General features: G+C 46.0%; 1 protein-coding gene across 4 annotated transcripts; it reads right to left on the bottom strand.

Moving 5' to 3' along the window:
* Positions 1 to 147,749: 147,749 nt before the first annotated feature.
* On the bottom strand, positions 147,750 to 272,127 carry LOC134944995 (cytochrome P450 27C1). 4 transcript variants are annotated; one of them, XM_063933969.1, is made up of 9 exons: positions 271,619 to 272,127; positions 187,746 to 187,936; positions 186,920 to 187,119; positions 180,008 to 180,217; positions 179,592 to 179,755; positions 173,365 to 173,531; positions 154,148 to 154,226; positions 152,775 to 152,978; positions 147,750 to 148,844 (listed from the first exon to the last, which is right to left on the bottom strand). In XM_063933969.1, the coding sequence occupies exons 1-9, from the start codon at positions 271,988 to 271,990 to the stop codon at positions 148,728 to 148,730; spliced, it is 1,704 nt and encodes a 567-aa protein (XP_063790039.1). In that variant the 5' UTR covers positions 271,991 to 272,127; the 3' UTR covers positions 147,750 to 148,727. The 4 variants fall into 4 exon arrangements, with proteins under 4 accessions (XP_063790039.1, XP_063790040.1, XP_063790042.1 ...); XM_063933970.1 differs by having other exon boundaries at positions 187,746 to 187,933; XM_063933972.1 differs by lacking the exon at positions 271,619 to 272,127 and adding an exon at positions 250,845 to 250,865.
* Between the last annotated feature and the right edge of the window lie 16,231 nt (positions 272,128 to 288,358).

Raw genomic sequence — 288,358 nt, 5'->3', positions numbered from 1 at the left:
GAAATCGTTGATCCCTTACCTGAGGGTGTTCAAATTCAAAATGGAGTCTCTCAGAGCAGTGATTTCAGGTCTGGAGGAGGGAGAGATCCTGGAATCCCTGGATATTAAGGATGCGTACCTCCACATTCCAAATTGGCCGCTGCAATAAGCACTGTTAGTCACTATCAATTTCAGACACTGCCATTCGGCCTCTCCACAGCACCGAGGGTGTTCACCAAGGTGATGGCGGAGATGATGGTTCTCCTTCGCAGACAGGGGGCGAACATAATTCCATATCTGGATGATCTGCTGATAAAAGCATCATCCCGGGAGACATTGTTGCAGTCCATTGTTCTCACGACTCATCTGTTCAGGGAACACGGTTGGATCCTGAACCTTCCAAAGTCACATTTGGAGCCGACAAGGAGATTGTCTTTTCTGGGGATGATCCTCGACACGGAAGTGCAGAGGGTGTTTCTGCCGGAGGAGAAAGCGTTGGTGATTCAAGCAATGGTCCGGGATGTCCTGAAGCCAACCCCGGTATCGGTTCATCAGTGCATTCGCCTTTTGGGGAAGATGGTTGCCTCCTATGAAGCTCTATATTATGGAAGGCTTCATGCTCGGACCTTCCAACTGGATCTCCTAGACAAATGGTCGAGATCTCACCTACACATGTACCAGAGGATACGTCTGTCGCCGAAAGCAAGTATTTCACTCCTCTGGTGGCAGCAAATACCTCACCTTCTGGAGGGCCGCAGGTTTGGGATTCAGGACTGGGTTTTTCTTACCATGGATGCAAGTCTCTGGGGCTGGGGCGCAGTCAGTCAGGGGGAAACCTTCAAAGGAAGGTGGTCAAGCCTGGAATCCAGTCTTCAAATAAACATTCTGAAACTAAGAGCCATCTACAACAGTCTTCTCCAAGCGGATCATCTTCTGCGAAATCGAGCCATTGAAGTGCAGTCGGACAAAGTAACGACTGTGGCCTACATAAATCGACAGGGCGGAATGAAGAGCAGAGCTGCAGTGTCAGAGGAAACAAGAATCATCCTCTGGGCATAAAAGCATGCAGTGGCGCTGTCAGCGATCTTCATCCCAGGAGTAGACAACTGGGAAGCGGACTTCCTCAGCAGACACAATCTCCATCCAGGAAAGTGGGGACTCCATCCGGAGGTGTTCACAGAGGTGACAGATCTTTGGGGTGTACCTCAAATAAACATGATGACCTCCCGTCTCAACAAGAAGCTTTGGAGGTATTGTTCCAGGTCAAGGAACCCGCAAGCCGTGGTGGTGGACGCCCTAGTGATTCCGTGGGTGTTCCAGTCGGTGTACCTGATTCCTCCTCTTCCACTCATTCCAAGAGTTCTAAAACTCATAAGGAGAATAAGAGTTCAGGCAAACCTCTTTGCTCCGGACTGGCCAAGAAGGGCTTCTGCTGGAAGATCCAAAGCCTCTTACCATGGCTACGTTTGACGGCATGGAAGTTGAACACCAGATATTAGCTCAGAAGGGCATTCCGAGCAAGGTTATTCCTACCCTGATACAGGCTAGGAAAAGAGTAACGTCTAAACATTACCATCACATTTGGAAAAAGTATGTCTCTTGGTGTGAATCCAAGAAGTTTCCTACGGTGGAGTTTCAACTGGGATGGTTTCTCCTCTTCCGGCAAGCAGGTGTGGATATGGGCCTGAGGTTGGGATCCGTGAAGATCCAGATTTCGGCCTTATCCATTTTCTTCCAGAAACAGATGGCTTCCCTCCCTGATGTTCAGACTTTCTTGACAGGGGTTCTGCATATCCTCCTTTGTGCTGCCTACGGCACCCTGGGATCTTAACGTGGTGTTACAGTTCCTCCAATCGGATTGGTTCGAACCTCTACAGGAGGTTGTGGTCAAGTTTCTCACATGGAAGGCTGTCACTTTGTTGGCCTTAGCTTCTGCTAGAATTGTGTCGGAGTTGGGGGCTTTGTCTTGTAAAAGCCCCTACTTGGTCTTCCATGAAGATAGAGCTGAGCTCCGGACACATCAGCAGTTCCTTCCGAAGGTTGTGTTGGCATTCGATATCAATCAACCTAATGTGGTGCCAGTGGCTACTGACTCCTCAATTTCATCAAAGTCCTTGGATGTTGTAAGGGCTCTGAAAATCTATATGAAGAGGACTGCTCGTCACAGAAAATCGGACTCTCTGTTTGTCCTGTATGATCCCAAGAAACTTGGGTGTCCTGCTTCTAAGCAGACGATATCTCGCTGGATCAGGTTTACAATCCAGCATGCGTATTCTACGGCAGGATTGCCGTGTCCTACATCTGTTAAGTACCACTCTACTCGTAAGGTGGGTTCTTCCTGGGCGGCAGCCCAGGGTGTCTCGGCTTTACAGCCTTGCCAAGCGGCTACTTGGTCTGGGTCGAACACGTTTGCTAAGTTTTACAGGTTTGATACTTTGGCCTCTGAGGACCTGAAGTTTGGTCAATCAGTTCTGCAGGAGCCTCCACGCTCTCCCTCCCGTTCTGGGAGTTTTGGTACATCCCCATGGTACTAATGTGGACCCCAGCATCTTCTAGGACATAAGAGAAAATAGGATTTTAATTACCTACCGGTAATTCCTTTTCTCGTAGTCCGTAGAGGATGCTGGGCGCCAGCCCAGTGCTTTGTGATCCTGCAGTGGTTGTTTAACTCAGTACTGCTTCGTTCTTGGTTAAGTACTGTTTTGTTACTTGGTTAAGTAATCTTGTTCAGCCGTTGCTGATTTTACAAGCTGGTTAGCTTGGTTTGCCTTGTATGTGTGAGCTGGTGTGAATCTCGCCACTATCTGTGTATAATCCTTCTCTCAAAGTTGTCCATCTCCTTGGGCACAGTTTCTGGACTGAGTTTGGTAAGAGGGGCATGGAGGGAGGAAGGAACCAGCCCACACTCTCAATCTTTTTAGGTGCCAGTGGCTCCTAGTGGACCTGTCTATACCCCATGGTACTAATGTGGACCCCAGCATCCTCTATGGACTACGAGAAAAGTATTTACCGTTAGGTATTAAAATCCTATTATTAGAAAGGGGAAGCATTTAGGAAAAACACTCATGAAGAGGAAGACCACATAAAATTACAGAGCGGGGTCAATGCTAAGGCGCATGGTCCATAAAATTCGCCAATGCTCTACTGATTCCATAGCTGAAGAGTTCAGAACTTCCACTGGCTTTAATCTAAGCACAAAAACTATGTGGCAGAGCTTAAAGAAATGGGTGTCCATGGCTCAGCAGCTGCATGCAAGCCTCATATCACCAAGTCAAATGCCAAGCGTCGGATGGAGTGGCATAAAGCACACCGACACTGGACTGTGGAGCAGTGGAAACATGTTCTGTGGACTGATGAATTACGCTTCTCTGTTTGGCAGTTAAATGAGTGAGTCTGGGTTTGGCAGATCCAGGGAGAATGTTACCTGCCTGACTGCATTGTGCCAACTGTGAAGTTTTGTGGAGGAGGGGTAATGGTATGGTGGTGTTTTTCAGAGTTTGAGCTAGGCCCCATATCTCCTGCGAAGGGTATTCTTAATGCTTCAGCGTACCAAGACGCTTCCAACTTTGGGGCAACAGTATGGGAAGGCCCTTTTCTATTCCAACATGACTGTGCCCCAGTGCACAAAGAAAGGAGTATAAAGACATAGGGCCTAATTCAGACTGCATTGCTGCAGCAGCAGCGATTGCAGTCTGAAGCGCAGCATCTCAGGGCAGCGGTCGTGGGTCGGGAGGGGGGCGTGCCAGTGGTGCTAGAAAGCTGTTGGTGGGGCCTGGCCCGGACACGCCTGCATTGCGGGGGCAGGCCGTGGCGGCTTGGTGATGTCACACCAGCTGCTGTGTCTAGGGATGCGGCGGGTAGCCGCCTGCCAGTGCGCAGGAGCTGCGCTGGCAGGGAGCTACTCAGCGGGTGCAAAAGCATTGCTGCTGTGCGGTGCTTTTGCACCCGTGCGGGGGGATAGCGTCTGACATGCGGGTTGGACTAGCCCTGTGCTGGGCGTCCCCCCGCATGTCAGAATTAGTGATCATAGATGTGCTAAATTTAGCACATCTACGATCAGATCTGAATTACCCCATGGTTTGATTATTTTGGTGTGGAAGAACTTGACTGGCCCATACAGAGCTCTGACCTCAACCCCACTGAGCACCTTTGGGATGAACTGTAACAGAGATTGCGAGCCAGGCCTTCTCGTCCACATCAGTGTCTGACCTCATAAATGCTCTACAGAATGAATGGGCACAAATTCATTTTGTGGAAAGCCTTCCAAGAAAAGTGGAAGCTGTTATACTGCAGCTGCAAAAGGGGGTCCAATTTCATATTAAAATTATGTATTTGAATACAATGTAATTACAGTCCCTGTTGGTGTAATGGTCAGACATCTAAATACTTTTGTCCATATAGTGTATGTGGCATGAAAGCTGCCATCCAGTCTCCTAATATTTGTCATTGATTTGGAGTTTGCAGCTGTGCAGTGCAATTATACATTTTCTTTGTTTTTCTTTCAACCCCTGTCAGAAATCCTTGGCTATTAACATTGTATCCTTTTATGGCCTTTTCTCTTCAAAGTTGCTGTAAAACAGAGCCTACTGACTCTTACAAGGCCATGTCTCAAATTAAATTTTCTTGATCAATTAATTAGTTAATTAAACTACCATCCTGTCTGTAACTGCTGTGCTGCAATGTTTCCTAGATGTTCTATATTCATTTAAACGGCCAAGTGTTTGTGCTGCTGCTCTGTTGCTTAGTTTAGCTAGTCTTTGGCCAATTTTTGTGAACAATGGCCCTCATTCCGAGTTGATCGCAGCAGGAATTTTGTTAGCAGTTGGGCAAAACCATGTGCACTGCAGGGGGGGGGGATGATATAACATGTGCAGAGAGAGTTAGATTTGGTTGGGTTATTTTGTTTCTGTGCAGAGTAAATACTGGCTGCTTTATTTTTACACTGCAATTTAGATTGCAGATTGAACACACCCCAGCCAAATCTAACTCTCTCTGCACATGTTATATCTGCCTCCCCTGCAGTGCACATGGTTTTGCCCAACTGCTAACAAATTTCCTGCTGCGATCAACTCGGAATTACCCCCCATATTGTGAGCTGTGACATGGTCAAAATTCACTAGCAATTAATGCTATTGAGGTTAATAATACTGTAGGAATAAAAACAGGTCCAGATTACATAATTTTAGCTGTTTTTATCAAATGTTATTTTAAAAATCCAGATTTAAAACCAAAACACTTGCGGGTGGTTTTCCCAAAACAAAACACAGGGGTCTGCGCACATCTTCAACATTGTAACTAAACTTCTTCAGAACATCAGTAAACTAATTATATGCAGCAGTGATATAGTTTTTATAACTAGGTAATCTACACTGTCAATTTGTATATTATAAGGTATATTGTATTCTAGGAAGAAACTATTGCAGCTTTGAAATAGTTGGTAACTGCTATCTTAGTGTTTGTTTTAGATGAGTTTTATGGCATGCTCTGTAAACGGGGGTGGGATGTCAGGCCTTGATTGCAATTACTAGACACACATGGATACTTACCATTCATAAGGAAAGATGCTTGGCTGATCAACAGCCAGCTGAACTGGGCTTTATTATAAGGGCTGTTTAAAAGGGCTAAGAAAATATTACAATATAGACTTACCCAGAATTTACCAGGACGAAAACAGACAGAAACATCCCACCAACAAAACAGAAAACCATCCTCCCTTCCTTTCATTCCCAATCATCTGTGCAATTCAGCGTATGCATATAAATTACCAACTACAATCCTCATGACTTCTAAGAACAAAATGCAACCAATTTTGCATATAACCATTTACATTGTGATTTATATGTGATTGTACATACCTGTTTGTCACTTTGCTCTATCATGCACAGCTAACATACAGCGGAACAACACCAGTAAATAGGCACCTGAACTTTTAACTACCGTATTTGCCGGCGTATAAGACGACTGGGCGTATAAGACGACCCCCAACATTTCCACTCAAAATATAGAGTTTGTTATATACTCGCCGTATAAGACTACCCCCTTCCACACACCAAATAAAACGTAAAAGAACATCAGATTTGTGACATACTGTATATTATGACCTGATAAGAGATTTGGATAGGGAGTATTTATCAAGGTATGCATAAGAAGGGGGGAGGGGGCGAGGAGAAAGTTGTAAAATGTATAAAAGTATACCCCTGTGTGCATTTATTGTTACCGGTTTCACATGAGTGCCATTAGTATTAGTATTAGTGCCATTACAGTACCTGTCATTGTCACCATTGTATGGCCACAACGCGACTGCAGCGCCTCCGGCCAGTCCCTGCATCTCCGTGTAATTGGCACTAGTGACCCGCCGCGGCCGCACTGGATACCGCGCGATACTGGATGGTATGTAGAATGAGGTGGGCGGGCATCGGGAGGCCACTATGGGCACCGGGCGAGTATCGGAAGGCCACTATGGCAGCTATGTCTATCCCAACTGAAGTGCACCCGGCGTATAAGATGACCCCCCCACTTGGAGGCATGTTTTTCAGGGCAAAAAAGTAGTCTTATACGCCAGCAAATACTGTAGATCAAGTGAAACCATACATTCTCAGCCCTGATAACACTGGTTTAATCTCAAACAAACTATGTTCCACAAATTGATTTTCTGCATTGCTCTTCATGGAGTATTCATAAAGACCATTGCATCATTCAGTCTCCCAGCAACTCAGCCCTCTGTACATGTTGCCCCCTCAATTCTACACTCCCCTCTTATTAGCACTCATGAGCTTTTCACTTCCCTATACTCATTGACAATAACATCTACAACCTCTCACCATAAAAAACTTTCACAAACCTCTGACACCCAATTTATCTCTCTCTTCTGCTTCTGATAGCTGGTGACATTTCACCAAATCCAGGACCCAGCCACTTGCATCGCTCACATTCACCTGATTCACAGCAACATAGAAATCCATCTAACCTCATAAACATCACATGTCTTCCATCACCCTCCAGATCACTAAAATGTGCCTTATGGAATGCACGCTCTGTTTGTAACAAAGTAACATCCATCCATGACCTCTTCATATCCAACAACATCAATCTGCTGGCTATAACAGAAACCTGGCTCACACAATCTGACACAGCCTCCCCTGCAGCACTGGCACATGGTGGTCTCCACTTTACACACACCTCCAGACCCAGTAACCATAAAGGAGGAGGAGTTGGACTTTTACTTTCCAAACCTTTTGCATACACTGTTCTACCACAGGTTCCATCACTCACATTTACATCATTTGAAGTACATTCCATTAGGGTTTACTCGCCTTACTCTCTGCGTGTTGCAGCTATCTACCACCCACCTGGTCATCCAAAACAATTTTTGGAAGATTTTTCTGCCTGGCTCCCTCACTCCCTATCCTCTGACATCTCCACCATTATCATGGGTGATTTCAATATTGCTATTGATTGCCCAAAATCTGCTGCTCATGCCTCCAAACTACTCTCTCTAACTTCCTCTCTTGGCCTCTCCCAATGGACTGACTCCTCTACTCATCAGGAAGGCCACTGCCTTGATCTAGTATTCACCAGACTATGCTCCATCTCTGAACTCACTAACACTCCTTTCCCCCTCTCAGATCACAACCTTATCACCTGCATGCTCTCCTCCGTTAATTCAAACCCTGTGTTGCTGAAGTCCTCCAATCTTCCTCAAACCCGCAGAAATATTAACACAATTAATCTTCAAGAACTTTCCACTTCACTCCAACAACTGCTTTCACCTATTTCTGCATTCACCTCTCCTGAGATGGCTGTATCACACCTTAATGAGACTCTAGAACTAGCCCTTGATGAAGAGGCTCCAGCTACCCATCACACTCCACGTAGGCCTAGATGTCAACCATGGCACTCCAAATTAACAAGACAACTACAAAAACTCACACGAAAACTTGAACGTCAGTGGCGTAAATCTCGTATTTCAAGTGACTTCCTCACATATAAGACTGTCTACCATTCTTATAAAAATGCCCTGGACACTGCCAAACAAACATATTTCCAAACTCTTATCTCTGCTCAAGCCTCCAACCCCAAACGACTCTTTAATACATTTAAATCACTTCTGAATCCTCCCTCACCTACCCCACCAGCCACTATCAAGGCACAGGATCTTGCTTCCTACTTCAAGGAGAAGATTGATAAGATCCAAAATGAAATGGTATGCTCTTCGGTAGCCAGTGACCTGCTCCGTTCTTTACCTGAACCCTCTGGCACTCTTTCTTCATTTGATCCCACAAATGAAGATGAAGTATCATCACTCTTCTCATCCTGCTTCTCCACTACCTCTCCTCTTGATCCTTTACCCTCACAAATAAGTAAAGCTCTGTCTCTGGTGCTCATCCCTACCTTAACTAACATCTGTAATCTCTTTCTCTCTCTACTGGTATTTTTCCTTCACTCTTCAAGCATGCAGTGATTACTCCCATTTTAAAGAAACAAAATTCTGACCCTAATGCTCTCTCAAACTACCGCCCTATCTCTCAGCTCCCTTGTCTCTCTAAGCTACTTGAGAGACTTGCCTACCCTCGACTCACACACTTTCTTAACTCATACACTTTATTGGACCCACTTCAGTCAGGCTTCCTTTCCCAACACTCCACAGAGACAGCACTGACTAAAGTGGTTAATGATTTGGTCACTACGAAGTCTAAAGGCCATTACTCACTACTTATTCTTCTAGATCTATCTGCTGCATTTGACACTGTAGACCACTCTCTTCTCATACAGACATTACAATCCCTAGGTCTTAAAGACACAGCCCTTTCTTGGTTCCTATCCTACCTATCTAATCGCTCCTTCAGTGTTCGCTTCTCTGAATCTACCTCCTCTTCGCTACCTCTTTCAGTTGGAGTACCGCAAGGCTCAGTCTTGGGTCCTCTGCTTTTCTCTATCTATACCTCATCTCTTGGTAAACTAATCAGCTCTTTTGGTTTTCAGTATCATCTGTACGCAGATGATACTCAAATCTACCTATCCTCACCTGACTTGTCCCTATCTGTACTGGACCGTGTCAATGAATGCCTTTCTGCCATTTCATCCTGGATGACATCTCGCCACCTCAAACTGAATATTTCAAAGACAGAGTTAATTATATTTCCACCGGCCAATAGTAGGTACCAACCTGATATCTCTATCACTGTTGAAAACTCGACTATCTACCCTACCCCACAAGCTCGATGCCTAGGTGTCATCCTTGACTCTGATCTGTCATTTGTTCCCCACATATAATCTGTCTCAAGATCATGTTACATGCATCTAAAAAACATATCCAAAATACGACCATACCTTACACAAGACACTGCTAAAACTCTAATCCACGCTCTCATTATCTCCCACATTGATTATTGATATAGTCTCCTAACTGGTCTTTCCAAAACGAGACTCTCACCACTACAATCCATTCTGAATGCAGCGGCGAGGCTTATCTTCCTCGCTAGATGTTCATTGTCTGCAGATCCACTCTGTCAGTCCCTCCATTGGTTACCTGTACTCTACCGCATTCAATATAAAATACTTTTACTCACACACAAGGCCATTAACCAAACTACACCAACGTACATCACTTCGCTTATCTCAAAATATCTCCCAACCCGACCTCTTCGCTCTTCACAAGACCTGCGTCTCTCATCCACACTCATTACTTGCTCCCACTCACGATTGCAGGACTTTCATCGGGCTGCACCCACTCTGTGGAATGCCCTACCACGCACAATAAGACTCTCCTCTAGTCTCCAAACCTTCAAGCGCTCCCTGAAAACTCACCTCTTCAGGCAAGCATACCAAATTCCAGAACCGCCCACATAACTTTCATAAACCTTCCTATCAAATTGCATCCACTCTGTACAGTCCACACATATCCTCACATGTCTTCTCATTCTATGCAATAGATAGCACCTTTCCTTATGTACACATGCCTATTTCCCTATAGATTGTAAGCTTGCGAGCAGGGCCTTCCTACCTCTATGACTGTTTGTTATCACCCATTTTGTTATTGTTATTTCAAATTGTAAAGTGCAACGGAATTTGCTGCGCTATATAAGAAACTGTTAATAAATAATAAATAATAATAATTCAGGATATCACGTAAATTAATTTAATGCTTTAAAGAATTGCTGCTTCTTGCTTTAGAACTGCTTCGGATTATGCATGCTAATTAATGCTCTTTAATGCTTGATAAAGAAAACATCATAACCAGTGTGAAGTGATACGGCTGCTAATGTTTAATACTTTTTGGTTACAGCTTTCCAAGTAATATAATTGCATTGGATACAAGACATATGAAACTTTGTTGCAATGGCTTGCTGATTCTTAACATCTGGCACCTATCTTCATGCTGTTCTAGAAGCTATCTGTTGCAATAGTTTTACTAACATCTAACCTTGGGCAATTATCCTTATGAAGATATAAAGTATCCTCTCTTTTTTTTTGCAGGGCCATAGTAAAATTGTGTAATAGGATAGCTGTGATTTATTTGTATCTGTATTAATTGTGTACGTGTATATATTGTATATTTGCTTACTGAACAGGTGAAAACCATTAACTGGCATCTATATATAAAAACCAGCTACAAAGGTTTATAACAGATATTTTTATGTAAAAAAAAAAAAACTTTTTAAATATAGTTAAGCCAGCACTATCTAGACTTCGTTATTTGTTTCTTGCTTTAGTGAACTGTTACTTACTAATAGAACTCTTTTTCTGCATCTTCTCATTCCTTACTAATGTAACACTTTTCAATGTCTGGAGGATAAAGTGTACTTCCATGTTACCTACTCATTCGTTCCCAGACTGCTTGAACAGAGAGACTAACCCCATCTGTTTTCCCCTGCCTTCTTAGACAGGAGCTGCAGCTGCTGCTGTGTCAATGTAATAGCTGCTTAGCTGAATGAAGCCCAGGGGGGGGGGCTGTCAGTCACTAAGCCTGGTACCCAAAATGCTGTGATCTGTGGGACCTCGGTGTGGGTAGATGGGGCCAAATGATGCACCGATATAGCTCTATTATTGTCAGGGTCTGCTGTTCGCCCTGTGTCAGATGCAGGTCTCGGTCATTACCAGGTGACCGGGATGTTGTGTCTCTTTCGGTCGCTCAGGCTGCTGGTCCCCACCCGGCGCCTACAGATGGCAGCCACCGGGCGCTTGACAACCAGTTTGCTGGACACAGACGGCATTCCCGGTTGCTAGGCAACCCAGTACAGGGAGTTGTTGGTTGACAGTCAGGACATGCTGGACGTGAACGACCTTTAGGAATAATTCCTCTATATTCACTCCTCAGATGCTGATTGGTCAAGGTACCCTTTATAATCCTTGCTGGCCACCCCCTCTGTGTTATTGTTTACCCTTGCTGTGTAAATCACTGGCCCCTGTTACCTGTATTGGTCCTTGTCCTGTGGATACTCTGCCAGAATCCCTGCCTGTCAATGTCCTGTATACTATACTGCACTGCCTGCTATTACTCAGGTTTGGTGTGGCACTCACCATCTGCCAACTCTAGCTCCCCAGCTGGGAGCTTGACATTTGCACCTGCCCAGATGGAGGTTAATCCATCTTGTGCTTCATACCACAGGCAGCCATGTGCCTCACTAGCAGCAATTACTCAGTGCTATTCGGGTTCTTCAGTCTATTGGGTGAACTCCTACTGCCGGAGGTATGAAGTCCAGGAGACCCCCTAGGTACCAGTGTGCGTAACAAGCACCAAAGGAACAGCGGGGAGTTACCATTTATTAAAAACCCTCTTGAGGGCTCTGAGTGTCCCACACCAATAATACTGAAGTTTCTCACAACACCAAGCAAGTACAAATCCCCTCCAGGACTATCAAGTCCAATTATCTTCACATTTATCAAGTCCAAGTATCTTCACCCTTATCAAGTCTAAGAACCACAATTCTAACAAAGTCCAAGAGTCACGATTTCGCGCAAGTTCCAGGTTCCTAACAATTATTAAACAATTTGTAGACATGACAGAAAGAGAGAAGAAGAAGGCTTGTGTATGGGCGCACTCTTGGCAATTACTGTAGGTAGATAACATGAAATCACAGACAGATAAAACAAAAGCAGTTTTTTATTATTATTATTATTATTATTATTATTATTATTAAGAAAAAGGAATTTGCATCCAACCAACAAAAAAGAGGAAATGTTCTTGTCTTGTACATATAAAAGTTAAACATTGAAATAGACGTGGACACTGTCAGTACTGCATCTATTTCCCTTTGACCAGAACAGATAAATCTGTATTAATCAGACCATAATAGGTCAGAGAATTGTTGAGACCTGAATTAGTCAGAGTAACACCTGGGATAACCTGAGCACGAATTTTGTGGAGGGATCCCGTGTGTGAGTACCTTGAAATATAGGGGGTCATTCTGAGTTGATCGTAGCTGTGCAAAATTTTGCACAGCTACGATCAACTTTCCTGACATGCGGGGGGACGCCCAGCACGGGACTAGCCCGCCCCGCATGTCAGTCTGGCCCCCCTCCCAGAAGTGCAAAGGCATCGCACAGCGGCGATGCCTTTGCACTTCAGGAGTAGCTCCCGACCAGCGCAGCTTTAGTGAGCTGGCCGGGAGCTATTCCTCGCTCCCTGGCCCGCAGCGGCTGCGTATGACGTCTCGCAGCCGCTGCAGCCTGTCCCCCGTTCGGTCCGGCCACGCCTGCGTTGGCTGGACTGCGCCTATGAAATGGCTGCCAAACGCCGCCATTTCGCCCCCTCCCGCCCATCGAGCCCCTCTGCCTGTCAATTAGGCAGAGACAATCGCTGCCCTGCTACGGCCGTCGGACGTCCCGCATGTGCAGGCGCACGAAGGCGCTTGCGCATGCGCAGCAGGGACCCGTTCGCTCTGCTGCGTGAAAACGCAGCGAGCGAACGGGTCGGAATGACCCCCATAGTACCGTCCTATTATTAGTATTCCTATTTAATGGCTGTTCCGAGGATGCACTGCACTGCCTCCTCTATAGCCCCGCCTCTAGGCACAGGAGCTCAGTTTGTAAGTTGGTGCCTGCAGTGCAGGTCACTAACAGGTGGGGCTGCGCTAGGCAGCCCTTAAAAGAGCTTTTTTAGAAGACTTCAAGGGCAGCAGCACTTTCTACGTCTTTGTGACATGCTGTGCTGCGGCTCCATCACCTCCCTCAGCTGTGCTTCATACTCCCGCGGCCTGGTTCCCAGGTACTTGCAGCGGAGACACACTGATTTTTCAGGCACACCACCGATGTCAGTCTCCAGGATCGCGTGCCTGCACTAAAGGGAGGAGGTAAGAGGGTCCCCCAGGCGGGACCCGCCGATAAATCGTGATCCGGCCGCGGTCTCAGGAGACGGACTGCGCCCCTGGCGTGGACACTGTGTCGCACAGGGACCCAACTATATCCACCAGGGCAAGGAGCACAGGTCGGATTTATTAAAATCCATTTGTAAAAGGCTCCACAGTACCCGGTGGGGAAGTCCAGCCACGGGGATTAGGCGCTGACCTGTAGACCCTCCCCCAGCTCCGGGCACCATCTACTGCTGGTATTCCCACCCTGGAGCTGCATCTCTCTCTCTCCCTCACTCTCTGAAGAGATTTTGGCGCCATTACATAGCTGGGCTGATCTCTGGGACTGCTGGGCACTGTCTCCTCTGTAAATCTGCCTGTATCATCAGCGCTGTGCATTTACTTAAGTATTCTGCATGTCATTTTAGACAGTGTTAGTTAAGAACAAGTGTACTGCTATCTGAATATTTAGTACAAGCATTTTGTGATATAAATCCAGTGTTTACTGTGCATTGTTATATCTGTATACATACATACCTATATGTAATTACTAGTCCAGTGCAGTTTTATTGTTTATATGTGATAATTCCTGCATTGTACCTGTGACTGAGTGTGCCTGAGCTGCTGTGTGGATTCCATTCTTGTGTATCACACGTTTGCTATCACTATGGGGGTCATTCCGACCCGATCGCTCGCTGCAGTTGTTCGCAGCGCAGCGATCGGGTTGGAACTGCACATGCGCTGGCGCCGCAGTGTGCCGGCGCATGCCATATGGCTGAAGACCGTCGATCCCTAGCGATCGCCTCTGCCTGATTGACAGGCAGAGGCAGCCTCTAGGTGGGAGAGGGGCGGCACGGCGGCATTTGTCCGCCATTTTGGGGGCACGGTCCGCCAACGCAGGTGTGGTTGGACCGTGGGGGGGGGGGGCAGGCCGCAGCAGCTGCGTGATGTCACACGCAGCCGCTGCAACTGGGTTCAGCGATGAGCAACTCCCGGTCAGCTGCAGGAGCTGCACTGGCTGGGAGTTACTCAACAAGTACAAAAGCATCGCCGCTGTGTGATGTTTTTGTACTTGTGCGGGGGGGGGGGGGGGACAGACAGACATTCGGGGTGGGCTAGCCCTGTGCTGGGCGTCCCCCCGCATGTCTGGGAACATGATCGTAGCTGTGCTAAATTTAGCACAGCTACGATCAACTCGGAATGACCTCTTATATTCTGTACCCTGGGGAACTAGGTACGTCAGGGTCTCATATAATATATAGTGCTACACAGGGTATACTGTTTGTATTTCTCACTGTGTTTTTCAGTCACCCCACACCACTTAATCCTCTGTTTGTGCTCTGTATTTACTGTCACAAAACACAGGGGATTATTTGCTGGTTTGTTTGTTTGTCTGGCTATATTGTACTGTTACGTCCTAAGGCTACATCCCATACAATGGCCCTTATTCCGAGTTGTTCGCTCGCTAGCTGCTTTTAGCAGCAGTGCAAACGCTAAGCCGCCGCTCTCTGGGAGTGTATCTTAATTTAGCAGAAGTGCGAACGAAAGGATCGCAGCGCTGCTACAAAAAAAATTGTGCAGTTTCAGAGTAGCTGCAGACCTACTCCTACCTTGCGATCACTTCAGACTTTTTAGTTCCTGTTTTGATGTCACAAACACGCCCTGCGTTCGGCCAACCACGTCTACGTTTTTCCAGCCACTCCTGCGTTTTTATAAGGCACGCCTGCGTTTTTTCACACACTCCCCGAAAACGGTCAGTTACCACCCAGAAACACCCACTTCCTGTCAATCACTCTGCGGTCAGCAGTGCGACTGAAATGTGTTGCTAGAGCTTGTGTAAAACTACATCGGCTTTTGTGAAAGTACGACGCGCGTGCATATGCATGCATATGCATATGCATGAATATGCATGCGCAGAATTGGCGATTTTTTGCCTGATCGCTGCGCTGCGAATGAAAGCAGCTAGCGATCAACTCGGAATGAGGGCCAATGTTTGCTACACAGGGCGGAACATCCGCGGACGCTCCTGCATCATGCAGTGCTGTCGTCACGGATTCACCAGTAGGGGAAGTGTTATCTGCTGGTTCAGATGCTGGGGGTCATACATCTCCCAGTCCATCTGTGGCACCTGTGGTCAATCAGGACCCACCTTGGGCAGCTTTTTCAAATATGCTGACTACGCTTGTAATGCGTCTCACGCCCCTTGTGGGGTCTCCTGTGCTATTACAGCCACATCTTGTCCCTGTAGTTAATCCACCAAGGGCGGATACTTTGTCTAGCCAGCTACAGCAATTAAATCAGACTTTGGTTAGACAAACGTTCACCCCACGTCCCTCTTGGGCCAATGGGTCATCTATGCGGGCCATTTCTTCCTCATAATCCACTAATACTGTATTTTGGATAATTTTTCCGATGAAGATGTGAAATATGAAGATGGGAAATATACTGATCCATCATACACTGATACAGTTGCTTCTGATGAGGAATCTACAACCCAGGTTGATGTTCCTGACCTTGTGGAGGCTATCAAGCTGATTCTCCAAATTGATGATAACATTGAGCCTCCTGTTACATCTAAGAAACCTGATAAGTTTAAATGTCAGTGTCACGATCCGGGTATCTGGACGCCATTACTTGCCTTTCAGATGTCTCCTGAGGCTGGCTCAGCATTCCAGGGCCGGATTTCATCCGTAATACTGATGTCCACATTCTGCTTCCCACACCTGTCATCCTGAGACGCTGTCACAGCGGCGCCATGTTTACTTCCTGAATGGCGTCTCCCGTCCTCCGCGGCCTCCGCCGCCGTTCCTGTGTCTTAGTATACAGGATATCAGAGTGGCGCCTCATGCCAGCCGCAGCCTCCGCTGTTGTCCGCGGGGTTCTAGTGTGCAGTCATCAGTCTGGCGTCTCCTGTCCTCTGCGGCCGGCGCCGCCATTGCTGCTAAGATCTCACATGGAATACCAAACCAACTTTCCCTCCAGGTGACTGCATGGGCGCAGCCATGTTGGATTCTGTCACCTGTTCAATTCCCACCAATCCGTTGCTCCATTGAAATCTGCATAATTGCCTAGCCAATCCCTTCCTTGCTGCAGGTATAAGTATTCTGTGCCTGAGCAAGGAAGGCGTCAGTGCTTTGGTTGTCAAACCTAGTTCCAGTCTGTCTCTCTCCTGTGGTTGTTTTCCAGGTTCCAGTTCCTGTCTCCAAGCCTCCACTAAAGAGACCCGCTCCAGTCTACCACCTGCGGTGCAGCCTGACTCTCTAGTCCTCTGGGACTCATCTGTTTCCAGCTACAGATTCACCTGCTTCCAGCACTTAGCTTCCAGCAGAGATCAGCTCTTCTTATTAAAGTGCCGGTATTATTTCTGCAGATTTCCATTTACCACCGGTACTATTATTTCACCGCTCTCAAGCTCCATATATCATTCATATTTCATCGCTCTCAAGCTTCATTTATTATTTGGCTGGTTCCATCCAGTAATCCACTCCGTGTCTACATCTGTCTGGTTCCAACCAGTACCCACAGCAGCCACTTTATCTACAGCAGCCCAGCTTCCCATGGAACATCAGCTGGTATGATCCTGGGCCATCTCCATTACTACAGTCGGGCCTGGTAAGGACTTTCCATCTAGAAGATAATAAGAACTGTCTCATACTACCAGAGCCCTGGGGCCATTGCCATCCTGTAGTACCCAGGAACTGTGTCATTTAACTGCTGATTTTATGTTTCTCTTTTATTGCTGCTGTGTTGCATGAAGTTTGTCAAATAAACAACATTGACTTTTATCTTGGTTGTCGTGGTCACGCCTTCGGGCAATCTTCTTACATGTAACTTACATGTCCAGGGGTCTGATACAACCTCCCAGGTTTCTCTACACCTCAGCCCCTACAACTGAGGCTGCCTCCGGTCAGCTCAGGCCCTCAGTTGTGACAGTAAGCACTGACCAAATGAATCCAGCCGGAGACCAGGATCAAGCGGCTAGGCCGATGCAAGAACTGGCAGCCAGACTTGAACATCAGGAGGCTGCACAGGGCCACATCATCCGCTGTCTCCAGGATCTCTCTACTCGGCTGGATGGGATTCAGACAACCCTCCGTGGATCAGGCGCGTCCGGTGCATCACCCACAGTGACTCCAGCTGTAACCCCACCTACCTTACCCATTTCTGCTCCACGTCTTCATCTTCCAATGCCAGCAAAATTTGACGGATCTCCAAGATTCTGCAGGGGATTTCTCAACCAGTGTGAAATCCATTTTGAGCTACAACCTGGCAATTTCCCCAGTGATCGTACTAAAATTGCCTACATTATTTCTCTTCTCAGTGGCTCAGCCCTTGACTGGGCATCACCATTATGGGAGAAGTCTGATACCCTGCTGTCCTCCTATACTGATTTTGTGACAACATTCAGGCGCATCTTCGACGAGCCAGGCCGGGTAACTTCAGCTTCATCTGAGATTCTTCGTTTACGCCAGGGATCGCGTACTGTGGGACAGTATCTTATACAGTTCAAGATCCTGGCATCCGAACTGGCATGGAACGACGAGGCCCTGTATGCTGCATTCTGGCATGGCTTATCAGAGCGCATCAAGGATGAGTTAGCTACCAGAGACTTGCCCTCTAAGTTGGATGAGCTAATCTCACTATGCACGAAAGTTGATCTACGGTTCAGAGAAAGAGCAACTGAGCGAGGAAGATCATCTGCTCCAAAATCTTCTGCTCCTCCTCCTCGTCAACCGTCTCCATCCAAAGATGAGCCCATGCAAATTGGTCGTTCCCGTCTATCTCCTGCTGAGCGCCGAAGACGTCTTTCTGAGTCTCTTTGTCTCTATTGTGCAGCTCTGTCTCACACCATCAATGCCTGTCCCAAACGTCCGGGAAACTTCAAATCCTAGATCGCCAGGGAGAGGGCCGGCTAGGAGTAATGATCTCCTCTCCATCTCCTCATGATTGTAACCTCCCAGTCTCACTTCAAATTGCTCAACGTTACAGGAACGTCATTGCCCTCCTAGATTCCGGAGCAGCTGGGAATTTCATGACTGAAGCATATGTTAAACGGTGGTCCCTACCCACCGAGAGACTTCCCTCGTCCATTTCCTTGACTGCCGTGGATGGCAGTAAGATTTTTGACGCAGTTATTTCTCTAAGGACTCTACCAGTTCGTCTGAGAGTGTGAGTTCTTCATTCGGAATATATTTCTTTTCTAGTGATTCCAAGAGCCACACATCCAGTGGTTTTGGGCCTTCCATGGCTCCGTCTCCACAATCCATCGATTGACTGGACGACTACGCAAATACTGGCATGGGGTCCCTCCTGTGCTGAGACATGTTTGTTTAAAGTACTTCCTGTTTGTTCTTCCTCCTCCAGGTCGTCTGATGTTCCACCTCCTCCATACCAAGACTACACGGATGTGTTCAGTAAAGCTTCTGCTGATGTCCTTCCTCCTCATAGGGAATGGGACTGTCCAATTGATCTCATCCCAGGGAAGGTTCCACCTCGACGCCGAACTTATCCGTTGTCTTTACCAGAGACGCATTCCATGGAGGAGTACATCAAAGAGAATCTGGCGAAGGGTTTTATTCGACCTTCTTCTTCTCCAGCTGGCGCAGGTTTCTATTTTGTAAAAAAGAAAGACGGTGGCCTGCGGCCGTGCATCGACTACAGAGGTTTGAATGACATTACCATCAAGGACCGTTATCCTTTACCCCTGATTACAGAGCTCTTCGATAGAGTTAGCGGAGCAACCATCTTTACAAAGTTGGATTTGAGGGGTGCCTACAATCTCATCCGGATCCGTGAGGGGGACGAGTGGAAGACCGCCTTTAACACCCGTGATGGACATTATGAGTACCTCGTCATGCCCTTCGGACTGAGCAACGCTCCAGCTGTCTTCCAGCATTTCGTGAATGAGATCTTCAGAGACATCTTATACCGCCATGTCGTGGTCTATCTAGATGATATACTCATCTTTGCCAATAATCTAGAGGAACATCGTTTCTGGGTAAAGGAGGTTCTGTCCCGTCTCCGTGTCAATCATCTCTATTGCAAATTAGAGAAATGTGTCTTTGAAGTCAAATCCATTCCGTTTCTAGGTTACATTGTGTCCGGTTCCGGACTAGAGATGGATCCTGAGAAACTACAAGCAATCCAGAATTGGCCGATACCCTTAACCCTCAAAGGGGTCCAGAGGTTCTTAGGGTTCGCCAATTACTACAGAAAGTTTATACGAGACTTTTCCACCATTGTGGCGCCTATCACTGCGTTGACTAAGAAGGGTGCTAATCCGTCCAAGTGGTCTGACGAAGCTACGCAAGCTTTTCATCTATTAAAACAGCGGTTCATCTCTGCACCAGTTCTGAAACAGCCCGACATCGATTCTCCTTTTATCTTCGAGGTGGATGCCTCCTCCGTTGGAGTAGGAGCGGTGTTATCCCAGAGGGCTAAAGATGGCCATCTACATCCTTGCAGTTTCTTCTCCCGGAAGTTCTCCCCAGCTGAGCGCAACTATGCCATTGGCGACCAGGAGTTGCTAGCCATCAAGCTCGCTCTAGAGGAGTGGAGATATCTGTTGGAGGGAGCTTCTCATTCAATCACTATACTTACCGACCACAAGAATCTTTTATATCTGAAAAGCGCACAATGTCTTAACCCTCGTCAGGCCAGATGGGCACTTTTCTTTTCCAGGTTCGACTTTAAACTCCAGTTCTGTCCGGGCTCTCAGAATCGCAAGGCCGATGCCCTTTCCCGCTCATGGGAGCAAGAAAATGAGTCAGAGTCTTCAGACAAGCATCCTATTATTAATCCGTTGGCATTCTCCACGGTAGGGATGGACTCTACGCCCCCACCAGGGAAAAGTTTTGTGAAGCCGGTGTTAAGGAAGAAGCTCATGCATTGGGCCGGACATACAGGCATTCAAAAAACCCTTGAGTTTATCTCTAGGTCCTATTGGTGGCCAACTCTGAAGAAGGACGTCATGGAGTTTATTGCATCTTGCCCAAAGTGTGCCCAACACAAAGTATCCCGCCAGTCGCCTGCGGGGCAACTGGTTCCATATCTGTTCCCCGTCGACCGTGGACCCATTTGTCGATGGACTTTGTTACAGACCTGCCTATGTGCAACAAGTTCAATACCATCTGGGTGGTAGTTGACCGGTTCACCAAGATGGCACATTTCATTCCTCTCACCGGTCTTCTGTCAGCTTCCAAGTTGGCTCAAGTGTTCATACAAGAGATCTTCCGACTCCACGGTCTTCCTGAAGAGATTATCTCAGATCGAGGAGTACAATTCGTAGCCAAATTCTGGCGGAGTTTGTGTCAAGTCCTCCAAGTCAAACTAAAGTTTTCCACAGCTTACCATCCTCAGACCAATGGTCAAACTGAGAGGGTGAATCAGGACTTGGAGGCCTTCCTCCGCATCTATGTGTCTTCCTATCAAGATGACTGGGTTCAACTACTTCCCTGGGCCGAGTTCTGCCATAACAACCAATATCATTCCTCATCTTCTTCAACACCATTCTTCACTAACTATGGATTCCACCCTAAAGTTCCAGAATTCCAACCACTTCCAGCAACTTCTGTTCCAGCAGTGGATATCACCTTGCGTCAGTTTGCAAACAACTGGAAGAATGTACGAGCGGCTCTGCTCAAAGCATCGTTCAGGTACAAGAAGTTTGCTGATAAGAAGCGTAGAGCGGTTCCTGCTCTCAAGGTCGGTGATCGTGTATGGTTGTCCACGAAGAATTTGAGGTTAAGAGTTCCCAGCATGAAGTTTGCACCTCGTTACATCGGTCCTTTCAAAATTGAACAAGTCATCAATCCTGTTGCTTATAGACTCCAGTTACCTCCCTTCTTGAAAATACCCAGGACATTCCATGTATCTCTGTTGAAACCGCTGATCCTGAATCGGTTTCATTCTGCACTTCCTCCGGCTCCGAAAGTCCAGACTCAACGAGGAGTTGAGTATGAAGTTGCCAAGATTCTGGACTCACGTCACCGTTATGGTCAATTGCAGTATCTCATTGACTGGAAGGGCTATGGTCCTGAGGAACGCTCTTGGACCAATGCTTCAGATGTCCATGCTCCTGCCTTGGTCCGGAATTTTCACTCCAAGTTTCCTCAAAAGCCGAAGAAGTGTCCTGGGGCCACTCCTAAAGGGGGGGGGGGGGGGGCTGTCACGATCCGGGTATCTGGACGCCATTACTTGCCTTTCAGATGTCTCCTGATGCTGGCTCAGCATTCCAGGGCCGGATTTCATCCGTAATACTGATGTCCACATTCTGCTTCCCACACCTGTCATCCTGAGACGCTGTCACAGCGGCGCCATGTTTACTTCCTGAATGGCGTCTCCCGTCCTCCGCGGCCTCCGCCGCCGTTCCTGTGTCTTAGTATACAGGATATCAGAGTGGCGCCTCATGCCAGCCGCGGCCTCCGCTGTTGTCCGCGTGGTTCTAGTGTGCAGTCATCAGTCTGGCGTCTCCTGTCCTCTGCGGCCGGCGCCGCCATTGCTGCTAAGATCTCACATGGAATACCAAACCAACTTTCCCTCCAGGTGACTGCATGGGCGCAGCCATGTTGGATTCTGTCACCTGTTCAATTCCCACCAATCCGTTGCTCCATTGAAATCTGCATAATTGCCTAGCCAATCCCTTCCTTGCTGCAGGTATAAGTATTCTGTGCCTGAGCAAGGAAGGCGTCAGTGCTTTGGTTGTCAAACCTAGTTCCAGTCTGTCTCTCTCCTGTGGTTGTTTTCCAGGTTCCAGTTCCTGTCTCCAAGCCTCCACTAAAGAGACCCGCTCCAGTCTACCACCTGCGGTGCAGCCTGACTCTCCAGTCCTCTGGGACTCATTTGTTTCCAGCTACAGATTCACCTGCTTACAGCACTTAGCTTCCAGCAGAGATCAGCTCTTCTTAAAGTGCCGGTACCATTTCTGCAGATTTCCATTTACCACCGGTACTATTATTTCACCGCTCTCAAGCTCCATATATCATTCATATTTCATCACTCTCAAGCTTCATTTATTATTTGGCTGGTTCCATCCAGTAATCCACTCCGTGTCTACATCTGTCTGGTTCCAACCAGTACTTACAGCAGCCACTTTATCTACAGCAGCCCAGCTTTCCATGGAACATCAGCTGGTATGATCCTGGGCTATCTCCATTACTACAGTCGGGCCTGGTAAGGACTTTCCATCTAGAATATAATAAGAACTGTCTCATACTACCAGAGCCCTGTGGCCATTGCCATCCTGTAGTACCCAGGAACTGTGTCATTTAACTGCTGATTTTATGTTTCTCTTTTATTGCTGCTGTGTTGCATGGAGTTTGTCAAATAAACAACATTGACTTTTATCTTGGTGTCGTGGTCACGCCTTCGGGCAATCTTCTTACATGTAACTTACATGTCCAGGGGTCTGATACAACCTCCCAGGTTTCTCTACACCTCAGCCCCTACAACTGAGGCTGCCTCCCGTCAGCTCAGGCCCTCAGTTGTGACAGTCAGAAGGTTGCTAAAGTAGTTTTACCACATTCTGACCTTTTAATTGACATACGTCAGGAATCCTGATCATCTCCAGGAAAGAAGTTTTTCCTGTCTAAAAAGATGCTAGCTCATTATCCTATCCCTGCGAAGTTGAGTAACAAGTGTGAAACTCCACCACCGGTGGACTTTCATGTCGCCCATCTTGTTGTGTCATCTACTAATGCCTGTCACCACTATCACCTCACTGAAGGAACCGACAGATAAGTGTGTGGAGGGATGTCTGAAGTCTATTTACACTCTTACTGGTGCTGTACTTAGACCCACTATGGCAAAAGGAATTGAAGCATGGGTTCAGGCAATTGAGGATGAGCTACCTCAGGATTTTTCTGACACTGCCAGACAATATGTGTCGTATATTACCACAGCCTCTCACTATATTCAGGAGGCAGCCTCTGATGCAGGCGTCATGGTGGCCAAGGCATCTATTACGTCTATTCTGGCTCATCCGATTCTGTGGTTGAGGTCCTGGAAAGTTGACCTGGACTCTAAAAAGACCTTTGAGGCAGAGGCGGATTGGCCATAGGGTCTATAGGGAAGATTCCCGGTGGGCCGGCGCACCCATGGGGCCTGTTTTGTTTGAGGACATGTGGTCCTATTTATAGACATAATGAATAAGATGCCAAACAATTTGCATATATGAAAATGACTTTGCCACTTAGCCTGTGATTGCAGATGATCTAGTGTATGCTCTGTCTGCCTAATTGGCTGACATATAAGATTGAGTGAATAGTGATTGGGATACGGTTGGTGTAATAAGCAAGAAAATATATCTTTCTAAAGAATTATAAAGATTCCTAAATTCTAAAGGTGTATCATATAATGTGCTCATAACATTTAATTTTATTTCCTTTTTACTTCCCCTTGATGCTGGACTTCCCCACTATCTGGAAAGTCTTGGGGGGAGAGTGCTGCTGCCATGGCTAGACCTTACACCTCTGGTGCTGCCCAAATGGGGCCACTAGTACAAATTTTTCCAGGGCCGCTTTTCGTTCCCAATCCGCCCCTGCTTGGAGGTACTCCCTTTCAAGGGAGACATACTTTTTGGGGAGGATCTGAACAAGATTGTGACTGACTTGGCAACGGCCAAGACTGCGTTTCTCCCAAGTACTAATCCTTCTGCTCAGAAGTTTAAGAGTACCACTTTTTGTTCCTTTCGACCTCCAAGTAAAGCAAAAGGTCAGGAGTACCCGAGAGAGGCTCATACTTCCAAAACCACTAAGCCCAAATCTAAACAATCCTGGGACGCCCGTCAGCCTGCTTCCATACAAGACAAGCCTGCTGCATGATGGGACGGGCTTCCACTTGGGGGACCCCAGGGTAGAAGGCCGACTTCTGCAGTTCGCCCAGGCCTGACCACTTCAGATGCCTGGGCGCGGGAAGTTGTTTCTCACGGGTACACAATCTCTTTCAAGAGACATCCCCCTCGCCAGTTCTGTTCAACAGTTATTCCTTCGGATTCGTTGAAAGCGCAAGCTTTACACCTGGTTGTACAATCTCTCCTGGAAACAGGAGAGGTAGTGCCAGTACCTCTGTCCCAGAGAGGCAGGGGATACTATTCGACCCTGTTTCGAGTTCCGAAACCAGGTCTTTCCAGCTTATCCTCAACCTCAAATCATTGAACAAGTTTGTAAGAGTGTCCAAATTCCATATGGAATCTCTGCGCTCTATTGTGCTGGCCATGGAACCCAAGGACTATATAGAATCCCTGGACATACAGGATGCTTACCTGCACATACTTATTGCCATGTTGCATCAGCAATATCTGCGGTTTGCTATTGGCAACCTTCATTTTCAGTTCCAGACTCTGCCATTTGGACTGGCCCTGGCACCTTGGATTTTCACCAAGGTCATGGCCGTGATGATGGCTTTCCTCCGTCGTCAGGGAATCAGGATCCTGCCGTATCTGGATGACTTGCTGATTCTGGCGAACTCCCAAGATGTCCTCCTCAGTCACCTGGAGATTTCGGTCCAATTCCTACAAGCCCATGGGTGGCTCATCAACTGGACGAAGTCCTCGCTGGTACCTGCTTGGAGCATGGTGCACCTGGGAACGCTGTTGGACACACACAGCCAAAGACTATTTCTGTCTCTGGAGATGGTCCTGAAACTTCAGGAAAAGATCAGATGCTTCCTCTCTCGCCAGAGAGTGTCGATAAACTCGGCGATGCAAGTACTAGGCCTCATGGTGTCAGCTTTCGACATGGTGGAGTACGCTCAATTTCATTCCCGCCCTCTGCAGAGGTTAATCCTTTCCAAATTGGATGGCCTCCCTCATCGGATCAGGTCTCAAATGATCTCCTTGACTCCGGTGGTTCATCTGTCACTGAGCTGGTGGCTACAAGACCAACAGTTGAGCAGGGGCTGTCCCTTCTGGATCTCCAACTGGGTCCTCCCGACAACGGACGCCAGTCTGCGAGGTTGGGGCGTGGTGTTGGAGCAACACTCTCTCCAGGGTCGGTGGACCAGGAAGGAATCTCTCCTCCCGATAAACATTCTGGAATTGCGGGCAGTGTTCAGTGCGTTGACACAGGCCTTGCCTCTGGTACAGAACAGGCCTGTTCAAGTACAGTCAGACAACGAAACCATGGTGGTGTACATAAATCATCAAGGTGGCACTCAAAGCTGCATGGCAATGATTGAAGTGTAAAAAATCCTCTAAGGGGCGGAACGCCATCTGCCAGCCATATCGGCAGTGTTCATTCCGGGGGTCCTCAACTGGGAAGCGGACTTCCTCAGTCGTCAGGACGTACATGCTAGAGAGTGGAATCTTCATCCTGAAGTCTTTCTACTCCTAGTGGACAAGTGGGGCCTACCAGACCTGATGGCATCTCGACACAATCACAAGGTTCCAGTCTACGGAGCAAGGACAAGGGATCCTCAAGCAGCGTTCGTGGATGCACTGGCAATTCCATGGAACTTTCGGCTGCCATACGTGTTCCCTCCAGTGTCACTCCTGCCCAGGGTAATACGGAAGTTCAAACAAGATGGAGGAATACTACTTCTAGTTGCTCCAGCGTGGCCCAGACGACATTGGCTCTCAGATCTGCAGGGACTTTTGAAGCATCACTCCTGAGAGCAAAGGCTTTTCTGAGGCAGTTATTCAAACTATGTTGAAAGCCCATAAACCAGCTTCGGCTCGGATTTATTACAGGGTCTGGAATTCTTACTTCACTTGGTGTGCTGCTAAGAATTATGATGCATATACTTTTAAAGCTTCCAGACTTTTGGATTTTCTACAGCAAGGCCTAGACTTGGGCCTTCGTCTTGCCTCCCTCAAGGTTCATATATCTGCCTTGTCGGTGTGGATTCAGAGAAAAATTGCGTCTCTTCCTGACGTTCACACTTTCACTCAGGGTGTTTTATGGATTAAGCCTCCCTATGTCCCTCTTATGGCTCCATGGGATCTGTCTGTTGTCTTGCATGCCCTGCAAGAGTCTCCATTTGAACCTTTTGAGTCTGTGGACCTTAAATGCCTTACGCTTAAGGTCGTATTTCTGTTGGCTATTGCCTCTGCTAGGAGGGTGTCGGACTTAGGTGCTTTGTCCTGTCGTCCACCCTTTCTGATTTTTCACCGTGATCGGGCTGTTCTTCGAACTCGCCCTGGTTATTTGCTTAAGGTGGTATCATCTTTTCACCTTAACCAGGAGATTGTGGTTCCGGCCTTCACCTCTTCTGGTCTATCCTCCAAAGAAAAATCTTTGGATGTGGTATGGGCTCTCCATGTTTATGCTGAAAGGACTGCCTCCATCAGGAGGTCAGATTCCCTTTTTGTGCTTTTTGGTTTTCACAAATGTGGCTGGCCTGCAAATAAGCAAACCTTGGCTAGATGGATTATAATGGTGATTGCACAAGCTTATGCGCAGGCTGGGCTCCCAGCACCTGCTGCTATCAAGGCCAATTCTACTCGGTCGGTTGGACCTACTTGGGTGGCCCGCCGTGGCGCGTCCGCAGAACAATTGTGCAAGGCGGCTATGTGGTCCTCTGTGAACACATTCATCAGGTTCTATGCCTTTGATACTTCCACCTCCCAGGATGCTTCCTTTGGACGCCAGGTTCTTGCTACAGTGCGTTCCCTCCCATGAGGAACTGCTTCAGGACATCCCCGATGTTATTCCTTGTGGAATACCAGTGTACCCCGCTGCAGAAAAGGAGATTTATGGTAGACTTACCATTATTAAATCTCTTTCTGCGAGGTACACTGGATTCCACAGGGCTCCCACCCTGACGCACTTGGCTTCTTTGTGTTTGTATGACAGCCGCTAGTCCCTTCTCCTCTCGTGAGAATGTGGTTCTATGTGACTAAAATCTACTGTCTCTCTTACCTGCTACTGCATTTGACTGGTTAACTACACTGAGCTCCAGTGCCTGGAGGCAGGGCTATAGAAGAGGCGGTGCAGTGCATCCTGGGAACAGTCAAAGCTTTAGCTTGTTGGTGCCTCGGATCAAGATCCAACATTACACCCCAATGTTATTCCCTGTGGAATCCAATGTACCTCGCAGAGAGCGATTTAACAATGGTAAGTCTACCATAAATCTCCTTTTTTATTCCTTAATTCCTTTATTCCTTAATTATTCCTTTTCGCTCTCTCATTCTCTTCCCCGCCCCCAACATAGGATTTAAGCAGTCCTGTGTCACTATATCACCGGAATCACCAGACAGGTGCACAGAATTCTTATTCTTACCCACAGAAGATTCCGCTCTTTAGGATCAGAATGTGCTTGTAATATCTTGTCTAATTTTAACCCTGTCTTAAAATACTGTGTGCTGAACACAGCAAATTCCTCCCCTCAAGTATCCGGGGTCATCACTGACACTTATTTTAAAGCGGTCGCAGATTGAAGGGAAGTGAGAAGTATTTGCCATCTAAATATGACCAATTGATCTGTATATAAATTGCAGATGAACATAGACTAAAACCAGTGTTAGGTCTTATAATTTTTTTATCAAGGCTGGACTGGCCATCTGGTAATTCTAGCAAATGCCAGAACGACTGGTGGTCAGATGTGATGGGCCAGTCTGGCAAGCTGAAGTTCTGTTGATTATTCAACCTAAGACAAGGATGTCCTTAGCCAACATTTTTAAGGCATGTCTCATTTTAAGGAACACCTGCATAACTAAGGGCCTAATTCTGAGTTGATCGCAGCAGCAAATTTGTTAGCAGTTGGGCAAAACCATGGCCCTCATTCCGAGTTGTTCGCTCGGTATTTTTCATCGCATCGCAGTGAAAATCCGCTTAGTACGCATGCGCAATGTTCGCACTGCGACTGCGCCAAGTAACTTTACTATGAAGAAAGTAATTTTACTCACGGCTTTTTCTTCGCTCCGGCGATCGTAATGTGATTGACAGGAAATGGGTGTTACTGGGCGGAAACACGGCGTTTCAGGGGCGTGTGGCTGAAAACGCTACCGTTTCCGGAAAAAACGCAGGAGTGGCCGGGGAAACGGTGGGAGTGCCTGGGCGAACGCTGGGTGTGTTTGTGACGTCAACCAGGAACGACAAGCACTGAAATGATCGCACAGGCAGAGTAAGTCTGGAGCTACTCAGAAACTGCTAAGTAGTTAGTAATCGCAATATTGCGAATACATCGGTCGCAATTTTAAGAAGCTAAGATTCACTCCCAGTAGGCGGCGGCTTAGCGTGTGTAACTCTGCTAAATTCGCAATGCGACCGATCAACTCGGAATGAGGGCCCATGTGCACTGCAGGAAGAGCAGATATAACATGTCCAGAGAGAGTTAGATTTGGGTGGGGTGCGTTTAAACTGAAATCTAAATTACAGTGTAAAAATAAAGCATCCAGTATTTACCCTGCAACAAAATAGCCCACCCAAATCTTACTCTCCCTGCAAATGTTATATCTGCCTCCCCTGCAGTGCACATGGTTTTGCCCAACTGCTAAAAAATTTCCTGCTGCGATCAACTTGGAATTACCCCCTATATCATTTGTTTGCAGAGGTCGCTAACTACATGACTAGGAAGCGTGGTCATGCTACACATGTGCTTAATGATTGGTTGCTATGGGAAACTTCTTCATTTGTCCACTTCTTCACTCTTTAGAAGACTTGATATTTACCACAATTGTATCTACCACTGGTGAATAAAAATATGAAGTGTGAACAAGCCTGCTGTAAATAAATACATTGTTTAAATGTAACTGATGTAACCAGGAAAGAAGATGGTAATTTCTGCCATCAAATACATGTCTGATTTCTCTGAAACTACAACAGATATTTAGTCCATACTTTTTTACAATAAAGTATAAATCACATAGATTATACAATTTTCAGGAAACTCATTCTTATTACCTTCACAATATTTAAGGGAATGTATGTGTAATGGACGTAACCTGAAAATCATCACGGACATAACCATCAAATACATTAATCAGGAAATGAAAAAAAAAGCCCCTTGCATTAACTGGTACAGGGTCATTTACCTTTCTAACAATGTGCCGAATTCAGATCTGATTGCTGGGCTGCATTTTTTGCTGCCCTGCGATCAGATAGTCACCAGAGGAATCAGTGGTCGCGGTGGCGATGATGCGGATGGCAGAGAGGAGAATGAAGACGGGGAACGTGGGGGAGCAACAGCTAGCGCCGGGCAGCGGAGCGGTGACCAGTAGCCGCGAAGATAATACGAAGAGCACTGAGAAAAGCCAAATAATGCGGCGGGGGAGGTTAGTACATCCAGCCCTCAGTATGGTGGACGGCCCAGCGGTACGGCGCACTGGCTGGGAATTTCTTACCAGTACACCGTACCGCCCCGTACCGCCATACTTGCAGCACTGTTTGAAATAGGTGGGTGATTCTCTCCATGGCTACTAAAGATGCGTCGATTGCTTTAAAGAATAGCAAACTTGTCATGTTGTAAGTCATCACTTACAACAACATTACTTGTTTGCTGATTATTTTGTGTGATGATGCATGTATATAGTGTTACCCCATCAGAGACCCAGTGGACAGACATAATCTCATCCTGATTCTGTATATTGAAATTTTCTGAAAAATCAACATGCATTAGAGCTCCTCCATCTTCAATGGCTTTGGCTTTCATTGATTTTATCACCCTCAACTGTGTAACGGGCATATGTTGATGATGTAACACATGTAACAAAAACTATGGGCCTAATTCAGACCTGATCGTAGATGTGCTAAATTTACACAGACATGCAGGGGGATGCCCAGCACAGGGCTAATCCGCCCCACATGTCAGGCCCTCCCCTCCCCCGCACAAGTACAAAAGCATTGCACAGCGGTGATGCTTTTGTACTTTAGGAGCAGCTCCCTACCAGCGCAGCTCCTGCACACTTGCAGGAGCTACTCGTTACTGTGAGGGTCACAGCGGCTGCGTGTGACGTCACGCAGCCACCGCCGCCCGCCACCCCCAACGGTCCAGGCATGCCTGCTTTGCCCAGATTGCGCCCCTAAATGGCCAAACACCGATCGCAGGGCTGAGACAGCCGTTGGCTGTCTGGCATGCGTCAGTGCACTGCGGCGCCGGTGTATGCGCAGTTCAGACCTGATTGGCTGCTGTGCGAAAACGCCCAGCAGTGATCAGGTCTGAATTAGGCCCTATGTTACATCCATTACGTTAAGCATGTTACATAGGTTACAGTACAGAACTGCCAAAGGAAATAACTTGTGAACAAATGGCATGGCATTTTTAATCATCTCATAAACCATTAGAGATCTGGTAAATATCATGCATTTACTCATCTTTTTAACCAAAATATGGGAAAAAAATACCAAAAAACGTAACGGCTGTAACACCAAATATGTGCCACGGTTAAGTCTTTTACTAACATAAAAGCACATGAAACAATGATTATCAACATATATTTTCTGACAGTACAGCTGTTATATACTGTACTACAATAAACCAAGTTTCTTACCTTTGTTTTCAGAAAACAGCATTAGATAATCAGTGGTCACAATCAGTGTCTGCCTGATGCCTCGTAGCCATTACCGAAATAAGACAAAATGGCAGCATGTCATGTGACACATTGTTACAAACCCATTTTTTAACTACTATAAACTATGACTGATGCACTGGGAAATAATAACAATTTAATATCCCAACTGCTTTTTTTTTCATGACCCATGTCAACTTTTTGTTGGAATTGCCCTACAATAAAGAAAAAAGGGTTTCCTGTCTATGCACCTACTACAATATACAGAATAAAAATAATACTTATCTTATAAGCCAATAGATATTATCCTCCTATTCATTCAGAACTTCTATTAGTAAGTGACTAATTATTCTCCATACTAGATCATGTAAATAGAAAATAAAAACAAACTAGTGTAGCCAGGGCTGCCATCAGAAATTGTGAGGCCCAGGACTGACAAAATAGAGAGCTCCTCCCTCTTTCCCATACATCTGGTACCTACCCCTCTACCCAACCTATTACTATGTCCTATATATCTATTAATCCCCCTACCTACACTGTAGCTAGCTTTGGTTCCTCCCATTGCACCTACATCATGTGCAGTGCCCTCCAGTGCTGCAGAGCCCAGAATTGCCTGGGCCAGGCTCCGTGGACCCAGGGGGTTGCGGCCGGCCGGTCAGCCAGATCAGTCCCAGTGGCCACACTGCACCCCTATGGGGTGGGTGACTGCTCTTCTGTTCAGCTGCTTTGCTAGAACGGACCCTTTAGCTGGTTATAGCTGGCGAACAGGCAGCAGCCATGGAGATTGACAGTGCCAGTGGCATTTCAAATTTGGCGTCGGCCACCGGTACTCCCACTTGCAGATGCAGACTGTCCTGGTTCCTCTCACAAAAGTAGATGTAATGGGTGATAAATCTGATGGCACGTCAGGTCTCATAATACTTAAATCACAACCAGATTCAGTCGTATGGTATTGTCAATGTTTCAGAGATGTGTTCTCTTTTGTGCTCCTCCGATTCCCACCACTGCACCCGATGGAGAACCAATTACATCATACCTCATAGGGGGACATGGTAAGGAATGTGCTCACCATCACCTAGGTGATAACAGCAATAAGAATGCAATAGGGAAACCATGACAACTAAGTAGCGTGTGTGTGTGTGTGTGTGTGTGTGTGTGTGTGTGTGTGTGTGTGTGTGTGTGTGTAGATAGATAGATAGACAGATACAGATAGATAGGATAGATAGATAGATAGATAGATAGATAATCACTCCAGAAAGGTTACAACAGTGGATACAATCCAGGAAAATTGGGCAATATACTGTACCACACATGAAATTACACCGGAAGATGGTCTCCGACCAGAATTTGGGGGAAAAAATCACCTGTAGAAACTGAAGTGGTGTTAAAATACAAGGGTAAACCTCAGCTTCACAGTCTCTTATTCTCTATTCTGGGAAAGTCCAGGTGGTTTTAACAAGGGGGATATCCCGCAAATATTGGGGCAGATGTATTAAGCCTGTAGAAGTGATTAAGGGGTCTATTTACTAAGCCTTGGATAGAGATTAACTCGCTGGAGATAAAGTACCAGCCAATCACCTCCTAACTGCCATTTTTCAAACACAGCCTGTGACATGGCAGTTAGGAGGTGATTGGTTGGTACTTTATCTCCGGCGACTTTTTCTCCATCCTAAACTTAGTAAATAGACCCCTAAGTGACTGACAAAATAGAGTTATACGTGAAAGGTGTTAACGCACCAGCCAATCATTACAGATTTGAAAAATGACAGAAGCTGACTGGCTGGTGCATTATCACCGTGCACTTACTGTATCACTGCTTTATCACTTCTCCAGGCTTAAACCATCTGCCCCAATTATTTGATAAATAGACCCCTTTAAGTTGGTCATATGTCTGGGTTTTGTTTTTTTGCTTAACATATGCATTTCTGTATACCAAAAATGTATGCATACTATACATATACGGATTTTGCCATTTCCTGCACTTGCTATACAATCCCTTACAGTTGTAGATGCAATACAGGAGAGGGATGAGACGTGAGAGCAGAGGCAGAACTCTGGGAGGCAACGGAGTCATCTGCCGCCGGCTCCTGCTCTGAAGGGGGGCACCTCTCCTCCCATTCTGTGACACCATTGAATTAAGTTAATTAATAGCTGTTACTGGTTTTCATTGGCCGACTTCCTCACTGGTCCCTGCACCTTACAAATCACACCCTCTTTATTATACTGAATATACACATTTTACAAGTATCACACCCAGGATTAGAAACCACAACCTATTACACTGAAAGCAGACACCTTACTGATGAAGGTATTTGCTCCTGTATAAGAAATATGAGAATTTTAACTATATAAAGATACTTCTCTGACAATTACACGTAACTTCATATAGTAAGCATTCTCATGCTTCCTCTACAGGAGCAAATAACTCCATCAGTAAAGTGTCTGCTGTTAGTGTAACAGGTCATGGGTTCTAATCCTGGGTATGACTGCTAAGAAATGTGTGATTTAAAATAAACGACAATTTAAAATAAAAGACAATTAAATGTATAAATATAGTATATAAATCTTTTTCAGAACACTCCATGCACACACACACACACACACACACACACACACGCACACGCACACGCACACATACATACATACATATATTTATCTTAATATAGGATATAGGGGGGCACCAATATTTATCTTGACTCCGGGCAACTGTGACGAACTTACGCCACTGCGTGAGAGCGTAGGCTGAATACAGTAATTCATGTAATTTTGTGGCATCTTCATGTAATTGCGACTTAACCTAGGTATACACTATATAACTTTCTGGCACCCCCCTCCTCTCTGTCTGTTGTTTGTCTGTGACACCTCCCCCTTCCAGCACCTGATATATAATTATCTCCAGGTATGATTGAGCAACTGCCAAATTGTTTGTCTGCTTGTGTGCAAGAGGTATTGAATGGGAGCAGCATTTGGAAGGCATGCTGTTCCTTGTAGTGCCAATGGGAGATCCTGGGGGTGGCTCCTGGGTAAGTTAGCTCTCTGTCTGGAAGTGTTTTAATAATAGCCTTTATCATGAGGCCTACTGTGACAAATGACATGTCCCTATGTGGGCACTGCTATTATGTAGGTTAGGACTGCTGTATCGGAGAAGCCGTGACGTGGCCAGCAGCTAAACATGTGTTTGCAAACATTTGTGACTAATTCTCTGAATTTTATTACCAGATAGGTTCAGGGATGGTTACAGGTAATTTTCAGTGTGCGGAAGGGAATTTAGGGGTGGGGATTTGCACCCCCCTCCTCTCTGTCTGTTGTTTGTCTGTGACCCCTCCCCCTTCCAGCACCTGATATATAATTATCTCCAGGTATGATTGAGCAACTGCCAAATTGTTTGTCTGCTTGTGTGCAAGAGGCATTGAATGGGAGCAGCATTTGGAAGGCATGCTGTTCCTTGTAGTGCCAATGGGAGATCCTGGGGGTGGCTCCTGGGTAAGTTAGCTCTCTGTCTGGAAGTGTTTTAGTAATAGCCTTTATCATGAGGCCTACTGTGACAAATTACATGTCCCTATGTGGGCACTGCTATTATGTAGGTTAGGACTGCTGTATCGGAGAAGCCGTGACGTGGCTCAGCAGCTAAACATGTGTTTGCAAACATTTGTGACTAATTCTCTGAATTTTATTACCAGATAGGTTCAGGGATGGTTACAGGTAATTTTCAGTGTGCGGAAGGGAATTTAGGGGTGGGGACAGAGCCGGCCCTAACCAATATGATGCCCTAGGCAAGATTTTGGCTGGTGCCCCCTAGCACCGCCGCTAGTTCTGCAGGAGATGCCTGGCATGAGTCAGCTGGCAGCTCTGCTAACGTCGGTCGCCTTCAGTTTATGAAAATGCATCATAATATTTGCATTACTATGTGGCTAGGATGCACAAGCAGCTTCTGCTGATTAAAATGATATGCAGCATGCCTATATTCTGTGTGCAACTGCGGCTGTATCTGCATACGAAATGCTACATTACAGTGATTTACAGGACTACACTGCAACGTAGCATTTTGTATGCAGATACAGCTGCAGTCACACACAGAATATAGGCATGCCGCATATCATTTTAATCAGCAGAAGCTGCTGGTGCCCCTAAGCATACCAAATGCCCTAGGCATTTGCCTAGTTTGCCTATGCCTAAGGCCGGCTCTGGGTGGGGATTTCCACCCCCCTCCTCTCTGTCTGTTGTTTAACTTTCTGGCTGACCTGACAGATATCGGGTCAGTGATTCAATAATTGTTTAGTGTGTATGCTGCACCAGAGCCTTAGCATGTGCTGCACACGTTATGTCATTCTCGTTGTTTTGGTATCATTCAGAAAATGCAGTATGTACAGACCTAGATTCGATGTCTACTGTATTGTGTACTACAGTATATGGAGACATCCCTTAGCAAGCTGATCTAGAATTGAAGGGATTGACTATATATTACTGGGTCATGCATACGCTGTACACAGGGCTGGCCTAAGGACAAATTTGTTGATAAGCGGATTTGTATTTTGGCGCCCCTTAGTGGTCATTGTCATCGGCTAAAAACAAACACACAACGGGCGCACCTGCAGTTCTTCATACAGCAGTGTCCCGCCGGAAGCTGCTCACTGTGGGCGAGATGTACTAATAGACATCGCCGCCCATCACCGCGATGCTAATAGCGATTAGCATTGCGGAGGACAGCTCTTCCGATAAAAGCTGTCCTCCGCGATCCCCAGTGGCTGCCTGACTTCCGGGATTTGGCCCCAGAAGTCAGTCTGTGCAGGGTGACGGTGGCGGGCACGAGGCATGCTGGGAGGTATCCGATTAGATCCCTCACAGCACTGCTGAGAGAAGCCCACAGGCTTCTGTGGGATATCGACAGCAAAAGCTGGCGAACCCCTCCACGGCGCTGACCTGCTGGCTGGGGGTTAGTACATTAGGAAAATGCGGTAAACAGGAGTTTAGTACATCCTGCCCTTTACCACTCACCGGGAGCCGCCAACAGCCGTCCACACCTCTGACAAGCTGACAACTCTGGCAGCCATTGTCACACACAGAGTGGCTGCAGCATATACCGCCCTTGCTCGTACCTTACCTAATTGGCCGGCCGGCCCTGGCTTTGCAGTGCCCATTTTCTGGATCAGAAGGTCTGAATCGAGCGTCATTGGGAAACATCTTATCATACCTCCCAACATGACCCATTCCAGAATGTATTTAATGGTTATGGGTCAATAAGTCGACAGTCAGAAGGTCGACAATGTATAGGGCGACAACAAATGATCGACATGCACAAGGACGACGTGGTCAAAATGTCGACATGGAAATGGTGCAGGGTAACAAATACAGGTGTCTCCTCAGTCACACAACCCTAGTTACTTGGCTCATATACTGTAATAGTGAGTTACAGTATCCTGACATGCATCTGACTGAATAAATGCACAGAGACATTCGCTTTTTCATGTACACGTCTTTCCTGCCTTATCTTTATTCAAAAAATGCATCTAACTATACATGGGCCCTATTTACTTTTGGGACTGCAAGTTTGGGAAATCATTTTATTTGTATTCACTGCCATCTACTATACTTGCTATTAAATCTGACATTCTACAGAACAGAGCAGTTGCTTATGGAAAATAAACAGATGTCTGGTGGGCAAGCCTCCGTTTTCCCTGTTAGGCCCTCCACGACCCCCTCGGCCACCCAAAGCATAGAACAAGTGGGCGACCGAGGGGATCCGATGACGAGATTCGTGCTGAATCGCGTCATCTTAGCTCCGCCCCCCGCTATACAGTCCTTTTTGTCTCGTCACTGTATAGCAGGGGGTGGAGCCACGATGACGTGATCATGGTGTCACACCCCCGGACTGCCCACTTCCCCGTTGTCACGCCCCCGGACAGCCCACATTGGCTCTGACCACTCCCTCAGGCGGGCCCATCATGCCACCGGCCACGCCCCCATGCGCCTACAGCGCTGCCTCCTCCCGGAGGAGGGGGCAGCAAGGTAGGCAAGTATGATATATATTTAATACTAGGCAGAGGAAAGTGACATGGAGGGTGAGACAACCTGGGGTCATGAGACTCCTGCATGTGGGTGAGAGAGGTATATCAACCAATATAGCAGTGAGGAGTTATTTGCAGGACTAATCATTAGAGTTTTCCTTTACAGCCCGAATGTGTACAGATTGTGGTGCACACACGCGAGTCCACACTGCAAAAAATCAAACGACTTTTTTGATCGCTAGGCGTATGCAAGCTGATTGACAGGAAGCCGGCATTTGGGGATGGTAACTGACAGTTTTCTGGGAGTGTCAGGAAAAACGCAGACGTTCCAAAGCATTTTCAGGGAGGGTGCGTGACATCAGCTCCAGCCCGATCATCCTGATTCTATCGTACTATAGGAGTAGGTCCTGGGCTACGCATAGATTGGAAAAAATCAGTCAATGGTGAGTGAGCTACGAATGGATTTGCAGCTGAACAGCATTTGCAGAGATTTTCATAAGGCGTACAGAGACTTGTGGGTTCTCACTCTGTCTGGGCAGCGACTATCTGATCGCAAACGTCTGCAAATTCGCAGAGGAACAATCAGGTCTGAATTACGCCCACAGAACAAATTGTAAGGATTCAAATAAGTCTTTCCTGCATTCTGAGTTTGACAAGGAGATGGAGTTGAGGCAGATACCCAGAGTCACAAGAGAGCGCTAGATACCGATCATTACTATATAAACATTTTATTCAATCACATAAAATAAAAGCATAAAAAATGCAATGCATATTTTCATAAAAGAATTATTCTCACTGCTGATATTATTTACACGCTGCCATATACTGTATCCCAATTGTATATTGCACAGATGTCCACATCCAAAAGACCAGTGTGGCTGGTTCGCTCCAAAGCAAATTATAAAGTCCCAATTTATTTTAGGGAATGTGAATGGTGTTCACTAGATGGTGAATGTTCAGCTGTATAAACGATGGGTGGCGCTACGCTACTATCTCCCCCGACCGCCAAACTTCTGATGAAACCGTGGTTTGATTTTCACGGAGAAACATGTTAAGGACATCTCACGCTGCTGTTTTTCCCTGAGATCTACACAAGCACAGCACCACAGTCCGGACTCCAGCACACGGCAAACTGCCTGAATTCTGCAGCTACGAACGGCGCCCTCCCTCCCCGGTGAACTGAATAGAACACCGCCGCTCCCACCAACCACAACGGATTCCGCATGCTGACAGCCAGCCTCACATGAGACTCTAAGGAATAAGTGGTGAGCACAAAATTGTTTGGCGGTCGGGGGAGGTAGTAGCATAGCGCCCATCATTTATACAGCTGAACATTCACCATCTAGTGAACACCATTCACATTCCCTAAAACAAATTGGGACTTTATCATTTGCTTTGGAGCGAACCAGCCACACTGGTCTTTTGGATGTGGACATCTGTGCAATATACAATTGGGATACAGTATATGGCAGCGTGTAAATAATATCAGCAGTGAGAATAATTATTTTATGAAGATATGCATTGCATTTTTTATGCTTTGTTTTATGTGATTGAATAAAATGTTTATATAGTAATGATCGGTATCTAGCGCTCTCTTGTGATATTGCATGTTTCACAATTACTTTGTGTCTATTTGAGTATCGCAGAATACTCATGTGGGAGCAGCTATAAGTATGTAGACATCAGTATATCAATTCTATTATATTAATTGGGTGACCAACAGCTTTATTTTGTGCCTTATATCAGAGTGCCTGATTTGATAATTTTAGAAGTCATAATTATCAAGCACTAAGCTACCCAGAGTGACATCACTGAGTCTTTAGGGGGACGTTAACACAGCTTTCACACTTCCTAAAATGGATGACAGAACAGGCATGAGGCCAAGTACAAAATACATTACTTTATGATCACCACTGTATATGAATATCTATTTCCTACAGTCACTGGTCAAAAACTAAATGAAGGGGATAAATGGATTTATCCACTTGTGGTCCACAGGAACTGGCAAAAGGTTAACTTCATGAATGGTGATCAAGCAACTTACTGAAACTGCCTGGGAAGGAATCAAATTTACAGAGGCATGTTGTTCTTCAAAGTCCCATGATCAGTCTGAGCACTCCCTGTTAATAGTAGCAAATCCATACCTCCAGAACATGTAAATTTCTTAAATCAAGACAGTGCCACGCTTCCTCTGGTGGATATGGTATCATCATATTAAGGGTATGTCACCTTCCCTGTGGGCATCTCTATAGCCAGAGGTGACAAGAGGAGGGTGGGGAAGGCAGGGAGGTGCGGTGAGATAAATGGCTCAGGAGGCACTGGCTAGTACCAGAGCCAGATTTACACACAATATATGAGCCCAAGGGTACATGTGGGCATTATACACAGGTACAGCAGTATGCACTGCTGCAATTTAGGTGAGTTGTGGTCAGAGACGTGCAGAAAAGATAGGCAGGGGTGGCACTAGACTTGTTACTCCAGAGTTTTGACTATCAAAATTATTAGAATAATACAAAGAAGATATTTATAATATATTCTTTGTATTTTTCACATACTTTACATAGTCAATCCTCTGGTTTATATGTTAGTATGACAGGAATGGCTCTGCCTCACCTTACTGTACATCACTAGGGATTACTAATTACACAGGCCGGGCTTGTTGGAGGGACATGGGTCCATCACGCCCCCTCCCATCCCCCACCTTCCTACTTGTCAGCGGTATCAGTTTTTCTCCCCAGCTCAGTACACACTGTTGAGAAGCAACAGTCTCATCTTGTGGTACCCTGCCACACAATCATTTCCCCCTAATGGCAGTTAATACTGGCGAAGAGGCTGTTTCTAAAAAGAGAAATACTGTAAGGGTTAACTCCCTTACCTTGTTGCCTGACAACAGCTGGGGCATTGGGACCCAGGGGAGGACAGCCAATTTCTTCCAAAACGCGGGAAGCTTGGAGTGACTGGGATTGGCTAAGAAGGGTGCGCGAGGGGAGGAGGAGGCGACCTTAGGAGGAGGACGGATGTGCGTGGAGGAAGCCGCTGCAGAGAGCCGCAAGGAGAGTTGGAAGCTGCCCGCCACAGCCGTCGCGGAGAGCTAGGAGAGCCGGCAGCCGCCGCCAGGGAGTGTCCGGAGCAGCGAGGAGAAGATGCGGTCAGCCGGGAAGGCATCACTGGCTGCCGCTACACACAGGGGGGAGCGGACCTGGTGTCCGAGGCTGCTGTACAAGAGCCGCGGCGGGTGCAGACAGGAAGCACCGCCGCATGGATAAAGAAGAGAAGACGCTGCTGCAGCATACAGCAAGGGGATAACCAACAGGAGCATCCACTCCACTCCTGTAGCAGGTACCGGGTCACCTCTCCATCCCTGCAAACCTACATATAGTGGGGTCCAGCTATAATAAAGTATCCAGGGCCCCTGCCCAGAAACACCGCAGTCCAAAAGCTCCCCTCATGCACAGCTATACCTTGCCCATACAGTGACACCCTGCATGAGCTTGTTCTATATGATTTCATCTCAGAAGCCAGAATCTGTATATAAAGCCACCAGCTTACACGGCGTGCCCGCCTGCCTGGAACGATACGTTGCTTAGAGTAGTGTGGCTCTCCTTGACTTACCTTTCCGTGGATACAATAAACTTAGGAACTCTAAGATGTATAGTTCTCCTCACTGACTTACCTTTTTGTGGATACAAACACGGTTAGCACCGTTATTCATTGTTGCTGTGTTATATTGCAAAAAATCCAACCTGCACACCCTCCTACAAATACTTACCTCACATCCTCTGACGCCTTCCCAGGAGTTCACTATTAAAGTGCAAGTGACATTTTAAAAGGAGACATTTACCCCAAATGCCAACTAAGGCGCAGGAACTGAATGTTAGTGTATGAGGTGCAGCGCCACCCTATGGACAGTGTAGGTAGTCTACCTAAATTACTGTCAGGACATTTCTTACCCTAAAATATTTGAAGTGGTTCATTACATTTTAATGATTGCTGTTGCACATGATATATATGATTGTTTGACCAAGCCATTGCCTTTGAAATACATAAGCTGTAGTTGCTGTTATAGACACTAGAGGAATTGGGGTATTGTAATGATGTCTTACCTATGCAATTGTTCCTAACAAGAATTGAGTTACAGCGGTGACTGATAACTTTCTGTTCAATAAATAGTTGTCACCGTCTCCCTGTGTGGTGGTTCTTGAGCATACTGTGTTTAGGTTGTCATTCCGGGGTCCTCCTTGTCCTTCTGTCCCAGCCATACAGGTGACGTGAAAAATAGTCGCTGGTCTCGACATCGTTGAAGGGTGAATACGGCTGACCACGACCACGACTGAACTTCAGGTATGAACCCACTCCACCCACTTTACCGTTATATCACAATCTGCCTGCGGGAAAAAGGGGGCGTGATCATACTGATCATTCCCCCTTCATCCGCATTGGCTGAGGGACACACAATGCCAACCTATGCAGGTCACACAGCAGCCCGCTGTTTATAAAAAAAATTAGGGGGCAATTAGGGGTCAAGGCCACATCTCTTGTGATTAAGCCAAGTCCCCTACATTACCCAAAGCCTAGTTTTTGGTTACTAAATCATTAAGCCATATCCAACCATCCTTCCCCAGAAAATACTGTGAATTGCCACATACACCAGTGGTACCTGACTCTGATTCTTGTGTCATTCCATTTATGTCCTCAGCGTTGATGTTGCTCCTTTCTGCTGCGTGGTACACTGGGCTCCACAAGGAATCGACAATGGGGTGTAGAGTAGGATCTTGATCCGAGGCACCAACAGGCTCAAAGCTTTGACTGTTCCCAGAATGCATAGCGCCGCCTCCTATATCACTGTTAGGGTCTCCTGCCCTGTGCTGCCACGTCGTCATGGCAACCGGGAGACAAGTGCTAGCGGAGTAACCTGAGCGCAGCTGATACTCCGGTTCGGGTCTTTTGCTGTGCAGTGGTTACAGGCTCTGTGCACGGCAGGGGATCCGGTGCTGGTTTTTGTGCTCACAGTCTGTGAGGTCTGAGTGGGGCGTGGACAGCACCTGCTTTATAAGGCCTCTTCTCAGGTTAAGCAGATGCTGCTGAATCTTTGTTGGTTAGTCAGTTCCTGAAAGTTAGCCAGTACTGTGTAGCTTTGTATTTGTTGTTGCTTACTGCAAATAGGCCTGGGGATTTGGTACTACACTCTGCCAATCCAGACCTAGCAGTAAGACTGGAGTCAGTCGTTTAGCTTGCTGGGGTTCTTTTACTACTCTGTGAACTTAGCAAGTTTGCTGCTGTATTCTAAGACTTGCCTGCCTAAATCCTGTCTCACTGTGCAAGGTGTCAGGTGTCAGTTTAGTGGCAGTAAGCTGAACCTGTGCACTGCAAGTGAGAATTAGGATTGTGGAGACTCTCCTTGTGTCTATCATTCCATCTCTGACCAAGGAGTTTACTGCCACACCCGTTGGTAACCCTTTAGGGTTTTGCTGTTGCCCTTAGCAACAGCATTTCGGGTTCTCTACGTATTAAAACACAACATCTTACTTTTCCCATCTGAGCATTAATACTAGGGAGACACCCAGTTCCTTAGCCTCTGGGCTTCTCTGTTCACTTTGTGTGTATTTTGTTACCCTATCACCTTCTGTGTACGTAATGTCATATTCCCCAGTCTGTCTGTGAGTTCATTTGTTTTGCATACCTATCCGTTCAGACACCAGTACATTCCTGCAGGCACTGGTGTGCATAACAGTTCAAAACCAGTACATTCCTGCAGGCACTGGAGTGCATAACAGTTCTGACACCAGTACATTCCTGCAGGCACTGGTGTGCATAACATATTCAGCAGCCTAATACTCCTGTTGAAATTTTGTGGGAATATGGAGCATACCCCTCAAAATAAGTTGCAACAGGTGGTCGATCAGGTGCAGGTCCTGACTCGACAATTTAATGATTTGTCCATTAAAATGCACACCTCCCAGGCCGCTGGCGGAGCTCCCGCAGCAGCAGCACCTTCAGGGGTTAAGGAGCCGAAAGTAAATCTCCCGGATCGTTTTTCTGGAGATCGCTCGCAGTTCTTTTGTTTCAAGGAGAGCTGCAAGCTATACTTCCGGCTTAGGCCTCAGTCTTCTGGGTCGGAGATTCAGCGGGTGGGCATAGTGATTTCCTTGCTACACGGAGACCCACAGGTCTGGGCATATGGGTTGCATCCTGACTGTCCGTCGCTTAAAAGTGTTGATGCTTTTTTTACGGCACTGGGCATGTTGTATGATGACCCTGACAAGACGGCCTCAGCCGAGGCTCAGATTTCGATCCTTAAGCAAGGGCGAAGGCCAGTTGAGGTTTACTGTACGGAGTTTCGGAGGTTGGCCCATGATACCCAGTGGAATGACCCAGCCCTGAGACACCAGTACCGAAGAGGTCTTTCTAACCAGATAAAGGACCAACTGGTACAATATCCCTTGCCTGATAGCTTGGATCAGCTCATGCAGTTATCCATCCGGGTGGATAGACGGCTGAGAGAGCGTAGGCTTGAAAGGGAGACTGAGGTTTCCTTCTTTCCCAAGGGAACCTCAGACTCTGAGGAATTTTCCGAGGAGCCTATGCAGATTGGGGCTACCTGCCTCTCCTCGCGTGAGAAGACGCGGAGGAGACAGCAGGGGTTGTGTTTGTACTGTGGGAATAAAGGTCATGTGGTAGTATCATGCCCAGAAAAGCCGGAAAACTTCTGGGCCTGAGGGTGATGGGAAATATCCTGTCAGGCCAGAAGTCAGAATTTCCCAAGAAGACTTTTATCATTCCGGTGACCTTGAAGATCCTCGGTCAAACTGTCAAGACTGAGGCCTTTGTGGACAGTGGGGCCGACGGGGTTTTTATGGACCGCCAATTCGCCCTGAAACACTCTGTTCCCTTAGTACCGTTGGCATCGGAAATTGAGATTTGTGGGTTAAACGGGGAACCATTGTCCCAAGGTAAAATTACCTCTTGCACTAACCAGATTTCTTTGTTTATTGGAGCCACACACTCTGAAAAATTGTCCTTTTATGTGACTGTCTGTACTTTTGCCCCATTGGTGTTGGGGTTACCCTGGTTAAGGGCCCACAATCCTCAATTTGACTGGGTCTCTGGGGAGATTCTTAGTTGGGGTACTGATTGTTTCAGGAGTTGCTTGAGCCTTCCAGTCAGGCTCTCGCAGCTAAGTTTGCCAGGATTGCCAGGGTGTTATGCAGATTTTGCGGACGTGTTCTCCAAAAAAGTTGCAGAGGTACTACCTCCCCATCGCCCCTATGACTGTGCCATTGATTTGTTGCCAAATGCTAAGCTTCCCAAGAGCAGGTTGTACTCCCTGTCACGTCCTGAGACTCAGGCTATGGCAGAGTACATTCAGGAGATCTTGGCTAAGGGATTTATCAGACCTTCACAGTCTCCAGTTGGGTCGGGGTTCTTCTTCGTGGGTAAAAAGGACGGTTCGTTGCGACCCTGCATCGACTTCAGGGAATTGAACACGATTAAAAACTCATACCCACTGCCTCTCATTTCGGTCTTGTTTGACCAGCTTCGTACTGCCACCATTTTTTCTAAGATTGACCTACGCGGTGCGTACAATCTAATCCGAATAAGAGAGGGGGATGAATGGAAGACTGCCTTTAATACCCACTCAGGGCATTATGAATATTTGGTGATGCCTTTTGGGCTCTGTAATGCCCCGGCAGTCTTCCAGGATTTCATGAATGATGTGCTCAGGGAATATTTGGATAGATTCTTAGTTGTATACTTAGATGACATCCTAATCTTCTCCCATTCCCTGGAGGAACATCGGAAGCATGTACGCTTAGTCCTCCAGAAACTCAGAGACCACCGGCTTGGGGCGAAGCTGGAGAAGTGCGAATTTGAAGTTCAGCAAATCGCATTTCTAGGATATATTATCTCCCCAGAAGGTTTCCAAATGGAGGGTTCCAAGGTACAGGCAGTCCTGGATTGGGTGCAGCCCACTAGTTTGAAGGCGCTTCAGCGTTTCCTGGGCTTTGCGAATTTTTATAGACGATTTATCGCTGGATTTTCGTCTATAGTGGCGCCCTTGGTGGCACTCACTAAGAAAGGGGCGGATGTTGCTCACTGGTCTTGTGAGGCTAAAGCGGCTTTTGCCCGTCTCAAAAGGGCATTTGTATCGGCCAAGGTGCTGCGACACCCAGATCCAGAGCGTCCTTTTGTGGTGGAGGTGGATGCCTCTGAGATGGGTATTGGGGCAGTGCTTTCTCAGATGGGAGTGTCTGATAATCGCCTTCATCCCTGTGCTTACTTTTCCCGTAAATTTTCGCCTGCCGAGATGAATTATGACGTGGGTAACCGGGAATTGTTGGCTATTAAGGATGCACTCGAGGAGTGGAGACACTGGCTTGAGGGGGCTAAGTTTGTGGTCTCAATTCTCACCGACCATAAGAATCTGGCATATTTAGAGTCAGCGAAGCGTCTCAATGCCAGGCAGGCACGATGGGCTTTGTTTTTTGCTCGCTTTAATTTTTTGATAACATATCGCCCTGGGTCAAAAAACATCAAGGCTGATGCGCTCTCGCTGAGTTTTGCTCCAATCCAGGAGACCACCGAGGAGCCGTTGCCCATTGTGTCCCCATCATGTATTAAAGTGGGCATTACCCAGGACCTCTTATCATTAGTCCTTAGAGCACAGGAGCAGGCTCCTCCAGACCTTCCGGTAGGTCTTTTGTTTGTGCCTCCTAGGTTAAGACAGCGAGTGTTCCTGGAATTCCATGCCAAGAAGTCGGCAGGTCACCCGGGTATTGCCAGAACTCGGGAGTTGCTATCTAGGGCGGTGTGGTGGCCCTCGGTGGCTAAGGATGTGGATCAGTGGGTTCGGGCATGTGACATCTGTGCCCAAAATAAGACACCTAGAGGGGTTCCTGTTGGCCCATTACATCCACTCTCTATCCCATCTAAGCCATGGACCCACATTTCAATGGATTTTGTGGTGGACTTGCCCAAATCCTCGGGGATGACAGCCATCTGGGTTGTCGTTGACAGGTTTTCGAAGATGGCGCACTTCGTTCCACTGGTTGGGCTGCCATCGGCCAGACGCCTGTCTGAATTATTTATGCTGCATGTTGTGCGTCTCCACGGGTTGCCACTTGATGTGGTCTCTGACCGCGGATCCCAGTTTGTGGCCAAATTCTGGAGGGCATTTTGTTCCGATCTCCAGATTTCTGTCAGCTTGTCGTCAGGCTACCATCCGCAGTCTAATGGGCAGACTGAAAGGGTGAACCAGTCCTTGGAGCAGTTCCTCAGGTGTTATGTCTCCAAGTGTCAGACTGACTGGGTTGCTCATCTGTCCATGGCGGAGTTTGCCTATAACAACGCGGCTCACTCTGCTACAGGGATCTCTCCCTTCCTTTGTGTGTATGGGCATCATCCTAAGGCCAATTCTTTTGACCCCCTGGACTCCAAGCCTGGTGGTTCCTCTGTGGTTTCGGTCCTTAGAGGTATTTGGCGGAAAGTGAAGAAAGCCCTTGTGTCTGTGTCATTAGTGACCAAAAGGGTTTTTGATAAGCGGAAAAGACCCTGCAGCTTCAAATTAGGAGACTTCGTCTGGTTGTCTACCAAGAATTTGAAGTTGAGACAGCCATCTCATAAGTTAGGCCCCCGGCTCATCGGCCCTTATAAGATCACCAGGGTTATCAATCCGGTGGCATTTCAGTTAGATCTGCCCCGTTCTTTGGGTATCAATAAAACATTTAATTGTTCCCTTTTAAAACGGGCGATTAGTAATCCTTCTTCCAGTGGAAGACCTTCCCCTCTTCTGATACGTGGCCAGAGGGAGTTTGTTGTTGAAAGGATTCTTGACTCCAAGATGGTTCGGGGTCGGCTGTAATTTTTGGTGCACTGGAAGGGGTATGGCCCGGAGGAGCGGTCGTGGGTGCGCAGCTGTGATCTTCATGCCCCCAGACTGATACGCTCTTTCTTCTCGCAGTTCCCAGATAAACCCGGTGGTAGGGGTTCTTTGACCCCTCGTCAGAGGGGGGTTACTGTTAGGGTCTCCTGCCCTGTGCTGCCACGTCGTCATGGCAACCGGGAGACAAGTGCTAGCGGAGTAACCTGAGCGCAGCTGATACTCCGGTTCGGGTCTTTTGCTGTGCAGTGGTTACAGGCTCTGTGCACGGCAGGGGATCGGTGCTGGTTTTTGTGCTCACAGTCTGTGAGGTCTGAGTGGGGCGTGGACAGCACCTGCTTTATAAGGCCTCTTCTCAGGTTAAGCAGATGCTGCTGAATCTTTGTTGGTTAGTCAGTTCCTGAAAGTTAGCCAGTACTGTGTAGCTTTGTATTTGTTGTTGCTTACTGCAAATAGGCCTGGGGATTTGGTACTACACTCTGCCAATCCAGACCTAGCAGTAAGACTGGAGTCAGTCGTATAGCTTGCTGGGGTTCTTTTACTACTCTGTGAACTTAGCAAGTTTGCGGCTGTATTCTAAGACTTGCCTGCCTAAATCCTGTCTCACTGTGCAAGGTGTCAGGTGTCAGTTTAGTGGCAGTAAGCTGAACCTGTGCACTGCAAGTGAGAATTAGGATTGTGGAGACTCTCCTTGTGTCTATCATTCCATCTCTGACCAAGGAGTTTACTGCCACACCCGTTGGTAACCCTTTGTCACGATCCGGGTATCTGGACGCCATTTCTTACCCATCAGATGCCTCCTAAGGCTGGCTCAGCGCTCCAGGACCGGATCCCATCTGTTATCCTAATGTTCACATTACTGCATCCTCTCCTGTCTCTCTGAGACGCTGTCACAGTAACGCCTTATTACATCTGGCATGGCGTCTCCCGCGGCCTCCGCCGCCGTCCCGGAGCTTCTGCATGCAGAGTGTCAGAGTGGCGATTACGTCAGCCGCGGCCTCCGCTGTGTCCGCGTGGTTGGATGTGCACTTGTCAGCCTGGCGTCTCCTGTCTCCAGTGGCCGCCGCCGCCATTACTGTTTTCATTACCACATGGATTACAAACCAAACTTCCCTCCAAGTGTCTGCATGGGCGCAGCCATCTTGGATTCTGTCAGCTGATCATTTCCTCCAATCTGTTGTCAGTATTGTTAATCTGCATAATTGCCTAGCCAATCCCTTCCTTGCTGCAGGTATAAATACACTGTGCCTGAGCAAGGAAGGCGTCAGTGCTTTGGTTGTCAAACCTAGTTCCTGTTTGTCTCTCTCCTGTGATTGTCTTCCAGGTTCCAGCTCCTGTCTCAAGACTTCCACCATAGAGACCCGCACCAGCATTCCACCTGCGGTGTAGCCTGACTCTCCAATCCATTGTGGATTCATCTGTTTCCAGCTACAACATTACCTGCTTCCAGCTCAGCTTCCAGCAGAGTACAGCTTCCCTTAAAGGGCCGGTGTCCTTTCTACACTTTACCACTCTCCACCGGTATTATTATTTCTCCGCTCTCAAGTTCTACATTTCAGTTCATATTTCATCGCTCCCAAGTTCATTTATTATTTAACTGGTTCCAGCCAGTATCCACTCCGTGCTAACAACAGTCTGGTTCCAGCCAGTATCCACAGCAGCTGTTTTACCTTCAGCAACCCAGCTTTTCCTGGAACACCAGCTGGCACAATCCTGGGTTATCTCCATTGCTACAGTCGGGCCTGGTAAGGACTTTCCATCTAGAAGATCATAAGAACTATCTCACACTACCAGTGCCCTGTGGCTCCTGCCATCCTGTAGTACCCAGGAACTGTATTTATTATTTGCTGACTTTTACGTTTTCTTTTACTGCTGCTGTGTTGCGGAGTTGTCATAATAAACATCATTGACTTTTATCCAAGTTGTCGTGGTCACGCCTTCGGGCAGTTATTATTCATGTTACTTACATGTCCAGGGGTCTGATACAACCTCCCAGGTTCCGGTACATCTCAGCCCCTACAACTGAGGCTGCCTCCCGTCAGCTCAGGCCCTCAGTTGTGACAGTAAGCACTGACCTAATGAATCCAGCCGGAGACCAGGATCAAGCGGCCAGGCCGATGCAAGAACTGGCAGCCCGACTAGAACATCAGGAGGCTGCACAGGGCCACATCATCCGCTGTCTCCAGGATCTCTCTACTCGGCTGGATGGGATTCAGACAACTCTCCGTGGATCAGGCGCATCTGGTGCGTCAACCACAGTGACTCCAGCTATAACCCCACCCACCTTACCCATTTCTGCTCCACGTCTTCATCTTCCAACGCCAGCAAAATTTGACGGATCTCCAAGATTCTGCAGGGGATTTCTCAACCAGTGTGAGATTCAGTTTGAGCTACAACCTGGCAATTTTCCCAGTGACCGTACAAAAATTGCCTACATCATATCTCTTCTCAGTGGCTCCGCCCTTGACTGGGCATCACCGTTATGGGAGAGGCCCGACACCCTGCTATCTTCTTACACTGCATTCGTGTCAACATTCAGGCGCATCTTCGACGAGCCAGGCCGGGTAACCTCAGCTTCATCCGAGATTCTCCGTTTACGCCAGGGGTCACGTACTGTAGGACAATATCTGATACAGTTCCAGATCCTGGCATCCGAACTGGCATGGAACGACGAGGCCCTGTATGCTGCATTCTGGCATGGCTTATCTGAGCTTATTAAAGATGAGTTAGCTACCAGAGACTTACCTTCTAAGTTAGATGAGCTAATCTCACTCTGCACGAAAGTTGATTTACGTTTCAGAGAGAGAGCAACTGAGCGTGGAAGATCATCTGCTCCAAAATCTTCTGCTCCTCCTCCTCGTCAACTGTCACCATCTAAAGATGAGCCCATGCAAATTGGCCGTTCCCGTTTAACTCCTGCTGAGCGCCGAAGACGTCTCTCTGAGTCTCTTTGTCTTTACTGTGCAGCTCCGTCTCACACCATCAATGCCTGTCCCGAACGTCCGGGAAAACTCCAAACCCTAGCTCGCCCAGGAGAGGGCCGGCTAGGAGTAATGATCTCCTCTCCATCTCCTCATGATTGTAATCTCCCAGTCTCGCTTCAAGTTGCTCAACGTTATCGGAACGTCATTGCTCTCCTTGATTCCGGAGCAGCTGGGAACTTTATTACTGAAGCCTATGTTAAACGGTGGTCCCTACCCACCGAGAGACTTCCTTCCTCCTTTTCCTTAACTGCCGTGGATGGCAGTAAAATTTTTGATACTGTTATTGCTCTAAGGACTCTACCAGTTCGTCTGAGAGTGGGAGTTCTTCATTCCGAACTTATTTCACTTTTAGTGATTCCAAGAGCCACACATCCTGTGGTCCTGGGCCTTCCATGGCTCCGTCTTCACAATCCTACAATTGATTGGACGACTACGCAAATCCTGGCATGGGGTTCCTCCTGTGCAGAGACATGTTTGTTTAAAGTATTGCCTGTCTGTTCTTCCTCCCCCAGGTCGTCTGATGTTCCACCTCCTCCATATCAAGATTTCACGGATGTGTTCAGTAAAGCTTCTGCTGATATCCTTCCTCCTCATAGAGAATGGGACTGCCCGATTGATCTCGTTCCAGGGAAGGTTCCACCTCGAGGCCGAACTTATCCGTTGTCTCTGCCTGAGACGCATTCTATGGAGGAATACATTAAAGAGAACCTAGCAAAGGGGTTCATTCGACCTTCTTCTTCCCCAGCCGGCGCAGGCTTCTTTTTTGTAAAAAAGAAAGATGGTGGTCTGCGGCCGTGCATCGACTACAGAGGTTTGAACGACATTACCATCAAGAACCGTTATCCTTTACCCCTGATTACTGAGCTCTTTGACAGAGTTAGCGGAGCTACCATCTTTACAAAGCTGGACTTGCGAGGTGCATACAATCTCATCCGGATCCGTAAGGGTGACGAGTGGAAGACCGCCTTTAACACCCGTGACGGACATTATGAGTACCTCGTCATGCCCTTCGGATTGAGCAATGCTCCAGCTGTCTTCCAGCATTTTGTCAATGAGATTTTCAGAGACATTCTATACCGTCATGTCGTGGTCTATCTAGACGATATCCTCATTTTTGCCAACGATTTAGAGGAACATCGTTTTTGGGTTAAAGAGGTTCTGTCCCGTCTCCGTGTCAATCATCTCTATTGCAAATTAGAAAAATGCGTCTTTGAAGTCAAGTCCATTCCGTTTCTAGGGTACATTGTGTCCGGTTCCGGACTAGAGATGGATCCTGAGAAACTACAAGCAATTCAGAATTGGCCGGTACCCTTAACCCTCAAAGGGGTCCAGAGGTTCTTAGGGTTCGCCAATTATTACCGAAAGTTTATACGAGACTTTTCCACCATTGTGGCGCCTATTACTGCTTTCACCAAGAAGGGTGCTAACCCGTCCAAGTGGTCTGAAGAAGCCATGCAAGCTTTTCATCTTTTAAAACAGAGGTTCATCTCTGCGCCTGTCCTGAAACAGCCTGACATCGACTCTCCTTTCATCCTAGAGGTGGATGCCTCCTCCGTTGGAGTAGGAGCGGTGTTATCTCAGAGGGCTAAAGATGGCCATTTACATCCTTGCAGTTTCTTCTCCCGGAAGTTCTCCCCAGCTGAGCGCAACTATGCCATTGGCGACCAGGAGTTGCTAGCCATCAAGCTCGCTCTAGAAGAGTGGAGGTATCTGTTGGAGGGAGCTTCTCATTTAATCACCATACTTACAGACCACAAGAACCTTTTATACCTGAAGGGCGCACAATGTCTCAACCCTCGTCAGGCCAGATGGGCACTTTTCTTTTCCAGGTTCGACTTTAAACTCCAGTTCTGTCCGGGCTCTCAGAATCGCAAGGCCGATGCCCTTTCCCGCTCATGGGAGCAAGAAAATGAGTCAGAGTCTTCAGACAAGCATCCTATTATAAATCCGTTGGCATTCTCCACGGTAGGGATGGACTCTACGCCCCCATCAGGGAAAAGTTTTGTGAAGCCGATGCTAAGGAAGAAGCTCATGCATTGGGCCCATGCTTCCCGTTTTGCCGGACATACAGGTATCCAAAAAACCCTGGAGTTTATCTCTAGGTCCTATTGGTGGCCAACTCTGAAAAAGGACGTCTTGGAGTTTATTGCATCTTGCCCAAAGTGTGCCCAACATAAAGTATCCCGCCAGTCGCCTGCGGGGCAACTGGTTCCACTATCCGTTCCCCGTCGACCATGGACCCACTTGTCGATGGATTTCATTACAGACTTACCCATGTGCAACAAGTTCAATACCATCTGGGTGGTAGTTGACCGGTTCACCAAGATGGCACACTTCATTCCTCTCACCGGTCTTCCGTCAGCTTCCAAGTTGGCTCAAGTATTCATACAAGAGATCTTCCGACTCCACGGTCTTCCTGAAGAAATTATCTCAGATCGAGGAGTTCAATTCACAGCCAAATTCTGGCGAAGTTTATGTCAAGTCCTCCAAGTCAAGCTAAAGTTTTCCACGGCTTACCATCCTCAGACCAATGGTCAAACCGAGAGGGTGAATCAGGACTTGGAGGCCTTCCTCCGCATCTATGTGTCCTCCTCTCAAGATGACTGGGTTCAATTACTTCCCTGGGCCGAGTTCTGTCATAACAACCAGTATCATTCTTCATCTGCTTCAACACCATTCTTCACTAACTTTGGATTCCACCCTAAAGTTCCTGAGTTCCAACCGCTTCCAGCAACTTCTGTTCCCGCAGTGGATATCACCTTGCATCAGTTTGCCAATATCTGGAAGAGCGTACGATCAGCTCTGCTCAAGGCATCGTTCAGGTACAAGAAGTTTGCGGATAAGAAGCGTCGAGCAGTTCCTGCTCTCAAGGTGGGTGATCGGGTATGGTTATCCACGAAGGATTTGAGGTTAAGAGTTCCCAGTATGAAGTTTGCACCTCGCTATATCGGTCCTTTCAAGATTGAACAAGTCATCAATCCTGTTGCTTACAGACTCCAGTTGCCTCCCTTCTTAAAAATACCCAGGACATTCCATGTTTCCCTGTTGAAACCGCTGATCTTGAATCGGTTTCATTCCTCACTTCCTCCAACTCCGAAAGTCCAAACTCAACGAGGCGTTGAGTATGAAGTGGCCAAGATCCTGGACTCACGTCACCGTTACGGTCAACTACAATATCTTATTGACTGGAAGGGTTATGGTCCTGAGGAACGTTCATGGACCAATGCTTCTGATGTCCATGCTCCTGCCTTGGTCCGGAGATTCCATTCCAAGTTTCCTCAAAAGCCAAAGAAGTGTCCTGGGGCCACTCCTAAAGGGGGGGGTGCTGTCACGATCCGGGTATCTGGACGCCATTTCTTACCCATCAGATGCCTCCTAAGGCTGGCTCAGCGCTCCAGGACCGGATCCCATCTGTTATCCTAATGTTCACATTCCTGCATCCTCTCCTGTCTCTCTGAGACGCTGTCACAGTAACGCCTTATTACATCTGGCATGGCGTCTCCCGCGGCCTCCGCCGCCGTCCCTGAGCTTCTGCATGCAGAGTGTCAGAGTGGCGATTACGTCAGCCGCGGCCTCCGCTGTGTCCGCGTGGTTGGATGTGCACTTGTCAGCCTGGCGTCTCCTGTCTCCAGTGGCCGGCGCCGCCATTACTGTTTTCATTACCACATGGATTACAAACCAAACTTCCCTCCAAGTGTCTGCATGGGCGCAGCCATCTTGGATTCTGTCAGCTGATCATTTCCTCCAATCTGTTGTCAGTATTGTTAATCTGCATAATTGCCTAGCCAATCCCTTCCTTGCTGCAGGTATAAATACACTGTGCCTGAGCAAGGAAGGCGTCAGTGCTTTGGTTGTCAAACCTAGTTCCTGTTTGTCTCTCTCCTGTGATTGTCTTCCAGGTTCCAGCTCCTGTCTCAAGACTTCCACCATAGAGACCCGCACCAGCATTCCACCTGCGGTGTAGCCTGACTCTCTAATCCATTGTGGATTCATCTGTTTCCAGCTACAACATTACCTGCTTCCAGCTCAGCTTCCAGCAGAGTACAGCTTCCCTTAAAGGGCCGGTGTCCTTTCTACACTTTACCACTCTCCACCGGTATTATTATTTCTCCGCTCTCAAGTTCTACATTTCAGTTCATATTTCATCGCTCCCAAGTTCATTTATTATTTAACTGGTTCCAGCCAGTATCCACTCCGTGCTAACAACAGTCTGGTTCCAGCCAGTATCCACAGCAGCTGTTTTACCTTCAGCAACCCAGCTTTTCCTGGAACACCAGCTGGCACAATCCTGGGTTATCTCCATTGCTACAGTCGGGCCTGGTAAGGACTTTCCATCTAGAAGATCATAAGAACTATCTCACACTACCAGTGCCCTGTGGCTCCTGCCATCCTGTAGTACCCAGGAACTGTATTTATTATTTGCTGACTTTTACGTTTTCTTTTACTGCTGCTGTGTTGCGGAGTTGTCATAATAAACATCATTGACTTTTATCCAAGTTGTCGTGGTCACGCCTTCGGGCAGTTATTATTCATGTTACTTACATGTCCAGGGGTCTGATACAACCTCCCAGGTTCCGGTACATCTCAGCCCCTACAAATGAGGCTGCCTCCCGTCAGCTCAGGCCCTCAGTTGTGACACCCTTTAGGGTTTTGCTGTTGCCCTTAGCAACAGCATTTCGGGTTCTCTACGTATTAAAACACAACATCTTGCTTTTCCCATCTGAGCATTAATACTAGGGAGACACCCAGTTCCTTAGCCTCTGGGCTTCTCTGTTCACTTTGTGTGTATTTTGTTACCCTATCACCTTCTGTGTACGTAATGTCATATTCCCCAGTCTGTCTGTGAGTTCATTTGTTTTGCATACCTATCCGTTCAGACACCAGTACATTCCTGCAGGCACTGGTGTGCATAACAGTTCAAAACCAGTACATTCCTGCAGGCACTGGAGTGCATAACAGTTCTGACACCAGTACATTCCTGCAGGCACTGGTGTGCATAACAATCACCCCGCCTCCCTGCACAGGATCTCAGTTTTGTAGTTGGAGCTGCAGTAGCAGGCACTTAACAGAGGGGCTGCTCCAGGCAGCCCTAAGAAGAGGGCAGCAGCAGTGTTACATGTCAGTGGACATTCACGGCTGCAGCTCCGGCTCTCCCCAGCGGCGCTGTACACTCCCGAGCCCTGGTTGCCGGGTAACTACAGCTGGAGGCTCCGGTTTTCATCTTGTCAGGCACACACGACGGGGGCTCTCCGGGATCGCGTGGCCGCGCTTCGGGAGGTGGTAAGTGGGTCCCGCTTTTGGGACCCGGTCTTTATCGCGATCCGGCGCAGTCAGTGGAAGGCGGGCCGCGCGCGCGGGCGGTGGACACTGTGGCAGTACAGGCGATCCCACTAGATCACCAGGGCATGGGACAGGTCAGGTTTTCTCTATAAACCGTTTTATTAGAGACCACAGTACCCGGTGGCTTTGCCAGCAGGGGGATAGAGCTTGGACCTGAAGCCCCTCCCCCAGCCCCAGGGCACCATTTTCTGCAAATGTTCCCGCCCTGGAGCTGCATATCTGTCTCTCCCTCACTCTCTGGCAGTGTCTGTGGTGCCATTATCCCTCAGCTCACTGTTCCTGGGAATGCTTGGGCAAATCCTCCTATGTAAAGCCGCCTGGTTGTCAGTGCTGTGACTTTACAAGACACTTAAGTATTCTACCTGCCTTTTTTTAGTCAGTGTTAGTTAAGAAAGAGTGCATTTAGTCAGGGTTTCCTAGTACAATTACCCTGTGATATACATCCAGTTCTTACTGTGTACTGTTATATCTATTGTTATATAGCTGTGTAAGCTAGTCCAGTGCAGTATTATTGTTAGTAATAACCTCTGCATTGTACAAACTGTGACTATTTGTGTGTGCATTTGATAGCTGAGTGTTGTCCATTTCGTGTCTTTCACTCAACCTGCTTTCCCTATATTCTATAACCTGAGGGGGCTTGGTGTGTCAGGTTTTATCTAATATAGGATTTTCACAAAGATTTACTGTTTTACGTATTTTTCTCTGTGATTTAGTCACCTTATCTCTCCTTTATCTCTACTGGTGCTGACTACACTGCGCAGGGGTTTGGGCTAGAGGTATCGTGCTGCTGACAAATTGTACTGTGTTACCTGATACTGCAAGTTATATCATGTCTGCTTCTGAGGGTAACAGTTCTGGGGCTGAACACACTGCCGGTGTTGCTGAAGCCGCAGATACCTATGAGGAGAATATAGCAGCTTTGGGCTCTGGTTCTGGGGGCTCTTTGCCCCCCAGTGGGACGGTGGCAACGGGGGCAAATAATGACCCGCAGTGGGACGCTTTTTCCACACTTCTGCATACGCTAGTTCATAAACTAACACCCCCTATGGGTCCCCCAATGCCGGTGCAACCATTTGTGGTCCCTGCAGCTAACCCGCCGTGGGCGGACAATTTATCTGCTCAAATAAAGAAGTTGAACCAGTCCCTGACTACTAAAAAGTCTGACCGTCGCTCGCCTACGTCCAAGAGGTCCTCTAAGCGAGCGCTTGTCTCCCTTACAATCCACTGCTGTCACTGACACCTCGTCGGATGAAGACGCCACTTACACTGACCCCACAGGTTCTGACTCAGATACGGCTGATGGGGAGGGTGGTTCACATGTGGATGTTCCTGATCTCTTGGAGGCTATTAAGTTAATTTTACAGATTACGGATGATCCCGAGCCATCCGTTCCTCCTAGGAAACCAGATTCAAGCGTCAGAAGGGGATTAAACAAGTTTTACCTCACTCTGACCACCTAATTGATATACGTCAGGAACCCTGGGAAAACCCGGGTACGAAGTTTGTGCCTCAAAAGAAGATGCTGGCTCACTATCCCCTCGCACCGGAGCTGTCTAAGAATTGGGAAACGCCTCCTTCAGTGGACTCACATGTGGCTAGGGTGGTGGTTTCCTCAGCTCTACCGGTCACCACCGTCACGTCTCTAAAAGAGCCTACGGATAAACGTGTGGAGGGTTGTCTGAAAGCGATTTACACCCTCACAGGTGCTGCACAAAGGCCCACTATTGCAGCTACTTGGGCTGCAGAGGCCATTGAAGCATGGGCCTTGGAGTTAGATGCTGAAATCTCCTCTGACCATGCTAGACAATGCTTGTCTTATATTGTCACAGCTTCTCGTTATATTAAAGAGGCGGCTTCTGATGCCGGTATCCTGGCAGCCAAGGCCTCTACTACATCAGTCCTGGCGCGCCGGATATTGTGGCTGAGATCCTGGTCTGTGGATCTGGACTCTAGAAAAACCCTGGAGGTACTCCCTTTTAAGGGAGATATTCTGTTTGGGGAGGATTTAAATAAGATTGTGGCTGACTTGGCTACTGCCAAAACTGCCTGTCTGCCAAGTACTGCTTCTTCTGTGTCGAAGGCTAAAGGTACTTCCTTTTGTCCCTTTTGTCCTTCAGGTAAAGCAAAAGGTCAGGCGTACAACAAGCAGACCCGAACTTCCAAACCTGGCAAGCCTAAGCCCAAAAGAGCCTGGGCGGCCCGTCAGCCAGCTTCCAAGACAGATAAGCCTGCCGCATGACGGGGCGGGCCTCCCTCTGGGGGATCCCAGAGTGGGGGGCCGGCTTCTAGGGTATACCCAGGAATGGTTGAAGACCACTTCAGATGCCTGGGTACGGGAAGTCGTTACACGAGGTTTACGCCATAGCCTTCAAAAACCGACCCCCTCATCGATTTTGCCAGACAGATGTCCTGTTGGACAAGACAAAGGCAAACACTCTACATTCGGTGGTACAGACCCTCCTGGATACAGGAGTCGTAGTACAGGTGCATCTTGCGCAGAGTGGCCGGGGGTACTATTCTCCGCTGTTTCTAGTCCCGAAACCGAATGGGTCCTCCCGGCCCATTCTCAACCTCAAGGCATTGAACAGGTTTGTGAAGGTTTCCAAGTTCCGGATGGAAACCCTTCGCTCTATAGTTTTGGCCTTGGAACCTGGGGACTTCATGGTCTCCCTGGATATACAGATGCTTACCTGCATGTTCCTATAGCAGTGTCTCATCAGCAATACCTGAGATTTGCAATTGGCAACTGCCATTACCAGTTTCGGGCGTTACCTTTTGGTTTAACAACGGCTCCGCAAGTCTTTACAAAAGTCATGGCGGTGATGACGGTGGTACTCCGCCGTCAAGGGGTCAGGATACTGCCGTATTTGGACGACTTGTTAATCCTGGCAAATTCCCCAGAACTTCTCCTGCGTCATTCTAGATGTGACGGTACGTTTTCTGCAAGCCCACGGGTGGCTCATCAACTGGAAGAAGTCATCCCTGTTTCCTCCTCAGAGCATGGTGCATCTGGGAGCACTATTGGACACTCACAACCAGCGGTTGTTCCTGTCTCAGGAGAAAGTCCTGAAACTTCAGGACAGGATTCGTTGCTTCCTATCTCGTCCGCAAGTGTCGATACATTCGGGGATGCAGGTGCTGGGCCTCATGGTGTCAGCATTCGACATGGTGGAGTACGCTCAATTTCATTCTCGCCCTCTCCAGAGGCTGATTCTAGCCAAATGGGACGGCCTGCCTCACCGGATCAGGTCTCAAATGATCTCATTGACTCCGGAGGTCCGTCTGTCGCTGCCCTGGTGGCTCCGGGACCAACAACTGTGCAGGTGCCGTCTGTTCTGGATATCCGACTGGGTCCTGTTGATGACTGATGCCAGTCTAAGAGGTTGGGGCGCGGTGCTGAAGCAACACTCCCTTCAGGGGCGGTGGACCAAGGAGTAGTCCCTCCTCTCGATCAATATTTTGGAGGTGCTTTAGGACATCCCCATTGTCCATTCTTTGTGGAGCCCAGTGTACCCCGCAGCAGAAAACAAGTTTTATGGTAAGAACTTACCTTTGTTAAAACTCTTTCTGCGAGGTATACTGGGCTCCACAAGGCGCCCACCCTGACGCACTTAGCTTCTTTGGGTTGGTATGGCATTAGCCGCTGACACGTCTCCTGTCGCGAGAATGCGGTGTTGTGGCTACTAACCGTTGTCGTCTCTTTTCCTGCTACTGCATTGGACTGGTTATCTAAAAACTGAGATCCTGTGCAGGGAGGCAGGGTGATATAGGAGGCTGCGCTATGCATTCTGGGAACAGTCAAAGCTTTGAGCCTGTTGGTGCCTCGGATCAAGATCCTACTCTACACCCCATTGTCGATTCCTTGTGGAGCCCAGTGTACCTCGCAGAAAGAGTTTTAACAAAGGTAAGTTCTTACCATAAAACTAATTTTTCTCCACACCACAACAGAGAGGGCAAGGGTTCCCACCCCAAGGCACAGTAAATGGAGAATTTTAGTGAAATAGATTGTTTCTAGGTTTTTTTAATACTTTATCTTTAAGGACCCCTGAAGGGATCATTAGACTGGGTAACTCTGCTTTGGCTAAAATGTTTTAGATTTTACTTTCTGTTTGTTTTATTTTCTTCAGACATTTAAACAAAATTTCCTTAACAAGAGCACACAGTGGTCATATGACAATACTCGAATAGCCCAATATCACATTCATATCGCAAAAATAATAAATAACTAAATAGATAACTAAATAATAAATAAAGGGTATAGCAGCATGCTGGGAATTTTTCAACAACGATCATACACTTACTACTATTCGCAAGCATTGTATTTGCGACATCATGCATTTTATTCTCAGTCACAATTATTTTACAAATTTTATTTACAGTGCTGCGGAACTGCTATGGGGATGTTGGGAGCAGGCGTTTATATACAACCCCCACAAGTTCAAAGAACATATTGTATTTTATAGACGCTATATCGACAATATTTGAATAATTTGGGATGGCACCATGGACCTTTTTAATCTATTTTTAGAGTACCTGGCCAGCAATGACATTAACCTTTCCTTTACCTCTAACGTTGACGCAAACTCCATTGAATTTCTGGATTTCATATTAGCAGGAGAAGAATAACATCCCATATTCCCAATTTCACAGAATCAAGAGAAACTGTAGCACAATGGAAGATTGCGAGGAACAACTTGAGGTACACAGGAGCAGATTTGAGAAGAAAAAATACCCAACAAACATTTTACAAGAGGCTATTGCAAAAACTAGAGGTCTTGATAGGGACACACTTTTAGGATACAAGAACAAAGGGGACAAGAAGGACCCCGTGGCCTTTATTACCACCTACAAGCGCCACAAGGATGTTATAATAAACTCACTTAAAAATATTTACCCAAAGATCCCATCCTGAAAGAGATACTCCCCCCTAAACCCCAGATAATTTTTAGAAAAATCGAAGAACCTTAAAGACCTGCTGACACCCAGTATGTTAACAGGAAAGACAACTACTACTCTATCCATGCCCAAATATACAGGTTTGTACAAATGCGGATGCTGCAACATCTGCAAATATGTCCACTCGAACAGAACTTTCAGCAACGCAAATGAAAAGATGGAATATAAAATCAAAGACTTCAATGAATTGCAACACTTCATCCATCGTCTATCTCTTAGAATGTAAGTGCAGAAAGAAGTATGTGTGGAAAACAAAAAGACCTCTGAAGATGCGCATCCAGGAACATATCCGCAACATAAGAAACAAAGTGGACACCCACGCAGTATCCAGGCATTTTAATACGCAGCATAACTCCAACCCAGATGACTTGACTTATAAAGTCATTGAATTGGTTAAACTGGGAGAAAGTGAAGGTGTCCTGACAAATAAACTTTCTAGATGCGAGATGTTTTTCAGATTTTCCAGCTACAAACGATGCACCCAACTGGTTTTGATGACAACTACGAGATCGCCCCATTTCTGTATAGGTTCTGTCTTCCTGATGAACCTTACTCATCCCATCCCACTCCCATCCAACTGTTTCCACCCCATCATCCCCTCCTTTTTAATGTCATAAACACTAAGAATAAAATAAAAATTAATACAACACACATTATTGCACTTGTCTATCTTTAGATTTCACTTACAAACAATAGTACAAATATCGTCCGTTTATGAGTTATGCAATTTACAGCCACTGGAAACACCTAATCTTGTTCGATCTTGGAAGCTAAGCAGCATGGGACCTGACTAGTACCACGAAGGGGGACCACCTGGGAAGACAAGGTACCGTAGTTTAAAAAAAAAAAAATCAGGAATAAATATGAACGAGATTTTAGAGAACATGTATTATCACTGGTAACCACTTTTTAAATCACTCTCTACATAAACACTTGCAATAACTAGATCACAATGTAATCTGATAATCTAACTGGTCATAACAATAGCATTATAAATATGCACAATAGTGTAATCTAAATTATGTACACATTTAATTCACATAATATATATAACACAATAACACTGTAAATATGCACAATATCATAATTTATATCAAATATGCACAACAGCATAACTCATGTTTGATTGATAGCAAAGCACTAATTTTTTGCCTTCAAAATAAAAACACAAAATGCTTCATACTGTTCTGATAACACTGTTCTTATAACAAGCATTTTCGTTACCCCATTTTTTATTATCTTCAAGTAACATGTATGATATATAGATTATTTTAGAGATGTGCGGGTTTGGATTTACTCGGACCTTAATGCCAGAATTAACGCGAATTCGGATCAATCCGGAATTTTTTTATTGGCTAACCAAAACACGTGGCATCCGAGAGCCAATAAGATGCCGTTTTGACATCCGGGTAAATCCGAGTAAATCCGGGTAAATCCGAACCAGCACATCTCTAGTTTATTTAAACAATTTTTTTCGCTTTGCATAATGGGATTCCTGCCTAAGGAGAGAACACACTTCAGATTGTAGAACAAAAAAGGAATAATAGTGGTGGATGGTTGCGCTGTAAGGATTTGTGCAGGCCTGGGGGTAGTCTGGGAGTTCCCTACAAACTCCAAACGGTAAAAATGCACTGAAAATGGTAAAGTGACCCCTCCCACTTTGGCGCTAATCCAATGCTACACTTTTTGCAGGAACTTCTATTTTCTCAATAAAATGTAATGTACCGGCTTGATGTGAATAAAATATAAATTTAATACTACACAATGATTAAAAGTGAGACAAAAACAGAACCCAACATGGGAAACAGAGTCCTACCAAGATGATAATCGGAGCCGCATGTGTTATGAATGCAAGGTATTTCCCGGGAACAATACCCTGCATGTGGCTCCGTCAGGCGTGTTCCCCAGTGGTCCCTTTCACAGTCAAGGATGTCCAGAGGCACAGGAAAGTACTGGAAAGCAGGTGCCGACGCGTTTCGGGACATCAAAGTCCCTTTTTCAAGGCTGTATGCTTCCAGTGTATCAGGAGGGGTTCTTATACTGTCAAAAAACGGAACTTCCGGTCCGCCATCCACCGGAACCGGAAGTGACCTCTGTTTGCGTTCCACCTGCAAATCCGGAAGTGGGGTGCGTTCCACTGGCCGGAAGTGAGTCATAATTCACTCCCGGTTTTTTTTTGTTTGTTTTTTTGTTTTTTAAACAGGTCAAATTTTAGATGTATTCCTGGCAGGTGGATGCAATTCTTTGAATGTGAAGCTTCTCCCAAGGCATATTGTCTCCAGTATGGCGCCATAAAAATAAAAATAAGAATAAAACAATAAATTACATGAGATAATGGTAAATAACCCAAAAGTGTAAATAACAAAAATAGATATAAAATATATATGAAAAATATAAAATATATAATTTATATAATTTAGAGAATTATGATGAAGAAATATATGAACGAGGAATTAAAGGAACCACTTGATTTCAAAATCTTGGTTAAGACCCATAGGTGCAAGAGTTTGTAAATTGAAAATAGTTTTCATTTCAGCTTTAGCCAGGTTAATCTCCAGATTACGGTTCTTCCATGTTGCTTTGATATGAATAAGACCGATGAAGTTTGTGATGGAATTAGTGGAACATTGATGTTCTATTCTGAAATGTTCCGAAAGATGGTGAGTTGTTAAGCCTCTGCGAATGTTGCGAAGATGCTCGCCTATGCGGGTCTTCAGTGATCTGGATGTCCTGCCTATATAGTTTTTCCCACATTTGCATGTGATCATGTATACGGCATTTGTGGTATTACATGTGATGAAGTCACGGATTCTAAAAACAGTTCCATTGATGGTGACCTCAGTAAATTTTGAATTCTCAGACTTAATGTTTCTACACCCCAAACAGATTCCACAATGATGAAAGCCTGAAGTCCTTATGGGGTTCGGTTTTTTGAAGGGTAAAGCGCTTCGTACCAGATGGTTTCTTAAGTTTGGGGCTTTGCGATAAATAAACTGATGTTTTGGAGGAATGATATCTTTAAGTATGGGGTCACCCTGCAAAATATGCCAGTTCTTCTTTATAATTTGTTCAAAGCGTCTATGGTCGGAATCAAAGCCCGAAAGGAATGCCCACTGTGTATCTTTGGAGGATTTTGAAGGGGGTTTTGTATGTTCATCAATAAGTGTAGATCTGTCTGTAGCCATCGTCTGTTGGATTGCTATCTCAATATCTTCTGGCTTATATCCTTTCGTTAGAAATTATTTTTTAAGGTCTTGAATCTGGGTTTCACATATGGAGAGTTCACTGCAATTTCTTTTTGTTCTTATGAACTGACCCTTTGGGATCCCCCTGAGTCAGTTGGCATGATGTTCACTATCCACCGCAATGTAATTCTGCATGTCAGTGGGCTTGTGATAAGTTTTATTATGGACTGTTCCAGCTTTAATGTAGATTTGAAGATCTAAAAAATTGATTTCAGTTTGACTGATGGTGAAAGAGAGTTGTAAATTCACATTATTTTCATTAAGGGAATTACAGAATGTTTCAAGTTCTTCTTTCTCTCCAGTCCAAGTGAATATCACATCGTCGATGTATCTGCCCCAGTTCTTAAGTTGTCTGCCCCAAGTTACGCCAGAGAAGATGGTAGTGGCTTCCCAATACGCCATGAAGAGGTCGGCGTAACTTGGGGCAAATCGGGTGCCCATAGCAGTTCCTTTGCTCTGAAGGAAATAGTCTCCATTGAAGAAGAAAAAATAGTTTATCAAAATGAAGTTGATAGACTCTATGATGAAATTCTTTTTCTCTTCTGTATAATCAGTTTGGTTAAGGAACCACTGAATGGCTTCAAGGCCATCTTCATGATTAATGACTGTATATAATGAACATACATCTGCCGTGATTTAGTATGTGTTATCACTCCAAGTGATCTCCTGAATACTCCGAATGGCATCTCTGGTGTCTTTGAGAAAAGAGGGTGTCTTGGTTACTATCGGTTGAAGGAGTTGATCTACCATAGCCGAGAGATTGGAAGTAAGACTACCCGTCCCTGTGATGATTGGACGGCCAGGGGGATTGGACAGGCTTTTGTGAACTTTCGGGAGGATGTAGATGGTTGGTGTAACCGGATTGTCGATATTCAGATATTCAAATTCACTCCGTGTAATACCCCCTGTTTCTAAATGTTTTTCTAATAATTTGATGAAGTTGTTTCTAATTCTTATTGAAGGATCAACTTTCAATTTTTGATACGTGGATGTGTCTGATAACTGTCTCATTATTTCTTTGATATAGTCAGCCATGTCTAAAATGGCCACTCCGCCCCCCTTATCACAAGGTTTAATGATAATGGATTCATCTCTTCTCAAATCTGTTATGACTTGTCTTTCTTTTTTATTCAAATTCCACCTGGGTTGGCGTCTCTTCGTTTCTACTTTTCTGAATTCTTCTGATGTCAACTTCTGAAATGTATTGATGAAATTCCCTTTCACATGGGCTGGATAGAACGTAGATTTCTTCTTAAATATAGATGTATCTTCTCGAGGTGACTCTGGAATTGTGTCATTTTTCTTCATTTCGAAGAATTTTCTGAGTGTAACCTTCCGTGTGAATTTTTCCAAGTCCATGAATTTGTCAAATGTTTTTGATGAAGTTGTAGGGGCATATTTGAGGCCTTTTTCCAATACTTTTTTTTCTACATCTGATAAAATACGACTGCTCAGATTGAATATAATTTGTTTTTTCTCTACTGTTTGTGAAGGTGAAGTAGATGATGCGGGTAATTTCTTTTTCTGAATCTTTTTAGTCGCGATTGATATCCCCGCTCTTTTTCCTCTTTTTGTACGTCTGGTCTTCTTTGAGGTACTCTGGATCATAACCTCCTTGATCCTCTCCTTCTTCCTCGAAAAGGGGGCTCAATGTGATCATCTCTCTTTCGACGTTCTTCAATATTTTCTTGATGTTGTCTTGTTTCATCTCTCCTCAAAGTGCCATTTGTGTTATTTCTGAATCGTTCTGGTGTTTTTCTCGGTTCTGGTGTAGGCCAACAATCGATGGTCCATTCTTTTGTCCGCAATGTGGATTTTCCTCTTTGGAAAGTATTTCTTGTTGTGTATTGGTGGTATGACGGAGATCTTCTTTTCTCACGATCATTATTGTACCGATTAACACCAGTTCTTCGATTGTGTTCATCAGCTCCTGACGTTTGTGGGTCTTCTCTACGCCGATAATCTCTCCAGGTGGTTCTTCTCATCTCTCTTTCTCTTTGATGTCCTCTATTATCATATTCTCCTCTCCTCCACCATACCCTCTGTGGTCTGTGCCTATATTCCTGATAACTGGTTCTTCTTCGATTACCTGTTGTTCTTTCTGATGTCGGATAGTGGGTACGGCGGGTTTCTTCATTGGTTTGGTGTGGGGTGTCTTTGGTTGAATTAACTGGTTGTGGTCTCTGTATTTTGGGTTTAGACACTCCGAAACGATATAGGTCACAATCTCGCTGTAATTTATTTTGTTTTTTCTTTATCAATTCCTTGGTGTTTTGTTCCATTTTAGATGACAATTCCTTCTCCAGTTCCTCAAATCTTAGTAATTTGGTGAAAGGTTCAATAATAGTTTGGAATGACTGAATTCTCTCCTTTATTTCTTTTAATTTCAATGTTCTTTCTTTTAAAATTAAGTCAATTAATGCGAATGAACACGTATCCAAAATGGCGGACCATTCTTTAATAAATTCTTCCGAAGTGTCCACAAATGAAGGATGTTTCTCTATACGGAGTCCTTTGGGGATCAGCTGTTCGGCCTTGTATTTCTCTAAGGTCGCAATTTCCCACCAAAGACGGTTCTCTTTAAGGAGCCAATCCATAATTCTATCCATTACAGTTTCTAAGTTTTCTTCATTCGTGATAAATTCATCCTTATTGAAATGGGTTTCAAAGGCTTCTTTAAGTTCGTCATTTCTTCGTTTAATATGTTGTAGCATACTGCAGCGATATCCTCCTCTTAGGGAAATATGCAGAACAAAAAAGGAATAATAGAGGTGGATGGTTGCGCTGTAAGGATTTGTGCAGGCCTGGGGGTAGTCTGGGAGTTCCCTACAAACTCCAAACGGTAAAAATGCACTGAAAATGGTAAAATGACTCCTCCCACTTTGGCGCTAATCCAATGCTACACTTTTTGCAGGAACTTCTATTTTCTCAATAAAATCTAATGTACCGGCTTGATGTGAATAAAATATAAATTTAATACTACACAATGATTAAAAGTTGACAAAAACAGAACCCAACATGGGAAACAGAGTCCTAACAAGATGATAATCGGAGCCGCAGGTGCTATGAATGCAAGGTATTTCCCGGGAACAATACCCGACGCGTTTCGGGACATCAAAGTCCCTTTTTCAAGGCTGTATGCTTCCAGCAGTAGCGGATTTTGCCACTGGCAAGCTGGACTTTTGCCCGGGGTGCCGCCTTCCGGAGGGCGCAGGGTGCCATCCGGAGGGCGCCGCACCAGGGCAAGATCCGCTGCTGCTGGCCGCTGCCCCCTCGCTGCCGCTGTGAAGGGAAACTAGACGCGTACGCGTCTAGTTTCCCTTCGTGGAGAGGTCCTTTACTGTGCGGTGCGCGATGACATCATCGCGCACCGCACATCATTTCAGTCTGTACAGGGGGCGTAAATGACCACGCCTTCTGTACGAAGCCATGCCCCCTATTGCTGCCCGTGGCGCACAGAGCGCCAGAACCGGCCCTGGCTTCCAGTGTATCAGGAGGGGTTCTTATACTGTAAAAAAACTGAACTTCCGGTCCGCCATCCACCGGAACCGGAAGTGACCTCTGTTTGCGTTCCACCCACAAAACCAGAAGTGGGGTGCGTTCCACTGGCCGGAAGTGAGTCATAATTCACTCCCGTTTTTTTTTTTTTTTTAAACAGGTCCAATTTTAGATGTATTCCTGGCAGGTGGATGCAATTCTTTGAATGTGAAGCTTCTCCCAAGGCATATTGTCTCCAGTATGGCGCCATAAAAATAAAAAATAATTTCTAACGAAAGGATATAAGCCAGAAGATATTGAGATAGCAATCCAACAGACGATGGCTACAGACAGATCTACACTTATTGATGAACATACAAAACCCCCTTCAAAATCCTCCAAAGATACACAGTGGGCATTCCTTTCGGGCTTTGATTCCGACCATAGATGCTTTGAACAAATTATAAAAAAGAACTGGCATATTTTGCAGGGTTACCCCATACTTAAAGATATCATTCCTTCAAAACATCAGTTTATTTATCGCAAAGCCCCAAACTTAAGAAACCATCTGGTACGAAGCGCTTTACCCTTCAAAAAACCGAACCCCATAAGGACTTCAGGCTTTCATCGTTGTGGAATCTGTTTGGGGTGTAGAAACATTAAGTCTGAGAATTCAAAATTTACTGAGGTCACCATCAATGGAACTGTTTTAAGAATCCGTGACTTCATCACATGTAATAATACCACAAATGTCGTATACATGATCACATGCAAATGTGGGAAAAGCTATATAGGCAGGACATCCAGATCACTGAAGACCCGCATAGGCGAGCATCTTCGCAACATTCGCAGAGGCTTAACAACTCACCATCTTTCGGAACATTTCAGAATAGAACATCAATGTTCCACTAATTCCATCACAAACTTCATCGGTCTTATTCATATCAAAGCAACATGGAAGAACCGTAATCTGGAGATTAACCTGGCTAAAGCTGAAATGAAAACTATTTTCAATTTACAAACTCTTGCACCTATGGGTCTTAACCAAGATTTTGAAATCAAGTGGTTCCTTTAATTCCTCGTTCATATATTTCTTCATCATAATTCTCTAAATTATATAAATTATATATTTTATATTTTTCATATATATTTTATATCTATTTTTGTTATTTACACTTTTGGGTTATTTACCATTATCTCATGTAATTTATTGTTTTATTCTTATTTTTATTTTTATGGCGCCATACTGGAGACAATATGCCTTGGGAGAAGCTTCACATTCAAAGAAATGCATCCACCTGCCAGGAATACATCTAAAATTTGACCTGTTAAAAAAAAAAAAAAAAAAAACCGGGAGTGAATTATGACTCACTTCCGGCCAGTGGAACGCACCCCACTTCCGGTTTTGCAGGTGGAACGCAAACAGAGGTCACTTCCAATCCGGTGGATGGCGGACCGAAAGTTCAGTTATTTGACAGTATAAGAACTCCTCCTGATACACTGGAAGCATACAGCCTTGAAAAAGGGACTTTGATGTCCTGAAACGCGTCGGCACCTGCTTTCCAGTACTTTCCTGTGCTTCTGGACATCCTTGACTGTGAAAGGGACCACTGGGGAACACGCCTGACGGAGCCACATGCAGGGTATTGTTCCCGGGGAAAACCTTGCATTCATAACACCTGCGGCTCCGATTATCATCTTGGTAGGACTCTGTTTCCCATGTTGGGTTCTGTTTTTGTCTCACTTTTAATCATTGTGTAGTATTAAATTTATATTTTATTCACATCAAGCCGGTACATTACATTTTATTGAGAAAATAGAAGTTCCTGCAAAAAGTGTAGCATTGGATTAGCGCCAAAGTGGGAGGAGTCACTTTACCATTTTCAGTACACTTCAGATTGTCTCTGAATGGTTCTCTTAAAGATGGCCGCCGCTACTAAAGGCTACAAACAAAACGGATTGCATCACAGGAAGTGATGTGCGTTCCACTGGCATCCCACCCGAATATGACTTTCAGGATCTAGAGACGCACATGCGCAGACCAGAGCCGTCAGTTGGGCGGAAGTGCCGTGCAAGCGCAAAATGGAGGCGCTGACACAGGAAGTGTGGTGGAAACGCCACTGTACAACAAGAACTGTTTAAAACCATGTTTTCTTGCACTAGAAACACTCATTTTGCAATATGTCTGTCCATCCATATACTCCTTTGTCAAAGTCGAAAAATATCGTGATTCATAATGCCTTGTACTAACCCCAATGCACATGCCCGCTGCTCGTGCACCCACTCCCCCGTGCGTACGCATCCCCTCAGGTTGCGTAAGGGACGCTCCGACGTCTCCTGCACATGGAGATGTGTATTTACGGCGGAGTTTGTGAGCGTCTAGCGAGCGACTCGATCGCTACATATTTAACCTAAATAGTGTGTTTTATAGATAGTATTTCCCTTAACAATGTCAGCAAGTATGTTCAGTGTAAACGGTTCTCGGACAGAGAAATTCCTCTTTGCATGATATGAAGGGTCAGACAAAGGTAGAACGGTGATGTCTAGTATCCAGCTGTAGAGTATTTTAAATGTAACATTTCGGTGTTGGTTAGGAAGAGATTGTCCGCTCCTGCGTATAGTTATGTTTAAAAGTAGTTTCTAGACATTTACTGTATTTGCTGTTCATTATCCATGCGGCGGGAATCCTGAGGATACCTCCCACCTGAGCAGTTGGAAATAGACACAGCCCACCTGTTCGAACCCACCTATGACCTTTTGTTATAATGCAGAGACACATTCCTGTGTCCAATGAACTATAAGATTATAGGGACCATTGTATTGTTACTGTATGTTGTGTATATAAAGGCCACCATTGCTGGACCAGCACTCACTCTCTCTACAAAGGTTTTCACACTGAAGGCTGAGGGCTGGTCCAGGACGCGCTTGCGAATCATTCCCACGTGTGTAAGTTTCTCTGTAGCCATTTTGTTATTCTTTATGTACGCCATTCGTTCCCATTTTATCCTTTAAGTGTTTGCCATTTTATTCTCTTTGTGTTTATTCTGTTTGCGATCGTTCACTATTGTTCACATTTATTTCTTGCTATTCTGTTTAGATATTGATGTTAGGTCTGTAGTGTATAAGCTGTAACTGTTTTTCTCCTTTTTATACTAAAGTATCTTCTACGAAGGTGTTGGAACCTTACCAGGTCTTGTGTGTTTCACCAGTTATTGTATAGGGTTTCTGAGCGTCTCAATCGCTCAAACAGCTTTCATATTATCAAGGTCAATAAGCGTTACATTGTGGTAATATTACAGTACTAAGGTTTACAGTATAAGCATACCCTTACAGTGTGTTGTTAAACAAGGTTTACAGTGTGTCATTCAATGAGCGTCAGCGCCGCTCGTGTCCCACTCTCACGGCACAGCGTCCGCTACGCCAACAGCGTAGCAGTACGGTACTCGGGACGCCTATAGCGTGTTCGATACCAAGCGTAAGCCCTTGAGCGTACATGCAGCTCGTGCGTCGCGCCCACGGTTTAGCGTCTGCTACGCTAAGTGCGTACCCTTACGGTACTCCGTGCGCCGATTGCGTACAAGTTCATAATAAGTATATAGCTTATGTTCAAAGGTAATATTTGACTCTATCAATTGGGGGCATCGTCCGGGCCTCCTCATAGCCACAGCCAAGCGGAACCAGGCAGACTTTTATCCATCAGCAAAGGGCGGGAAGGTAGTATCCCCTGTATCCGTGTTTATGGTTGGGGATACGGTAGTGCTGATCAGATAAGTGTCTGCTTCGCTTGGTTTGTAGGGATGCTGGTGGGATCCGGAACCGAAAGGAAAGAACGTTAAGCTATTGGGTTTTTTTTTTAACTGTTTTAATTTCTGTTTGGTGCAAATTGCATACGCAACACACACACACACCTGTATTTTCACTTGTGTATTTTCACATATCTACTTTCCTGTTTGCCATTTGCATTGATAACGTGCTGAGAAAATTTGTTGCTATTTTAGTTAAAAGTAAAGAGTAATACTTAAGGGAGTAATTGTAAAAACACGCATGCAGCATAGAAGATACTGTGTGGTGTTTGGTAAGCGTTTATAGTGAAATATCGCTTACATTTATAGAAGCGTGTTATTTGTGTTACTGCAGACGTATCCGGCCTGTGTACACGTGTCTCTCACCGAGTGCGAGTCAAACGTACGCGACGCAAAGGCCTACACACGTGGCGTAAATTACGCAACGTGCGTACAGATACGCCCACTAGATACAAATCACACGATAGCATTGTTTTAGTAAGGCGATACGGAAGCCTCGAGATAATAGCACAATTTCTTTCAGTTTCCTAAAACTAGTTAAAAAAAAAAAAAGATCCTTCTCTTGCTGCATCTCCTCTAGGATTAACCTGTGTTACCTGAATGAAAGTAATTTTCTGTACAGAAAAATCAAAGTATATTTGAAGCGAAAGAAGCGTGTGTATGCAAGTGAATTTTTCTTTGGGTGAACCTTGAGAAAAATCGGGATCTCGTAGAAGTACACCCGTGAAGTGAAGCACGTGGTGGCGTGGGAGGCATCTCACGTTAACAGTGAAATAAGGTAAAATGAGCAAGTAGTGTTACAGCAGACCAAAAGGTCGCTAAAATCAGAAATCCGTTAAAAGTACCTATACGAAGTTCTGAAGACCCTGACTTAAGAAAAGTCAGAGGTAAGTGAGCGCAACCCAGAGGGGGGTTGGCGCAAAACCCATATAGGCCCGTGTTGAGAATACGCTCCGGCTGAAGGTTTCGCAGCCTAAACAACCGATTCCGCTGGTCGTAAGGCGGATAAGTAATAGTTACTTATACGAAGTGCGACTGTACCGTACGTAATTGTGTGCATTAGTTGGTTACCTTGATACCCATTCAGTTTTTGTGGGATCATAAACGCTATTTGTACATTCTAACGTGATTTGTGTAGGTTTTTTTTATTTTAAGGGAGGTTCGCTGTTCACTCAGGAATTCTTCAACGGCCAATACTTACTGGGGAGGGTAGCATACTCCCACACGCCCCAGTGAATAGCGGTTCATAGGGGCCCTAGGTTGAGTACAGCAGCGCTAATGCAGTTTCTGGGTGTATTGGTCAACGTGGGCGAGAGGGAGTGAAGGCACTCGTTGAGCTTTCACCGTCGCCTTACCTCAGGCAACTTGGTTTTTTGTAGGAATTCGCTAAGAAGGCAATACCTGCAAATAATGGGGGCCAGTTGCTCAAGTAAGGGACGATCAACCAAGGTTCAGGTTGATTTAGTACCACGACCAGTTGGGTCGGCGAGGTATATAATGTGTGAAAAATATGGATCACACACAGAGGTTTTATGCAATGAGTGGGAACGTATGACTGTGAACGATGGAGAACAGTTCTCCAGGGTGCTAAAAATATGTTAAATTACTGCGCTTGAATAAAAGCTGCTTTCTTAAAAGATGAATTTGATTTTTTTGGTGGAAAGCGCTAATTGAATTAAAAAGTGTTATTAGTGGGTAGTATATAAAGCTAAAGAAAAGGGGATTATGTAAATATATAAACAGCGGTACCTGTGGAAAAGAAAAGTGTTAGTAAAATAATGTTTACACTCTTTTGAGTGAATTGGTAAGGAGTGACCCGTGCAGTTGTTAATAGTCCCGGTTATCCTACCTGTCCCTGCGCTATGTTGTTCCGGAGCTGCTGGTGAGCACAGCGGCTCTGATCCTGAGTGCAGCGGATGGTGAGGATTGGTGGCGCTGAGTCCCGCTGCGTCCAGCGGGGCTGTGTGCGCACTGATGTTCTCCGGCTCCCGTGACCGCTGTTAACAGCGGGTGGTGTTGCGGCCGATGTCCTGGCCGTGCAGTGGGCTTGCTTTCTCCTTAGTGAACAGTCTCCAACGCGTTTCATGCGGTTTGCACTTTTTCGAGGAGAAAATAAAAAGATCTTTATTTAGGCTTCTAATTTATATTAAAAGATACCGGAACTTCCGCCCGGAAGTGACCTCATTTTTGGTGGGAACCATATGTCAGGTTTTCCACATAGAGGAAAAATTATAAAAACATCAAATGCGAATAATAAAGAAAAATTAAAAAGAAAAAATATAAAAAATGTTTGTGGGTACCGCTGTGTTTATTGGTTTGAACTTTAAAGTAAATTATTTTATTTTTATATTTTTTATTTTATTTATTTTTATTTTATTGTCTAATTCATAATGGCTATTTTATTAATTTTTATAATTTTGGCTAATACTGGCTATTATGTTAATTTTTTGATTTTAATGAAGATTATTTTTTTCGTAGAAAGGGATTCAGTTCAAATTCTATATTCAGGCCCCGAAAGGCCTGAATATAGAATTTGAACTGAATCCCTTTCTACGAAAAAAATAATCTTCAATAAAATCAAAAAATTTACATAATAGCCAGTATTAGCCAAAATTATAAAAATTAATAAAATAGCCATTATGAATTAGACAACAAAATAAAAATAAATAAAATAAAAAATATAAAAATAAAATAATTTACTTTAAAGTTCAAACCAATAAACACAGCGGTACCCACAAATTTTTTTTATATTTTTTCTTTTTAATTTTTCTTTATTATTCGCGTTTGATGTTTTTATAATATTTCCTCTATGTGGAAAACCTGACATATGGTTCCCACCAAAAATGAGGTCACTTCCGGGCGGAAGTTCCGGTATCTTTTAATATAAATTAGAAGCCTAAATAAAGATCTTTTTATTTCCTCCTCGAAAAAGTGCAAACCGCATGAAACGCGTTGGAGACTGTTCACTAAGGAGAAAGCAAGCCCACTGCATGGCCAGGACATCGGCCGCAACACCACCCGCTGTTAGCAGCGGTCACGGGAGCCGGAGAACATCAGTGCGCACACAGCCCCGCTGGACGCAGCGGGACTCAGCGCCACCAATCCTCACCATCCGCTGCACTCAGGATCAGAGCCGCTGTGCTCACCAGCAGCTCCGGAACAACATAGCGCAGGGACAGGTAGGATAACCGGGACTATTAACAACTGCACGGGTCACTCCTTACCAATTCACTCAAAAGAGTGTAAACATTATTTTACTAACACTTTTCTTTTCCACGGGTACCGCTGTTTATATATTTACATAATCCCCATTTCTTTAGCTTCATATACTACCCACTAATGACACTTTTTAATTCAATTAGCGCTTTCCACCAAAAAATCAAGTTCTCCTGGGTGGGCAGTTTTGATCCTGAGGTGTTGCAAAATTTAAGGAGAAGGATAGGTCTCATAAAATCCGGAAAGCAACGGAATAGACATTATAATTGTTTACATTTATGGCAACAGGAAAGTGAGATACAAAGGGAATTAACTTACACAGCTTGTTCTCACTTTAGCAGGAAACACATGGCAACTGGAGAAACAATGGATACAGAGAATGGCATACTGGGATATGATGATAATAATGCACTTAGTAACTGTATTAACGATGATAAGAGTAAATGTAATAAATGTAATAAATGTAATAATGATATAAGGAAAACTGATAAATGTACAAATTCTAACCCGTGCAAGTTGCACCCCATGTTAAACTTCCCTCAGGATTACAAGCAAGAAAGTGAGCCCAGCACGATGTTGGCACCTTTTCCAGCAGCCATCATACGAGACACCCAGGTGGGCACGGCCCAATCGGTAAAGGCAGTAGTCAAGCCCCCTAACGGAGGGTCAGGTGAGGTCGTGTCCACAGGTAAGTACGGTATTGTATATCATGCACAGACAATTGCACCTCACATTGTAGAGTCAACACAAGATGATGTAGCTGAACTTAATCCTGTCAGGGTGATTGCAGTCCCAAATGGACAGACTGACGCTCTGGGAATCACTCCCGCCAGGAACATTGCAATGCACTGCCCCTGGTCCCAGACAGAATTAAGGACAATTATGTCTAAATTTCCCGATCCCGGGAAAGATCTAGCTGCATGCCAAAGTTTCATTAGAGAACTAGGTAACGCCACTGAACCCCATAACAAGGATTGGCGGACAGTACTGCGGGCATGTTTGCCCTCCACTATTGACCCTTTGAAATTCATTTCTGATTGTAAGTTAGACGAAGAGAGACCTCTCACTGATGCATACAATCAGGAAAATGTTAAGCAGATCAACATGCAATTAGGAGTATATTTCCCAACTGTTGTCAAGTGGAACAAAAACTTCTCCATAAGACAAAAAGAAGGTGAAACTGCTTCTAATTATTTCAATCGAGCACTGCAAGTAATGGCTAGATACACTGGGATCGCGGACATTGAGGAAAATGTACATCATAGAAAAGTAGCAGTTTATGTATTGATGGAAGGTTTAACAAAAGTGTTGAGAACAAGGGTACAGACCACTCAACCTAACTGGAGAAGTATCTCGGTGACTGCGTTAAGAAAGTCCGCTGTTGGGCACGAGCGGAACATCAGCAAACACAGGGAGACACAGGGCGGTAAGCAGATGACCATAAGTAAGCTACCTCAGTCAAAACCCCAGTCCCCTGTTGGTGAGTCAAATATGATAAGATGTTATAGTTGCCAGAGGGAAGGTCATTATGCACGAAATTGTATGTTTAAAGACACATACCAGGTATATCAACCCCTTAGACAACAACATGACCATAATATCCAAAGAACCAGGGAAGCACAGGGAGAGCGGTTGATGGTGATGAGCATCCAAGCACCAGAGGAGGCATCAAATCGACCAAAAACCCAGGCCCCTGGCACATGGAGGAAGCCGAGGGTTTGTTATCTTTGTAAAAGGGAAGGGCATTATGCCAGCAACTGTAACAGCCCACATAAAGTCAGACCCCCTAGACAAGAACACGAGCAAAGTTATGACACACGTAATTATAATCAGGGATCACATATGAAAAATTTTGGCCCGCACCTGTAATTTGCAGCCAGTAAAGTTGATCATTAGCCTTGATAGTAAGCCTGAGGTTACAGTCAATGTAATTGGGAGGTCAGTTCCTTGTAGACACAGGGACGGCCGGGTAAACTTTGTAATTTATCTTTAAATGTTTCCTTCTCATCTCTAACGTTCACCAACGGAACCGAAACGTCACATGACTACTTGGTCTTTCCAGAGGTCTACCCAACCCCAGTATATCTTACCAGCATCGCTGTGTTTGGCCAGACGCAAAGGGTGGAGAGTGGAGATACTGGTGGGGGAGACTGTGCAGAGATACCGGTGGACATGTTGATGCGACAGCCTGTTGATGAATCTGACAATGTTTTTCTTTTCTATTTGTTCTCTCTCTCTTTTTGTTCTTTCATGTTGTACGGATAGTATGTCACACCTCAGTTAGACAAATGGTAATGCAAGATTTATGCTCCTTACAGAAAGATCGCTGATTTGGAAAGAATATTGTATCACCGGAGTGTTCGTTTTGGGAAGACTGAGAGACAGCACCTTTGAGATGACAGCCGAGCAAGAAGAATAACAAGACTAGAGGACAAATTATCGTAACAAGTTTCTTTCCCCTTCAATTATTTTCTGTACCCCCATTACAACTTTCCCTTTCTCCTCCTGTAAGATGGACTCGCCTCAAGAGACTGCAGTTCGTGTTTTCCTGTTGACCCTGTTGTTGACAGAGCAGTCTGTTTCGGTGAGAGTACCAGTGAGGTCGAGAAAGGATCTGGAATGGGTTCTGATGATCAGGATGGATTCGTAGAATTCCAAGAGCAACACAATCACCGAGCAAAGGCGAGTATCAGAAAACGATCTGGTAGCCATGACATTAATAGACATTGTGAAGGATTGTTAGCTGAAGAGAACTGCATCTGTAGGAATTGTGAAAATATAGTTAAGGACGGGTGCATCCAGAGATGGCAGTCCAGTATTAATATCAACATGGACCGTCATCCGTTGAGTGACTATCACTCATTGGTGGGTAAAGTGTTAAATCAGACAGACTGTTGGGTGTGCTCACAAGTACCTCAAGGTCATAGAAAGTCAGGACTAGTGCCATACTCTTTAATGATAGATGAGGTACTTGAGTTAAGGGGTGGGAGACCGGTGGACAAGAAATTTAATATTTCTAGGCCTCCTCGTTTGAAGCTCCACCAATACCATGTAGATAGGTCCCTGATATGTTTTAACATTTCCAATCCCCGAAAGCCGGGAAATTGGGAAGTGTCATGGAACAACCAAACCATGACATTTTCACACAGAGCCGATAGAATGCCCATCGACTCAGAGCTTATACGCCAAATAGCCAACAGTGGAAGATATTTCCAATATAGGTACACTCTAGGAAGTAGGCCCATGCGAGTTGGAGAAGTATCACCAGGATACTGTGCGCATATCATACAACCTGATACGTGTACTAGACAGATGAGAGAGTTAGGGATAGGAGTTTTCACCTGGAAGGTTTGTAATATGGTGATGTCATATTCTGTCCCATATGTCCTCCCCGATGATGCATATTTCATATGTGGGAGGAAGGCGTATAAGTGGCTTGCCCCAAACTCAGAGGGATTGTCTTACATTGGAAGAGAGTTACCGGAAGTAATGACCATTACCCATGAAAAGATGAAAGATGTTCACCGCAATGCTCAAGCTCCTTACACTCACACCCATTACGAACACATTGTAAAAAGACACCTTATAGATAGGACAGAGCATGCAGCCTCTGATTTGATTCACGAATCCCCCCACGATTCAATTCCTACTCACGCTAGATATCACCCGTACCGCCAGAGGAGTTATAAATTTTAGGTATATTACCGCGCTAGCGAACCTGATAGACAATATCACTGAGATGTATGATGACACCTTCAGGAACCGGGAGAGAATTGCAAGCTTACAAAACGGAACTGATCCAGCACAGGATGGTTCTCAATTACCTCACAGCAGTGACAGGAGGGTATTGTGTCACCCTAGCAACTCAGTATGGAGTGAAGTGTTGTACGTATATCACAAACAGCACTGAGGACCCAACAGAGGTCATAGATCAAAAGATGGACGATATCTTGCAATTGAAGTGGGAGTTCCGAAGGAGACACAACCTTACCCTTGCTTCTGTCGGTAATGAACTAACCGGCTGGGTATCATGGTTGAACCCACGTAATTGGTTCTCAGGTTTAGGAGAATGGGCTCAAAATGTTGTCGTTACTGTAGGGAAGTTCCTCTTATGTATCCTAGGAGTTGTCATAATGATTGGACTGAAATTCAAATGTGTTCGGATTTTAATGAATTGCAAGCGTAGTACCAAATTGATGAGTTTGAGGAGCGAGGGCATTGTAACAACAACTAGTTTAATTTATGACCCGTCAATCGAGACAATGTTGTGATAAAATGTGATTCCACGGTCCGTTTCTTTCACCCGTTTCTCCTTTGGTTTTCTCCAAGGTACAAAGACCTCCACTTGGAAGAAGAATTTGATGACCCTTTATACAGACCACTGATGAACTGTGTCACAGACACCTAATGAGCTTTTAGAGACTGTAACTTTTAATGGACACTTGAAGAGCTTTGCTTGCCACTTACAGCAAAGATATAGTAAAGAGACAAGACATCAGACAAGACGTCAACAAGACACCCAAAGACGACCACATACATAATCATACGACTGCATTTATAATGTATGTTTCTTATCTTCATCTCTACTATCTTCAGGTAGTGACACACATAGTCGACAGGTAATATAGGCACATATATTAGCACTCACATATTCTCCCCCTTCATGTATCATCAACTAATGTGCACCCCCATTTGTTGGAACTAAAAGCCGAAAAGAGCTCGGTAGAGTTTGTTAGCCCACTTACAGACCCTTAATACGGGATGAGAAGGATTCAATGTATACTTCGCAATACCTCGAAGCTTATTTTAGAACACGTACGGCACGATGATACATGACCCCTCAGACATGGATATCATACACACATGCTTTTACTATCCCACTAGGTCATACATTTCCCACCTCCTCCTCTCCTCCCTACTTTCAATCATAATGAGGTATTTCATGGTAAAATATATTTTTCTGCTTGAATTGTTTAGATAGTGGCAGTTATTATTGACTGCCAAAGGGTGGACTGTCAAAGTTGAAAAATATCGTGATTCATAATGCCTTGTACTAACCCCAATGCACATGCCCGCTGCTCGTGCACCCACTCCCCCGTGCGTACGCATCCCCTCAGGTTGCGTAAGGGACGCTCTGACGTCTCCTGCGCATGGAGATGTGTATTTACGGCGGAGTTTGTGAGCGTCTAGCGAGCGACTCGATCGCTACATATTTAACCTAAATAGTGTGTTTTATAGATAGTATTTCCCTTAACAATGTCAGCAAGTATGTTTAGTGTAAACGGTTCTCGGACAGAGAAATTCCTCTTTGCATGATATGAAGGGTCAGACAAAGGTAGAACGGTGATGTCTAGTATCCAGCTGTAGAGTATTTTAAATGTAACATTTCGGTGTTGGTTAGGAAGAGATTGTCCGCTCCTGCGTATAGTTATGTTTAAAAGTAGTTTCTAGACATTTACTGTATTTGCTGTTCATTATCCATGCGGCGGGAATCCTGAGGATACCTCCCACCTGAGCAGTTGGAAATAGACACAGCCCACCTGTTCGAACCCACCTATGACCTTTTGTTATAATGCAGAGACACATTCCTGTGTCCAATGAACTATAAGATTATAGGGACCATTGTATTGTTACTGTATGTTGTGTATATAAAGGCCACCATTGCTGGACCAGCACTCACTCTCTCTACAAAGGTTTTCACACTGAAGGCTGAGGGCTGGTCCAGGACGCGCTTGCGAATCATTCCCACGTGTGTAAGTTTCTCTGTAGCCATTTTGTTATTCTTTATGTACGCCATTCGTTCCCATTTTATCCTTTAAGTGTTTGCCATTTTATTCTCTTTGTGTTTATTCTGTTTGCGATCGTTCGCTATTGTTCACATTTATTTCTTGTTATTCTGTTTAGATATTGATGTTAGGTCTGTAGTGTATAATCTGTAACTGTTTTTCCCCTTTTTATACTAAAGTATCTTCTACGAAGGTGTTGGAACCTTACCAGGTCTTGTGTGTTTCACCAGTTATTGTATAGGGTTTCTGAGCGTCTCAATCGCTCAAACAGCTTTCATATTATCAAGGTCAATAAGCGTTACATTGTGGTAATATTACAGTACTAAGGTTTACAGTATAAGCATACCCTTACAGTGTGTTGTTAAACAAGGTTTACAGTGTGTCATTCAATGAGCGTCAGCGCCGCTCGTGTCCCACTCTCACGGCACAGCGTCCGCTACGCCAACAGCGTAGCAGTACGGTACTCGGGCCGCCTATAGCGTGTCCGATACCAAGCGTAAGCCCGTGAGCGTACATGCCGCTCGTGCGTCGCGCCCACGGTTTAGCGTCTGCTACGCTAAGTGCGTACCCTTACGGTACTCCGTGCGCCGATTGCGTACAAGATCATAATAAGTATATAGCTTATTTTCAAAGGTAATATTTGACTCTATCACCTTGTATGCCAGTGTCTGTATATTGACAAAATGCCCCACTAATAGAATATCACTGCTGATTGCAGGAAGAGATGTCATAATCACATACTTGAACACTGGGGATAATAAGAGCCCTGTCCCAGCCAACAACACTTCTTGATAAAGTCTTATTTACAGAAAGGGAAAAAGAATTGGTCTTAAGTGGCGCACAGAAAAAAAAATTATTATATAAAATATAACTTTTATTATGGTATTGTTAAAAAGCCTGTAACTGTGAAATGTTAAAAACCAACATACAATGATAAAACAAAGTGTGACAACTATTGTTTAAAGAATACACACTACCCAGAGTATCGTGCACTGCCAGTAAGTATAATGTGGTGTAAATAACGTGTATACTGTAAATATAAATAAATACATCTTTCCAAAAAATATGGCCACGTGTGCACAGAATAAATAAACTGTGAAAAAAACCCTCTCCTGTGATGTGCTGAAAAACATAAATGTGATCAAAAAGTGACAAACCAAAACCACATTGTGTTGTATTGGATACATTTTATATAATGCCCGCATTAAAACTTACTGTGATGTGTTCGTGAATGATAAAGGGGATGTTATAAGTGATATTAAACACTTATTCACGTGATGTGTGATGTGAAAACCTAAATTGAATTAAAGTGCTATTACGATGTGTTTACTATAGACTTGTGTCAGTGCTGCTTTGCGATGAATCATAACCACTAACAGTGTTATGATTTATTAGTTTCCCTAATGTGACCTTATTGAGTGTTCTATACATATTTCTTATGATTTGAGCTTTGCCCTTCCTACTTACTGGACGTTATACAATCATCTTTTTCACCCATTAACATATACGGGCATGTCACTTATTATAGGTGTGTATTTATGTATAAGATTACAATAATGTTATATCAGCTTTTATTGTCAAAAGCAGGGGAGTAGACTGATGTGCATATGCATATACAATAAAATAATATAATAATGCTTTTGGAGCTCCACTGGGAGTCTATCAGTTGGTCTTATAAAAAACAAATTAAATATACTGTTTTTCAACCTTATTCGATACAAGGTGATCAGGTCGTTCTTATCCCCTGATATTGGTCCCTTAATATTAATTTAATTAATTGTCTAATCAAATAGACATAGTGTATAATTTTCCTTATTATTTTTACAGGTTCTCCCGGACTCAGGCCATAGGGTGAGTATTTTTTATTTAATTTTTTATATATATTTTATTTTTATTTCTATTTTTAATAATTATTTTCTTGTTCTATTTTTCATCTTTAAATCTCACATTGTATTTTACTACTGTCTGGGGCTGGTAATCATAAGAATATAGTTATTCATCATAAGAACAATTATTTTGGCAAATCCAAGGTTCATTTACGGTTCCCAAATATCCGTAACATATCGTTATCTAATCTGTATGAATTATTGATGACTATGGGGTTTCAGTGTTAACAATTTTGCCTCATTGTCATAATGGGAAAAATCAAAAGGAATATGTATATGTATTCTGCATGTTACACCCTTAATCTCTACCATCTAAATAAAAAGGAGAGAATCAAGAGATAGAACTTGCCATTAATATAGATCCATAGCGCCTTATATCATCTGGATCTACCCACCGGAATTAATAAAGGATAAACATCATCCTTTATCTTCATTACGCACACAGCAGGGGCAAGTAGATTAGAGATATGGTGAGTAACTATTGTACTCATTCAATCCCACTGGATACAGACTGTCCATCAGGAAAATTAATTTTGTTTCCAACTTTAGCAGCTCGTTATCCAAGTCGCCCCCTCTAATGCCCAGTTGGATGCTCTGCATGCCATAGGCTTTCAGACCTCCATTCTCACCTCCATGATGGTACAGGAAGTGTTTGGCTACTGATGTGAGGGTCTTGAATCATCTTGCGTCTTGTTTAGCATTTTTAATATTGTTGGCATGCTCCAAAATCCGTACTTTAAGTGGTCGTATGGTTATACCAATATACCGTTTTCCACAAGGGCATTCTAGATTGTATACTACGCCCATTGTGGTGCAGCTGATTAAATTCTGAATGGGCCACTTTTGCCCATACTTATCAATGTAGAATTGCTTGGAAACCATGTACTTGTAGGCTTTACACCTGCCACATTGGAAAGAGCCTTTTTTATTCTAAAGTTGTTTCATAGGGTCGAGAGGTGACTGCGAACCACTAAGTCACGTAAGTTCTTGGATCTTCTCCAACTACTCTGCACTTCAGCATGTAATAACTGGATCAATGTCTCATCAGTTCTTAATACTGGCCAGTGTTTTTGTAGTATTCCATTGATTTTCTTCCATTGTGGATTGAATGTGCTTATAAATCTAACTGGTTCATCTTTCTGATGTCTAACTTTGGGGGTTAAAAGAGAGTCTCTTGTATAAGTTTCCACATTTTTCGCAGCCATTTTGATGCTTCAATTACTGTAACCTCTCTTTCTCAAGCAATCACAGACCTGTTTTTCACGTTCTAAATATTAGTGATGAGCGAGGTTCGGTTTTACTCGGTTTTACTCGGTTTTACTCGGTTCTCAAAACGGCATCTTATTGGCTATCCAAAACACGTGACATCCGAGAGCCAATAAGATGCTGTTTTGAGAACCGAGTAAAACCGAGTAAAACCGAATCCGCTCATCACTACTAAATATGTTTCTTTGTTCGAACAATTCCTTTTTGTGCGAAGCAATTCTCCTTTGGGAATTGCTCTAATGGTAGCAGGTAAATGTGAGCTGTCGGCGTGGAAGATACTGTTTGTCGCTGTTTTTTTTACGAAAAATGTCAGTGCTGACCTTTCCATCTGTCTCAATTTTAATACACAAATCCAGAAAGTTTATTTCTCTCTGGTTTTTCTCACCAGTAAGTCTTAAATTCAGATCATTGTGATTCAGAATGGTGATAAATTCTTCCAGGAGTTCTCCGTCTGTTTCCCAAATAATCAGGACACCATCAATATAACGTAGGTACAATAGGATATGTTGGGTGTATTTCTCCAGGGTTTCATTGAACACATGTTCCTTCTCCCACCATCCCAGGTAGAGGTTGGCGTACGATGGGGCACAGGCTGTCCCCATCGCCGTCCCTCTAACCTGGAGGTAGAATTTCTCTTCACTGATGAAATAATTTTTAGTTAGAATGAATTCTAACAGTGAGATCAAGAAGTTGTTGAAATCATAGTGTGTCCCCATGTCCAAGAAATACTTAATGGCTGCCACTCCCTTCTTATGGTCGATACTGGTGTATAAACTTTCAATATCGTAAGTGGCTAGCCATGTTCCCTGGTTGTCTGTCATATCCTGTAATTTGTTTAACACGTCCATGGTGTCCCGAGTGTAGGAAGGCAGGGCCAGCACATAATGTCTGAGATGTTGATCGACATAAATGCTGGCCTTTTCTGTCAAACTTCCCACACCAGAGACAATTGGTCTCCCAGGGGGAGTTTTTTCGTTCTTATGTACTTTTGGTAATAAGTACAAGGTCGCAACTTTCGGGTTTTCCATCTTAAGAAAATCTGAATCCTTTTTCGTTATGATCCCATTCTGATGTGCTCTCAAGATGATATTATTATATATACTGAGGAAATTACTTGTAGGATTAAAAATTAGTGCTTTGTAGCACCTTTGATCACTTAATTGTTTCCTCAACTCTGTTGTGTACATGGATTTAGGCCAAAGCATTATATTGCCCCCCTTATCTGAGGGTTTTATAATAATATCCTGCCATTGCATTATTTCTCGTAATGCCTCTCTTTCCCCTTCCGTTAGATTGTCTGTATGAGACTGGGTGCAGCGTTCATGTGTAAATAAGAGATCCAAATCCTGAGATACAAGGTCATAGAATACCTTGGCTGGTGGAGATATCTTAAATTCCAGAAAAAAGGAAGATTTTGTTTTGATTCTGAGAGGATCAAATGGAGAGGGATTGGGGGGAATTTCATTCCCCATATCCAATTCCTCAAGGATTTCCAATACTGCCTGATCTTCTACTGTGAGTGACAGAGTTGGTATATCTGGAGAGAGGATACTCTGTAGATTGGATGCTTCTCCTTGAATTTGTTGTTGAGTGTGAAAGAATTTTTTCAGGAGTATCTTTCTCACGAATAATTGCAGGTCTTTTTCACATTTGAATCTATCCGGTTGATACGTGGGGGAGAAGGATAGACCCTTACTCAGTAGTTCGTTTTGGTCTACGGTCAGTATTTTATCCGTGAGATTGATGATTCTTAATGTATCGTCATTATTTATCTCCTTCGTCTCTGCTCTCGGGGCTCCTCTCTCCAATCTCTGCTGTCTCTTTTTCTTCTCGCCCCCTTCCCCCTCCTGATCTTAATTCTTCCATACTGGTATGGTCTTTTATCCCCTTCAGGCTTTGTTCTAAAAAATCCCTACTATGGGGTCTGCTCCTGTTGGAGAATTCCTCTCCTTCGGATGATTCAACATCCGAAGTAGTATAATTCATATTGTTGCTGTTCTTAGATCGCTGTGGGTAGGACTTCCATTTGTAAATTTTATCCTTGTGCAAAATCAGTTTTGTCCCTGTAAAATTTCCTTTTCTTTCTCTCTATAATGTCCTGCTCCACCTCCTCCACTTCTTTCTTATATTTGTTGTATACTTGTTGGAATTTATCAATGGTCTCAAATTTCTTCAATTTCTCCCCCAGTACTGAGATCTCCTGTGCGTACTGGGTCAGTAATATCTCATCATGTTTGATTAAAATTTTTATGAGATCTTTAGAACACTGTGTCAACAGTTCAACACTGCTTCCCATTCCCTCTTTAAATCACTGTTAGCAAGTTCAAATGTTGGGAACACCCGTGGTCTTAAGCCTCTTGGTGTGATGTCGTGTTTAATGTAACTGTCAAATGTCAGTCTATTCCACCACGTTTTCCCTTGTTTTATCAATAATTGTTTTAATGAGAAAAAGGTCATCCGACCAATCTCTATTGAATGAACCTGGGTTGTTTAATTAATTTCTAAAGGGTGCATCCAGACTGTTCTTCAATCTTTCACGTCTGTCTTCCAGCTCTTTTGTAAGGTTAAAGGATGCCATTCTGGTGTATATAATTAAATTGAGATTTATATGGATAATTATATGATTAATGATTTCTGTACCTTAGTGTACTAATCTTCACTGTGCCAGTAGTTAGGGAAATTCTGAGGAATCAGCTGTACAACGTCACTATTTTAGGGAAAATATTGATGAAGTCTTAGGATGAAATGCGTTGAGTTTCCTCACTGTGACCTCCTGCTTTTTAAGATAAGATATACCTCCTTTTTTTATAGACTATTTTTTATACATCATTTTATATCTATATATACATATATGCGTCTGTTAGAACTGGCACTCTCCTTTAAATGGATACTACTGCTCCGGTGCCCTCTGGAAACATACACATATCCTCGTAGAACAAACAGCGGCACTCAGGAGACTTTCTCAAAGATGATAAAGTGCAAAGATTTAATCCATGTTAAACATCAGGTGACCAACGTTTCGGGGCCGTGGCGCCCCTTCGTCAAGGTATCACCTTGACGAAGGGGCGCCACGGCCCCGAAACGTTGGTCACCTGATGTTTAACATGGATTAAATCTTTGCACTTTATCATCTTTGAGAAAGTCTCCTGAGTGCCGCTGTTTGTTCTACGAGGATATATATATATATATATATATATATATAGAGCAGCAGAATGGCGGCACTCAGAGTCTTCTTACTCACGTATAGAGCTGAAAAAAACTTTTTATTGGGACATCAACGTTTCGGGTAAGCACCCGTCGTCAGGATAGCATAACAATAATTACCACATCTTACCACATTTAAATACCTCGGCATACCTCGTTAGACCTCCTGACCGGTTTCAGCTGGGCACCGCAGTATCAGATGCCGGCCTCCATGTGAGTGTGCAGCGTGAACGCTGCTCCATCACGCTTTGTGACGTCATCAGTGTGCGTCTACCCAGTCCGTCCGGCCGGGCGTCATCGGGTTGTCACCATGGTAACTGAATACATAAACAAACATAAAAACAAAGTGAGATAAGTAACATTAATGATTAAAAACACGAATAAAATATGTTACTAACAGTAACCAAAGGTGATGAGCTACTTAGTTGCATTGTTGGGGATAATAGATATCGTTACCACTGAACATGGAGTTTAATGTAAATTAGTGTGACCCACTCATTTAATGGGGAATTTATTCAGCCCTATATCTGGACTTAATGGTAACGAATAATCAAGGAATCAAACAAATAAATCAAACAAATCATGAGAATAGATAAGCGACTGCTGGGTTACATAAAACACTTTAGGCCTAGGGTGTCATTAAGTCCCCTAGGGGCTATAGTATCCAATTGGAAAATCCATCTACTTTCCAATTGGAGGAGCTTTTTTCCACGGTTGCCACCCCTAATAGTGGCTGGTACATGATCGATCAATTTTGATCGCAAACTAGCTATACTGTGTTTAGCCTGTGCGAAATGTCGCGCTACAGGTTGGTCACTGTCTCCTGACTGGATGGCTGCCCTGATGGCGGATCTGTGTCCTGCCATCCGTTCCCTAAACTGTCGTTCAGTTTTGCCAATATAACTCAGTTCACAAGGACAAGTTAAGATATATATGACAAATTTAGTGGTGCACGTTAGTGCATGTCTAATTGTATATTTTTTTCCTGAGTGGGGGTGATTGAACGTACTACCTGGGATTAGGGACCTACAGGTGGTACACCCTAAGCAGCGATAACATCCTGTTCTCTGTGTTAAAAAGTGTGTTTGTGTTTTCTTCTTTAAAGTGGTGACATCTCTCTTGACTAAGCGGTCGCCCAAATTACGGCCTCTAGTATAACAAGAAAGGAGACGTGAATCTTTAAGTGAGGTCAGGTTTTTATCCGTGTTGATTATGGGCCAGAACTTTTTAGCTACTTTATTAGTGAGTTGGCTCCTGGTGTTATATCTATTTACCCAGGGCACAAAAGGGATAGTTGACGATGTTTCTCTAGTAGTGCTAAGTACTACATCTCGGGGGGTAGCTAGTACTTTGTCCCTGGTCTTCTCCAATTCCACACGGGGATACCCTCTCTCAACAAATTTATCCACCATCTCAGACATGGCTTTTATTGTTTCCACTGGGTCGCTAGTAATTCTTCTCACTCGCAACATCTGCGAGTAAGGGAGACCTTTGCGAAGTGCTTGTGGGTGAAAACTGTCGTGTTTGAGAATGGTATTCCTGTCAGTTTCCTTCACATACATTGCTGTAGTTATTCTCCCAGATTGGAGTGAAATCTTGACATCAAGGAAATTAATGGCTATTGATGAAATATTGTATGTGAATTGGACTGCATGTCCTGTCCTATTATGGGTAGTTAATAAGGTAATTAACGATGATTCATCGCCCTCCCAAATAAGCAGGAGGTCATCAATAAACCTTACATAAAGTGGCAGGTGAATCATTACATCAGGTTTAGACAATAATAGCTGTTTCTCAACCATAATCATAAATGCGTTGGCGTACGAAGGGGCCACATTCGACCCCATCGCACACCCCGCCAGTTGTACATAGAAGTGTGCATCATACATAAAATAATTTCTAGTGAGGACTAGATTAAGAAGTTGTAGAAATAAATGTACCGGGGGCCCTTTATAGTGTGGATTGTCAGTAATCAGTAATTCCACAGCTCTTAACCCGTCAGTATGGGGAATACATGTATACAGACTATTAACGTCTGCACTACATAGTAATGTACCTTGGGGGAGTGGTCCCAAATTCTGGATTTTTAACAATAAATCTGTCGTATCTTTAAGGTAAGTACTTGAGTTCTGAACACATGGATTTAATAGTGAATCTAAATACACTGATATTGGTTGGTAAAGAGAGCCCCGGGCAGATATGATAGGTCTGCCTGGGGGCTTCTCCAACCCTTTGTGTATTTTTGGTACTGTATAATAAATAGGTACCACTGGAAATTCAACTGTGAGTGCTTTGGCTACTTCAGGAATAATGTGCAGTTGTGTGACCGCAGCTGATAGTATTGAATCTATTTCTAATTTATAACTCATCGTTGGATCACTAGATAATAACTCATAAGTGTTAGTATCAGATAGTTGTCGTAGACATTCAGCATCGTAATCTTCAAGGGATTGTACTACAACCGCTCCACCCTTGTCAGCTTTACGTATGACAATATCTGTGCGTTTACTTAACTTGCTGACTGTCTCTAGTTCTTCTTTGGACATGTTGTTTTTAAATGGTTTTTCATGTAGGGATACTGTGCCTAATTGATCCATCAATCTAGTGTATGTCCTAATTGATGGGTTGGCACTAATTGGATCAAACGTGGATCTGGGTTGTAGCTTCTTTAAGTTCCTCGGTAGTGCTGCTTCTGTAGAGTTATTAATCGATGGTTGTATTTCCTTGAAGTGTTCCTTAAGTCTCAAAGTTCGATTGAGCTTATAAGTATCCACTTTCCACTGAAAGCTGTCAAACTTAGTGGTGGGGATATAGGAAAGACCTTTAGAGAGGACATCATATTCTTGGTCTGTTAACGGAATCGTGGATAAATTGAACACCTTGTCTATTTTCTGCGCGGCGGTCTGCCTCTTCCTCTGCCTCGCGTTTTGTCTCCCCCTCCTCGTTTTTCTTTTACTGGGCCTGTTTTGGTTACCTGAGTGGCAACCCCTAAAGGGTGGTGTTGGCCCATGGAGGTGGATGGTTGAGGTTCAGATTCACTTGCTGATGTACTTGTATCTTCTCGTTGCGGTCGATCATGGTATTGGCGTCGAAATCTTGGTAAGATATTCCCTCGTGGCTTATTGCTCATGGTGTTGAGCCAAGAATACACCTGATGTCTTTGGTAATCTACTTGGACTTTTTTATACTTTTCCCTTTTATATTTTATTAATTCATTTTTATGTTGCTCAACCTGAGATGTTAATTTATTGAGCCAGTCTTCACTGGTGTTCTGTGTGAAGCTGGCCTTATGTTGGAGCTCAAATGTGGCCAGTTTTTCTTTAGTGATGTTCAATTCCCGTGTGGACTCTTCGATAACTGCCAATATCAGGTCCATGGAGCATTTATTCAGGATTGATATCCATTTGCGGCAAAAGGGAACAGAATAGCGTCCAATTGTTGGCATGTTTCGGATTCTAAATCCTCGCGGGATTAATTTTTCCCTGTAATAATCAGACAGTGTAATGGCATGGTATTTGAAATCAAGTTCTCTTTTTTTCAGATTAAACCATTCCTTAAACAATTCCTCCTGGGTCAGAGTTCCTGTGTTATCCACAAATTTCTCAGTGCAGAGTATAGCTTCCGCTTCAGAATCAGTGTAACTAAACTGATCCTGTGTATCCATTTCCATCAGTTGCTGAGCCATATCTGCTGCGTCCATGTCTCTTGCAGTCATGTTTGGTTTAAACAACACACAGCGTGGTGCTGTTCATATGAAAAACCTCCAATGCAAGGTAGTGCTCAATATGCTATCGGTTAAAAAACTACACTGTGCCTTGATAGAGAAGTAGAGCTGCTGGCTCAACCTTCCCAATATATGCAGACAAGATCATCCGGCACTAGTGATTAATACTTGCTCCGGTGCCCTCCATAAGGAAATAATCCAAGGATACAGAGCAGCAGAATGGCGGCACTCAGAGTCTTCTTACTCACGTATAGAGCTGAAAAAAACTTTTTATTGGGACATCAACGTTTCGGGTAAGCACCCGTCGTCAGGATAGCATAACAATAATTACCACATCTTACCACATTTAAATACCTCGGCATACCTCGTTAGACCTCCTGACCGGTTTCAGCTGGGCACCGCAGTATCAGATGCCGGCCTCCATGTGAGTGTGCAGCGTGAACGCTGCTCCATCACGCTTTGTGACGTCATCAGTGTGCGTCTACCCAGTCCGTCCGGCCGGGCGTCATCGGGTTGTCACCATGGTAACTGAATACATAAACAAACATAAAAACAAAGTGAGATAAGTAACATTAATGATTAAAAACACGAATAAAATATGTTACTAACAGTAACCAAAGGTGATGAGCTACTTAGTTGCATTGTTGGGGATAATAGATATCGTTACCACTGAACATGGAGTTTAATGTAAATTAGTGTGACCCACTCATTTAATGGGGAATTTATTCAGCCCTATATCTGGACTTAATGGTAACGAATAATCAAGGAATCAAACAAATCATGAGAATAGATAAGCGACTGCTGGGTTACATAAAACACTTTAGGCCTAGGGTGTCATTAAGTCCCCTAGGGGCTATAGTATCCAATTGGAAAATCCATCTACTTTCCAATTGGAGGAGCTTTTTTCCACGGTTGCCACCCCTAATAGTGGCTGGTACATGATCGATCAATTGTGATCGCAAACTAGCTATACTGTGTTTAGCCTGTGCGAAATGTCGCGCTACAGGTTGGTCACTGTCTCCTGACTGGATGGCTGCCCTGATGGCGGATCTGTGTCCTGCCATCCGTTCCCTAAACTGTCGTTCAGTTTTGCCAATATAACTCAGTCCACAAGGACAAGTTAAGATATATATGACAATTGATCGATCATGTACCAGCCACTATTAGGGGTGGCAACCGTGGAAAAAAGCTCCTCCAATTGGAAAGTAGATGGATTTTCCAATTGGATACTATAGCCCCTAGGGGACTTAATGACACCCTAGGCCTAAAGTGTTTTATGTAACCCAGCAGTCGCTTATCTATTCTCATGATTTGTTTGATTTATTTGTTTGATTCCTTGATTATTCGTTACCATTAAGTCCAGATATAGGGCTGAATAAATTCCCCATTAAATGAGTGGGTCACACTAATTTACATTAAACTCCATGTTCAGTGGTAACGATATCTATTATCCCCAACAATGCAACTAAGTAGCTCATCACCTTTGGTTACTGTTAGTAACATATTTTATTCGTGTTTTTAATCATTAATGTTACTTATCTCACTTTGTTTTTATGTTTGTTTATGTATTCAGTTACCATGGTGACAACCCGATGACGCCCGGCCGGACGGACTGGGTAGACGCACACTGATGACGTCACAAAGCGTGATGGAGCAGCGTTCACGCTGCACACTCACATGGAGGCCGGCATCTGATACTGCGGTGCCCAGCTGAAACCGGTCAGGAGGTCTAACGAGGTATGCCGAGGTATTTAAATGTGGTAAGATGTGGTAATTATTGTTATGCTATCCTGACGACGGGTGCTTACCCGAAACGTTGATGTCCCAATAAAAAGTTTTTTTCAGCTCTATACGTGAGTAAGAAGACTCTGAGTGCCGCCATTCTGCTGCTCTGTATCCTTGGATTATTTCCTTATGGAGGGCACCGGAGCAAGTATTAATCACTAGTGCCGGATGATCTTGTCTGCATATATATATATATATATTATTTTTTTTTAAATAGGCTGTGCTAATATCTTAATATAGCTCTATTGTTAGTCCATCAGATTATTATTATTTTTTTATATATAGTTTGTCTTAAATAAAGTGGTCTTGATAAACTTTTAGACTGAATATTTGATCTATTATAACTATTTTGTTATTGATTAGTAAAACTGTATCGACACCAGTCATCTCTGATACTCTCATCCTATTTGCTCACATTCATCATTTAGCAGCTTACCACTGCTACCTATTTAGGGTTAGCTGACGCCCTATATCACAGGGAATGTCTATCAGACCGATTGATTTGGTCCACACAAGCAAAGGGGCACATCAAGAGTGGCGCTGAACTTCACTACTTTCTATTATATATATATATATATATATATATATATATATATATATATATATATATATATATAGCAATGATGGTATGTTTTTGTTATATATGTTGCTTGGCAACACATGTGACGGGATTAGCGCTGTATAGCGCTTGCTGCAGACTTGTGGCGCAATTCCCGTCCCAGCCACCGGCGTCCTATTGGCGTATTGTATGAAGGGGCTTCTGGCTATAAAGGTAAGACACATTTCCTTTATCTGTATCCTGACAAAAGTTTTATAATTAAAACTGAAACATTGATGACAGCTATGGTGCCAATCACCTGATTTATTTATATTCGATTTGCTGAAAGACCTATGAGTGTGTTATGCACACCAGTGCCAGCAGGAATGTACTGGTGTCTGAACGGAGAGGGATGCAAAACAATTGAACTCACAGACAGACTGGGGAATATGACATTACATACATAGAAGGTGATAGGGTAACAAAATAAACACAAAGTGAACAGAGAAGCCCAAAGGCTAAGAAACTGGGTGTCTCCCTAGTATTAGGAATGCTCAGATGGAAAGAAACGAGATGTTGTGATTTAATACGTAGAGAACCCGAAATGCTGTTGCTAAGGGCAACAGCAAAACCCTAAAGGGTTACCAACGGGTGTGGCAGTAAACTCCTTGGTCAGAGATGGAGTAATAGACACAAGGAGAGTCTCCACAATCCTAGTCCTCACTTACAGTGCACTGGTTCAGCTTACTGCCACTAAACTGACACCTGAACACCTTGCACAGTGAGAAAGGATTTTGGCAGGCAAGTCTGAGAATACAGCCGCAAACCTGCTAGGTTCACAGAGTAGCAAAAGAACCCCAGCAGGTTAAACGACTGACTCCAGTCATACTGCTAGGTCTGGATTGGCAGAGTGTAATACCAAATCCCAAGGCCTATTTGCAGTAAGCAACAAACAAATACAAAGTTTACACAGTACTAGCTAGCTTTCAGGAACTGACTAACCAACAAAGATTCAGCAGCATCTGCCTAACCTGAGAAGAGGGTTTATATAGCAGGTGCTGTCCACGCCCCACTCAGACCTCACAGACTGTGAGCACAAAAACCAGCACCGGATCCCCTGCCGTGCACAGAGCCTGTAACCACTGCACAGCAAAAGACCCGAACCGGAGTATCAGCTACGCTCAGGTTACTCCGCTAGCACTTGTCTCCCGGTTGCCATGACGACGTGGCAGCACAGAGCAGGAGACCCTAACAGTACCCCCCCTCTGACGAGGGGTCAAAGAACCTCTACCACCGGGTTTATCGGGGAACTGCGAGAAGAAAGAGCGTAACAGTCTGGGGGCATGAAGATCACAACTGCGCACCCACGACCACTCCTCTGGACCATACCCCTTCCAGTGCACCAAAAATGACAGCCGACCCCGAACCATCTTGGAGTCAAGAATCCTTTCAACAACAAACTCCCTCTGGCCACGTATCAGAAGAGGGGAAGGTCTTCCACTGGAAGAAGGATTACAAATCGCCCGTTTTAAAAGGGAACAATGAAATGTTTTATTGATACCCAAAGAACGGGGTAGATCTAACTGAAATGCCACCGGATTGATAACCCTAGTGATCTTATAAGGACCGATGAACCGGGGGCCTAACTTATGAGATGGCTGTCTCAACTTCAAATTCTTGGTAGACAACCAGACGAAGTCTCCTAATTTGAAGCTGCAGGGTCTTTTCCGCTTATCAAAAACCCTTTTGGTCACTAATGACACAGACACAAGGGCTTTCTTCACTTTCCTCCAAATACCTCTAAGGACCGAAACCACAGAGGAACCACCAGGCGTGGAGTCCTGGGGGTCAAAAGAATTGGCCTTAGGATGATGCCCATACACACAAAGGAAGGGAGAGATCCCTGTAGCAGAGTGAGCCGCGTTGTTATAGGCAAACTCCGCCATGGACAGATGAGCAACCCAGTCAGTCTGACACTTGGAGACATAACACCTGAGGAACTGCTCCAAGGACTGGTTCACCCTTTCAGTCTGCCCATTAGACTGCGGATGGTAGCCTGACGACAAGCTGACAGAAATCTGGAGATCGGAACAAAATGCCCTCCAGAATTTGGCCACAAACTGGGATCCGCGGTCAGAGACCACATCAAGTGGCAACCCGTGGAGGCGCACAACATGCAGCATAAATAATTCAGACAGGCGTCTGGCCGATGGCAGCCCAACCAATGGAACAAAGTGCGCCATCTTCAAAAACCTGTCAACGACAACCCAGATGGCTGTCATCCCTGAGGATTTGGGCAAGTCCACCACAAAATCCATTGAAATGTGGGTCCATGGCTTAGATGGAATAGAGAGTGGATGTAATGGGCCAACAGGAACCCCTCTAGGAGTCTTATTTCGGGCACAGATGTCACATGCCCGAACCCACTGATCCACATCCCTAGCCACCGAGGGCCACCACACCGCCCTAGATAGCAACTCCCGAGTTCTGGCAATACCCGGGTGACCTGCCGACTTCTTGGCATGGAATTCCAGGAACACTCGCTGTCTTAACCTAGGAGGCACAAACAAAAGACCTACCGGAAGGTCTGGAGGAGCCTGCTCCTGTGCTCTAAGAACTAATGACAAGAGGTCCTGGGTAATGCCCACTTTAATACATGATGGGGACACAATGGGCAATGGCTCCTCGGTGGTCTCCTGAATTGGAGCAAAACTCTGCGAGAGCGCATCAGCCTTGATGTTTTTTGACCCAGGGCGATATGTTATCAAAAAATTAAAGCGAGCAAAAAACAAAGCCCATCGTGCCTGCCTGGCATTGAGGCGCTTCGCTGACTCTAAATATGCCAAATTCTTATGGTCGGTGAGAATTGAGACCACAAACTTAGCCCCCTCAAGCCAGTGTCTCCACTCCTCGAGTGCATCCTTAATAGCCAACAATTCCCGGTTACCCACGTCATAATTCATCTCGGCAGGCGAAAATTTACGGGAAAAGTAAGCACAGGGATGAAGGCGATTATCAGACACCCCCATCTGAGAGAGCACTGCCCCAATACCCATCTCAGAGGCATCCACCTCCACCACAAAAGGACGCTCTGGATCTGGGTGTTGCAGCACCTTGGCCGAGACAAATGCCCTTTTGAGACGGGCAAAAGCCGCTTTGGCCTCACAAGACCAGTGAGCAACATCCGCCCCTTTCTTAGTGAATGCCACCAAGGGCGCCACTATAGACGAAAATCCAGCGATAAATCGTCTATAAAAATTTGCAAAGCCCAGAAAACGCTGAAGCACCTTCAAACTAGTGGGCTGCACCCAATCCAGGACTGCCTGTACCTTGGAACCCTCCATTTGGAAACCTTCTGGGGAGATAATATATCCTAGAAATGCGATTTGCTGAACTTCAAATTCGCACTTCTCCAGCTTCGCCCCAAGCCGGTGGTCTCTGAGTTTCTGGAGGACTAAGCGTACATGCTTCCGATGTTCCTCCAGGGAATGGGAGAAGATTAGGATGTCATCTAAGTATACAACTAAGAATCTATCCAAATATTCCCTGAGCACATCGTTCATGAAGTCCTGGAAGACTGCCGGGGCATTACAGAGCCCAAAAGGCATCACCAAATATTCATAATGCCCTGAGTGGGTATTAAAGGCAGTCTTCCATTCATCCCCCTCTCTTATTCGGATTAGATTGTACGCACCGCATAGGTCAATCTTAGAAAAAATGGTGGCAGTACGAAGCTGGTCAAACAAGACCGAAATGAGAGGCAGTGGGTATGAGTTTTTAATCGTGATACGGTTCAATTCCCTGAAGTCGATGCAGGGTCGCAACGAACCGTCCTTTTTACCCACAAAGAAGAACCCCGACCCAACTGGAGACTGTGAAGGTCTGATAAATCCCTTAGCCAAGTTCTCCTGAATGTACTCTGCCATAGCCTGAGTCTCAGGACGTGACAGGGAGTAAAACCTGCTCTTGGGAAGCTTAGCATTCGGCAACAAATCAATGGCACAGTCATAGGGGCGATGGGGAGGTAGTACCTCTGCAACTCTTTTGGAGAACACGTCCGCAAAATCTGCATAACATCCTGGCAATCCTGGCAAACTTAGCTGCGAAAGCCTGACTGGAAGGCTCAAGCAACTCCTGAAACAATCAGTACCCCAACTAAGAATCTCCCCAGAGACCCAGTCAAATTGAGGATTGTGGGCCCTTAACCAGGGTAACCCCAACACCAATGGGGCAAAAGTACAGACAGTCACATAAAAGGACAATTTTTCAGAGTGTGTGGCTCCAATAAACAAAGAAATCTGGTGTTACGATTCCTGTACTCCAGACTGGAGAAGATCTTATGGCAGAGATCTGAGTACAGGAATGAAATACAGGTTGTGGGAGCTGGAAAGCCTAGTAACCCCTGGCACCCTAACTCCGTTGTCTCGCCCGTGTTATCAGAAATCCCCTGCGAGACTATGGTTGCTTGAGCCCATGGCAGCCGCGTTCGAAGGGCGGATTATGTCTGCCCAACCCCGATGCCCCCGCAGGTCTTAATGGGAGACAAGGGGAAGTCCGAGACAGGGTGATAACAAGGGGCCCTCTGACTAAGCAACCAAGCCAGGGGTTACAAGCTAACTTAACTAAATCAAAAGGTATGTGCGGACTAGCCGCCAGGGAAAAGGACAACCAAAGATCCACTGATCCGACACTCCTATCCGGCACCGCTGGACACCAGAGTGGATCTTGTGGAAGCGGAATCCTCCGCAAAGCTCCAGAACACAATATAAACAAAATAATAAATAATAGCGGACAAGCCGCAACACACGGCTGCGCCGCGACTCACGAACACCACCAGATGTTAAAGGTGCTCGATCAGACTCCAGGAACAGATGGTAACTTCCGAGTACAGGATCACTGAGAACAGGAACAAACGAACAGACCGGGACTGGGAACTCTCTCAGCAGCAGAATCAGGCAAACAGGAAGCTATCACCGGCGTCTGTGAGGAGTCCTGGGAGTGCTTTTAACAGAGAGTCCTAATTAAATAATCCAGAGCAGCTGGCCTATTGCATGATTCCAACTGACAAAATGCAATTAGCAGCCAGGTGAGGCTGAACACATGGAACAAGCTGCAATTACACAGACTAACCAGCGGCAGCAGACAAGAGCATACTAAAACAGAGCAACAGGAAATCCTGGCATGCAAGACAACTAAATAAACATGAAATACCTAACAAAAATGCAAAACAGGAATGAGCCACAGCCGTGGCTCATAACATTACCCCCCCCTTGAGGAGGGGTCAAAAGACCCCAATATTCAGACTATCCAGAACAAGGGATACAAAAAAAAAAAAAAAAAAAAAAACCTGACACACTGGTCTAACAGACAAGAAAACAAAAAACAAGCTGTAGCAACAACTTGTAACAGTGCCCTCCCCTTGATGGTGGCCACTGGACACAAGACAAGGAAAAAAAAAATCTCTCTTTTTTTTTTTTTTTTCAAGGCAAGAGTCAAAAATTATTTCTTTTTCTTCTTCTTCTTTTTACAAAGCTCTTTAGGTCTGACCAAGGTAATTCCCCAAACATTGTCTGAACTGATGGTACCACCCAGCAAGGCTGCGTTCAAATCAGAGACAGGTCTCTTACCCTTGGGAGCTGAACTTTCTGGTAAAGTACTATTATTAGAAGAAGAAGTCAGAAAAGCACATCCTGCAGTCAAAGCAACGGGCTGGGACTCTTGTGCCGAGTTTACAGTATTTGGTGGACTCTCAGCAGACAAGACGGGTGACTTAGAGGAACCTGAACCAATTTCTTTGAAACCGTATCTTTTAACAATTGCATCACAGAATGCTTGGGGATCCTGAAGAATGGGATCTTCAGCTTTCATTAGGCTGGTTGCCCACTCAGAAGGCTCTCCTCTAAAAGAATAAATCAGATAGAGCCCAAGGTTTTCTGAAGTGATGCCCAGAAATGGTCTAGACAACATAATAGTGTAATAGTGTTTGAAAAGCGCCATAAATTGGGCGAAGTCCCCATCAAAGGTTATGGATGTTGAAATATCAGAGTCAGGATCTGTTTCCTTTTCATCTGACTGACTGGAGTGCTTTGCTAGGACCTGGTCACTATTGACCTTACTCGAGGCTGAGACTCTCTGAACCCCACCCGGGGCTGAGACTTTCTGAACCCCACCCGGGGCAGTGACTTTCTGAACCCCACCCGGGGCAGTAACTTTCTGAACCCCACCCGGGGCAGTAACTTTCTGAACCCCACCCGGGGCAGTGACTTTCTGAACCCCACCCGGGGCAGTGACTTTCTGAACCCCACCCGGGGCAGTGACTTTCTGAACCCCACCCGGGGCAGTGACTTTCTGAACCCCACCCGGGGCAGTGACTTTCTGAACCCCACCCGGGGCAGTGACTTTCTGAACCCCACCCGGGGCAGTGACTTCCTGAACCCCACCCGGGGCAGTGACTTCCTGAACCCCACCCGGGGCAGTGACTTCCTGAATCCCACCCGGGGCAGTGGCCTCCGGGAACCCCGCTGGGGCAGTGGCCTCCGGGAACCCCGCTGGGGCAGTTGCCTCCGGGAACCCCGCTGGGGCAGTGGCCTCCGGGAACCCCGCTGGGGCAGTGGCCTCCGGGAACCCCGCTGGGGCAGTGGCCTCCGGGAACCCCGCTGGGGTCAGCACCTCGGATTCTTTTACTGGGACCGGGCCGTTGGCCTCCCTGACTGGGATCGGGCCACCGGCCTCCCTCTCTGAGTCGATAATTATCGAAAGTTCTTCCGTGACTATGACTTCCGGGACTTTTGCTGAAGCAATAACGTTCAGATCCTCCACTAATGCTATGCTTCTTAAGTTCTTTCCTGGGGAAGCGACTTCTAGACCCTTCTTTGGGGCTGCGTCTCTCGAGACCCCACTTGGGGATATTACTTCAAAGATCCCTTCTGGGGTTTTGCTTCTCGAGTTCCCTTCAAGAACTATGGTTTTAGATACCCTTTCTGGGGTTGCGCTCCTCAAGTCCCTACCTGGGGTAACAGCTTCTGAGACCCCTTCTGGTATGGAAACCTGAGCTACAATATTTGATTTCCCTCTATAAGCTTGGGTATCGGGTACCGCTCCAGCACTCTGGGCATCGGGTACCGCTCCAGCACTCTGGGCATCGGGTACCGCTCCAGCACTCTGGGCATCGGGTACCGCTCCAGCACTCTGGGCATCGGGTACCGCTCCAGCACTCTGGGCATCGGGTACCGCTCCAGCACTCTGGGCATCGGGTACCGCTCCAGCACTCTGGGCATCGGGTACCGCTCCAGCACTCTGGGCATCGGGTACCGCTCCAGCACTCTGGGCATCGGGTACCGCTCCAGCACTCTGGGCATCGGGTACCGCTCCAGCACTCTGGACATCGGGTACCGCTCCAGCACTCTGGGCATCGGGTACCGCTCCAGCACTCTGGGCATCTGGTACCGCTCCAGGACCCTGGGCTACGGGCACCACTCCAGGATCCTGGGCTACGGGCACCACTCCAGGACCCTGGGCTACGGGCACCACTCCAGGACCCTGGGCTACGGGCACCACTCCAGGACCCTGGGCTACGGGCACCACTCCAGGACCCTGGGCTACGGGCACCACTCCAGGACCCTGGGCTACGGGCACCACTCCAGGAACTTGCAACTCCGCTTCCACAGGAACCTCAAGAGAGGAGAGAAACATTCTCTTTTGATTCCTGAATCTATAATGGGGCTCCCTTGCCCAAGGACCCCAATTATAGGACAGAGAGCTTTTTTGTGTGGGTTGTGTGACAAGTACCTCTGCCACAGTAGAGACAGGAGTAGGTCTTGTATCATGACTCAACTTGGACAGAGGGCAAGACTCGTCACCACACTTTGGCTTGCGCAACTCACAGGTCTGCAGATAATGGCCTAAACCCCCACAATATAGGCATAAGTTTAAGTTTCTGCGACGCAGACGCTCCTCTTCTGAGAGCCTGGGCCGCAGAAAACTTTTAAACTTTTTCTCTTCAATTAAACCAGAGGATTCTCTTGTCACCATACTGTGAACAAGAGTCTCTTTAGAGATAGATGTACTCTCAACGACTTCTGGCAAAATAAGCAAGATTTTAGTCAGAAGGTTTTGCAGTTGCTTTAGGGATTGCTGAAAAGCTTCCAGTCGCTCTGGTCTCAAAGCACTGAATACAGAGTTCAGGGCTGCGAGAGATGCCTGCAGGGCTTGCATAGTAGACATAGGAGGATTTAAAACTAGACAAGACAAGACAAGGCAAGACAAGGCTAGGCAAGGCAAGGCAAGGCAAGGCAAGACTAAATTTTGCTAAACAAATCAAGACTTTTTTTTTGTATTTTTTTTTTTTTTTTTTTAAAAACACCGGACTGGATTCTAAACTCCGGACTGGATTCTAAACACCGGACTGGATTCTAAACACCGGACTGGATTCTAAACACCGGACTGGATTCTAAACACCGGACTGGAGTCTGCACACTGAATTCTAGACAGGACTGGATTCTAGACTAGACACTGGACTGGGCCAAAAAAGAAAAAAAAAGTTTTATTTCTTTTTTGTGGTATGGCCGGTGATAATGTTACGATTCCTGTACTCCAGACTGGAGAAGATCTTATGGCAGAGATCTGAGTACAGGAATGAAATACAGGTTGTGGGAGCTGGAAAGCCTAGTAACCCCTGGCACCCTAACTCCGTTGTCTCGCCCGTGTTATCAGAAATCCCCTGCGAGACTATGGTTGCTTGAGCCCATGGCAGCCGCGTTCGAAGGGCGGATTATGTCTGCCCAACCCCGATGCCCCCGCAGGTCTTAATGGGAGACAAGGGGAAGTCCGAGACAGGGTGATAACAAGGGGCCCTCTGACTAAGCAACCAAGCCAGGGGTTACAAGCTAACTTAACTAAATCAAAAGGTATGTGCGGACTAGCCGCCAGGGAAAAGGACAACCAAAGATCCACTGATCCGACACTCCTATCCGGCACCGCTGAACACCAGAGTGGATCTTGTGGAAGCGGAATCCTCCGCAAAGCTCCAGAACACAATATAAACAAAATAATAAATAATAGCGGACAAGCCGCAACACACGGCTGCGCCGCGACTCACGAACACCACCAGATGTTAAAGGTGCTCGATCAGACTCCAGGAACAGATGGTAACTTCCGAGTACAGGATCACTGAGAACAGGAACAAACGAACAGACCGGGACTGGGAACTCTCTCAGCAGCAGAATCAGGCAAACAGGAAGCTATCACCGGCGTCTGTGAGGAGTCCTGGGAGTGCTTTTAACAGAGAGTCCTAATTAAATAATCCAGAGCAGCTGGCCTATTGCATGATTCCAACTGACAAAATGCAATTAGCAGCCAGGTGAGGCTGAACACATGGAACAAGCTGCAATTACACAGACTAACCAGCGGCAGCAGACAAGAGCATACTAAAACAGAGCAACAGGAAATCCTGGCATGCAAGACAACTAAATAAACATGAAATACCTAACAAAAATGCAAAACAGGAATGAGCCACAGCCGTGGCTCATAACATCTGGCTAGTGCAAGAGGTAATTTTACCCTGGGATAATGGTTCCTAGTTTAACCCACAAATCTCAATTTCCGATGCCAAGGGTACTAAGGGAACAGAGTGTTTCAGGGCGAATTGGCGGTCCATAAAAACCCCGTCGGCCCCACTGTCCACAAAGGCCTCAGTCTTGACAGTTTGACCGAGGATCTTCAAGGTCACCGGAATGATAAAAGTCTTCTTGGTAAATTCTGACTTCTGGCCTGACAGGATATTTCCCATCACCCTCAGGCCCTGAAGTTTTCCGGCTTTTCTGGGCATGATACTACCACATGACCTTTATTCCCACAGTACAAACATAACCCCTGCTGTCTCCTCCGCGTCTTCTCACGCGAGGAGAGGCGGGTAGCCCCAATCTGCATAGGCTTCTCGGAAAATACCTCAGTCTGAGGTTCCCTTGGGAAAGAAGGAAACCTCGGTCTCCCTTTCAAGCCTGCGCTCTCTCAGCCGTCTATCCACCCGAATGGATAACTGCATGAGCTGATCCAAGCTATCAGGCAAGGGATATTGTACCAGTTGGTCTTTTAACTGGTTAGAAAGACCTCTTCGGTACTGGTGTCTCAGGGCTGGGTCATTCCACTGGGTATCATGGGCCAACCTCCGAAACTCCGTACAATAAACCTCAACTGGCCTTCGCCCTTGCTTAAGGATCGAAATCTGAGCCTCGGCTGAGGCCATCTTGTCAGGGTCATCATACAACATGCCCAGTGCCGTAAAAAAAGCATCAACACTTTTAAGCGACGGACAGTCAGGCTGCAACCCATATGCCCAGACCTGTGGGTCTCCTTGTAGCAAGGAAATCACTATGCCCACCCGCTGAATCTCCGACCCAGAAGACTGAGGCCTAAGCTGGAAATATAGCTTGCAGCTCTCCTTGAAACAAAAGAACTGCGAGCGATCTCCAGAAAAACGATCCGGGAGATTTACTTTCGGCTCCTTAACCCCTGAAGGCACTGCTGCTGCGGGAGCTCCGCCAGCGGCCTGCTAGGTGTGCATTTTAATGGACAAATCATTAAATTGTCGAGTCAGGACCTGCACCTGATCGACCACCTGTTGCAAAGTATTTTGAGGGGTATGCTCCATATTCCCACAAAATTTCAACAGGAGTATTAGGCTGCTGAATATGTTATGCACACCAGTGCCAGCAGGAATGTACTGGTGTCTGAACGGAGAGGGATGCAAAACAAATGAACTCACAGACAGACTGGGGAATATGACATTACATACATAGAAGGTGATAGGGTAACAAAATAAACACAAAGTGAACAGAGAAGCCCAAAGGCTAAGAAACTGGGTGTCTCCCTAGTATTAGGAATGCTCAGATGGAAAGAAGCGAGATGTTGTGATTTAATACGTAGAGAACCCGAAATGCTGTTGCTAAGGGCAACAGCAAAACCCTAAAGGGTTACCAACGGGTGTGGCAGTAAACTCCTTGGTCAGAGATGGAGTAATAGACACAAGGAGAGTCTCCACAATCCTAGTCCTCACTTGCAGTGCACTGGTTCAGCTTACTGCCACTAAACTGACACCTGAACACCTTGCACAGTGAGAAAGGATTTTGGCAGGCAAGTCTGAGAATACAGCCGCAAACCTGCTAGGTTCACAGTGTAGCAAAAGAACCCCAGCAGGTTAAACGACTGACTCCAGTCTTACTGCTAGGTCTGGATTGGCAGAGTGTAATACCAAATCCCAAGGCCTATTTGCAGTAAGCAACAAACAAATACAAAGTTTACACAGTACTAGCTAGCTTTCAGGAACTGACTAACCAACAAAGATTCAGCAGCATCTGCCTAACCTGAGAAGAGGGTTTATATAGCAGGTGCTGTCCACGCCCCACTCAGACCTCACAGACTGTGAGCACAAAAACCAGCACCGGATCCCCTGCCGTGCACAGAGCCTGTAACCACTGCACAGCAAAAGACCCGAACCGGAGTATCAGCTACGCTCAGGTTACTCTGCTAGCACTTGTCTCCCGGTTGCCATGACGACGTGGCAGCACAGAGCAGGAGACCCTAACAGAGTGCCGCCATACCTACAATTGCTATATTTGACACTGAGGTGGCTGAGGAGGGCACCGACGCAATATCTACTGCAAGAACTGAGTGCTGGCATTTGTAAATATGAATATGAGGCTTTAAGAAATTTGAGTGAGGATAAGTCCCTGGTAATACGAGTAGCAGACAGAGGGGGCGCCATAGTGCTGCAGGATCGTGTACTCTACAATAATGAAATTTATCATCAATTGGAGGATCAAGCCGTCTATAGCAAACTCCCTGCTGACCTGACAGTCGGCTATAAACAAGAGAGTGGTAAAATCTTGACAAAATCGTATCAGGATTCAATAATTGATATAACTACATTTAAGGCATTATCAATTGATCATCCAGTTACACCCATTCTTTACTCATTGCCTAAAGTGCATAAAAGCCTTGAATCCCCACTGGGACGTCCAATAATCTCTGCTCGTGGGTCACTATACAGCAATATACACTGCTCAAAAAAATAAAGGGAACACTTAAACAACACATCCTAGATCTGAATGAATGAAATATTCTTATTAATTACTTTGTTCTTTACATAGTTGAATGTGCTGACAACAAAATCACACAAAAATTATCAATGGAAATCAAATTTATTAACCCATGGAGGTCTGGATTTGGAGTCACACTCAAAATGAAAATGTAAAACCACACTACAGGCTGATCCAAATTTGATGTAATGTCCTTAAAACAAGTCAAAATGAGGCTCAGTAGTGTGTGTTGCCTCCACGTGCCTGTATGACCTCCCTACAACGCCTGGGCATGCTCCTGATGAGGTGGCGGATGGTCTCCTGAGGGATCTCCTCCCAGACCTGGACTAAAGCATCCGCCAACTCCTGGACAGTCTGTGGTGCAACGTGGCGTTGGTGGATGGAGCGAGACATGATGTCCCAGATGTGCTCAATTGGATTCAGGTCTGGAGAACGGGCGGGCCAGTCCATAGCATCAATGCCTTCGTCTTGCAGGAACTGCTGACACACTCCAGCCACATGAGGTCTAGCATTGCCTTGCATTAGGAGGAACCCAGGGCCAACCGCACCAGTATATGGTCTCACAAGGGGTCTTAGGATCTCATCTCGGTACCTAATGGCAGTCAGGCTACCTCTGGCGAGCACATGGAGGGCTGTGCGGCCCCCCAAAGAAATGCCACCCCACACCATTACTGACCCACTGCCAAACCGGTCATGCTAGAGTAGGTTGCAGGCAGCAGAACATTCTCCTTGGCATCTCCAGACTCTGTCATGTCTGTCACATGTGCTCAGTGAGAACCTGCTTTCATCTGTGAAGAGCACAGGGCGCCAGTGGCGAATTTGCCAATCTTGGTGTTCTCTGGCAAATACCAAACGTCCTGCACGGTGTTGCACTGTAAGCACAACCCCCACCTGTGGACGTTGGGCCCTCATACCACCCTCATGGAGTCTGTTTCTGATCGTTTAAGTAGACACATGCACATTTGTGGCTTGCTGGAGGTCATTTTGCAGGGCTCTGGCAGTGCTCCTCCTGTTCCTCCTTGCACAAAGGCGGAGGTAGCGGTCCTGCTGCTGGGTTGTTGCCCTCCTACGGCCTCCTCCACGTCTCCTGATGTACTGGTCTGTCTCCTGGTAGCGCCTCCATGCTCTGGACACTACACTGATAGACACAGCAAACCTTCTTGCCACAGCTCGCATTGATGTGCCATCCTGGATGAGCTGCACTACCTGAGCCACTTGTGTGGGTTGTAGACTCCGTTTCATGCTACCACTAGAGTGAAAGCACCGCCAGCTTTCAAAAGTGACCAAAACATCAGCCAGAAAGCATAGGAGCTGAGAAGTGGTCTGTGGTCACCACCTGCAGAACAACTCCTTTATTGGGGGTGTCTTGCTAATTGCCTATAATTCCCACCTGTTGTCTATTCCATTTGCACAACAGCATGTGAAATTGATTGTCAATCAGTGTTACTTCCTAAGTGGACAGTTTGATTTCACAGAAGTGTGATTGACTTGGAGTTACATTGTGTTGTTTAAGTGTTCCCTTTATTTTTTTGAGCAGTGTAGCTACAGTAGATATCTGGATTTTTTCCTTCAGACGGTCATTCAAGCTGAGCCGACTGTGCTATTGGACACCACACGATTATTACTACTTTTACAGAACTGTGCACAGCTTCTGGACGAATGCATACTAAGTAGTATAGATGTGGTAAGTTTATGTTCCACATGCGGAAAGGAATTGCAGCGGTAAAACGACTTTTAGAGGTAAACCCTCACTATAGGGGACCTGACATTGATTTTTAAATTTTGCTTCTTGAAAAAACACTAGCCCGTAATTTTTTTCTATTTTGATGGGCAGTATTACCTGCAATGATTGGGTTGTGCTATGGGAAGCAATGTGGCACCGGCTTTTGCTAACGCCTACATGCTGGCGATTGAATAGGTTTTGTTCTTCTGAAACTTTCCGTTCACAAATGGACTACTTCTCTTCATAAGGTACATAGATGACCTTCTAGTGATTTGGGCAGGCAACCATGATGACTTTATTGAACATATGAGGGTCATCAACCAGCTGGATGCCAATATCAAGTTCAAACCTATGGATAAAAATACCTTACTACATGCTAGAAGCTTTCATCTAGAAGCCATGAAAAAAGGATTACCTTTTTTCCAGTTCCTACGTTCGAGAAGGATTATTAGAAATCCTGCTGATGTAGAGGTGGAAATAAACAACATGGTGGAAAAATTCCTACAGAGAGGATATACTGTAGGAAGGAAGATTTCCTAAAAGCTAAATCTATTCTAAGGCATTATCTTTAATAAGCGAACAATGCTTGAAGATAAAAGCTAAATCAGCACGAAAAGTGATACCATTTATCACAACTTATTCCATGACCAGTGGATTGATAAGAAAAAATGCGAGGAGATTATGGGCAATCGTTAAATCGGATAAATCAATTCCCGTATTGAACAATAGTGATCTCTTAAGCTGTCACCGAAGAGGACGCAATCTGAAGGACTGGTTAGTCCATAACGATACTACAACACCAAGTAAAGAACTAAAGGCCCATACACATTGGGTGATTTTGAGCTCACAGTAGCTCACTTTTGGCATTACATCATCACTAGCCGCCGTCCGTCAAGCTGTTTGTACAGCCGAATGAAGCACTTTCCACAGTCTCCTACTGTGGAAAGTACTTCACCTTCCTGTGAACATCGCTGGCACAGGGATCATAACTCAGTGTGTATGCACTGAGCTATTTTCCTGCCAGCGATGTCCACGAACATCGCTGTGCATACATGCTGGACAAAAACACCCAGTGTGTATGTACCTTTAGATCCCATTTTTTTAGCAAGGTCCCCGGTTCATACAAGTGCGCTGGATGCACAACTTGTAGGTATGTGGAAACGGGACATCATTCCTACACCCACAATCTGGGAAAAAGAGTGCTATAAAATATGTTTTGATATGTACAGTACCTCAAAATACGTGATCTATATCATTAAGTGTCCTTGTGGCTTAGCATATGTAGGCAAGACCATATGGTCTTTCCGTTAGCGAGCAGCACAACACAGGTCTGCCATTAGACATGCGCTAGAAGGGAAATCGGTGGAACAGCCAGTTGCAAAACACTTCAAGGAGGCAGGACACTCCATGGCAACACTACATTACAAACTAAATGATCATGTTCCCCCCATGGTAAGGGGTTGTGACCATAACAAAAAGTTGCTTCAATTGGAGGCCAAATGGATTTTGGACTTAAATACTGTCTCTCTTTTAGGCTTGAACGATAGTTTGTCATTGTTATGCTTCCTTTGAAAAGTGTAATCTAGCTTTTTTGAACTAATCATTTTGTCTTACAAAATTTGTCGGGATATCATCTGTGTGAGTCTAAATAGTAGCGGCTATTTATTGAGATTATAGGACCAGAATAATTAATTTTAGGCTCCTCTGGTGATATTGTTCTCCCTAAATAGAGATAGTGGACATAATTAGTGTATTAATATAATAATTGTGGACATGTGATTAGAGATGAGCGCCTGAAATTTTTCGGGTTTTGTGTTTTGGTTTTGTGTTCGGTTCCGCGGCCGTGTTTTGGGTTCGAACGCGTTTTGGCAAAACCTCACCGAATTTTTTTTGTCGGATTCGGGTGTGTTTTGGATTCGGGTGTTTTTTTCAAAAAACACTAAAAAACAGCTTAAATCATAGAATTTGGGGGTCATTTTGATCCCAAAGTATTATTAACCTCAAAAACCATAATTTACACTCATTTTCAGTCTATTCTGAATACCTCACACCTCACAATATTATTTTTAGTCCTAAAATTTGCACCGAGGTCGCTGTGTGAGTAAGATAAGCGACCCTAGTGGCCGACACAAACACCGGGCCCATCTAGGAGTGGCACTGCAGTGTCACGCAGGATGTCCCTTCCAAAAAACCCTCCCCAAACAGCACATGACGCAAAGAAAAAAAGAGGCGCAATGAGGTAGCTGTGTGAGTAAGATTAGCGACCCTAGTGGCCGACACAAACACCGGGCCCATCTAGGAGTGGCACTGCAGTGTCACGCAGGATGGCCCTTCCAAAAAACCCTCCCCAAACAGCACATGACGCAAAGAAAAAAAGAGGCGCAATGAGGTAGCTGTGTGAGTAAGATTAGCGACCCTAGTGGCCGACACAAACACCGGGCCCATCTAGGAGTGGCACTGCAGTGTCACGCAGGATGTCCCTTCCAAAAAACCCTCCCCAAACAGCACATGACGCAAAGAAAAAAAGAGGCGCAATGAGGTAGCTGTGTGAGTAAGATTAGCGACCCTAGTGGCCGACACAAACACCGGGCCCATCTAGGAGTGGCACTGCAGTGTCACGCAGGATGTCCCTTCCAAAAAACCCTCCCCAAACAGCACATGACGCAAAGAAAAAAGAGGCGCAATGAGGTAGCTGACTGTGTGAGTAAGATTAGCGACCCTAGTGGCCGACACAAACACTGGGCCCATTTAGGAGTGGCACTGCAGTGTCACGCAGGATGTCTCTTCCAAAAAACCCTCCCCAATCAGCACATGATGCAAAGAAAAAGAAAAGAAAAAAGAGGTGCAAGATGGAATTGTCCTTGGGCCCTCCCACCCACCCTTATGTTGTATAAACAAAACAGGACATGCACACTTTAACCAACCCATCATTTCAGTGACAGGGTCTGCCACACGACTGTGACTGATATGACGGGTTGGTTTGGACCCCCCCCAAAAAAGAAGCAATTAATCTCTCCTTGCACAAACTGGCTCTACAGAGGCAAGATGTCCACCTCATCATCACCCTCCGATATATCACCGTGTACATCCCCCTCCTCACAGATTATCAATTCGTCCCCACTGGAATCCACCATCTCAGCTCCCTGTGTACTTTGTGGAGGCAATTGCTGCTGGTCAATGTCTCCGCGGAGGAATTGATTATAATTCATTTTAATGAACATCATCTTCTCCACATTTTCTGGATGTAACCTCGTACGCCGATTGCTGACAAGGTGAGCGGCGGCACTAAACACTCTTTCGGAGTACACACTTGTGGGAGGGCAACTTAGGTAGAATAAAGCCAGTTTGTGCAAGGGCCTCCAAATTGCCTCTTTTTCCTGCCAGTATAAGTACGGACTGTGTGACGTGCCTACTTGGATGCGGTCACTCATATAATCCTCCACCATTCTATCAATGTTGAGAGAATCATATGCAGTGACAGTAGACGACATGTCCGTAATCGTTGTCAGGTCCTTCAGTCCGGACCAGATGTCAGCATCAGCAGTCGCTCCAGACTGCCCTGCATCACCGCCAGCGGGTGGGCTCGGAATTCTGAGCCTTTTCCTCGCACCCCCAGTTGCGGGAGAATGTGAAGGAGGAGATGTTGACAGGTCGCGTTCCGCTTGACTTGACAATTTTGTCACCAGCAGGTCTTTCAACCCCAGCAGACTTGTGTCTGCCGGAAAGAGAGATCCAAGGTAGGCTTTAAATCTAGGATCGAGCACGGTGGCCAAAATGTAGTGCTCTGATTTCAACAGATTGACCACCCGTGAATCCTTGTTAAGCGAATTAAGGGCTCCATCCACAAGTCCCACATGCCTAGCGGAATCGCTCCGTGTTAGCTCCTCCTTCAATGTCTCCAGCTTCTTCTGCAAAAGCCTGATGAGGGGAATGACCTGACTCAGGCTGGCAGTGTCTGAACTGACTTCACGTGTGGCAAGTTCAAAGGGCATCAGAACCTTGCACAACGTTGAAATCATTCTCCACTGCGCTTGAGACAGGTGCATTCCACCTACTATATCGTGCTCAATTGTATAGGCTTGAATGGCCTTTTGCTGCTCCTCCAACCTCTGAAGCATATAGAGGGTTGAATTCCACCTCGTTACCACTTCTTGCTTCAGATGATGGCAGGGCAGGTTCAGTAGTTTTTGGTGGTGCTCCAGTCTTCTGTACGTGGTGCCTGTACGCCGAAAGTGTCCCGCAATTCTTCTGGCCACCGACAGCATCTCTTGCACGCCCCTGTCGTTTTTTAAAAAATTCTGCACCACCAAATTCAAGGTATGTGCAAAACATGGGACGTGCTGGAATTTGCCCATATTTAATGCACACACAATATTGCTGGCGTTGTCCGATGCCACAAATCCACAGGAGAGTCCAATTGGGGTAAGCCATTCCGCGATGATCTTCCTCAGTTGCCGTAAGAGGTTTTCAGCTGTGTGCGTATTCTGGAAAGCGGTGATACAAAGCGTAGCCTGCCTAGGAAAGAGTTGGCGTTTGCGAGATGCTGCTACTGGTGCCGCCGCTGCTGTTCTTGCGGCGGGAGTCCATACATCTACCCAGTGGGCTGTCACAGTCATATAGTCCTGACCCTGCCCTGCTCCACTTGTCCACATGTCCGTGGTTAAGTGGACATTGGGTACAACTGCATTTTTTAGGACACTGGTGAGTCTTTTTCTGACGTCCGTGTACATTCTCGGTATCGCCTGCCTAGAGAAGTGGAACCTAGATGGTATTTGGTAACGGGGGCACACTGCCTCAATAAATTGTCTAGTTCCCTGTGAACTAACGGCGGATACCGGACGCACGTCTAACACCAACATAGTTGTCAAGGCCTCAGTTATCCGCTTTGCAGCAGGATGACTGCTGTGATATTTCATCTTCCTCGCAAAGGACTGTTGAACAGTCAATTGCTTACTGGAAGTAGTACAAGTGGGCTTACGACTTCCCCTCTGGGATGACCATCGACTCCCAGCAGCAACAACAGCAGCGCCAGCAGCAGTAGGCGTTACACGCAAGGATGCATCGGAGGAATCCCAGGCAGGAGAGGAATCGTCAGAATTGCCAGTGACATGGCCTGCAGGACTATTGGCATTCCTGGGGAAGGAGGAAATTGACACTGAGGGAGTTGGTGGGGTGGTTTGCGTGAGCTTGGTTACAAGAGGAAGGGATTTACTGGTCAGTGGACTGCTTCCGCTGTCACCCAAAGTTTTTGAACTTGTCACTGACTTATTATGAATGCGCTGCAGGTGACGTATAAGGGAGGATGTTCCGAGGTGGTTAACGTCCTTACCCCTACTTATTACAGCTTGACAAAGGGAACACACGGCTTGACACCTGTTGTCCGCATTTCTGGTGAAATACCTCCACACCGAAGAGCTGATTTTTTTGGTATTTTCACCTGGCATGTCAACGGCCATATTCCTCCCACGGACAACAGGTGTCTCCCCGGGTGCCTGACTTAAACAAACCACCTCACCATCAGAATCCTCCTGGTCAATTTCCTCCCCAGCGCCAGCAACACCCATATCCTCCTCATCCTGGTGTACTTCAACACTGACATCTTCAATCTGACTATCAGGAACTGGACTGCGGGTGCTCCTTCCAGCACTTGCAGGGGGCGTGCAAATGGTGGAAGGCGCATGCTCTTCACGTCCAGTGTTGGGAAGGTCAGGCATCGCAACCGACACAATTGGACTCTCCTTGTGGATTTGGGATTTCGAAGAATGCACAGTTCTTTGCTGTGCTGCTTTTGCCAGCTTGAGTCTTTTCATTTTTCTAGTGAGAGGCTGAGTGCTTCCATCCTCATGTGAAGCTGAACCACTAGCCATGAACATAGGCCAGGGCCTCAGCCGTTCCTTGCCACTCCGTGTCGTAAATGGCATATTGGCAAGTTTACGCTTCTCCTCCGACAATTTTATTTTAGGTTTTGGAGTCCTTTTTTTTCTGATATTTGGTGTTTTGGATTTGACATGCTCTGTACTATGACATTGGGCATCGGCCTTGGCAGACGACGTTGCTGGCATTTCATCGTCTCGGCCATGACTAGTGGCAGCAGCTTCAGCACGAGGTGGAAGTGGATCTTGATCTTTCCCTAATTTTGGAACCTCAACATTTTTGTTCTCCATATTTTAATAGGCACAACTAAAAGGCACCTCAGGTAAACAATGGAGATGGATACTAGTATACAATTATGGACGGACTGCCTGCCGAGTGCAGACACAGAGGTAGCCACAGCCGTGAACTACCGTACTGTACTGTGTCTGCTGCTAATATAGACTGGTTGATAAAGAGATGTCTATGTAACTATGTATGTATAAAGAAGAAAGAAAAAAAAACCACGGTTAGGTGGTATACAATTATGGACGGACTGCCTGCCGAGTGCAGACACAGAGGTAGCCACAGCCGTGAACTACCGTACTGTACTGTGTCTGCTGCTAATAATATAGACTGGTTGATAAAGAGATGTCGTAGTAGTATGTATGTATAAAGAAGAAAGAAAAAAAAACCACGGTTAGGTGGTATGCAATTATGGACGGACTGCCTGCCGAGTGCAGACACAGAGGTAGCCACAGCCGTGAACTACCGTACTGTACTGTGTCTGCTGCTAATATAGACTGGTTGATAAAGAGATGTCTATGTAACTATGTATGTATAAAGAAGAAAGAAAAAAAAACCACGGTTAGGTGGTATACAATTATGGACGGACTGCCTGCCGAGTGCAGACACAGAGGTAGCCACAGCCGTGAACTACCGTACTGTACTGTGTCTGCTGCTAATATAGACTGGTTGATAAAGAGATGTCTATGTAACTATGTATGTATAAAGAAGAAAGAAAAAAAAACCACGGTTAGGTGGTATACAATTATGGACGGACTGCCTGCCGAGTGCAGACACAGAGGTAGCCACAGCCGTGAACTACCGTACTGTACTGTGTCTGCTGCTAATATAGACTGGTTGATAAAGAGATGTCTATGTAACTATGTATGTATAAAGAAGAAAGAAAAAAAAACCACGGTTAGGTGGTATACAATTATGGACGGACTGCCTGCCGAGTGCAGACACAGAGGTAGCCACAGCCGTGAACTACCGTACTGTACTGTGTCTGCTGCTAATATAGACTGGTTGATAAAGAGATGTCTATGTAACTATGTATGTATAAAGAAGAAAGAAAAAAAAACCACGGTTAGGTGGTATACAATTATGGACGGACTGCCTGCCGAGTGCAGACACAGAGGTAGCCACAACCGTGAACTACCGTACTGTACTGTGTCTGCTGCTAATATAGACTGGTTGATAAAGAGATGTCTATGTAACTATGTATGTATAAAGAAGAAAGAAAAAAAAACCACGGTTAGGTGGTATACAATTATGGACGGACTGCCTGCCGAGTGCAGACACAGAGGTAGCCACAGCCGTGAACTACCGTACTGTACTGTGTCTGCTGCTAATATAGACTGGTTGATAAAGAGATGTCGTAGTAGTATGTATGTATAAAGAAGAAAAAAAAACCACGGTTAGGTGGTATACAATTATGGACGGACTGCCTGCCGAGTGCAGACACAGAGGTAGCCACAGCCGTGAACTACCGTACTGTGTCTGCTGCGACTGGATGATAAATGATATAAAAAATATATATATATCACTACTGCAGCCGGACAGGTATATATTATATATTATATAATGACGGACCTGCTGGACACTGTCTGTCAGCAGAATGAGTTTTATTTTTATAGAATAAAAAAAACAACAACACACAAGTGAAGTCACACGACGAGTGTTTAACTTTTTCAGGCAATCACAATATAAGTATACTACTAACTATACTGGTGGTCAGTGTGGTCAGGTCACTGGTCAGTCACACTGGCAGTGGCACTCCTGCAGCAAAAGTGTGCACTGTTTAATTTTAATATAATATTATGTACTCCTGGCTCCTGCTATAACCTATAACTGGCACTGCAGTGCTCCCCAGTCTCCCCCACAATTATAAGCTGTGTGAGCTGAGCAGTCAGACAGATATATAATATATATAGATGATGCAGCACACTGGGCTGAGCCTGAGCAGTGCACACAGATATGGTATGTGACTGAGTCACTGTGTGTATCGCTTTTTTCAGGCAGAGAACGGATATATTAAATAAACTGCACTGTCTGGTGGTCACTCACTAGTAAACTCTCTGCACTCTCTACACTTCTACAGTACTCCTCCTAGTCCTAAGCTCCAGTAAATCTCTCTCTCTTATAATCTAAATGGAGAGGACGCCAGCCACGTCCTCTCACTATCAATCTCAATGCACGTGTGAAAATGGCGGCGACGCGTGGCTCCTTATATAGAATCCGAGTCTCGCGAGAATCCGACAGCGTCATGATGACGTTCGGGCGCGCTCGGGTTAACCGAGCAAGGCGGGAGGATCCGAGTCTGCTCGGACCCGTGAAAAAAACCATGAAGTTCGGGCGGGTTCGGATTCAGAGAAACCGAACCCGCTCATCTCTACATGTGATGTCTCGTTAGTTGCCCTAAGATATATAGGTGGCGGACTACACTTGAGTTAGCCATTCATGATTTCATCTGCAGTTACTGTCAGCAGCAGTGTGTATCAATTTACTATGACAGTCTGTTTAATAATTGTGCAACTGAAAAGGTTACTACAGTGTAAATGCAAGTAGGTAATATTCATTAACTATCTATCTTGGAGATTGCAAGTTAGGGTGAGAATCACCTATATTATGTGGTAAAGGATTTTATGAATTGATGCTGCACTGTCTAGTACATTGTCCCTTTGTTTTATGTTGTTTGTTAGCTGGTAAAGGTTACCTTGGTGATTGGCTCTGCCCTCTGCCACTAGCCGGACGCTGTGTGATGTCATTGTGCCCGCTCCTGGAAGTGCAGGGGGATGCTGAGACCTGATCCAGGCACTGCACGATATATAAGGTAAGATCTGTTTTATTGTCCGTATTCTGATGAAAGGTGCTAATAAAGAGCACCTGAAACGTTGATGAATAAGCTGCTGTAAACCGTGGAGTGCCACCCGTCCCCCCTCTTCTGCATGTTTGGCTCCAGCTGGTCCGTGGGAGGGCACCCAGGTACTTTTTATCTATGTGGAGTGCCGGTCAATATGTGTCAATATGTGCTTAAAAGTTTGTGAACCATTTAGAATTCTCTATATTTCTGCTGAAATTTTGCCTAAAATTACCTCAGATTTGCACACAAGTCCTAAAAGTAGATAGAGAGAATCAAATCAATGAGACAAAAAAATAAACTTGCTCATGTTTTTATTGAGGAAAATGATCCAAAATCACATATCTTTGAGTGGAAAAAATACAGTGCCTTGCTAAAGTATTCACCCCCCTTGGCTTTTTATCTATTGTGTTACATTACAACCTGTAATTTTTTTATTTATTTTTTTATCTGAAATTATGTGATGGATCTGCACAAAATAGTCTAAGTTGGTGAAGTGAAATGAGAAAAATGTATATATATATTTTTTTTAATAAATAAAAATCTGAAAATTGGCATGTGCATATGTATTCACCCCTTTTCTATGAAGCCCCTCAAAAAGTTCTGGTGCAACCAATTACCTTCAGAAGTCACATAAGTAGTGAAATGAAGTCCACCTGTGTACAATCTAAGTGTCACATGATCTGTCAGTATAAACACACCTTTTCTGAAAGGCCCCAGAGGCTGCAACACCACTAAGCAAGAGGCATCACACTATGAAGACCAAGGAGCTCTCCAAACAAGTCAGGGACAAAGTTGTTGAGAAGTACAAGTCAGGGTTGGGTTCTAAAAAAATATCCAAATCTTTGATGATCCCCCAGAGCACCATGAAATCCATCATCTTCAAATGGAAAGAACATGGTACCACAACAAACCTGCAAAGAGAGGGCCAGCCACCAAAACTCACAGACTGAGCAAAGAGGGCATTAATCAGAGAGGCAGCACAGAGACCAAAGGTAACCCTGAAGGAGTTGCAGAGTTCCACAGCAGAGACTGGTGTATCTGTGCATGTGACCACAATAAGCTGTACACTCCATATAGCTGGGCTTCATGGAAGAGTGGCCAGAAAAAAAACATTACTTAGTGTTAAAAATAAGAAGGCACGTTTTGAGTTTGCCAAAAGGCAAAGTGCTCTGGTCAGATGAGACTAAAACTGAACTTTTCAGCCACCATGGAAAACACTGTCTGGCGCAAACACAACACATCCCATCAACCCAAGAACACCCTCCCCACAGTGAAACATGGTGGTGGCAGCATCATGCTGTGGGGATGTTTTTTAGCAGCAGGGACTGGGAAACTGTTTCAAGTCGAGGGAAAGATGGATGGTGCTAAATACAGGGATATTCTTGAGCAAAACCTGTTTCAGTCTGCCGAAGCATACATACATGGGATTTTTGCCCATTCCTCAAGGCAAAACTGCTCCAGCTCCTTCATGTTGGATGGTTTCCACTTGTAAACAGCAATCTTCAAGTCTGACCACAGATTCTCAATTGGATTGAGATCTGGGCTTTGACTAGGCCATTCCAACACATTTAACTGTTTCCCCTTAAACCACTCGAGTGTTACTTTAGCATGTATGTATGTATGTATGTATGCTTTAGCATGTATGTATGTAACATAGAAACATAGAAACATAGAATTTGACGGCAGATAAGAACCACTTGGCCCATCTAGTCTGCCCCCTTTTTTTTATCCTTTAGGCAAGCTCAACCCTTTTTGAACCTTACAAAGAATTAAGGTTCAAAAAGGGTTGAGTTGCCTAAAGGATAAAAAAAAAGGGGCAGAGTAGATGGGCCAAGTGGTTCTTATCTGCCGTCAGTTTCTATGTTTCTATGTTACATACATACATGCTAAAGCATACATACATACATACATACATACATACATACATACATGCTAAAGTAACACTCAAGTGGTTTAAGGGGAAACATTTAAATGTGTTGGAATGGCCTAGTCAAAGCCCAGATCTCAATTCAATTGAGAATCTGTGTTCAGACTTGAAGATTGCTGTTCACAAGTGGAAACCATCCAACATGAAGGAGCTGGAGCAGTTTTGCCTTGAGGAATGGGCAAAAATCCCACTGGCAAGATGTGGCAAGCTCATTGAGACTTATCCAAAATGACTTGCAGCTGTAATTGCAGCAAAAGGTGGCTCTACAAAGTACCGACTTTAGGGGGCTGAACAGTTATGCACGCTGGAGTTTTCTGTTATTTTGTCCTATTTGTTGTTTGCTTCACAATAAAAAAAAAAAACATCTTCAAAGCTGTAGGCATGTTCTGTGAATGAAATGATGCAAACCTTCAAACAATCCATTTTAATTCCAGTTTGTGAGGCAACAAAACATGAAAAATGCAAAGGGGGGTGAATACTTTAGCAAGGCACTGTATGTGAACCTTGGGTTTCAGTATCTGGTATGACCCCATTGTGCTACAATAACTGCATGTAAACGTTTTTGGTAATTGTTGATTAGTACTGAACATCAGCTTAGAACTAGAGTTCGTGGGCCCCATAGCAAAATTTTGAAAGGACCCCCCAGCCGTTGTCACTGCAATGTCCTTCAGAGGAGCAGAAGAGAGACAAAAAGGGTGTAAAAGGGAGGGAGAGAGAGAAAGAGAGGCACAAGAAGGGGGGGGGGGGGGGGGGGTCAGGGAGAGAGAAAGGATTTCATGGAAAGAGAGGGAATGAGAGAAAAAGAGTAGAGAGAGAGAGGGTGTCAGGGAGAAATAGAGGAAGGGATGAGACGGGAGAGAGAGAGGGTGTCAGAGAGAGAAAAAAGTGTGTCAGAGAGAGAGAGAAGGGAGAGGAGCAAGAAAAGGAGGGGAGCGAGAAAGAGTGAGAGAGATGGAGTCTCAGGGAGGGAGAAAGAGAGGAGCAAGAGAGAGTAAGAGAGAGTGTCGGGAGAGAGAGATGGAGAAAGAATGAGAGAAAGGGTGTCAGGGAGAAAGAGAGTGTCAGAGAGAGAGCATGTCAGTGAGAGAGAGTGAGAGGTGTCAGGGAGAGAAAGTGTCCCCCGGCTGCGTCATCACCTCCCTGGCTAGTGGAGCCTGGTGCTGGTTTCAAATATACGGGGGACACCTACGTCTTTTGTCCCTCGTATTTTTGGAACCAGGACCAGTTCAAGAGTCCGGTGCTGGTTGTTGAAATACGGGGAACCCCCAATCAATGTTTTCCCTGTATTTTTGTAACCAGGACCGGCTCAAAGAGCTCGGGGCTGGTTATGCTTATGGGAGGGGGACCTGTACGTCGGGGTTTTTTTTATTTATTTTTAACACTTCCTTTACTGTTCCATACAGAAGCATGCACGTATCACACTGATCATTATTCTGGCGATTTTTGGTAAGGTTTTGTGTGCATGTGAAAAAAATCGCATCCTGTTACATTTGCGATTTTCATTGTTTTCAGTGGGAAAACATCTGGATGCGATTTTTGACTTGCGATTTTTGGTATATGTTCAAAACTTAAGATTTTTAACAAAATTGCAAGCTACTATATTTGCAATTTTCAGAAAACGTGCGAATTTGCGGTAAAAATTGCACGTTTTCCGAAATCGCACCCTATTACATTTAGCCTGTGGTGTCTATCTTTTGACTGTCTAACTCAGGCTTTTTCAACCAGTGTGCCGTGGCACACTAGTGTGCCGCGACCAGTTGCAAGGTGTGCCGCGGAGCCAGAGCAGCTTCCTGCACCTTCAGAGTGAACTGTTGGCCCAGGCTTTTCTTAGAGGATCATTCATGCTCCGGCTGTGACCTGTGCCTTGATGACGCGGCGGTGTGATATCATAGGTCACGGCCGCCGCAACTCACCACCCGGCCTGCCCACCCGCCTGCTTACACATCTTACAGTTCCCACCTGCATCCACAGCTTTCCTTGCCTATCCACATCCACACCTGCCCGACCACCTGCTGCTTAGTATTCGCAGCAATCCACTGTGAACAACGCCCGCCACTGAGGAACAGGGAGGAGGACAGCTGATCAGTAGGGGCTAAAATTTGTTATGTTATTTCTCGTGTGGGGAGAATTAGGATTTATGGGGGGAACAATGTGAATAATTTATGTGAGGAGCAATAGGATTTATGTGGGGAGAAATGTGATTGATTTATGTGTGAGCAACATGATTTATGTGGGGAGCAATGTGATTGATGTGGGGAGCAATAGCATTTATGTAAGGAGCAACATGATTTATGTGGGGAGCAATGTGATTGATTTATGTGGGGAGCAATAGGATTTATGTAAGGAGCAACATGATTTATGTGGGGAGCAATGTGATCGTTTTTTCTGTGTAGGCCAATGTATGTGTGGATTTTTTATTACTGTGAGGGCCAATGTGTGTTTTTATGTTATTTTTTTCTGTGGGGGAACGGATGGTGTGCCTTGGCAATTTTAAAATATTGTTTGGTGTGCCGCGAGTAAAAAAAGGTTGAAAATCACTGGTCTAACTAGTCACTGTCTATCTCTTATACCACACCCGATTGTAAAGGTGTGTGACCACGCACAGCAGCAGCTTAGTATATAGCTCAGAGAGCAGCTGAGTACAGGGGAAGTGTGTGAGTATTATGGGGGTAATTCAGACCTGATCTCTAGGGAGCATTTCTTGCATCCCTGCAATCAGGTAGTCGCCGCCTACAGGGGGGGGTATTGTGTGTAGGTGTGCGATCGCTTGTGCTGGAGAGCTGCACAAACAGCAGTCTCTGCACAGCCCAGGACTGACTCAAGTGCTGTGATGATTGGGGCCGCAGCTGACTCAGAAATCCTCCCACAAAACGGCGGGTCCCTCCTGCATTTTTCCGGACACTTCCTAGAAACGGTCAGTTGCCACCCACAAACGCCCTCTTCCTGTCAATCTCCTTGCGATCGCTGGTGCGTACGGAATTTCGCACCATCCCATCGCTGACCGGCAATCCCCGTTGCTGCGGTCCGTCGCGCCTACGCATTGCTGTGCATACGCAGTTCAGGTCTGATCGCAACCTGTAAGAAAATGCACAGCAGCGATCAGGTCTGAATCGGGCCCTATGTGTCCTGTATAAGGCAGAAGGTCTGGGAGGTAAGCCCAAACAAACTATATATATATATATATATATATATAGATATATAGATATAGATATAGATAGATACACACATACACACACACACACACATACATACACAATTTGGCACGAGCAACAGCGTCTACAGAAAAAATACTAACCATTACGGTGATCCTTTAGAATTTATGGAAATACCACTCAAGATATAGAGTTATTTTTTTTAAATTGCTATATGTAGAATTACATAATTGAAATGCCATCAAAATATTTCTCTTTTGAGTAGAACCTTTGTTTACATTCCGAAGCTTGCTGCTCTGTGAGATTAATATCCAACAAAGACAGTTTACAATCCGGTCTCCTGAATCTCATACAGTGACAGCTCTGCGCTTGGCCCCTCAGTACAAAGCCAGAACATTACCATATAGGAACATGCTGTATAGAGGCTGCATGGATTTGAGAGACTTAATGGTTTCTATCATACAGCAATAATAATGTCTGGTTATATGTAGGACATGCTTCTACTATATTACTGAGCATCACCAGACACTGCACCAGGTTTTACAGATGTGTCCGTTTTTCAGTAGTAACCAACAAAACAATAACATTCTTCCTGTTCTGTGTACAGGTTGAATTTCCCATATCTGAAAATACAATGTCCAAAATATTCTGAAAATCAAAAAGTTTTTGGGTGTGACTGATATAGCGACATCTTTAGGATGAATTGATAAAATCAAGGAACAATAGAATTCGTCCCTTCTGTGTTCATAATACACACAGTTTCTGAGTTCAATCCCTGGTCTTTCAGCAACAAAGGTACCATAAATGCAAAATGTCTCTCTGTCCCTGCTATTAATGGACAACTTCACACGATCACATATATACTCCAGCTCTCCTCCTTAGGAAGTGACACTCCCAGCATATAAAGATGAAAATAGACAAAAGCGGAATAGTGTAAATAAAATAGAGTTGTCACAAGATGCAGGAAAAGACGGAATCCCAACTGGTGGCATAGTGCCGGCATCAAAATCCTGATGGACGACAGGAATCCCAAACGCTCTTTTAGCGGGATGCACTCGCTTCCTACCGCGGGGGTTGGGAGGTTAGGTTTAGGCATTAGAAGGGGGGTTAGGGTTAGGGTGCAGGGACAGGAAAGGGGGGTTAGGTACCAGGGAGGGGGGTTAGGCACTTACAAGGGGAGGTTAGAGTTAGGCACCAAGCAGGGAGGGTTAGGTTTAGGCAGCAGGGAAGGGAGGGTTAGGCACCACCGTGGAGGGTTAGGGTTAGGCACCACCGGGGAGGGTTAGGGTAGGGGGCAGGGAAGGGTTAAGGTACTTTTGGGGGGCTGTCGGTATTCTGATGGTCGGGATGCCACTGTCTGTATTTTGACTGCCGGCATTCTGTTCATCGGTATATCGTATAGAATATGAAAAGACATATAGGGTGGAATTCAATTGTTTGAAAAGTCAGTTGGGTGTCTGTCTTTTCCTGTCTATTAGATAGGAAAAAAACAGACTCCCAACTGACTTTTCAAACAATTGAATACCCCCCATAAAGTTCATGAGAATTGGACTCCTACCAAAAGGTTTAGAGACCTGAGCCTCAATATCAGTGGTTGTTAGAGATGGCGCCACCCGGGTACACCAACCGTCTGTGATATAAGATCAGTAGTAGGATGTTAGGACAGCTCCTACACTGACATGTTTCCACCATCTAGTGGTCTTTTTTAATGTGAGGAGGAGTCTCAGCTTCAGAGCCGGCCTTAGCTACAGGCAGGCTAGGCATTTGCTTAGGGCATCCAAGCATATCCCTGCAGTAGCTCATGCTGGGAGGGACAGTCTGCAAACTAACTGTTACTTTCCAAATGTATTCAATCAGTACTTGTATACACTGCTGTTTACATTTGTCAAATAGAATACACACTGTCCCTTAAAGTTGTTAAACTCCCTCCGATATGCTTGAATGCCCTTGACTTGTGAGAAGTCAGACAACAGAAGCATGGTAACTGCAATTCCTGGACCTGTGATATTTTCACTGACTATATAATGTTATTACTGGATGGCTCCTTATGATACTACATGTGTATTTTTGAAGACTGCTTCACATAAATCTGACATCACCTATACTGCTTGTGCACATGGGGAGGGGGACCCTGCCATCCTGTGTGTGTCCCTTATCCCTGTGTAAACCCCTGGTGTCTGCAGGGATATAGCATGGGCAGTGTTCTCCCACACTTTATTTCCTAGTCAGTCCATGCCGTAAAAATACCCCTGCCATCCAGTATTGTAACGTGGTCAGTAAGTTGCGTTGCGCTATTTCTATATGAAACATCAGTGCAGCGTGACTTTCGGACATGTCAGACTAGAGGGCAGAGTATATCACTCCCACAGTATAAAATAAAGGACATGCAGTTGCCGGGAGTAACAGACACCAGCAAACACACTGAACAGTGAAGAGAATGGACAGTTGCTATATGTTTGATACTGGTCTTTTTGTATAACCAGCAAGTGTGGCAGTATCTGGACATTGCTGCTATCTGTCTCCAATGAGCAAGCAAAAATAAAGGGTGAAGCTTGCAAAGGATGGCATACCCTGTGAGGTCACATCCCTTGTACGGTTGCCCCTTTAACGGGTGCGAGCGCAAGCAAGCACCCACCCATCCTGCCACCTCCATCTCACAAAACGCAGTCAGAAGTTTTATAAAAAAAGCTACTAGCATAACTAATGAGGGGCATATGTGTAAGGTGCATTACTTTGTAGAATTATGTGTATTATGGGCATTACTGTGTGGCATTATACAGGGTTGAACTGGCCCAAAGGGTAACCCCCCCCGGTGGGCCCCACTGCCTGAGTGTTGCTGGGTCAGATGCAGAACTAGTGGCAGTGCTAGTGGGCACCAGACAAAATTGTGCCTTGGGCATCAAATTGGCTAGGGACGGCTCTACTCAGCTTACTGGTATTTAACCAGTTCTAACCAATAAGACTCTTCGCTGACAATTTAAGTTTACAATGTCCATAATAAAGCATGTAAATAATGTCAGTCATAAAAACACAATCCTTGCCAAATATACAATACAAATATATATAATTATGTCCAAAAATATAGATATAAAACATAAATATTGCCGGTGACATCACAAGTCCAGCCCACATTCATTTTTTTCCTTGATTTTATTAATATCATTTTATTAATATACACATCAGCACCTATATGAATTATACTCATTTTTCCATTATACTGTAAGAGTGTTAGGTGTACACTCTAGAGCTGTAATTTGTGCTGGTTACTCTTGTGCGTAATATCGAACACTATAAATGTATCCTTATACTGACACCTTTGCTTTATGATGATTCAATGCACACAAACTTTGTTTCATGCACAACATTATGAAAAATATTGTATAGCATTACCTTCTGGCTATGTGTATAAGAATGCATTTTGTATATGCAAATATTCCAATATGCAGAAAAATCCGCTATCCAAACACTTCCGGTCCCAAGCATTTCAGATACTTCAGATACATACCTCCCAACTGTTCTGACTTTCGCGGGACAGTCCTGTTTTTTTGGGACTATCCCGCTGTCCCACCCACAGGCCGCAGTGACCCACGGTGGGGGCATTTGGGAGGCTCCTGCATTCGCTGCTCTGCTTAGCAGCGGTGAATAGTGGTGAATAGACGCTGTGCGCATGCGCACAATGGGGGTAATTCCAAGTTGATCGCAGCAGGATTTTTGTTAGCAATTGGGCAAAACCATGTGCACTGCAGGGGAGGCAGATATAACATGTGCAGAGAGAATTAGATTTGGGTGTGGTGAGTTCAATCTGCAATCTAATTTGCAGTGTAAAAATAAAGCAGCCAGTATTTACCCTGCACAGAAACAAAATAACCCAGACAAATCTAACTCTTTCTGCACATGTTATATCTGCCTCCCCTGCAGTGCACATGGTTTTGCCAAATTGCTAAAAAAAATCCTGCTGCGATCAACTTGGAATTACCCCCAGTGTCTATTCAGTGGAGACAGAGGGAGATGGGGCATGCCCCCTCAGTGACAAAAATGGGGCGTGGCTCGCGATCATGGGCCCTCTGCAAAGCCATGCCCCCTTTCCCATAGGCCACATCCCCTTTTCGGGCGGGCAGGCGCGCGCAGATGTCCGTCCTAGCCCGGCCTTAAAGTTGGGAGGTATGCAAATATGGGAGTCTCAGCCTGCATTACACCCAATTCTCAGCATTTGCCCTCTACCTTTGTTTTTTTAGGTGATCGATAACAAAGAGGAGCAGCACTGTAACTACAGAAAAGTTCATAACCAAATTCATTGTATGGGACATTATTGGGGGGGTGGTACTCTGTCACGGAGACAGATTTTGTACAGGAGGTCTTTAGATGCAACAACAGAGCAGCAACCTGCCACGGAAACAGTTTTGAAATGTTAACAATTATTATCTAGGAATGATTTAGATGGCATACCACCCAACATTTATACATGCCCAACCGGGACACAATAAGCCCACCCCTGAGCTTTCCAAACCCAGTCTTTGCTCCCAGTTTGAAGCAAAATAGCACACACGTCCATGTATTACAAGCCATGCCCTATTTGTGGTACACCCCCTGTTGCCCCATCAATAGCTATGACTATGGCGCTTTTTAAAATAGAAATAAAATAGGATGCTTACAGTACTTATAGTAGTCCTGAGTCATTTGCGCAAGGCATGAATAGGCACCATTCTACAGTAGTTACTATCTCAGATAGCAGAATAGTTAGGCTCATCCTTCCCCTGCCATCCCCACAATTTTGAGATTACTTATTTCCAGGGTGACTTTTGGAATTGATTTTCAGGGCATAATTCACAACTCTATACCGAATGTTAATCGGGGTGAAAGGTAAATCAAGATACCCTTTAGCAATCAATAATTGCCTGAAAATCTGTGATGTAGGAAAAAATGTCGAATGGCAGCCCGTCTAAATCGGTCATTCATGCTAAAGTTAGGTCTAGTGATGGATTTTCCAAAGAATAGGATTTTTTTTTTCTTTTCATTTTATAGGTACACATTCATTGATATTCATTTGACTTGAACTTGGTATGACCATGGCCTTTTTTTTTGGCCATACTTTTACTTTTATGTTTGACAGATCCTGGGGAATTTGTGTTCCCGAAACTGCCAAGGATCTTGGGATTGGATTTCCTAGAGAGCTATCTATGGTTCCTTTTGCGACAACCCTTCCAGAAAGCCAGCATTGTACAAAGTCAGTATTTCACCTTATTAATCAGTTCCCAGTCGCATTGCTGTATCCACTAACTAAATACAGCCGTAGCCAAGAGATGGGAGTTTGGAACGCAGTAACACCATCTACGTTATGATATTTGTAAGCATACATGTGGGGTATCAATCTACCAGATGTGATTATTTAGACAGTAACTTTGCCTAAAGGGGTTCATACAAATTTCAAGTGTTATGATTAGTATAAATGCTGAATGGAAAATGGGGTATAAGCAGGATTGGGCAACTGTGTAAATACAAAACGTCAGGAACTCACTGCAGTACTAGTGCCTACTGTATATAGGTTTTAGCATTGTGGAGTTCTTATTCTCAGCTACCCTACAGGCAGTGGCGGACTGGCCCTGGTGGCAGGGTGTCTTATGCCCCCCAGGCCGGCAAAATGTTGCTTTTTGGGGCCACAGGTGCGGTGCGCAATGGCGCAGATAGCGGTCATTAGACATGGAGTTAGTGTGTGTGAGAAGTGTGGCCACAGAGAGCTTAGTTTTGGGGGGCGGAGCCATCCAGGTCACAAGCACAGCAACTGCATCTACGATGAAGTGCTGTCCTCTAAGATTGCTATGGACAGCCCATTTTAGCTAATACTTTACAGTGGCTTGCCCCTCCCCTGGGACCAGCCACCAATGAGCTGAGGCTTCTCTCCAGACTGGTCCATCCTTCACCTGTTCCCCATCTGCTGCTGTCTCTTGCTATGAGCTATATTGGCAGATGCTCAGGGACCCCACCATTCTAAGGGCTCAAGACCATTGTCAAAAATCTCTCCCCAAGCCCCCCTTCCCCCGCTGGAGTTTGCAGCAGCAACAGACTGTAGTACCCCCCTCCTCATGTATTGTAGTATGGGGGCTTTACTGTATATTGAACCATGGCTCTGTACTGAACATTGGAGTGAAGCTATATTGGGTCACCACATGTAATGGGGTGTGGAACTGTATTAGATCATAGTAGTTGTATTTCGCTGGTATCGGGAGACCAACGTTCGGGATGCAGGCTGTCAAAATATAGACAGTGGCATCCCGATGGTAACAATACCGACAATGGGACATTTAGCAAGGTAACGCTCCTAATCCTAACACACCTTTCTTGCAGCCAGACCCTAACCCCTTACCCCTTCCCCACCGCAGCCTAACCCTAACCCTCCTAACCTGGTGCCTAACCTGAACACATCCTCCCCGCAGTCTAAACCTAACCCTTCCTCCCCCGTAGTCTAACCCTAATCTTCCCCAGGGATTACATAGTTACACAGTTGGTGAGGTTGAAAAAAGACAAATGTCCATCGAGTTCAACCTATACTATATATATATATATATATATATATATACACACTGCTCAAAAAAATAAAGGGAACACTTAAACAACACAATGTAACTCCAAGTCAATCACACTTCTGTGAAATCAAACTGTCCACTTAGGAAGCAACACTGATTGACAATCAATTTCACATGCTGTTGTGCAAATGGAATAGACAACAGGTGGAAATTATAGGCAATTAGCAAGACACCCCCAATAAAGGAGTTGTTCTGCAGGTGGTGACCACAGACCACTTCTCAGCTCCTATGCTTTCTGGCTGATGTTTTGGTCACTTTTGAAAGCTGGCGGTGCTTTCACTCTAGTGGTAGCATGAGACGGAGTCTACAACCCACACAAGTGGCTCAGGTAGTGCAGCTCATCCAGGATGGCACATCAATGCGAGCTGTGGCAAGAAGGTTTGCTGTGTCTGTCAGCGTAGTGTCCAGAGCATGGAGGCGCTACCAGGAGACAGGCCAGTACATCAGGAGACGTGGAGGAGGCCGTAGGAGGGCAACAACCCAGCAGCAGGACCACTACCTCCGCCTTTGTGCAAGGAGGAACAGGAGGAGCACTGCCAGAGCCCTGCAAAATGACCTCCAGCAAGCCACAAATGTGCATGTGTCTACTCAAATGATCAGAAACAGACTCCATGAGGGTGGTATGAGGGCCCGATGTCCACAGGTGGGGGTTGTGCTTACAGCCCACCAGAGAACACCAAGATTGGCAAATTCGCCACTGGCGCCCTGTGCTCTTCACAGATGAAAGCAGGTTCTCACTGAGCACATGTGACAGACGTGACAGAGTCTGGAGATGCCAAGGAGAATGTACTGCTGCCTGCAACATCCTCCAGCATGACCGGTTTGGCAGTGGGTCAGTAATGGTGTGGGGTGGCATTTCTTTGGGGGGCCGCACAGCCCTCCATGTGCTCGCCAGAGGTAGCCTGACTGCCATTAGGTACCGAGATGAGATCCTCAGACCCCTTGTGAGACCATATGCTGGTGCGGTTGACCCTGGGTTCATCCTAATGCAAGACAAAGCTAGACCTCAAGTGGCTGGAGTGTGTCAGCAGTTCCTGCAAGACGAAGGCATTGATGCTATGGACTGGCCTGCCCGTTCCCCAGACCTGAATCCAATTGAGCACATCTGGGACATCATGTCTCGCTCAATCCACCAATGCCACGTTGCACCACAGGCTGTCCAGGAGTTGGCGGATGCTTTAGTCCAGGTCTGAACTCAGGAGACCATCCGCCACCTCATCAGGAGCATGCCCAGGCGTTGTAGGGAGGTCATACGGGCACGTCGAGGCCACACACACTACTGAGCCTCATTTTGACTTGTTTTAAGGACATTACATCAAAGTTGTATTAGCCTGTAGTGTGTTTTTACACTTTAATTTTGAGTGTGACTCCAAATCCAGACCTCCATGGGTTAATAAATTTGATTTCCATTGATAATTTTTGTGTGATTTTGTTGTCAGCACATTCAACTATGTAAAGAACAAAGTATTTAATAAGAATATTTCATTCATTCAGATCTAGGATGTGTTATTTTAGTGTTCCCTTTATTTTTTTGAGCAGTGTATATATATATATATATATATATATATTTATTTTATGTTAATTAATGCTGTATCCTTGGATATTTTTTTCCGCTAGGAATTTATCTAATCCATTTTTAAACTTATTGATTGAGTCCACCATTACTACTTTCTCTGGATGAGAATTCCAAATCCTTACTGCTCTTACTGTGAAGAACCCTTTTCTCCGTTGAGTATGGAATTTTTCTTCCTCTAACCTCAGTGGGTGTCCTCGTGTCCTATGTAGTGTTTGTTTGGTAAACAAATCATTTGATAAATCCTTGTATTGTCCCTTAATGTATTTATAAATATAAATAATGTCCCCTCTCAGTCGCCTCTTTTCCAGTGTGAACATATCTAACCTTTTAAATCTTTCCTCATAATCCAGTGCCTCTAACCCCTTAACCAGTTTGGTGGCTCGCCTCTGAACCCTTTCGAGTTCCAAGATATCTTTTTTATAGTATGGTGCCCAAAACTGTACACATTATTCCAGGTGTGGCTGCACCAATGATTTATACAGTGGCAGGATTACACTCTAATCCCTTGTCTCCATACCCCGTTTTATGCATGATAACACCTTATTAGCCTTTGTCGCTGCATTTTGACATTGCGTACTGCTACCAAGTTTATTATCGATGAGCGCTCCCAAATCTTTTTCAACTACCGTTATTCCTACATTTTCCCCATTTAGGGGGTCATTCCGAGTTGTTCGCACGTTATTTTTTTCTCGCAACGGAGCGATTAGTCGCTAATGTGCATGCGTAATGTCCGCAGTGCGACTGCGCCAAGTAAATTTGCTATGCAGTTAGGTATTTTACTCATGGCATTACGAGGTTTTTTCTTCGTTATGGTGATCGTAATGTGATTGACAGGAAGTGGGTGTTTCTGGGCGGAAACTGGCCGTTTTATGGGTGTGTGTGAAAAAACGCTACCGTTTCTGGGAAAACGCGGGAGTGGCTGGAGAAACGGAGGAGTGTCTGGGCGAACGCTGGGAGTGTTTGTGACGTCAAACCAGGAACGAAACTGACTGAACTGATCGCAGATGCCGAGTAAGTCTGGAGCTACTCAGAAACTGCTAAGAAGTGTCTATTCGCAATTCTGCTAATCTTTCGTTCGCAATTTTGATAAGCTAATATTCACTCCCAGTAGGCGGCGGCTTAGCGTGTGCAAAGCTGCTAAAAGCAGCTTGCGAGCGAACAACTCGGAATGACCCCCTTAGTTCAGAGGCTGCCTGATTGTTCTTAATCCCAAGAACAATCTTGGGTTAGAGTGCCTTACCCTAACCCCACCCACCCCCCCTCTCCCACAGCCTAACCTTAACTCTCCCCCCGAAGCCTAACCTTCCCTTCCCCATGACTTACCTCTCCTGTGGCCTGTGTATCACTCGGGATTCCGGCGCTGGCATTCGGAGGAGTGTCAGAAATCCAGCGTCAGTATTTCATGACCGGATCCCATTGTATTATAAAGTAGATCATGAGGGCTGTACTGTATATTGGGTCACAGGCGCATCTTTGTTTATTGGTTCATGGATACTGTACTGTTTATAGGAGCATAGGAGCTGTATATTGAAGCATTGTGATTGTTTTGTATTTTGAAACATAGTAGCTGTACAGTATATTGAGGCATAGGGACTGTATTGCATTTGGTCACTGCAATAGGGTAGTATGGATGGTGTAATGGTTAGCATTACTGCCTCACAGCACTGAGGTCAGGGGTTCAATTCCCCCCATGGCTGTAACTGTGTGGAGTTTGTATATTCTCCCCGTACATGCGTGGGTTCCCTCCGGGTACTCTGGTTTCATCCCACAATCTAAAAATATACTGGTACATTAGGTTAATTGGCTCCCAACAAAGTTAACCCTAGTGTGAATGTGTCTGTGTGTACATGTGGTAGGGAATATAGATTGTAAGCTCCACTGGGGCAGGGACTGATGTGAATGGGCAAAATATTCTCTGTACAGCACTGCGGAATATGTGTGCTCTATTTAATTAACTGGTAATAAATAAATAAATGTTCCCTGCATTATATGGCAGTCACTGTATTGTCTGTATTATATTTAGTCACTGCGACGTTCTCTATATAATATGGTGGGTATTGCAATGCTTTCTGATACAAGAATAAGCCGGCGACACCTCTTTAGCTTTGCTTCTCCTCCCATCTGGGAGCGCCTACCACTGCATACCCCGTGGGTTCATACCCCAGTCTGATGCTGCATTCAAACCCTCCTATCTATCCGCCAGAGCTTACAGATATTATAGATAGATAGATAGATAGATAGATAGATAGATAGATAGATAGATAGATAGATAGATAGAGAGCACAAGAACAAGCACTGAATCAGGCACTCCGTTACACCCCTCAGGGACTTACTCACTCTGGTGCTCATCTTAAGAGAATTTCTTTCAATATGGTCAGTGGTGCATACAGGTGGGGTTTCTGATTACCCAGAATCTCACCACTTCCCCTGAAGGGCCAAATTTATTCAGGTTTTAAATGGAGACTGCATTGTCTCCATCTCTTCGCTTCTAGCTGACACCTGTCACAACTCGTGATCATAACTGATTAACACAGCAGCTTCTCTCTGCTTTCTGTTCCCGTCATTCAGGAGATTAGTAGCAGGTTCCTGACCAGCAGCCAATCAATGTCCTGCGGCATCTCCACAGTGAGACGCGTCTTATTCACTCTGGTGCTCATCTTAAGAGAATTTCTTTCAATATGGTCAGTGGTGCATACAGGTGGGGTTTCTGATTACCCAGAATCTCACCACTTCCCCTGAAGGGCCAAATTTATTCAGGTTTTAAATGGAGACTGCATTGTCTCCATCTCTTCGCTTCTAGCTGACACCTGTCACAACTCGTGATCATAACTGATTAACACAGCAGCTTCTCTCTGCTTTCTGTTCCCGTCATTCAGGAGATTAGTAGCAGGTTCCTGACCAGCAGCCAATCAATGTCCTGCGGCATCTCCACAGTGAGACGCGTCTTCTCCTACATTCAGCAATTGACCTGACGACATTGACCTGATGACATTGGTGTACAGCCAAGGAAAGTGTAAAATGAGATGCAATGATAGCCCCAGCGATATGCAGGCTTGGACTGGCCCACAGGGGTACACATTATATATACATTATGTTACATATGTTACCTTATACTGGACTATGGTGTATTTTCTAGAGTGCATTGCTGTTATTAATCTGGTACATTATCATGCATGCAGCAGCTGAATTTACTGTATATATTTATGAAAGGACCCAGACATTGCACTCTCTAATCATTGGTCAAACCAATGAGGTGGCAGGCCACACCCCCTCTGCAGACTGGCCACACCTCTAAACATGGGTCCCTACCACTGCATTTCCCAGGTGGGCTCTACATGCCCCAGTCCGACACTGGCGATATGAGTGTGGTGGGGCAGGTTTAATGAAGTGACTTATGGTGCATCTGAAGACTCAACAACTGGAATTTAATACACTAATAGAGGGCATCTCAGTTCTTACACATTCGGATGCACAGATGCACACCAGGGAAGAGCTTTGCACCATTATTAGCATAAAGTGGCCAGCACAACTGCAGCAAAGGACAGCCGGGACTGTGTCTGACTCAGAATCAGGCCCCTAGCAGGGAAAACATAGCAAAAAGAACAACATTCCTGTGTACTTTTCATCAGAGTGAATGTTTTCCTGTGTATTTTTAATGCAATCTACAAATCCGTTGCAGTGCACTAATAGAAAAGCCGGGCCACTTGTTTGTGGCTGACCCCCAGGCTGAAAGTTGCCGGCCAGCCACTGCTACAGGGTCTATTTTAATTTCCGCACTTCCAAGAGCAATCTAGGCCATTCTGTAGACTCATAATGGTGTCTCTATCTAATCGTATTTCATAATAGGTTCCTTTCTGATGTTTTAGGGCTCCTTTTAGAATTTTGTATGTTTTATTGCCTTGTTTTAGGATAGACGTTCTCATTTGTCTCAAAGCTAAAATCATGTCATTTTTTTTGGAGACTCAGGGCCTAATTCAGACCTGATCACTATGCTGCGTTTTCATACAGCAGGCGATCAGGTCTAAACTGCGCATGCGTATGCACCACAATTCACAGTCGCGTCGCAGTGGACAAGGCGGATCGTGGCTCAGCGATGGGTTTGTGCAAAGAATCCATTCACATGGGCATGTGCAAGGAGATTGACATGAAGAAGCCGTTTGTGAGTGTCAACTGACCGTTTTCTGGGAGTGTTCGGAAATATGCAGGCGTGTCCAAGCATTTGCAGGAAGCAGGGCTGTTTCTAGCCAATTTGGCTCCCAGTGCGAGATTTAAAAATGCGCCTCCCCCATGACATTAAAAAATGTGCCCCCCACACACCTAGATAAAAAAAAAAACTTGCGCGCGCAACCGGCAAGGGGCGTGGCCTCATCTAAATGGGTGTGGCCTCATCTAAATGGGCATGGCCTCGTCTGAAAAGACTACCTCACAATCCAGTTTTTGACCCTGCTCCAACAGATCACGACCACCACAGGAAAAGAAAATTCTACCATATTAAGCCCCACACAGTAATGCCCCCTGCACCATATTATGCCACACACCGCAATGCCCTTGATACATTAAATCCCCACACTACGGCAGGCAAGAGTCCCCATTTCACACATTGAGAGAAAGAGAGAGAGAGAATACTTACAGAGGCGATTACCGCTCTTCGACCCGCCTCACCAGTCGCTCCTCGCGCCGGCCTTTCCCTCTTCCTAACTTGGATGCCCCTCTGTACCCCGCTCGGGGGGGTGGGAGTTTCGCAGAGTGACGGGGATGCGTCGTGACGTAACGACGCAAACGCGTCATTCCGTGAAACTCCGCCCCCCCCGAGCGGGTTACTCTGGGAGAGATAGGAGGGGGAAGCAGGGAGCCACAGTTAGTGCCACGGCTGGCTCCCAGCCTGCCCCAAGAAACTGCCCTGGCAGGGAGGGTTCCTGCAGTCCCGTATAGGCTGAAGTGTTCGCTGCGGCTGAGTAAGTCCTGGGCTACTCAGAGACTGCACAAAATCTGTTTGTACAGCACTGCTACACATGCCTTCTCACACTTGCAAAGCGAAAATACACTCCCCTATGAGCGGCGACTATGCGAACGCAGGACTGCAAAAAAACAAAAAACACCCTAGCGAGCGAATGGGTCTGAATTAGGCCCTCAGTTCCATTAAAGAGTCACTAGGTGCTATGCTTGCTGCAGGGAGACTCAAGCTTTGATAAATATTTGTTTTGTATAGTTATTCTCATTTATTTTTAGGATATGCTCTTAAAAAAGGACTTTGATTAGGTATAGCCATCTGATATAAGAAATGCTACAAGAGGTCAATTAAGGCAACTTTTGCACTTCTACCTTTTGTAGTTCTATATAAGGGTACAACATGGATGCTGTATTTGGAGGTTTGACCAGTAGATGGCAGGGTTGCATCAGTTTTTAGTGTCTCCCAAACCCCCCCTCCATAATACTAGACTTTTACTTTTATTTAATGTATAGACAAGTGACATAACAGAAACAATCAAAGCTTGTTGAGCAGTGGGAAGATATTTCATTTGGGGCAGTTGTGTTACAACATTATTTAGTGATAACCAGGAGACTATTGATCATTACCAGGGTTTATGAAATCCAAAGTCCGGTACGAATACAGAAATTCTAGATAGGTTTGGAGATTATGGGGTATATGCAATTCCGGGCGAATTGCGGCTTTCTTTCGCCCGTTTTTTAATTCGACACAATTCGACCGTCGAATTCTGGCCGGCGGGTGCCGGAATTCGACATATTCAATAAAAAACGGATTCAACAGTCCCGCTGTCGAAAAACGGACCAATTGACGGATAAGTGCGTCCCGGATTCGACTTTTCCGATGGCGCAAAAATGGTTAAAAAACACAGAAAAAAAAATTGCGTGGGGTCCCCCCTCCTAAGCATAACCAGTCTCGGGCTCTTTGAGCCGGTCCTGGTTGTAAAAATACGGGGGGGAAATTGACTGGGGATCCCCCGTATTTTTAGAACCAGCACCGGGCTCTGCGTCCGGTCCTGGTGCAAAAAATACGGGGGACAAAAAGCGTAGGGGTCCCCCATATTTTTTTGAACCAGCACCGGGCTCCACTAGCTGGGGAGATAATGCCACAGCCGGGGGACACTTTTATACCAGTCCCTGCGGCCGTGGCATTAAATACCCAACTAGTCCCCCCTGGCCGGAGTACCCTGGAGGAGTGGGGACCCCTTAAATCAAGGGGTCCCCCCCCTCCAGCCACCCAAGGGCCAGGGTGAAGCCCGAGTCTGTCCCCCCCATCCAAGGGCTGCGGATGGGGGGCTGATAGCCATGTGTAAAAATAAAAGAATATTGTTTTTTGCAGAAGAACTACAAGTCCCAGGAAGCCTCCCCCGCAAGCTGGTACTTGGAGAACCACAAGTACCAGCATGCAGGGGGGGACGGGCCCGCTGGTACCTGTAGTTCTTCTGCAAAAAAAAAATACCCAAATAAAAACAGGACACGCACACCTTGAAAGTAAAACTTTATTACATACATGCCGACACACACATACTTACCTATGTTGACACGCCGACTCTGGCCACGTCTCCGTCTGTCGACGTCTCCAAGTAGAAACCGGGAATCAGTAGAATCATCCGCTGACCGCGAGTAACCTCACCGCTGACCGCAAAGTTCCTACCATTGAATATAATGGAGGGGCTGTGCGATGCGCTGTCTGCCAGCTCAGACGCGCATAGGCAATCAGGAGAGTGCCACGACGTGGCGCTCCCTGATTGCCTGAAGGGACCCTCTGTGACAGGAGTCACAGGGGGTCTCAGCATTCGGGGAAAGGGGTCCCATGTGTAAACATGGGACCCCTTTCAGTCCGTGGTCCGGGTATGCGGTTTGTTTTTTTGCCAAGTACGTGGATTACAAATAACAGGACACTGGATTTAGGTGAGTATAATTTTATTTTCAGGTACCCCGGATTCCGAGACGTCGACAGATGGAGACGTGGACACAGTCGGCGTGTGAACATGTGTGTGTCGGCATGTATGTAATAAAGTTTTACTTTCATGGTGGGCGTGTCCTGTTTTTATTTGGGTATTTTTTTTGCAGAAGAACTACAGGTACCAGCGGGCCCGTTTCTCCCCTGCATGCTGGGACTTGCGGTTCTCCAAGTACCAGCTTGCGGGGGAGGCTTGCTGGGACTTGTAGTTCTTCTGCAAAAACCAATATTCCTTTATTTTTACACATGGCTATCAGCCCCCCATCCGCAGCCCTTGGATGGGGGGGGGGGGGGGGGGGGACAGCCTCGGGCTTCACCCTTGGCCCTTGGGTGGCTGGAGGGGGGACCCCTTGATTTAAGGGGTCCCCACTCCTCCAGGGTACCCCGGCCAGGGGTGACTAGTTGGGTATTTAATGCCACGGCCGCAGGGATCGGTATAAAAGTGTCCCCCGGCTGTGGCATAATCTCCCCAGCTAGTGGAGCCCGGTGCTGGTTCAAAAAATAGGGGGGACCCCTATGCTTTTTGTCCCCCGTATTTTTGCACCAGGACCGGACGTAGAGCCCGGTGCTGGTTCTAAAAATACGGGGGATCCCCAGTCAATTTCCCCTCCGTATTTTTACAACCAGGACCGGCTCAAAGAGCCCGAGGCTGGTTATGCTTAGGAGGGGGGACCCCACGCATTTTTTTTTTCAGAATTTTAACCCATTCCCGCCCCTTCCCACTGAAAACCATGCTCTCTCAATTTTAGTCAGTTAAAAAAAAAATATTATTTTAAAAAATATAAATAATAGTTGTGTCTCCTAATAGACAAACCAAGTACCTAATCCCTTCTAATATAAATAGATATGCTATTAGCAATAAAAAAAAACACAAAAAAAAACATGTTTTAATTTTTTTTTTTATTAGATTCCGCCAGCAAAGTGAGGCGGAATGAAATAGACGAATTTACTGTCGAAAAGCACTGTTGTCGAATCGACATTTTTCAATTGAATATACTTTTGTCGAAAAGCCGCATTTTTACCATTGCAGACATGTCGAATTTGTCACCTGTCGAATTTCAAAAAGTAGAATCTGAAAAGTCTGTTTTTTTGTCGAAAAGTACTGTATTGCATTGTCGAATCATTTTTTTGTATCGAAAATGACCAGTTTTTCGACATTTGCGGCAATTCGACCGCAATTGCATATACCCCTATGTACATTGTAACTGGAACTCAAGTCAAATACCCAGAAGTAAGAGTAAAGTTAGGGAAAACAAGGTTTGAAGGATAAGTAGGATCAGTTTAAATTAAAGAAGTCAATACCAGTAGTCAATGAGATATGCTCATATGAGATATCTGGCAACATTAATGTAATGCTGTGCAACATCCATTCTCTTCTAGACACTGACAAATTTCTTCATCACACTAGGACACCCATCTATTGTTGGTCCCAGGCTTACAACACACTCTGGGTTCCGACTGCTCACTCATACCTCTTTTCCACCTAAGTTCTGGGTCAGACCCGGGACTGGCCCCTTTCCACCGCGGCTCCAACCCGAATTATCCCGAGTCGGGGCACGTTTTCACTAAACACAGGTTCAGCAGCTGCAGTGAGACCATGCCCCTGCATAAGGACATCGCTACAGGAAGCAGCCAGCAGCATCAGGACCATAACTAGTTGTGTGCAGAGTGTGCCACTGCACATAGAGCTGCAGGATAGGGGGCACTGTTGGCAGCAATTGTCAATTATGTATTAATTACTTTCACTTGAAGCTTACCTGACTCCTGACAGCACCTGTCTCCTTCCTCTACCCTTCTGTCCCTAACACCTACACAACATTCATGAACTTAACTTGGGAGCTGTTTGTTATTCAGTCACACTGTGCTTTATTACATTTCAAGATGCTGACATACCCAGGATTCATACCCATTGCATGTGGCATTGCAGTCAGACACTCTATTCATTGAGCTATCTGCCCTTAAATAGAAAGCTAGAGAATTCTAACTATTTGAACTTTTCAAGTACTTAAGTTATCAGTGAGTTGGATGTAATGTCAGCATTTTAAAAATGAATTAGCAGCTCTTCCAACACACCCATGAGGTGGCTGCCTAATGTCATTTTTTTGGGGGGTGCCGCCGGTAGCCCTAATCTCCAGCTTTCCTTTCTGTTTAGTAATATTGTGTTATTTTTTTTTTCTGTGCAGGGTAAATACTAGCTGCTTTTGCATGTAACCCACAAATGTTAGACAGCTTTATTTTTACACTGCAATTTAGATTTTAGTTTGAACACATCCCACCTAAATCTGAACATATTACGTCTGCTCCACCTACAATGCAACATGGTCTAGCCCAGTTGCTTGTTTTTTTTGCTTTACTTACAAACATAAAATCAGGCCCTTTGTGTAGTACCACAAAGGACCTGCACAAAAAGTGCCGGATGTAGTCTTGCCAGTTTTGATACATGTCACCTCAGAGAAGGGAGAAAGCAGTGACCAATATTGTACTGTATTTTTTGTGTAAAGTTACAGCTTTATTTAAAGTAAAAATCTATCAATTATGTTCTTTTTTTATTGTTCAGTAAACTATTATATATATATATATATATATATATATACACACATATACACACATACATATACATATATATATATATATATATATATACACTGCTCAAAAAAAAATAAAGGGAACACTTAAACAACACAATGTAACTCCAAGTCAATCACACTTATGAGAAATCAAACTGTCCACTTAGGAAGCAACACTGATTGACAATCAATTTCACATGCTGTTGTGCAAATGGAATAGACAACAGGTGGGAATTATAGGCAATTAGCAAGACACCCCCAATAAAGGAGTTGTTCTGCAGGTGGTGACCACAGGCCACTTCTCAGCTCCTATGCTTTCTGGCTGATGTTTTGGTCACTTTTGGAAGCTGGCGGTGCTTTCACTCTAGTGGTAGCATGAGACGGAGTCTACAACCCACACAAGTGGCTCAGGTAGTGCAGCTCATCCAGGATGGCACATCAATGCGAGCTGTGGCAAGAAGGTTTGCTGTGTTTGTCAGCGTAGTGTCCAGAGCATAGAGGCGCTACCAGGAGACAGGCCAGTACATCAGGAGACACGGAGGAGGCCATAGGAGGGCAACAACCCAGCAGCAGGACCGCTACCTCCGCCTTTGTGCAAGGAGGAGCACTGCCAGAGCCCTGCAAAATGACCTCCAGCAAGCCACAAATGTGCATGTGTCTACTCAAACGATCAGAAACAGACTCCATGAGGGTGGTATGAGGGCCCGACGTCCACAGGTGGGGGTTGTGCTTACAGCCCAACATCGTGCAGGACGTTTGGCATTTGCCAGAGAACACCAAGATTGGCAAATTCGCCACTGGCGCCCTGTGCTCTTCACAGATGAAAGCAGGTTCTCACTGAGCACATGTGAGACGTGACAGAGTTTGGAGAACATTCTGCTGCCTGCAACATCCTCCAGCATGACCGGTTTGGCAGTGGGTCAGTAATGGTGTGGGGTGGCCACACAGCCCTCCATGTGCTCGCCAGAGGTAGCCTGACTGCCATTAGGTACAGAGATGAGATCCTCAGACCCCTTATGAGACCATATGCTGGTGCGGTTGGCCCTGGGTTCCTCCTAATGCAAGACAATGCTAGACCTCATGTGGCTGGAGTGTCAGCTGTTCCTGCAAGACGAAGGCATTGATGCTATGGACTGGCCCGCCCGTTCCCCAGACCTGAATCCAATTGAGCACATCTGGGACATCATGTCTCGCTCCATCCACCAACGCCACGTTGCACCACAGACTGTCCAGGAGTTGGCGGATGCTTTAGTCCAGGTCTGGACTCAGGAGACCATCCGCCACCTCATCAGGAGCATGCCCAAGCGTTGTAGGGAGGTCATACAGGCACGTGGAGGCCACACACACTACTGAGCCTCATTTTGACTTGTTTTAAGGACATTACATCAAAGTTGGATCAGCCTGTAGTGTGTTTTTACACTTTAATTTTGAGTGTGACTCCAAATCCAGACCTCCATGGGTTAATAAATTTGATTTCCATTGATAATTTTTGTGTGATTTTGTTGTCAGCACATTCAACTATGTAAAGAACAAAGTATTTAATAAGAATATTTCATTCACACAGATCTAGGATGTGTTATTTTAGTGTTCCCTTTATTTTTTTGAGCAGTGTGTGTGTGTGTGTGTGTGTGTGTGTGTGTGTGTGTGTGTGTGTACATAGAAAATGACAGCACTCAGTCCAAAAAAACACAAACGTTTAAGCGTTAGTGTGGTGCCAGGTCAAAAAGTATTAGAATATCACTCACTTTCCCATAGAGAAAAAAAAAAATGCAAAAACCAGCACTCACGATTCAGTTGAAAGCAGAAGAGGATTTATTCTTCAATACAAATCCATTAGCGATACAGCCAACAACTGGGGCCCAACAACTATTGAATAAATGCCTAGTAAGTTAGTGTCAGGGCTGATTTAAGAAAATGTCTCTTTCAAAGATCAATAACATATACCTCACGCCAACCGGCTTCCTTCTCCCCTGCCGCCCTGTGTGATATACATCCTGTGCAGCAGCCGCCTCACTGAGAGTCGCCCGGCGCTGCCGACACTGACAGTGGGAATTTCCCATCCGCCTCGCTCTCACCACAGTGTCAGTGGCGAAGGGCGCCTCTCAGCGAGGCGGCTGCTGCACAAGATGAATCACACAGGGCGCAGTGGAGAAGGAAGCCGGTTGGCGTGAGGTATATGTTAGGGCTTACTTAAGAAAATGTCTTTTTCAAAAAAATCAGTAACAGCCCTGACACTAACTTTTAAGTGACAGCAGCTGCACGGACGCCGGCCAAATCAGCCAGTCAGATTAGGCTCAAATCAGATAGTCTGATTTGGCCACTCTGTTGAATAGCCCTTGTCGGATCCATTCATGATACAGTACCACCACCACCACCACCACTGTGTTTCACAGATGGTATGAGGTTTTTATGCTGGAATACGATGTTCTCCTTTCTCCAAACACCGCTAGGTAGCTGCAGCTTCCTGTCACTTAGGGGGTCATTGCGACCTGATCGCACGCTATTTTTTGCGATCAGGTTAAAACTCTGCAAAACAGCGCATGCGTATGCACCGCAATGCACAGGCGCGTCATACGGGTTCAAAGCGGATCAGTGCTGGGCGATGGATTTAACAAAGAATCCATTCGCACAGCCGATTGCAAGAAGATTGACAGGAAGGAGGCGTTTAAGGGTGTCAACTGACCATTTTCAGGGAGTGGTTGGAAAAACACAGGCGTGTCCAAGCGTTTACAGGGCGGGTGTCTGACGTCAGTTCTGGGACCGGACAGGCTAAAGTGATCGCTGCGGCTGAGTAAGTTCAGACCTACTCAGAAACTACACAAAACCTTTTTCCCCATAGGTGGCGACTATCTGTTCGCAGCGTTGCAAAAAAAAAAAAGCTATCGAGCAACTCTGAATGACCCCCTTAGTACGCTCCTCCCCTTCAGGCTTCCCCTTCTGTGTCCGCGCACTGTCCCTATTTTAGTTATGGGCGGGGGGCACCAATTCTTTTTCTGGCACACGTCACCAAAATGTCTAGTTATGGCTCTAAGCAGCATCCCCGTCCTCCCCATGCTGTAAATGCTAGCCGGATTGGATTCCCGGGTCACTGTACTTGCATTAACCCCTTTTCCACTGAGCCACAAATTGGGTTATCACGGCATTAATCGGTGTTTAGCTGCAGTTGGAAAGGGGTATGACACTTGCTTGTGGCCGTATAATCCTTGAGATTTATACCTTAGCTGATGTACAGTAGCATTAAATCCCTTGCGCAAACTCGGTTATCATCACTAAATTAAATGTATATATTTTTTATCTCTTTATTTTTAAAAATAGTTGAAAAAATAAATTAAAAAAATTACAATAAAGCAATTGTATAAAGTGTACAATGTATGACAAATAAAACATTACGCCCAATAATAAGTGTGCACAGCGCAGTTATCCATCCACTGCTTAATGATCCCTGCTACCTGACCATTTCTGAGCAGGTTTTGGAGAATATATTAGCCAGTTAAGTGATTAAGAGTTGTGGTAAAACCAACAGAGAAACACACAACTGAGATATCTGATCAAATAACCTCCAAAGCACTAGTCCAATAAATATTTTATTGTGTAAGTACAAACTGGGTCAATACTAAAAGAATCATCATATTCTATTTTCTAATTAAAAATGACAAAATTAACAGTACTAAACACTGATCACCTCTGAATTATACATAAATAAAAATGGCAACCTGTGGTGGGGCGATGGGGGCGATGACACGATCAGTAACATACCCTGTAAATTGGTAGAAACGATTCAAGTATGTATAAAATAGGTTTACTGTATGCTAGTATAGCCAATAAACAAATGGAATTTGAATGTTACATAGAAGACACCACATTTTTGGCTTATCTTATGAAAATAATGTAAGCACATAGTAAAGTGTAAATGATGGAGAGAACGACAAAGGAGAATGTTGGGACCATTTCCATTTTTAGTCAATTGGTCATAAATTATACTGAATTTACATTACTAAAAGCAGAAATATTTTTTTTTAAAGTACTTTTAAAGGCACATTTTATTTAAGTAGGGGGAACGTGTCTCAGTTCAGTAATGAACACTGATAAGACAAATAAAATGTAGAGTTTTAAGATCCATTTAAAAGGTGTGACTTTTACACAGAATTCTACAGACATAAAAGGTTTGTAAAAGAAACAAAAATAAGTAAAGAGAAAGCTGTATCAAACCTCGAGAAGAGATAAAGTCAGAGAATCAGCCAATCAGCTCCTAACATATTTCAAATACAGCCTGTAACATAGCAGTTAGGAGATGATTGGCTGGTAGTTTATCTCTCCCTGCTTTATCAGCCTCTCCAAGGCTTAGTACATCTCCCCCACAGCCTGTAATATGGCAGTTAGAAACGGATTGCTTGGTACTTGATTTCTCTTCAAGCTTTGATACATTTCCCCCAAAGTCAGATATGGCTGGTGATATTATCCAGATAATCTTATTTTTTTGTGTGGGAAGCTTGAGAAATAATGTGAAACATGATAGAAACAAAGGTTATTAGAAATCAACTGACTTAACAAACCCTCATAATAGCTATAATAAGCATAGGGGCTGTAGCTCACCTAAGATGAAAATCTGTTACTTAACAGCCATTGATTCCTGAATAGCTGCAAGAGAATACATATAGTTCCATATGGTTTACATGGAGAAAAATAAGAATTTACTTACCGATAATTCTATTTCTCGGAGTCCGTAGTGGATGCTGGGGTTCCTGAAAGGACCATGGGGAATAGCGGCTCCGCAGGAGACAGGGCACAAAAAGTAAAGCTTTAGGATCAGGTGGTGTGCACTGGCTCCTCCCCCTATGACCCTCCTCCAAGCCAGTTAGGTACTGTGCCCGGACGAGCGTACACAATAAGGGAGGAATTTTGAATCCCGGGTAAGACTCATACCAGCCACACCAATCACACCGTACAACTTGTGATCTAAACCCAGTTAACAGTATGATAACAGCGGAGCCTCTGAAAAGATGGCTCACAACAATAATAACCCGATTTTTGTAACTATGTACAAGTATTGCAGATAATCCGCACTTGGGATGGGCGCCCAGCATCCACTACGGACTCCGAGAAATAGAATTATCGGTAAGTAAATTCTTATTTTCTCTATCGTCCTAGTGGATGCTGGGGTTCCTGAAAGGACCATGGGGATTATACCAAAGCTCCCAAACGGGCGGGAGAGTGTGGATGACTCTGCAGCACCGAATGAGAGAACTCCAGGTCCTCTTTTGCCAGGATATCAAATTTGTAGAATTTTACAAACGTGTTCTCCCCTGACCACGTAGCTGCTCGGCAGAGTTGTAATGCCGAGACCTCTCGGGCAGCCGCCCAAGATGAGCCCACCTTCCTTGTGGAATGGGCCTTAACCGATTTAGACTGTGGCAGGCCTGCCTCAGAATGTGCAAGTTGAATTGTGTTACAAATCCAACGAGCAATCGCCTGCTTAGAAGCAGGCGCACCCAACTTGTTGGGTGCATACAGTATAAACAGCGAGTCAGATTTTCTGACTCCAGCTGTCCTGGAACATATTTTCAGGGCCCTGACAACTCCTAGCAACTTGGAGTCCTCCAAGTCCCTAGTAGGTGCAAGGCACCACAATAAGCTGGTTCAGGTGAAACACTGACACCACCTTAGGGAGAGAACTGGGGACGAGTCCGCAGCTCTGCCCTGTCCGAATGGACAAACAGATATGGGCTTTTTTGAGAAAAAACCACCAATTTGACACTCGCCTGGTCCAGGCCAGGGCCAAGAGCATGGTCACTTTTTATGTGAGATGCTTCAAATCCACATATTTGACTGGTTTTAAACCAATGTGATTTGAGGAATCCCAGAACTACGTTGAGATCCCACAGTGCCACTGGAGGCACAAAAAAGGGGTTTGTATATGCAATACTCCCTTGACAAACTTCTGGACTTCAGGAACTGAAGCCAATTCTTTCTGGAAGAAAATTTACAGGGCCGAATTTGAACCTTAATGGACCCCAATTTGAGGCCCATAGACACTCCTGTTTGCAGGAAATGCAGGAAACGACCGAGTTGAAATTTCTTTGTGGGGCCTTCCTGGCCTCACACCACGCAACATATTTTCGCCACACGTGGTGATAATGTTGTGCGGTCACCTCCTTTCTGGCTTTGACCAGGGTAGGAATGACCTCTTCCGGAATGCCTTTTTTCCCTTAGGATCCGGCTTTCCATCGCCATGCCGACAAACGCAGCTGCGGTAAGTCTTGGAACAGACATGGTACTTGCTGAAGCAAGTCCCTTCTTAGCGGCAGAGGCCATAAGACCTCTGTAAGCATCTCTTGAAGTTCCGGGTACCAAGTCCTTCTTGGCCAATCCGGAGCCATGAGTATAGTTCTTACTCCTCTACGTCTTATAATTCTCAGCACCTTAGGTATGAGAAGCAGAGGAGGGAACACATACACCGACTGGTACACCCACGGTGTTACCAGAACGTCCACATCTATTGCCTGAGGGTCTCTTGACCTGGCGCAATACCTGTCCCGTTTTTTGTTCAGACGGGACGCCATCATGTCCACCTTTGGTATTTCCCAACGGTTTACAATCATGTGGAAAAAACTTCTCAATGAAGTTTCCACTCTCCCGGGTGGAGGTCGTGCTGAGGAAGTCTGCTTCCCAGTTTCCATTCCCGGGATGAAAAACTGCTGACAGTGTTATCACATGATTTTCCGCCCAGCGAAAAGTCCTTGCAGTTTCTGCCATTGCCCTCCTGCTTCTTGTGTCGCCCTGTCTGTTTACGTGGGCGACTGCCGTGATGTTTTTCCCACTGGATCAATACCGGCTGACCTTGAAGCAGAGGTCTTGCTAAGCTTAGAGCATTATAAATTTACCCTTAGCTCCAGTATATTTATGTGGAGAAAAGTCTCCATACTTGATCACACTCCCTGGAAATTTTTTCCTTGTGTGACTGCTCCCCAGCCTCTCAGGCTGGGCTCCGTGGTTACCAGCATCCAATCCTGAATGCCGAATCTGCTGCCCTCTAGAAGATGAGCACTCTATAACCACCACAGGAGAGACACCCTTGTCCTTGGATATTGGGTTATCCGCTGATGCATCTGAAGATGCGATCCGGACCATTTGTCCAGCAGATCCCACTGAAAAGTTCTTACGTGAAATCTGCCGAATGGAATTGCTTCGTAGGAAGCCACCATTTTTACCAGGACCCTTGTGCAATGATGCACTGTTTTTAGGAGGTTCCTGACTTGCTCGGATAACTCCCTGGCTTTCTCTTCCGGGAGAAACACCTTTTTCTGGACTGTGTCCAGAATCATCCCTAGGCACAGCAGACGTGTCGTCGGGATCAGCTGCGATTTTGGAATATTTAGAATCCACCCGTGCTGATTGTAGCAGTATCCGAGATAGTGCTACTCCGACCTCCAACTGTTCCCTGGACTATGCCCCTATCAGGAGATCGTCCAAGTAAGGGATAATTAAGACGCCTTTTCTTCGAAGAAGAATCATCAATTCGGCCATTACCTTGGTAAAGACCCCAGGGTGCCGTGGACAATCCAAACGGCAGCGTCTGAAACTGATAGTGACAGTTCTGCACCACGAACCTGAGGTACCCTTAGTGAGAAGGGCAAATTTGGGACATAGAGGTAAGCATCCCTGATGTCCCGGGACACTATATAGTCCCCTTATTCCTGGTTCGTTATCACTGCTCTGAGTGACTTCATCTTAATTTGAACCTTTGTAAGTGTTCAAAAAAAATTTTTTTAGAATAAGTCTCACCTAGCCTTCTGGCTTCAGTACCACAATATAGTGTGGAATAATACCCCTTTTCTGTAGTAGGAGGGGTAATTTAATTATCACCTGCTGGGAATACAGCTTGTGAATTTTTTTCCATACTACCTCCTTGTCGGAGGGAGACTTGGTAAAGCAGACTTCAGGAGCCTGCGAAGGGGAAACGTCTCGACATTCCCATCTGTACCCCCGGGATACTACTTGTAGGATCCAGGGGTCCTGTACGGTCTCAGCGCCATGCTGAGAACTTGTCAGACGCGGTGGAACGCTTCTGTTCCTGGGAATGGGCTGCCTGCTGCAGTCTTCTTCCCTTTCCTCTATCCCTGGGCAGATATGATCTTATAGGGACGAGAGGACTGAGGCTGAAAAGACGGTGTCTTTTTCTGCAGAGATGTGACTTAGGGTAAAAAACGGTGGATTTTCCAGCAGTTGCCGTGACCACCAGGTCCGATGGACCGACCCCAAACAAGTCCTCTTCCTGTATACGGCCATACTGTGCCGTTTGGAATCTGCATCACCTGACCACTGTCGTGTCCATAACATCTTCTGGCAGTTATGGACATCGCGTTTATTCATGATGCCAGAGTGCAAATATCCCTCTGTGCATCTCGCATATATAGAAATGCTCTATAGTCAATAAAATACTGTCCCTGTCAAGGGTATCAATATTTTTAGTCAGGGAATCCGACCAAGCCACCCTAGCTCTGCACATCCAGGCTGAGGCGATCGCTGGCCGCAGTATAACACCAGTATGTGTGTATATACTTTTTATTATATTTTCCAGCCTTGTCAGCTGGTCCTTGAGGACGGCCCTATCTATAGACGGTACCGCCACTTGTTTTGATAAGCGTGTGAGCGCCTTATCCACCTTAAAGGGTGTTTCCCAACGCGCCCTAACTTCTGGCGGGAAAGGGTATACCGCCCCTAATTTTCTATCGGGGGGAACCCACGCATCATCACACACTTTATTTAATTTATCTGATTCAGGAAAAACTATGGTAGTTTTTTCACATCCCACATAATACCCTCTTTTGTGGTACTTGTAGTATCAGAAATACGTAACACCTCCTTCATTGCCTTTAACGTGTGGCCCTAATAAGGAATACGTTTGTTTATTCACCGTCGACACTGGATTCAGTGTCCCTGTCTGTGTCTGTGTCGACCGACTAAAGTAAACGGGCGTTTTAAAACCCTTGACGGTGTTTTTGAGACGTCTGGACCGTACTAATTGTTTGTCGGCCGTCTCATGTCGTCAACCGACCTTGCAGCGTGTTGACATTATCACGTAATTTCCTAAATAAGCCATCCATTCCGGTGTCGACTCCCTAGAGAGTGACATCACCATTACAGGCAATTGCTCCGCCTCCTCACCAACATCGTCCTCCTACCTGTCGACACACACGTACCGACACACAGCACACACACAGGGAATGCTCTGATAGAGGACAGGACCCACTAGCCCTTTGGAGAGACAGAGGGAGAGTTTGCCAGCACACACCAAAAACGCTATAATTATATAGGGACAACCTTATATAAGTGTTTTCCCTTATAGCATCTTAATATATATATAAGCATATCGCCAAATTAGTGCCCCCCCTCTCTGTTTTAACCCTGTTTCTGTAGTGCAGTGCAGGGGAGAGCCTGGGAGCCTTCCCTCCAGCCTTTCTGTGAGGGAAAATGGCGCTGTGTGCTGAGGAGATAGGCCCCGCCCCTTTTTCGGCGGCCTCGTCTCCCGCTCTTAACGGATTCTGGCAGGGGTTAAATATCTCCATATAGCCTCCGGAGGCTATATGTGAGGTATTTTTAGCCAAAATAGGTATTCATTTGCCTCCCAGGGCGCCCCCCTCCCAGCGCCCTGCACCCTCAGTGACTGCCGTGTGAAGTGTGCTGAGAGGAAAATGGCGCACAGCTGCAGTGCTGTGCGCTACCTTTAGAAGACTGAGGAGTCTTCTGCCGCCGATTCTGGACCTCTTCTTACTTCAGCATCTGCAAGGGGGCCGGCGGCAAGGCTCCGGTGACCATCCAGGCTGTACCTGTGATCGTCCCTCTGGAGCGGATGTCCAGTAGCCAAGAAGCCAATCCATCCTGCACGCAGGTGAGTTCACTTCTTCTCCCCTAAGTCCCTCGTTGCAGTGATCCTGTTGCCAGCAGGACTCACTGTAAAATAAAAAACCTAAGCTAAACTTTCCTAAGCAGCTCTTTAGGAGAGCCACCTAGATTGCACCCTTCTCGGCCGGGCACAAAAATCTAACTGGCTTGGAGGAGGGTCATAGGGGGAGGAGCCAGTGCACACCACCTGATCCTAAAGCTTTACTTTTTGTGCCCTGTCTCCTGCGGAGCCGCTATTCCCCATGGTCCTTTCAGGAACCCCAGCATCCACTAGGACGATAGAGAAATCACTGGGGCAATCCGCTTTACAAGTGCCCTGTCACACCCACAATGGAGGCAGCCATGGTTTGGGCTAAAGCTATATTCATGAGATCCTACAAGGCACTGAACTGTAACAAAACAGAGTTGGAAGCCTAATATTGGGTCAGCCCACACTGTACATAGGTAGCAGGAGAACTATAACAAAAAATTAAAATTACAGGATTGAAAAACCTTTAATCCAGAAGGCAGAAAGTCACAGCTGTGTAGCATCTAGTTATAGTAAAAAGATCTACATGCATCAGTATATAAACTATCCAGAGCAATGGTGTTGTGACAACTCTGAATAGATCATATAATGGCTTTGGTGAAAAACACAGCAGAAGCCAGAAATACAAAGCAAAAGCTCCCACAAAAGGTGTTAAAACTCCATTAAAGTCAGAAAAAGGAATATGAAAACAGAAAAAAAAACACCAATTGCCACATCATATAGTTGAGTCCTTATATGGCATCATTATAAACAGAGCCGTTTGTTTGTTTTAGTATGTAATAGTACCACTTAGTCTCTTGGTTGGGGTAATAAATTCATTAACAATGCCAAAATGTGCATTTTAATCCCAGTAACAATTTCAGATTTTTGTTGTGCTGATTTTGGTCAATTTAATTCTAGATCATTCCAGCTACACGGTCAGGAAATACAAGAAACTAACAGCACTTCATGGAAATGCATTTTCTGGTTGTTACAAACAGACTCCAAATCCAGTGGGGATATCTGTTTGAAATTAGTTGTTCGTCTAATTTCCACCTAAAAGGAAGTTCCCAATCTAAGGGGTCATACTTTCAATGCACCCCCACCTACATACAACGGCATGTTATATCCAGAAGTCTTAGCTACAGTAAGAAAATGCAAACCGACTCCTTAGATGCCACATACAGAAGTCCCTCCCATCAGGTATCTGCTACTACAGTATCTCTCCATCTCCAATCCATACAGTACAAGAAAAGTGCAAGGTAGGTTGTTGCATTTCATGGTGTACGTAGAAATCTAATTTATACAGGTAAAAGATTTTACACCACTCCCAACAGAGCAGACATTTAAAACAGTCAGAAAACAAAATCATAAGATTGTGGTCCTCCGGTAGAAGTGGGCATAATGGCCGTGAGTTAAGCCTCCGTCAGCTCCAGCATTATGGCCTTACACACGGTCTGTGAAGCGCACACTGATGACTCCGGCTGGACAGAGCAATCCGTGCGTTTTTGGTAAAACAGTTTGTGTCTTAGGGGAAGTCTTGAGCTCAAATTTCTGTAGCAACTGTGGGAGAAAGGGAAAAAGAACATTAGAGAGACCACAATTTTGTTATGAGTTATGTTAGCCTTGTACACACAATTTTATAGAATTGGCAGCACAAATATGGCACGGTTTTAGTAGCCACTGGAATATATATATCATCCCCTTGATGAAGTCAGATAGACGAAACGCGTTGAATGTACCTCATTGACTCTTCACACTTATGCTGCATTCAAACCGCAAATGCCGGGTCCTACCCGGTAAGACAAACGTGTACTTACCGGGTGGGATCCGGCATTTGCGCTCCGTTGCAGGCTTCCCGACCCGGCAATATACCGGGTCGGTTGCCATGACAACGGAGGCCGCAGCAGCAGCAGGGGCGGGGGTGGAGGCGGCGTCGGGAGATGAGCTCATCTCCAGCGCCGCCTCTCCCTATCCTGTGAATGGGAACCGTGTCGCATCGACACGGCTCCCATTCACACCGCACCTGACCCGGTAATCAACCCGGGTAAAACCCTTCTTTTTTACCGGGTTGATTTACCGGGTCAGGCGACCCGCTAAATCGCCCAGTGTGCTTTCACATCGCACACTGACCCGGTTCGACACGGCAATATGCCGTGTCGGTACCGGGTTATTTGTGCGATGTGAAAGGGGTATAAGATAAGCTCCAAGTTCTCATTTTAAATTGTTTATGTTTTTTATCCTTATTTCAGTCTTTTTTCTTCATATAGAACCCCCTATCTCTATTTGTGTCCCTTGAATTGTTTTTATATATTTTATATTTGACTGTTGCTCTCTACCTCTATTTTTAGAATAGAAGTTATTGTTATATATATATATATATATATATATATATATATATATATATATATTTATTTTATTATTATTATTATTTTTTTTTTAAGAAGTGGACTTGCCTCAATTTTTATAAAGTAATAAGGGATTTTTTTATATCTTATTGTTGTATAATCACTCTCCATACTTTTAAGCCTTCTTTCTAACTAAACAACTTTTTTTTTTTTTTTTTAACACTGCAAGTCACTGTTTCCCCTATTCCTACATGTATATTCATTTTTATGGGCACTTTACCTATGCCTAATACATAGGGGATAGCGGACACCTGAAAAAAAATTAAGGGAGTGTTTTATATAGGTCAATAGTGACCTTTTTTATTATTGTCGTTTTACAAACGCATGTGGCGCCCTACCTCTATTGCTTATAATATAAATATATATATATATATATATATATATATATATATATATATATATATATATATATATATATATACATACACACACACATATACATACACACACATATACATACACACACACACATACACAGGTTGAGTATCCCATATCCAAATATTTCGAAATACGGAATTTTTTGAGCGAGACTAAGATAGTAAAACCTTTGTTTTCTGATGGCTCAAAGTACACAAAAAACTTTGTTTAATACACAAAGTTATTAAAACTATTGTGTTTAATGACCTTCAGGCTGTGTGTATAAGGTGTATATGAAACATAAATGAATTGTGTGTATGTACACACACTCTGTTTAATGCACAAAGTTATTAAAAATATTGGCTAAAATGACCCTCAGGCTGTGTGTATAAGATGTATATGAAACGCATAAATAAATGCATTCTGTGCTTAGACTTGGGTCCCATCGCCATGATCTCATTATGGTATGCAATCATTCCAAAATACGGAAAAATACGATATCCAAAATACCTCTGGTCCCAAGCATTTTGGATATGGGTACTCAACAAGTATATACACACACACAAACAAATATAAAACCACAGCACTCGTCACCCCAGGAGCGGGGTGCAATGTCTGCACTCACCACTCATAGGGTGGGGTGCATGTAGCCCATGGCCACCTACGTCAGCTGTTCCTTAGTAATTTATCAGCCAGTGTCAGGTGACTAGTGCACCTTTAAAAGCCACAAGGTGTGTGGCAGGTGCACATTAAACCAAGTAGGCATATTTGCAGTTATGTTATGTGTGATACAGTTGCCAGGTTTTAATCTTTAAGACTCTGTGATATATATAGTAGACACTCCTGAGGAAGCCTTGTAAGGTGAAACGCGTTGAGGACATTCCTGACTGCCTCCTGATCAAGGCACTCACTGTGGACATACTCCAGGACTGCCTAAAAAACAATACCCGCTTTTTGTTCCGATAAGCCTGCAATTTATATTTTTTATTTTTTGTTCATTTTGTCTTGTTTTTTTAAATCTTAAAGTACTTTTCTTATGAAGCTAATTGTATCCTGAGAATGAGTACTAGTGGTGACTATTCTGCCTGGAAAGATTTCTATTGATACGCCTCTGTTGAGGTGTTTTGTATGCTTACTTGTAGACCCTTTATGATGCAAGCAACAGATTGAAGATCAAAATTAACAGTTGTTGATGTGCATGACTGAAAACCCCTCATCTGGTACGCAGAATACCTATATGAGCATTGTCGCATTATATAATTGAGTGTAAACATACTGCACCATTAGGCGCTTGTCCTTCAATCTTTTTTTCTAGATACATACATACATACATACATACACACATATGTACACATACATATATACACTGGGATATAGGGCATACTGGGGGATAACTCAGATGTTGACAGAGCTGCTTTGTCCGTCGCAATGTACTTTGGGCATGTGCAGAACCCCTTCTGCATATGTGCAAATGGGTCCTGCGATGACGGACGCACTATGGTTGCAGACAGTGGTTGACAGTCTGATGCAGTTTATGGGAAGCGATGGCCTCAGTTTCTTCAAACGGAGGTGTCGCCGGTGTTGCAGAGGAGGAAAGAGGCCAGGATCTCCATCAGAGGAAGGAGATTTCCGGGCTTCTAGTTAGCAGCTGCGGCGGCTAGCTTGCCCGAGCCCATGGTTCACACAGCCGGCTGGTGTCACAGATGATCAGACACTGTGTCCTAGAATGCGGTTTGGATAAGTAATGTAGTAGCTGCTTTACCATATCAGTGTTACCGCTGCTGCTTCTATGTAAGCAGCAGTGATAGATCCTCCGTACACATCTGAATGAGGGCCACCGGGTGAAATGACAACTTAATGAGTGGTGAAGGTTGTGTACAAACTTTCTATAAAAAAACATTGATAGCATTATAGCAGGCATATCCAAACTGTGGCCCTCCAGCTGTTGTGAAACTACATATCCCAGCATGCCCTGACACAGTTTTGCTGTCAGAGAATGCTAAAGCTGTGTCAGTGCATGCTAGGATGCGTAGTTTCTAAACAGCTGGAGGGCCGCAGTTTGGACATGCCTGCATTATAGGATCAGAAATTATTATAAATATGCACAAACAGGGAGAATGCAACAACACTCCAGACATTCCTGATATTATCTGTACTCAGATAGCTTTGTCCTATGTTAGCTTAAATGTTTTTTTAAATAGAATAGGATTACATTTTTTCCAGAAATGTTTTGTGTCAGCTGGGCAATGCCATCAGTAAGAAGGGCAGCACAGCGTACCCAGGTAAAATGTAGAATGAAAATGGTTTTAATGGAAAAATCATTGGGTAGACGTAAAACCATTACTTGCAGCTTCAGCCATCTTTGAGGCTTATCTTCAATATGTATTAAGAAAATTATTTACTTGACGTATATTATACAATACATATTTAATTGTATAAGTAAATAAAACACATTAATTTGCAGAAGAATGCACAAGCTCTAAATAAATCTATAGTCACATGCAAAATGCCCAGATAAGTCGCTCTACTGCCAGCATACCCTGCCTCTACCTGGCTGCTGGGAAAAGACATTCCACAAGAAGTTCCACTTTGCAGAACCCTGATCTAGTAGAACATAATTATTTGGGGTATGTTCTTGAACTAGTGTGCAGCATTAGGCAGAGAGGAAGAGACACGCAGGAAGATGCTATGAACATGTAGACACTCTGGTCCACGAGAGGAGGTCTACCTGAATAAGCGCCAGGTGAATCTCCAGTTCTGCGATCCTCCTCCCAATACAGCTGCGGATTCCGTATCCAAAGGGAATGGAGCCAAAATTTTCTACACGGTCCAGGTGTCCATGCCGTAACCAGCGACCAGGCCGGAAATCATCTGCCGCCAAAAAGTAGTCTTCATCGTACGATGTAGAGTAATGACACAAGGCCAGCTGAGTCTGCGGCAAACACAGAAACAGGACAGAGGAACTTCTAAACACTGTATAACTGGAACCATCATCATACATGGACATTTAGTATTAATGTATGTAACCAGGAGACTGTACAGGAAAAGGGGAAACCAGATAGAAACCCCGATTGATGACCTGAACATAAATGTCAGAAATGATGTGTGTGCAGGTGCTGATAGTGCAGGGTTATAAATGCACACACCAGCGGATGACTCAAACTCTGAAAAGCCCAGTTACTTAACCAGTGGTATTGTTCCATAGCAGGTACAGCCATACCCACTGTTACATGTACACTGGTGATGGAGTGGAGCGGGGTCTCCTACAGCTTACCAGATGGCGAGTGTATGCTGCAAAATCGTAGCAGTGCAGGGATGCTGGAACAGCTTTGTAGCAGGTATTAACCAGGTCTCTTATAGGAGCTAATCAGAAGTAATTTAATGAATTTAAATTGTCCTGTAAATACAGCCCATGCTTTCCAGTACTCTATTATAGGGAGGGAATCAAAACGCTTTCATTTAAAAAAATCTGCTTATTTAATAACATCAACTCAAAGCAATCACTTTCAATAGTACATTGGGGGTCATTCAGAGTTGATCGCTAGCTGTATTTGGTCGCAGTGATCAGGCTAAAAAAACGGCAGTTCTGCGCATGCGTATGCGGCACAATGCGCGCACGCGTGACGTATGGGCACAACGACCGATGCAGTTTTGCACAGGGTCTAGCGACGCATTTCAGTCGCACTGGTTGCCGCAGAGTGATTGACATGAAGTGGGCATTTCTGGGTGAAAACTGACCGTTTTCAGGGAGTGTTAGGAAAAACGCAGGTGTGCCAGGGAAAACGCAAACGTGGCTGAGCGAACGCTGGGCGGGTGTGTGACATCAAATCCGGAACTGAATAGTCTGAACTCTGAAGTGATCGCAAGCGCTGAGTAGGTTTTGAGCTACTCTGAAACTACACAACATTTTTTTGCAGGAACAACCATTCGCACTTCTGCTAAGCTTAAATACACTCCCAGTGGGCCGCGGCTTAGCGTTTGCACGGCTGCTAAAAACTGCTAGTGAGCGATCAACTCGGAATGACCCCCATTAATGGGATATATTCACCTAATGTAAAAAAATAAAATAAATAATATTTGAACTTGATGCCATCCACTCACCCCTTTGGGAATCAAATATCCTCCCACAACCAAATCATCTTGGGTTACACGACCGTTCCCTGGCAAAACGGGAAACAACCTGTCAATTAGCAGAAGACAGAGGTAAAATTAAGTGTAAATAGGAACGCATTTAGGTTTTAAAAAGGAATCTGTTCAATAAGCTGCAGTTTCAGGTACATCAGAAATGTAAGTCCCTTCTCTGCCCTCTTCCAAAAACTAAAGAGTCCATATCACCCCCCACCGCCACCACCACCGCCATCCCCATCCCCCAGAATGCTACAGACTGTATCCTCCACCTCATGTGCATACTTCATCCATAGATAAAAGACAGGAAAAAGAAATAACAGATGTGTCAAACATTCAAGAGAGATAAAGTGGAGAGGTTGCAACTACTCAGCTTCTGAAATTTACAGATAGTGTTAAATAAATAATAGGAGCAGATTTGCTACTGTAGGCAACCTCACCATTTTATGGAAGGTTTGCTACATCTCCCCATGGCACATACAGTAACATTCCGGAAGTAAACTATTGAACAGTTTATTTAACCCACCCCACCCCCCAAAAAAAAAATTACACAGATGTATAATGTACTGTGATACATTAAGGGTTCTATGTGCTAAGCCTTAAAGGGAGATAAAAGGACCACCAAATCAGCTCCTAACTGCCAGTGTATGAAAAATTACAGGAGCTGATTGACTGGTTATATATCTCTGTCCAAGGCTTAGTACTGTCAAAGTCAGAAAAATATCATGATGCACACTGCCATATTTGCACCTCATATGTGTCCTCGCTGCGCATGCGTGCGCTCTCCCGTGCGTGCGCATACCCGCTGTTGCGTGCACCCGCAGGCGCACGGTGTGCGCATTTACGGTAAAGTTTATGTGCGTCTAGCGGGCGACTCGTTTGTAACATATTTTCACCATATAATGTATTTTGTAGATTATGGTCCCTTTGATAGAATCTGAAAGTTTAGTTAATGTAGCATGTTCATGAACAAAGAGATCCCTCTTTGTTTGATACGAAGGGTCAGACAAGGGTTATACAGTGGTGTTTAGTATCCATCGGAAGAGTATTTAATTAGCAATATTCCGGTGTTGGTTTGAAGCGGATTAATCGCTCGTGCGAATAGTTATGGACATAAGAAGTTTATGGACTTTTACTATATTTGCACTTTATTATCCATGCGGCGGGAAACCTAGTTTCCCACCCACCTGAGCAGTTGGAAATAGTCACAGCCCACCTGTATGAATCAACCTATGACCTTTTGTTATAATGCGAAGAGGAATTCCTGTGTCCAATGAACAATAAGAATATAGGACCATTGTACTGTATTATGTGTAGGGTATAAAAGGACAAGCCGATCTGGGCCAGCTCTCTATTCTCTTCAACGGTTCTCATTGCTGATAATCGGGAGCTGGATATCCAGAGGCGCATGCGATTGTTTCCCTTGAGCGTAAGTTTTCTCCGCAATCATATTATCTTTCTTGTTATTGTGAGCCATATATCTCTCTCTCTCTCTCTTCTCTTTCTCTCTCGTTTCTCTTATATCGTTATTGCACTGCTATTGTATTTTATGTGTAGTTATCTGGTTAGGTAGTCTATGTTATATTGGTAGTGTATGACTTGTATTGTATTATTCTTTTGAACGTTCATTCATTTCCTTAAAAGGCGTTAGACCCTTAGACCGGTATTGTGTGTGTTCATTATATTGCAGCGGGTAATAGGAGCGTCTCTATCGCTCAAACAGCTTTAGTGCAAACTATCTTACACTGTGTTGCATTTTCACCTTATCACTGCACAAGGGTTTATTGCATAAATACATTGTTTATGGTATAGTTATAAAGGTTTAACATTGTGAGCGTCTGCGCCGCTGGTGATCTCCTCGTGGTCCCGAGCGTCCGCTACGCTAATAGCGTATCATTACGTTAGTCGGCAGCCTATAGCGTGCCTGCCTGTGATCTCTTGGCCGTAAGCGAACGTGACGCTCGAGCGTCTCGACTACGGCTAAGCGATTGTTACGCAACGTGCGTACCCTTACGGTATACCATACGCCAATAGCGTACTGTGGTCTTTGACCTCTTAAAGGGTTTTAAGTAAGATAAATATTCAGCTTTATCAATTGGCTGCTCGTCCGTCCTTCACATATCTGCACTAGGTAATTTCAGCAGACATTATCCATCAGCAAAGGGCGGGAGGTCATATTCCTCGTAGTGCTGTCTGGATAAGCGTCTGCTTCGCTTAGTAAAGGGTGCTGAAGGAATCCGGAACCGGAGGTAAGAACAACACGCTAGTGTCTTTTAAAACTGTTTATTTCTGTCTTGCGTACGCACGCACGCATATATCTGCATTTCTTTTCATTCGTGTATTTTCATATCACTCTCCTGTTTGCCATTTCACAATTGTTAACGGGCTAAGAAAGATTTGTTGCTATCAGTAGTTAAAGAGTAAAGGTAATACATTTAAGGGGTAATTTGTAAAGCACGCACACAGCTTTGCCTAAGATACAAGGAGAGATTTGTGTGGTGCTCGGTAGATGATCGAGGGTCACCTACATTGATAAACGTGTTAATTGTGTTACGGTGGATACCTGCCTTGCGTACACGTGTCTCTAACAAAAGACTGAGACTCGCGTACGCAACCCAAAGGCCGACGCACGCAGCGTATATTACGCAACGGAGTGTCCGGGTACGCCCACGTAACAAATCACACGATAGTGTTATTTTAACAGGCGAAAAGGTGGCAACGCGATAAATAGCGCAAGTCAATTTTAGTGTCTGAAATTTAAATTAATAGATCCTTCTCTAAATTTACGACTCATCTGGTCTAAAGGAAAGAAATTTCTGCGCAGAAATTGAAATAGAAACAAAAGTAAAGTGTACATGTGGTGAATGAGTGTTTGCATATATATGTTTTTACAATTTTTGGATTGAACCACAAGAAGTCGAGTTCTCGTGAGGTACATACATGTAAGTGACGTGCATGGTGGCTAGGGAGGCATCCCTTGTTAAACATTAAAAAAAGAGCATTAGAGTATAGCAGACCAGGAGGTCATATAGACCAGGAGGTCTAGGTACAGCAGACTAAGAAGTCTGCTATAGATAGAAAAGAGCACAACCCAGGGGGTTGGTGCAAAACCCATATAGGCCATTGAAGCTCAGGCTGAAGGAATTCGCAGCCATAATTTTCGATTCCACTGGTCGCTCCGCACATAAGATTAGTTGCTTATTGCAGACTGATTGTACCGCACGTAATTGTGTGCATTAGTTAGTAATTTGACCCAGTACCATTTGCGTACGAAAGGGGTCATAAACGCTATTTGTACATTCTAACGTGATTTGTGTAATTTTTTTTTATTTTAAGGGAGGTTCGCTGGTCACTCAGGAACTATCCAGCAACCAATAGTTACTGGAAAGAGTAAGTGCTCTGCGGATCACCCTCACATGTTCCAGTAAATAGCGGTTCAGGTCGCAGGGGCCCTGGGTCGAGTACGCCAGCGCTAAGGCAGTGTGTGGGCGTATTGGTCGGCGTGGGCGAGTGAGTGGGGTACTCGGTAAACCGCCACCGTCGGCCTATCTTGAACATCTTGGTTTTTGTAAGGGTTCGCTGAAGACCCCGATTGAAGGTCAGAGGTAGTGAAAGCAACACCTGCAAGTTATGGGGGCCAGTTGTTCAGGTAGGGGGCGATCAACCTCGGTTCGGGTTGATTCAGTAAACCGACCAATCGGGTCGGCAAGGTATGTAATGTGTGAAAAATACGGTTCACACACAGAGGTTTTATGTGATGAATGGGAAAGAATGACTGTACATGACGGGGAGAAGTTCCCAAGAGTAGGCAGCTTTAGCCCAGATGTGTTACTAAATCTAAGGAGAAGGATATGTCTCATTAAATCAACAAAGAGACGGATCAAACATTATGATTATTTACAGTTATGGCAACAGGAGGGTGAAATACAGAGAGGATTGGCTCAGGCGGCGGGATCTAACCCTATCAGGAAACTGATAGCCACGGCACCACCGCCACCATACATAACGGGAGAGAAATTGGTTGCGGAGAATGACGCACTAGGGTGCAATAAACAGGCACTTAGCAACTGTATAAATGTTAAGGATAATGTTAATAAGTTAACTAATGCAAATATTAACCCGTGCAAGTTGTACCCTGTTTTAAACTTTCCCCAGGAGTGTGATCAAGAGGACGAATCGGCAACAATATCGGCGCTCTCTCTAGCAGCCACCATATCAGAAACAGCAGTGGGCACGGCCCAACCCGTAAGATTAGTATCAAAGGCCCCTAGCGGAGGGACAGGTGAGGTCGTATCAACGGGTAAGTACGGCACCATACACTATGCTGAAACCATTTCACCACAAGCTGTAGAATCTATTCAGAACGATGTAAGTAGACTTAATCCCGTTAGGGTAATAGCAGTGCCAAATGGGAAAACTGACACTTCAGGAATCACTCCTGTCAGAAACATTGCCATGCACTGCCCATTTTCCCGAATGGAATTAAGATCAATAGTGTCTGAATTCCCTGATCCTAGAAAAGATCTAGTAGCTAGTCAGAAATACATCAGAGATCTAGGGAATACTGTAGAGCCCAATAACAAAGACCGGCAGATATTGCTGAGGGCATGTTTACCCTCCAATGTCGACCCAGCACAATTCTTAGCTGACTGTAAATTAGATGAGGATGTACCCCTTACGGATGTGTACAATCAAGACATTGTAAAGAGAATAAATTTACACAGTTAAAAGAGTATTTCCCAGCTGTTGTCAAATGGAACAAGATTTTCTCCATTAAACAAAAGGAGTCAGAAACAGCTGCTGACTATTTTCACAGGGCATTACTAGAAATGGCTAAATACACAGGCATTGAAGACATCAAAACAAATGTAAATCATAGAGAAGTAGCAGTATCTGTGTTAATGGATGGTTTAAAAGAAGCATTAAAGACAAGGGTACAGACCACGCAACCATGTTGGCGAGGTCTGTCGGTGGCTACTTTGAGAGAGGCCGCTGTTGATCATGATCGCAATATCACCAGACACAGAGAGTCACAAAGTGATAAGTTAATGGCCGTAAGTATACAGGCCCTGACCACAAGGCAACCTTTGTATAAATCTCCAAACCCTGTGGGTAAGTCAAATGTGGTAACTTGTTATTCCTGTCATAGAGAGGGACATTTTGCACGAGACTGTAAAGTGAAAAACATACAAAAATCATATCAACCCCCTAGACAACGACATGACACACGAAATTGGGATCAGGGACCGCAGAGACGGAGTCATGAGCCACATGCAGGGGAAACAAAAAGGTATCCCCCAAAAAGAGACTGGCAGGTCTCGGGTAGTTCCCAGTTACCCCCTTCTCAAGTAGTTGCTGCCAGCGCGATTCAGGGAGGTCACCATACCCAATAGGGGTGTGGCCATACCTGTAATCTGCAGCCAGTGAAATTGATTGCAAGCCTTGGAAGTGAACCCGAGGTCACAATTGATGTAGCTGGTAAATCATTAAACTTCCTTGTAGATACGGGGGCGGCCAAATCAGTGATAAATTCGACAGTGGGCATGAGAACCACTGGTAAGACAATTCCAGCCATGGGAGTAACGGGAGTAGTCCAGCACTACCCTGTTAGCAAACCAGCAGAGATTACAATAGGGCCTTTGCATACCAAGCATTCCTTTTTGCTGGCGGCATCGGCACCGACTAATCTCCTGGGAAGAGATCTATTGTGTAAAATGGGGTGCGTCATTTATTGTACTCCTGAAGGTGTATTCTTAGACATACCTGAGAATCACGCTCAGGAAGTGCGAGACATATTAGACTCCCCATCAAAATTAATGTCCCACACTGTTATGTTAAATAGGAATCCATCCCAGGTAGAAGAAATGACATCCCAAATACCAGAGTCACTGTGGACTAAAGATGGACAAGACACTGGATTAATGGCAAACGTAGCTCCAGTAGTTGTGCAAGTAAAAGATGGTAGGATAGCTCCAAAAATCCCACAATACCCTCTGAAGCCAGAGGTGGAGTTAGGAGTTTACCCAGTAATAGAGCGCTTGCTACAACAGGGCATTCTGGTAAGAACATCCAGCACTGCCAATAGTCCCATCTTCCCTGTGAAAAAGAGTGGGGGGAGGGGTTACAGGCTAGTGCAGGATCTAAGGGGGATTAACAAAATAGTTGAGAGTCAATTCCCCGTAGTGCCAAATCCAGCTGTCATCCTTATGCAGATCCCTCCCACTGCGAAATTTTTCACTGTTATTGATCTCTGCTCCACTTTCTTTTCGGTACCTCTGCATCCTGACAGCCAATATTTGTTTGCATTTACATACAGAGGAGTCCAATACACATGGACTCGATTACCACAAGGTTTCATAGACAGTCCAAGTATATTTTCCCAGGCTTTGCATGATTGTTTACAGTCTTTCCAACCAGAGAGTGGATCAATATCGATACAGTACGTAGACGATTTACTACTGTGTTCAGATTCACTGGAAGCGTCCCTGAAGGATACGAAACAGCTCCTGTTTCATCTTTCAGACACAGGACACAAGGTTTCCAAAGACAAACTACAATTATGCCAGCCTAAAGTAAAATATCTGGGACACTGTCTAACACAAGGACTGAGACACCTGACCGCTGATAGAATTCAAGCAATTAGAGACATGACTCTGCCACAAACCCAGCAACAGATCAGAACGTTTTTAGGAATGTGTGGGTATTGCCGTAACTGGATCCCAGGATTTTCCATTCTGGCATTACCTTTGCAGGAGATGGTCTCATCAAACAAACCTGATCGGATTTCGCATACAGACGAATCCGAGATGGCATTTGAGGGACTTAAACAGTGCCTAACGCAGGCGCCAGCATTAGGTATGCCAGACTATGGGAAACCCTTTGAGCTGTACGGAACAGAAAGTGCAGGTTGCGCGGCAGGCGTCCTAACCCAGAAGCACGGTGGTACCAGCAGGCCGGTAGCATACTACAGCGCTCAGCTAGACACGGTAGCGCGATCCCTCCCCACATGCTTGCGAAGTGTCGCTGCGATAGCATTGCTAGTTACAAAAAGCGAAGATGTAGTGCTAGGACACAACCTCACAATTCATACACCACATGCAGTGTCAGCCTTGCTAAATTCTGCCCAAACCAGGCACGTCTCATCAGCGCGGTTTACAAGATGGGAATTGGCACTAATGGCCCCCGTAAACATCACCATAAGGAGATGCAGTGCATTAAATCCTGCAACATATCTCCCAGGTGTGCCTGGACAGGCACAAAGGGTGGAGGATGAGAGTGGTGGGGAAGGAGGATTTAATACAAAGGATGACACACATGATTGTATGGAATATTTGACCCAAAATTTCACGGCAAGGCCTGACATCAGTGACAACCCACTGAAAGATGTAGATTTTACTTTCTACACTGACGGTAGTTGTCACAGACAGTCAGACTCGGGAGACTTGTGTACTGGATACGCAGTCGTAGATGACCAAGGCACCATAGAAGCAGAACCGCTAGGCCCACCTCACTCAGCCCAGGTTGCTGAACTGGTCGCCCTAACCAGAGCATGTGAATTGGCTAAGGGAAAGTCAGCCAATATCTACACCGATTCTAGATACGCCTTCGGGGTAGTCCATGATTTCGGAGCCCTATGGCGCCTCAGAAATTTCATGACGGCAGCTGGTACACCGATAGAAGCCTTTTGATGTGAGCTGCATGCGCTAACAGCGATACAGGAACCCGACAGAGTGGCTGTTATCAAGTGTAAAGCACACACATATAGCCAGGACCCAGTATCACTTGGTAACAGCCGAGCAGACGAAGCTGCTAAGTTAGCAGCTGGTACCCCCAGACAGACAGACACCACACAACTGATGGTATTTAATACCAACAACACACAGAAGTTGTGTGAAATGCAAAATTTGTGTTCCACACAGGAAAAGGCAGTCTGGAAGGCAAAAGGATATGGCCAGGAGTCCTCAGGACTCTGGACAGATGGACAGGGTAAACCAGTGGCCCCCAGAGCATATCTTCCATGTTTAGCTGAGGCAGCACACGGGCTGACTCATCTGGGCAAGGAGGGAATGTGCAAGTTGGTAAGAGCATATTGGTGCGCCCCAGGATTTTCATCTCATGCAGGTAAGAGAGCAATGTCATGCCTTACCTGTTTGAGGAAGAATATCGGAAAGGCAATACCAACAGAACCATCTCATATCCCACCTACAGGCGGCCCTTTTCAGGTAATACAGATTGACTTTATACAATTACCCCCTTGTCGAAATTTGAAATATGTACTTGTTTGTATAGATGTATTCTCAAATTGGGTTGAAGCATTTCCTGCGGCCACAAATACCGCTATGTTTACTGCTAAGAAAATTGTGCAGGAATGTGTGTGTAGATACGGTATCCCTAGAATAATTGAAAGTGATAGGGGTACCCATTTTACAGGTGATGTCTTTCAAGGAATGTGTAAGTTGATGGGAATTGATAGTAAGCTGCACACTCCATATCGCCCCCAGGCGAGTGCGAAGGTGGAAAGCGTGAACAGCACTATTAAAAATAAACTGAGCAAAGTTATGGCAGAAACAGGATTGACATGGCCAGAAGCTTTACCCATTGTACTATACAGCATCAGAACCACTCCCAGGTCCCCTCTTAATCTGTCCCCCTTTGAAATCTTGTTTGGTCGACAACCGCATGTTATGATTAACCCTCAGGATGATTTGAAGTGTAACAATGAAGTGACTGTAAAATACCTGGTTAACATGAGTAAACAGCTAAGGAATCAAAATGACAATCTGAAGTTAGTGATTCCTGATTTGCCAGATAGTAATTGTCATGACATTGAACCTGGGGATTATGTAATGATACGGAATTTTCTACGCTCAGGTTGCCTTATTGACAGATGGGAAGGACCATACCAAGTCTTATTGATTAGCACGACAGCATTGAAGGTTGCCGAGAGAGAGACTTGGGTTCATTCGTCCCATTGTAAGAAGGTTGCTGATCCAGAGAGTTCTCGTGATAAAGAACAGACGGTAGAGGAAGTTGTATCACTGGAGTGTCTGTTTCAGGAGAACTGTGACGGCACCTGAGCATTGAAAATAATAAGATCGGAGGCAGTTGTCGATCCCCTGTTCCCTTTTATTGTTTTTCTCCACTTCCCATCCCATCTCCCTCAATTATTTCTTTCCCCCTTCTCATTCTTCTCCATTTCCTCCTATAAGATGGACTTGCCCCAAGAGACTGTGATCCGGATTTTTCTGTTGACCATGATGTTGACCAGAGCAGTCTGTTCCGGCGAGAGTACCATGGAGGTCGAGAGAGGTTCTGGAATGGGTTCTGATGACAGAGATGGAGGCGTGGTTTTCCAAGAACAACATAATCTCCGAGTAAAGGAGAGTATCAGAAAACGATCTGGTAGCATTGACCATAGAAGGAATTGTGAAGGATTGTTAGCTGAAGAAAACTGTATCTGTAGGCTCTGTGACAATGTAGTTGAGGATGGGTGCATCAAGAAATGTCAGTCCAGTTTTAATATCCACATGGACCGGCATCCATTGAGTGACTATCACTCCTTAGTGGGTAATGTGTTAAATCAAACAGATTGTTGGGTATGCTCTCAAGTACCTCAAGGCCATAGCAAATCAGGATTAGTACCATTCCCTTTAACGGTAGGGGAGGTACTTGAGCTAAGTGGTGGGAGACCGGTGGACAGGAGGTTTAATATCTCCAGCCCTCCTAGTTTGAAGCTCCACCAATATCATGTGGATAGATCCCTAGTATGTTTTAACATTTCCAATCCCCGAAAGCCGGGAAATTGGGAAGTGTCATGGAATAACCAAACCATGACCTTTTCATACAGAGCCGATAGAATGCCAACAGATACAGAACTTATACGCCACATAGCTGGTAGTGGAAAATATTTCCGATATAGGTATACCCTAGGAAATAGGATCATGAGAGTTGGAGAGGTATCACCAGGATACTGTGCACATATCATACAAACAGATACGTGTACTAGACAGATGGGAGAATTAGGGTTAGGAAATTTCACATGGAAAATGTGTAATATGGTTATGTCCTACTCCGTCCCATATGTTCTCCCCGATGATGCATATTTCATATGCGGGAGGAAGGCGTATAATAAGATTTTACTTACCGATAAATCTATTTTTCGGAGTCCGTAGTGGATGCTGGGGTTCCTGAAAGGACCATGGGGAATAGCGGCTCCGCAGGAGACAGGGCACAAAAAGTAAAGCTTTTCCAGATCAGGTGGTGTGCACTGGCTCCTCCCCCTATGACCCTCCTCCAGACTCCAGTTAGGTACTGTGCCCGGACGAGCGTACACAATAAAGGGAGGATATTGAATCCCGGGTAAGACTCATACCAGCCACACCAATCACACCGTACAACCCGTGATCTAAACCCAGTTAACAGTATGATAACAGCGGAGCCTCTGAAAGATGGCTTCCTTCAACAATAACCCGAATTAGTTAACAATAACTATGTACAATTTATGCAGATAATCCGCACTTGGGATGGGCGCCCAGCATCCACTACGGACTCCGAGAAATAGATTTATCGGTAAGTAAAATCTTATTTTCTCTATCGTCCTAGTGGATGCTGGGGTTCCTGAAAGGACCATGGGGATTATACCAAAGCTCCCAAACGGGCGGGAGAGTGCGGATGACTCTGTAGCACCGAATGAGAGAACTCCAGGTCCTCCTTAGCCAGAGTATCAAATTTGTAAAATTTTACAAACGTGTTCTCCCCTGACCACGTAGCTGCTCGGCAAAGTTGTAATGCCGAGACCCCTCGGGCAGCCGCCCAAGATGAGCCCACCTTCCTTGTGGAGTGGGCCTTTACAGATTTAGGCTGTGGCAGGCCTGCCACAGAATGTGCAAGTTGGATTGTGCTACAGATCCAACGAGCAATCGTCTGCTTAGACGCAGGAGCACCCATCTTGTTGGGTGCATACAATATAAACAACGAGTCAGATTTTCTGACTCCAGCTGTCCTTGCAATATATATTTTTAATGCTCTGACAACGTCCAGTAACTTGGAGTCCTCCAAGTCACTTGTAGCCGCAGGCACTACAATAGGCTGGTTCAGATGAAATGCTGACACCACCTTAGGGAGAAAATGCGGACGAGTCCGCAGTTCTGCCCTGTCCGAATGGAAAATCAGATATGGGCTTTTGTAAGATAAAGCTGCCAATTCTGATACTCTCCTGGCAGAAGCCAGGGCTAGAAGCATGGTCACTTTCCAAGTGAGATATTTCAAATCCACCTTTTTTAGTGGTTCAAACCAATGAGATTTTAGAAAGTCCAAAACCACATTGAGATCCCACGGTGCCACTGGAGGCACCACAGGAGGCTGTATATGCAGCACTCCCTTAACAAAGGTCTGGACTTCAGGGACTGAAGCCAATTCTTTTTGAAAGAAAATCGACAGGGCCGAAATTTGAACCTCAATAGACCCCAATTTGAGACCCATAGACAATCCTGATTGCAGGAAATGTAGGAATCGACCCAGTCGAAATTCCTCCGTCGGAGCACTCCGATCTTCGCACCACGCAACATATTTTCGCCAATTTCGGTGATAATGTTGCACGGTTACTTCCTTCCTTGCTTTAATCAAAGTAGGAATGACTTCTTCCGGCATGCCTTTTTCCTTTAGGATCCGGCGTTCAACCGCCATGCCGTCAAACGCAGCCGCGGTAAGTCTTGAAACAGACAGGGACCCTGCTGAAGCAAGTCCCTCCTTAGAGGTAGAGGCCACGGATCTTCCGTGATCATCTCTTGAAGTTCCGGGTACCAAGTCCTTCTTGGCCAATCCGGAACCACTAGTATCGTTCTTACGCCTCTTTGCCGTATAATTCTCAATACTTTTGGTATGAGAGGCAGAGGAGGAAACACATACACCGACTGGTACACCCAAGGCGTTACCAGCGCGTCCACAGCTATTGCCTGCGGATCTCTTGACCTGGCGCAATACCTGTCCAGTTTTTTGTTGAGGCGAGACGCCATCATGTCCACCATTGGTCTTTCCCAACGGGTTACCAGCATGTGGAAGACTTCTGGATGAAGTCCCCACTCTCCCGGGTGAAGATCGTGTCTGCTGAGGAAGTCTGCTTCCCAGTTGTCCACTCCCGGGATGAACACTGCTGACAGTGCTATCACATGATTCTCTGCCCAGCGAAGAATCCTTGCAGCTTCTGCCATTGCACTCCTGCTTCTTGTGCCGCCCTGTCTGTTCACATGGGCGACTGCCGTGATGTTGTCCGACTGGATCAACACCGGTTTTCCCTGAAGCAGAGGTTCTGCCTGGCTTAGAGCATTGTATATTGCTCTTAGTTCCAGAATGTTTATGTGAAGAGACGTTTCCAGACTCGTCCATACTCCCTGGAAGTTTCTTCCTTGTGTGACTGCTCCCCAGCCTCTCAGGCTGGCGTCCGTGGTCACCAGGATCCAATCCTGTATGCCGAATCTGCGGCCCTCCAATAGATGAGGACTCTGCAACCACCACAGAAGAGACACCCTTGTCCTTGGAGACAGGGTTATCCGTAGGTGCATCTGAAGATGCGACCCTGACCATTTGTCCAACAGATCCCTTTGGAAAATTCTTGCGTGGAATCTGCCGAATGGAATTGCTTCGTAAGAAGCCACCATTTTTCCCAGGACTCTTGTGCATTGATGTACAGGCACCTTTCCTGGTTTTAGGAGGTTCCTGACAAGCTCGGATAACTCCTTGGCTTTTTCCTCCGGGAGAAAAACCTTTTTCTGAACCGTGTCCAGAATCATCCCTAGGAACAGCAGCCGAGTTGTCGGCATTAACTGGGATTTTGGAATATTCAGAATCCACCCGTGCTGCTTTAGCACTTCTTGAGACAATGCTAATCCCATCTCTAGCTGTTCTCTGGACCTTGCCCTTATTAGGAGATCGTCCAAGTATGGGATAATTAATATGCCTTTTCTTCGAAGAAGAATCATCATCTCGGCCATTACCTTTGTAAAGATCCGAGGTGCCGTGGACAATCCGAACGGCAGCGTCTGAAACTGATAGTGACAGTTTTGTACAACGAACCTGAGGTACCCCTGGTGTGAGGGGTAAATTGGAACGTGGAGATACGCATCCTTGATGTCCAAGGATACCATAAAGTCCCCCTCTTCCAGGTTCGCTATCACTGCTCTGAGTGACTCCATCTTGAACTTGAATTTCTTTATGTACAGGTTCAAGGACTTCAGATTTAGAATAGGCCTTACCGAGCCATCCGGCTTCGGTACCACAAAAAGAGTGGAATAATACCCCTTCCCTTGTTGTAGAAGAGGTACCTTGACTATCACCTGCTGAGAGTACAGCTTGTGAATGGCTTCCAAAACCGTCTCCCTTTCGGAGGGGGACGTTGGTAAAGCAGACTTCAGGAAACGGCGAGGTGGATCTGTCTCTAATTCCAACCTGTACCCTTGAGATATTATCTGCAGGATCCAGGGATCTACCTGCGAGTGAGCCCACTGCGCGCTGTAATTTTTGAGACGACCGCCCACCGTCCCCGAGTCCGCTTGAGAAGCCCCAGCGTCATGCTGAGGCTTTTGTAGAAGCCGGGGAGGGCTTCTGTTCCTGGGAAGGAGCTGCGTGTTGCTGTCTCTTCCCTCGACCTCTGCCTCGTGGCAGATATGAATAGCCCTTTGCTCTCTTATTTTTAAAGGAACGAAAGGGCTGCGGTTGAAAAGTCGGTGCCTTTTTATGTTGGGGAGTGACTTGAGGTAGAAAGGTGGATTTCCCGGCTGTAGCCGTGGCCACCAAATCTGATAGACCGACTCCAAATAACTCCTCCCCTTTATACGGCAAAACTTCCATATGCCGTTTTGAATCCGCATCGCCTGTCCACTGTCGCGTCCATAAAGCTCTTCTGGCCGAAATGGACATAGCACTTACCCGTGATGCCAGTGTGCAGATATCCCTCTGTGCATCACGCATATAAAGAAATGCATCCTTTATTTGTTCTAACGACAGTAAAATATTGTCCCTGTCCAGGGTATCAATATTTTCAATCAGGGACTCTGACCAAACTACCCCAGCACTGCACATCCAGGCAGTCGCTACAGCTGGTCGTAGTATAACACCTGCATGTGTGTATATACTTTTTTGGATATTTTCCATCCTCCTATCTGATGGATCTTTAAGTGCGGCCGTCTCAGGAGAGGGTAACGCCACTTGTTTAGATAAGCGTGTTAGCGCCTTGTCCACCCTAGGAGGTGTTTCCCAGCGCTCCCTAACCTCTGGCGGGAAAGGGTATAATGCCAATAATTTCTTTGAAATTATCAGCTTTTTATCAGGGGCAACCCACGCTTCATTACACACGTCATTTAATTCTTCTGATTCAGGAAAAACTATAGGTAGTTTTTTCACACCCCACATAATACCCTGTTTAGTGGTACCTGTAGTATCAGCTAAATGTAACGCCTCCTTCATTGCCAAAATCATATAACGTGTGGCCCTACTGGAAAATACGGTTGATTCGTCACCGTCACCACTGGAGTCAGTGCCTGTGTCTGGGTCTGTGTCGACCGACTGAGGCAAAGGGCGTTTCACAGCCCCTGACGGTGTTTGAGTCGCCTGGACAGGCACTAATTGATTGTCCGGCCGCCTCATGTCGTCAAACGACTGCTTTAGCGTGTTGACACTATCCCGTAGTTCCATAAATAAAGGCATCCATTCTGGTGTCGACTCCCTATGGGGTGACATCCTCATATTTGGCAATTGCTCCGCCTCCACACCAATATCGTCCTCATACATGTCGACACACACGTACCGACACACAGCAGACACACAGGGGATGCTCCTAACGAAGACAGGACCCACTAGCCCTTTGGGGAGACAGAGGGAGAGTTTGCCAGCACACACCAAAAGCGCTATATATATATCAGGGATAGCCTTATAATAAGTGCTCCCTTATAGCTGCTTTGTTATATCAAAATATCGCCATAAATTTGCCCCCCCCTCTCTGTTTTACCCTGTTTCTGTAGTGCAGTGCAGGGGAGAGACTTGGGAGCCGTCCTGACCAGCGGAGCTGTGAGAGGAAATGGCGCCGTGTGCTGAGGAGATAGGCCCCGCCCCTTTTCTGGCGGGCTCGTCTCCCGCTATTTAGAGAAATCAGGAAGGGGTTAAATATCTCCATATAGCCTCTAGGGGCTATATGTGAGGTATTTTTAGCCTTTATATAGGTTACATTTGCCTCCCAGGGCGCCCCCCCCCAGCGCCCTGCACCCTCAGTGACCGCGTGTGAAGTGTGCTGAGAGGAAAATGGCGCACAGCTGCAGTGCTGTGCGCTACCTTTAGAAGACTGCAGGAGTCTTCAGCCGCCGATTCTGGACCTCTTCTGACTTCAGCATCTGCAAGGGGGCCGGCGGCGCGGCTCCGGTGACCATCCAGGCTGTACCTGTGATCGTCCCTCTGGAGCTTGATGTCCAGTAGCCAAGAAGCCAATCCATCCTGCACGCAGGTGAGTTGACTCCTTCTCCCCTCAGTCCCTCGCTGCAGTGATCCTGTTGCCAGCAGGAATCACTGTAAAATAAAAAACCTAGCTAAACTTTTTCTAAGCAGCTCTTTAGGAGAGCCACCTAGATTGCACCCTTCTCGGCCGGGCACAAAAATCTAACTGGAGTCTGGAGGAGGGTCATAGGGGGAGGAGCCAGTGCACACCACCTGATCTGGAAAAGCTTTACTTTTTGTGCCCTGTCTCCTGCGGAGCCGCTATTCCCCATGGTCCTTTCAGGAACCCCAGCATCCACTAGGACGATAGAGAAAAGTGGCTTGCCCCAAACTCAGAAGGGTTGTGTTGTATTGGAAAAGTACTGCCTGAGGTAATGACTGTATCACATACTAAAATGAAAGATATTCACCGCAGTGCCCAAGCTCCTTATACTCACACTCATTACGAGCACATCGTTAAACGGCACCTGATAGAGAGAACAGAGCATCCGGCCTCCGACCTGATCAGTGAATCCACCGGGATTCAATTCCTAATCGCGTTAGATATCACTCGTACCGCCAGAGGAGTGATAAATTATAAATATATATCTGCGCTTGCAAATTTATTAGACAATATCACTGAAATGTATGACGACACATTCAGGTATACTGGAAGGGAGCTCCAAGCTTATAAAACAGAACTGGTTCAGCATAGGATGATTCTCAATTATCTCACAGCTGTGACGGGTGGGTATTGTGTCACACTGGCAACGCAGTATGGCGTGAAATGCTGCACGTATATTACGAATAGTACCGAGGATCCGGTCGAGGTCATAGACCAAAAGATGGACGACATTCTCCAATTAAAGTGGGAATTCCGCAGGAGACACAATCTCACCCTTGCCGCTGTGGGTAATGAGCTGACCAGTTGGGTGTCATGGTTGAACCCGCGAAATTGGTTCTCTGGTTTAGGAGAATGGGCTCAAGGAGTCATAATGGATGTAGGGAAGTTTCTTCTATGTATCCTGGGTGTTGTCATATCGATTGGTTTGATATTTAGATGCGTTCAGGCTTTAACGAAGTGTAAACGAAGTACTAAGGTGATGAGTTTAAGGAGTGAGGACATTATAATTCCAATGGATTTGATTTATGACCCAACGATAGAGACAATGTTGTGATGAAAATGTGATTTCTACGGTCCGTTTCTTTCACCTGTTTCTCGTTTTTCTCCAAGGTAAAAAGACTCACTTGGACGAGGAATTTGGCGATCCAGTATACAGACAACAGATGGATTAAAGAAGAAGTTTTGACAACCTAGTACACAGATAATTGATGAACTATGCCATAGACCCCCAGTTTCCCTAGAAATTTTAAATTTACGCTAGCCCAACACTTTTGTAAGTCTATGGACATTGACAAAGCTTTTGCCCGCACTTTTTGGCAAAAGCCCAAAGAAGACTGCATTCAACAGACACCAGACAAGACTTCAACCGACAAATGTTCATTAACCTGACATAGAATACCACTGCATTTACCATAATTGTTTCTTATCTTCATCTCTACAACCTTCAGGTAAAGCACACACATAGCCGATAGGGAATACAGGCACAGATATCAGCAATCACATATTCCCCCATTCATGTATCATCAACTAAAATGTGCTCCCCCATTTTGTTGCAACCAAAAGCCGAAGAGAGCTCGGTAAAGTTTGACAGCCCATCCACAGACCCGTACCACGGGATAAGAAGGAATTCAAATGTATACTTCGCAATACCTCGAAGCTTGATTTAAAACACGTACGGCACGATGATACATGACCCCTCCAAACATGGATTCATACACACATGCTTCTGCTATCTCACTAGGTCATACCCTTTTCCTACCTTCTCCTCTCCTCCCCTACCCAACCATAGAAATATTAACACATGACATATATTTTTCTCGTTTTGAAATGTTTTAGAAAGTGGCAGTTATTGGTGACTGCCAAAGGGTGGACTGTCAAAGTCAGAAAAATATCATGATGCACACTGCCATATTTGCACCTCATATGTGTCCTCGCTGCGCATGCGTGCACTCTCCCGTGCGTGCGCATACCCGCTGTTGCGTGCACCCGCAGGCGCACGGTGTGCGCATTTACGGTAAAGTTCATGTGCGTCTAGCGGGCGACTCGTTCGTAACATATTTTCACCATATAATGTATTTTGTAGATTATGGTCCCTTTGATAGAATCTGAAAGTTTAGTTAATGTAGCATGTTCATGAACAAAGAGATCCCTCTTTGTTTGATACGAAGGGTCAGACAAGGGTTATACAGTGGTGTTTAGTATCCATCGGAAGAGTATTTAATTAGCAATATTCCGGTGTTGGTTTGAAGCGGATTAATCGCTCGTGCGAATAGTTATGGACATAAGAAGTTTATGGACTTTTACTATATTTGCACTTTATTATCCATGCGGCGGGAAACCTAGTTTCCCACCCACCTAAGCAGTTGGAAATAGTCACAGCCCACCTGTATGAATCAACCTATGACCTTTTGTTATAATGCGAAGAGGAATTCCTGTGTCCAATGAACAATAAGAATATAGGACCATTGTACTGTATTATGTGTAGGGTATAAAAGGACAAGCCGATCTGGGCCAGCTCTCTATTCTCTTCAACGGTTCTCATTGCTGATAATCGGGAGCTGGATATCCAGAGGCGCATGCGATTGTTTCCCTTGAGCGTAAGTTTTCTCCGCAATCATATTATCTTTCTTGTTATTGTGAGCCATATATCTCTCTCTCTCTCTCTCTCTTCTCTTTCTCTCTCGTTTCTCTTATATCGTTATTGTACTGCTATTGTATTTTATGTGTAGTTATCTGGTTAGGTAGTCTATGTTATATTGGTAGTGTATGACTTGTATTGTATTATTCTTTTGAACGTTCATTCATTTCCTTAAAAGGCGTTAGACCCTTAGACCGGTATTGTGTGTGTTCATTATATTGCAGCGGGTAATAGGAGCGTCTCTATCGCTCAAACAGCTTTAGTGCAAACTATCTTACACTGTGTTGCATTTTCACCTTATCACTGCACAAGGGTTTATTGCATAAATACATTTGGTATATGGTATAGTTTATGGTATAGTTATAAAGGTTTAACATTGTGAGCGTCTGCGCCGCTGGTGATCTCCTCGTGGTCCCGAGCGTCCGCTACGCTAATAGCGTATCATTACGTTAGTCGGCAGCCTATAGCGTGCCTGCCTGTGATCTCTTGGCCGTAAGCGAACGTGACGCTCGAGCGTCTCGACTACGGCTAAGCGATTGTTACGCAACGTGCGTACCCTTACGGTATACCATACGCCAATAGCGTACTGTGTTCTTTGACCTCTTAAAGGGTTTTAAGTAAAATAAATATTCAGCTTTATCAGTACATACACCCCTTAATATTATATAGTACATTATAAAGTTCCTAGATTTTCCTAGTAGTTGTCAAAGTCCATGAAGGCATTGATACAGGGCAGCATATGCTATTACATAAGCTACTACTATGTCCAAAAATTCTAATTAGATGTAGCAGTGTTTCAATGCTACATATACAATTTGACAAAATAATAATGATAGCAGACCAGATGTAAAATAATTACCTAGTTATCTGGTTCTTAAAAACAGACAGTTGGTAACAAGTAGCAGCATTTACCCATCATGGCCTGTAGGGTAGGCTGCCTCCATAGAACTCCAACAACATTAAGCTACTCACCTCAGGGTCTCCTTCAGAACTGCCCTAACTAAAGGCAGCTTCGGGACATCCTCCGCAGTGGGCACAGTGTCCTTTCCCAGGTTCTTAACAATTTCATTGTAGACAGTCTCCTGGATCTGGGGATTTTTGGCAAGAAGGTAGGTGGCCCATGACAGAGTAAAAGAAGTCTAAGATAAAAAATAAATAAAAGCCCTAAATGTTTGAATCTTGAGCAGCCTGCAAAACAATTAAATCATTCAGCTTCTAGTAATTATGTGTCAATTCTCAAACATTCATATAAAAATACATACATAGTAAAGAGTACTTGTACATTAATAGGTCCTGGTTGTCGGTTCTTGTTAAGGATAGAAGTTCCATGCTACCAACGTGGTCTAACCTCTGAAAAAAATAGGAATTTAATACCTACCAGTATTTCCTTTTCTCGTAGTCCATAGTGGATACTGGAGAATACTAGATTACCATGGGGTATAGATCGGGTCCACTGGAGCCTGGCACTTTAAGAAAGTTCATAGTGTGTGCTGGCTCCTCCCCTCTATGCCCCTCCTAGCAGACTCAGGTCTAGGAAACTGTGCCCGAGGAGACGGCCATACTTTGAGAGAAGGCTATAAACACAAAGCGGTGAAGTAACGAACCAACACAAAACAATATAGCAGAGCTAACCAAAACAGAGGAAAGCAACGCTAACCAAGCATGGAACAGGGAAGCAACAGCAAACCCAACCATAACACAACCAGGTAAGCAGGAAACGAAGCACAGAGGCGGGGGCCCAGTATCCACTACAGACTAAGAGAAAAGGAATTACCGTGAGGTAATAAATTCCTATTTTCTCTTACGTCCTAGTGGATACTGGGAATACTAGATTACCATGGGGACGTCCCAAAGCTTCCAGAACGGGTGGGAAAGAGCTGAGACCCCTGCAAAACCGCCTGACCAAACTGAAGGTCATCTTTGGCCAAGGTGTCAAACCTGTAGAATTTTACAAAGGTGTTCACACCAGACCAAGTTGCTGCACGGCACAACTGTAATGCCAAGACGCCCTGGGCAGCCACCCAGGAAGAACTCACTGACCTTGTGGAGTCGGCCTGAACAGAACTCGCAGCGGCAGAGCCGCCGAAGTATAGGCCTGTTGGATAGTCAATTTGAGCCAACGAGCAATGGACTGCTTGGAGGCAGGACGACTAATTTTCTTAGCATCATAAAGGACGAAGAGAGAGTCAGACTTCCTGTGATGAGCCATCCTTTTGATGTAAATACTCAGAGCCCTCACAACATCCAGGGACTTTAGAGCAACCGAAGTGTCGGATAAGACAGGAACCACGATTGGTTGATTTACATGAAAATCCGATACCACTTTCGGCAAAAATTGTGGGCGAGTTCTGAGCTCCGCCCTATCCTCATGAAACACCAATTATGGGCTCTTCCAGGACAGGGACCCCAATTGCAACACACGTCGATCCGAAGCCAAGACCAGTAACATAAAAGTCTTCCATGTCAGGTATTTTAAGTCAACCCTATGCAAGGGTTTCAAACCAATCCGATTGGAGAAAGGTAAAAACCACATTGAGGTCCCACGGAGCAGTGGGGGGAGCAAAGGGTGGATGAATGTGCAACACCCCCTTAAGAAAGGTCTGTACTTCAGGAAGTACCATAAGTTGTTTCTAAAAGAAGATAGAGAAAGCGGAGATCTGAACCTTGATGGAGCCTAATCGTAGGCCCTTATCCACTCCTGCTTGCAGGAACAGTAAAAACCGGTCCAGACGGAATTCCACAGGAGAACATTTTCGACCCTCACACAAAGAAACACATTTCTTCCAAACACGGTGGTAATGTTTGGAGGTAACCACCTTACGGGCCTGAACTATAGTGGAAACCACCTTGGAGGGAAGACCCTTCCTGGTTAAAATTTCCCTCTCAACCTCCATGCCGTCAAACGTAGCCGCTGCAAGTCTGGATAGACAAAGGGTCCTTGTTGAAGGTCCTTGAGAAGTGGCAGAGGTCAGGGTTCCTCCAACGACAGGGTCAGGAGGTTCGCATACCAGGCCTGCTGAGGCCAATCCGGGGCAATGAGAATTGCCTGAACCCTTTCCTTTTTGAGTCTTTTCAGAACTCTCGGGATTAGAGGAATCGGAGGAAACAGGTAAGCGAAGTGGTAAGTCCACGGCGATGTCAGAGCGTCTACCGCAACTGCCTGCGGGTCCCTCATTCTGGAGCAGTAACAACGAATCTTCTTGTTGAGACATGAAACCATCAAGTCTATCTGTGGACAACCCCACCGGTGAACGAGTTGTTGAAACACCTGAGGGTGGAGGCCCCATTCTCCCGGTTGTGCCTGCTTAGGAAGTCAGCTTCCCAGTTGTCCACTCCTGGAATGTAAACGGCTGAGACGGCTCTTGCGTTGGCTTCCGCCCAGAGGAGTATTCTTGACACCTCTCGCATTGCGGCCCTGCTTCTGGTTCCTCCCTGCTGGTTGATGTACGCCACTGCCGTGGTGTTGTCCGACTGCATCTGGATGGCCTGATTCCGAAGGAGGGATGAGGCCTGTATGAGAGCGTTGTAAATCGCCCCGAGTTCCAGGATGTTGATTGGAAGAGCAAATTCCTGAAAGGACCACGTCCCCTGGAACTGCGCCCCTTGAGTCACAGCACCCCATCCCCGGAGGCTGGCATCCATTGTCAATAGCGTTCAGGATAGGATGTTGAAACTCCAACCCTCCATCAGATGGGAAACTTGTAGCCACCATAGTAGGGATATCTGTGCGTTTGGTGACAGGGTTATATGCTGATGCATGTGCAGGTGAGATCCCGACCATTTGTCCAACAAATCCAGTTGAAACAGTCGTGCATGGAACCTGCCGTACTGTATCGCCTCGTAGGAGGCCACCATCTTGCCCAGCAAATGGATAAAGGGTGAATCGAGACCACACAAGGTTTCAGCACCATCCGGACCATAGACTGAATAGTTAGGGCCTTATCCGTGGGAAGGTACACCTTCTGAGACACCGTATCCAGGATCATCCCCAGGAACTGAATTCTCTGAGACGGTTCCAAGTGAGATTTCTGGAAATTGAGTATCCATCCGTGCTCCATTAGCAAACGAGTAGTCAAGTCGATGCTGTGCAGAAGCTGTTCCCTGGACACCGCCTTTATCAGGATATCATCCAGGTACGGAATTATTTGGACACCCCTCATGCCCAGTTGTAGCATCATTTCCACCATAACCTTTGTGAAAACCCTTGGGGCTGTGGAGAGACCGAAGGGTAAGGCCTGAAACTGGTAATGCTGGTCCAGAATCGCGAACCTGAGGAACGCTCGATGAGGGGGACAAATTTGGGTATGCAGGTATGCGTCCTTGATATCCAGGGACAGCAGAAACTCCCCCTCCTCCAGATTCAATATCACTGCTCTTAGAGATTCCATCTTGAATTTGACCACCCGAAGATACGGGTTCAGGGATTTGCGATTCAAGATTGGTCTTACCGCGCCGTCTGGCTTCTGAACCACAAAGACTCGAGTAAAACCCCTTTGTGTGCAGCTGAGGAGGCACTGGACAGTAACTCCTGTAGAAAGCAGCTTTTGTACTCCTTGCTGTAAGGAAACCCTGGCTTCCTGTGAAGCTGGTAAGCCTGACCTGAAGAATCTGGGAGGAGAGATTTCCTGTAAATCCAGCCGGTATCCTTGGGATATGAGGTCCCTCACCCAAGGATCACGGCAAGACTCTGCCCATATGTGGGTGAAGTGTTTAAGGCGAGCACCTACATCAACGTCGCCTTGTTGCTGGGGCCAACAGTCACACGGAGGGCTTTGTGGAAGAAGATCCTGAGGCCTGGTCTGCAGGTCCAGCAGCAGCTGGTTTACGGGACTTACCGTGAGATCCTCTAGCAGCATTGGAGGCACCTCTGGCCCTGCCTCTGAATCTGGCCACCCGAAAGGACTGTAGGGATGGTCCAGGATAGGGACGCCTGGCAGATTTACCTGCAGTAGCCTGAGATATCCAATTGTTCAGTTCTTCCCCAAACAAGGCATCACCTGTTAAAGGAAGGTTTTCAACTCCTTTTTTGGAATCAGCATTCGCTGACCATAGACGCAGCCACAGGGCTCCACGAGCAGATACTGCCATACCAGTGGTACGGCTATTAATGATACTAAGTTCTTTAACGGCCTCACTCAAAGTTTGCAGCATCCTGGAGGTTTTGAAGTACTGTAACTATCTCTTCTTGAGGTAGTGTGAGCAAACCTTTCAAAATTTCATCAGACCATTTTACCATGGCTCTAGAAATCCAGCCGCATACTATGGTAGGGCATTGGGCTACGCCTGCTGCAGTATAAATTGATTTAAGAGTGGTTTCAATTTTGCGATCAGCTCATTCTTTAAGGGAAACAGCCCCAGGTACAGGTAAAACAATCTTACGTGACAGCCTGGACACAGAGGTATCTACTGACGGTGGGGTTTCCCAGGCTTTCCTATCCTCTGTAGGGAAGGGGAATGAATTTAACACCCATTTAGGTGTAATACATTTTTTTTTCAGGATTAATCCATGCTGCCCTGGCCAGGGAATCTAATTCTATAGAAACTGGAAAGGTTGCAGAGGACTTTGGCTTTACATTAAAATACAATTCCTCTGCCTGCTCTTCTTCGTTATTAGGGATATTAAGCACCTCTCCAATTGCATAAATGAGGGCTTCAACACCCAGGGACAGGGAATCATCCTCATCCACCTCAGACTCTCCCTCATCAAACTCTGGTAGCTCAGAATCAGATTGTAACAATTGAGGCAGAGTGCATTTGTGAGAGACCAATGGGGGGGGGGGGCAGAAGAATTTGTCTGTGGTTGGCAGCAGCTACCATAAACGTGTCCATAGTTTGTTTCAGGGTTTGCCTTTCCTTGCTTACCCATAGCCAACTCTGAATTATTATTGGAAATCATAGTTTAAAATGCTTCCATCCACTCTGGTGCCTGCACATCACTACCTTGTGAAGGAATGGAGCATTGGGTACACATAAGTGACCCCTGTGAGGAATGTGTAAACCTAGCCTTGCACACAGTACATACAGACTTGTTAGCAGACATGATTGAGCAGAAAATACACATATTAGTATGAAAAACAAAAGCAGTATTAGGGAGATATGCATACTAACTTAGACCACCCTGAATGGAGTGACTAAGAGATATGGCGTGGGACCTCTGGGAGTATGAGAACAGCACCTCAGGAGCTCAGTGTCCTGTCAGCTGGGATGACGAACCATTAACTCTAAGGAAGTTGGTTCGGTCCCCCCCTTAAGTCCCAGGATGCAGGCAGACTGGTTACCAACCAGTGCTGCCTGAAAATAAACTAAAATAAATTACTGAAGAAAACTCTCTGGAGAGCAACAGAATGCACTCGGCTCCTTGGGCCCATTTTCTAAACTGTGTCTGCTAGGAGGGGCATAGAGGGTAGGATCCAGCACACACTATGAATTTCTTAAAGTGCCAGGCTCCAGTGGACCCGATCTATACCCCATGGTAATCTAGTATTCCCAAATATCAACTAGGACGTAAGAGAAATGCAGTTTTCTGGAGGTTTGGCCGCTTATCGCATATGCGCCAAGATACTCACCAGGTCCAAGCTCCAGAATGTAATGCCATCTGATGGCGATTACCCAATAAAAGCTTATGGGCTTCTTTGAACATCCCCCTCTGAGAGGGATCCAATCAGATCCCTTCTAGCGGCGCAAGCGGCTGACGTATCAGACGGATTCCCGTATTCTAAACCCGGAAGTCCAGTGATCGCAACGGACAGATCTGATCAGGGGAGCTGTCCTTTGCGGAAATATTCATGCATACAGCATTGTTAAATGCACATATGCATAAGGGATGCATCGCATTTAAAATTCTATGCTTGATGCATCCAACGCTAGGAGTTACTGGACATACATTATAGCCTTTACGATAGTACCAGTCTGAAGAGAGCTTGCACAGACGTTCTACTTCAAGCATCGGGGTTATTAAATGAGCGTAGGCCACTACTCTGTCCTCACCTACCAATATTGCAGCATATACAGAAGACTTTCAGCGAGGTATCCTTTGAGCAGGCTAATTATATTGTCTCAATGCAGCCACTAGGGGTCCCCATGACAATTGTAGGAGTTCAGTGTGGTGGTGGGGGGGATGGGGATACACTTTTGAGATTCCATTTTCACTGCCCATAGGATTTTTATAGCTATGAACCCAAATCTTATTTGCTGGTTACCGTATCTACTCCTGCAAGAAGCATTTCGGTCATATTGGCATATAACTCCTCCAATGACAGCTCCTTGCTGATCAGTAGTGATGTCAGGAGACCTCCCTGTACCTCCTCTCCCTTCTCCAGACGTGATTCAATGTCCTTCAGCTTGTTGTCCACGTGGATTTGACCTGTAGATTAACAGAGATACAGATGACAAGATTTGTTAATGTACTGTACAACAGAGATAACCAAACTAACAAGCTGTAATGTATTGCAAAGGTGATGGGACGTCTTTTGCCCATAAACCAACTTGAGGACTCCACATGAGTGGCCTCTAGAATACCTATGAGAGTGACTGATGGGTACATTATGCAATTCTACTGTTAATGTTTCTGGACCTTGTGAAGGTTTAATGATTTACAGGGATATTCAGTTCTTACTAAATTTGAAGAGTCCGTCCCAGGATCTGCAAAACTCTTCCCAGGGCTTTGGAATGAATGGTCGCAGCCACTTAGGGATGGCTCCAGCATACATTGTCGTCTTAAACATACTAAACATCAGCTCTAGGGCTTCTATGTATTCCTTTGTCTTCTTTGGAACCTCGTTATCCAGACATCCCAGTCGCCATTCGTACAGTATGGTAGCCACAGCTGTGGGGCAACAGAGATACAGTGGGGGAAAAAAAACCCAAAAACAAACAAACACACACATTATTAAAAGACTACCAAAATGAAGGGGAGTGGGATAATTATAATAAATAAGCTATATTCACACACTAACAATTCTAAGCATTTCCCAAATGACATAAAATTCAATAGTACATTCTGCTTTGGTCAGGAATAGGATACATACTTGCTATTATTCTACATTTATAGAGAACACCAATATACAGTATTTTATTTATGCAGAATCGCCAATAATAAGAATTTACTTACCGATAATTCTATTTCTCATAGTCCGTAGTGGATGCTGGGGACTCCGAAAGGACCATGGGGAATAGCGGCTCCGCAGGAGACTGGGCACAAAGTAAAAGCTTTAGGACTAGCTGGTGTGCACTGGCTCCTCCCCCTATGACCCTCCTCCAAGCCTCAGTTAGGATACTGTGCCCGGACGAGCGTACACAATAAGGAAGGATTTTGAATCCCGGGTAAGACTCATACCAGCCACACCAATCACACCGTACAACTTGTGATCTGAACCCAGTTAACAGCATGATAACAGAAGGAGCCTCTGAAAAGATGGCTCACAACAACAATAACCCGATTTTTGTAACAATAACTATGTACAAGTAATGCAGACAATCCGCACTTGGGATGGGCGCCCAGCATCCACTACGGACTATGAGAAATAGAATTATCGGTAAGTAAATTCTTATTTTCTCTAACGTCCTAGTGGATGCTGGGGACTCCGAAAGGACCATGGGGATTATACCAAAGCTCCCAAACGGGCGGGAGAGTGCGGATGACTCTGCAGCACCGAATGAGAGAACTCCAGGTCCTCCTCAGCCAGGGTATCAAATTTGTAGAATTTGGCAAACGTGTTTGCCCCTGACCAAGCAGCTGCTCGGCAAAGTTGTAAAGCCGAGACCCCTCGGGCAGCCGCCCAAGATGAGCCCACTTTCCGTGTGGAATGGGCTTTTACAGATTTTGGCTGTGGCAGGCCTGCCACAGAATGTGCAAGCTGAATTGTACTACAAATCCAACGAGCAATCGTCTGCTTAGAAGCAGGAGCACCCAGCTTGTTGGGTGGATACAGGATAAACACCGAGTCAGATTTTCTGACTCCAGCCGTCCTGGAAACATATATTTTCAGGGCCCTGACTACGTCCAGCAACTTGGAATCCTCCAAGTCCCTAGTAGCCGCAGGCACCACAATAGGTTGGTTTAAGTGAAATGCTGAAACCACCTTAGGGAGAAATTGAGGACGAGTCCTCAATTCTGCCCTGTCCGTATGAAAAATTAGGTAAGGGCTTTTATAGGATAAAGCCGCCAATTCTGATACACGCCTGGCTGAAGCCAGGGCTAACAGCATTACCACTTTCCATGTGAGATATTTCAAGTCCACAGTGGTGAGTGGTTCAAACCAATGTGATTTTAGGAATCCCAACACTACATTGAGATCCCAAGGTGCCACTGGAGGCACAAAAGGAGGCTGTATATGCAGTACTCCCTTGACAAACGTCTGAACTTCAGGAACAGAAGCTAGTTCTTTTTGGAAGAATATCGACAGGGCCGAAATTTGAACCTTAATGGACCCTAATTTGAGGCCCATAGACAGTCCTGTTTGCAGGAAATGCAGGAATCGACCCAGTTGAAATTCCTCCGTAGGGGCCTTCCTGGCCTCGCACCACGCAACATATTTACGCCAAATACGGTGATAATGTTGTACGGTTACATCCTTCCTGGCTTTGATCAGGGTAGGGATGACTTTATCCGGAATGCCTTTTTCCTTCAGGATCCGGCGTTCAACCGCCATGCCGTCAAACGCAGCCGCGGTAAGTCTTGGAACAGACATGGTCCCTGCTGGAGCAGGTCCTGTCTTAGAGGTAGAGGCCACGGGTCTTCCGTGAGCATCTCTTGAATTTCCGGGTACCAAGTCCTTCTTGGCCAATCCGGAGCCACGAGTATAGTCTTTACTCCTCTCCTTCTTATGATTCTCAGTACTTTTGGTATGAGAGGAAGAGGAGGGAACACATACACTGACCGGTACACCCACGGTGTTACCAGAGCGTCCACAGCTATTGCCTGAGGGTCCCTTGTCCAGTTTTTTGTTGAGGCGAGACGCCATCATGTCCACCTTTGGTTTTTCCCAACGGTTTACAATCATGTGGAAGACTTCTGGGTGAAGTCCCCACTCCCCCGGGTGAAGATCGTGTCTGCTGAGGAAGTCTGCTTCCCAGTTGTCCACTCCCGGAATGAACACTGCTGACAGTGCTATCACATGATTTTCCGCCCAGCGAAGAATCCTTGCCACTTCCGTCATTGCCCTCCTGCTTCTTGTGCCGCCCTGTCTGTTTACGTGGGCGACTGCCGTGATGTTGTCCGACTGGATCAATACTGGCTGACCCTGAAGCAGAGGCCTTGCCTGACTTAGGGCATTGTAAATGGCCCTTAGTTCCAGGATATTTATGTGAAGTGACGTTTCCATGCTTGACCACAAGCCCTGGAAATTTTTTCCCTGTGTGACTGCTCCCCAGCCTCTCAGGCTGGCATCCGTGGTCACCAGGACCCAATCCTGAATGCCGAATCTGCGGCCCTCTAGGAGATGAGCACTCTGTAACCACCACAGGAGAGACACCCTTGTCCTTGGAGACAGGGTTATCCGCTGATGCATTTGAAGATGCGATCCGGACCATTTGTCTAGCAGATCCAACTGAAAAGTTCTTGCGTGGAATCTGCCGAATGGAATCGCTTCGTAAGAAGCCACCATCTTTCCCAGGACCCTTGTGCACTGATGCACTGACACCTGGCCTGGTCTTAGGAGTTTCCTGACTAGGTCGGATAACTCCCTGGCTTTCTCTTCCGGGAGAAACACCTTTTTCTGTACTGTGTCCAGAATCATCCCTAGGAACAGCAGACGTGTCGTCGGAATCAGCTGCGATTTTGGAATATTTAGAATCCATCCGTGCTGTCGTAGTACTATTTGAGATAGTGCTACCCCGACCTCTAACTGTTCTCTGGACCGTGCCCTTATCAGGAGATCGTCCAAGTAAGGGATAATTAAGACGCCTTTTCTTCGAAGAAGAATCATCATTTCGGCCATTACCTTGGTAAAGACCCGGGGTGCCGTGGACAATCCAAACGGCAGCGTCTGAAACTGATAGTGACAGTTCTGTACCACAAACCTGAGGTACCCTTGGTGAGAAGGGCAAATTGGGACATGGAGGTAAGCATCCTTGATGTCCAGAGACACCATGTAGTCCCCTTCTTCTAGGTTCGCTATCACTGCTCTGAGTGACTCCATCTTGAACTTGAACCTTTTTATGTAAGTGTTCAAGGCTTTCAGATTTAAAATGGGTCTCACCGAGCCGTCCGGCTTCGGTACCACAAACAGCGTGGAGTAATACCCCTTTCCCTGTTGTAGGAGGGGTACCTTGATTATCACTTGCTGGGAATACAGCTTGTGAATGGCTTCCAATACCGCCTCCCTGTCGGGGGTAGACGTTGGTAAAGCAGACTTCAGGAACCGGCGAGGTTCCAGGGGTCCACTTGCGAGTGAGCCCACTGCGCGCTGAAATTCTTGAGACGGGCCCCCACCGTGCCTGAGTCCGCTTGTAAGGCCCCAGCGTCATGCTGAGGACTTGGCAGAAGCGGGGGAGGGCTTCTGTTAGTGGGAAGAAGCTGTCTGTTGCAGTCTTTTTCCCCTTCCTCTGCCCCGGGGCAGATATGAGTGGCCTTTTGCCCGCTTGCCCTTATGGGGACGAAAGGACTGAGCCTGAAAAGACGGTATCTTTTTCTGCTGCGAGGTGACTTGGGGTAAAAAGGTGGATTTCCCAGCCGTTGCCGTGGCCACCAGGTCCGATAGACCGCCCCCAAATAACTCCTCCCCTTTATACGGCAATACTTCCATATGCCGTTTGGAATCCGCATCCCCTGACCACTGTCGCGTCCATAATCCTCTTCTGGCAGAAATGGACATCGCACTTACTCTTGATGCCAGAGTGCAAATGTCTCTCTGTGCATCTCGCATATATAGGAATGCATCCTTTAAATGCTCTATAGTCAATAATATATTGTCCCTGTCCAGGGTATCAATATTTTCAGTCAGGGAATCCGACCAAGCCACCCCAGCACTGCACATCCAGGCTGAGGCGATTGCTGGTCGCAGTATAACACCAGTATGAGTGTATATACTTTTAAGGATATTTTCCAGCCTCCTATCTGCTGGCTCCTTAAGGGCGGCCGTTTCTGGAGACGGTAACGCCACTTGTTTTGATAAGCGTGTGAGCGCCTTATCCACCCTAGGGGGTGTTTCCCAACGAGCCCTAACCTCTGGTGGGAAGGGATATAGTGCCAATAATTTTTTAGAAATTAGCAGTTTTTTGTCGGGGGTAACCCACGCTTCATCACACACTTCATTCAATTCATCCGATTCAGGAAAAACTACGGGTAGTTTTTTCACACCCCACATAATACCCCTTTTTGTGGTACTTGCGGTATCAGAGATGTGCAAAACCTCCTTCATTGCCGTGATCATGTAACGTGTGGCCCTACTGGAAAATACGTTTGTTTCTTCACCGTCGACACTGGAGTCAGTGTCTGTGTCTGGGTCCGTGTCGACCCACTGAGGTAACGGGCGTTTAATAGCCCCTGACGGTGTTTGAGACGCCTGGACAGGCACTAACTGAGCTGCCGGCTGTCTCATGTCGTCAACAGTTTTCTGTAACGTGCCGACACTGTCACGTAATTCCTTAATTACGGCCATCCATTCAGGTGTCGACTCCCTAGGGGGTGACATCACCATTATAGGCAATTGCTCCGCCTCCACATCATTTTCCTCCTGCTACATATCGACACACACGTACAGACACCCAGCACACACACAGGGAATGCTCTGATAGAGGACAGGACCCACTTAGCCCCTTGGGGAGACAGAGGGAGAGTTTGCCAGCACACACCAGAGCGCTATATATGTATAGGGACAACCTTACAATAAGTGTCTATCCCTTATAGCTGCTTATATCTGTTATTTTGCCAAATAAGTGCCCCCCTCTCTTTTTTACCCTGTTTCTGTAGTTGCAGGATGCAGGGGAGATTCTGGGAGCCTTCCTACCAGCGGAGCTGTGTGGGAAAAAATGGCGCTGTGTGCTGAGGAGATAGGCCCCGCCCCCTTCACGGCGGGCTCTTCTCCCGCTTTTTTCTGGAAAACTGGCAGGGGTTAAATACATCCATATAGCCCAGGAGCTATATGTGATGTATTTTTTGCCAAATAAGGTAAATTCATTGCTTCCCAGGGCGCCCCCCCCCAGCGCCCTGCACCCTCAGTGACCGAAGTGTGCTGAGAGCAATGGCGCACAGCTGCAGTGCTGTGCGCTACCTTATGAAGACAGGAAAGTCTTCTGCCGCCGATTTATGGACCTCTTCTTGCTTCAGCATCTGTAAGGGGGCCGGCGGCGCGGCTCCGGGACCCATCCATGGCTGGGCCTGTGATCGTCCCTCTGGAGCTAATGTCCAGTAGCCTAAGAAGCCCAATCCACTCTGCACGCAGGTGAGTTCGCTTCTTCTCCCCTTAGTCCCTCGATGCAGTGAGCCTGTTGCCAGCAGGTCTCACTGAAAATAAAAAACCTATTTAAACTTTTACTCTAAGCAGCTCAGGAGAGCCACCTAGATTGCACCCTTCTCGTTCGGGCACAAAATCTTAACTGAGGCTTGGAGGAGGGTCATAGGGGGAGGAGCCAGTGCACACCAGCTAGTCCTAAAGTTTTTACTTTGTGCCCAGTCTCCTGCAGAGCCGCTATTCCCCATGGTCCTTTCGGAGTCCCCAGCATCCACTAGGACTTTAGAGAAATGTAATTATAGAAAATGTTGCTTTGGAATCCGTTTTCATTGCATAAATTTATATACAGTGACAAATGTAAGCGAAAAAAGATTTTTTGTACAGAATCCTTCTGACTGAGATTTAAAAGGGAGGGCTCATTCACGACTGGCCAAAGACCAGCAGAACAAAAGGGTCCATACCCTAAATCTGAGAAGCTCCAACCCACCAATCCCATAGCCGCTTAATATCCTAGAGGAATATTTTCTCACACAATATAAAAATATGCTGGGACTAGTGGGAACATTTTGATTGCTGCGGACAGACGACTTATCAAATGCTCTAACTGGAGAATAGTGTGGAGGATGGCTGTAATCAGCGACAGCTCCTACCTTTTTGGGTAGGGGGCTGCCGCTATCCATGCCGGAGAGGAGAGAGCAAGCCCAGGCCAGCCAGGTCCCGCCGCCTGTGCAATGGATCTGGCAGGCGCTGGGACTGGCGCGTGCGCACAAGTGGCGGCATGACTGCGCATGCGCAAAACCCTGGCTTCTATGGACTGCATCTGCTGTAGCACATAGAAGCCGGATTGGCCTGACGATCATGCAGGGAGTGGCTTCCCACAGAAAGCCAGCTCTCTTCTAACACAGAAGCCGGCCTGGCTGCCCTAGAGGGAGAAATCACCTCCAAATGGGACTACATGTCCTGCGGAAGACTAGCAGGTAAGTATTTCAAACTTCCAATAGGAATTCTTGGTGAAATGGCGGATAGGTAGAATCCGTCGCTGGCTGTAATCCTACTTTAGCGCAAGCAGAGATCTGGAGGGAAATATCCCATTAGTTGGACATATCCAGGATTTACAAAACTATGTAGTCTCTAACCTTCCATGGAGTATTTGAAGTAGAGGTCATTCACATTGACCACAGTCTCTCCATCCTCTTCTCCGCTACGGAGGACGTGGATCCTTTTGATCAAGTCAACAATGACTTCATTCACTCCTCCAGAGAACATAACCACATCTTTGGGTCTCAGGATTTTCTGCCTCAGAACACTACGCATGGAAAGCCATTTCATTCCTTCCCTGTGGAGCGATAGCAAGTGCAAAATCAGGACCAAGCATCAATGTTACTACTAGATCGCTGGTGTTTTTCTCATCACAAATTATGCACTATGGCAGTGGCTCCCAAATTTCACCATTACCGTCCCAGTTTTAAGGATATACATGCACAGGTAGCTTAATTAGGGGTACATTTACTAAGCAGTGATAAGAGTGGAGAAATGAGTCAGGGGAGAAGTTGCCCATGGCAACCAATCAGCACTGAAGTAACATCTATAATTTGCATACTATAAAATGATACAGAGCTGCTGATTGGTTGATGGGGAAATTTCTCCACTGGCTCACTTCTCCGTTCTTATCACTGCTTAGTAAATGTACCCCTTAGTACCGCAGTCAATTTTGATTTAACCATCTGGACTCAAGCATGGATATCCTTAAAACTGGGACTGTAATGGCAGAATTTAAGAAACTCTTGAATGGGCTTCATTTGGAGTTAGAAGGGAATCCAGTTACTAGGTACAAATTTACACTTTGCTAAACCATATTGCAAAGGGGGAGAACACAGGTGGGGACATATGTGATCTTTATATTTTGCAGGGAAAATACTAGCTGCTCACTCACTTATACAAAACCACCCTGATAGTACTCACGCAGATATGAGACCAGTGGACCGTCCTCTCAGGTCTCTGTACTCCTGCCAAGACTCCATGTTAGCTCTTTGAGGGGCTTCTCTCTCAGCACGAAGAACCTGAGCAATCATGTCTCGGTCAGCAATGGAAACCACAAACTGAGGACCAAAGTGAGACTTGAATATCCGCCCGTATTCACGCGTGTGTTTCTGCTGCAATTTCACAGATTATAAAAGAAAATCAACAAATTAATCATATTTGCCATTTGATATTTTCTTCTGTGTATAGTAGGATGCAAGTGTCGTCCCATACATCCGTATATTACATTACATTTACACACACATTATATTATGTATGTATATAGCGCGCTGGTGCTAGGATTCTAGACACCCTAATCAGGGTTTCAAATTACCGCCAGAATTCGCCAATACAGCTCCAATCAGTTTACATAAACCCACGTTTTTATGACAACAGGATGAGTAATTTTTTATATGTACCACCAGTCTGTAAATGTATTACACTTTGCTGCAGAACCAGAGCACCCAATATGTCCATTTACCCTCTCGCCATAAACCCAATTCACCAATTCCCCCACTCAGCATCCATTAGCTTCCCTTAGTCAACACCCATTGACCCATTCCTCTCCAAGAATCTATCAATTCACCAGAACCCATTAACACATTCATCCATACCATCAGCACCCATTAACATCCCTCCACCAGTAACCCATTTATCCATTCACCACTAGCACCTGTTAACCCATTCACCTGAAGAATCCATGAATCAATTCACACACTCAGCACTCATTAAATCTTTCCTCTCTAAGGATCCATCAATTTACCTTCACAGCATCCACGGACACATTTGTTCATCCTGTCAGCACCCATTAACCTCTCCCCACCCAGCACCCTTCAATTCACACACTCAGCACTCATTAACTTTTTCCTCTCGAATCCATAAATCAATTCACCCTCACAACATCCATTAATACATTTGCTCACCCCGTTAGCACCCCTTAACCTTCCTCAGCCGAGCACCTATTCAGTTATCCACCCCAACCACTCATTAACCCCCCACAGCACAAATTACACCCCCCCCCCAAACCAGCACCTAGTAATCTTTTTACTCTAAGTATCCATTAACTGCCCACAGCATAACACCTATCAATTCACTAACACCACTCCTTAACCTCCCTCTCAGCACCCATAAACCCCCCTCCACCTATTAATACAGTCACTTTAAGCAACCGTTAACTCGCACCACAGCCTGCAACATGTATACATAAATAATAGCTGGTTGAGCTGTGGGCGTGGCGGTCACCAGCAGTAAGCATAATAATAAGGACATCCGTGACCGCCTTCATTTTTCTCACAGGCAGCCTCAGTGGGCCGCCCCTACAGGTCCCGTTGCCCCTAGGCAGCTGCCTAATATATAAGCCAGCCCCGTATATACGATATAACAGATGTATGAAACGGCAGTCAGATTCCAAGTTTCCTTTTTTAGGTCTGTTATATATATATATATATATATATATATATATATACACACACACATACATACACATATACACATACATACACTTGTAATAATGTACAAAGATACAGTAGTGAGGATATGGTAGGTTACCATGGAAGAACAAAGTGAAAGACAAAAAAGGATGGCGGGGAATTGAATTTACAAAACCAGTAAAGAAAAGCTAGCTCTAGCATTTACAAATATTCATTCTGAAGTTATTCAGAAAAGTCTGAAAACTAGAGGAAAAATAAATCGCTGCATGAAATAAACCCACTGTTAAATAGAATTCTCCTACAAGATGGCTGCCTCACCTGGTACCTTGTGAGAGTGGAATATACGGTATCCGGATTTTATAGTAGATTGACACTACTAAAGTAGACAGTCAGTAGGTTAACCACTATTTGTCGACATTCATTAGGTTGACATTGTAAAAGGTTGACATGGCAATGATTGACACATGAAAAGGTGGACAGGATTTTATTTTATTTTTTTTAAATGTCATTTTCAACTTTTTCATACTTTACCATCCACGTGGACCACTATTGGGAATAGTAACTTTGCCCGCAGCATGGCGGCCGAAGAGAGTCATGCAATGGGGCGCGGTGCACTAACTGAGGTTTCCGGTCACTTTACAGAGTAAACAACAGAAAACCCTCATGTCAACCTTTTCCTGTGTTGACCATTTTACCATGTCAATCAGGTTGTATGTCAACCATTTGGGGTTGACCTAGTGACTATCGACATTTTCCAGGTCGATCCTATGATCCATACCCGGAATATACAACCTGTGGAAGTTATTACCCAAAATGCCTTCCCCAACCCTGCATTATGCTTACTGTGCACTCTAGGTTTTCTTTTCTAGGGTGCGTGGATTGTCTATTGCGTTATTTATTTAAATCTTATTATGTGCATTGTTTTTGATGTCTGTAAAGCGCCTTGAGTCCTGTTGGAGAAAGAGCACTATATAAATAAAATTATTATTATTATTATCATCATCACAAAAAAAAAAAAAAAAAACATTTTACAGCTACAATAAAGATTGCTATGGAAGATAAGCAACAGATTTGAAAAGGAAAAATCAATTTGATTAACCTCCCACCATAATCAGCAATATGTTCCATCGTGTACTGCAGTATTTGCATGCAAGTTCCCACGCAAATCCTTCCGTGTTACAACTGGTTATTATCGGCTTTCCAAGAACTCATACAGTGAAACTCCAGTCTCTGGCCAGCAGGTGGCACACGATGTGCAAGACTGGCACCAACAGTATGTGCCAAGAACTATTTTCCAGCTGCATCAGTCACAGGTGTAAGACCAGCAGTATGCCGTAATGGAAAGAGAAGGATTATTTCAGGGGTGGTAAAAGATTTAATCAGTGTCACTTTATACCCAAGAAAGAAGTCCCCCCCCCCCCCCCCCCCCCCAGCACCCCCCCCCCCCCCCCTCTGCACCAGTTGCTGAAGCTTCCACATGAAAAATACATAAAGGGCCAAATGTAATAGAGCGAGAGTTTCAGAAAGTTAGAGATTTGGGGAGGTTTTGCAGTTTTGTTTTTTAAAGTGGCAATCATTTACACTGCAAAACCAGGTTGATCTTGCTGTGTAAATGATTGCCACTTTAAATAAAAAAAAAAAAACCTGCAAAACCTCCCCAAATCTCTCACTTTTTAAAACTCTCACTCTATTACATTTGGCGCACAGTCTTTCTATAAAATTTAGCAGTCCTACAGTACATGCAGAACTTGCCTTGCCATACCATGAAACTTAGGGGTTTCAGAACATACTTGCCGACTTTGCTCTCTCCGGGAGAGAACAGCCAGGTCGGCTTAGCAGGGGGTCGGTCAGTGACGTGCTGTGCAGAGGGGGGCGGGCCAGAGGCGGAACGGGGGCATGGCTGCGAGATCGCGTCATGTAAGCCACACCCCCGCTGTGTAATGCTGCTATTACCAGCATTATACAGCAGGGGGCGTGGCTATGATGACGCAATTCAACAAGAATCGCGTTATCGCCTGCCCGAACCGCCCACTTCACTCGCTAAGTGGGCGGCTGGGCAGGGGGGACCCCTGAAATCGGGAGACTTGCCTGCTCTTCCTAGGGGCTGGGAGGGTCACCCGATTTTCGGGAGCCTCCCGGCCATTCCGGGATAGTAGGCAAGTATGTTTCAGAGACAGAAATATTTTAGATTATATATCTATATCTGTTTTGTGTTTTGGTTCTGGTTCCATCTTCGTGTTTTGGATCTGAATTGGTTTTGCCAAAAACACCCTTTTCGTGTTTTGGATCTGGATGATTTTTTGAAAAACAAAACCAAAAACATAAAAATAGCTAAAATCACAGAATTTGGGGGTAATTTGATCCTACTGTATTAATAAACCTCAATAACATTAATTTCCCCTTACTTCCAGTCTATTCTGAACACTGAACATCTCACAGTATTGTTTTTAGGCCAAAAGGTTGCACCGAGGTGGCTGTATGACTAAGTTAAGCAACACAAGTGTGCGGCACAAACACGTGGCCCATCTAGGAGTGGCACTGCAGTGGCAGACAGGATGGCAGATTTACAAAACATGCCCCAAACAGCACATCATGCAAGGAAGAAAAAGAGGTGCAATGAGGTAGCTGTATGACTAAAGCTAAGCGACACAAGTGTGCGGCACAAACATGGGACGTGCTGGAATTTGCCCAGATGTAATACACGCACAATATTTGTGGCACAGGACAGCGTACCCCTAAACCCCACACACGGCAAAGCCTGTAAAAAAAAAAAAAAAAAAAAAAAAACTGGTTTCAGAGTCAGGCGGGAAAACCCGAGCAGGACTCAGATCCGGGCTCGGGTAGTGAAGTTTGGTAGGGTTTGGCTCTCAGAGAACCGAACCCGCTCATCGCTATTAGAGATTTTATTTATTACCGTATATATATATATATATATATATATATATATATATATATATATATGATTTTTTTATATTTCTATGTATGGGTGTCCTTTCTTACAATTTCTTCAGTCACGCCAGATAGCCCCTCTCTGCATGCAAGGTCTTGTGCGACTCCACACCGACCAACTTTCTTGCATAGATAAAACATCTCGGAACGATAAAATTAAATTTCTAGCTTATACTGATCTATTTGACGTGCTACATTTGTACATCTGTGTGCGGTTGAGTCTGAATCTGTGTATGGAGAGCTGCGATGCGAGCATTGGCGTTTTATTTCTCACACCAAGTTCCATTGTGCTTCAACTGCAAGTGTGTGTGTGTGTGTGTGTGTGTGTGTGTGTGTGTGTGTGTGTGTAAAAACAACCCTTTGCCATTAGCGTCACAAACCAGCACCTATGGTACATTGACCGGCTTTTTGCTGCATAAGCGATGCAATGAAGCAAACGTTAAAGGAAAATACTGTACGCTACTTATCTCAGAGTGCCTCAGTTTCATAAGATAAGACGTCTCACACCATATGGCTAATGGACAACCAGTAAGTGAGGACACATCTGTGTTTATTAAAAAAACCCATTCTATAGCCATTTGTACACCATTTCATCCATACCAGCTGAACAATCCAATCTTCTGATTTAACCAACAGTCATTACCAGTTATCTATGACAACTATGATAACTGTGACCAACATTTAAAACAATAGAGTCCTATTTATTTGCATTCAAAATTAAAATGTGAGAAAATATATTTCACCAAAACGCGCCAGATAACTTTCACTCAAAATTTAGAATTATACTCTTGCTGGGACATACGTTCCATTAAGAGTCTCAGGCGGTGAACAGCTGAAAGTAGAATGATAGTTTACGTCATCTGCTTCCTGGATGGGTTCACCATGCACTTATGCACGAGTCCCTGGAGGATTCCTCTCCTATATAATCTGCAAAGGAGTAGCCCAAAGGCTACTACAGGCTAACACCATCTTCAGATGGCATTAGTGGCCGAGGCCAAGTCTATCCATCCCAACCTGTGCTGTCCAAACTATGGCTGTATAGAACTCCTCGGCTAGAGGGTCTATTCATGGCCGGGGATTGCGGCATTGGAGGGGGATTGTTTTCCCAGGTGTAGCTGCGGAGGGATAGTTTGCCTGGGGTACACCACTTACTTGTTCGGCCGTGGGTGTTAATTTTTCTGGTGGGGTGTGGGCAAAGGCTGCCAGTGATCGCAAAAACATGCTATGGTGCGTATTTTACCTGAGAATTAATGGTGGGTACTGAAAAATAAAAAAACAGGGTCCCTCAGGACGCACTCTGACCAGCAGCAATGTCCTGTGCTGTCCATCAGTTTCAGCCTCCACGACAGCAGAGGGAGGAACTTGGAAGGGGAGGCGGCCATGGAGAGTGTGTTCTCCCACCCCGCCTCCCCTCACCGTCTGCTCCGCACGCACATGACAGGAATCAGCCTGCTGTGTATACTGTAGCTCCATGGGCAGGCTGGTGACATGTGAAAATCCACGGTGCCACTCTACGGTGAGCTACAGGAGCCAGACTGCAGAGAAAGCAGGAAGATGCCAGCAGTAAGTGGTAGGACAAGAGGCAGCTGCGGGTGATACAGCATGAGGGTGATATGGGCAGGAATAGGACAGTCAGGTTGGAGAAGAGTAGGGGGAAGCTCCTGCAGGAACAGACCCGCACCGTTCATCCCCTCTAACCTGCTGCTTAATATTGTAATCTGCTCCTCTGACCCACTTCTTACCCTCCACCCTATCACCCGCTCCCCTCTTCCATGATACCCTTTTGGAGCTCCACAGGGCAGAGGAGCTGAGTAGTACTGGAGGGATGTGAGAACTGCCCCCTCCCCCTTTCCCCTGTGTTTATAACAACTGTTTCTTTCCTCCCCTCCTTCCACTATGTGTATATAAGTAATAACTGCCCCCACCCCCACACCTTCCGCTATGCGCTACCTGGTGCAAAGTGTATAACATGCTCTTGTGGTACCCAGGACTTTTTGGAACTACAGGTCACAGCATGTCTGCTTGAGAATTGCTGAGGCAGGCTGTATATAACCCAGCACAGCCTTTTTCTTTGGAACCTGCAGAGACAGCATGGGTTAATGCAGCGAAGAGTGTTTTGCTGCTGAACAGGCACAGATCTCCTCACTTGCACCTGATTGGCTCCTCTAATGGTGTATACACACGGTGAGATTCTGTCTTATGTTCGATTTTCACTTTGCGATTTACCCTGAACTCCCCACCGATTTTGACTAACTTTTCTTTAGATTTGAACTATGTGTGCTTACGATTTTGGCTCATGTGAGATTTTGACTATCTAGCTACTTGCACTATGAACTAGATAGCACACCGATCTAGCAAGGATTGACTTGCCTGCACAGTCTATATTTTCTTGCGATGCCGATCTAGCGGAACCGCGCATCGGGATCGCAAGGTGACTTTCACCTTGCGATCTGCACTAACTTTTCTTACGATTTTGACTATATAGTCAGAATCGTAAGAAAAAATCTCACTGTGTGTACACACCATAAGAGAGGGAACCCTGGATATGGAATGTTGACCTGGACAGAGGGAAGTGATATACATTGGCATGCTAAAGTATTCACCCTCCTTAGCTTTTTACCTATTTTGTTACATTACAACCTGTGATTTTATTTTTTTGTCTGAATTTTATGTGATGGATCTGCACAAAATAGTGGTTGGTGAAGTGAAATGAGAAAAATGTATATAAAAAATAATTTTTATAAATAAAAATCTGAAACTTAGCACGTGCATATGTATTCACCCCCTTTTCTAAGAAGCCCCTCAAAAGTTCTAGTGCAATCAATTACCTTCAGAAGTCACATAATTAGTGAAATGTAGTCCACCTGTGTGCAATCTAAGTGTCACATGATCTGTCAGTATAAACACACCTTTTCTAAAAGACCCCAGAGGCTGCAACACCACTAAGCAAGAGGCATCACACCATGAAGACCAAGGAGCTCTCCAAACAAGTCAGGGACAAAGTTGTTGAGAAGTACAAGTCAGGGTTGGGTTATAAAAAAAATATCCAAATCTTTAATGATCCACCGGAGCACCATCAAATCCATCATCTTCAAATGGAAAGAACATGGGTGGGTCATTCAGAGTTGATCATAGCCGTGATAAATTTAGCACAGCTACGATCATCCGTACTGGGTGGGCGGGCGCCCCGCATGTCAGTCCCTGCCCCGTCGCCGAAGTAAAAAAGCTTTTGTACTTCAGGAGTAGCTCCGGGCCAGCACAGCTTTTGCTCGCTGGCCAGGAGCTACTCGTCGCTGCCTGGCTCGGCGCATGCGCAGTTCTGACCTGATCGCTGAGCTACGATAAACTGCAGTGAGCGATCAGGTCAGAATGACCCCCATGGTACCAAGAGAGGGCCAGCCATTAAAACTCACAGACCGGGCAAGGAGGGCATTAAATCAGAGTGGCAGTACAGAGACGAAAGGTAACCCTGAAGGAGCTGCAGAATTCCACAGCAGAGACTGTTGTATCTGCGCATGTGACCACAATAAGCCGTACACTCCATAGAGCTGGGCTTTATGAAAGAGTGGCCAGAAAAAAGCAATTTAGTGTTAAAAAGAAGGCACGTTTTGAGTTTGCCAAAAGGCATGTGGACGACTCCCCAAATGTATGGAGGAAGGTGCTCTGGTCAGATGAGACTAAAATGTAACTATTCAACCACCAAGGAAAACGCTATGTCTGGCGCAAACCCAACACATCCCATCACCCCAAAATCACAATCCCCACAGTGAAACATGGTGGTGGCTACATCATGCTTTGGGGATGTATTTCAGCAGCAGGGACTGGGAAACTGCTTCAAGGCGAGGGAAAGATAGATGGTGCTAAATACATTAATATTCTTGAGCAAAATCTGTTTCAGTCTGCCTGTGATTTGAGACTGGGACGGAGGTTCACCTTCCAGCAGGACAATGACCCGAAGCATACTGCTAAAGAAACACTCAAATGGTTTAAAGGGGAAACAGTTAAATGTGTTGGAATGGCCTAGTCAAAGCCCAGGTCTCAATCCAATTGAGAATCTGTGGTCAGACTTGAAGATTGCTGTTCACAAGCGGAAACCATCCAACATGAAGGAGCTGGAGCAGTTTTGCCTTGAGGAATGGGCAAAAATCCCAGAGGCAAGCTCATAGATACTTATCCAAAGCGACTTCCAGCTGTAATTGCCGCAAAAGATGGCTCTACAAAGTACTGACTTTAGGAAGGTGAATAGTTATGCATGCTGAAGTTTTCTGTTATTTTGTCCTATTTGTTTGCTTCACAATAAAAAAATAAATAAATAAATAAGAATTTACTCACCGGTAATTCTATTTCTCGTAGTCCGTAGTGGATGCTGGGACTCCGTAAGGACCATGGGGAATAGCGGCTCCGCAGGAGACTGGGCACAACTATAAAGAAAGCTTTAGGTCTAACTGGTGTGCACTGGCTCCTCCCACTATGACCCTCCTCCAGACTTCAGTTAGGATACTGTGCCCGGAAGAGCTGACACAATAGGGAAGGATTTTGAATCCCGGGTAAGACTCATACCAGCCACACCAATCACACCGTATAACTCGTGATACAATACCCAGTTAACAGTATGATAACAACTGAGCCTCTCAACAGATGGCTCAACAATAACCCTTTAGTTAAGCAATAACTATATACAAGTATTGCAGACAATCCGCACTTGGGATGGGCGCACAGCATCCACTACGGACTACGAGAAATAGAATTACCGGTGAGTAAATTCTTATTTTCTCTGACGTCCTAAGTGGATGCTGGGACTCCGTAAGGACCATGGGGATTATACCAAAGCTCCCAAACGGGCGGGAGAGTGCGGATGACACTGCAGCACCGAATGGGCAAACTCTAGGTCCTCCTCAGCCAGGGTGTCAAACTTGTAGAATTTAGCAAACGTGTTTGACCCCGACCAAGTAGCTGCTCGGCAAAGCTGAAGAGCCGAGACCCCTCGGGCAGCCGCCCAAGAAGAGCCCACCTTCCTCGTGGAATGGGCTTTCACTGATTAAGGATGCGGCAGTCCAGCCGCAGAATGTGCAAGCTGAATCGTACTACAGATCCAGCGAGCAATAGTCTGCTTTGAAGCAGGTGCACCCAACTTGTTGGGCGCATACAGGATAAATAGCGAGTCAGTCTTTCTGACTCCAGCTGTCCTGGAAACATATATTTTCAGGGCCCTGACTACGTCTAACAACTTGGAAGCCTCCAAGTCATTTGTAGCCGCAGGCACCACAATAGGTTGGTTCAGATGAAACGCTGACACCACTTTAGGGAGAAACTGGGGACGAGTCCTCAATTCTGCCCTATCCATATGGAAAATCAGATAAGGGCTTTTATATGACAAAGCTGCCAATTCTGATACACGCCTGGCCGAAGCCAAGGCCAGCAACATGACCACTTTCCACGTGAGATATTTCAATTCCACGGTTTTAAGTGGCTCAAACCAATGTGACTTTAGGAACTCCAACACCACGTTGAGATCCCAAGGTGCCACTGGAGGCACGAAAGGGGGCTGAATATGCAGCACTCCCTTAACAAAAGTCTGAACTTCAGGCAGTGAAGCCAGTTCTCTCTGGAAGAAAATCGACAGAGCCGAAATCTGGACCTTAATGGAACCCAATTTTAGGCCCATAGTCACCCCTGACTGTAGGAAGTGCAGGAAACGGCCCAGCTGAAATTCTTCTGTTGGGGCCTTCCTGGCCTCACACCACACAACATATTTTCGCCAAATGCGGTGATAATAGTTCGCGGTCACTTCTTTCCTAGCTTTAATCAGCGTAGGAATGACTTCCTCCGGAATGCCCTTTTCCTTCAGGATCCGGTGTTCAACCGCCTTGCTGTCAAACGCAGCCGCGGTAAGTCTTGGAACAGACAGGGCCCCTGCTGCAGCAGGTCCTGTCTGAGCGGTAGAGGCCATGGGTCCTCTGATATCATTTCTTGAAGTTCCGGGTACCAAGCTCTTCTTGGCCAATCCGGAACAATGAGTATAGTTCTTACTCCTCTTCTCCTTATTATCCTCAGTACCTTTGGTATGAGAGGAAGAGGAGGGAACACATAAACCGACCGGTACACCCACGGTGTCACTAGAGCGTCCACAGCTATCGCCTGAGGGTCTCTGGACCTGGCGCAATATCTTTCTAGCTTTTTGTTTAGGCGGGACGCCATCATGTCCACCTGTGGCCTTTCCCAACGGTTTACAATCATTTGGAAGACTTCTGGATGAAGTCCCCACTCTCCCGGGTGGAGGTCGTGCCTGCTGAGGAAGTCTGCTTCCCAGTTGTCCACTCCCGGAATGAACACTGCTGACAGTGCTAACACGTGATTTTCCGCCCATCGGAGAATCCTTGTGGCTTCTGCCATCGCCGTCCTGCTTCTCGTGCCGCCCTGTCGGTTTACATGGGCGACCGCCGTGATGTTGTCTGACTGGATCAGTACCGGCTGGTTTTGAAGCAGGGGTTTTGCCTGACTTAGTGCATTGTAAATGGCCCTTAGTTCCAGAATATTTATGTGCAGGGAAGTCTCCTGACTTGACCATAGTCCTTGGAAGTTTCTTCCCTGTGTGACTGCCCCCCAGCCTCGAAGGCTGGCATCCGTGGGCACCAGGACCCAGTCCTGTATGCCGAATCTGCGGCCCTCTTGAAGATGAGCACTCTGCAGCCACCACAGCAGAGACACCCTTGTCCTTGGAGACAGGGTTATCAGACGATGCATCTGAAGATGCGATCCGGACCACTTGTCCAACAGGTCCCACTGAAAAGTTCTTGCATGAAACCTGCCGAATGGAATCGCTTCGTAAGAAGCTACCATTTTTCCCAGGATCCGCGCGTGCAGTGATGCACCGACACCTGTTTTGGTTTTAGGAGGCCTCTGACTAGAGATGACAGCTCCTTGGCCTTCTCCTTCGGGAGAAACACTTTTTTCTGTTCTGTGTCCAGAACCATCCCCAGGAATAGTAGACGTGTCGTAGGGACCAGCTGTGACTTTGGGATGTTTAAAATCCAGCCGTGCTGTTGTAGCACTTCCCGAGATAGTGCTACCCCGACCAACAACTGCTCTCTGGACCTCGCCTTTATCAGGAGATCGTCCAAGTACGGGATAATTAAAACGCCCTTCTTTCGAAGGAGTATCAAGACCCTCGGAGCCGTGGATAGACCGAACGGCAACGTCTGGAATTGGTAATGACAATCCTGTACCACAAATCTGAGGTACTCCTGGTGAGGATGGTAAATGGGGACATGCAGGTAAGCATCCTTGATGTCCAGTGATACCATGTAATCCCCCTCGTCCAGGCTTGCAATAACCGCCCTGAGCGATTCCATCTTGAACTTGAATTATTTTATATGTGTTCAAGGATTTCAAATTTAAAATGGGTCTCACCGAACCGTCCGGTTTCGGTACCACAAACATTGTGGAATAGTAACCCCTTCCTTGTTGAAGTAGGGGTACCTTTACTATCACCTGCTGTGAATACAGCTTGTGAATTGCCTGTAACACTGCCTCCCTGCCTGAGGGAGCGGTTGGCAAGGCAGATTTGAGGAAACGGCGGGGAGGAGACGTCTCGAATTCCAGCTTGTACCCCTGAGATACTATCTGAAAGATCCAGGGATCCACCCGTGAGCGAGCCCACTGATTGCTGAAAAATTTGAGACGGGCCCCCACCGTACCTGGCTCCGCCTGTGGAGCCCCAGCGTCATGCTGTGGACTTAGAGGAAGCGGGGGAGGACTTTTGCTCCTGGGAACTGGCTGTATGCTGCAGCTTCTTTCCCTTACCTCTGCCTCTGGGCAGAAAGGACGCGCCTTTAACCCGCTTGCCCCTATTTGGCCAAAAGGACTGTACCTGATAATACGGTGCTTTCTTTGGTTGTGAGGGAACATGGGGTAAAAATGTAGACTTCCCAGCTGTTGCTGTGGAAACGAGGTCCGAGAGACCATCCCCGAACAACTCCTCACCCTTATAAGGCAGAACTTCCATGTGTCTTTTGGAATCTGCATCTCCTGTCCACTGCCGAGTCCATAACCCTCTCCTGGCAGAAATGGACATTGCACTAATTTTGGATGCCAGCCGGCAAATATCCCTCTGTGCATCCCTCATGTATAAAAGTGCGTCTTTTACATGCTCTACGGTTAGCAATATAGTGTCCCTGTCTAGGGTATCTATATTTTCTGACAGGGAATCTGACCACGCAGCAGCAGCACTGCACATCCAGGCTGAAGCAATAGCCGGTCTCAGTATAACACCTGTGTGTGTATATATGGATTTCAGGATAGCCTCCTGCTTTCTATCAGCAGATTCCTTCAGGGCGGCCGTATCCGGAGACGGTAGTGCCACCTTCTTTGACAAACGTGTGAGCGCTTTATCCACCCTAGGGGATGTTTCCCAGCGTGACCTATCCTCTGGCGGGGGTGGTCTTCTGTTTGCCGGCGGTCGGGCTCCCGGCGCTCAGTATACCGGCGCCGGGAGCCCGACAGCCGGAATACTGACAATTATTTTCCCTCGTGGGGGTCCACGACCCCCATAGAGGGAGAATAAAATAGTGTGGCGCGCGTAGCGCGCCACCGTGCCCGTAGCGTGGCGAGCGCAGCGAGCCCGCAAGGGGCTCATTTGCGCTCGCCAAGCTGTCGGTAAGCCGGCGGTCGGGCTCCCGGCGCCGGGATGCTGGTCGCCGGGAGCCCGACCGCCGGCCAGCCGTAGTGAACCCTCTGGCGGGAAAGGGTACGCCATTAGTAACCTCTTAGAAATTACCATCTTTTTATCAGGGGAAGCCCACGCTTCTTCACACACTTCATTTAACTCCTCAGATGGAGGAAAAGCTACTGGTAGTTTTTTCTCTCCAAACATAATACCCTTTTTTGTGGTACCGGGGGTTACATCAGAAATGTGCAACACATTTTTCATTGCCTCAATCATGTAACGTGTGGCCCTACTGGAAGTTACATTAGTCTCGTCGTCGTCGACACTGGAGTCAGTATCCGTGTCGACATCTGTGTCTGCCATCTGAGGTAGCGGACGTTTTAGAGCCCCTGATGGCTTTTGAGACGCCTGGGCAGGCACAGGCTGAGAAGCCGGCTGTCCCACGTTAGGTATGTCGTCAAACCTTTTATGTAAGGAGTCGACACTGTCGCGTAATTCCTTCCACAGCACCATCCACTCAGGTGTCGACCCCGCAGGGGGTGACATCACATTTACAGGCATCTGCTCCGCCTCCACATATGCATCCTCATCAAACATGTCGACACAGCCGTACCGACACACCGCAAACACACGGGGAATGCTCTGACAGAGGACAGGACCCCACAAAGCCCTTTGGGGAGACAGAGAGAGAGTATGCCAGCACACACCAGAGCGCTATATAACACAGGGATCCCACTATAAATAAGTGTTTTCCCTTATAGCTGCTTTTTTATATATCATATATGTATTTCTATACTGCGCCTAAATTTAGTGCCCCCCCTCTCTTTTTTACCCTTCTGTAGTGTTCAGACTGCAGGGGAGAGCCAGGGAGCTTCCTTCCAGCGGAGCTGTGAGGGAAAAATGGCGCCAGTGTGCTGAGGGAGATGGCCCCGCCCCTTTTTTGGCGGACTTTCTCCCGCTTTTTCTTGAATACTGGCAGGGGTAATTATACATCTATATAGCCTCTAGGACTATATATGATGTAGATTTGCCAGCCAAGGTGTCATATATTGCCCTCAGGGCGCCCCCCCCAGCGCCCTGCACCCATCAGTGACCGGAGTGTGAGGTGTACATGAGGAGCAATGGCGCACAGCTGCAGTGCTGTGCGCTACCTTGGTGAAGACCGAAGTCTTCTGCCGCCGATTTTCCGGACCTCTTCATGCTTCTGGCTCTGTAAGGGGGACGGCGGCGCGGCTCCGGGAACGAACACCAAGGTCGGGTCCTGCGGTCGATCCCTCTGGAGCTAATGGTGTCCAGTAGCCTAAGAAGCCCAAACTACCACCTGTTAGGTAGGTTCGCTTCTTCTCCCCTTAGTCCCTCGCTGCAGTGAGTCTGTTGCCAGCAGATCTCACTGTAAAATAAAAAACCTAAATATACTTTCTAGGAGCTCAGGAGAGCCCCTAGTGTGCATCCAGCTCAGCCGGGCACAGGATTCTAACTGAAGTCTGGAGGAGGGTCATAGTGGGAGGAGCCAGTGCACACCAGTAGTCTAAAGCTTTCTTTATAGTTGTGCCCAGTCTCCTGCGGAGCCGCTATTCCCCATGGTCCTTACGGAGTCTCAGCATCCACTTAGGACGTCAGAGAAAACAAAAATAAACAAACAACAACACCATCTTCAAAGTTGTAGGCATGTTCTGTGAATGAAATGATGCAAACAATCCATTTTAGTTCCAGGTTGTGAGGTAACAAAACATGAAAAATGCAAAGGGGGTGAATACTTTGGCAAGGCACTGTATGACCCTGCTCTTGTTTGCAGAGGGAGAGAGAGGCCCCACGTGCACTGCTGACAGGACCACGGAAGCCAGGGCTGGTGATACATGTGGGGGTCAGGACAGAGACAGCCTCAGACAGAGTGTGATTACAGAGCACGGTCTTGTGTCCTACGTGCACAACAGCGTAACCCAGGGAGAGCAGCCTCAGAAGTACGGAGCAGAGAACAGGGGAAACCCCTGTATCAGTGTGTTGCCGAGAGCTGATGCAGAGTGGGAGGAGAGAGAGAGAGGAGAGAGAGAGAGCGAGAGACACCCCTCAGCAACCTATACAAACGCTGAGAGTGAGTGAGTGAGTGAGTGAGTGAGTGAGTGAGTATCCGCCTACCCCATATAATATAAGTCTGGGGCTCCTGGTCAAACCATTCACAGGGAGTGTTTGGGACAGTTATGGGACAATCAGTCTTATCAAATTAAAGGAAACCTACACCAATTTGTGGAGAAGTACTTACCAGTTTGGGAGGAAAAGGGTATTATTACAGCCAGTGACCATGCCTGTTACTGTATTAATTCTCATAAGTAACTTTATACTTTGGGCTTTATATATATGCATATATATCCCTACTTCAGCCACTTTGACAACTATTGGGAAACGGTTATTCTACCCTGAGCACAGGTGTATTGGAATTTGGTCACAGGAACATTGATACAGAGAACTATTTCAGTGTTCTGCTAAAAGACACTTACAAACTGCATGGTTAAAGTACTGTTAGGTTGGGAAGCTACCCATGACCATAGAGTGGAATATTCGCATTGTGATACCTGCTATTGTATGTAGTATTCTCAGAGTGACATGTGTTATTGACTAACCGAATTTCAAAGTTGCAAATGTGCCGTACTTATCAGAATTACAGAATTGCAGACAGTATTGGTAGAATTGTTAAGAAGGATTATTGCTGTACTCAGATCTTCGGTTACATTTGTTGTGTACCCACCACATGGGTAGTGTATCCCTCACCTAACGTACCTCTTCCATGTTCAAATAAACTGGCGTCAGTGAGGCCAGAAATATCATCGCACAGTTTTGGTCCGTGTCTTAATTGGTGGTACTACTATACAATCACAGGTCTATAGTGGTACTACTATACAGTCACAGGTCTATGGTATTGGAAATGAATACAGTCACAGGTCCATGGTGGTACTACTATACAGTCACAGGACTATGGTGGTTCTACTGTACAGTTACAGGACTATGGCACAACTATACAGTCACAGGTCTAGGGTGGTACTACTATACAGTCACATACCCTCAAACATGACCCATTCCATTAGGAACAAAACGCTCTGTTCCTAGACTTCCTTTCCAGTGGCAGCTCCAGAGGTGGGGCTGCAGCATAGTCCAAAAAGAAGATTTATGGTAGACTTACCATTGTTAAATCTCTTTCTGCAAGGTACCCTGGATTCCACAGGGAATAACATTGGGGTGTAGAGTTGGATCTTGATCCGAGGAACCAACAGGCTAAAAGCTTTGACTGTTCCCAGGATGCACTGCATCACCTCCTCTATAGCCCTGCCTCCAGGCACTGGAGCTCAGTTTTGTTAACCAGTCCAATGCAGTAGCAGATAAGAAAGACGGTACATGTTAGTCACATTGAACCACATTCTCACGTCAGGAGAAGGGACTAGCGGCTAATGCCATACACACCCAAAGAAGCTAAATGCATCAGGATGGGCGCCCTGTCGAATCCAGTGTACGTCGCAGAAAGAGATTTAACAATTGTAAGTCTACCATAAATCTCCTTTTCTGCAGCCGGGTACACTGGTATTCCAGAGGGAATAACATTGGGGATGTCCTAAAGCAGTTCCTCATGGGAGGCGGCGCACTATAGCAGGCACAAGAACCCGACATCCAAAGGAAGCATCCTGGGAGGCGGAAGTATCAAAGGCATAGAACCTGATGAATGTGTTCACAGAGGACCACGCAGCTGCCTTGCACAATTGTTCAGCGGACACACCACAGTGGGCTGCCCAAGAAGGTCCAACCGACCGAGTAGAATGGGCCTTGATAGCAGCAGGAGCTGGGAGCCCAGCCTGCGCATAAGCTTGTGCAATCACCATTCTAATCAATCTGGCCAAGGTCTGCTTATTCACAGGCCAGCCACATTTGTGAAAACCAAAAAGTACAAAAAGGGAATCTGACCTCCTGATGGAGGCAGTGCTCTCTACATAAACACAGAGAGCCTGTACCACATCCAAAGATTTTTCTTTGGAATATAGACCAGAAGAGTTGATGGCCGGAACCACGATCTCCTGGTTAAGGTGAAAAGATACTACCTTAGGCAAATAACCTGGGCGAGTTCAAAGGACAGCCTGGTCATGGTAAAAATCAGAAAGGGTGGGCGACAAGACAAAGCGCCTAAGTCCGACACCCTCCTAGCAGAGGCAATAGCCAACAGAAATAAGACCTGAAGCGTAAGGCATTTAAGGTCCACAGACTCAAGAGGTTCAAATGTAGACTCTTGCAGGGCATTTAAGATGACAGATCCCTGAGTGAAAGTGTGAACGTCAGGAAGAGACGCAATCTTTCTCTGAAACCACACAGACCAGGCATAAATATGAACCTTGAGGGAGGCCAGACGAAGGCCCAAGTCTAGGCTTTGTTGTAGAAATGCCAAAAGTGTGGAAGTTTTGAAGGTATATGCATCATAATTCTTAGCAGCACACCATGTGAAGTAAGAATTCCAGACCCTGTAATAAATCCGAGCTGAAGCTGGTTTACGGGGCTTTCAACATAGTTTGAATAACCGACTCAGAAAATCCTTTTGCTCTCAGGAGTGATGCTTCAAGAGCCACGCCGTCAAAGCCAGTCTGGACAGGTCCGGGTAGACACAAGGGCCCTTAACGAGGAAGTCTGGGCATTGAGGAAGTAGAAGAGGATGCTCGATAGACCCTGCAGGTCTGAGAACCAATGCCGTCTGGGCCACGCTGGAGCGACCAGAAGTAGTATTCCTCCTTCTTGCTTGAACTTCCGTATTACCCTGGGCAGAAGTGACACTGGAGGGAACACGCATGGCAGCCAAAAGTTCCATGGAATTGCCAGCGAGTCCACGAATGCTGCTCGAGGATCACTTGTGCATTCTCCGAAGACCAGAACCTCGTGATTGTGTTGACATGCCATCAGGTCTACATCTGGTAGGCCCCACTTGTCCACTAGGAGTTGAAAGACTTTGGGATGAAGATTCCACTCTCCGGCGTGCACATCCTGATGACTGAGGAGGTCCGCTTTCCAGTTGAGGACTCCCGGAATGAATACTGTCGTCATTGCCATTCGGCTTCGAGTGCTGCCTTGATGATTTATGTACGCCACCGTGGTGGCGTTGTCTGTACTTGAACAGGCCTGTTCTGTACCAGAGGCAGGGCCAGTGTCAACGCATTGAACACTGCCCGCAATTCCAGAATGTTTATCGGGAGGAGAGATTCCCCCCTGGTCCACCGAACCTGGAGAGAGAGTGTTGCTCCAACACCGCGCCCCAACCTCGCAGACTGGCATCCGTTGTCAGGAGGACCCAGGTGGAGATCCAAAAAGGACGGTCGCTGCTCAACTGTTGGTCCTGTAGCCACCAGCTCAGTGACAGACAAACCTCCGGAGTCAAAGAGATCATTTGAGACCTGATCCGATGAGGCAGGCCGTCTTATTTGGGAAGGATTAACCTTTGCAGAGGGCGGGAATGAAATGGAGTGTACTCTACCATGTCGAAAGCCGACACCATGAGGCCTAGTACTTGCATCGCCAAGTGTATCGACACCCTCTGGCAAGAGAGGAAGCATCTGATCATATCCTGAAGTTTCAGGACCTTCTCCAGAGACAGAAACAGTCTTTGGCTGTGTGTGTCCAGCAGCGCCCCCTGGTGCACCATGCTCCGAGCAGGGACCAGCGACGACTTCTTACAATTGATGAGGCACCCGTGGGCTTGAAGGAATTTGACTGACATCTCCAGTTGACTGAGGAGGACATCTTGGGAGTTTGCCAGAATCAGCAAGTCGTCCATATATGGCAGGATTCAGATTCCCTGACGACGGAGAAAAGCCGTCGTCATCACGGCCATTACCTTGGTGAAAATCCGAGGTGCCGTGGCCAGTCCAAATGGCAGAGCCTAGAATTGAAAATGAAGGTTACCAATAACAAACCGCAGATATTGCTGATGCAAAATGGCAATAGGTATATGCAGGTAAGCATCCTGTATGTCCAGGGATACCATATAATCCTTGTGTTCCATGGCCAGCACAATAGAGTGCAGAGTTTCCATACAGAATTTGGACACTCTTACAAACTTGTTCAATGATATGAGGTTGAGGATAGGCCGGAAAGGCCCATTCGGTTTCGGAACTAAAAATAGGGTCGAATAGTATCCCCTGCTTCTCTGGGACAGAGGTACCGGCACTACCACTCCTGTTTCCAGGAGGGATTGTACAACCAGGTGTAGAGCTTGCACTTTCAACGGATCTGAGGGAATAACTGTTGAACAGAACTGGCGAGGGGGACATCTCTTGAAAGAGACTGCGTACCCGTGAGAGACAACTTCCCATACCCAGGCGTCTGAAGTGGTCTTTAACCAGGCCTGGGCAAACTGCAGAAGTCCCCAGGAGTAGGCCCGCCCTATCATGCAGCAGGCTTGTCTTGTTTGGAAGCAGGCTGACGGGCGGCCAGGATTGTTTAGATTTGGGCTTAGTGGTTTTGGAAGTACGAGCCTGTCTCGGTTACACCTGACCTTTTGCTTTATTCAGAGGTCAAAAGGAATGAAAAGTGGTACTCTTAGCCTTCTGAGCAGAAGGATTAGAACTTGGGAGAAATACATGCTTGGCCGTCACCAAGTCAGTCACAATCTTATTCAGATCTTCCTCAAACAGGATGTCTCCCTTGAAAGGGAGTACCTCCAAGGTCTTTAGAGTACAGGTCTACTTTCCAGGGCCTCAACCACAGAATCCGGTGAGCCAGGATAGACGTAGTAGAAGCCTTGGCCGCCATGACCCCTGCATCAGAGGCTGCCTCCTGATAATAGTGAGAGGCTGTGGAAATATGACAGATATTGTCTGGCAGCGTCAGAAAAATCCTGAGATAGCTCCTCCTCAATTGCCTGAACCCATGCTTCAATTCCTTTTGCCGCCCAAGAGGCAGCCATAGTGGGTCTATGTACAGCACCGGTAAGAGTGTAAATAGACTTCAGGCATCCCTCCACACATTTATCTGTCGGTTCCTTCAGTGAGGCGATAGTGGTGACAGGCAGAGTAGAAGACACCACCAGATGGGCGACATGAGAGTCCACCGGCGGAGGAGTTTCCCACTTGTTGCTCAACTCCGCAGGGATAGGATAACGAGCAACAGGGAAAACTTCTTTCCTGGAGATGACCAGGATTCCTGACGTATGTCAATTAAGAGGTCAGAATGTGGTAAAACTACTTTAGCAACCTTCTGATGTTTAAACTTATCAGGTTTCTTAGATGTAACAGGAGGCTCAATGTCATCATCAATTTGGATAATCAGCTTGATAGCCTCCACAAGGTCAGGAACACCAACCTGGGCTGCAAATTCCTCATCAGAAGCAACTGTATCAATGTCTGACGGATCAGTATATTCCCCATCTTCATCGGAATAATTATCCAAAATATTAGTGGATTGTGAGGTTACAAATGGCCCGCTTAGATGACCCCTTGACCCCAGAGGGAAGGGAGGTGGACTTTTGTCTAACCAAAGTCTGATTTAATTGCTGTAACTGGGTAGACAAAGTATCCGCCCATTGCGGATTAACTACAGGGACAATATGTGGCTGCAATGGCACAGGCCCCACAGGGGGAGTGAGACACATTACAAGCGTAGTCAGCATATTTGAAAAAGCTGCCCAAGGTGGGTCCGGATTGATCACAGGTGGACTGGGAGATGTATGACCCCCAGCGCCTGAACCAGAAGCTAACACTTCCCTCACTGGTGAATCCGTGATGACAGCACTACATGCTGCAGGAGCATCCGCGAATGTCCCACCCTGTGTAGCAGACATCATGTGGGATGTAGCTTTAGGATGTAATAGTACAATATAGCCAGACAAACAAACCAGCAAATGATCCCCTGTTTTTTGTGACAGTAAATACAGAGCACAAACAGAGGATAAAAGCAGTGTGGGGTGACTGAAAAACAGTGAGAAATACAAACAGTATACCCTGTGTAGCACTATATATTATATGAGACCCTGACGCACCTAGTTCCCCAGGGTACAGAATATAGTGATAGCAAACGTGTGATACACAAGAGTTGAATCCACACAGCAGCTATAGGCACACTCAGTCACAGGTACAATACAGGAATTATCACATATAACAATAAAACTGCACTGGACTAGTAATTCCATAAAGATATGTATGTATACAGATACTGTATAACAATGCACAGTAAACACTGGATGTATATCACAGAATACTTGTACTAAATATTCAGATAGCAGTACACTTGTTCTTAACTAACACTGTCTAAAATGACATGTAGAATACTTAAGTGTCTGTAAATGCACAGCGCTGATGATACAGGCGTATTTACAGAGGAGACAGTGAGAGAGAGAGATACAGCTCCAGGGCGGGAACACCAGCAGTAGATGGCGCCCGGAGCTGGGGGAGGGGCTACAGGTCAGCACCTAATCCCCTATGCTGGACTTCACCACCGGATACTGTGGAGCCTTTTGCAAATGGATTTTAATAAATCCGACCTGTGCTCCTTGCCCTGGTGGATATAGTGGGGTCCCTGTGCTACACAGTGCCCATGCCAGCAGCAGGGTCAGTCTCCTGAGACCGCGACCGGATCGCAATTTACCTTACCTCTGCCCTTCAAGTGCAGCCACGTTATCCTGGAGAATAACAGCGGTGGTGTGCCTGAAGAAAACCGGTATGTCTCCGCTGCAACCACCCGGGAAACAGGCCACGGGAGTATGCAGCGCCGCTGAGGGAGGTGATGGAGGCGCAGTACAGCATGCCAAAGACATAGAAAGTGCTGCGGCCCTAGAAGTCTTCTAAAAAAGCTCTTTTCAGGGCTGCCTAGCGCAGCCCCACCTGTTAGTGACCTGCACTGCAGGCACCAACAGTGCCTGGAGGTGGGGCAGTGGCGTAACTACTGCCCCCGCAGCCCTCGCGGTGGCTTGGAGGCGAGGGGCTGCGGGGGCGCCACTGATTTACAGCAGACTGACATGCGGACGAGCGTCCGCATGTCAGTCTGCAGTCTCCTTCCCTCCGCCGCTTTTTGGAGGGACACAGAGGGCACAGCGCGCCTCCCTGTGTCCCTCCTGCTGCATCATCTCCGGCGGCCGCGGGTCTAATAGGGGAAAGTGCCGTCCGTGAGCTCTAATTGGCTCACGAACCGGCACTTCCCCCTATTAGACCCGCGGCCGCCGGAGATGATGCAGCAGGAGGGACACAGGAGAGGTGAGCTGTGCCCTCCGTGTCCCTCCAAAAAGTGGGGGGGGGGATATCTGGCACTGGGGGGAATATCTGGCACTGGGGCATATATGGCACTGGGGGGAATATCTGGCACTGGGGCATATATGGCACTGGGGGGAATATCTGGCACTGGGGCATATATGGCACTGGGGGGGGAATATCTGGCACTGGGGGCATATATGGCACTGGGGGGGGAATATCTGGCACTGGGGCATATATGGCACTGGGGGGGAATATCTGGCACTGGGGGCATATCTGGCACGGGGGGGGAATATCTGGCACTGGGGGCATATATGGCACGGGGGGCATATATGGCACTGGGGGCATATATGGCACTGGGGGCATATATGGCACTGGGGGGGAATATCTGGCACTGGGGGGGAATATCTGGCACTGGGGGGGAATATCTGGCACTGGGGGGGAATATCTGGCACTGGGGGGGCATATCTGGCACTGGGGGGGCATATCTGGCACTGGGGGGGCATATATGGCACTGGGGGGGAATATCTGGCACTGGGGGGGAATATCTGGCACTGGGGGGGAATATCTGGCACTGGGGGGGCATATCTGGCACTGGGGGGGCATATCTGGCACTGGGGGGGCATATCTGGCACTGGGGGGGCATATGTGGCACTGGGGGGGCATATGTGGCACTGGGGGCATATGTGGCACTGGGGGCATATGTGGCACTGGGGGCATATGTGGCACTGGGGGGGGATATGTGTACCTGGCACATGGGGGGGGCTATATTTGGCACTGGGGCATGTGAGTACCTGGCACCGTGGGGGAATATCTGGCACTGGGGACATATGTGGCACTGGGAGCACAGCCCTAGCAACAAGGACTACCTCCTAGCAACGAGCATGACACCCAGTGCATGAAACACCTGGCAACGAGCATGACACCCAGTGCATGAAACCCCTGGCAACGAGCATGACACCCTGAGCATGAAAACCCCTGGCACCGTGCATGGAACCAAGAGCATGAAACCCCTGGCAACGAGCATGACACCCAGTGCATGAAACCCCTAACAACGAGCAGGTAATTGAAAAGTAATTAGAAGCCTTACTGTAGGACTTAATGTGTAATGGGCATTACGGTGTGTGGCATAACGTATCACGGACATTGCGGTGTGTGTCATAATGTGTCACAGGCATTACGGTGTATGGTATACTATATCGCGGGCATTGTGATATGTGGTATAATGTCTCAGGGTCATTGCAGTGTGTGGCATAATGTATCACGGACATTGCGGTGTGTGTCATAATGTGTCACAGACATTGTATGTGCTATAATGTATCAGGGGCATTGCAGTGTGTTAGCATAATGTATAACGGGCATTGCGATTCCTGTCATAATGTGTCACAGGCATTACGGTGTGTGGCATAATGTGTCACAGGCATTACGTTGTGTGGCATAATGTGTCGGGGGCATTACAGTGTGTGCATATTGTGTCATGTGCATTATTGTGTGCGGCATAATGTCTAAGGGCCATTGCAGTATGTGGCATAATGTATACTGGGCATTACTATAAGGAGGAAAAATGACAAATAATGTAAGGGGCATGAATCAGGATTATTTTTCTTTCCTGTGGTGGCCAACGTATGGGCGTGCAGGTTGCAAAACTGGGGTATAAGGTAGTCTTTTCCTGCAATGCCACGCCCCTTTATGCGAAACCACGCCCATTCCAACAAAACCACGCCCCTTTTTGGGCGCGCGCATATTTATCCCTTTCTTGCTCCCAATTATGGAGCATGAAGGGGGGGGGGGGGGGGCGCCGAAGAATTTTTTGGCTTGGGGGAGAAAAATTTCTAGTTACGCCACTGAGGTGGGGCTATAGAGGAGGCGGTGCAGTGCATCCTCGGAACAGTCAAAGCTTTAGCCTGTTGGTGCCTCGGATCAAGATCCAACTCTACACCCCAATGTTATTCCCTGTGTTATTCCCACTGCAGAAATTCAGATAGGGGAGCCACACCAACTGCCACCACAAACTGCCAAACATTGCCTGCTGGGACTTATTGGCAGTTGGTGTGGCTCCCCTGACTGTATTTTGGACTATACCGCAGTCCCACCTCTAGAGCCACCACTGAAAAGGAAGTCCAGGAACAGAGCATTTTGTACCTAATGGAATGGGTCATTTTGGAGGTATGCAGTCACAGAACTATGGTATTGGAACTGAATACAGTCACAGGTCTATGGTGGTATACTATACAGTCACAGGACTATGGTACTGTACTACTCTACAGTCACAAGTCTCTGATAGCACAATCCAGTCTCGGTCCATGATAGCTCTATCCAGTCACAAGTCTATAGTAATGGAACTGAATACAATCACAGGTCCATGATAGCACAATCCAGTCACAAGTCTATGGTGGTACTACTATACAGTCACAGGACTATGGTGGTACTATCCAATCACCAGTGTATGGTATTGGAACTGAATACAGTCACAGGTCTATGGTGATACTACTATACAGGCACAGGCCTTCAACATTATTATACAGGCACAGGCCTTCGACATTATTATACAGGCACAGGCCTTCGACATTATTATACAGGCACAGGCCTACGACATTAGTATACAGGCACAGGCCTATGGTAGTACTATCCAATCGCAGGTCTATGGTATTGGAATTGAATATAGTCACAGGTCTATGGTAGCATTATCCAGTCACAGGTCTATGGTGGTACTACTATACTGTCACAGGTCTATGGTGGTACTACTATACAGTCACAAGACTATAGTGGTACTACTATATAGTCACAGGACTATTGTGGTACTACTATACAGTCACAGGACTATGGTGGTACTATCCAATCACTGGTCTATGGTATTGGAACTGAATACAGTCACAGGTCTATGGAGGTACTATACAGTCACAGGTTTATGGTAGTACTATCCAACCACATCTCTATGGTATTGGAACTGAATACAGTCACAGGCCTATGGTGGTATTACTTTATATTCACAGGTCTATGGTATTACTATACAGTCACAGGTCTATGGTAGCATTATCCAGTCACAGGTCTATGGTGGTACTACTATACTGTCACAGGTCTATGATGGTACTACTATACAGTCACAGGACTATTGTGGTACTACTATACAGTCACAGGACTATTGTGGTACTACTATACAGTCACAGGACTATTGTGGTACTATCCAATCGCTGGTCTATGGTATTGGAACTGAATACAGTCACAGGTCTATGGTACTACTATACTGTCACAAGTCTGTGGAGGTACTACTATACCGTCACAGGTCTGAAATCTGAAAACCAAAAGAGCTGATTCGTTTTCCAAGAGATGTGGAATAAATTCAGAGAATCAGAGGACCTAAGACTGAGCCTTACGGTACTCCAACTGATCAAGGTAGCAAAGAGGGTGGATTCAGGTCATGCATGTGCACAGGAAGAATCATAAGGAGCAGGGATCTTTAGTCTCCAGAAGTCCTGTCCATAGGAAAGAGCTGCAAACACAATATGAAACTAAGACCTTTCAGAGTTTATAAAATTGTAGAAGATTGGCATTCTCGAACAGGACTACGTGGATGGCAGTTTTCAGTGGTACAGTATATGGGTTTAACATGTCTGCAACATCTCATTTGTTAAATATCTTAATTTCTTAAATGTCAGACAGTCAGAGTGTAGCTTGACAAAATGACCAATGTTCTCTGTTAGATCTCCAAGGCCTTAGGGACCTTTTTACATCTTCCCTCCACTGACCTGCCAGTTGCCAGGCACCGCTGCCCATTGGAGATACTCCTCTGCTTAATGAGCTCTACCTGTTTAGTCTCCATGCTCCAGATGCACGTCTGGATCTTTCTCCGGTGCCCTTGGCGCTCTCCCATGGCAGGCTATGATCTCCTGCCAGAGTTTAGCTTGGGGATCACTGCTCAGTAAATTGAAGTGAGGCTCCTTCTGCCCCGTGGCTTTGTTGCAAAGACTTCTCCGTGAGTCCTGACACTACAGATGTTCTGCTATTAAATCTACAGCCATTACAACTACTGATATCTGGATCCCCTATGCAAGCCATTGCTCTCCGGAGTCTTCAGAGTTTTCTCCCTCAAGCAAGTCCGGGGTAGCTATTCATATCTTCAGCCTCATTTCACACTTCTCGCTCAGTAACTGACTATTGCCACATTGAATGTCTGGGACCGGTATCCCGGTTGATAGATAGACACCATATGTTAGACATTAGGTCGACAGGGTCAAAAGGTCGACACGAAGAAAGGTAGACAGTACAAAAGGTCGACATGGTCAAAAGGTCGACATGAAAAAGATAGACAAAAGTTTTTATTAAATTTAACATGTTTTTGGACTATTTCATACCTTCTCTATCCATGTCGGCATATAGTTGGTTATAAACCTTGTGGCGAGCGCAGCAAGCCACCGAGCCCGAAGCATGGCGAGCAAAGCGAGCCCCGTGAGGGTATGCCTTTCTACAATTGGGGGTCCCAGATGACAAAACTATCCACACAAACCACAAAAATGCAAAAAACATGGTGTTTACCTTTTTTCTCTGACGTCCTAAGTGGATGCTGGGGACTCCGTCAGGACCATGGGGATTAGCGGCTCCGCAGGAGACAGGGCACAAAAGTAAAAGCTTTAGGATCAGGTGGTGTGCACTGGCTCCTCCCCCTATGACCCTCCTCCAAGCCTCAGTTAGATTTTCGTGCCCGGCCGAGAAGGGTGCAATCTAGGTGGCTCTCCTAAAGAGCTGCTTAGAGTAAAAGTTTTGTTAGGTTTTTTTATTTTCAGTGAGTCCTGCTGGCAACAGGCTCACTGCTACGAGGGACTTAGGGGAGAGAAGTGAACTCACCTGCGTGCAGGATGGATTGGCTTCTTAGGCTACTGGACACCATTAGCTCCAGAGGGAGTCGGAACACAGGTCTCACCCTGGGGTTCGTCCCGGAGCCGCGCCGCCGACCCCCCTTGCAGATGCCGAAAAGTGAAGGTCCAGAAACGGCGGCAGAAGACTCTTCAGTCTTCATAAGGTAGCGCACAGCACTGCAGCTGTGCGCCATTGTTGTCAGCACACTTCATAGCAGCGGTCACTGAGGGTGCAGGGCGCTGGGGGGGGGCGCCCTGGGCAGCAATGATAGTACCTTATTCTGGCTAAAAATACATCACATATAGCCCCTGGGGGCTATATGGATGTATTTAACCCCTGCCAGGTCTCAGAAAAACGGGAGAAGCCCGCCGAAAAGGGGGCGGGGCCTATTCTCCTCAGCACACAGCGCCATTTTCCCTCACAGAAATGCTGGTGGGAAGGCTCCCAGGCTCTCCCCTGTACTGCACTACAGAAACAGGGTTAAAACAGAGAGGGGGGGCACTTATTTGGCGATATGTATATATATATTAAAATGCTATAAGGGAAAAACACTTATATAAAGGTTGTCCCTGTATAATTATAGCGTTTTTGGTGTGTGCTGGCAAACTCTCCCTCTGTCTCCCCAAAGGGCTAGTGGGGTCCTGTCCTCTATCAGAGCATTCCCTGTGTGTGTGCTGTGTGTCGGTACGTGTGTGTCGACATGTATGAGGACGATGTTGGTGAGGAGGCGGAGCAATTGCCTGAAATGGTGATGTCACTCTCTAGGGAGTCGACACCGGAATGGATGGCTTATTTAAGGAATTACGTGATAATGTCAACACGCTGCAAGGTCGGTTGACGACATGAGACGGCCGGCAAACAAATTAGTACCTGTCCAGGCGTCTCAAACACCGTCAGGGGCTGTAAAACGCTCATTTACCTCAGTCGGTCGACACAGACACGGACACTGACTCCAGTGTCGACGGTGAAGAAACAAACGTATTTTCCTTTAGGGCCACACGTTACATGTTAAGGGCAATGAAGGAGGTGTTACATATTTCTGATACTACAAGTACCACAAGAAGGGTATTATGTGGGGTGTGAAAAAACTACCTGTAGTTTTTCCTGAATCAGATAAATTAAATGAAGTGTGTGATAATGCGTGGGTTTCCCCCGATAGAAAATTATTGGCGGTATACCCTTTCCCGCCAGAAGTTAGGGCGCGTTGGGAAACACCCTTTAGGGTGGATAAGGCGCTCACACGCTTATCAAAACAAGTGGCGGTACCGTCTCCAGATAGGGCCGCCCTCAAGGAGCCAGCTGAGAGGCTGGAAAATATCCTAAAAAGGTATATACACACATACTGGTGTTATACTGCGACCAGCGATCGCCTCAGCCTGGATGTGCAGCGCTGGGGTGGCTTGGTCGGATTCCCTGACTGAAAATATTGATACCCTTGACAGGGACAGTATTTTATTGACTATAGAGCATTTAAAGGATGCATTTCTATATATGCGAGATGCACAGAGGGATATTTGCACTCTGGCATCAAGAGTAAGTGCGATGTCCATATCTGCCAGAAGATGTTTATGGACACGACAGTGGTCAGGTGATGCAGATTCCAAACGGCACATGGAAGTATTGCCGTATAAAGGGGAGGAGTTATTTGGGGTCGGTCCATCGGACCTGGTGGCCTCGGCAACAGCTGGAAATCCACCTTTTTTTACCCCAAATCACATCTCAGCAGAAAAAGACACCGTCTTTTCAGCCTCAGTCCTTTCGTCCCCATAAGGGCAAGCGGGCAAAAGGCCAGTCATATCTGCCCAGGGATAGAGGAAAGGGAAGAAGACTGCAGCAGGCAGCCCATTCCCAGGAACAGAAGCCCTCCACAGCTTCTGCCAAGTCCTCAGCATGACGCTGGGGCCGTACAAGCGGACTCAAGTGCGGTGGGGGGTCGTCTCAAGAGTTTCAGCGCGTAGTGGGCTCACTCGCAAGTGGACCCCTGGATCCTACAAGTAGTATCCCAGGGGTACAGACTGGAGATTCGAGACATCTCCCCCTCGCAGGCTCCTGATGTCTGCTTTACCAACGTCTTCCTCCGACAGGGAGGCAGTATTGGAAACAATTCACAAGCTGTATTCCCAGCAGGTGATAATCAAAGTACCCCTCCTACAACAAGGAAAGGGGTATTATTCCACACTATATTGTGGTACTGAAGCCAGACGGCTCGGTGAGACCTATTCTAAATGGGAAATCTTTGAACACTTACATACAAAGGTTCAAATCAAGATGGAGTCACTCAGAGCAGTGATAGCGAACCAGGAAGAAGGGGACTATATGGTGTCCCTGGACATCAAGGATGCTTACCTCCATGTCCCAAATTGCCCTTCTCACCAAGGGTACCTCAGGTTCGTGGTACGGAACGGTCACTATCAGTTTCAGACGCTGCCGTTTGGATTGTCCACGGCACCCCGGGTCTTTACCAAAGTAATGGCCGAAATGATGATTCTTCTTCAAAGAAAAGGCGTCTTAATTATCCCTTACTTGGACGATCTCCTGATAAGGGCAAGGTCCAGAGAACAGTTGGAAGTCGGAGTAGCACTATCTCAAGTAGTTCTACGACAGCACGGGTGGATTCTAAATATCCAAAATCGCAGCCGTTTCCGACGACACGTCTGCTGTTCCTAGGGATGGTTCTGGACACAGTCCAGAAAAAGGTGTTTCTCCCGGAGGAGAAAGCCAGGGAGTTATCCGAGCTAGTCAGGAACCTCCTAAAACCAGGAAAAGTGTCAGTGCATCATTGCACAAGAGTCCTGGGAAAAATGGTGGCTTATTACGAAGCGATTCCATTCGGCAGATTCCACGCAAGAACTTTTCAGTGGGATCTGCTGGACAAATGGTCCAGATCGCATTTTCAGATGCATCAGCGGATAACCCTATCTCCAAGGACAAGGGTGTCTCTCCTGTGGTGGTTACAGAGTGCTCATCTTCTAGAGGGCCGCAGATTCGGCATTCAGGATTGGATGCTGGTGACCACGGAGGCCAGCCTGAGAGGCTGGGGAGCAGTCACACAGGGAAAAAATTTCCAGGGAGTGTGATCAAGTCTGGAGATTTTTCTCCACATAAATATACTGGAGCTAAGGGCAATTTACAATGCTCTAAGCTTAGCAAGACCTCTGCTTCAAGGTCAGCCGGTATTGATCCAGTGGGACAACATCACGGCAGTCGCCCACGTAAACAGACAGGGCGGCACAAGAAGCAGGAGGGCAATGGCAGAAACTGCAAGGATTTTTCGCTGGGCGGAAAATCATGTGATAGCACTGTCAGCAGTGTTCATTCCGGGAGTGGACAACTGGGAAGCAGACTTCCTCAGCAGGCACAACCTCCACCCGGGAGAGTGGGGACTTCATCGGGAAGTCTTCCACATGATTGTGAACCGTTGGAAAAGACCAAAGGTGGACATGATGGCGTCCCGCCTGAACAAAAAACTGGACAAGTATTGCGCCAGGTCAAAAGACCCTCAGGCAATAGCTGTGGACGTTCTGGTAACACCGTGGGTGTACCAGTCGGTGTATGTCTTCCCTCCTCTGCTTCTCATACCCAAGGTATTGAGAATTATAAGACGTAGAGGAGTAAGAACTATACTCGTGGCTCCGGATTGGCCAAGAAGGACTTGGTACCCGGAACTTCAAGAGATGCTCACAGAGGACTCATGGCCTCTGCCGCTAAGAAGGGACTTGCTTCAGCAAGTACCATGTCTGTTCCAAGACTTACCGCGGCTGCGTTTGACGGCATGGCGGTTGAACGCCGGATCCTAAGGGAAAAAGGCATTCCGGAAGAGGTCATTCCTACCCTGGTCAAAGCCAGGAAGGAGGTGACCGCACAACATTATCACCACATGTGGCGAAAATATGTTGCGTGGTGTGAGGCCAGGAAGGCCCCATGAAGAAATTTCAACTCGGTCGTTTCCTGCATTTCCTGCAAACAGGAGTGTCTATGGGACTCAAATTGGGGTCCATTAAGGTTCAAATTTCGGCCCTGCCGATTTTCTTCCAGAAAGAATTGGCTTCAGTTCCTGAAGTCCAGAAGTTTGTCAAGGGAGTACTGCATATACAACCCCCTTTTGTGCCTCCAGTGGCACTGTGGGATCTCAACGTAGTTCTGGGATTCCTAAAATCACATTGGTTTAAACCGCTCAAATCTGTGGATTTGAAATATCTCACAGGGAAAGTGACCATGCTGTTGGCCCTGGCCTCGGCCAGGCGAGTGTCAGAATTGGCGGCGTTTGTCTCAAAAAAGCCCATATCTGATTGTCCATTCGGACAGGGCAGAGCTGCGGACTCATCCCCAGTTTCTCCCTAAGGTGGTGTCAGTGTTTCACCCGAACCAGCTTATTGTGGTACCTGCGGCTACTAGGGACTTGGAGGACTCCAAGTTGCTAGATGTTGTCAGGGCCCTGAAAATATAGTTTCCAGGACGGCTGGAGTCAGGAAAACTGACTTGCTGTTATCCTGTATGCACCCAACAAACTGGGTGCTCTTGCTTCTAAGCAGACGATTGCTAGTTGGATGTGTAGTACAATTCAGCTTGCACATTCTGTGGCAGGCCTGCCACAGCCAAAATATGTAAATGCCCATTCCACAAGGAAGGTGGGCTCATCTTGGGCGGCTGCCCGAGGGGTCTCGGCTTTACAACTTTGCCGAGCTGATACTTGGTCAGGGGCACACCCTGACTGAGGAGGACCTGGAGTTCTCTCATTCGGTGCTGCAGAGTCATCCGCACTCTCCCGCCCGTTTGGGAGCTTTGGTATAATCCCCATGGTCCTGACGGAGTCCCCAGCATCCACTTAGGACGTCAGAGAAAATAAGAATTTACTTACCGATAATTCTATTTCTCGTAGTCCGTAGTGGATGCTGGGCGCCCATCCCAAGTGCGGATTGTCTGCAATACTTGTACATAGTTATTGTTACAAAAATCGGGTTATTATTGTTGTGAGCCATCTTTTCAGATGCTCCGCTGTTATCATGCTGTTAACTGGGTTCAGATCACAGGTTGTACAGTGTGATTGGTGTGGCTGGTATGAGTCTTACCCGGGATTCAAAATCCTTCCTTATTGTGTACGCTCGTCCGGGCACAGTATCCTAACTGAGGCTTGGAGGAGGGTCATAGGGGGAGGAGCCAGTGCACACCACCTGATCCTAAAGCTTTTACTTTTGTGCCCTGTCTCCTGCGGAGCCGCTAATCCCCATGATCCTGACGGAGTCCCCAGCATCCACTACGGACTACGAGAAATAGAATTATCGGTAAGTAAAATTCTTATTTTTATGTCGACCATTTTCATGTCGATCTTTTGACCCTGTCGACCTAATGTCTGTCTAACATATGGTGTCTATCTATTGACTGTCTAACTAGACACTGTCTATCTTTTATACCACACCCTCTGGGACCTAATTTCCAAGGAAAATGGTCTCTACTGTTTTGCACTATATGTACTATTAAAGCGGTTACTACAAGAAACCCTTTTTAAACACTCTTTGCATACTCGAATACTCTTTGAGCTCAATGAAGCACAATGGCATAGCTATTCTAAGGTCTGCAATCAGGCCTTGGTCTGTTGAAGGCTGCATTCAAACCATGTCATTGCGAGAAGCAGAGTTATAACTGGAGTTTGAACTGTATTTGGACTTTGAAAAATTGTTTCATTTGTGATTCTAGAGCAGTTCAAACTGCAGCTCAGGATCATTATGTGGTTCTCCTCACCGCTGCCATGAGAACTGTGAGTCCAGGCCCTCCTGCTTAGAACATCAAGACTGCCTCAGGGCCTGCCCTCAAGGTGAGCAGGTAGCTGAAGGAGGGGGGAGCACCAGGACCAGTCTCAGCAGGGACATTTCTACTGAACATAAGTGTGCTCCCCACATTCTCACACCCACCCGTACTGCTCCCATGAGACAAAGACATTCATATATACTTTAATCAAAATAATATGCTATCTCAGTTTTCCTTCTTCCGTTGGTTACCTGAAATGTGATTTAATGGTGTTTTAATTAGTGATGAGCGGATTCGGTTTTACTCGGTTTTACTCGGTTCTCAAAACGGCATCTTATTGGCTCACGGATGTCACGTGTTTTGGATAGCCAATAAGATGCCGTTTTGAGAACCGAGTAAAACAGAGTAAAACCGAGTAAAACCGAACCTCGCTCATCACTAGTTTTAATGTGTTTTTTTACCATTTTGGGTTAATTTTTTTTAAACATTTTTCCTACATTATTCTTCCGCCCCATGTGATATTCCTATGTGTACCTCCACTGATTGCACACTAGTGGTCTCCAAGTCCAACATGAATCGTATTTAGCACATCTCCAGAAATAAATATATTACCAGCCGTCAAAATAACACTGTTAACAAATTCATGCTACGTGGGACCCTTTGTATTCAAGATATAAACTTCCCTCCTCCGAGCACAGAGTAGGTAGGCAATTGGGCTTTGGTCCCTTGGCTCACTTGTTTACCATTTCTTTCCCCTCCCTATTTTTAACCCCCACTCTCCTTTAATTTCCAACATGGTGGAGTTCTCACCAACATTCTTTTCCGGCCACTCTCAGTCTCTACCTTGTACCTCTTGACCCCATTTCAGCTCTGACACCCTATCCTATCTCTTTTTCTAGATACTTCCCACCAATCTCCCTTTTATCATTTTTTAATGGGCCCACCCACCTGTGACGTCAGCCCCCCGCAGCAAGTGCAAGGGCGGGCTGCCTATACACATAGTCAGAAGCGATCGGATCTAGTCTGAACAACATTATTTACAGACATTTCAGAGGTACACACCCGTTGACAAACTCGCGGTATATCATCTGTTTGCTCGAATGGCCAATATATCGCCTAGTGTATACCAAGCTTTAGTTGCTTTAGAACACCATCTGCCAGTATCTTAGGGTGCATACACACGGTGAGATTCGGACTTATCCGATTCTCACCGTGCGACAGGGGGCCGGGTCGGCACTTAGCCAGTATCGCAAGCACATAATAACTGTGCTTGCGATGCTGGCTATGTGCGATTTCAATCCTGACTATCTCTTCTATAGAGATAGTCAGGATTGACTTGCCTGCACAGCCTATTTTTTCTTCCGATGCCGACCGCGCGGGGCCGCGCATCGGCATCGGATCGGGATCGCAAGGTGACTGTCACCTTGCGATCTGCACTATATTTTCTTCCGATTCTGACTATATAGTCAGAATCGGAAGAAAATATCTTACCGTGTGTACACACCTATAGTATAATACTCCATGCTATGTTATAAAGTTTTTATGTGCTGGTCACACTTAAATGTATCATACATGTTTGACACTTCAAACTCAGGTCATCAAAAGTCCAAACTGGTCACGTAGCAGGTGTACTCAATACTCACAGTATTTTGAAAGATCTACTGGTAGAGCTAATTACTTCACGTGTGATTCTGTGTGGAGACCTGGAAAACATGAACTGTTTCTGTCCTTGGGACAGTGTTTGAGTGACTATGCGCTATGGAATAAGGCAAAAAATAAAACCATAAAATATGGTGACAGGGCAGCTTTAGTACTGGACCCAAGGGTTAAGATATTTAAAGACAACGGAGTACTATCGGCACTTCAAACATGTCCCTTAATTCTCCGTTCTGATAATTCCCTTTCCCCATAACTTTCTCTGCCTTTCCATGATGCAGAATAACTGTCCTCTAGCACCGAACTTTGTTGTGTTGAATGATTTGTCTATCAATTTAAATTCCTAGAGTTTTACAGATATTTTTTGGTTTTATGAAGTGAATTCTAGCAGATATTGGGAGTCAGCTGCTTGGCCACCTGCCCAGGAAACACAAACATTGGGCAAATGTCAAAGCATGGAAATATAACCAAGTGCCTGCTCCACTAAGAACCGTGAAACATTAGTGTTTTCTGTAGGAAAACATCTTGGATGAGAGAACAACACAGAAACCATATTTAAGCCACTTGTGTATATGAATATAAGCAAGGTTTTTCTAACTCAACAAATGGAATTCTATTTTTTCAAAGGCTCCTGCTCTCTAGCAAGTCGTCATCTGTGGAGAGTATTACGGGGTCTCTAATTAATCGGTTTATAGATTTTATTTTGTTTAATATATTTTCCAATAACTCTATAATTGATACCGGCCAGCAGCGGTGCAAGTGTGCGGGTACGGCGTACCCCTAAGAATTTAGCTGTGGGTACGCTGTACCCACACCGACGGGCCCGCCGCTCCTCGTCCCTCCCTCCCTCTGCTGCTCACCGCCGCTCCCCATCGCACCACCACTGATGTGAGGGGAGGAGAGCGCAGCCTGCGCCTCTCCTGCCCCTCATTGTCTTCGTTTAATTCAGTGCCACCCGTGAGCCAATCAGAATTCGGGGACGCGAGCTTTGATTGGCTCACGGATCGGCACTGAATTGAACTGAGCCACCCGCACCCGCCGGACACTGAGGGAAAGGAGAGGCGCCGGCTGCGCTCTTCTCCCCTCACACAGACAGGACAGCACAGCAGCAGCAGCGGTGAGCAGGGGGGGGGGGGGGGAGCTTCGTGTATACCTGACAATGGGGGCATATCTGACAATGGGGGGACATGTGTATCTGGCACTGGGGGGCATATCTGGCACTGCGGGGACATGTGTATCTGGCACTGGGGGGCATATCTGGCACAGTGGGGGCATTTGTGTATCTGGCACAGTGGGGGCATTTGTGTATCTGGCACAGTGGGGGCATTTGTGTATCTGGCACAGTGGGAGCATTTGTGTATCTGGCACAGTGGGAGCATTTGTGTATCTGGCACAGTGGGGGCAATGTATATCTGGCACTGTGGGGCAATGTATATCTGGCACTATTGGGGTCATATGTGTATCTGCCCCTCCCCCCATATGTGTATCACGCCCCCATGTGGCATTTGGCCACACCCATTTTTGGTGCGCGAGCCTACGACGCGCGCACACAGTACCCGTAAGACATTTTTTCTACTTGCACCACTGTCGGCCAGCATCAATACCTATTCATAAAATATTCATAAAATAGAAACACTGTATTTACAATACATCTTAAAAATCACTCCAAATAAAATAAACCATGCAGCTGTACTGAGACCCGTACGCAATAATGTCTCTTTCAAGTAATCTTCAGTGATACTTTGTACCACCTAATCATTCAGCACAATTGCTATTGACTCCACATATATGGTATAAGCAATTAGATCATGCACTGCTGTTTTACTTGTGATTAGTAATTGTTCTCAGCATTAATTGGCTTTATAATATGGTTAGTAACTTAGTTCTCACTGCTCCCAGATTAGAAATTTAAAAGCGTTCATGCATGGCGATCCAGAGCTCTCATGCACAGGTTTTAATTACCAAAATGCAAATGTAAGGCTGACGGGGGAGAGCTGCAGCCGGGAGGGACACCATCTAACCGTGCTTGTACCAGGTTGTTGAACAGTTTACATTAGCATTTTGGTAATTAAAACCTGTGCATGAGAACTCTGGATCGCTTAATATATGCTGCATGGCCATGCATGAACGCTTTAAATTTCTAATCTGGGAGCAGAGAGAACTAAGTTACTAACCATATTATAAAGCCAATTAATGCTGAGAACAATTACTAATCACAAGTAAAACAGCAGTGCATGATCTAATTGCTTATACCATATATGTGGAGTCAATAGCAATTGTGCTGAATGATTAGGTGGTACAAAGTATCACTGAAGATTACTTGAAAGAGACATTGTTGCGTACGGGTCTCAGTACAGCTGCATGGTTTATTTTATTTGGAGTGATTTTTAAGATGTATTGTAAATACAGTGTTTATTGTTTTATGAATATTTTATGAATAGGTATTGATGCTGGCCGGTATCAATTATAGAGTTATTGGAAAGGATATTAAACAAAATAAAATCTATAAACAGATTAATTAGCGCTCTCCCATTGTTTTTCCTTTTTTTGTCGTCTAGTAAGGGGTTTTTAAAACCTATTACCCCTGGGAAAGCAGCTTGTTTTTTCTGTTCAATAACAGCGCCAGGAATCATTTGTGTTTTAATTACGGGGTCTATTTACAATCAGCTCATAACTACCATGTCACAGGCCGGGTTTGATAAAAAAAAGACAGTTAGGAGCTGGTTGGCTGGTACTTTGGACCAAATGTATTAAGCCTTAACAAGAGAAAGTTGAGACGCATAAGGAGTGATAAATGACCAGCCAACCAGCTCCTGTAATTTTTCAAACATAGCCTGTGACATGGCAGTTAGGAAGCTGAATACCTAAAGGAATGATAAATGACCAGCCAAAGGAGGCAAAGCAGCAGGAAGAGACATCAACAAGATATCAACAAGACATCTCGTCTGCCGAAGCGGGGGAGTGAAAGCTCCCCCCCTCCTGCTATGTCCCCCGAGCGCCAACGCACTGCGTCTCCTTTTGCCGGCTCCTATGCACATACGCGGGATCTCACTACTCACACGAGATCCCCAGCGCAGTCCTCTCCCTGCTGTGGTGAATGGGCATCGCCGCCTGCAGCTGTCGAAATAGACAGCTGCAGGTGTCGGAACGGTCAGCAATACTGACCATTCATACATTGCCCGCGCATAACGGCCTGTTATCTTTTAGCACCGCAGCCATCATGGGGGAGAAGAGGTATAGCGCACATAACATGTGCGGATACCGCTTCTCCTCCACAGCGCCAGTTCATACATTTACCCCCTTATGTGTCTCAACTTTATCTCTTGTTAAGGCTTATTACATTTGGGCCTATATCTCCGTCCACTTTATCACCATCTAAGGCTTAGTAAATAGACCCCTTAGGGGGAGATGTACTAAGCAGTGAAAAAAAAAAAAAAAGAGTGGAGAAGTGAGCCAGTGGAGAAGTTGCCCTTGGCAACCAATCAGCATTGAAGTAACATTTATAAGTTGCATACTATAAAATGATACAGAGCAGCCGATTGGTTGCCATGGGCATCTACTCCACCGGCTCACTACTCAGTATATCTCCCCCAGTCACTGAAGAGAATGCCACTAGCTGTAAAAGTCAGCTACGCAATTAATAAAACAAAACCATTAGAACAAACCGATCAGTCCAATATACTGTACATATTAGGGAATTGCCTCTTTTTTGTATCAGGGAATAATGACACTGGGGGCCCAGCTAGAATAACGTTACACACCAGGGCGCAAAACAAAGCTGCATGTCTGCCTGTACAGGAAATCAACCTTTTTGCAACCAGATGCATTCAGCACAAATGAAGTGTGCCATGGAAGTATACCACATATGTACCGTATATACTAGAGTATAAGCCGACTTTTTCAGCACTTTTTTTTGTGCTGAAAAAGCCACCTCGGCTTATACTCGAGTCAGTCAGTGTGACAGGCAGAGCAGTGTGAAGGAGGGACACGGAGCGCACAGCGCGCGCCTCTCCCGTGTCCCTCCTGCATCTCCGGCGGCAGTGGCGGGTCTATTAAAGGAAGTACCCGTTCGTGACCTCTGATCACGAACAGGCACTTCCTTTAATAGACCCGCCACGGCCGCCGGAGATGCAGGAGGGACACAGGAAAGGCGGGCGCTGTGCGCTCCGTGTCCCTCCTTCAGAAGACAGAGCGGGATCGACGGAGGGGTAAGTAACAGGCACTGGGGGAGCATATTTGGCACTTAGGGAAGGGGCATATCTGGCAGCATGAGGGGGCATATGTGGCAGCATGAGGGGGCATATGTGGCAGCATGAGGGGGCATATGTGGCAGCATGAGGGGGCATATGTGGCACTGTGGGGCATATTTGGTAGCATGAGGGCATATCTGGCACATCTGGCACTGTGGGGCATATTTGGCAGCATGAGGGCATATCTGGCACTGTGGGGCATATCTGGCAGTATGAGGGCATATCTGGCAGTATGAGGGCATATCTGGCACTGAGGGCTGTGTACGGCTAGAGCTGCATTTCCCTTATACTCTAGTCAATATGTTTTCCCAGGTTTTTGTGCTAGAATTTGGTGCCTCGGCTTATATTCGGGTCGACTTATACTCGAGTATATACGGTACTTCATGTGTCTGTAGTGTAACGTCCCAATAGCATTACATATGCAGTACTGCATACAAGTGTATCTATTCATATAAATATGTAAATGTGCCTTGTGCAGCGTTCTGGTGGTTTCAGAATACAGGGAACATGTATCAAAGCTTGGAGGGAGATAAAGTACTATTTAAAAAATGACAGGAACTGGTTGGTTGGTACTTTATCTCTCTCCAAGGTTTGATATATCTCCACCTAAACGATACTTGTTATCTAAGGGCACTGTAGTAATGACACAATGCACTACAACATAGTAAAAGTAACTCTCCTTTGCGCCAAAAACTACTTTAAAATGCTTATTTTGCGCCAAGTACCTACAATCTCCTATAAACCTGGCCTGAGTGAAGGTGAAGGAGAGAACCAATCACGAGCCAGAATGAAAATAAAATAAAAATTGTCTTTTGTGATTAGGGGGAGCATTTAGCAAGGATCGCATATTGCATGTGATCTGGGCAGAATCTTACCACCCAGGATCACATTGTTATTTGCGATCCTATTGGCGGGATGTATCACCCTGCACAAGCATGGACAAGGACTCTGAAAGGAGTCAGTCCCTGCGGTGTGCCGAGCAGGGTGACCAGGCCTCTGCACATGCGTGGTGTTATGTTCTCTGTACCTGGAACTCAAGAGACAGGGTGGTAGCAGAGGAGAAACCCTGACTCCGTTGTCTTTCCCCAGTGGTCGGTCAACACCTGCAAGGCTATGGTTTCTTGGGCCCACGCACGGCAGCCACGTTTGACGGGTGGATTAGGTCTGCCCGACTCCGATGCCCCCCGGTCTTAGTTGGTGACAAGGCGTTAACCGAGACTGAGAGAGAACAAGGGGAAAACTAACTATGACAGAAACAAAAAGAAGAGGAACTACTGAAAACAACAACAACCTAAATTATATGCGGCGCGGCCGCCAAGCAAAACCGTAACAAAAGTAACGTAGTCCTTCGCCAAACGCAAATCCATTGTATTTCGGCGAGGATTGCAGTGGCGGAACACTCCGCAGAAAACACGAAAGCAAAAGGAAAGACCAATACGGCCAAGCCGTATGGTGCGGCAGTGCCGCTACTCACCACACCGGTAGCGGTGCACGCAGATGGAACGGGACCCCACAGCAGCCGATACAGGATCACTGGAGAAAAGTCTGGATCAGATGTCAAGGATCAGGCTCCGGACACCAGGACACAGGAACGGACTGACAGCACAGGAACACCCCCGAGGCAGGACACAGCTCACAGGAAGCTATCACCGGCGTCTGAGTCAAGCACTGAAGGAGAATATAACAGATCTCCCCCAATCCCTGCAGAGAACTTGATTGGTAATGTCGTGCAGCTGCCCTGCTACACGACCCAGAACTGCCAGGTGGATTACCGATTGCACGGCAACGGGGAACCCCGTCTGCCTCTGGCGTCCCCGTTGCCACGGACCCGTCCTCCCGTTGACAGGCACTGTGCGGGAACCAGCAGGAGGCGCAGCAGACATGACGCAACGGCCAGGCGCCGGCGCGACCCGCCGCGCCTAACACATGGTAGCCTCACCGCTGTGCACATGGACCATTTCCAGCAGATGGTTCCTGGCTGCAGGCGGCAATAGAGGGCAGGCTGCAGGCGGTAATGGAGATATTGCTGCAGGTATCATACTTTCGGGGGATACATAATATTTGTGGCTAGCTCCCGAAACCTTGCATTTTCGGGGACATAGCCGCAAATACCGTTTGGTAAATGGTCCCTAGGCCTCCTGCTCACACTTTATCTCCCTACACTATTTTAAATTGGTGGGCAAATAAAAATAAATCGATTTACCAGTTCTGTATTGTCCAGACAGGAGTATAGCCAGTTTAGTAAAAACTTATGTGCTAAGAGAACAGCTTTAGAACTTGAGCACATGAATCGCTAGCATTACACTAACCTGAAAAGGCTGTGCTGACATATGTCTCAGTGACATGCGGTGAGGTGAGGCAGGGCCTTTCCTGTCATATGAAAGCATACGCCAGAGTCTTCACTATATATAAAATACTAGCTTTTCTACCCGTTCTTCACACTGGAGTTTCTGATTTTCACGGTTATACACATACATGAGTTAATAATTTGATAACTCTATAGAGCTGTACATTTGAGAGGTGTTATTGTAGTAAATATTAATCCATAGTTCTTGGCGTTACCAGAGGAGCACCCAGTGCAGCTAATACAGTAAAAAGTGACAGGACCATTTTTGGAGTTTATTCAATTCTACCCACTGGAGGCGCAATTCACATTTTGTTCCGATTGTCCGTGTAAGCTTTATTGTTCACGCAACGGAAGACACGCATCGGTAATGACATTATGTCAACCCCCTTTTCATACCCTAAGGGAAGGGAAGGGAAGGGAAGGAAGTATTTCCTATAGCACAACCAAATCTTCACTTGTGCAGAAAAGTGCACATTTCATCACACCTCAGTCACAGTCTGTATAATATTGCTTCTGCTATGAGCCATTTGGTCAGATACTGCATTGTACTTGGCCCAAGTACAACCTCTATCGGCAAAAAGAATATGACCAAAATCAGGCATGCTGGTAATTGTGATCAGGTGATGACAGCATATAAACCAGTTATGCCAATGGTGAGAGTCGAATAGTTCTATTTGGAAGCTACAGTATATGGGTGGTGAAAAGATAGAGTTAGAGATTAGAGATAGGTACCTTGGCAGGTCCAAACAATAGAAGCAATGTACGGGGGCACTCGGAAAAATGAACTGGTACAGCAGAACTTTTCGGACCTTTAATATTCCTCCGTTTTACCTGATGACGGAGGAATTTTAAAGCTCCGAAACGTTGTAATCTACGCTGCTGTACCAGTTCATTTTTCTGAGTGCCGCCGTACATTGCTTATAATTATATATATCACTGTTTTTAGACCTGAGGAAAATGACACAATAAACGTCATTGAAACGTCGTTCACTATCATTTGCCTACTACGAGTTCTTATTGATTTAGACACTAGGAGTGCCGCGTCCATTGCATATATATATATATATATATATATTTATTTAATAAGATTTTAAACCTATCGGTAAATCTTTTTCTCTTAGTCCGTAGAGGATGCTGGGGACTCCGTAAGGACCATGGGGATAGACGGGCTCCGCAGGAGACATGGGCACTTTAAGAAAGACTTTAGGTCTGGGTGTAAACTGGCTCCTCCCTCTATGCCCCTCCTCTAGACCTCAGTTAGAGAAACTGTGCCCAGAGGAGATGGACAGTACGAGGAAAGGATTTTTGTTAATCCAAGGGCAAGATTCATACCAGCCACACCAATCACACCGTATAACTTGTGTATCAAGTAAACAGTTAACAGTATGAAAAAATAACGTAGCATCAGTCCAACCTGATGGAACTATAACATAACCCTTATGTAAGCAAAACTATATACAAGTCTCGCAGAAGTAGTCCGCACTTGGGACGGGTGCCCAGCATCCTCTACGGACTACGAGAAAAAGATTTAACGGTAGGTTTAAAATCTTATTTTCTCTAACGTCCTAGAGGATGCTGGGGACTCCGTAAGGACCATGGGGATTATACCAAAGCTCCCAAACGGGCGGGAGAGCGCGGATGACTCTGCAGCACAGATTGAGCAAACAGGAGGTCCTCCTCAACCAGGGTATCAAACTTATAGAACTTTGCAAAGGTGTTTGACCCCGACCAAGTAGCCGCTCGGCACAGCTGTAGTGCAGAGACCCCTCGGGCAGCCGCCCAAGACGAGCCCACCTTCCTAGTGGAATGGGCCTTAACCGATTTCGATAACGGCAATCCTGCCGTAGAATGCGCCTGCTGAATCGTGTTACAGATCCAGCGAGCAATAGTCTGCTTTGAAGCAGGGCCGCCAACCTTGATGGCTGCATACAGGACAAACAGTGCTTCTGTTTTTCTGATCCTAGCCGTTCTGGCCACGTAAATTTTCAAAGCCCTGACCACATCCAGGGACTCGGAATCCTCCAAGTCACGTGTAGCCACAGGCACGACAATAGGTTGGTTCATATGAAAGGATGAGACCACCTTAGGTAGGAATTGAGGACGGGTCCTCAACTCCGCTCTATCCATATGGAAAACCAGATAGGGGCTTTTATGTGATAAAGCCGCCAATTCCGAAACTCGCCTAGCCGAAGCCAAGGCTGACAACATGACCACCTTCCAAGTGAGATATTTCAACTCCACTGTTTTAAGTGGTTCAAACCAATGTGACTTAAGGAAACTTAACACCACGTTAAGGTCCCAAGGCGCCACCGGAGGTACAAAAGGAGGCTGAATATGCAGTACTCCCTTCACAAAAGTCTGTACTTCAGGTAAAGAGGCCAATTCCTTTTGAAAGAAAATGGATAAGGCCGAAATCTGAACTTTAATGGAGCCTAATTTTAGGCCCAAATTCACTCCAGTTTGTAGTAAGTGAAGAAAACGGCCTAGATGGAATTCTTCCGTAGGAGCATTTCTGGCCTCACACCAAGAAACATATTTACGCCATATTCGGTGATAATGTTTAGATGTCACGTCCTTCCTAGCCTTTATTAGCGTGGGAATGACCTCATCCGGAATTCCTTTTTCCGCTAGGATCCGGCGTTCAACCGCCATGCCGTCAAACGCAGCCGCGGTAAGTCTTGGAACAGACATGGCCCCTGTTGTAACAGGTCCTGTCGTAGAGGAAGAGGCCACGGATCTTCTGTGAGCATTTCCAGCAGAGCCGGATACCAGGTCCTTCTTGGCCAATCTGGAACAATGAGAATTGTTTTCACTCCTCTTTTTCTTATTATTCTCAATACCTTGGGTATGAGAGAAAGAGGAGGAAACACATAAACCGACTGGAACACCCACGGTGTCACCAGGGCGTCTACTGCTACCGCCTGAGGATCTTTTGATCTGGCGCAATACCTCTGTAGCTTTTTGTTGAGACGGGATGCCATCATGTCTATCTGGGGCAGTCCCCACTGACTTGCAATCTGTGCGAAGACTTCCTGATGAAGTCCCCACTCCCCTGGATGCAGGTCGTGTCTGCTGAGGAAGTCTGCTTCCCAGTTGTCTACTCCCGGAATGAACACAGCCGATAGTGCGCTTACATGATTTTCCGCCCAGCGAAGAATCTTGGCGGCTTCCGACATTGCCACCCTGCTCCTTGTGCCGCCTTGGCGGTTTACATGAGCCACTGCGGTGATGTTGTCTAACTGGATCAGAACTGGTTGGTAGCGAAGTTCTCCGCCTGACGTAGGGCGTTGTATATGGCCCTCAGTTCAAGGATGTTGATGTGAAGACAAGTCTCTTGACTTGTCCAGAGTCCTTGGAAGTTTCTTCCCCTTGTGACTGCTCCCCACCCTCTGAGGCTCACGTCCGTGGTCACCAGGATCCAATCCTGAATGCCGAACCTGCGTCCTTCCAAAAGGTGAGCACTCTGCAGCCACCACAGGAGAGATACCCTGGCCCTGGGGGACAGGGTGATCCGCTGATGAATTTGTAGATGTGATCCGGACCACTTGTCCAATAGGTCCCATTGGAAAGTCCTTGCATGGAACCTGCCGAAGGGAATGGCCTCGTATGTTGCCACCATTTTCCCAGGACTTCAGTGCAATGATGCACAGACACTTTGTTTGGCTTCAATAGGTTCTTGACTAGAATCATGAGTTCCTGAGCCTTTTCTATCGGGAGAAAAACCTTTTTCTGGTCTGTGTCCAGAACCATGCCCAAGAAGCTCAGACGAGTCGTAGGAACCAGCTGCGACTTCGGGATATTGAGAATCCAGCCGTGTTGCTGTAACACCTTCACTGAAAGTGACACACTGTTCAGTAACTTCTCTCGTGATCTCGCTTTTATGAGGAGATCGTCCAAGTACGGGGATAATTGTGACACCCTGCTTGCGCAGGAGCACCATCATTTCCGCCATTACCTTTGTGAAAATCCTCGGGGCCGTGGAAAGCCCAAACGGCAACGTCTGAAAATAAGAATTTACTTACCGATAATTCTATTTCTCGTAGTCCGTAGTGGATGCTGGGGACTCCGTCAGGACCATGGGGAATAGCGGGCTCCGCAGGAGACAGGGCACATCTAAAAAGCTTTTTAGGTCACATGGTGTGTACTGGCTCCTCCCCCTATGACCCTCCTCCAAGCCTCAGTTAGGTACTGTGCCCGGACGAGCGTACACAATAAGGAAGGATCTTGAATCCCGGGTAAGACTCATACCAGCCACACCAATCACACCGTACAACTTGTGATCTGAACCCAGTTAACAGTATGATAACAAAACGAAGTAGCCTCTGAAAAAATGGCTCACAACAATAGTAATAACCCGATTTTTGTAACAATAACTATGTACAAGCATTGCAGACAATCCGCACTTGGGATGGGCGCCCAGCATCCACTACGGACTACGAGAAATAGAATTATCGGTAAGTAAATTCTTATTTTCTCTAACGTCCTAGTGGATGCTGGGGACTCCGTCAGGACCATGGGGATTATACCAAAGCTCCCAAACGGGCGGGAGAGTGCGGATGACTCTGCAGCACCGAATGAGAGAACTCCAGGTCCTCTTTAGCCAGAGTATCAAATTTGTAAAATTTTACAAACGTGTTCTCCCCTGACCACGTAGCTGCTCGGCAAAGTTATAATGCCGAGACTCCTCGGGCAGCCGCCCAGGATGAGGCCACCTTCCTTGTGGAATGGGCATCTACATATTTCGGCTGTGGCAGGCCTGCCACAGAATGTGCAAGCTGAATTGTACTACAAATCTAGCGTGCAATAGACTGCTTAGAAGCAGGAGCACCCAGCTTGTTGGGTGCATACAATATAAACAGCAAGTCAGACTTTCTGACTCCAGCCGTCCTAACTATATATTATATATATATATATATTATATATATATATATATATATATATATATATATATATATATATATATATATATTTTTTTTTTTTAGGGCCCTGACAACGTCTAGTAACTTGGAGTCCTCCAAGTCCCCAGTAGCCGCAGGCACCACAATAGGTTGTTTCAGGTGACAACGCTGACACCCCTTTAGGAAGAAACTGGAGACGAGTCCCAGTTCTGCCCTGTTCAAATGGAAAATTCTAATATGGGCTTTTGTAAAACAAAACCGCCCATTCTTTTTGACAATCGCCTGGCCGAGGCCAGGACTAACAACATGGTCACTTTCCATGTGAGATATTGGTCAACAGCATGGTCACTTTCCATGTGAGATATTTCAAATCCACAGATTTGAGCGGTTCAAACCAATATGATTTTAAGGAATCCCAACACTATGTTGAGATCTCACGGTGCCCCTAGAGGCACAAAAGAACTGTATATGGAATACACCCTTTACAATCTGGACTTCAGGAACTGAAGTCAATTTTTTCTGGAAGAAAATCTACAGGGCCGAAATTTAAATCTTAATGAACCCCAATTTGAGACTCAAAACACTCCTGTTTTCAGGAAGTGCAGAATCGACCTAGTTGAATTTCCTTCGTGGAGCCTTCCTGGCCTTACCCACGCAACATATTTTCACCACATGTGGTGATGACGTTGTGCGGTCACCTCCTTCCTGGCTTTGACCAAGGTAGGTATGACCTCTTATGGAATGCCTTTTTTCCCTTCAGAATCCGGTATTCAACCGCCATGCCGTCAAACGCAGCCGCGGTAATTCTTGGAAAAGACATGGTACTTGCTGAAGCAAGTCCCTTCTTAGCTCCCCAGGCCCTTAGTCCTCTGTGAGCATCTCTTGAAGCTCCGGGTACCAAGTCCCTCTTGGCCCATCCGGAGCCACTAGTATAGTTCATACTCCTCTATGTCTTATAATTCTCAATACCTTGGTTATGAGAAACAGAGGAGGGAACCCATACACTGACTGGTACACCCACGGTGTTACCAGAACATCCACAGCTATCGCCTGAAGGTCTCATGACCTGGCGGAATACCTGTCCCGTTTTTCGGGCGGGACGCTATCATGTCCACCTTTGGTCTTTGCCAACGGTCCACAATCATGCTGAAAAACTTCCCTATGAAGTTTCCACTCTCCCGGGTGGAGGTCATGCCTGCTGAGGAAGTCTGCTTCCCAGTCGTCCACTCCCGGAAAGAACACTGCTGACAGTGCTATCACATGATTTTCCGCCTAGCGAAAAATCCTTGCAGTTTTGTCACTGCCCTCCTGCTTCTTGTGCCGCCCTTTCTGTTTACGTGGGCGACTGCCGTGATGTTATCCCACTGGATCAATACCGGCTGACCTTGAAGCAGAGGTCTTGCTAAGTTTAGAGCCTTATAAATTTGCTCTAAGCTTATTTATGCAGAGAGAATTCTCCAGACTTAATCACACTTCCCTGGAAATTTTTTTTTTCCCTGTGTGACTGTTCTCCAGCCTCTCAGGCTGGCCTCTGTGGTCACCGGCATCCAATCCTGAATGCCAAATCTGCGGCCCTCTAGAAGATGAGCACTCTGTAATCACCACAGGAGAGACACCCTTGTCCTTGGATATAGGGTTATCCGCTGATGCATCTGAGGATGCGATCCGGACCATTTGTCCAGCAGATCCCACCGAAGAGTTCTTGCGGGAAATCTGCCGAATGGAATTGCTTCGTAATAAGCCACCATTTTTACCAGGACTCTTGTGCAATGATGCACTGACACTTTTCCTGGTTTTAGGAGGATCCCGATTAGCTCGGAGAACTCCCTGGCTTTCTCCACTGGGAGAAACACGTTTTTCTGGACTGTGTCCAGAATCATCCCTATGAACAGTAGACGTGTCATCGGAAAAAGCTGCGATTTTGGAATATTTAGAATCCACTCGTGCTGACGTAGAACTACTTAAGATAGTGCTACTCCGACCTCCAACTGTTCTCTGGACCTTGCCCTTATCAGGAAAGCGTCCATGTTTCCTTTTAAGAAAAATCATCATTCCGGTCATTACCTTGGTAAAGACCCGGGGCGCCGTGGACAACCCAAACGGCAGCGTCTGAACTGATAGTGACAGTTCTGTACCAGGAACCTGAAGTACCCTTGGTGAGAAGGGCAAATTTGGACCTGTAGGTAAGCGTCCCTGATATCCAGTGACACCATATCGTCCCCTTCTTCCTGGTTCGCTATCACTGCTCTGAGTGACTCCATCTTGATTTGAACGCTTGTATGTAAGTGTTCAAATATTTCAGATCTCACCGAGCCGGTTGGCTTCAGTACCACAATATAGTGTGGGATACTACCCCCTTCCATGTTGTAAGAGGGGTACTTTGATTATCACCTGCTGGGAATACAGCCTGTGAATTGTGTGAGGGGGAGATGTCTCGAATTTCCAATGTACACCTGGGATACTACATGTAGGATCCCGGAGTTCCCTTGCGAGTGAGCCCCCTGCGTACTGAAACTCTTGAGATGACCCCCTACCGCACCTGAGTCCGCTTGTACGGCCCCAGCGTTATGCTGCGGACTTGGCAGAAGCTGTGAGGGGCTTCTGTTCCTGGGAATGGGCTGCTTGCTGCAGTCTTCTTCCCTTTCCTCTACCCCTGGGCAGATATGACTGGCCTTTGCCCGCCTGCCCCTATGGGGACGAAAGGACTGAGACTGAAAAGACTGTGTCCTTTTTTGCAGATATGTGATTCGGGGTAACAAAAAGTGGATTTTTCAGCTGTTGCCATGGCCACCAGGTCCGATGGACCGCCCCTTTATACGGCAATACTTCCACATGCCGTCTGGAATCTGCCTCACCTGACCACTGTCGTGTCTTCGTCTGGCAGATATGTAAATCACATTTACTCTTGATGCCAGAATGCAAATATCCCTCTGCGCATCACGCATATATAGAAATGCATCCTTAAAATGCTCTATAGTCAATAAAATCTTGTCCCTGTCAAGGGTATCAAAATTTTCAGTCAGGAAATCCGACCAAGCCCCCTCAGCGCTGCACATCCAGGCTGAGGCGATTGCTGGTCGTAGTATAACACCAGTATGTGTGTATATACTGTCATGATATTTTTCAGCTTCCTATCAGCTGGCTTCTTGAGGGCGGCCGTATCTAGAGACGGTAACGCCATGTTTTTATAAGCGTGTGAGCGCCTTATCCACCCTAAGGTGTGTTTCCCAACTCGCCCTTACTTCTGGCGGGAAAGGGTATACCGCCCATAACTTTCTATCGGAGGAACCCCACGTATCATCACACACTTCATTTAATTTATCTGATTCAGGCAAAACTACAAGTAGTTTATTCACACCCTACAAAATACCCTTATTTGTGGTACTTGTAGTATCAGAAATATGTAACAGCTCCTTCATTGCCCTTAACATGTAACTCGTGGCCCTAAAGGAAAATTACGTATGTTTCTTCACTGTCGACACTGGGGTCAGTGTCCATGTCTGTGTCTGTGTCTGTCGACCGACTGAGGTAAATGGGCGTTTTTACAAGCCCCTGACGGTGTCTGAGACGCCTGGACCGGTACTAATTTGTCCGCCGGCCATCTCATGTCGTCAACCGTCTTGCAGCGTGTTGACATTATCACGTAATTCCATAAGTAGACCATCCATTCCGGTGTTGACTCCCTAGAGAGTGACATCAACATTACAGGCAATTTGCTCCGCCTCCTCACCAACATTTTCCTCATACATGTCGACACACACGTACCGACATACAGCACACACACAGGGAATGCTCCGATAGAGGACAGGACCCACTAGCCCTTTGGGGAGACAGAGGGAGAGTTTGCCAGCACACACCAAAAGCGCTATAATGTATATAACAACCCTAGAAGGTGTTGTTTCTATATATGCGCTCTTAATATATCATTATATCGCCAATTTATGCCCCCCTTCTCTTTTAACCCTGTTTCTGTAGTGCAGTGCAGGGGAGAGTGGGAGCCTTCCTCACCAGCGGAGCTGATCAGGAAAATGGCGCTGAGTGCTGAGGAGAATAAGCTCCGCCCCCTTTTCGGCGGGCTTTTCCTCCCGGTTTTTTAATAACTGGCCTGGGTTAAAATACATACATATAGCCTTAATGGCTATATGTGATGTATTTATTTGCCAAATAGGTATTTATATTGCTGCCCAGGGCGCCCCCAGCAGCGCCCTGCACCCTCCGTGACCGTGTCAGTGAGCCGTGTGACAACAATGGCGCACAGCTGCAGTGCTGTGCGCTACCTCTCTGAAGACTGTGAAGTCTTCTGCCGCCTGTTTCCGGACCTCCGTTCCGCCGTCTTTCTTCAGCGTCTGTAAGGGGGATCGGCGGCGCGGCTCCGGGACGAACCCCAGGCTGACCTGTGTTCCGACTCCCTCTGGAGCTCAGTGTCCAGTAGCCTAAGACTTCAATCCTCCTGCACGCAGGTGAGTTGCCAGTCTCTCCCCTAAGTCCCTCGTTGCAGTGATCCTGTCGCCAGCAGGAATCACTGATTAGAAACCTAAAAAAAAACTTTACTAAATAGCTCCTTAAGAGAGCCATCCAGTTTGCACCCTTCTCGGACGGGCACAAAAACCTAACTGAGGCTTGGAGGAGGGTCATAGGGGGAGGAGCCAGTACACACCATGTGACCTAAAAAGCTTTTTAGATGTGCCCTGTCTCCTGCGGAGCCCGCTATTCCCCATGGTCCTGACGGAGTCCCCAGCATCCACTAGGACGTTAGAGAAATTGGTAATGACAATCCTGTACCGCAAATCTCAGGTACGCCTGATGAGGTGGATATATGGGAACATGAAAGTATGCATCCTTTATGTCCAGGGATACCATAAAATCCCCCCCTTCCAGGCTGGCGATGACCGCTCTGAGCGATTCCATTTTGAACTTGAACTGTTTTAAGTATAGGTTCATGGATTTTAAATTCAATATGGGTCTGACCGAACCGTCCGGTTTCAGAACGACAAACAGGGTGGAGTAGTGTTCCTTCCCTCTCTGAAGTAGGGGAACTTCGACCACCCCTTGTTGAAGACACAATTTGTGAATAGCATTTAACACTATCTCCCTTTCCAGGGGAGAAGTCGGTAGAGCCGATTTGAAAAACCGGCGAGGAGGTACCTCTTTGAATTCCAGCTTGTATCCCTGAGAAACAATTTCTATTGCCCAGGGATCCACCTGTGAGTGAACCCAGATGTGGCTGAAAAGTCGAAGACGTGCCCCCACTGGGGCAGACTCCCCCAGCGGAGCCCCAGCGTCATGCGGTGGATTTTGCAGAGGCCGGGGAGGATTTCTGTTCCTGGGAACTAGCTGTGCTGTGCAGCTTTTTACCTCTGCCCTTACCTCTGGCAAGAAAGGACGATCCACGCACTCTTTTGCTTTTATTTGAACGAAAGGACTGCATTTGATAATGTGGCGCTTTCTTAGGTTGTGAGGGAACATAAGGCAAAAAAAATCGATTTACCTGCCGTAGCTGTGGAGACCAGGTCCGAGAGACCTTCCCCAAACAATTCCTCCCCCTTGTAAGGTAAAACCTCCATATGTCTTTTTGAGTCGGCATCACCTGTCCACTGCCGGGTCCAGAGGACTCGTCTAGCAGAGATTGATATAGCGTTTATTCTGGAACCCAGTAAACTAATGTCTCTTTGAGCATCCCTCATATATAAGACAGCATCCTTTATATGGCCTAGGGTCAATAAAATGGTATCCTTATCTAGGGTTTCAATCTCCGCCGATAAGGAATCTGTCCATGCTGCAACAGCGCTACAAACCCAGGCCGACGCAATTGCCGGTCTGAGTAATGTACCAGAATGTGTGTAAATGGATTTCAAGGTAATCTCCTGCTTGCGGTCTGCAGGATCCTTGAGGGTAGCCGTATCTTGTGATGGCAGCGCTATCTTTTTTGACAAGCGTGTCAACGCTTTGTCCACCTTAGGGGATGATTCCCACCGTACCCTGTCCGTTGGCGGGAAAGGATACGCCATAAGAATCCTTTTGGGAATCTGCAGCTTTTTGTCTGGAGATTCCCAAGCTTTTTCACATAATTCGTTCAACTCATGTGAGGAGGGAAAAGTTACCTCGGGCTTTTTTCCCTTATACATGTGTACCCTCGTGTCAGGGACAGGGGGTTCCTCTGTGATATGCAACACTTCTTTTATTGCAATAATCATATATCGAATACATTTAGCCTCTGTCGGCTGTAACTTTACATCATCGTAGTAGACACTGGAGTCCGAATCCGTGTCGGTATCAGTGTCTGTTGTTTGGGATAGTGGGCGCTTCTGAGACCCTGAAGGTCCCGGCGAAATAGGGACAGACACGGGTTCACTCCCTGACTGTTCCTTAGCCTCAGCTTTGTCTAATCTCTTGTGCAATAAGTTCACACTAGCACTTAAAACATTCCACATATCCACCCAGTCAGGTGTCGGCACCGCCAACGGAGACCTCACATTCATACGCTCCCCCTCCTCTCTAGGTGAGCCTTCTACCTCAGACATGTCGACACACGTGTACCGACACACCACACACACAGGGAACCTCTTATCTGAAGACAGTTTCCCCACCAGGCCCTTTGGAGAGACAGAGAGAGAGTATGCCAGCACACACCCCAGCGCTGTATGACCCAGGACAAAAACACAATAATATTATGTTTACCCAGATAGCGCGGTTTACATATACAATATGCGCCAATTTTGTGCCCCCCCTTCCTCTTTAAAAACCCTCTGTCTACCGTGGTATAAGCAGGGGAGAGTCCGGAGAGCTTCCTCTCAGCGGTGCTGTGGAGAAAAAAATGGCGCTGTGAGTGCTGAGGGAGAAGCCCCGCCCCCTCGGCGGCGGGCTTCTGTCCCGCTTAAAATCTCAAAATTTGGTGGGGGTTCTTATACATGTACAGTGCCCAGCTGTACATATACTTATTTTTGCCAAAAGGAGGTCTATATGCTGCCCAGGGCGCCCCCCCCGCGCCCTGCACCCTTAGTGACTGCCGTGTGTGAGGTGTATGGGAGCAATGGCGCACAGCTGCAGTGCTGTGCGTTACCTCAGTGAAGATCATGAAGTCTTCTGCCGCCTCTGAAGTCTTCTTTTCTTCTCATACTCACCCGGCTTCTATCTTCCGGCTCTGCGAGGGGGACGGCGGCGCGGCTCTGGGACGGACAGCGAGGGTGAGACCTGCGTACCAATCCCTCTGGAGCTAATGGTGTCCAGTAGCCTAAGAAGCAGAGCCTTGAAACTCACAGAAGTAGGCCTGCTTCTCTCCCCTCAGTCCCTCAATGCAGGGAGTCTGTTGCCAGCAGGCTCCCTGAAAATAAAAAACCTAACAAATATACTTTCTGTCAGGAAGCTCAGGAGAGCTCCCTGAAGTGCACCCATCTCCTCTGGGCACAGTATCAAACTGAGGTCTGGAGGAGGGGCATAGAGGGAGGAGCCAGTGCACACCAAGACCTAAAGTCTTTCTTAAAGTGCCCGTGTCTCCTGCGGAGCCCGTCTATCCCCATGGTCCTTACGGAGTCCCCAGCATCCTCTAGGACGTTAGAGAAAAAGGGATTTCACACAAGACATCTACCATTCCTACCTTATTAAATGCAGTCCGATTGAGCCCAGACATGTAACATACAAACACAGACAGGTAAATACAAGGTGAGCAGATTATCCCAAAATAAAGATCATCCAACTAACAATACAAAATATTACATAGCAACAATACTCACAATTAAAGTTTAATCAGATATACATTGTAAGAAAAATTCTGCTTAGCATACCCTCCAATTGTACCTTTTTGGCAGGTACAGTACCTTTTTTATCTTTTTATGGTCTGTACCGATTTTTGGCTCTCCAAACTGCCATTGAAAGTGTAGGAAAAGGGCGTGGCCATGCCACCTTTTGTAATTTGTACCGCTTTTTGGGCTTAATTCAGAGTTGATCGTAGCAGCAAATTTGTTGGCAGTTGGGCAAAACCATGTGCACTGCAGGGGGGGGCAGATATAACATGTGCAGAGAGAGTTAACAAATTTGCTGCTGCGATCAACTCTGAATTACCCCCTTTATGTGTACAATGTTGGAGGGTATGGCTTAGAATGACACAAGGGGTTATTAAAAAAGCACTCACAGCAATGGAGTAGCTACCAAAGGTACAGGGAGTGCAGCTGCTATGGAGCCCAGAACCGAGAGGGGCCCTCCTTCCCTGTCAAGATTACATGTGTTAAATACACTTTTTCCAAGTGGTTAATACATAGAGGTCCTTACAAACTTTTGCCTTGGGGCCTACAATATACAGATAAACTCTTGGTGCACTAACTCCAGCCTCAGTCCACTCCTTGTGAAGCTCCCCCACACTTGCCTGACCTTGGCATTGCCAAGAGAAAGATGAGAGACATGAAACCGTACAATGCAGAAGAGCTGAAGCCCGCTGTTGAAGCATCCTGGTCTTCCGTAACGGTATCCGGACTCTAGGTCGACACCTATTGGTCAACATTGAGTAGGTCGATGCAGGAAATAGGTCGACACGGCCATTAGATATAACATTTGCAGAGAGTTAGATTTGAGTGGGTTATTTTGTTTCTGTGCAGGGTAAATACTTGCTGCTTTAGTTTTACACTGCAATTTAAATTTCAGTTTAAGCACACCACACCCAAATCTAATGGGCCCTACACATTGCGCGATTTTAGTGAAAGATATGAATGATCTCGAGATATCATTCATATCTTTCAGTGTGGAGGCACCAGCGATGAACGATGCGCGGCCCCGCGCTTGTTCATCGCTGGTGCCCAGTCGCCTGTGCATGCAGGCCAACACGGACGATCTCATCCATATTTGCCTGCACTTCTATGGAGCCGGGTGACAGGGGGAGTGAAGAAACTTTACTCCCCCTGTCACTGCCCCCCCCCCCCCCCCCCCGACGCCGCCGGGTCGCCCGTCGGCCGTATCCGCCGTTGGGCAGCTCGGCGTCGGATCAGTATGTGTGTACGGCCCATAACTCTCTCTGCACATGTTATATCTGCCCCCCTGCAGTGCACATCACTTTGCCCAACTGCTAACAAATTTGCTGCTGTGATCAACTCTGAATTAGGCCCCAAGTACAGAGTACATATGCATGATTACATTGTATTTAAGATCCTTTTTTTATTGATTTTATGTAATTCTAATTTTCTGAGATTTTGGATTTGGGGTTTTCTTAAACTGTAAACCAATCAAAATTATAACAAATAAAAGGCTTGAAATATCTCACTTTGCATGTAATGAGTCTATATAATATATTAGTTTCACTTTTTAAATTGAATTGCTGAAATAACTGAACTTTTGCATGATATTCTAATTTTCCTATATTTTAAATAGGAAGAGTGCTCACATTCGGTGCAAAGCCCAAAAAGGGGTGTGTTCTTGCTGGGAAGGAACATGGCCACACAATAGTACCCCCAACTGAAACACTATTGCACAACCAACCCACCCGCACACAGCACTCACATAGCCGCTAACACGGACCTCTGCCTCTGCTTGGATACAGACGTGTCCTCATATATCTTGCCTCAATACGCCATGCAGCAGGAGATGCCTGGTGTGAGTCAGCTGCCAGATCTGCATACGTCGGGTGCCTTTTTTTTTTTTTTTTATGAAAATGCATCTTATTTGCATTACTATGTGGCTAGGATGCACAAGCAGCTTCTGATTAAAATGATATGCGACATTCCCATATTCTGTGTGTGAATGTGACTGTATCTGCATACTACAGTACGTTACAGTGATTTTCAGGAATACACTGTAGCGTAGCATTTCATATGCAGATACAGACACAGTCACACACAGAATACAGGCATGCCGCATATCATTTTAATCAGCAGAAGCTGCTTGTGCCCCTAAGCATGCCAAACAGGCTTTCGGGACCCTTAATTACTATGCACAAAACCAGACCTAGAGGTAGAAGAGATTCAATATATAGCAGGACTCCCCATAAACTGAGCCACTGCCCTTTTCCTTAGTGAACTCCTTATTGCATTTGACCCAATAAAAAGGTGAAAGTGCACACGTCTATTTGCTCTTTTTGTCTTACGATCGTTTTGAAAATGGTACTACTATGTGTTATTACTTTATTTCTACCTCAGAAATGGTACACGATTTTAATCTAGAGTCCTGATGCTATGGTACAATGTCTGCAGTTTTGTTTTTCTTCTTCAAGCACAATGATCTAATATTTGCATGTTTTTCGGCTCTAGTAAGTCTGAGTAGGCTTTGAGGTACGACTTCTACTTCCTGTCCTGCTGCTGATTTCTGGCATCTGCTTTGGCACATCCTTTAATTGCCAATTTATGGTCTGGAATCCAGGCCTAGGTGGCTAATTATGTGGTTAAGTTATGCCTGGCAGGCCCGGAAAATAAGATTTTAAACCTACCGGTAAATCTATTTCTCCTAGTCCGTAGAGGATGCTGGGGACTCCGTAAGGACCATGGGGGTATAGACGGGCTCCGCAGGAGATAGGGCACCTAAAAAGAACTTTGACTATGGGTGTGCACTGGCTCCTCCTTCTATGCCCCTCCTCCAGACCTCAGTTAGAGAACTGTGCCCAGAGGAGATGGACAATACAAGGCAGGATTTAGCAATCCAAGGGCAAGATTCATACCAGCCCACACCAATCATACCATGTAACCTGGAACATACATAACCAGTTAACAGTATGAACAAACGACAGTAACGGTCCAAGACCGATGTCAACTGTAACATAACCCTTATGTAAGGAACAACTATATACAAGTCTTGCAGAGTTTCCGCACTGGGACGGGCGCCCAGCATCCTCTACGGACTAGGAGAAATAGATTTACCGGTAGGTTTAAAATCTTATTTTCTCTTACGTCCTAGAGGATGCTGGGGACTCCGTAAGGACCATGGGGTTTATACCAAAGCATCCAATTGGGCGGGAGAGTGCGTATAACTCTGCAACAGCGACTGAGCAAACGCTAGGTCCTCATCAGCCAGGGTATCAAACTTGTAGAATTTAGCAAAAGTGTTTGACCCCGACCAAGTCGCCGCTCGGCAAAGTTGTAATGCCGAGACGCCTCGGGCAGCCGCCCAAGAAGAGCCCACCTTCCTAGTGGGATGGGCCTTAACCGAATTTGGTACCGGCAATCCAGCCGTAGAGTGAGCCTGCTGAATCATATTACAGATCCAGCGAGCAATAGTCTGCTTCGAAGCAGGAGCGCCAATCTTATTGGCCGCATACAGGACAAACAGAGCCTCTGTTTTCATAATTCTAGCCGTCCTGGCTTTATAAATTTTTAAGGCCCTGACTACGTCCAGGGATCTGGAATCCTCCAGGTCACTTGTAGCCACAGGCACCACAATAGGTTGATTCATATGGAACGAAGAAACCACTTTAGGCAAAAATTGCGGACGTGTCCTCAATTCAGCTCGATCCACATGAAAAATCAAGTAGGGGCTCTTGTGTGACAAAGCCGCCAATTCTGACTCTCGCCTTGCTGATGCTAAGGCCAACAACATGACCACCTTCCAGGTAAGAAATTTCAACTCAACCTTGTTAAGCGGTTCAAACCAGTGTGATTTTAGGAACTGCAACACCACGTTCAGGTCCCATGGTGCCACTGGAGGCACAAAAGGGGGCTGGATGTGCAGCACTCCCTTTACAAACGTCTGGACTTCTGGAAGAGAAGCCAATTCCTTCTGAAAGAAAATCGAGAGGGCCGAAATCTGTACCTTAACAGAGCCTAATTTCAGGCCCATATCCACTCCTGTCTGTAGGAAGTGGAGAAAACGACCTAGATGAAAATCTTCCGTAGGTGCATTCTTGGTTTCACACCAAGACACATACTTTCGCCAGATACGGTGATAATGCTTAACCATCACCTCCTTCCTAGCCTTTATTAAAGTAGGGATGACCTCATCCGGAATCCCCTTTTTCACTAGGATTCGGCGTTCAACCGCCATGCCGTCAAACGTAACCGCGGTAAGTCTTGAAATACATAGGGCCCCTGCTGCAACAGGTCTTCCCTCAGGGGAAGAGGCCAGGGATCTCCTGTGAGCATCTCTTGTAGATCCGAGTACCAGGCCCTTCGAGGCCAGTCTGGGACAACGAGTACCGTTCGTACTCTTCTTCGTCTTATGATCCTCAACACTTTTGTGATGAGAGGAAGAGGAGGAAACACGTAGACCGATTTGAACACCCACGGTGTTACCAGAGCGTCTACTGCTATTGCCTGAGGGTCCGGAAACCTGGCGCAGTACCTCCGAAGTTTTTTATTGAGGCGTGACGCCATCATGTTTATTTGAGGAGTTCCCCAAATACGTGTTAGGTCTGCAAAGACTTCTTGATGAAGTACCCACTCTCCTGGATGGAGATCGTGTCTGTTGAGGAAGTCTGCTTCCCAGTTGTCCACTCCCGGAATGAAGACAGCTGAAAGAGCGCTTACATGATTTTCCGCCCAGCGAAGGATCCTTGTGGCTTCCGCCATCGCGACTCTGCTTTTTGTCCCGCCTTGGCGGTTCACATGAGCCACTGCTGTGACATTGTCTGACTGAATCAGAACCGGTAGGTTTCGAAGAAAACTCTCCGCTTGTCGAAGGCCGTTGTAAATGGCCCTGAGTTCCAACACATTGATGTGTAGACAAGACTCCTGGTCTGACCAAAGACCCTGAAATTTTTTTTTCCTGTGTGACCGCTCCCCATCCTCGGAGGCTCGCGTCCGTGGTAACCAGGATCCAATCCTGAATTCCGAACCTGCGACCCTCCAGGAGGCGAGCACTTTGCAACCACCACAGGAGGGACACTCTGGTCCCTGGGGACAGAGTTATTTTCCGATGTAAGTGCAGATGGGACCCGGACCACTTGTCCAGAAGGTCCCATTGAAAAGTCCTTGCATGGAACCTTCCGAAGGGAATGGCCTCGTAGGCCGCCACCATTTTCCCCAGAACTCGAGTGCATTGGTGAACGGACACCGTTTTCAGTTTTAGCAGGTCTCTGACCATGTTCTGTATGTCTTGGGCTTTCTTTATTGGGAGGAAGACCTTCATTTGTTCCGTATCAAGTATCATACCTAGGAACAGTAGTCGAGTTGTCGGAATCAACTGTGACTTCGGTAGATTTAGAATCCAACCGTGTTGCTGGAGCACTCTCAGCGAGAGCGCCACACTGCTCAGCAATTTCTCCCTTGATCTCACTTTTATCAGGATATTGTCCAAGTATGGGATAATTGTGACTCCATGCTTGCACAGGACCACCATCATTTCCGCCATTATCTTGGTGAAAATCCTCGGGGCCGTGGAGAGTCCAAACGGCAACGTCTGAAATTGGTAATGACAATCCTGTACAGCGAATCTCAGGTATTCCTGATGGGGGGCATATATGGGGACAAGAAGGTACGCATCCTTTATGTCCAGAGACACCATAAACTCCCCCTACTCCATGTTGGCTATTATCGCTCTGAGAGATTCCATTTTGAATTTGAATCTTTTTATGTACAGGTTTAGGGATTTCAGATTCAAAATAGGTCTGACCGAACCGTCCGGTTTCGGGACCACAAATAGGGTTGAGTAGTAACCTCTTCCCTGCTGGTGCAGGGCAACCTTGATTATCACTTGCTGTATACACAGCATTTGAATTGCAGCTAACACTACATCCCTTTCCGATGTGGAAGCTGGTAGGGCAGATTTGAAAAATCGGCGCGGGGCACCTCCTCGAATTCCAATTTGTAACCCTGGGAAACTATTTACAACACCCAGGGATTCAGGTCCGAACTGACCCAGGCCTGACTGAAAAGTCGAAGACGTGCCCCCACCGGTGCGGACTCCCTCAGGGGAGCTCCAGCGTCATGCTGTGGGTTTTGGAGCAGCCGGGGAGGACTTTTGTTCCTGGGCACCTGCCGAAGCAGGCGCTCTCTTGCCTCTGCCCTTACCTCTGGCGAGGAAAGAGGATCCCCGACCTCTTTTGGACTTGTGCGACCGAAAGGACTGCATCTGATAGGGTGTTACTTTCTTTTGCTGTTGGGGAATATATGGTAAAAAATTTGATTTACCTGCTGTAGCTGTGGAAACCAGGTCCGTCAGCCCATCCCCAAACAATACATCACCCTTATAGGGTAGTACTTCCATATGTTTCTTGGAATCCGCATCACCCGTTCATTGGCGAGTCCATAAGGATCTTCTCACTGAGACAGACATGGCATTGGCCCTAGAAGCTAGCAATCCAATGTCCCTTTGAGCATCCCTCATAAATAAGACTGCGTCTTTAATATGGGCTAGAGTTAGGAATATAGTATCCTTATCCATATTATCAAATTGATCTGTCAACTCATCTGTCCAAGCTGCAATTGCGCTACACACCCATGCCGACGCAATTGTCGGTCTTAGCACAGCACCCGTATGAGAATAAATACACTTTAAGGTAGTTTCTTGCCTGCGATCTGCAGGGTCCTTAAGGGCTGCTGTGTCAGGAGACGGTAGCGCCACTTTCTTGGACAAGCGCATCAGGGCCTTGTCCACAGTGGGGGGTGATTCCCAAATCTCCCTGTCCTGCTTAGGGAAAGGGTATGCCATATAAATTCTTTTGGGGATCTGCGGTCTCTTATCCGGAGTCTCCCAAGCTTTTCCAAAGAATTAATTTAATTCATGAGATGTGGGAAAGTTAATAATCTGTTTCTTTTCCTTAAACATGTGTACCCTTGTGTCGGGGACCGAGGGTTCATCCACAATATGCAACACATCCCTTATTGCCACAATCATACACTGAATGGTTTTAGTCACCCTAGGGTGCAATTTTACTTCGTCATAGTCGACACTGGAATCAGAATCCGTGTCGGTAGTAGTGTCTTGTGTTAAGGAACGCTTTTGAGACCCCGACGGGCCCTGTGAGTCGGTCCAATCCGAGGATTGACCCCCTGATGTCCCCCCTAAATCAGCCTTATCAAGCCTTTTATGTAAAGATGCCACACTTGCATTCAACATATGCCACATGTCCATCCAATCTGGAGTCGGCACCACCGACGGGGACACTACTCATTTGCTCCACCTCCTCCTTGGAGAAGCCTTCCGCCTCAGACATGTCGACACACACATACCGACACCCCACACACACAGGGATTAACCTATAAGGGGACAAAACCCCAACCAGGTCCTAAGGAGAGACAGAGAGAGAGTATGCCAGCACACACCAGCGCTTAAAATCACTGGAAAAAATATGTCCAGATAGTGCTTTTTTATCTATAATATGCCAATACCCACTCACTGCGTCGCTAATGTGCCCCCTCCTCTTTTTTCCAGCCTGTGAAGTTCAGCAGGGGAGAGACCAGGGAGCCAGCGTTTTCCTCATGCAGCTTCTATGTAGAAAATGGCGCTGGTTAATGCTGAGGATCAAGCCCCGCCCACCCGACGGCGGGCTTCGGTCCCAGTGATTTTTCAATAAAATGGCGGGGGATCATAGATTTACTGCCTCTGCAGTCTAATCAAACTGTTTTGTGCCAAAATGTGAGGTTTATTGCTGCCCACGGCGCCCCCCCCCCCTGCGCCCTGCACCCCTCAGTGCTGCTCTGTGTGTGTGACTGGGAGCAATGGCGCGCAGCTTACCGCTGCGCGCCTTACCTCATGAAGATCTGATGTCTTCTGCCTTCTCTATCCGGCTTCTATCTTCGGCATCTGTGAGGAGGACGGCGGCGCGGCTCCGGGACGAACCCCAGATGAGACCTGTATTCCGACTCCCTCTGGAGCTAATGGTGTCCAGTAGCCTTAGAAGCAGTGCCCAACTTGACAAGCCAGCTCTGCTTCTCTCTCCTCGGTCCCACGATGCAGGGAGCCTGTTGCCAACAGGACTCCCTGAAAATAAAAAACCTAACAAAATTCTTCTCCCACAGAAAACTCTGGAGAGCTCTCTGCAGTGCACCCATTCTCCTCTGGGCACAAGATCTAACTGAGGTCTGGAGGAGGGGCATAGAGGGAGGAGCCAGTGCACACCCATAGTCAAAGTTCTTTTTAGGTGCCCTATCTCCTGTGGAGCCCGTCTATACCCCCATGGTCCTTACGGAGTCCCCAGCATCCTCTAGGACGTAAGAGAAATTAGTTTGTTTGGTCTTGGCCTTGCTGTTATTCTCAATAGATATCTGCAAATGTATGTCATTTTTCTATTTACACTAGCCAGGGTGTATTGGCAGAAAGTTGATGGCTTCACAGTCCCCCTCTTTTCCTTCCTAGAAACTTAAGGTATGGTTAACTCCATTGTTTCACATGAACAATATGAAACAGAAGTGTCCATTAAAATTTTAAAGGGTGTGATCCCTGTGGCAGTCCGCCGGTTACGCCCTAAACGCTGATGTTTCCACTTAAAAATTTTTTATATATATATATATATATATATATATATATATATATATATATATCTCCACAGAATGTCCTGCACCCTCATCAGTACATAAAAGTAAGTATGCGGGTGCTCCTAATGACCATATATGGCCACCAATATACCGCAACTACCACCAAAGTGGAAGGTGCACTCTCGCCAAAATCAGTCTCTGAGTCCACTTGTTGAGTCAACTTGGTTTAATCAGGTTCAAAAGTGATGCCGTCAATCATCGACGTTTCGGTCCATATGTGGACCTTTATCAAGATAGGCACTTCAAAAAATCTAAACAATAAACATTAAAAACAGTTAAAATCAAGATAGTGTGAAAACAAACCAAATCACCTACACCATCACCACCAGTGCCTCCCAGGCCCTAATGACAGTCAAAGAATGGCAGGAGAATACGACTAGACAGCATTAGACGTGCTTAAAGTGCATCATAAGCCCATGCTCCAATAATCAAGGAAAACCTCCACTCACACCTCATGCCTCAACGAGGTACAAATACACCTAACGGGTGAGATTACCTGGGTAGAACACCAATATCAGTATGACCTGATGTATGGTTCCATTTAGATAGGACACACTGTAATTGGAATCAAACATGTGGCCTGTCACACAACCAACCAGGAACAACAAAGGTATAGGAAACAACTAAGGAGATATAAAACATGCAACCTAATGTAAGTCATACCTGGTGCAATATAAGACAACATTTAGCAGCTATTACTCAATCAGCTAGGGTCAGCATGTCATCTATAACCAAAAAGAAGAAGAGTACTTACAGACTATTCAAAGAACAAACATCACGGGTAGCAGCGGAGGTAGCATACTTACAGCTCCGATGCCATGAGCCTAATGATAGCTGCATGCTACATGGAGCCAAGGCTAGGCTATTTAAGGCACTCAAACAGGAAGTGCCTATTACAACTACAAAAGTAAATACTCACTGCTATAGAAGAAACCAACATGCCTGATCAATAACCCTGTGTACTAGAATAAGTGGTGTAGTGGCCGGATTAATTGTAGGACACAAAAAACACCATAAATGTATAAAACGCTTTCAATTACATTTAAATTAGCCGCGCGCCGGGAACGCGACTTCCGCGTTCCACCAACCGGAAGTAGATGCGTTCCATTAACCGGAAGTGACACGGCCCGGCGGCGCCGAGCGGAGAAGCCGCTAAAACTACACAAACCCAAGAAACAGGGTATAAACAAAAGGAGCAATCAGGCAACTATTCAAAGATCAAGTGAAATGAAACCTATGGTGTCCTAACTGTAATCAAACTATCGATCATTGCAAGGTCCCGCCCCGCCGGAAGTGACATCAGCGCTCAGCAGGCTCTCGAGTAGTCAGTAAAGCTGTCAATCACAGGGGAAGTCTCAGTATCAAAACACTGATCCTATAATGTTATATGGGTGAATAACGTATGGGCAACTAGAAAGCCTGAGGGTCATGGCGACCAATAATCTCACCAACCTCGTACCAAATACATATTAATCCATCAAACCAACAAATAAATATGTCAAATTAAAGAAAATACACAATGGACAAAAGTTCAAATGTTGTTAAACCTAAAAGTAAGATAGGTCGTTGTATGGTGAGATGATTGGTCAAATGGCCCCCTCGTGATCTGTCAAGGACCTGGGATGGCAACGGGAATGAAAAACATAAAAAATAAAACAAAAAACGCACATAATTAATAATAAACGAGAAAATAAAAAACATCAAAAGGGATTTACAGTGTACGTAAACATCTTGGATAGTATATAATTACGTATTCGTACTGATGCGCCATACACTTAATCAAATCAAAAGGTGAAAAAATAGGACAATCCAAAGTAACACCTACAAAAAAAATGTTGAGTGGATTAGCCTCATTGAGGCCTCTCGGAGCTACCGTATTAAGTTTATGGATCCAAAAACTTTCCCTGTGTTTTAGAGTTAGTGTTCGGTCCCCACCAGATTAAGGGGGGGGAACCCAATCAATGAGTTGACATTTGAGGGTTGCTACTTGGTGTCTAGCAGACACGAAGTGTCGTGCCACCGGTTTATCAGAGGTGCCTGAAAGCAGGGCCGTGTGAATGGACGAACGGTGGTTAGCCATTCGATCATGGAAGGGACGCGTCGTCAATCCGACGTAACACAGCCCACAAGGGCATTTTAGGAGGTAAATGACATAATCCAGTCGACAATGAAGATGATACTTGATGGGAATCTTTTTCCCTGTATGAGGATGGTAGAGAACGGGGCCAATTATCATCGATCTACACGTGGTGCATCCCCCACACGAGAAACAACCCGGCTTTGCCTGCATAAATTGGATATTAGATTTATTTTGTTCAGGGAAAGTGGTCGGCCTCATCAATAACGGTTTTAAATTAGCACCCCGCCTATAGGCCACCATTGGTGCTGGAGCCCTAGCAAAGGGCAAATGATTGTCAGATACTATTATGGGCCAATGTCTCCGTCGTGCTTTTCTGGTGACATTTGAAGTACTGTCGAATTGGGTGGAAAAGATCATACGATTCTCACTAACCGTGCTTTTAACCCATTAAAAATATTATTCGCTTTCTTTAGGCACCTTGTGAGTACCGCTCTGGAATACCCTCGTTCCAGAAAGCGGGTGGTTATTTCAGCACATTGTAAATCTTTGAGTGTAGAGGTGGAATTGATCCTCATTGCTCTGAGATATTGTGATATTGGTAAACCCTCTTTTAATGCAGGGGGATGATGACTATTCGCATGTAAGGTCAAATTGCGGTCAGTGGGTTTACGGAACATGGTGGTATCAAGACGATTCCCATTTTTGATAATATTGACGTCCAGGAAGTTAATGGTCGTAGCAGACACGGAGTACGTGAATTTTATAGGACTAACCAGTGAGTTAAGTTGACTCACCATGTTAATGAATTCAAGTTCAGAACCTTCCCAGAGCAAAAAAATGTAATCAATAAACCTTTTAAAAAAAAGGTATATGGTGCCCATAGCTCGGCAACAGATGAGTGTTCTCATAATGGGCCATGAAAAGGTTCGCGTACGACAGGGACAAGTTTGACCCCATCGCCGTTCCAGCGATTTGTAAAAAATTGTCGTTTTTATACATGAAGTGATTGCAAGTCAAGACCAATGAGGTCAATTCCAACACAAACTCGGTAGGGTACTCCTTACAGGGAGAATCAGAAAGAAATGTCCGTATTACCTCTAACCCCTGCTGATGGGGTATAACCGTATATAAAGAACACACATCCATCGTGACTAACAAAGTGTGATCACTAAGCTTGTCAAAATCCTGGAGATGGGACAAAAAGTCCCCCGTGTCCCTAAGATAACTCTCGGTTTTGGAAACTAAAGGCTGTAAAATGCTGTCAACAAAAATGGCAATGGGCTGCCAGGAGGGCATATAAGTGTTTTATGAATCTTAGGTAGTGTGTACAAAATGGGACACCTGGGTGAATCTATAGTAAGATATTTAAATAAATCCTCACAGATGTATCCCTGCTCATAGCCTAGCTTCAAACACTGATCGATTTTAGATTTGATCTTGGGTATAGGGTTTACATTCAACTTGCGATAAGTCACAACATCTGCTAGTTGTCGATTCATTTCTGCATCATAGTCAGTCCAATTTTGGACAACAATAGCGCTGCCCTTATCTGCAGGGCGGATCACTATGTTAGAAGAATCTCTAAGTGTTTGTAAGGCTGTCCTTTCAGCAGAAGAAAGATTATCAAACTTTTTTTAGGAGGCGGGATTTCCGAATCCCGTTGTACCAGCCGTAAGAATGTTTTGATGCTAGGGTTAGAGGATGGGGGATCAAATGTGGATTTGGGCCTGAAGTCTGACTTTACTTTAACGGTGGACTTATTGGCAAAAAATTCTCGTAGGCGAAGCGAACGCCCAAATTTGTAGTGGTCAATAGACCTTTTGAACCAATTAGTTGGGGTGGGGACAAACGATAAACCCCGGGCCGAGAGTGCCCCTTTCCACTTTGGTGGTTGTTGCGGTATATTATATTATATATATATATATATATATATATATATATATATATATATATATATATATATATATATATATATATATATATATATATATATAGAGAGAGAGATTATATATATATATATATATATATATATATATATAGAGATTATATATATATATATATATATATATATATATATATATATATAGAGAGAGAGATTATATATATATATATATATATATATATATATATATAGATATATATATAGATATATATATATATATATATAGATATATATATATATATAGATAGATATTTAAACACAATTATACCTAATTACTGCGCTGGTGCGGCAGCCCTCTAATTCGATCCTCCTGTTAGTGAGGACCATACAAAACAACACCTCCAGCAAATTGAATCAGAGGGCGCTCTCAAATCACTTTGACTGGTTACCAACTAAAAATTGACCAAATGATTATGGCTTTACACAATTTATTAAAAGCAAAGTATTGCCCAATCTAGACAGAGGTAACCCTTTTTCACAATTACAGATCACAATATATGTCAAATGTACAATAGTGTGGGGTTTCTTTTCTCTCGGTCTTCAACCCTGACGCGTTTCGTCCTTCGTGGACTTCTTCAGAGGGATGGTCAACACAGCAAATGGTCAGTCCATGAAGCAACCATATATGAATTCAATGGGTTGAAACACTCTAATGCTCAAAAATGTTGAACACTTTAGACTAAATTAGCAAAGGACCTCTTTCCAAAAAACATGCTGGTCCAAATGGTCAATGGGTAAATATCCCACTTTGGGTGAGCCTCAAAATAATGATGTGTGAGAGAAATAGGCCACAGATACAGCAGTAGTTCCTATGTGCTCTCCCAAGTGCACTTGGGAGAGCAAAGAAACCCTACACTATTGTACATTTGACATATATTGTGATCTGTAATTGTGAAAAAGGGTTACCTCCGTCTAGATTGGGCAATACTTTGCTTTTAATAAATTGTGTAAAGCCATAATCATTTGGTCAATTTTTAGTTGGTACCCAGTTAAAGTGATTGAGAGCGCCCTCTGATTCAATTTGCTGGAGATAGATAGATAGATAGATAGATAGATAGATAGATAGATAGATAGATAGATAGATAGATAGATAGATAGATAGATTTACCTCGTGTCCCTGGGGGTTCCCTTATCCTCATTACATTTATGTATCTTAGCACAATGGCCCGGATGTAATGCAGTGGGAGGCGGCCGGAGCTCAGAGATTCCGGCTGCTTGGGAACCACTGAACTGGATTATTTCCTCCTTCCTGTCATGCATAGACAAAGTTCTGTGTGACAAACATGTCGACACAGCCGTACCAACACACCGCACACACACAGGGAATGCTCTGACTGAGGACAGGACCCCACCAAGTCCTTTGGGGAGACAGAGAGAGAGTAGGCCAGCACACACCACAGCGCTATATAACACAGGGATTTACACTACACAAAGTGATTTTCCCTATAGCAGCTATAATACACAGTATTGCGCCTAAATTTAGTGCCCCCCTCTCTTTTTTACCCTATTGAGCCTGGAAACTGCAGGGGAGAGCCTGGGGAGCTGTCTTCCAGCGGAACTGTGAAGAGAAAATGGCGCCAGTGTGCTGAGGGAGATAGCCCCGCCCCTTTCACGGCGGACTTCTCCCGCTCTTTTATTAATATAATGGCAGGGGACTTTTACACATATAATATAGTCTAATAAACTATATGTGATTTTTGCCATTTTTAGGGTACTCTAATTGCAGCCCAGGGCGCCCCCCCCCCCACCCAGCGCCCTGCACCCATCAGTGACCGGAGTATGTGGTGTGCATGGGGAGCAATGGCGCACAGCTGCAGTGCTGTGCGCTACCTTAATGAAGACCGGAGTCTTCAGCCGCCGATTTTCTCCTCGGAATCTTCCGTCTTCTGGCTCTGCAAGGGGGACGGCGGCGCGGCCCCGGACGACCGAGGCTGGGCCTGTGTTCGATCCCTCTGGAGCTAATGGTGTCCAGTAGCCTAGAAGCCCAAGCTAGCTGCAAGCAGGTAGGTTCGCTTCTCTCCCCTAAGTCCCTCGTAGCAGTGAGTCTGTTGCCAGCAGATCTCACTGAAAATAAAACAACCTAACAAATACTTTCTTTACTAAGAGCTCAGGAGAGCCCCTAGTGTGCAACCAGCTCGAGCCGGGCACAGATTCTAACTGAGGTCTGGAGGAGGGGCATAGAGGGAGGAGCCAGTGCACACCAGTAGATCTAATTCTTTCTTAGAGTGCCCAGTCTCCTGCGGAGCCCGTCTATTCCCCATGGTCCTTACGGAGTTCCCAGCATCCACTAGGACGTCAGAGAAACATAATTGGCATGATAAATAGTGCAGCCTAGGAAATCTTAAATCAAATTGTTTTTACACACGCCTACTGGGAAGACACCCTAGTTTGCATTCATAAAACACAATTTGATTTAGCATCCTATTTGGTCTTTCACATCTCTAGGCTAAAACTGGTTTGGTTTATCACACAAAAGGAGATTCTGAAAAGACAACGGCCCTCATTCCGAGTTGTTCGTTCGCAAGATGCTTTTAGCAGCATTGCACATGCTAATCCGCCGCCTACTGGGAGTGAATCTTAGCATAGTAAAATTGCGAACGAAAGATTAGCAGAATTGCGAATAGACACTTCTTAGCAGTTTCTGAGTAGCTCCAGACTTACTCGGCAACTGCGATCAGTTCAGTCAGTTTCGTTCCTGGTTTGACGTCACAAACACTCCCAGCGTTCGCCCAGACACTCCTCCGTTTCTCCAGCCACTCCCGCGTTTTTCCCTGAAACTGCAGCGTTTTTTCACACACACCCATAAAATGGCCAGTTTCCGCCCAGAAACACCCACTTCCTGTCAATCACATTACGATCACCAGAACGAAGAAAAAACCTCGTAATGCCGTGAGTAAAATTCCTAACTGCATGCGCAATTAGCGGAAAATCGCTGCGATGCGAAGAAAATTACCGAGCGAACAACTCGGAATGAGGGCCAACAAACAAATTCTTTCACTTGCATGTGTCTATAATACCCCTTTCACACCGCCTGTGGCAGGTCGCACCCGGGAGCCTGAAACGGAGCTCCCAGGGTGCGACCCGCCTCAGGCGCCTTTCACATCACAGTCAGCAGCCCGGCATATTGCGGTGTTGCCGACGTCAGCAGTGACGCTGCGCATGGAGATCACATGATCTCCACGCGCCGCCTGTATATAGAGTGTGAACTGGAGCCGGGTCGCATTGAACCGGCTCCTGTTCACACCGCACAGTGAGCCGGGTTAAACAGGAGCTCAACACTGCTCAAGAGCAGGGTTGAAATACCGGGTCACTCGACCCGGTATTTCAACCCCGGAACCCTTTCACACCGCACATGAACACAGGTTATGCGCGTTCATGTGCAAAAAAAAACGTGTTCAGAGGCGCTGGTGTGAAAGGCGTATGACTGTTACACAGAGACATCTCAACCTCAAAGAAATTGCTTGTCGACAAACCCCCTTTCAGGTGCCAAAGTCATCAACATCTCAATTCCTAGGTGCAAAGGTTTCAAGGCAATTTGACCTTAAATGTCAATGCATTTTAAAACCAAAACAGTTTACAAATCCCTTGTAATTGCCTGCATTTGCATATATTTAAAATGTTCAATCCTACAACCGTGCCTAGAGCAGTAAATATAACATAGTAAAAATAGGATTTTAACTACTTACTGGTAAATCTTTTTCTTGTACTCCGTAGGGGAATCCATTTAGTACCATGAGGTATAGACGATTCCACTAGAAGCCATAGGCACTTTTAAGAAATTGATAGTGTGTGCTGGCTCCTCCCTCTATGCCCCTCCTACCAGACTCAGTCTAGGAAACTGTGCCCGAGGAGACGGACATACTTTGAGAGAAGGATAGATAAGGAAAGTGGTGAGATTACGAGCCAGCACACACAAAACAAAAGGAAAGCCATGCTAACCAAACTTGAAACAGGAACAGCAACAGCTGAACAAACCAGAATACTTAGCCAAGTTACAGTGCCAGAAGAACAAAGCACCGGGCAGGCGCCCGGTATCCCCTACAGACTACGAGAAAAGGATTTACCAGTAGGTAATTAAAATCCTATATTCTCTTACGTCCTAGGGGATACTGGGAATCCATTTAGTACCATGGGGAAGTACCAAAGCTCCCAAACCGGGTGGGAGTGCGCGAGGATCCTGCAGAACTGATTGACCAAACTGAAGGTCCTCAGAGGCCAAAGTATCGAACTTGTAAAACTTTGCAAACGTGTTCGAACCTGACCAAGAAGATGCTCGGCAGAGCTGTAAAGCAGAGACACCCCAGGCAGCCGCTCAAGAAGAATCCACCGACCTAGTAGAGTGGGCCTGTACAGATTTTGGAACCAGCAAGCCTGCCGTGGAATAAGCATGCTGGATAGTGAGCCTGTTCCAGCGTACAATTGACTGCTTTGAAGCAGGACACACAATTTTATTGGGATCATAGAGAACGAACAGCGAGTCCAATTTTCTGTGACGAGCTGTAATCTTTACATACACCTTCATAGCCTTCACAACATCCAAAGACTTTGAAGTAGCAGAGGTGTCCGTAACAACTATAGGCTGGTTGATGTGAAACGCGGACACCACCTTAGGATAAAATTGCTGACGATTCCTGGGTTCAGCTCTGTCCTCATGGAAAATCAAGTAGGGGCTCTTGTGAGACATTGCCCCCAACTCCGTCACACATCTTGCTGAAGCCAAGGTCTTCCACGTAAGGTACTTTACGTCAACCTCCTGTAATGGTTCAAACCAGTCCGACTGGAGGAACTGCAGCACCAAATCCCAAGGTGCCGTGGGAGGCAGAAAGGGAGGTTGGATGTGCAGAACACCTTTCAAGAACGTCTGGACCTCAGGGAGAGAAGCCAATTGTTTCTGAAAGAAAACAGACAAGGCCGAAATCTGTACTTTTATGGAACCTAGACGTAGGCCCACATCCACTCCTGACTGCAGAAAAAGCAGGAAACGTCCCAGATGAAATTCCACCACAGAATACTGTCTGCTCTCAAACCAAGAGACATATTTCTTCCAAATACGGTGGTAATGTTTAGACGTTAGCCCCTTCCTGGCTTGGATCATAGTCGGGATGACCTTGTCAGGAATCCCTCTCCTGGCTAGAATCAGCTGTTCAACTTTCATGCCATTAAACGTAGCCGCCGTAAGTCTTGATAGACAAATGGGCCCTGTTGCAGAACATCCTCTCGAAAAGGTAGGCCACGGATCTTTGAGCAGCATCTCGAGAAGATCCGTATACCAGGCCCTTCGTGGCCAGTCCAGGGTAATGAGGATTGCTTGAACCTTTTCCCTTTTTATTCTTTTTTTAGAATTCTTGGGATCAGAGGAAGTGGAGGAAACGCGTACACCAGCTGGTAGACCCACGGAATAGTCAGAGCGTCTACCGCCACTGCTTGTGGGTCCCTCGACCTGGAACAATACCGCTTGAGCTTCTTGTTGAGTCGAGGCCATCATGTCGATTTGTGGATATCCTGTCAGGAATCGACTTACCACAGCTGCATCTGTCCGTCGGTGCGGTCTCCGTCCGGGGTCCCTACTTCTTGCTATCACTGGTCTCCCTGTTGCTGGATGCCATCCTGGGCCTAGGAACGCTCCTGTTGTCAGCGGGCGTGCAAGCACGCCGCGTTCCCGCCGGGCCGCGGCATGGGCGCCGCCATGACCGTTTTCCTCTGGCTAGTGTGGCAGCCAATCCGGAGCTTGGCCGCACCTCCTCGTTTCCACTCCAGCCAATGCCTGCAGACCGAGGAGTATGTCAGGAGCAGCAGGGTGAGTCAGCCCTTGTCCTGGACTTTGTGTCACTCCTGCGACTCGTGTGTCTGGATCCGCTCTCCAGTTCTCCTGTGTTCCTGTTTGCCTTCCAACCTGTTCCGATACCACCGTGGAACTACAAGCACCAGCAATCCCTGTATCTGTTATCAGGCTCCACACCTTTCACAACTACAGTGTGCACCAGCCCTCTGCAGTAGAGACTCTCTCTCCAGGTGCATCCTATCATCTCCACATGTGCATCAGCCTGCAAGCTGCCAGTGGAATCTCCAACAGCACTGTGAACTTTACACCTGTCTCCTGCATTTGCTACCAGGCTTGCTACCATTATTACCATCTCTGCTGGCTCCATTGTCCAACTATCTCTGGTTCCCATACCAGCATATCGATCCCTTTATCAATTATTCAGCCATACTGTTATTGCCATAGACTCTCAGCTTCCACGCTGCACCATATCCATTACATTTATTGTTTGTTATTGCAAGTATTCCTGCTGCCATATTGTTTAACCTTTTTGCTTAATAAACAACATCGCGCACATGCGCAGGAATCCAGTCCAGCCTCCTCACTTCTTCCTTCCTACCTCCACTGACCCACTAGCGCCCCCTCCGGGGACACAAACCAAACCGAACCTGACATATCCCCACCAATGTGTCAACCACCGGAACACCCCCGGGTTCAAGACGGGTCTGCTCAGGAAGTCTGCTTCCCAGTTGTCTACTCCCAGAATGAAGACTGCTGACAACGCCATGGCGTGTTTTTCCGTCCAGAGGAGAATTCTTGACACCTCTGACATTGTGGCTCTGCTTTTCGTTCTCGCCCTGTCGGTTTATGTATGTCACTGCCGTCACATTGTCCGACTGGACCTGAATGGCCGGATTCTGAAGAGATGAGGCCTGCAGAATGGTGTTGTATATAGCCCTGATTTCCAGGATGTTTATCGGAAGGACGACTTCCTGACGTGACCATCTTCCCTGAAACTGCACCCTCTGGGTGACTGAGCCCTAACCTCTTAGGCTTGCGTCTGGTTAGCAGAATCCAATTCTGAATCTCGAACCTCTGACACTCGTCTGTAGCTACCACAGGAGGGAGATTCTGGCTTTTGGCGACAGACGGATCCTCTGGTGCATGTGAAGATGCGATCCGGACCATTTGCCCAACAGATCCAGCTGGAAGGGACTCGCATGAAACTTTCCGTACCGAAACACCTCGTAAGAGACCACTATTTTCCCCAGAAGGCGAATGCACAGATGCACAGAGATACGGGTTGGCTTCAGGACAAACCGAACCATCGACTGGATTACCATTGCCTTTTCCAAGGGAAGGAACACTTTGAGACTCTGTTGGGGTAATTCAGACCTGATCGTAGCAGCAAGTTTGTTTGCAGATGAGCAAAACCATTTGCACTCCAGGTGTGGCAGATATAACATTTGCAGAGAGAGTTAGATTTGGGTTGGCTATATTGTTTTTGTGCAGAGTAAATAATGCCTGCCTTATTTCTACACTGCAATTGAGATTTCAGTTTGAACACACCCCATCCAAATCTAACTAACTATCTCTGCACGTTATATCTGCCCCCCCCCCCCCCATGCAGTGCATATGGTTTTGCCCATCTGCTAACAAATTTGCTGCTACGATCAACTCTGAATTACCCAGTGTCCCGTATCATTCACAGGAAAGGAAGCCTCTGTGTTCTAGGTGAGATAGGTTCAGAATCCACCCGTGATCCAGGAGTAGTCTGGTCGAGAGGCCAATGCTGTCCAACAACCGCTCCCTGGATGATGCCTTTATCAGAAGATCGTCCAGGTACGGAATTATGTTCACTCCTTGTTTGCGGAGTAGAAAAATCATCTCTGCCATCACTTTGGTGAACACCCTCGGTGCCGTGGAGAGACCAAATGGCAGGGTTTGGAACTGGTAGTGACAGTCCTGCAGTGTAAACCGTAGATAAGCCTGATGAGGCGACCAGATCAGAATGTGAAGGTACGCATCCTTGATATCAAGAGACACTAGGAATTCCTCCTCCTCCAGACCTGAGATCACCGCTCTCAAAGACTCCATCTTGAATTTGAACACTCGTAAGTACAGGTTCAACGACTTGAGGTTCAGAATCGGTCTCAATGAACCATCCGATTTCAGTACTACAAACAAGCTGGAATAGTACCCCTTGTTTTGCAGATGAGGTGGAACTGGAACAATGACCTGAATCTGTACCAGTTTTTGAATGGCGTGATGTAAAGTTATAATTGCCTCTTGTTAAACTAGTAAGCCTAATTTAAAGAATCTGTAAGGTGTGAGCTCCTGGAACTCCAGTCTGTAGCCCTGAGAAATAAGATCTATGACCCAGGGATCCTGGCATGAACTTGTCCAGATGTAACTGAAGAATTTTAGCCGGGCCTCCACCTGCCAGTCTTCCAGGCATCGCGGTCCACTGTCATGCTGAAGGTTTTGAGGAAGCAGAGCTTAAGCCCTGCTCCTGTGAACCGGCAGTTGCTGGTTTGCATGGTCTACCTCTAGTGTCTCTAGTGGCTGTAGAAGAACCTCTCGGACTGCCAAGATTAGGGGCAATCCCAAAGGACTGTAAATTGGTACCAGAGTAGGCCTTCCTAGCTGGGAGAGCTGCAGAAGGAAGGTATGTGGACTTCCTCGCAGTAGATTTGGAGATCCATTTGTCTAGTTCATCCCCAAATACGGCCTCGTCTGTGAAAGGTAGGCTTTCCATGCCTTTCCTGGAGTCCGCATCCGCCGTCCACTGGCGTAGCCATAGACCCTTGCGTGCAAACACTGCCATAGCCGTAGTGCATGCATTAAGCAAGCTTATTTCTTTTATGGATTCCACCATAAAATTTATGTATATGCTGTAGGAACAAGATAACCTCCTCCTGAGGCAAGGTGTCTAACCCTTCAATCAGGTTACCCGACCATTTGGCAATGGCTCTAGTAATCCACCCACATGCTATAGTGGGTCTCTGGGCCACCACAGCAGCTGTATACAAGGATTTGAACTCGGTATCAATTTTACGATAAGCCGCATCTTTTAGAGACGCCGGCTTAGTACTCACAACTCTTCTTTTTTTCTGGCTCTGTTAGGGGTCGCGGCATGCTGCGGGAATGTACGCTCGCCGTGGCGGGGCTTGCGAATAGTACCGCCAGGAGCTAGTGTCCTGTCAGCGAGGAACATGACCATTAACCCCGAGAGAGGTTAGCCATTCTCCTCCTCTCCACTCTCTCTGATATACATAGCATAGTCCTCAGTTATATAAATCTATTCCATTATAGAGGTAAGGACATTAACCATATTTCTGGATAGGCTGCTTTATTCTAATCAATGCTAGACGTGTGGGTTCTAAAAATTTTGATTAAACAAGCATCCAACTTCTATTTGTATTTGTACCTGATTAATAATAATAATAATAATAATAATAATAAGAAGAAGAATAATAATAATAATAATATCATCATCATCATCATCATCATCATCAGGGGTATACTTATTATAGGAAGCTATGCCCCAGGGCTTGCAAAATAGGTGTTTTCACCAGAGATAGGGCTTCTCCATTAAAGAAGTCCCTGGCTGGTAAACGCCTTTGTCTGCCATCCCCAAGCTTTGTATGGGAAACCTATTTAAGCAGGATAGCAGCTAGCTAGACAGGCAGCAGAATGAAGAATAAAATAATTTATTTATAGTGTTGTTACCCTCCCACCCCCCTCCAAAAAAAAAAAAAATAATAATTCCCAGCAGGGATCCCTGAGAAACTGGGGATCCAGATGATAGGTCTGAAGTAATGGTCGACAGTCAATATGTTGACCCCTATATGGTCAACATGCATTAGGTCGACCAGTACAAAAGGTCGACATGGTCAAAATGTCAACATGTAAAAAGGCTGCCAGATTCAAACGGTCGACATGTTGCTTTTCCTCCCCAACTTTTGCATCATTTACCATCCACGTGGACTACGATTGGGAATAATAACTTGTGCTGAGCGCAGCTAGACACCTTGCTCGAAAGCGAGCCATGCGCACACTAATTGGGGTCACATTCATTTAACATTGAAAATTACAAACAAAAAATTTGTGCCAACCTTTTTTTCTCCTTCGTCCTAGAGGATGCTGGGGACTCCAAAAGGACCATGGGGTATAGACGGGATCTGCAGGAGACATGGGCACTTTAAGACTTTAATGGGCGTGAACTAGCTCCTCCCTCTATGCCCCTCCTCCAGACCTCAGATTGTGTGTCCAGAGGAGACTGGGTGCACACTAGGGGAGCTCTACTGAGTTTCTCTAAAAAATACTTTTGTTAGGTTTATTGTTTTCAGGGAGCACTAGTGGCAACAGGCTCCCTGCTTCGTGGGACTGAGGGTAGAGAAGCAAACCTACTTCTGTGAGTTCAAAGGCTCTGCTTCTTAGGCTACTGGACACCATTAGCTCCAGAGGGTCTGATCACTTGGTGCGCCTAACTGCTCGTTCCCGGAGCCGCGCCGCCGTCCCTCTCACAGAGCCTGAAGAGAGAAGCCGGGTGAGTAGTAGAAGCAAGAAGACTTCAAAGGCGGCAGAAAACTTCAGATCTTCCTGAGGTACTGCGCAGCAGTCGCGCTGCGCGCCATTGCTCCCTCACACAAGCGGCTCTATATGGGTGCAGGGCGCAGGGGGGGCGCCCTGGGCAGCAATATATCCTCACTTTGAGACTGGCATGACGGTATACATTGCATAGGCAATGTATACAGACCCCCGCCAGTATAAATAAAAGCGGGAACGAAGCGCCCCGGGTAGGGGGCGGGGCTTCCTCCTTCAGCTCTAACCAGCGCCATTTTTTCCACAGCTTGCTGCAGAGACACTGCTCCTGGCCCTTCACTGCTGTACACAAGTAACAGGGTGCACGAAAAGAAGGGGGGGCACAAAATTTTGGTGTTCATTATTTGGTATAAAAGCGCTTACAGGTCTGGGGTGTTATTTAATTCCTTCAGACCGGTGAGGCGCAGGGTGTGAGCTGGCAAACTCCTTTTCTGTCTCTCTGAAGGACCTTACTGTGGGTCTGTCCCCTATAGCCCAGTGTGTTTGGGGGTGTCGGTACGCCTGTGTCGGCATGTCTGAGGTTGAAGGCTCTTCCCAGGAGGAGGCTGGTGTGGAGACTGAACAGAATGTGGGGGTGACTCCGTCGGCACCGCCGACTGCGGATTGGGTAGATATGTGGAGTGTTTTAAATGCAAGTGTGGCTTTATTACATAAGAGGTTAGACAAATCCGAGTCTCAGAACCAAGCATGGAGACAATCCATGGGAGATGTTTTGTCACAATCTCAAGCCCCCTCAAGGTCGCAAAGCTTGGGAATCCCCTGATAAGAGACTGCAGATTCCCTCGCAGGATAGGTTACGGTGGGAATCCTCACCCATGGTGGACAAAGCTCTGGCGCGTTTGTCCAAGAAGGTGGCGCTACCGTCCCCTGACACGGCGGCCCTAAAGGATCCTGCGGATCGTAAGCAGGAAACTACCTTAAAATCTATTTATGTTACTACGAGTACGCTGCTCAGGCCGGCCGTTGCGTCGGCATGGGTGAGTAGCGCTATTGAAAGGTGGGCAGATAACTTGTCATCTGACATAGACACCCTGGATAAGGATAACGTGCTTTTGACGCTGGGTCATATCAGGGACGCAGCAATATATCTAAGGGAAGCGGCGAGAGATATTGGCCTCTTGGGATCAAGGGCCAATGCCATGGCTGTCTCGGCTAGGAGGGCGTTGGGGACTCATCAGTGGAATGGTGATGCCGACTCTAAAAAGGCTATGGAGGCCCTGCCCTTCAAAAGGTGAAGTTTTGTTTGGTGAAGGCCTCGCGGACCTGGTTTCTACAGCTACCGCGGGTATGTCTTCTTTTTTGCCTTTTGTCCCTCCACAGCAAAAGAAAAACGTCTCAATACCAGATGCAGTCCTTTCGGTCTCATAAATTCAGGAAAGGACGTGGATCTTCCTTCCTCGCGGCCAGAGGTAAGGGAAGAGGAAAAAGATCGCCGGCTGTGGCAAGCTCCCAGGAGCAGAAGTCCTCCCCGGCTTCTGCCAAATCCACCGCATGATGCTGGGGCTCCTCTTCAGGAGTCCGCACCGGTGGGGGCACGTCTTCAGCTCTTCGGTCAGGTCTGGGTTCGCTCGGGCCTGGATCCTTGGGTGCTGGAAATTGTGACCCAAGGGTACAAACTGGAGTTCCAAGACGTGCCTCCACACAGATTTTTCAAATCGGCCTTACCAGTTTCTCACCCAGAGAGAGGTAGTGTGTGCGGCAATACAAAAGCTGTGTCAACAGCAAGTCATTGTCACGGTTCCTCCGTTACAACAGGGGGAAGGGTTTTATTCAACCCTGTTCGTGGTCCCAAAGCCAGATGGCTCGGTCAGACCAATTCTGAACTTAAAATCCCTCAACCTGTATTTAAAAAGATTCAAATTCAAGATGGAATCTCTCCGAGCTGTGATCTCCAGTCTGGAGGGGGGGGATTTTATGGTGTCAGTCGACATAAAGGATGCATACCTACATGTCCCCATATATCCTCCTCATCAGGCGTTCCTGAGGTTCACTGTTTAGGATTGTCACTACCAATTTCAGACGTTGCCGTTTGGTGAAAATCCTCGGGGCCGTGGAAAGACCAAAGTGATGGCGGAAATGATGGTACTCCTGCGCAAGCAAGGGGTCACAGTTATCCCATACTTTGACGATCTCCTGATAAAGGCGAGGTCAAGGGAGCAGATAGTAAAAAGCGTTGCGCTCTCCCTGAAGGTGCTGCAACAACATGGCTGGCTCCTAAATTGACCAAAGTCGCAGTTGATTCCGACAACTTGGCTGTCGTTTTTGGGCATGATTCTGGACACGGAACGGCAGAGGATCTTTCTCCCGTTGGAAAAGGCTCAGGAACTCCAGAACATGGTCAAAGAACTTCTGAAACCGCAAGAGTGTCGATTCATCACTGCACTCGTGTGCTGGGGAAAATGATTGTGGCCTACGAGGCCATTCTGTTCGGCAGATTCCATGCAAGAACTTTTCAGTGGGACCTGCTGGACAAGTGGTCCGGGTCCCATCTGCACATACCCCGGAAGATAAGCCTGTCCCCCAGGGCCAGGGTTTCTCTCCTGTGGTGGCTCCAGAGTTCTCACCTTCTAGGGGGTCGCAGGTTCGGGATCCAGGATTGGATTCTGGTGACCACGGATCGAGTCTCCGAGGTTGGGGAGCAGTCACACAGGGACAAAATTTCCAGGGAAAATGGTTGAGCCAGGAAGCGTGTCTGCACATAAACATGCTGGAGTTAAGGGCCATCTACAACGGCCTTCGGCAAGCGGAACATCTTCTTCGCGACCTGCCCGTCCTGATTCAGTCAGACAACATTACAGCCGTGGCGCACGTAAACCGCCAGGGCAGAACAAGGAGCAGAGCGGCAATAGCGGAGGCTGCCAAGATTCTTCGCTGGGCGGAAAAACATGCAAGCGCTCTGTCAGCGGTCTTCATTCCAGGAGTGGACAACTGGGAAGCAGACTTCCTCAGCAGACACGATCTCCATCCAGGAGAGTGGGGTCTTCATCCAGAGGTCTTTGCAGAAGTGATAAGTCGTTGGGGACTTCCTCAAATAGACATGATGGCGTTGCGCCTCAACAAGAAGCTTCAGACATACTGTTCCAGGTCGAGGGACCCTCAAGCAATAGCGGTGGACGCACTGGTGACACCGTGGGTGTTTAAGTCGGTCTATGTGTTCCCTCCACTTCCACTCATCCCAAAGGTGATAAGGATCATAAGAAGAACAAGGGTTCAGGCGATACTCGTTGTTCCAGATTGGCCACGGAGGGCCTGGTATCCGGATATTCAGGATATGATCACAGGAGATCCCTGGCCTCTTCCTCTAAGAGAGGACCTGTTACAGCAGGGGCCGTGCGTGTTCCAGGACTTACCGCGGTTGCGTTTGACGGCATGGCGGTTGAACGCCAAATCCTAGCCAGAAACGGTATTCCCGGGGAAGTCATCCCCACTCTACTTAAAGCTAGGAAGGAGGTAACGGCGAAGCATTATCACCGTATTTGGAGGAAATATGTGTCTTGGTGTGAATCCAAGAAGGCTCCTACGGAAGAATTTCAGCTGGGTCGTTTTCTCCACTTTTTGCAAGCAGGTGTGGATGCGGGCCTTAAGTTAGGCTCCATTAAAGTGCAGGTTTCGGCCTTGTCAATTTTCTTTCAAAAGGAATTGGCCTCGCTTCCAGAAGTTCAGACTTTTGTGAAGGGTGTGCTGCACATCCAACCTCCCTTTGTGCCCCCGGTGGCACCTTGGAACCTTAACGTGATGTTACAGTTACTTACGTCACATTAGTTTGAACCTTTACAAAAGGTTGAGTTGAAATTTCTCACTTGGAAAGTAGTCATGCTATTGGCCTTGGCGTCCGCAAGGCAAGTGTCCGAATTGGCGGCTTTGTCTCACAAAAGCACCTATTTGATTTCCACCAGGATAGAGCGGAGTTGAGAACTCGTCAGCAATTTTTGCCAAAGGTGGTTTCTTCGTTTCACATGAACCAACCTATTGTGGTACCTGTGGCTACTGAAGCCTTGGCTGACTCAAAGTCTCTCGACGTGGTCAGAGCTTTGAAAATTTATGTAGCCAGAACGGCTCGTGTTAGGAAAACAGAGGCGCTGTTTGTCCTGTATGCGGCCAACAAGGTTGGCGCTCCTGCTTCTAAGCAGACTATTGCACGCTGGATCTGTAATACGATTCAGCAGGCTCATTCTACAGCTGGATTGCCGGTACCGAAATTGGTGAAAGCCCATTCCACTAGGAAGGTAGGCTCATCTTGGGCGGCTGCCCGAGGCGTCTCGGCATTACAGCTTTGCCGAGCAGCTACTTGGTCGGGTTCAAACACTTTTGCAAAATTCTACAAGTTTGATACCCTGGCTGATGAGGACCTCATGTTTGCTCAATCGGTGCTGCAGAGTCATCCGCACTCTCCCGCCCGGTCTGGAGCTTTGGTATAAACCCCATGGTCCTTTTGGAGTCCCCAGCATCCTCTAGGACGAAGGAGAAAATAGGATTTTAATACCTACCGGTAAATCCTTTTCTCTTAGTCCGTAGAGGATGCTGGGCGCCCGTCCCAGTGCGGACTCGGGGGGTAATTCTGAGTTGATTGCAGCGTCAAGTTTGTTAGCAATTGGGCAAAACCATGTGCACTGCAGGGGGGGCAGATATAACATTTGCAGAGAGAGTTAGATTTGGGTGGGTTATTATGTTTCTGTGCAGGGTAAATACTGGCTGCTTTATTTTTACACTGCAATTTAGATTTCAGTTTGAATACACCCCACCCAAATCTAACTCTTTCTGCACAGGTTATATCTGTCCCCCCTGCAGTGCACATGGGGGGTAATTCCAAGTTGATCGCAGCAGGATTTTTGATAGCAACTGGGCAAAACCATGTGCACTGCAGGGGAGGCAGATATAACATGTGCAGAGAGAGTTAGATTTGGGTGTGGTGTGTTCAATCTGCAATCTAATTTGCAGTGTAAAAATAAAGCAGCCAGTATTTACCCTGCACAGACACAATATAACCCACCCAAATCTAGCTCTTTCTGCACATGTTATATCTGCCTCCCCTGCAGTGCACATGGTTTTGCCCAGTTGCTATCAAAAATCCTGCTGCGATCAACTTGGAATTACCCCCATGGTTTTGCCCAACTGCTAACAAATTAGCTGCTGCGATCAACTCAGAATTAGGCCCTCTAGCTGCAGTAATTGTATATAGTTATTGCTTAAGTGCACAAAGGTTGCGTTTTGGGAAAGGTCAGCCTGTTGCTGATCTCTTTGGTTAACGCTGTTAACTGGTTTTAGTTGTATACCATGTTGTACGGTGTGTTGTGGTGTGAGCTAGTATGCATCTCACCCTGAGTTTAACAAAATCCTTTTCCTCTAAATGTCCGTCTCCTCTGGGCACAGTTCCTATAACTGAGGTCTGGAGGAGGGGCATAGAGGGAAGAGCCAGTTCACAGCCATTAAAGTCTTAAAGTGCCTATGTCTCCTGCAGATCCCGTCTATACCCCATGGTCCTTTTGGAGTCCCCATCATCCTCAACGGACTAAGAGAAAAGGATTTACCGGTAGGTATTAAAATCCTATTTTTTTGTCGATCATTTGCATGTCAACCTTTTGTATTATCTCCCTTTCACATGTTGACCTATTGACGCTGTCAACCTTCTGCCCATGTAGACCATATGGGGTCTACCGAACGACCAACAAAGGAACTGGGCATTGAGAAAAGCAGCATCGGATAATCTTCCCAGTTAAATAGAGCCCTAACTAAATCATTATTTCAGCCAAGAAACCTACAAATCACTACAAAGACAGGAGTTACAGCCTTATTGTAAACTGCAGCGTTTTACTGGCATACATGAAAATGCAATACTGACCGAGTGCACTGTAACACTGGCTATATTGTATAGAGAAGAAAACCTAAGGGTTAAGGAAATGGCCTAGTAAGAAATACGTGTCCACATAAAGCACCCATAGCCAAACTATGACTCTCCAGCAGTTTAAGGCTAGGGGGTATTTTTACTAAAATGCAGGTTTTCAAATGTGGAGGTGTTGCCCATAGCAACCAGAGTCAGATTCTATCTATGTTCTTGTAGAAGGTGTTAGATAAATGATAGGTAGAATCTGATTGGTTGCTATGTGCAACATCTCCACATTTGAAAAACCCACACTTTAGTAAACATACCACTATGGGTGGGGTCTATTCATGAAGCAGTGAAAAGAGTGGAGAAGTGAGCCTGTGGAGAAGTTGCCAATGGCAACCAATCAGCTGCTCCGTACAATTGTATAGTATGCAAACTATAAATGTTACATCAATGCTGATTGGTTGCGGGCAACTTCTCCACTGGCTCACTTCTTCACACTTTTCACTGCTTCATGAATAGACCCCTAAGAGCACAGCTGCAATATGCACAGCCAACAGTACTCCCATACAGCACGCTAAGGGGTCTATGCACTAAGCCTGGGAGAGAGACAAAGTGGATGGACAAAGTACCAGCCAACCTGCTCCTAACTGTCATTTTTCAAACCCAGCCTGTAAAGTGGCAGTTAGGAGCTGATTGGCTGGAACTTCATCTCTGTCCACTTTATTTGCATCTAGGGCTTAGTAGTACATAGATACCCAAGGCAGGCCAGCTGTGCACATGGGTGGGCGGGGCCTCAGTGCTGACAGCGGACACACGCAACGCCCCTGGTTGTATAACTCAGGAGCAGCAGAACACGTGGGGACAGGAGATGATGATGACCGAGTAACTTCATTGGCAATATTAACCCCTGCAGCGCCAAATGCATCCGGCAGGGCATAGGCTATATTACCCCGCCCTTACCCACATCAGCTCTGCATCCTTATTACCTACAGGCGTTTAGTGCCACGAATGCCCGGGCACCAACACTTTACAGGGTCATAGGGCAAATAAACATTATCCCCTCCGCACCTGCGCTGGGATGCAAATACAGCTCCATCACCGCTGTACCCGCATGAGCACACTGATCAGAGGAATACACCGCCCCCATATATCGCAGAGTGCACCCATCTGCATTTACACTTACAGAATGGCCTCCTTTACACACACACACGCCCCGTACCTGTATCTCATGGATGCGGCTGAACCCGTCCCTCCAGAAGAACTCTGTCAGGTTGGTGAGGGTGCTGGGACCCGGCATCTCCTTCAGACTTTTGGCCAGTGCTGCCCTCCTCGCCCCTTCTCCAGATCTGCCCCGGGTAAGTCTCCCCTCACCCCCCACCTCCTGCCGTACAGCCTGGCCGGCAGCCCACATCCCGGGGAGCCTGTGCACTCCTCTCCTGCAGCCTCTCAAAGCTTCCACGTCCAGGAGCCTCCTCACCCTGTGCCCCAGGAGAGCCATCACCCCCAGGCACCCTGTGATTGCAGCACCAGACCCCGGGCTTGTATCCTCTCCCTCCCAGGTCTCCTCCACCACACACTGCAGCCTGGGCATCAGCTTACACCATTATTAAAGACTCCCTCCCTCCCCCAGGGGCTGGAGAAAGGGGGTGGTGGTCTCAGAGCTGGAATCAATGGTTTCTTATGTGTCTCACGAAAAGGGGGTAACTATCCCCTCTTCACAGGACACCCCCTCCCTTCCCACTGAGAGGTGCATTAGCAGCTGTTAACCCTTTATGAGCTGAGACACAATTACCATAATTTGCCTTAATTAACTGCATTGAGTTGTATTTTCTTTTATAACATCAGCATTAATCATATTCATTAAGTACAGTATAGTCATTAATCTTATGCATAAAGTACTTTATTGCTAAATACAATAAGAAGTTCTTAACGTTCATACATTTTTTTTTTTGTGCTGTTTAATCTGTGATTTAGTCCCCCACATGTTGCATGAGCCTGTTATAGCATGACACAACTGTTTTGTATAAAGTTTGTTATTTTGGCCCACTACTGAATGACATACTGGCAGTGAAACTTCCAGAACATGATCAAACTGCGTTTTCCGAGATGTGACCTATTAATACAAATTGTAATTAAACAAAGTGTGTTTTGCACAATTGCGATCATGTAATGCAATTGTTTTTACAGATGTGTAGGAAGGGAATGGCGAATGATAAGAATATTGTTTCCATCATATCATGAGCTCCTCAATGCTCCAGGCTCTCTTCGTGCCCGCAGAAAAGCGTTGTTGTATACGTTGCTTATGCCAAGTTTCAAACGGAATGTAATTCGACCAAAGCACTCTGAAAATAGAGCAGACACCGGGCTCAGTCACGCCTCTGAACGGCAGTGTAAAGCGTGGATCACGCACAATTTTCCGGCACTTTGCTCTGCCCAATGATCTACACTGCATATTAACTGTTGCAAAAACTCTCATCTAGGCTACCAAGTCAGCTTGGCTTCCATTTGTGCAAAGAAAGGGACTAGGTTTACATAGCGGAAGTGTCACACTGAAGATCTGATCTATAAAATACCCTTCTCAGTGCCAGAGATACTCCTGTTTTCAGTTCTATTTCCTTTGGTTAATTTGGGAAACCCACTAGTTCTCCTTATGTCGCAGAGGGTGGAGACCCATTGGCACCACCTCTACATTCATGTTTATATAAATCCTGATGCATGAATTATGGTTTTTACATTCACCATACAGTTTGGCTAAGATCAAGTGTAGTACCTGCTAGAGGGAAACACTTGGGAGTACCTGTTCTTACACTGGGAGTGTGAGAGGTCCCTAGTGTGGAATGGAGAAACACCTTGTGGAGTAGCATGCCGGGGTGTGGCGATTAGTATCCGCTGCCTTCTTAGGGGTTGAAATAGGACCCCTTACGTGGTGCGGGAACGGCCTGGTCTAGTATCTACTCTCGTACTGGGGGTTGACCCTGGCACAGAGTGGGTATGGAGCTTGGTCTGGCTGAGAGGTCGGGAGCAGCCTGAAATGCACTGGGGATTCGGACCACTATTGCATTAGGGCACTTTAGCACAGAACACTTCAACCCTTCCTGTCTGCACCCACTATCCTTTGCCCTGGCCTTTTGGCTAGGGCAGGGATAGTTTTTTATTCCCTCCCCCGCAGCCTTCTGTCTGGGGCTTATTTATTTATTCACGTGTTTTGTACTATTTTGCACTACACTGCACTTATTTATGTTTTTTGTAAGTCACGTCATGGTTTTTGTTGGGGTTTAGGTGAGACCCTTATGGGCTACGCTCTCCCCTAGTTGCCGAGGCCCTCACCTTTTGGGAAGGGCCAGAGGCTGTTTCAATCCCCAGGGGGAAACTTCAGCCAACCTTGGGGATACCCGAGGGTCCCTCTGCGCTTCGGCAAGGGGGGACCCACAGTCCCTTTTTCCCCTCAGTAGGCCTTTTGGCTCTGAGGGGTAGGGGAGTAACGGGGCCCTTCTCCTTTTGGAGCGGTTTCAAGAACCTACGCCCCCAGCACGTTTGGCACAGACACTGGGTGATTAAGCCACGCACCTCGGGCTTCAAAGAAAAAAAAAAATACAGTTTGCATATATATTTACATGTGACCATACATACATTGTTTAGTGTCTTAATATTCTTTGGTTTCTTAAAATAAAATAAAAAATTGAAAGGCCCTCATACATCAGGTGGCCGGGACCTGCCAATCCACCTGGTAATCAGGGACGTTAAACATGTCAAAAATTTCTGATCCTGACTGCTTTCATTCGGGATCGGAGGATCTGGTTTTTTAAACGTGTCTCATATTTCTGATTCCCTGACCCAGCCGTTGACATTTCCCCAATATATCTGTAAGGTATAGGGGCCTTTAGATGATGATGATGATGATATGTTGCCCCTCTGCATACAGTACGCTGTGTTAACGTTCCTCTGCAGTTAAGTGGAGTAGAAATGTACCTCAGATAAGACTTGTAACTAGGGGTTAAAGTGGTCCTGAACAGAGCGGAACTGTGTTCCATCAGTTGTAATTGGAGATGGAACGCCGCCCGTCCATGTTGCCGGGCAACAGCAGCATCAGTCAGGCACTTATCATAAAGTAGGCTGGAGGCTGGATTCTCCTGGGCTGCCCCGCTTTGTGCTGCCTGCCGGCACCGTCCATATCAATAGATGTGGTCGGCAGGCGGCGATAAAGGCACCAGTAATTAACTTAGTTGGTCCACCTCCTCCAATTCCTGGCCTGCCTCCTTTAGTCCCCCTCCTTTGGTGGCAGCAGCTAGAATGAGACGGGGGGCACAGTCAGTGATGCTATCACACCGCCGCATCTGTCTCTCTGAGTACTGCTACACGAAGAGGAGCCATCCTGAGAGGAGACTGGAGAGGACGCATGTGGATGCCAGATTGAGAAGATCTTCTCACTTCAATTGGGACAGTCTGTGAGTGCACTGTCTGGAGTTCTTCTGTACTGGAGTGAAGTAAGAGCAGTCAGTTGCCAGAGTCCATACAGCTACTGTGGGCATTATGTGTATAAGGGCACTGCTGTAGGCATTATGTGTATAAGCGGCACTACTACTGTGGGCATTATGTGTAAGAGGTACTACTACTGTAGGTATTATGTATAAGGGGCACTACTGTTGCATAACGTGCATAAGGGGTACTACTGTGTAGTGTAGCATGAATAAGGGCACTACTATGTGTCGTAGCATGAATAAGAGGCACTACTATGTTGTAACAAGAATTAGGGGCACTACTGTGTTTCGTAATATGAATAAGGGGCACTGCTATGTTGTGTCAAAGTCAAAAATATTACATAGAGAGAACATACAAACTACACACATTTAAGTCGCTATACTTGCAAATATGCGCAGCGAGCACAGCAATATATGGTAACACACGCATTTGCTCAGACATGGCACGGAGATGGATTCGGCGCTTGTTTCATACAGTACATGGTTATGATAATGTCGGGCACCAGACATCATGGAGATTTAGAATTGGCTGATGAATTGATGTCATGAATGTGTATTATTTGAACAGAACCAGATGCGCCCGTCATGTTTGGTATTGAAGCAAGCAGATTGATGTGTGGGTTAGTTTGAGGATTGTTGTGAAGTTGTGGGACATTGCAGCGGATAGATATGATTATATGTATAAAAGCTAAGATCATTTTGTTAGAACAATGAATGATCAAGCCAACCCTTTGCTAAGATTTCAGGGCTGAACCTGATTAGCATATACAAAGCAAAAGAGACCCCTCCCCCAGGAACTAGGAAAACAGGCATGGCTAGAAAAGAAGTCAGTTTCAGTTTGCTTGGGGCCTCTGAGGACAGATATACTGTAGCTACTCACACAGCTACCTGGCACCCAGCAGCATGGCGGCTACATCCCCAGGACTGACCTCCAAACTAAAGGCTAAGTATTGAATTCACATGGCTAGATAAGGAAATATAGACAGATTGCTTTAAGGTCAATGGTGCTGGTTTAAATAGGATATTGTAACTTGTTTGTGTGATAGATCTGGGAATATGTGCTGGTAGCAATGGCAGGCTGATATGTGTGGTTACATTGTGATCTGGTCTTGTGATGAATATGCTCTGGTTATTGAGATACTGAAGTTGTTTGGAATGTGAAATTGAATAAGATGGTTCTAGGAAGTTGGATTGTAATTGTGAAAGGTGATTTAGATGGTTTGGAATTGTAAAATCAGAACATATGCATTGTTTTGAGGCTTGGACATTTTGGAATAAAATGGAGTCTTGTGTCTTCTGCTATGTGATTGTGGTGTAGCAGAGAGTGCCATGTGTTTGGACCTGCAAATCTAAAATGGCTGCTGCCGGGTATTTTCCCCTCCCCCTTTCAACCATGTGGTGCAGTCTTTGGAATCATGGGAGTTTTCCCAAAATGGAGTCTAGCTTCTGTCCCATGCGGTATTGTAGGGTTGTGTATATAGGGACAGCCAGTATGGGTAAGGTCAAGTATTTTCTACACAAAGATTCTCAGCATTGACTAACTGCGCAGCGATTGTCTCTCACATGTGTAGTTTTATCCGCAATCATATTGATCTTACTGTTATTGTGAGCCATTTCTCTCTCTCTCTCTCTCTCTCTCTTTTCTCCTCTTTCTCTCTTATTTTCCCTTAAAACGTAATTGTATTGTATTGTATTTCCCGTGTAGTTATCTGGTTAGTTAGTCTATGTTATATTGTAGTGTATGACTTGTATTGTATTAATTCTTTTGCAAGTATAACATTCATAATATATATATAAGGCGTTGGACCCTAAGCACGGTATCTGTGTATTTCTTATAGTGTTAAGTATTCTCAGAGCGTCGGTGACGCTCGAACAGCTTTTAAGTTAATAAGGTTATACTGTGCTGCATTTACACTCTATCACTACACTAAGGTCTTACTGCATAATACACTGTTTATGGTTTAGATATAAAGGTTTAACATTGTGAGCGTCAGCGCCGCTGGTGATCTCCTCGTGGTCCCGAGCGTCCGCTACGCTATAGCGAATCATTACGTTAGTCGGCAGCCAATAGCGTGCCTGCCTGTGATCTCTTGGCCGTGAGCGAACGTGACGCTTGAGCGTCTCGACTACGGCTAAGCGATTGTTACGCAACATGCGTACCCTTACGGTACTCCATACGTAAATAGCGTACAGTGTTCTTAGACCTCATAAAGGGTATTATATAAGATAAATATTTAGCTTTATCAATTGGCTGCTCGTCCAGTCCTTCACATATCTCTGCTAGGTAATTTCAGCAGACATTATCCATCAGCAAAGGGCGGGAGATCATATTCTTCGCAGTGCTGACGGGATAAGCGTCTGCTTCGCTTAGTAAAGGGTGCTGAAGGAATCCGGGAACCGGAGGTAAGAACAACACACTAGTGTCTTTTAAAACTGTTTATTTCTGTTTTGTATACACACGCATATATCTGCATTCCTTTTTCGTGTATATTCATATCACTCTCCTGTTTGCCATTGTATAATTGATAAACGTGCTAAGAGAGATTTGTCGCTATTTAAATAGTTAAAGTGTAAAAGTTATACACTAAGGGGTAATTTGTAAAATACACACACAGCTTTACCTGAGATACAAGAAAGACCTGTGTGGGGCTTGGTAGATGATTACAGTTAAAAGAATCATCTACATTAATAAACGTGCTAATTGTATTTTGTGGCCAGCGTACACGTGTCTCTAACAAAAGGCTGAGACTCGCGAACACAACCCAAAGGCCGACGCACGCAGCGTATATTACGCAACGGAGCGTCTGGGTACGCCCACCGAAACTCAAATCGCACAATAGCATTGTTTTAGTGGGGGCGGTATAGCATAGCCACGTGATAATAGCACAAATTGATTTCAGTTTTTCCAAAACTTAGTTTAAATACCTTACTTTACTGTAATGCCTCTGGGGACAGCTATCAGACTACGGGAAATTATTTTTCTGATCAGAAAACTATAAGAATGATAGTGGGTTGAAAACGGTATGAGTGTATTGAATCCCGCTTTGTGAACTGAGTGATCTGGGTGATCTTTGGTGGAACGTGATGAGCACGGTCTGAGTGAAAACGTGCAACAGAGTGTGATAAAGTTTTCGTTGTATTACGCTCTGGCTGTTTTGGAGCACAGTAGGGAGACTCCAATGATCCTACCATTTATGGGCAACAAGTGTTTATAAGTGGTACGATTGGACCGCACGGTTGTAGGTGTGACCAATAACGCAACGTGATACGAGGTAAATTGCCCTCATACGTGTTGTGGGAAGCGCATGCAAGCGTGATTTGTGTAAAGAAAAAGGAAGGGAATTTTCACTGGTCACAGGAAAATCTCTAGAGATAGGGCCTGCAACGGTTACACGTGTCTGCTAGAAGGCGGACCGGAGATACCCGGAGCAGAAGAAGCTGGTGGAAGAGCTTGGAAAACTCCCACCGTAGACTGTGTTTGGTGCATTTTAGGAAGTTTTTCTGTGTAAGGTCCACAATGGAAGCCAAGTGCACAACACAGGGACGTTCAGCAGTCAGGGTTCAGACTGCAGAGGCTTGCAGACCCCGAGGGTCTGCTCGGTTAGTAATGTGGAGGAGGTATGGTCCCCACACTGAGACCTTTTGTGATGAATGGACACGAATGACTGCGGGGGATAAGGCACCATTTCCCGGGATAGGTAGTTTTGACTTAGAGGTATTGCATAATTTAAGGCAAAGGATCTGTCTCATAAAATCCTGGAAACAACGAGTTAAACATGATGATTGTTTGCAGATATGGCTACAGGAAAGTGACATGCAAAGAAATGTAACTTACATACCTAACTTTCATCTTGAGAGGAGAGACATGGCAATGGAGAGGATTATGGTTGCGGAGAAAGGCACAATGGGGTGCGATAAAAGTGCACTTAGTAACTATATTAAGAATGAATGTAACAAACGTAATAAGGTTTATAAAAATGAAAGTGTTAAATGGACAACTATTAACCCATGCAAGTCGCACCCCTTGTTAAACTTTCCTCAGGAACACCAACAAGAAAGTGAGCCCAGCACAATGTCGGAGCCTTTTCCAGCAGCCATCACACAAGACATCCAGGTGGACGCGACTAAATCGGTAAAGACTGTAATCAAACCCCCTAACGGAGGGTCAGGTGAGGTCGTGTCCACAGGTACGTATGGTATTATACATCACGCACAAACAAATGTACCTCATATCGTGGAATCAATTCAGAATGACGTTACTGGACTTAATCCTGTCAGGGTAATTGCAGTACCAAATGGGAAAACTGACTCTTCAGGAGTCACTCCTGTCAGGAACATCGCCATGTACTGCCCCTTTTCCCGAACAGAATTAAGAACAATTCTGTCTGAATTTCCTGATCCCAGGAAAGACTTAGTTGCTTGTCAAAAATACATTAGAGTGCTAGGAAACACTGCAGAGCCAAATAACAAAGATTGGAGGACAGTTTTGAGGGCATGTTTACCCCCCGATGTTGATTCATTGAAATTTATCGCTGATTGTAAGCTAGATGAGGAAGTACCACTAACAGACAAGTATAACCAAGATAATGTAAAAAGAATCAATCTACAGTTGAAAGAATATTTTCCTGCAGTAGTAAAGTGGAATAAAATCTTTACAATAAAACAAAAAGAAGGTGAATCCGCATCAGAGTATTTTCACCGGGCTCTGCAGGATATGGCTAGGTACACTGGTATAGATGACATTGAAACTAACGTACACCACAGAGAGGTAGCTGTGTCTGTATTAATGGACAGCTTAAAAGACGCACTGAAAATTAGGGTACAAACCTCTATACCTCATTGGAGAGGTATCTCGGTGGCTGCATTAAGAGAGTCCGCTATCGAGCATGACCAAAATATCCAAAGAACCAGGGAAGCACAGGGAGAGCGGTTGATGGTACTGAGCATCCAAGCACTAGAGGAGGCATCAAGTCGACCGGAACCCCAGGCCCCTAGCACATGGAGAAAGCCAAGGATTTGTTATCATTGTAGAAGAGAAGGGCATTATGCCAGCAACTGTAATAACCCACATAAAGTCAGACCCCCTAGACCAAGAAATGAGCAAAATTATAACACACACAATTATAATCAGGGATCTTTTAGGAAGAATTTTGGGCCACACCCATTATATGTAGTCAGGAAAGGTGATCATTAGGACTGATGGTAAGCCTGAGGTAACGGTTAATAAATTGGGAGGTCATTCACTGAAGACACAGGAATGACAAGGTGAAACGTTGTAAATGTATTTGTGAAAAATGTTTTTTTTTTTTCTCTCTCTCCCCATCTCTGACGATTATTGATAGGACTCAAACATTGCATATCTACTTGGTCTTTGCAGAAGTCTACCAAACCCCAGCATGACCTATCCGCATCAATGTATTCTGGCCAGATACAGAGGGTGGAGTATGGAGGTGCTGGTGGGAGGGACTGCGCAAGGAAACCATTGGACATGTAGATATGACAGCCTGATGATCTAACAATGTTTTAAAATGTTTGAAAAATGTTTTTTTTTCCTGTTGTTGTTCTCTGTTGATTTATGTGATATATACATATATGAATTGTTCTCTCTCTCTTTTGTTTTTTTTTGTTTTCTCTCTTCTTTCTCATGTTTTCTCTAACGTCCTAAGTGGATGCTGGGGACTCCGTCAGGACCATGGGGAATAGCGGCTCCGCAGGAGACGGGGCACAAAAAGTAAGCTTTTAGGATCACATGGTGTGTACTGGCTCCTCCCCCCATGACCCTCCTCCAAGCCTCAGTTAGGTTTTTGTGCCCGTCCGAGCAGGGTGCAATCTAGGTGGCTCTCCTAAAGAGCTGCTTAGAAAAAGTTTTTTAGGTTTTTTATTTTCAGTGAGTCCTGCTGGCAACAGGCTCACTGCATCGAGGGACTTAGGGGAGAGAATTTCAACTCACCTGCGTGCAGGATGGATTGGATTCTTAGGCCACTGGACACCATTAGCTCCAGAGGGAGTCGGAACACAGGTCTCACCCTGGGGTTCGTCCCGGAGCCGCGCCGCCGACCCCCCTTACAGATGCTGAAGATTGAAGGTCCGGAAACAGGCGGCAGAAGGCTCTTCAGTCTTCATGAAGGTAGCGCACAGCACTGCAGCTGTGCGCCATTGTTGTCACACACTTCACACCAGACGGTCACGGAGGGTGCAGGGCGCTGCTGGGGGCGCCCTGGGCAGCAATATATAATACCTTTAATGGCAAAAGAATACATCACATATAGCCATTAAGGCTATATGTATGTATTTAACCCATGCCAAATGTCTAAAACTCCGGGAGAAAAGCCCGCCGGAATAGGGGGCGGGGCTTATTCTCCTCAGCACACAGCGCCATTTTCCTGCTCAGCTCCGCTGTGAGGAAGGCTCCCAGGACTCTCCCCTGCACTGCACTACAGAAACAGGGTAAAACAGAGAGGGGGGGCATATTTTGGCGATATTTTTATATATTTAAGCGGCTATAAGGAACAACACTTATATAGGGTTGTTCCCATATATATTATAGCGCTTGGGTGTGTGCTGGCAAACTCTCCCTCTGTCTCCCCAAAGGGCTAGTGGGGTCCTGTCTTCGATAAGAGCATTCCCTGTGTGTCTGCTGTGTGTCGGTACGTGTGTGTCGACATGTATGAGGACGATGTTGGCGTGGAGGCGGAGCAATTGCCGATAATGGTGATGTCACCCCCCAGGGAGTCGACACCGGAATGGATGGCTTTGTTTATGGAATTACGTGATAATGTCAGCACATTACAAAAATCAGTTGACGACATGAGACGGCCGGCAAACCAGTTAGTACCTGCCCAGGCGTCTCAGACACTGAATCTAGTGTCGACGGTGATGAAACAAACGTATTTTCAAGTAGGGCCACACGTTATATGATCACGGCAATGAAGGAGGCTTTGCATATCTCTGATACTACAAGTACCACAAAAAGGGGTATTATGTGGGGGGTGAAAAAACTACCTGTAGTTTTTCCTGAATCAGAGGAATTAAATGATGTATGTGATGAAGCGTGGGTTAACCCAGATAGAAAAATGCTAATTTCAAAAAAGTTATTAGCATTATACCCTTTCCCGCCAGAGGTTAGGGCGCGCTGGGAAACACCCCCTAGGGTGGATAAGGCGCTCACACGCTTATCGAAACAAGTGGCGTTACCGTCTCCTGATACGGCCGCCCTCAAGGATCCAGCTGATAGGAGGCTGGAAACTACCCTGAAAAGTATATACACTCATACTGGTGTTATACTGCGACCAGCCATCGCCTCAGCCTGGATGTGCAGTGCTGGGGTCGTCTGGTTGGATTCCCTGACTGAAAATATTGATACCCTGGATAGGGACAGTATTTTATTGACTATAGAGCAATTAAAGGATGCTTTCCTTTATATGCGAGATGCGCAGAGAGATATTTGCACTCTGGCATCGAGAGTAAATGCGATGTCCATATCTGCCAGAAGGAGTTTATGGACGCGACAGTGGTCAGGTGATGCGGACTCCAAACGACATATGGAAGTATTGCCGTATAAAGGGGAGGAATTATTTGGCGTCGGTCTATCGGATCTGGTGGCTACGGCAACTGCCGGAAAATCCACTTTTTTACCTCAGACCCCCTCCCAACAGAAAAAGACACCGTCTTTTCAGCCGCAGTCCTTTCGTTCCTATAAGAACAAGCGGACAAAAGGACAGTCATATCTGCCTCGGGGCAGAGGAAGGGGTAAGAGAGGGCAGCAAGCAGCCCCTGCCCAGGAACAGAAGCCCTCCCAGGGTTCTGCAAAGCCCTCAGCATGACGCTGGGGCCTTACAAGCGGACTCGGGAACGGTGGGGGGTCGACTCAAGAATTTCAGCGCACAGTGGGCTTGCTCACAGGTGGACCCCTGGATTCTACAGGTAGTATCTCAGGGTTACAGGTTGGAATTCGAGAAGTCTCCCCCTCGCCGGTTCCTAAAGTCTGCTTTGCCAACGTCTCCCTCGGACAGGGCGACGGTATTGGAAGCCATTCACAAGCTGTTTGCTCAGCAGGTGATAGTCAAGGTACCCCTCCTACAACAGGGAAAGGGGTATTACTCCACGCTATTTGTGGTACCGAAGCCGGACGGCTCGGTAAGACCTATTCTAAATCTCAAATCTTTGAACCTGTACATACAAAAATTCAAGTTCAAGATGGAGTCACTCAGAGCAGTGATAGCGAATCTGGAAGAAGGGGACTTTATGGTGTCCCTGGACATAAAGGACGCTTACCTGCATGTCCCAATTTGCCCTTCACATCAAGGGTACCTCAGGTTCGTGGTGCAAAACTGTCATTATCAGTTTCAGACGCTGCCGTTTGGATTGTCCACGGCACCTCGGGTCTTTACCAAGGTAATGGCCGAAATGATGATCCTTCTACGAAGAAGAGGCGTATTAATTATCCCTTACTTGGACGATCTCCTGATAAGGGCAAGATCCAGAGAACAGCTGGAAGACGGAGTAGCACTAACCCAACTAGTGCTGCAACAACACGGGTGGATTCTGAATTTTCCAAAATCTCAGTTGACCCCGACGACACGTCTGCTGTTCCTGGGAATGATTCTGGACACGGTTCAGAAAAAGGTGTTTCTTCCGGAGGAGAAAGCCAGGGAGTTATCCGAACTTGTCAGGAACCTCCTAAAACCAGGGACAGTGTCTGTGCATCAATGCACAAGAGTCCTGGGAAAGATGGTGGCTTCTTACGAAGCGATTCCATTCGGCAGATTCCATGCACGAACTTTTCAGTGGGATCTGCTGGACAAATGGTCCGGATCGCATCTGCAGATGCATCAGCGGATAACCTTATCGCCACGGACAAGGGTGTCTCTTCTGTGGTGGTTGCAGAGTGCTCATCTGTTAGAGGGCCGCAGATTCGGCATACAGGACTGGGTCCTGGTGACCACGGATGCCAGTCTGAGAGGCTGGGGAGCGGTCACACAAGGAAGAAACTTCCAGGGAGTATGGTCAAGCCTGGAGATGTCTCTTCACATAAATATACTGGAGCTAAGAGCGATTTACAATGCTCTAAGTCTGGCAAAACCCCTGCTTCAGGGTCAGCCGGTGTTGATTCAGTCGGACAACATCACGGCAGTCGCCCACGTAAACAGACAGGGCGGCACAAGAAGCAGGACAGCAATGGCAGAAGCTGCAAGGATTCTTCGCTGGGCGGAAGATCATGTGATAGCACTGTCAGCAGTATTCATTCCGGGAGTGGACAACTGGGAAGCAGACTTCCTCAGCAGACACGATCTACACCCGGGAGAGTGGGGACTTCATCCAGAAGTCTTCCACATGATTGTGAACCGTTGGGAAAAACCAATGGTGGATATGATGGCGTCCCGCCTCAACAAAAAATTGGACAGGTATTGCGCCAGGTCAAGAGATCCTCAGGCAATAGCTGTGGACGCTCTGGTAACACCGTGGGTGTTCCAGTCAGTGTATGTGTTCCCTCCTTTGCCTCTCATACCAAAAGTACTGAGAATTATACGGCAAAAGGGAGTAAGAACGATACTAGTGGCTCCGGATTGGCCAAGAAGAACTTGGTACCCGGAACTTCAAGAGATGCTCATGGAGGATCCGTGGCCTCTACCTCTAAGACGGGACCTGCTTCAGCAGGGACCGTGTCTATTCCAAGACTTACCGCGGCTGCGTTTGACGGCATGGCGGTTGAACGCCGAATTCTAAAGGAAAAAGGCATTCCGGAAGAGGTCATTCCTACACTGGTAAAGGCCAGGAAGGAGGTGACTGCACAACATTATCACCGCATTTGGAGGAAATATGTTGCGTGGTGTGAGGCCAGGAAGGCCCCCACGGAGGAATTTCAACTGGGTCGATTCCTACATTTCCTGCAAACAGGATTGTCTATGGGCCTCAAATTGGGGTCCATTAAGGTTCAAATTTCGGCCCTGTCGATTTTCTTCCAGAAAGAATTGGCTTCAGTTCCTGAAGTCCAGACTTTTGTAAAAGGAGTACTACATATACAGCCCCCGGTTGTGCCCCCAGTGGCACCGTGGGATCTTAATGTAGTCTTGGATTTTCTAAAATCCCATTGGTTTGAGCCGCTCAAATCGGTGGAGATGAAGTATCTTACATGGAAAGTAACCATGCTACTGGCCCTGGCTTCAGCCAGGAGAGTATCAGAATTGGCGGCTTTATCATATAAGAGCCCATATCTGATTTTCCATACGGACAGGGCAGAACTGCGGACGCGTCCTCATTTTCTGCCTAAGGTGGTGTCAGCGTTTCACCTGAACCAGCCTATTGTGGTGCCTGCGGCTACTAACGAGTTGGAGGATTCCAAGTTGTTGGACGTGGTCCGGGCATTGAAAATATATATTTCAAGAACGGCGGGAGTCAGAAAGTCTGACTCACTGCTTATATTGTATGCACCCAACAAGATGGGTGCTCCTGCTTCTAAGCAGACGATTGCTCGTTGGATTTGTAGCACAATTCAACTTGCACATTCTGTGGCAGGCTTGCCACAACCTAAATCTGTCAAGGCCCATTCCACAAGGAAAGTGGGCTCATCCTGGGCGGCTGCCCGGGGAGTCTCGGCATTACAACTCTGCCGAGCTGCTACTTGGTCAGGGGCAAACACGTTTGCAAAATTCTACAAATTTGATACCCTGGCTGAGGAGGACCTTGAGTTCTCTCATTCGGTGCTGCAGAGTCATCCGCACTCTCCCGCCCGTTTGGGAGCATTGGTATAATCCCCATGGTCCTGACGGAGTCCCCAGCATCCACTTAGGACGTTAGAGAAAATAAGAATTTACTTACCGATAATTCTATTTCTCGTAGTCCGTAGTGGATGCTGGGCGCCCATCCCAAGTGCGGATTGTCTGCAATACTTGTACATAGTTATTGTTACAAAAAAATCGGGTTGTTATTTGTTGTGAGCCGTCTGTTCAGAGGCTCCTACGTTTGTCATACTGTTAACTGGGTTCAGATCACAAGTTATACGGTGTGATTGGTGTGGCTGGTATGAGTCTTACCCGGGGTTCAATATCCTTCCTTATTGTGTACGCTCGTCCGGGCACAGTACCTAACTGAGGCTTGGAGGAGGGTCATGGGGGAGGAGCCAGTACACACCATGTGATCCTAAAAGCTTACTTTTTGTGCCCTGTCTCCTGCGGAGCCGCTATTCCCCATGGTCCTGACGGAGTCCCCAGCATCCACTACGGACTACGAGAAATAGAATTATCGGTAAGTAAATTCTTATTTTAAAGATGGTATGTCACACATCAGTTAGACAAATGGTAATGCAAGATTTTTGCTCCTTACAGAGAGATCGCTGGTTTGGAAGGAATATTGCATCACCGGAATGTTCGGTTGGAAGACTGAGAGACAGCACCTTTGAGATGACGACAGAACAGGAAGAACGACAAAGACTAGAGAACTTAATTATCGTAACAAGTTTCTCTCCCCCTCAAACTGGTTTTCCTGTACCCCCATTACAAATTTCTCCTTTTCTCCTCCTGTAAGATGGACTCGCCTCAAGAGACTGTGATCCGTGTTTTCATGTTGACCCTGATGTTGACCAGAGCAGTCTGTTTCGGTGAGAGTACCAGTGAGGTCGAGAAAGGATCCAGAATGGGTTTCTGATGACTGAGACGGAGGTGTAAATTTCCAATAGCAACACAAGCACCGAACAAAGGCGAGTACCGGAAACAATCTAACAGCCATGTTATTTGTAAACATTTTTTTTTTTGGATTGTTAGCTGAAGAAAACTGTATCTGTAGGCTCTGTGACAACGTAGTTGAGGATGGGTGCATTAAGAAATGCCAATCCAGTTTTAATATCCACATGGACCGGCATCCATTGAGTGACTATCACTCCTTAGTGGGTAGTGTGTGTTAAATCAAACAGATTGTTGGGTATGCTCTCAAGTACCTCAAGGTCATAGCAAATCAGGACTAGTACCATTTCCTTTAACGGTAGGGGAGGTACTTGAGCTAAAGGGTGGGAGACCGGTGGACAGGAGGTTTAATATCTCCAGTCCTCCTAGTTTGAAGCTCCACCAATATCATGTGGATAGATCCCTAATATGTTTTAACATTACCAATCCCCGAAAGCCGGGAAGTTGGGAAGTGTCATGGAGCAACCAAACCATGACCTTTTCATATAGAGCAGATAGAATGCCTACAGATACAGAACTTATACGCCACATAGCCAGTAGAGAAAAATCTTTCCGATATAGGTATACCCTAGGAAGTAGGATTACGAGAGTTGGAGAGGTATCACCAGGATACTGCGCACATATCGTACAAACTGATACGTGTACTAAACAAATGGGAGAATTAGGGGTAGGAGATTTCACATGGAGGATGTGTAATATGGTTATGTCTTACTCCGTCCCATATGTTCTCCCCGATGATGCATATTTCATATGCGGGAGGAAGGCGTATAAGTGGCTTGCCCCAAACTCTGAAGGATTGTGTTATATTGGAAAAGTACTGCCTGAAGTAATGACTGTATCACATGACAAAATGAAAGACATACACCGTGGTGCCCAAGCTCCTTATACTCACACCCATTACGAGCACGTAGTTAAAAGGCAACTGACAGAAAGGACAGAGCATCCGGCCTCTGATCTGATCCATGAATCCACCGGGATTCAGGTTCTACGTGCGCTAGATTTCATCCGCACCGCTCGAGGAGTGATGAACTATAGATACATCTCTGCGCTTGCAAATTTGTTAGATAATATCACTGAAATGTATGATGACACGTTTAGATATACTGGAAGAGAACTTCAAGCTTATAAAACAGAACTGGTACAGCATAGAATGGTTCTTAATTACCTCACAGTAGTGACAGGCGGATATTGTGTCACACTGGCAACACAGTACGGCGTGAAATGTTGCACATATATTACAAATAGCACCGAGGACCCGGTCGAGGTCATAGACCAAAATATGGACGATATTCTCCAACTGAAGTGGGAATTTCGCAGGAGACACAATCTCACTCTTGCTGCTGTAGGTAATGAGCTGACTGGTTGGGTGTCATGGTTGAACCCGCGAAATTGGTTCTCTGGTTTAGGAGAATGGGCTCAAGGAGTCATAATGGATGTTGGGAAGTTTCTCCTATGTATCTTAGGTGTTATCATAACGATTGGCTTGATATTTAGATGCGGTCAGGCTTTAACGAAGTGTAAACGAAGTACCAGGGTGATGAGTTTAAGGAGTGAGGAAATTGTAATTCCAATGGATTTGATTTATGACCCAAATGTAGAAACAATGATGTGATGAAAATGCGATTTCTACGGTCCGTTTCTTTCACCTGTTTTTCCGTTTTCTCCAAGGTAAAAAGACCCACTTGGACGAGGAATTTGATGATCCTGTATACAGACAACTGATGGATTAAAGAAGAAGTTTTGACAACCTTATACACAGATTTTTGATGAACAATGCCATAGACCCCCAGTTTCCCTAGAAAT

Source organism: Pseudophryne corroboree, chromosome 7, assembly GCF_028390025.1.
Source record: "Pseudophryne corroboree isolate aPseCor3 chromosome 7, aPseCor3.hap2, whole genome shotgun sequence".
NCBI lineage: Eukaryota > Metazoa > Chordata > Amphibia > Anura > Myobatrachidae > Pseudophryne > Pseudophryne corroboree.
Note: the sequence above shows the minus strand (reverse complement) of the source record. Positions and strands in the feature narration are given on the sequence as shown.

Bases quoted from the DNA above. Each gene is read 5' to 3' on its own strand.
- LOC134944995 (XM_063933969.1), bottom strand. From the start codon at position 271,990: ATGCCCAGGCTGCAGTGTGTGGTGGAGGAGACCTGGGAGGGAGAGGAT. The intron at 152,979-154,147 runs GTGAGTGGATGG...TGTTTGCCGCAG, and splicing joins GATATTTGATTCCCAAAGGG to ACTCAGCTGGCCTTGTGTCA. The intron at 148,845-152,774 runs GTAGACCTCCTC...TTTCTCCCACAG, and splicing joins TTCACCTGGCGCTTATTCAG to TTGCTACAGAAATTTGAGCT.